The 261,257-nt window shown below is 47.2% G+C and overlaps 6 protein-coding genes across 9 annotated transcripts; 1 reads left to right on the top strand and 5 right to left on the bottom strand.

The window, feature by feature from the left end:
* Positions 1-3,419: 3,419 nt before the first annotated feature.
* On the bottom strand, positions 3,420-15,701 carry DMTN (dematin actin binding protein). 2 transcript variants are annotated; one of them, XM_079926606.1, is made up of 13 exons: positions 15,134-15,701; positions 14,274-14,429; positions 13,302-13,346; positions 12,863-12,962; positions 12,422-12,478; positions 12,015-12,167; positions 11,429-11,553; positions 10,702-10,807; positions 5,771-5,835; positions 5,556-5,604; positions 5,375-5,382; positions 4,764-4,844; positions 3,420-4,629 (listed from the first exon to the last, which is right to left on the bottom strand). In XM_079926606.1, the coding sequence occupies exons 1-13, from the start codon at positions 15,149-15,151 to the stop codon at positions 4,516-4,518; spliced, it is 1,077 nt and encodes a 358-aa protein (XP_079782732.1). In that variant the 5' UTR covers positions 15,152-15,701; the 3' UTR covers positions 3,420-4,515. The 2 variants fall into 2 exon arrangements, with proteins under 2 accessions (XP_079782732.1, XP_079782731.1); XM_079926605.1 differs by lacking the exons at positions 3,420-4,629; positions 4,764-4,844; positions 5,375-5,382; positions 5,556-5,604 and adding an exon at positions 14,822-14,896 and having other exon boundaries at positions 5,634-5,835.
* A 17,617-nt stretch (positions 15,702-33,318) lies between these two features.
* Positions 33,319-38,336, bottom strand: FGF17 (fibroblast growth factor 17; the record flags this gene model as incomplete). Of its 2 annotated transcripts, none has more annotated exons than XM_079926931.1 (5): positions 33,319-33,612; positions 34,626-34,732; positions 34,973-35,117; positions 38,094-38,130; positions 38,302-38,336. In XM_079926931.1, 5 exons carry the CDS (start codon positions 38,334-38,336, stop codon positions 33,319-33,321), a joined length of 618 nt encoding a protein of 205 aa, XP_079783057.1. The 2 variants fall into 2 exon arrangements, with proteins under 2 accessions (XP_079783057.1, XP_079783056.1); XM_079926930.1 differs by having other exon boundaries at positions 34,973-35,150.
* Positions 38,337-43,865: 5,529 nt separating this feature from the next.
* Positions 43,866-65,556, bottom strand: NPM2 (nucleophosmin/nucleoplasmin 2). Its single transcript, XM_079927766.1, has 8 exons — positions 65,275-65,556; positions 65,033-65,118; positions 64,741-64,866; positions 46,563-46,691; positions 45,638-45,907; positions 45,434-45,468; positions 44,145-44,178; positions 43,866-44,034 (listed from the first exon to the last, which is right to left on the bottom strand). The coding sequence occupies exons 1-8, from the start codon at positions 65,330-65,332 to the stop codon at positions 43,990-43,992; spliced, it is 783 nt and encodes a 260-aa protein (XP_079783892.1). The 5' UTR covers positions 65,333-65,556; the 3' UTR covers positions 43,866-43,989.
* A 7,848-nt stretch (positions 65,557-73,404) lies between these two features.
* Positions 73,405-160,817, bottom strand: XPO7 (exportin 7). Of its 2 annotated transcripts, none has more exons than XM_079927049.1 (28): positions 160,497-160,696; positions 111,518-111,664; positions 109,146-109,239; positions 108,441-108,607; positions 107,332-107,424; positions 104,913-105,017; positions 103,125-103,290; positions 101,191-101,264; positions 99,288-99,407; positions 97,416-97,562; positions 96,480-96,652; positions 94,716-94,909; positions 94,155-94,260; positions 91,698-91,833; positions 91,108-91,181; positions 89,859-89,942; positions 88,874-88,934; positions 88,351-88,459; positions 87,269-87,375; positions 84,896-84,984; positions 84,050-84,157; positions 81,779-81,861; positions 81,391-81,605; positions 81,020-81,158; positions 79,021-79,181; positions 77,565-77,663; positions 76,900-77,027; positions 73,405-75,651 (listed from the first exon to the last, which is right to left on the bottom strand). In XM_079927049.1, exons 1-28 carry the CDS (start codon positions 160,512-160,514, stop codon positions 75,558-75,560), a joined length of 3,291 nt encoding a protein of 1,096 aa, XP_079783175.1. In that variant the 5' UTR covers positions 160,515-160,696; the 3' UTR covers positions 73,405-75,557. The 2 variants fall into 2 exon arrangements, with proteins under 2 accessions (XP_079783175.1, XP_079783174.1); XM_079927048.1 differs by having other exon boundaries at positions 73,406-75,651; positions 107,359-107,424; positions 160,497-160,817.
* On the bottom strand, positions 101,309-103,063 carry LOC307189198 (mitochondrial transcription rescue factor 1-like). Its single transcript, XM_079927050.1, has one exon. It carries the CDS (start codon positions 102,191-102,193, stop codon positions 101,543-101,545), a length of 651 nt encoding a protein of 216 aa, XP_079783176.1. The 5' UTR covers positions 102,194-103,063; the 3' UTR covers positions 101,309-101,542.
* A 4,906-nt stretch (positions 160,818-165,723) lies between the features above and the next one.
* Positions 165,724-169,918, top strand: DOK2 (docking protein 2). Its single transcript, XM_079927099.1, has 5 exons — positions 165,724-166,026; positions 167,035-167,316; positions 167,549-167,627; positions 168,522-168,706; positions 169,199-169,918. Exons 1-5 carry the CDS (start codon positions 165,964-165,966, stop codon positions 169,826-169,828), a joined length of 1,239 nt encoding a protein of 412 aa, XP_079783225.1. The 5' UTR covers positions 165,724-165,963; the 3' UTR covers positions 169,829-169,918.
* The last annotated feature ends 91,339 nt before the right edge of the window (positions 169,919-261,257 follow it).

Below are 261,257 nucleotides of genomic sequence, written 5' to 3' on the forward strand. Positions count from 1 at the left end.
GGGCCGGCGTGACTTCTTTCCCCCACCCCTGTCCAGCACAGTAGCCACTGGCCACTCGTGGCTATGGAGCTGAAACGGGCTAGTCCTAATTAACATGTGCTGAAGACATGTCAGACAAAGGAAAGAATGTAAAATAGTCACTAATGATGTTTTATGTTGATTACAAGTTGAAACGTAATCTATTAGATAAATCGAGTTAACCAAATATATTATAAAAATTATTTCACCGGTTGCTTGTTAATTTAAGTGGATACAGTGCTGGTCCAGAGGTCCTGCAGAGGAAGTCACACTGGCCTCGTTTTGCCCTTCTAGATGCACCAAGGAGAGAAACAGAAGGTGGGTCTCCGGTGTCGGGGACACACTGGGAAAGTTACACCCAAGAGTTAAACAGGCAGAACCCTCAGCCAGAGCAGGGTTCCCAGGAATGTCAAAAGCTGGGACCTTAGGGAGGGGGCTTTCTAGCAGCCAGCTCTGCCAGTTCAAAGCCCATTCCCCATCTCCCTGCTCCCATCTCCCACCTCTACACCCCAGGAATGGAAAGAGATTCTTCCTGAGGATAGGGCTGACATCTGTTCAAAATGTGTTCCTGCTGAGCCCTGACACCATCTGATGAGAGGGTGAGGCACCAGGGGTCCCACGAGGGAAGGTGGGTAGCCCCTGTCACAGATCTGAGGACCTGGAGCTGTGGGGTACTAGGGTTTCACTGCACTGGCTCTGCCTTTGGGGCCCCTTTCACCAGTAGGACTAAGGCGCAGGAGGCAACGCCTGCCCAGAGTTGGCCATGTGCTGTGGAGTGGAGCCTGCAGTCCAGACCGAGTCACGGGGAGGCCAGGGTTCGGCTGAGCTAGTATTTGGATCTCAGTTCACTGGCAGCTGCTTAGGGAAAATAGATGTTTCAAACAGCTCGTCTACAATTGGTCCCGGGTGAGGAGCCTACGGGAAATGAGAGGAGGCTTTTAGGCCAAAAAGTATAAGAACAAAGGGAAGAAACAAGCCTATTTTGTGTATCAAGAAGCAATCTAGGGGACTTCCCTTGTGGTCCAGTGGTTCGATCCCTGGTCGGGGAACTAATATCCCGCATGCTGCATGGCGTGGCCAGAAAATTTTTTTTAATTAAAAAAAAAGCAATCTGGAGTCAGTCCAACACTGTTCTTCTCTGGGTCTTCTTCCTCATAGGTAAAGGAAGCAGGCTGGATGGATTAAATCTACTTGTTTTCCTTCAAGATATTTCAAGGAACTGTAGAATATAGGGGAAGTGTATAAGAAATTTATAACCTTTTATTTGGTTTAACTTTTAAAATTTTATTTCAAAAGCTCTAATAAAAGTCAGTGGACATACTTGTATATATGATAGAGCCCACCGATGTATTTAAATTCTGCTGCCAGGTTAGCTCATTGGGAAGATGTTTGAATAAACCCTTCCCTCCTGTCAGCGTAAATGAAGGTAGAAGGCTGTTGCAGAATAAACAGTTTGAAAGAGCAAGGCACTAAGCCCAGATTCAAAGAGATGGGGCTTAGCTGCTGCCGCTCAACAACGTGAGGAATGTGACCGTTCACATTTGCATGCATTTTTAAACCACCGCAACTTTGTAACTACTTATCTGTGTGAATCAGAATTCTCTCCTACTGTGCAACCAAATACAAGAATAAATTAGATCCTGTGCTTGGTGAAAGGGCGGCTGTCATATACAACGCTTGACTTAAAGTTGTTATATCCGTCAAATAGCTTCCTTGTTCTCATTGATTGATTTCATTAATAATTAACATTTCAACTTACAGGGAATTCCCCGGCGGTCCAGTGGTTAGGAATCCGTGCCTCCACTGCAAGGGCCACAGGTTCTATCCCTGGTCAGGGAACTAAGATCCCGCATGCCACGTGGCATGGCCAAAAAAATAAATAAATAAATTTATAAATGTATTCTAATTGCTCATAGTAAGATCTAATTTTTAAAAAGATTTGACTACTAAAAAGGTTTGGAAACCAATGGACTAAATAATCACCAAGGTTTTATTTTAGGACAGACCTCCACTTTGCGCCGCTCTAAATTCTCAGGAACTTCAGATCCTTTAGGACTTCGAGTCCAGTCTGCTCGCACCACAAACATTTCCCAGTGCACTGTGATCAAACACTCCTCACACCCCTTGGTGCTCAAGAGCTTGGGAGCTCCGTGGACAGGGGGGTGCTGGCCTCGTCACCCGTTTCCCTCATGCCAGAACGGGATAAGCCTTCCAAACTTTTGCTGAACACCTAATCCTGGGTACGTGTGTGTGGGTACCATTCCTCTTTTTGCTGCCCCTGCAGAGGCAACTGTGTCTGTACTGGGAATGACCCAGGTTAGCAGTGAAGAAACTGGGATGTGTGTTTCCAGTCTGCAATCATCAGTTGCTTGTAGCTTCAGGCTTGTGAAATGTCTCTCTTCCACAGTTTTCTCATTCTCGAGAAGGATGAAAACCACCTGTGCCGTTGACCTCGCAAGTTTGTTAAGACGATCAATGTTGTGCATGTAGCAGAACTCCTACAGTTTAATCATTCACACTTGAGCAGTTCTTATCCACTTTGCTTTTGTTTCAGCCAAAGGGGCTAGAAACTCCTCCAAGGGCAGGAGAGTTGATTCAGGTGCCAGGTCCAGTCTTGGGTTCACACGCAGGGCCCCCTCCAACTCACCGGGTCCTCTGGACTGCGTACCTCTTCAGGTGCCCAAACCCAGGTTCTGTTCCCCGCAGGTGAGCCGGCCCCATCCCCGCCGGCCCTCACACCCAAAGTCCTTCTGATCTTCCAGTCCCGTCTTCACCCCGTCCACCCACTGCAGCAGGCCCGTTCCATGTCTACTGCCCCTGGGCGGTCCTGCCAAGTCATCCAGGACCAAGCTACTCCTGCTCCCTTGGCCTCCACTTGACCCTTGCTCCTGCTGGATTTCCCCCATCATTTCTCCACCCCTTAGTTTTCCCCGCCTGACCCTCGACAATCAGCTCACTGCCCACTCCTACACAGTTGACCTTTACTGGGTGTTTGGCCTCCCTATTGAACTGTGAGTATCATAGACCTGGAGGGGTACAACCACGTCAGCTGCTGATGAGCTTGACCGCCAAGGGGGTGCATTTAGGGGCCCAGTGAAGGGCAGAGCCTTTTCTCCCAGCTGGCTCTATATTCATGCTCCAGAGTGTGAGTTTCTGTCCCCTCATCCATGTCACCATTGCACAGCCCCTGAAGGAGAGGAGGCAGACAGGACCTGCTAGACTGCCCCCCGCTTCTCTGGCCCAGGGATGGGGGAGGGTAGGAGGTATGCCATCGCCCTCTCTCCTCCAGCTCCGTGTACCCCGCCATTTGAACCCTCGCTCCGTGGCTTTTCTCAGCCTGGCATCACCTGTCCCTCTCGCTCAGATCTGGTGGCTCATAAAGAACAAGTAGATTTGGGGCCCCGATGCAACCTTTTAATTCCAAGCAGAGTGCCCCTCCCCCAGCATCATCACACACACACGGCGGAAAGGGATGTCGGGGTCTGGGCAGGAACAAAACCCAGACCCCGGCCAAAATATATATATATAATTATATACACGTGTATTTGGAGAGAAGAAAAGCTGGGAGCGTGATTAAGGTAGGGCAGAGAGTTAGGTGAGGAAAGCAGCTGGGGGGTGCCCCAATAAATTACATTCTTTAGAGAGCATGGTGGGGGATGCAGGGGTGTGGGTGGGACCTGGTAGCCAGGACTCTCAGCCTGGCTCCTCATCCCGTCCAGGGGAGCCCAAAGGCCTGGGCTCTGCCCGGGCCCTGGATGCTAGAAGGTAGCATTCTAGCCGACTCAGCCTGAAGGCTGATGTTGGGCTGGGGGTCTGTATAGGCGACATCTCCACTCTAAGCCGAGGCTTCTAGGGAAGCCTCAGGGCTGGAGCAAGAGGCTTTGAAGCTTGGGGGTCACAAGGAGAGGACAGGGTGAGCTAGAGGGCTGGGTGGCCTCCCTGCTGGAGGCTGAGCGGCGGGAGGCCCAGGTGCAGGGGAACCCGTCCCAGGTGAGCTGCGGAGGAGTGCTTGGGTGCACAGGGTCCTGGGCGCTCTCTGCCTGCGTGGCTGCTTCCCACCCTCACGTGCCTCCTACCAGGCCCGAGGGTTCTTCCCACCCATTGGTCGGGACAGCAGACAGGCCTGACCATTAAGTGTCATGTTCGTATCTCGTCACTCTCTTCTGGGGACCTTCACACGGGGGTGGGGGCAGGGAGAGGGTGCAGACACTATCTCTGCGTGTGCTGGAGTGCACGCTGGGTTTGCCCTGTGCAGCGAGGACCAGGGATGAGAGAAGGGGCCCCCACCCCTAGCTCATCATGGGGAAGGAGGTCCACGTCCCCAAGCCCCAGCACTGCAGAGGCCTCGCTCTCCCTCGACCTCGGCAACGGAGCCAACCCCACCTCTGCCCCACCACCCTGCTCCCCCCAGAGATGATGCTTTGGGGTCTAGTGACCCCAGCTCCAGAGCCCTGAAGCAGCAAGGGTGAGGGTCAGTCACAGAGCAGGTGGGGGCCATCAGAAGAGAGAGGCCTTTTTCTTGAGTTCGTTTCGCTTCCACAGAGCCAGCTTGCCAAACTCTTCGGGAGACATAGAAAAGACCCTTGAGAAGTCCTCTGCTGACAGGTGCCTCTGCAGGGGGACACACAGCGGCAGTGAAGGGACAGGAGGCACAGGGTGGGGCTGGGCCACCTTCCCCCACACCGGGCAGGGGACGCTGCCCCGTCAGTAGCCCCTCACCCGCCCAGCACATTCTCCCTGCGTACCTCAAGCCTCATCCTATCCACACCTGGAGGCAACTTGGTTCGCCCCCTGTTGGTCACCACCAGCATTTCGTAAGGATAGATCTGGCGGGGAGGGGAGGCGGGCAGTAAGTATCAGGCTCTTCGAGGTCCCTGTCAGCATAACCCCCTCCATTCCCCAGGCCCCCTTATCAGCCTGCAGGGGCCATGGGGGCTCATGCCATCTTGCCATCCAACTCCCCCAACTTCCGTGCTGCCCCTCCCATCATCAGCCAGGAGGACCCCTCAGTGCATTCACTTCCCTGGCTTCTCCCCAAGCTGGCCAGCCCCCGATAGAGACGGTTCTGTCCCCTGCCCACCATCCCCTGCCTCTGCCCCTGCCCCTCACCTTCTGCTCCAGCACACAGGGAAGGGAGATCCCCCGGTCCATCCTCCCCCTCTGGCCCTCTCCGTTCTGGGGAGACCAAAGCCGCAGTGAGCCAGAGTGGGGCAGGGAGGCCTCCCCAGCCTTACCCTAGGCTTCTTATGTCCTCACCAGGTGGCTCCGTAGCCCCGCACCCCTCCCCCAACGCTGACAGTCCCCCTTCCGTCCGTGGCTTCCGCGCTCCACGTGTCTCCCTCCAGAAGGCACTCACCTGCAGGCCTGTGGGAGAGAAGAGCCATTGTTCAGAGGCAGCTCTGAGGTCAGCAGGCTTCCAAACCCGCCAGCTCAGCCTCCCCGACCTCCAGCCAGAGCCCTGCCCACATCGCAGACACGGGCTGCTCCAGGGGCCTCTTGAGCCCCTTTCCCAGCATCAGGTCGGCCCTGCCTCTCACCTGGGCTTTCGGTCTCACTCCCGGATGGGCTGAAGTCTGTGGACTGAAGCTGGAAAGGACACGAAGGAATCAGAGGAAGCTGGAGCGTTCCACATCGTCTCCCTTCACTGTAAGGGTCTGGCCACCCCCCCGGGTGCCCACGTAGCTCAGTCCCTCACGGGCCCCACACGCACACTCTTCTCACGAGGCCTGTGACCTCCGTCCTGGGACCTTACCCGGCTCAGGGTGGTCCTGCCGTAGGCGGGGAGGGAAGAAGACTTCGATGTTCCCACGTGCAAGGCTGGAAGAGAGTAGGAGGCCCTGTCTCAGACCCTTTGGCCTGCCAGTCATTCCGGAGGGTCATTCCCTGGCCTTCCCTGCCAGGAGCAGGGCAGTGGAGGGGGGACTTGGGGGAAGCCGGTGGGCCTCTGTTGGCTTCCAGCTCCTGCCCGTAACCTTCAGCAGGTGACATTGTGCTGGCAGCTCTGAACTATCCCTAATGCCTCCCCTCTCTCTAACAGACGTGCACAAAATAGACATTTGGGCCAAATGTCCGAGTGTTCAAATTGATAGTCAGCCAGTGATAGTCAGATGAGGAGGCTTACCATCATAAAATGAACCTCTGGAATATGAAAATAAATCTAAAATTTAGTCGAAACAATCGAATTATTACAATTTTATGTTTAGCAATGTTGGTAATCAAATTTCAAATGCTTGATGTTATAAAACAGAAGCTGCAGTTTTCCCAGCACCTTCAGCTGCTAGATGGTACTGCAGTCGCTGGACTTGACATTCGCATGACCGGATGTCACTTTCAACTCGACGTCCAATAATATCACTAAGCTTTCAAGCACTGCAGATTATAATTCAAGAAAATTGGTTTTCGGTAACAGGTTTTCCTAGAAGGATTCTTAGTTTGCACTAATCTCAAAATTCCTGCATCTCCAATGACTAGAAATTGCTAGTTTTGACCAGCATTTTTGTGTGTGAAGGTTTAGCCTGGACAGAATCCAAAGTATAAGGAAGAATTGTTTTCTTCAAACGTTTTAATAAAATATGTTATTTGGAAGTTTGGTGAGAACAAAATGTGTTTTGGGGACCCTCGTGGTTTTTTTTTCCTTAATGCTTCTTATTTTTGTGTAGAGAATTGTCTACTTTCACGGCCCTCATTGTTGAAGCGCTTCTCTTTTGTGATAAGTACACACTTCTCCCTCAACTGACTGATAAGATTGTTTTTTTGAAAAATTTTTGGCCATGCTGCATGGCATCCCCAACCAGGAATTGAACCCGTGCCCCCTGCATTGGAAGCACGGAGTCTTCACTACTGGACCGCGAGGGAAGTCCCTAAAGTGTGTAAGATTTTCACTCTAATGACTTCTAGACTGCTTATTTACGTTTGAAAGTGACCGTTAATTTCAACGTTACCCTTAAGTCAGAATGACACGCCTGTCCGTAATTCTGAAATTGTTCAGGTTGATCAGCTATGAGAGTAACCTACGCAATCATACGACCGTTGATCCCATACGAGTTCAAGGATGCCAACAGTGACACTGAGGCAGACATTTCGCTACTCAACTTTGCAAGGCCAAATGCACATTAAAGAGCTCATTTTGCCTAACTAGCAAATCCTGGTGGAGCATGAAGACTGAATCCAACCTTCGGGGCATCTCTCTCTCTCTGCCTCCTTCTTCGGGCCTTAACTGTTTATTCCACATTCTCTAAAAAGACCTATTAGAAGCTCTTCCCACCCACAATGAAATATCATCCTGGTGAAATATCATTTCAATGACCCTATGGATGTCCCAGCCATATACGAGCCTTAACGGTTCCTTGAGTCCCCTAGGCCAGTGGCTTTCACCTCCACTCTACAGCATGCAACCCCTTCCGGTGGCCAGCCCCTGGATCTTGTCGTCCACAACCGCTTCGCTTTGACACTGAAGCCTGGATATCACACTTTGCGGGCACAGCGCCCTTTTTTTTTTTTTTTTTTTACGGTAATAGGGCCTCTCACTGTTGTGGCCTCTCCTGTTGCAGAGCACAGGCTCCGGACGCGCAGGCTCAGCGGGCGTGGCTCACGGGCCCAGCCGCTCCGCGGCATGTGGGATCTTCCCGGACCGGGGCACGAACCCACGTCCCCTGCATCGGCAGGCGGACTCTCAACCACTGCGCCACCAGGGAAGCCAACACAGCGCCCTTTTTTGTTCGCAGCTTTCCCTCAGCCACATTCCTGGCACATCTGCCGGTCAATATCATGGGGAACCTCCAGTGTCTTGATCCCCCACTTCCCCCTGACCTTTGACCCATAGGTGGGTACATAACCACTTTCACCCACACTCAGCAGCACCCAAACTCTAACCCTGCATCAGCCCAGGGCTCCCCTTTTGCCCACAGGTTATGGAGATGAAGCCCACAACGTGTACCTTAGCATCACTAGAGCCCCTACAGCCTCTCATCAGTTCCCTTTCCCAGCAGAAGCTGTTCCGAACCTTCACCGTTCTCACCAAGCCTCACCCTCCGTGTGCTCAGCAGACGACGTCAACTTCTCTCTCTTTTTTTTTTTGGCCTAGCCACGCAGCATGCAGGATCTTAGTTCTCCCCGACCGGGGATCGAACCCGTGCCCTCTGCATTGGAAGCGCAGAGTCTTAACTACTGGACCGTCAGGGAAGTCCCTAAAGTGTATAAGATGTTCACTCCTAATGATTTCTAGATTGCCTTTTTATGTTTGAAAGTGACCGTTAATTTCAATGTTACCCTTACGTCTGAAGGACATGCCTGTCCGAACTTCTGAAATTGTTCAGGTTGGAGCTTGGATTCTTAACCACTGGACCACCAGGGAAGTCCCGAACCTCAGCTTCTGATGTGGCCTGCTCCCAAAGCAAGTCCCCGACCCTTTCAAGGCCAGCCTCCTGCATCCTGAGGCTGGGTCTCCCTTCTGACCTCCTCCCAGCCAACCTTCCAAGGGGACTGTAGTGTGAGTGCTCTCCAAGGAACAGCCCTCGGCACCCTGCCCTTCCCTCCCCTTTTTCTACACAACTGGATTTTCTCTCATGGTCCCACTACCATTTATAAGCTGAAGATTCTGCTCGAACCCTGACTTGCGCCTCAAGCTTGCAACTCAGTCAAACTCAGCTCCCACCTACATGCACTTAAAACGCAACACATCCCAAAACAGTTTCTTCAGCTTTCCCCCGAAACCTGCCTCTTTCATGATCTCAGCCCCAGGTCTGTCATCACCCAGCACCCAAGACAAAAACCCCAACTCGTCTCTCCTTCACCACCCATATTCAATCAGCCACTAAGTCCAATTGATTCCATCTCCTCTACAGATCTTCCTCGACCTACGATGGGGTCACGCCCCGATAAGCCCATCGTTAAGTCAAAAATGCATTTAGGGCTTCCCTGGTGGTGCAGTGGCTGAGAGTCCGCCTGCCGATGCTAGGGGACATGGGTTCGTGTCCCGGTCCGGGAAGATCCCACATGCCGCGGAGCGGCTGGGCCCGTGAGCCATGGCCGCTGAGCCTGCGCGTCCGGAGGCTGTGCTCCGCGATGGGAGAGGACACGACAGTGAGAGGCCCGCGTACCGCAAAAAAAAAAAAAAAAAAAAAAAAAAAAAAATGCATTTAATACACCAAACCTACTGAACATCAGAGCTCAGCCCAGCCTACCTTAAACGTGCTCGGGACACTTCCATGAGCCTACAGCTGGGCAAAGCCTATTTTACAATGCAGTGTTGAACCTCTCATGTAATTTACTGCATACTGTGCTGAAAGTGGATAACAGAATGGTGGTCTGGGTACAGAATGGTTGTAAGTGTATGGGCTGTTTCCCGTCGTGATGATGTGGCTGGCGGGGAGCTGAGGCTCGCTGCCGCTGCCCAGCATCTCAAGAGAGCATCGTGGCACTTCCCTGGCTGTCCCGTGGTTAAGACTCTGAGCTTTCACTGCAGGGGGCGCGTGTTCAATCCCTGGTCAGGGAACTAAGATCCTGCATGCCGCACGGTGCGGCCAAAAAAAAAAAGAAGAAAAAAAAGAAAAAAAAAAGCCAAGAGAGCATCATACCGCACATCACTAGCCTGGGAAAAGGTCAAAATTCAAAACTGGACATACAGTTTCTACTGAATGCTTATTGCTTTCGCACCATCGTAAAGATGAAAAATTGTAATTCCGGGGCAATTTCTATACAGACTGTGCCTGTATAGTTCTCAAACCCATTCCGTCTTCTCTGGACCTATGTATATTTTTAGCCCTTACCCAGATGATTGGAAAGTGTGGTAGACTGCCTCTGAAGATGGCCCGCAACATTATCTCCCAGCCTGTGTGCCCTTGGGTGGTTCCTCTCAGCAGGAAGCAGAATCTCTTTCCTCTCCCTTGTGTCTGGGCAGCCTGGGAGCTGCTCTGACCGTCAGAAGGCAGTAGAAGGATGCCCTGTGGCTTCCGAGGCCAGGCTCTTAAGGGACTTGTAGCTTCCAGTTTGGGCTTCTCAGATCTGCCCCCCTCCTCTCCAGCCATCATGCTCGAAGGAAACCCAGGTTAGCCTCAGTGATGTGCAGCACGGCACCAAAGCCCCAGCCACCGCAGAGCACGCTCTGTGCGCTGTAATTCCAGGCTCCTGGAGGTCCTCTCTGCTGGCTGGATGTTTGCTGCTCCTGGCCTTTGCTCCCACACTGTCCCTGGGGTCTGTGCTGCCCTTCTCCCCCACTCACTTTGTCTTGTCCTTCAAGACTCCAACTCTGGGACCCAGGCCCTATCAGCGTCCTCTCAAAGCACTTGAAGTGTACCTCTCACCTGCTATGCTGCACTGACACCCCAGTTTTCACGTCACTTTCCCCGTGACCAGAAGCTACTGGAAGGCAGCACTATAGTGTTTTACTCTTTATATCCTCAGGGCCAAGAACATGGTAGACACCCAATAAATGTTTGTCGAATTAAACAAAATGTGCTAATTCTGCTTTAGCTGATGCCATCCTTTGTCATCTCATCTTGTTCCATGACTGGTACTCTTGCCCTAAGGAGAGCGCCAGAGCCTTGAGCCAGCAACCGAAACTTCTATGTCTCTTATACCCACAGTAGCACAGCGCTGGGCGTGTGACAGACAGACTCAGCAGACTACTTGATTCTGGCCTCAGGGTCTGGCCAGGTGATTCTGAGCCCCCTTGGTGACACTCACAGGTATGGAAGGGTGTCCGGTCAGGCAGAGAGCGGGTTTTCCGTCGGATAGGCAGTGACTTTTCCATCTCTTCCTTCAAGATCATCTTTCCCAAGTTAGAAGTAACCTGGCAAGGAGAAAGGAAGATGGATCCAAGGCGTCGATACCTGTTTCTCATCCCCAAAAGGTTCAGAGTTGGGTCCATCCCAGGCAGAAGTGGGGACAGAGTTCCTGAGGGGCTGTGTGGTGCCTGGAGCCCATGGAGCCTGTCCTGGCCAGAAGCTCGGCCACATTGGGTCTGGCCACCCTCGAGAGCAAGGAGTCAGAGCCGCTCAGTGTAACTCTGCCCCAGGGGCTTCTGCAAACCAGGTCACAAGGCCCAGAGCACAGGCCCATGCCACCATCAGTGGCCTTTCCGTGACTCTCTACACCATCTCTCCTCCCCTGGAGGCCAGCAGCCTACTCTCTCCTTTCTCCTCGTCCCATGAACTACTCCGCCTGCTGAAGCTTGGCACTGGCGGGACCACCCCTTTCTGTGCTTTTGGCCCTAACAGTAAGCGGTGTCCCCCTAAAGCAACATGCAATCCTAGTGTCCCTTCAAAAGCGGCAGCCTGACATCCCGGCAAAGAAAGGGAATTCCTCACATGTTCTCACCAGGACGCTCTTCAGACATGTACCCATTTAGATCAGAATGGAACTTCTATCCCCAGGGTGGCCCAGGGATGCGGGTGGGGCAGCGCGATGCTACCTTACTGAGTTCCTCTCTCTGACGCTCCCTGAGAGCCTTCATCTCCTCCCCGGAGTCATCGTCGTCGTCCTCCTCCTCCTCCTCTGCCCCCCTCCTCGACGCCTTCCGCTTCCTCCACTCTGTCTCTGGGAAATACGGACCAAAGCGGGCACATCAGTCAATCAACCGCGCGCTCAACGAGCATCTGTCAGGGGCTGCTTTGTGCATGTCCCGGGGCTGCGACCTTGAAGGGAACACCGCAGATTATTATTATAAAATAAAAGCAACGTTTTCTAGCCTCGCGGTGAAGCTGGGTGGGCAACACACGCCCACACGACTGAAAGCGATTGGGGGCCAAGACCTCATCTCATTCCTCTTTCTCTTTCCAGAGCTCCCATCACAGAGCCTGGGACACAGTAGAAATTCGACAAATGTCTGTTGAGCGGCCAAAGAAATGAACGGAAAGCGGTTAAATGACTAACAAGCAGGGCCGCTTACGCCAAGAGCGATGGGGTTGCAGGGGACGGGGGAAGCAGGAGCCTGGAGGGTTCATGCAGGTCGGGGGGTGGGGGGTTCCTGGGGCTTCGGCAGGGCCTCTCTCGCCTACCCACAACGGCCAGCGACGGGGGGCATGGCCAGTAGTCTGTTTCGATCTTGGCTGGCTGGTTGGGGTCGGGAGGCTGCGCTGCAGGGAACTTGGACGACTCGATGATGAGGTCTTCAATGAGGTGCTTGCTCTGAGGGCTGCCTCCTGTGGACTCTGCGGGGGGAGGTCAAGGTCAGCCCGGGCACACCCTCCCCCCCGGAGGCCACCTCCCACCTTAGCCCCCCACTCCCTCCTCTCTCCCTCTTCACACCTGTGAGCTCCTGGGTGTAAAAGCAATGCACAAGGAAGAGCACAGGGCAGTGTACATGCTGTTATGAACATCTGTTTTCCCATCACCCCCCCACCCTCAGGACAGCCTCCCGGCACGTGGCGAAAAGGGGGCTCTGGTCGGTCAGGGGAACCCTCACCTCTCTGCTTGTAGATGGGTGGCTTCTTGTAGATGTTGGAATCTGGGCGGGTGGTCTCTGTGGAGAGGGAGCAAGAATGGATGAGAAGGAGGCTATGAGGATGGCGGGGAGGCTGGGTCAGAGGAGGGAATGGAGACATGGATTGGGAGAAGGCAGGAAACTCAGGGGCTCCTGCCGAGAGTCAAGACAGAACCAGAGATCCTGAAATTACCCCTCAGGGGTTGGGATTTTTGCACTTCTCTGTTTGGGTGGGAGGGAGGATGCAGCAGGGCCCACCACCTCTGGGAGCTCTGCCTGGGGTCCGGCATCTGGGGGTCTGGCCAGTTCTGTGGTGTGCATGTATTCCAGAGAGTGGGGGACTAAGAGTAAGGGGCTTGGGTTCCTGAAGGAAGAAAAGAGGACCTAGGGCAAGGATGCCGCCATGCTGACACCAAAACCTACCAGGATGGTGGAAATGGGGCAGGCTGGTCCGGGGCGTGCCAGTGGTTCTTGGGGCTGAAGCCTGAGAGAGGGTTCCAGGGGACCGGCTCTCCGCCCACACCTGCAGAGCAGAAGTACGGTTCACTGCAGCTCCCAGGTCCCCCACCCCGCCCCCTCCACCATCTCCATCCTCCCACCCTAGCACACACACCCCCAACCCCAGGGCAGAGGAAGGCTATCCAAGGACTCGACCTGCTGATGCTGCCTGACCCAGGAGAAAGGATTAAAAGAGATCCTGGGTCAGACGTAGATGGACCCAGAGCTGGCCAGTGACAGGACAAGGTCCACTGATTCCATCACCCCCTAGGCTCTGCCAAGCCCAGTCTGGACGTGTGTGGGGAAGGGGGTTGAGCCCGGTCAGAGCAGGGCTGGGCAAGTGTCAGGTGCGGGGCAGACTCACCTCTGGGGATGGTGGGGGGGATGTGGATTTGGGTGACAGCGAGCGCTGTGAATGGAGAGGAGGCTGGTCAGAGCCACAAGGGTGGGATTAAACCCTTGTCCCTAGGACCCCAGGTGGGTCACTTCACCCCCCCACACACTCAACTCTGCAATTGCCCAGCCAATTTCTGGGCCACCTCTTCTCTCTTCGTCCTTGCCAGCTCCCAGGGCTGGCCCTCCGTCCTCTCTCTCCCTAGACAGGGTCCTACGTCTTTCCCTAGGACCCACGAAGAAGCAGAAGAAGTCGAGGATCTTGGAGCAGTGTGCATGTGCTCTGAGGGCCAGCTGGAGGGGCTCTGGCTCTGACCTCAGAGCCAATGAGCAACAGGGGGAAGGGACAAGACCCACAGCATCCAGGATGGAGTCCGGGCCCCTTGTCAGTCATTTAAGTCTCCCCACAGCCTGGCCCCGTCTGTCTGCTCAGCCATGACACTGCCCCTTTCTCCAACACAGTGTACAAAGTACCTGTCCTCCGGTATCTCATGCATTTGACTCCCTGGTGAGGTGGACGGGTCAAAGTCTCACCTCTATTTTATAGGAAGGGAAACTGAGACCACACCGTCACACAGGTCACACTCAGCTAGGACTTCCGGCCTCCGAGCTCAGTGTTCCTGAGCGCTTTCCACAAATTTGCTCATTTTCCGCCCAGTCCCACCCCATTCCTACATGACCCCGCTCTGTGCTGCTACCATTCAAACACGGCCTCCCCTGCGCCCCCCCTGGAGCTAGCCTCCAGCCGCCAGCCCATCTCTGCCTGCTCTGCACAAAATCCCAGGTCACCAACTGACTGGTGATTCCTGTGCACAGGTCCCCTTCTTGTTTTGAAGTCTGGCCTCCAGGAAAGAAAGCATGAGAGGGATTCTGCCTCCCACCCAGTGTGGCTGGGTGAGCCCTTCCCCCAAGTCCTGTCCAAGAGGAACCTCCCACCCTTTACCTCCCGGCTTCTGGGCAGCTCCACGTGTTCCAGCAGAGAATAGGTAAAGTGGGGCTCGTAGATCATGAGGTCAGGCCTCTCGATGTCCAGGATGGCCTTGTCCTTGGGGATGGCAGCCAAGTCCTTGTAGCCCATCACTTGATTGTCCATCTTGGCCTGAAGGGAAATGGTACACATGGAACAGAGGTGTCAAAAGCCTCCCTTAGAATACTGGCCCTACAAGCCAGACCTGCAATTTATTAGGAAGAAGATGGGCGGCCGTTTTAGATGTCAGCTCCTGTAAGTTAATATTTCTATTATTGTCATTTAAAAGGTTTAGAGTGTCACCTTAAAACAATGATAGTCCTTCACCTAGCCCTTTGGGTACAACGAGACAGTACCAGACCAGCAGGAGGGGGTGTGCAGAACCTTCTCTGGGTCTGGGGTTCTCTCTGCCTGCCAGCCCTGGCAGGACCATCATCATTTGAGTGAAGCTGCCCGGCGGCCGGCGTGCGCCCCACCCCTCCCTCCTCCCAGCCTGAGGGTGCTGGTGGCCAAGAGGTACTCACCACGATGCTGGAGGGAGAGCCCGGAACACTGGAGCCTCGGGAGGAGCTGACGCTCCCAGGGGAGGTAAGTGGTTGCTGGGGAGAGCGAGAAGGCGGGCGGGTGGGAATGTGTGTGGGTGCCAGGGCCGGGCCGGAGGGAGGGGGCTGGGGCAGGGGAGGGCTTCTCTAGGCCTCTGGGGCCCCGGGGTGCGGCGCCGCGGGCAACCACCAGGTGGCATCCTCGACTCCCGACCTGACCCTCCGCGGGGAGCCTGGCCCCCACCGCGTGCCCCCGGCACCCCACTGCCCCGGCGTGGGTGTAGCCCCGCGCACCTTCTGCAGCCGTTCCATGCAGCAGGGAGCTGGCCGGCCGGATCACTCGCAGAGCCCTGTGCGCGAGGGGAGACGACAGGGCGTCAGGCTCTATCCGGCTCCTGGGCGCTGCGCGCTCGGGGCCGCGAGAGCAGAAAGGGTGCTCCCCCGGGCTGTGGCGTCCTCATTCCTCGGTGACTCTCCAGGCTGCTGGCCGAGTGCAGGGCCTGGAAGGGGAGGGAGAACGTGCCAGCCGGGGCTGTCGAGCCCCGCGATCTCAGAGGGCGGGGACGAGGGCAGCCCCCTCTGGCCCCGCGTGTCTCCCGGGAGCGGGGCTCCGGCTTTCCGTTCGCTCAGCCTCGGGGACCGGAGATCGCATGTGGCCCGCGGCGAGACGGGAAGGTGGACCGGCTGCACTAGTTTTTGAGCCATTGTTCTCTGGCTGGAAAGGAAATGACGGCAGGGCTCAGCCGTTCCCGGGGCAGCCTACACATCCCTGCTTCCTCACACCTGCCCTGCCGGGGCTGCGGGTCAATTTCAGGCCCAGGTTCTCACTCGCCTCGGCCTCTGCCGTGGCCTTTCCCTGGCGCTGTGTTGGTGCCCTTGACCTCCTTCCCCTCAGTCTATGTCCACGGTGCCACACCTCTCTCATAGCCCAGAAAGGTTGAACACAGAGGGACTTAGTAACACTATGAGACGTTAATAGGGGGAGGGGAGGACAGAGCGAAGGCGTTTTGGTGGGAAGCGCTCAGGTCATTGGCTGGGGGCTGCCGCTCTCCCAGTGGAGAAGGGAGGGGGCGGCTGGAGGGAGCCACACCCCCATGTGCCTGTCCCTGTACAGCAGGCAATCCCACTTGCAGGCATCTGGTAAAACACCTTGGGGGCCAAGGCCACGTCCCAGCTCCCCACCATCTCGGAGTCCTCGAGCTGAGGCTGCCCTCTGAAGTGCTACTTTGCTGCAAGTCAGGGCCCCCCAGTTCAGCAGGAAGGCCTCCAGGCTGGCACTGCCCTCTCTTGGTTCCTAAGAAGTTGAGTCCTGTCTGCAGCAGTAGAGTAGGAGTTCCCTGGGGCCACAGCCCAGGTCTCCTTCCTCAGTAACTCCCTTAGCAACCCTCCCATCCTCCCCACACACCCCTGGACCAGACACATAATAACCATTCAGTGGGACTTCCCTGGTGGCACAGTGGTTAAGAATCCATCTGCCAATGCAGGGGACACGGGTTTGAGCCCTGGTCCGGGAAGATCCCACGTGCCGCAGAGCAGCTAAGCCCGTGTGCCCCAACTACTGTAGCCTGCGCACCTAGAGCCCGTGCTCCACAAGAAGAGAAGCCACAGCAATGAGAAGCCCGCGCACCGCAACGAAGAGTAGCCCCCGCTCGCCACAACTAGAGAAAGCCAGCGTGCAGCCACGAAGACCTAACGCAGCCAAAAATAAATAAATAAAATAAATAAATTTATATAAATAAATAAAAATAACCATTCAATGAACACCTGGCTGAGTTTCTGACGTGATGGTGGCAGTGGAACTGTCTTCCAACGGCTGGCAGTAAGCCGTAGAGTGAAGAGAGCTGATGACTACAGAACGTACAGGAAAGAGGCAGCAATAATGTAGTGGTTAAGAGCATGGACTCTGGACGGGAATGCCTGGGGAGAGGAGACTCTGCTACTCAGAAGCTGTGTGACCCTGGGCAAGTTACCCTCTTTGTGCCTCACGTTCTCATCCACAAAATGGAAGGTGGTAATAGTATCTGTGTCATAGGGTTGCTCTGACTATTAGGTAGGTTACAACATGTGAAGCGTTTAAAACATAGATTTTACGTAGAGCGTTTATTATTTCTATCTCCCTGAGGACTGATAACCTTAGATGGCTTTCTGTAGCCACTCTGCCACAGAAGGTCATGAAAGACTTGAGGTCATCGGTGCTCCCACTTTTATCACCTGTTACTTTGTATCAGGCCGCTTTTCTGCTGTGTCTCCACCACCTACTTGCTGCACCAGCAGCCCTTATTCCCACTGCCCTGCTTTTGTGCACGCTCTTGCGCTATTCTCATCTCCCAGATGCCACCCATCCTTTAAGGGCCATGCTAAACCCTCCTCCTCTTGGAGGCCTCCCCTGTTATTCTAGTCCGCATTGACAAACTCTTCTCTGAATTCCAGTGGGACTTAAAAAGAGAATCATATAACTTAGTCTTTGATTATGTTGCCTGACATGTTTTCTCGCTAACTAGAATGACTGCTAATTTCTACCACAATAATAATAGCTATCATGTTTTGAATGCTCATGCTGGGTACTTTGATAAGCACTTTACAAGGATTATTTTGTTTCATCCCCACAACAATCCTATAAGGTAGACCTATTTTACAGATGCGGAAAACCGAGGCTCGGAGAGGTTAAAAACTTGTCCAGAGTCGTGGAGGTGACAGTGACTATGTCTTCAGCATTGGCATGTTTCGTAGTGCCTCCGTAGTACTGTGTCAGGTTCACTGTGGGGATAGACTAGCATTTGCCACAGTTCTCAAGTCTTTTTGGAATTCTAGAGCCAAGGCTTCTCCAAGACAAGACTCTGGCCATCAGAGTCACGCTGGTGACTAGGTGCCCATGGAAGGGCTCCATCCCAGAGCTTCATCCTTCTCTTGCTTTCTTAACACTCACTTTGTAATGCTTTTAACTAGATGTGTGAGGACTGGAATAAACTCGAGCACATACTCAAAGAGCTGTTAGCTCCCTCTCACTCCTATTTCGTCTTTACTTTGTTAACAGACATTGTCAAACTAGCTATACACTGGCTTAGCCAAGAGGCAAACACTCATTTATCCACCCATATACATCCACCCGCCCACCCAGTCACGTATTGTTTTATCCATTCATTCACTACTTTCTGAGCACCTGTTCTGCAATGACCACGGAGCGTTGTGGTGTTGTGGAGAACAGAAAGATGAGTCAAAGGAGCTAAGCCGCCCCTCCAGAAATGAGGCCATATGTATAGATAACGCCCATGCAAAGCAGAAAATTATGTGTGCCTGATAAGATAGTATAAAGGGCTGTGAGAGGTCACAGGAGAGAGGAATCACTCCTGCTGGGGTGTCAAGAGGGGAAAATAAAAAGGTTTTCTTGGAGGAGGAAGTGTTTAAGGCAGGCCTTGAAACATGCCCGGTTTGGGATCATGCAAAAACTAAAAGAGGGATCCTTGAAAGAGACAGCAGCATGAGGGAAACTGGAGACACGGCGAAGCACTGGGTCTGTCTGGAGACAGCAAATACGGCTGAACTGCGGAGCTCATGAGGTTGAGACTGGTTTGGGGCAGGAGGTTGGGGGCCAGATTTGTAGATGCCTTGAACTTAGACTAGGGGATTCCGAATGTATTCTGTGGGCAACTAGGGCTATGGAATGCTTAGAAACATTTAAAACAAAGAAGTGACGGATCCAAGCAGTGCTTTGGGAAAATGAATCAGGCTGCAGGCTGGCAGATGGAACAGACAGGAAGAGGCGGTCCACAGAGAGACCAGCCAGGAAGTTACGGCAGTAGTTCAGGCAGGGGATTGTGAGGCTCTAGACTTGGGCCTGGAGCCCAAGATGGAAAGGGCCAAGTGGGAGGAATCCTAGAGGCAGAATGTGCAAAACAGAACTTGATCTGGAGACAGCGCCCCCGCCCCCACCCCTCACCGCTGGGGAGGAACAGGTAGCCATGACAGGAGAAGGGGAAGCAATGAGTTCACTTCTTGCCAGTTGAGGCTGAGGTGGGGGCAGTACCTGGCAACGGAAATTTGGGAGCCATTTGAGCTAGAGGTGGTAGTCTGCCCCATGAGGTTGCCGAGGGAGAAAGAAGGTCAAAACCCAGCTTCCTGGGAAACGCTAGGGGACTCGAAGAAAAAGGGAGCTGGAGATGGCATGAAAGGGAGGGGGAAGACTAGATGGCCAGGTCCCCAAGGGGCTGGGAGTGTATCTAGTGATTCTTTGTATTTTTAGTAAAGGACCTACTACACAGTAAGTGTGCCAAAACATTGAGAGAGAGTTGTGGGGAGGGATAGGGGGGTTGAGAAAGAATGTCATGAAGCCAGGAGTCCATCGCCCAGAGAAGGCAAGACATTCAGAAAGGAGTGACAGCTCGCCAGTTTGGATGTCAAGCCCTGGTGGCTTCTGAGAGCATCTGCAGAGGAATAGTGAGGCCTCCTTGTTAGGGATGGGGGTGGGGAGAGGTGGCCAGGGTGTACAGGCAGGGGGAGGGGTACTTCCAAGAAGTGTGACAGAAGGGCAGGAGGGGGTTAGGAGAGTTACTTTGCAGGAGGTGCGCTTGGCTGAAGGTTTTTTAGGAAAAGGGAGACCTGAACACGTTTGTAGGCAGTGGAGAGTGAAGAGTAGAAAAGAAACTGTGGCTGCAGGAGAGGGGGGGCACTTGAGGGAGGAAGGTCCCAGCAGGGGAAGGGGAGAGGGATTGGGTCCAGGCCCAAGTGAAGGACTACCTTTGGAAAGAAAGCCTGAGCTTCCCTGAAAGGAGAGGAAAGGGAAAGTTGGGTAACTGCAATCTAGGGGCCTTTGGAGCAGGCCGATTGGGAGGTTTCTATTTTCCCAGGAAAAGTGAGAGATAAGGTCATATACAGACCCTACAGGTGGGTTAGGCAGAGACTGAAGAGAGTAGAAAGGACTGGAACAGTCGGGGGAGGGGCGGTGGTGCGGGGGGGGGGGGGGGGGAAGAGTGTGGCACGGGGGAGGGGTGGAGAATGGAGAGCTTCTAAGTGTCCTGGAGCCTCAGGCTGAACCTGGAGGTGGTCCAGGCACCCTGCCCTCGAACACCAGTTGCGGGTGGGTACAGAGTGGGGTAATGACTGCCTCTCAGAGTGGTCACTGCCCACGGAGGGAGAGGAGGGGTCCAAGATGAGCCAGGTCACAGGTTACAAGGTCTTGCACTGAGACCCCCACTCGCCTGTGCACGACCACTGTCCCACAGACACAGCCACTCGGAAAGACGATTCAGAATAATGATGTCCCTGCTCTGTCCCCTGCCCCTTCTTCTCCACAGCTGTCCACAGCCCCTTGCCCATCCCCTAGGCTGGGTCTCCTCGCCTTCTGCCCTGAGCCACATTCCATCAGGAACCTGCACACCAGCGCCTGGTGTGTTAGAAAGCACGCTGCGGAAATTGTTAATGTCTTACCCTTCCAGGGACATGGCATTTTAATTTGGGGCTAACCTTGAGGAGTGAAGGTCTTACTCGTTAAATATTAAGCCATCAGGGAAAATGTTTTGGGGTGGAGTAGGAGTGTGGGGTGGGGGGAGAGGGAGAGAGGGTGGGGAGGGGGAAAGGGGGGAGGGGAAAGAAAGGGAGAGACTGTTCTTGCCTTCTCCCAAATCACATCACGCCCCGCATAAGCTTACTCCACCCACTCGTAGCCCCTCCCCCAAAGCCAGTTTCCTCGCGCGTCCGCACCCGTGCACACCCCACGTTTCTGCATGTGCGCTCCCAGGCCCGGGCCGCCTCCCGTGGACAGACCGAGAGGGCAGACTGCAGCAGGAAGGGAGGGCGCAAAGGGAGGAAAGGGAAAGAGCTGCGGAGGAAGGCCAGCCCAGGTGGCGGAAGGGCCATCTCAGCTGCCCCGGCGGCGCCCAGTTCTTCCATCTCGGACCCACCCTACCCCAGCTGTGCAGCCGCGCCTTATCTGAGCCCCCAGCCGGGCCCCACCTCACACCGCCCGCCCCGTCTCCATGGCAACTGGAGCCGCTTGGCCCTGATGATAAGGCCCGCCCACCCATTCCCATGGGCGCCCGCTACAGGTAGGGGCTGAGCCGGCCTTGGTTCCCTCGACTTGTGGAAATGAAGGCTCAACCGGCAGAACCGCAGCCTGGTATCCTCTAGTCCAGCTTCCCGCCCTGTTCTAAACCAACCATCACTTGCTCTGGGCCAGGGACTTTCACCCATCCTCTCTAGCTTCACCAAAGCTCATGTCTCCCAATTAGGAGATGAAAATGTGGTTGAGAGATTGACCTGCCTCCCCCCATACCCCCCACGCCTCGGCCCGTTGAAGCCAACCTGGAATTCCTACCCAGGTCTGTCTCAGGTCAAAGCCAATGAATGCTCTTTTCAGTGGGTCCCCAAGGATCTCACTTTAATCTGAACTTGGGGTTTGGGGTCCCATGTGCTAACCTTATACCGTGGAGCCACCAGAATCCTGCTTCGTTGAACTGGCCTGTGGACAAGAGCAGAGAGGCTGGGGGCCCGCGGGCTCTGTGCCCTGGGGCAGGGACAAGCCGGGCTGGAGGCCGGCCTTGCAGATAGTAAACGAGTTGCGAAATGGCTGAGCTGGCCCAGTGGGCTGGGGGTCAGGTGGGCAAGCATTCCGCCGCTCTCCTTTTTCACCAGTTTCATTCAGAGTGTGCCTGCCTGCCTTGTGCCTCCGGGCCCCATCTCGCTATTTCTGCTTTCCATTCCCTTTTTCTTTCCTTTCTTCATCTTTCTTCCCTCGGCTCTGCTTCCCTTTCACCCTCTCTCCCTCCCAGCCCCACCCCCGCAGTTACTGTGGCAACAACTCAATGCCAGAAATAAAGGCAGGATCCAGCTAGGTCACCAGTTCCCAAAACAGCATACCAGGGTGGAGAGGGGAAAGGTGGGTGGGAGCAGACCAGCCCAACAGGGGAGGCCCCCCGGCATGCCCTGAGGGTGGGGTCTGTGTCTGTGTGTGCGTGGGGAGGGGGCACCCACAATCGCCCCCAAAATCGCCCTGCTCCGGGCCGGTGGCTCATCAGAACATCTCTTAACCTCTGCCAAGCCTGCGCCTGCGCCTTTTCTAAGACTGATGAAGCTCCCACTCCCCTCCTCTCATTTTATCCTTCTCCTGCACCCCCATTTTTAAGCCCTGCTCTATCTGCTAGGACTAGAGTTGGGGTTCCTCGAATGCTAACCCTGAACAGCACCCCCTCTCGCACTCTGGGGAAGCATCAGGCAGGGGCAGGTGGGCCCAGAATCAGGGTCCCAGCCTGGGAACCCACCTGCTCAAGGCCCTGCTCCCCGTTTGCTTCTGATGACAGCAGGAGTGGGCCCGGGCGCCTCCTTCCTTCCTTCCTCCCCCCACACAAACATGCATCTCGTCACACAGTTTCTCTTAGCACTCTCGCTTGGGTTTCTGTATCCTCTCTCTACACACCCCTGAAGAAGGCCCTCTTTCTGTGTCCCCCCTCCCAGCCCCTTAGGTTTGCTTGGTCCTCAGCTTGTTCCTGCTCTGGTCTCTATTTACAGCTGGTCCTGTTGGCGGGTTGTGGTGTCACTTGTACCAGTTGATTGATAGGGCTGGGGGAGATGCAAGGGAGACTGCCTCCCAAATTCAGCTTTCTGAATCCTGGGGGCGTCCCTCTTCTGGTCGTTACACACACGCATGAGCTCTGAATGAGGAATGCCTCAGACCTGCACCCCCAGGTGGACAGGCTGGCCCCGGCGTTGGACATGTGGCCATAGCGAGGCCAGCAGCGCGGAGGCCAGCCTCCCCCGTGGGCACGGGCACCTCACCCACACATGCGGCCCCCGCCGAAACACGGTTGCAGAACGCACGCCCCCGCTCTCCCAGTGAGGCACCCCCCACGCTGACACGCGGTGCCTGTGACACCCACTCACGCCACCCACCGATCCTCCCCTTGGCTCCGGTTCTCCACGCTCACAGCCACCCACCCCACGTGCTGACACCCTGTCCCTGGCACAGAGCGCCCACTTACCCATCCCGTGGGCGCTTTCTGGGCCCCACCCCTTCCCAAAGCAAGACTGCCTGCCTTCTCCTACACCCGTCCCTGCTCCCCTGCCTCTCGCAACTCGGCAACCCAGTGCCCTGGGAAAGAACCACCAGGTGTGCCTGCCCGGGAAAGGGCGCCTGGCCTGCCAGGCCAAGGGAGGGGCAGAGCTAGCAAGGGGGCGCCTCGATCCTCGGAGGCCTGCATGTCTGCTCGGCCCTCAGCCCCTGCAAGCACTTCAACAGCCGGCACCAGGAGAGCATCGTGGTCAGGCCTGTGGCCATGCCCTGCCACCCAGCCTCGTTCTGCATTTGGTCCTCACCCCAGCCTGGCCGGCTAAGGGCTAGCAGGAGACTCCTCAGGCCCCTCCCCGCAAGGGGCCGTCCTCACACCAATGGCATTCAGGCCTCTGAGTGAACTGCTCCCCCCACAACAGGAGCATCTGTGGCACGGTGGCGGGAGCCGGCAACGCCCCCTTCCCTTCCACCACTCAGCAAAGACGGCCCAGCTCTCCAGCCCACTCGAGGCAGAGCCTCCACCCCCCAAGCACTTGGACTTCTGACCAGCACAGCTGGGGGAAGGGGTCCCCGGGTGGCAGCATGTGACACCCCAGCCCCTCTTCCCCGAATCGGAAGGAGGTTGGGTCAGATCAAACCCAGCTAGTCCCAGGGTCCGGCCCATTCTCCCACTGAACAAGGGGCCATAGCTGACACCCCCACCCCCACCCCGGGATCCCTGCCACCACCCAGAGCCTCACTTCTAGGAAGGTGTTGTGGCCAAAGTGCCCACAGAGGGGAAGAGAGGTGGGAGACCCTGCCACCTACCTCTTCCCGGACAGGGTGGCCCAGATGCTCTGAGGCCCCGGGGTGGGGGCGGGGACAGGCGCAGATCCCGGGGCTGCGGCTTTTCCTGAAAGCCCAGGTAACAGGCGGCTCTTCCAGGAGCCCGGCGTGCTTTCCCAGAGCACAAATAACCAGAAAAAAGCTGGCTTGCGGTGGGTGAGTGGGTGGGCAGCCGGCGAAGGAGGGGACTTACCCTTCTAGGCCCCCACCCCCTCGCCGCCACCCTGCTTCTCCGCCAGCCTGGCGCGCAATCCCCGGGCCGGGTGTGTGCGCCGGTGGGCAGGCCAGGCGGGGCGGGCGGGCGGCCAGGTGGGCGGGCCGCTGGCTCCCACCCACCCCTGCACCCTCCCCACCTCCAGCTGATAGCGTGTGGCCACTGGCCTGCGGGTGTGTGTTTGTGTGTCTGCTCTTCCACCTCGCTTGCTGCAGCTCAATCCGTTTCAAACAAGAGGACCATTAACTGGGCATCATGACGAAGCAGAATCGGAAGCAGACTCTTGGCCAGCCGCTGGCCTTTTTCCCTTTCCCACACCCACCCCCAGCCCTGCAACACACGCTCACACACACAGCCCCTCCAGCCTCCTCAACAGCCAGAGTTTGAGTCAGGGGGAAGGGGCTCTACTGATAACAGAGGGGTGACAACACCCGCTTTCCCCAAGCACCTCTATCTCCCACTCATCACCTACCAGCACCACAGAGGCCGCTGGGGTCCCTGCCTCCCTGGGGTGCTACAGCGCATAGATGGTGAGGGGCAGGGGTGTGGGCTAGATGCCAGAATTGGTTACCCAAGGATTAACCCTCTCCTGGGGAGTACAGAATGGGAGGATTCGAGAAACCAGGTGCTCAGCACAAGAGACCGGGTTGGCCCTTGGGTAACTCAAATCCCCCGGGGACAGAGCACAGTGGTGGTGAGTGGGAAGGACCCCAATCTCTCTCCAAGGCGGGGTCTTCAAGAGAAGTTCTCACCAGGTGATGTCCAGGTCCCAGCACTGAACTACAGGAATGTCTCTGGGAAAACCTCCACGACTCCAGGCCCCTGTCATTGGCCTTTTCGTTCCCTCTGGGCTTAGAGCAGAGCCTGGTTCATTTGTGACCCCCGGGAGCAGGGGAGGGAGCCCGGCCAGCTGACCCTGGCCCCAGCACGGCCTCCTCTCCACCTCTGTGCAGACTTGCCTACCTAGGCAGCCCTTACTGTTGCCCTGGTTACCGCTGCCCACAGCTGGTCAGCTGATGGTATCAGCTGTCGTTGGGGAAATCTAGAATCTGGGGAGGGGGCTCTGGGGTGTCTGGATGGAAAAACCACAGCGGGGAGGGTCTTGAGAGGACAGGTGAGGGTGTGCCCTGGGACCTCTTTCTCAAAGAGACGAGGACGGGTAGGGACAGGAAGGGGGGGATGTGTCTGGGTTAGTGGGAGACAGAGAAGAATGAATCCTGAAGGATGGGCTCCAGAAAGAAAGGAGAAATGAAAAAGGCAGGTAGCCGAGTGGCTGAGGAAGGGTGGAAAGAATCTGGGCTCAGCTGCTGCATGTACGGCAGAGGCGGGAGAGGGGCCCGTGGAAAGGTACTAGAAAGCCTGGGAGTGGGAGAGAAACACAGGCTCCATCGACCCATGAAAAAAAGGCCAGGAGATGATGCAGGAGGAAGTGCACTTTTGATGTGGCAGGAGTGGGCCACAGCCTTAGCAGAGGGGAACCAGGCCTTTCTGGACAACCAGCCCGGCCTCTCAGCTTTCTGCCCCTTCAACCCCACCCTTATTGCCCTGTCCCCACCCTAGTGCTGCACAGCCTCCCTCCCCCTCTCCAGGAGACCAAGTGCCAGGTAGCCCTTTAGGATTCCTGATTTTTTCCCCACTATCTCGGTTCCTTCCCTGTTTTCATGCGCCACCCACCCCCCAAGACCCCATTCCAGGATATTTGCCTTCCGGTGCAAGGGTCCCCAGAGGCAGGGCTGGAATGAGCGGTTGCCAGGAAGGACAGCTGTGGACAGGGGCCTGGAATGAGGTGGCTCAGGAGGAATGGGTGGGAGTCGCTGGGCTGGGAGGAGGGGGGCATTCCTCAGGGAAACGAGCGCTCTGGATAGAGTGGGGAAGCCTAGGGGAGAGGGCAGGGGGAGGGGGAAGGGAGGGGGTCTGCGGTACCTTCAAGGGCCTGGGGCGTGGGGCTCGGCAGCTTCCTCGGTGACATACACCTCCATCCCTCAGCGCATCTCCTCTCCGCCTCCCGTTGCCAAGACAACCTGCCGGCTCAGCCGAGGAGGCAGCAGCGGCAGGGAGGGGGGAGGAGGCGGCTGTAGCTCCTACTGCCTCTTCTTCAGCAATGGAGGGAGGGGGCCTCGGTGCCGGGGTGGGGGTGGGGGAGCTTCAGGAACCGGGGCTCCCACTGAGCCCCCCCACCTCTCCCGTTCCCTCTCCTTCCGTAACGCTCTGGGATTGGCTCCTGGGGCGACCTAAGGAGAACCTTAATTCAGGGCCAGATAGCAGGCCGGTCTTGCGAGGCACTGGGCCACGTCCCCCATTCCAGAAAGCTCAGCGTGGAGCTGGGAAGAGCGATAGGAACAAGGGAGGGATGGCTTATGTTGAAGGATCGGAGGGTGGTTTCTGGCAGGAAGGAGAGGCCCCGGGTGTGGCTAGGGCGGGCATGTGGGCCATGGGCTGAGAAGGTCAGAGCCTGGGACAGCACTCTTCCAGTCCCGCAAGGCCCATTCCCACTGCCCCTCTCTCCATAGGCATGTCCCTCCAGGGGCGGGAGAGCACCTTGGGCAGAATAGTCCCCCTCAAGCCAGCCCTGGAACCAAGGGGACTGCAGAGTTAGGGCTCCCTCTGTCGACCTGAGGCTTGGTAGCTGTCAAGGTCATTCCTTGCTGAGGGATCCTGATGTGTGGGGGGGTGGGGTGGGGGAGGGTGTTGGGAGGGACGTGGGAGGGCACAGCCAGGCCAGAAGACCCTTCCCTCACCTGCCAGGCTCTGCCTCCCCCTCATCTTTGGCCTCGCCCTATGAGGAGACTTACTCTGCCTCTAGCCCCCTCCTCCTGGGAAGACCCCAGACTCCTCAAGGCCAGCTGAACGGTCGGGCTTCCCCCACTGCTTGCCTGCCACCCCAATAGGCTGGGAGGACAGGGGAGGCACAAGCTTCCCCCCGGAAGCAGGCAACACTGAATACCAGGTGCCTGTGAGCCCAGGCCCCGGGGTGGGCTTCCTGGGCACGGCTTGGTCGCACCCAACCCAGCAGGCGGCTAACAGCACAAGCTACCTTTAGGCTCAGGAGCGCCTTCAGGCTTGAGGATGGGCACGTGCGTCCACAGCAGGGGGCTGGGGCTCCTGCCCCTCTCAGGCGGGTGGTCCCAGGCCCAGGATACCTAGTTCTTGGCTCTTTTCCCCAGCAAGGTCACTGCTGCCAGATGTCCTGACCAGACGCTGGCCCTGCCGCCTGTCCCCTCCCCAGGGGCTGTGCGTAGATTTCTCTGTCCTCTCTCCGTCTCACTCCATTGCCCCTGCCCCGCCCCCTGCACCGACCTGCCCGGGGAGGTCTAAACATTAACTCCTGGAGAGGCTGACTGGGCACCTGGGCACCTAAGAAGGGACAGTGACAGAGAACTGGGCCAGCAGAACAAAAGAAAGGACGAGGGCCTCCAAGTGACCCTTTCACATCAGTCTGGATGACACGTCCCCCACCTCCGATCACTGGACTGTCTGACTCCTGGACCCCAGAGCCTCAGCCCCAGCAGCTGCACCAGACCAGCCTCTCCCCTGAACCCCAACCCCACAATCGCGTCTGGTCACTCCCCTTCTTGAAGGCCCTCACTGTCTCCTCCTGTCACAGCAGAGACCCAGCTCTCTATAACGTGGCCCAATCCTTTCCTGCCACTTCTGGCTGCAAACTTTCAGTGCTAGCCAAGCCGATCGCCTGCTCACCCTCCCGCTCCCACAACAGACCTCACATTTTCCTGCCTTGAAGCCCTTCTTCCCATGCTGTTTTCACTCTCAATATTGCCCCCTGGTGGGTCTTCTTTGCTGACGGAAATCCTGCTCCTATCTTCAAGGTCAAGCAAACCCCAGCCCTTTCCAGTGCCCCTGCCCCACGTACATCCCAGAACCCACTGTGCCTGGCTGAGGAGTGGAGAACATCCCACTCGAGGTGTTAAAAGACAGGTGAGAGGGCTTCCCTGGTGGCGCAGTGGTTAAGAATCCGCCTGCCAATGTAGGGGACACGGGTTCGAGCCCTGGTCCAGGAAGATCCCACGTGCTGCGGAGCAACTAAGCCCGTGCACCATGACTGCTGAGCCTGCGCTCTAGAGCCTGCGTGCCACAACTACTGAGCCCGCGTGCCGCAACGACTGAAGCCCGAGGGCCTAGAGGACGCGCTCCTCAACAAGAGAAGCCACCGCAATGAGAAGCCTGCGTGCGCACCATAACGAAGAGTAGCCCCTGCTCGCCGCAACTAGAGAAAGCCCGCACGCAGCAACGAAGACCCAATGCAGCCAAAAAAACCCAAAACAAAACAGAGACAGGCGAGAATCTGGACTGTGATCTTGGATGAGTTAACATCTCTCCATCTGAGCCTGCCCACACACAACATGGGAACAATCTCACCCCGCAAGATGAGGGGCTCCATGTGAGCACACCTTGCACACTGCCTGGCACATCTCTGGAGCTCAGTACACAGCAGTGTCCTTATTTTCTCCCCTTTCACTCTTTGGGGATGTACCAAATGCTGCTTTGCTATCTTAGGGGTAAGAGACAGATTTCCAAAAGTCCTCAAAAGAACTGCCTTTTTATGGGTTGGTCCCCCCCAATGAAATTTCAAGTGTCTTGAGAGCTTGACAGAGGATGACACACTATCTTGTCCATCTTTTTTTATTAACTGAAGGGCTAGCACATCGTCATACATTGTAGGGAATACACAAATATTTGGATTAACTGCTTAGGACCCCTCCTGCCCAAGTCCTCCTAAGGATGGAGCTTGGAGGCAGGATTCTGGCTTCTCATCCTACCTCTACCTTCAGGGACCACAGGGTGCTGGGCCAATGGCCAGCGACTTCTTTCTGGGTCTTCAGTTGGGTTATTTCCTCAAGAAATACTTATTCTGTGTAACGTACTGTGCTGGGTACTATGGGGGAGACAAAGACTGACTAGTTCTACATCTGAGGCCTTTGCTGTCCAGCGGAACCATGACACGAGCATAGATGAGTACAGTTCTGGACGAGCTGTGATATGTGCCTTAAGGCCAGGGCAAGTCAATGGCGGGAGGGGCTGGGGGCAGCAGAGACGGCCACGGCCCCTGGGAGAGTGAGGGGCGTCTGTAGAGCCGAGGACACGGCTGTGGTCTGGACGTGCCAGCATTCTGGAGAAGGGCATGCAAGGCAGTGGGAAACTCATGAGCAAAGACGGGCCCTACTAGAGAATGGACTTGAGGATATGGGGCGGGGGAAGGGTAAGCTGGGACAAAGCGAGAGAGAGGCATGGACATATATACACTACCAAACGTAAGGTAGATAGCTAGTGGGAAGCAGCCGCATAGCACAGGGAGATCAGCTCGGTGCTTTGTGACCACCTAGAGGGGTGGGATAGGGAGGGTGGGAGGGAGGGAGACGCAAGAGGGAAGAGATATGGGGACATATGTATATGTATAACTGATTCACTTTGTTATAAAGCAGAAACTAACACACCATTGTAAAGCAATTATACTCCAATAAAGATGTAAAAATAAAAAAAAGATGGGCCCAGCAGGAATTCCCTGGTGGTCCAGTGGTTAGGACTCCGCGCTTCCACTGCAGGGAGCAGGGGTTTGATCCCTGGTTGGGGAACTAAGATCCCACAAGCTGCGTGGTGTGGCCAGAAAAAAAAAAAAAAAAAGATGGGCCCAGAGTGTCTTTTGGACTGCAAGCGTTGCAGTTTTTTTTTTCTTTCTTTCTTTTTTTTGCAGTATGCGGCCTCTCGCTGTTGTGGCCTCTCCCGTTGCGGAGCACAGGCTCTGGACGCACAGGCCCAGCGGCCATGGCTCACAGGCTCAGGCATGTGGGATCCTCCTGGACCGGGGCACAAACCCGTGTCCCCTGCATCGGACCCCTGCATCGGCAGGCGGACTCCCAACCACTACGCCACCAGGGAAGCCCCAATGGTTGCAGTTTTGCCAGAGTTCTTGAGGGGAGCTGGAGGCACAGGGCTGGCGGGGGGCCTTGGCAGGACTGGGCAGGGGTTTGAAAGCCATGCTGAGTCTGTTAGTGATGATGTGACTGGGGCAGAGCTGTGGTAAGGTAAGGTGAGCTGAACAAATTACGTGATGTGCTGAGGGGTGTGTGTGTGTGGGTGTGTGTGTGTGTGTCGGGAGGGAGAAAGACCGCTGAGAGAGCTACCGCATTCATTGAGACAGATCCCCGTGAGGTCCGGCCATGGTGCAGGGTTCCAGAGTTTGGAGGAGAAAGCAGTCGTGTGAAAGGGGGTGACAGCTGACATGCTGGTTTGCTCAGGGAGGGGAGAGAGTGACAGATCTCGGGGCATGTTTCTGTGAAGAGGGGCCAGGAAAGAGAAGAGTCCGCGAGCCAGAGAGAAGGAAGAAAGGACCGCCTAGGGCAGGTGAGGGAGGAAAGAGCTTCAAGGACATGTGGTCCTCGTAGCTGTCCAGGGCTGTGAGGCTGAGGCTGGGTGACTGGGAAGTCACAGCCAGCGGAGTCTGAGGGACAGGGTTGACTAGAGAGACGTGGCGAGGGCTAAAATGTGAATGGATTCCCGCCCCCTGCCACCGCCCCGACTTCCTGCTTCGGCTCCCCTCCGCCTCATCTGGCCGTTTGGAGGACAGGACAGAGAAGCCAAGATCTATATGTAGGCTATTCTTAGCCAGAGTTCTTGGTAATCCTAAACAGGCATAGCATTTGAGGCACGCTGCTGCCGCCGCCGCCGCCCTCCCCCTGTCACACCCTCCCTGAAACGGATGTGTTCAACTCACCCTGTCTTCCTGCCCTGTGTCCACCCCTACCCGCCCACCTCCTTGGAGCTTTAGGGCGCCCAGAAGCAACCAGGGTTGCTGTAGCCATCAGAGGTCCACGGGAAGCCTCCTTCCTGCCACACACACAGATACTTTAAATCCCGTCCCCCCATCCCATTATTAGAGACCCATTCCTTTGCCTTCTTCCTTTTAGCATCTTCGAAATCACCACCAGGTAGGAGAGAAGAGCTGAAGAGACTTCCCCAGAGCATGAAGAGGCACCCTGGCTATGGAGCCTGGAAGCACCAACAGCTGGGGGACCCAAGGCCACAAGCGGGCGTCAGAGCTGCCGGGCTCCGGCTGGGGTTGGGGCAAGGGCCCCGTCTGAGATGGCACAGGCCTCCAGAGCGGCCTTCCTCTCTCACCCTTCCCCGTCCTCTGTCCCTCCCTGCCAGGTCTCACCTCAGAAAGCAAGAAAGGAAACAGTGAGGGCTTTCTGGAGCCGTCCCCCAGAGGCCTGTCTGTGCTGGGGAGGTCAAAGAGAGGGGAGGGAGGGGCCGGAGAAAGGCAGAGAAGAAAGGGGAGGCGAGACAAAGGGCCCCATCCACCTTTGAAGCTGTCTCTAACCCGAGCCGGTGGGGGGGGGGGTGGGCCTGAGCTTTAAAGAATGTCTCAAATTCCTGCGGAAATCAGAGGGCTTGTAAGAGCTCCCCCTCCCCGGCACACCTCCTTCCCAGCCCCCCAAGTCCAGTCTTCCACACCTGGGGGCCCCGACCCTTTGTCCTCAGGTAATTGCTGGGCGTTGCCCCTGCGTGGAAAATCCCATTGAACTCGCCAGTTATCAGCTGTGGCTGCAGACCACCCTCCCTACACTCTCCCCACCTCCCCCGAAAACGACCCCCAACACGTTTCCCGCAGTCTTCAGCAGGATTAAGGCTCTTTGTGACTGGGGGGGAGAGGAAAAAGCAACCTGGTGAAAAGTGATTACGACAAGCCGGAGGGAGAATGGCCTGGGGCCTGGGGACCTCCCTCTTGGCTGCCGCTGTCTAAATTGCCTCGAGTTGGGGGTGTCAGCCTTGGCTCCGGTCCTCACCCAGGGAGAGGTGAGTGACCCCCCCCGCGCCCCCCAACTTGGACTACGCGCCACTCACCTCCCCTTTTGACTAAACCAGCCCCCCCCCCCCCAGCTTCCCATTCTTTCTTCATTTTTAGGCCACTGTTGGGAGAAATGGGAAGAGATGTCGTTCATCCTCCTTCTTCTCTCTCCAAAATCCCCCTCCCCAACATTTTCTCAGAAAGAGGAGGGAGGGGAAACTGAGGCTGGGGGTCCGTCCGCAGAAGAGCGGGCTCAGTGAGGTGTTCCCCGTGAAGAGCAGAGGAGGGGCGCTGCTAGGAAGGGCCTCCCCAATGGACAAAATTAAAAACCGTGGCAAAGGAGGAAAGAGGCGGGTTTTATGGCCTCTTAGTTCCACTCCCCGAATGCACACCTGGAGCCGTCCGGAAAGCCCCCCAGAGGAGCTCTGGGCGGGGAGGGGGAGGGGGAGGGGAGGGAAGAGGATTGCCCCTCCCCCCCGCCCGCGCCCACACCCCGGGCCGCCGCCTCTAATCGCCTTGTCCCCCCAGGTGTGGCCCCCGCCCCGCCCCCCCGCGGGGACCTGGGCGCACTGTACGCGGTCTCGCCCTCCCTCCGCTTCCGCCCGTCCGCCCTCCTTCCGCCCTTCCGCCCGTTCCTCCCCCACCCGACCTCCTCACCGGAAAAAAGTAATCTGGCTCCCGGCGAGGAGGCTGCAGCGCCGGCGGCTGCCCGGCCAGCGGCCCCGGCCCCGGCCCCGGCCCCGGAGGCTCGGACCGGCCCCAGGATTGGGGTTTCTGCGCCCCAGCAGGTAGCACGGGACGCGCGGTGCCAGCCAGGAAACCTGAGCCCGCGGAGGAGGGGCGCGCCCCGGGCCGCCAGCCTCCCGCGGGGCGGAGGTGCGGGCCTGCCGGGCCATCCCTTGCCGCTGCTCCTGCCTCCTTGTCCCCTGTCCCTGCGGGTACGTGCGGGGCCCGGCCTGGCCTCCACCTGCCGCGCCACCCCCGGGCCTGCGCGCCGGCCTCCTCTTCTCTCGGAGGAGCAAGTTTGTCCCCAGTTCAGCTTTGCAGTTGTTTCCCCCACCCCCCCACCCCGCTTCAGATAACCCGTTTGCAGGAAAATGGTTTTATTCCGGGGCTGGGAGTTGGGGGAGAGGGTGCAGGCCTGGGTAGTGGAATGTGAAGAATGGCCAGCCCTCTTTTTTTTTTTTCTCCCTCTTTTTTTTCCTGAAACCAAAACAAAAGTCCTTTCCTACAGTCTGGCCAGGAGGAATTTGGAGGCTGGGGGGCAGACTGAGGGAGACAGGGGCAGCAGAGTTCGAGGAGAGCCGCCTCCAGACCGTGTCTGCAGAGCCTTGAATCCGCTGACTTTGCCCACTTGGTTCAGGGGAGCCTGACCTCGGGTTATTCTACCTTCCCCTTCTGGGGGGCCTGCCCCGCCCCCAGGGGGCCACGCCAGGGTGGGGCCCTGAGGAGCCAGCCCTGGTTAGTGGCAGTCCTCCGCCTTTCCGGTGGGGGGTCTCTGATGCTCGGTGGTCCTCAGCATCCTCCTTGGGGGCTCTGGCTCCCCTGCCTCCACCCCAGCCCTGTCTTTGGATTAGGAAGGGAAGGGGATGGGAAGGCCCATGAGTGAGGGGCGGCTGCCCCCCCGGGGGTGTCCCTGACTATGTCAGGGGCTGTGGCCTCCGAGTGCGCTTGGTCCGGCGGGTGGGGGCTGAGCCCACAAACTCGAACTGCTTCTGCCTCTCGGCATGGTTGGGGAAGGGCAGCTGGCCCTGGTAGAGGCGCTTGATGAAGTGAGCCTCTCGCTGGTTCTGGCGGCTGCGGGAGGCCTGGCGGGGCCGGCCCTGCCGCGTGAAGGCCATGAACCAGCCCTCGTGCCGTGCATTCTGGAAGGCTGTGTAGTTGTTCTCCAGCACGATCTCTGTGAACACGCAGTCTTTGCTCTTCCCGCTGGGCTGCAGGGGAAGGAAGGGGAGTTTGTCCGCCTACCCTGGCTGGCTAGTCTGCCTTATGGACCTATGTTGTAGGACCGAGGAGGGAGCGACAGGGGCTGTGAGCCCAAGAATTCCTGCCCGGTGAGACGGGCACCCTTGTTGGAGAGGCAAAGGAGGGGGCGAGGAACAACCTTTGTTGGAGTCAGATCTGAACTTAAATACAGCCTTGTCATTTGGAGGTTGTACACATTGAGCAAGGTGTTTAGCCAGGCTGAGCCTCCGTTTACCCAGCTGTTTCATAAAGATCAAGGTAACTGTGCAGTTCAGTGCATACCCAGTGGGCACTCGTGTATAGGAGAACGTTCCTTGGTCTGCGTGAATGGTGTTGCTGGGTGGAGGGGAGGGACGCGACAGTCTGATGGAAAGAAGGGGAAAACGTCTGTAGAACACCAACTGTGTAAAGAGCCAGGCAGCCACCCATCTGGCTCTATAGATAATCTTGACACTGTGCCCATTTTACAGATGAGAAGCCTGAGACTTGACAAAAATAAGCCAATATTTGAAAACGGCCAGAATCAGAAGCCAGGATTGGCTGATGCCAAAGGAAGTGGAATTCTCCTTGCACAGCAACTCTGGACCCACCACTGTAGAGAGTGTAACTAGTGGTTACGCTAGTAGGCAGTTAGCACGAATCTTGTTACTTGGAGCCCAGGACCCCACTGACCTGAGGGGGCGTGGCTTCTGGCCTCTCAGCCCTGATCAGCTCTTAGCCCTCAACACAGAGGCTGTGACATGATGTAGGTGCTAAAATTCTTCCTCATTGTTGCTGGGAAAGTACCTCATACCTCAGAGCCAAGGATTCTTATGGGTCAGCCAGTGTCCTCAGAGGGCTTCTAGACCCACAGGGACTGGAGAGACCACAGAGAGGCCGAGTGGTGGGATGAGAGCAGAAGTCAGAGCCCTGGGTGGGGCCCTGCATGCCGCCACCCCGGGAAGACGGGTTCGTTCATGACGCCCTGCCCTCTGGGCCTCACCTTCCCGATGAGCTTGCCCCTCTTGTTCATACAGATGTATTTCTCGCTCTCAGCTCCCTTGATGCGCACGCGGCTTCCGAAGGTGTCTGTCTCCACTATGAGCTTGGCTGGGGGGGGGGTGCGGGGGAGAAAGACCTCTGTCCCTCGGGGCTGCTGGCCCAGGGTTGTGCAGGGAACCCCTCCCTACCAGCCTGCCCTCTGAATTTGGGTGGGGGGCCCTCGGGGCCTCTCCTCCTAGAGGCTTCTCCCTGCTCTACCCCTGCAGCCTCCACCCTGACCCGTCTGGGGATGGACCAGGCAAGGCTGGGTAGGGGTGTGGGTGGCCTCCGGGGAGGGCTGGGCCTCACCAAACTTGTTGCCGTCCTCAGCAGTGGCGGAGATGCGACGCCCAGTGACCTGCACGTGCTTGCCGCTGGTCCGGCTGTAGAGCTGGTACTCGCGGATCTGCCGCCGGCTCAGCTGGTCGGTCATGGCACCCTGGTCCCTCACGTACTGGTTAAAATTAGGAGACGGGTGATTCTCCCCCTTTGCGGTTACCAAGGGAAAAATAGTGTCAATTTGCTTTGGGTGACACCACCGCAGGTCCATCCAGGGGAGGGGTGCGGAGGCGAGTGTGGTGGGGCAGGTCATTTGCCCTGAGAAGTTGAGGTGCAGGGGGCATCTGGCCATGACCTTCCCAGGCCAGCGTGTGAGCCAGTCATTGTGACTTGGCTCTTCGTCTGCCCTGGAGCACAGGACTGGTAGCTGCCCAGCTCTGGGGACACTTGGTGATACAGCTCAGGCCTGGAATCACGACTCTGGGAGCTGGAAGGAACATTCAAGCTGCTGGCATCTAATCCCCATGGTCTAGGGAGGAAGTGCACAGGGCCGCACAGCTGATTAGTGACAGACGCCTGTCCCGCCTCTAGGACGGAAGCTTGTCTCCTCTCCAAAACTCCAGGGGCTTGGCGCTGTTAGCCAGGGTGACCAGATGTCTCCCCAGTCCTCCGCACTGGCCTCAAAGGAGCCCATGCCCAGCACATGCACACACACATGTGGGCACACTCACGCACACACATATGTGCACACACAGCAGCTGGTCTGTTAGAGTCGCTGGAGACCTTTTTGGGGGCTCTAAGACCCTTCTCTGTAGGCTCCTGCAGGGCCCCTGGAAGCATTTCTTTATAGCACTAATGAAGGACTCCTGAGCTCACGCCCATCTCCCCGGCTGCTCCCCCTGGGTGCTCAGGGCCCTCAGAGAAGCCAGTGCCCCTTCCAGCGTTCCTCCCCCTCTAGCTGAGGGCGGTGGAGGCGGTGGTGAGAGGTGCCCTCAGTAGTGGCCCAGTGGCTGCCCTGTGAGGCCACCTGCGTGTGCCACAGTGTAACAGAGGCTCGTGGCCAGCCGGGGTGATGCTACCGCCCGCTGCTTCCAGGGGAGTGGAGAGGGGACGTTTCCACCCGCACACGATACAAAGCCAGGACGAGTACCTCCTCTGGGCCTGGTGTCTCCTTACCCATCTGCAGTGCTGAGTAGGAGAGAAACAGATCACTTCCTGCCCTCTCTCTCCAGCAAGGTGCAAACCGGGATGACGTTTCCCAGCCGCTGGTGACAGCCTCAGCTCTAGCACTAGAAAGTTTCTCCACCTGGATCCTGCTGGCCTGTGCTGGGACAGCCTTTCCCTGCCCTATATCCCTAAGTCCGCCGCTATCCCAGGCCCAATCGCAACCATCCGGACAGAGCTAGACCCAGACCAGCATCTGTGAGGGGCCTCTCTCTCCTGGAGGGAGGGGTGGGAAGTATCATCTTTGAGGAGCGGGGAGGTGAGGGAGCAGCTCCAGGCTGTCATTCAGCGGAACCTGCTCAGGGTTAACCCTTCCCGGGTGTCACTGCCCAGGTCCGACCCCGGCTCATCCACAGCCTGGATTCCCAGCCTATGAGGGCAGGGTCTGCCCACCCCACATCCCGCCCTGGGAAAACCTGAGGCCAGCATTTTGGGTGGGGGACCTGCCTCCCTGCCAGGGGGTGGGGTCCGGCCTGTCCCCAGCCCCCCCGAGCCTCCTGGCCCAGGTTCAGGCCCTCCGCCCCTCTTGGCGGGCAGCCTCCTTCTGGCTGTCTGTTCCAGGTCGGGAGCAGAGAGGGCCCCCCCGAAGCCCCCTCCTCTACTCGTCCCCCTTCAAGCCCTGCACAAAAGCAGTCCCACGCCCCCCCCAGCCCACAGCCCACAAGTCGCTCTCCCCGCGGGACCTTGCTTGTCCCTTTCATGTTCCCGCTGCAGGGGGACCTCCCCTTCCACTGCCGCAGACAGCTGCTTGTCAGACGGCCCCTCAAGCATGGCTGCGGTCCGGCCTGCTGGCCCCCCCTCCGAGGGGGGGCGAGGGGGCACTTCAAGGGGGAAAGGACAGCTTTGCCACCTTCCCCGGGTCCTGAATGGGGCCTCAGCCAGGCCATAAACGCCGGCCCGCCGCACCATTGTGCTAATTCCCCCTCCAGAACAGGTTGGGCCCACCCCCAGACCCCTCCCGGCCAGGCTGGGGGCTTTCTTCTTGCTCTCCCTGGATGTGTGAAGCAAAAGGCCTGGAACGGGGGCTAGAGCAAAAGGGGGAAGGAAAGGGGGGGTTGTCTCTCCCTCTCTCCCTCCCACCCCCCCACTGCTTCAAAGGCAGCCCCTTTCCCTCTCCCAGAGAAAAGGCATTTACCTTCAAAAAAAGTCCCCACTGGATATGAAGAGAAGCGGGCCTCTGGCCTGGGAAAGCCAAGGGATCTCTCCCCAGAGCGGTTCTGGACCAGTGCATTTTAATAGCTGCACTTTTATGGAGGATCACAAAAAGGGACCGAGCCTCACATAGGGGGCTGAGGCTGGGGCGGGGGGGGGGGGGCGGGCGCTGACTTGGGGTGGGGGGTGTGGAGAAGCAAACCCTGAATCTCATCCCATACAAACCTCTTCGGGCTTGACCTCATTGCCCTGTAGGTAAGGAGTCGCCCACCCTGGCTGGGCATTCTGACTGCCCACGCGATCACCCAGGACCGCGACCCACAGGACCTCCGTGTTGGTGGGAGCGGGGTGGTGAGTGGAACAGACAGGCGGTTTTGCGTGGAAACCTGTCCTTTCAGGTACTCGCAAGTGCAAGCCTCACCTGAGCCATCACCTCCGCCCTCTTCCGACCACTCCCGGGCTCCATCCCTCAGGCTTGGCTGCCCCATGCGCTTAGCCTTGGGGGGAACACAGTGTGGAGGGATGGAGGGAGCAGAAGAGACCCCAGGGCAACACGGGAGGGGTGTCAGAAGGAGGGCTGAAATCAAAACTTCCATCAATCCCCCAATCTGCTGTGGCCCCTTCTCCTACCCCATCCCACCGCCCCCCCAAACCTCAGAGTCTTCTGGACTCAGGGTGAGGCCAGGATCTGCCTCTGTCCACGGAAAGGAGACTGACCACCCCCATCGGTAGTGTGGGAGAAACGGGGAAAAGCTAGTGGGGGGCGCCCGCCTACCTGAGTTTGACAGCAGAGAATCAGCAGCTGCAGGCACCTGTGTGGGAGACGAGGCGGGCCTGGGTGTGGGTGCCAGCAGCCAGCCCCGGGGCGCAACAGGCACCCACCCCTGCCCCACGCGGTCCGTGTGCGAGTCCCAGGAAGACTGGCTCTGCCCCCGAGGCTGGAAATGGCAACAAGACGGCAGTCCGAGAGGTAGCGCACTTACAGCGAGAGGCTGGGCAGCAGGCGGGCGGCTCCCATCGCCGGAGAGATTTCTTGGGGCCGTTGCCCTCCTGCCCCCAGAGTCAGGAGCAGATGTGGGCAGTCCCTGGGGGCAGAGTCCCAGAGAAGCCAAGGTCTCTCCAAGCCACAGGTTTTCAGTGGGGAGAGGAGAGAGACGGGAGGAGGAGGAGAGAGGAGAGAAGGGAGGAGGGCGAGGGGGGAGGAGGGCGTAATTGGGAGACTGAGGTGTGAGGAGTCCACCTTCCTGGCCAGTGAGACTGCAGAGCAGCTGCTGGCGGGGGTCGGTGGAGGGTGCTGTCAGCCTCTCTCTGGGATACCCCAGCGCAGAGGATGGAGCTGCTGGAGGCTTCTAGACCCAGAGGCTGGCTCCTGCGTTCTTACTGACCCTCACGGACCCGACGGCAGGGCCCCTCCTCCCCTCTCAGGGCAAGCTTCCCCTGCCCCACCTCCCCTAGGGTGAGCTGCAGGTATCATTCCAGGCCTGGGGTCGCTGGGTCTGGGTCTGGGGGTGGAAATTCCCAGCAGCAGCCTTAAAAGGAGGAGCCTCCCTCCAGGGGGCAGGAGGTGGGCTTGGCTAGGAGCGTAGCTTCCACTGCCTCTGTCATCCCTTACTCCCCCTGTCTGCTGTCTGGCCACCGGGAAGGAGGGGTTAAGGCTGTCCCGACGGGCATCACACAGTGGGCGCCACAGCTTGGGGACCAGGGGTAGGGAGGCAGGTGCAGGTGGGGCCTTAGAAGGACCCCATGGTGAGGAGAGCGGGTGCACTGGTACCAGCCGCTTTCCTCCGGGCCTTGGCCGTTTCCTCTGAGAGATGGGCACAGTAGTGCCTCGGGATGTTGGAGGACCCAGTGAGATGGCCGCACTGAGGCAGAAGTCAAAGGTGTATGTTCTGGGCCTCACTTGTCATCCTCCCATGACAGCAGCCATCCCTAGAACCTCCGGGAGCTGGGAGGAACCCAGGGCCTCCTCCCTGCGGTCTGGGATGAAGTGCCCAGCGGCCTCTTCTTTTTCTAACCTCCGGTCCCACGCTGCTCTGTACCACACCAGGTATCACCCCATTCTGCAGAGGAGGAAACTGAGGCACACGGTAGGTCGTTTGCTCAGGATCACCCAGCTAGTGAACGGCGTAGCCAGGTTTCCAAAGTCCATGCTCTTTCTCTCCCACACAGATTCCTTCTACTGTGCCCACGCCTGCCGGGGCCAGCAGAGCGCCCACCCATGATGTCCCAATATTCCTGGTCCTGGAAGCTGATGACCAGGAACTCTACGCGGTTCCTTCCCCGCAGAAGGTGGCTGATGACTGTGGAAGGGGGCTAGTGCTCAGGGGGGGAATCTGAGGGAAGCTTACACCTCAGCTCTGGGCTCCCTGGAGGTCTCAGTGCCTCCAGGATGGGAAGAGAAGGGGAAATGCTGGCTGTGGATTTATTTACCTAAAGAGATGAGTGGGAGGGCGAAACTCTCACCTCCAGGCCTCCTTCTCACCTTCCTGAGCTAGATCAATCCACAAAGTTGTCTGCCACCCCTCCCCACCCACCGACAAGCAGGGACACCTCCAGCCCACCCGGTCAAGCTCCACACTTGGCTCCCAGCTCCGCCCCAGGTGCCCCGCTGGGGGCTCAAGGGTGAGTTGAGCCCGAGCTGGCCTGGGGAATGCAGTGTTGGCTCCGGCCCTGACCTTTGTAACTAGGGGTGTCCCGGGTTGGAATCAGTTGGAAAGAATGTCAAAACTGGAAGGGAGGGCTTCCCAGGTGGTGCAGTGGTTGAGAGTCCGCCTGCCGATGCGGGGGACATGGGTTCGTGCCCCGGTCCGGGAAGATCCCACATGCCACGGAGAGGCTGGGCCCGTGAGCCATGGCCGCTGAGCCTGCGCGTCTGGAGCCTGTGCTCTGCAACGGGAGAGGCCACAACAGTGAGAGGCCCACGTACCGCAAAAAAACAAAACAAAACTGGAAGGGAACCTTAGAGATTCTTCATCTGGTCCAGACTCATTCACCAATGAGGTCCAGAGAGGGTCTCACAGCTAGTTAGCAGCATAGTTGGAACAAGGTACCAATCATTTCCATTTTCCACATTCGTACCACCACTTGGGGCCCCATTTAAACTCTCCCTCTTCCATGGAAACATCTGGAATCTACCTCTCCACTGTGATCGGTGCTGCTTCTGTCTCTATTCTCTGGGAAGACCTTGTCCTCATGCCCACATGCTCACATGCTCACCAGCTCCTAGCTCCCTGGTAGGGTATTAAAAGCTGTCTCCTCCGGACCTCAATCCCCAGGAGTCACAGGTAAGAGCAGAGAGGCATGGAGGAGACAGCTCAGGCTTGGGGTTCAGGGGTGGAGGGGTCAGCTGGGAGACGGAAGGCAGTGAGGAGAGGCAGGTGTGGGGAGTTCCATCTGGGCCCAAGGTCTCTGAGCCCGAGAACCTGGTTCCTATCAGTGGGGGAAGGGCCTGCTGTCACTGGCCAGCCCCCAGCCCAGCCGGGGTCTCCATGGTAACAGATGCCCACAGTCCAGCTTGGCCTTGGGGCTCAGACAGGGGGCTGGTGCCAGGGGGCTCTGGGGCACAGCTGGGTAGCCCATTCTGCACCTGCAGGCCTGGCTTTCTGGCTCCGTTTGCCCCTTTACCCCCATGGGAAGGCCGGTGGTGGGCTCCAAGTGGGGAGTGTTCCAGTCCCAGACTCTGAATTTTATCCCCATTCCCTGACCCCGGCCCTTACAGGCTATGTGACCTGTGGCAAGTCCCTTCACCCCTCTGGTCTCAGCTTCCTAATTTATAAAAAGGAAATGGCCACTGCTGATGCTGCCAAACTGCTATCTTGTCAACTGAGAGGAAGGACACTTCCTGAAAAGTGTCAAGTGCCGCCAGAACGAGGGAGAGGGGCAGAGACCCTCTTACATGGTCCAGCCTCAGTTTGCCTAAATTTTGACTTTCTCCCCTCACCAGAGGGACCTGGGAGCGGGGGAGGGGGCAGTGGGGGGAGAAGGGTAGGGTTCATTACCATTTATGGGGGGTGGCAGGAGGTGATCAGGGGAGTGAGGAGTAGTCAAGGCCGTGGTGGTTAATCCCATTCCACAGTGCCAAGTTCAACACCTCCCCCCACAAAGGGGGCGTCTCACGCCTGCTCCTAGCAGCCCAGCTTGTGCAGACCCAGAGTCCACCTGCATGCCGGCCACTTGTCACCACCTGCTTTGACCCCAGCCCACCCTTTTCCTGTTGACAAACAGAAGGGCTAGAGCTGGGGAAGGGTGAAGGGCAAAGAGCACTGTAGCAATGCGGACAGACCACCCCCGCATCTTTGCTATCTGATCCCCACCGCCTGCCGGCACGTGGAAATCAAATTGTCAGACGTCTAGCTGTTAAGCGCCCTTCTGTGCAGTCCTGCTGCGGAGCCAGAGAACAGGGGCGCTTGCCTGGGGCTGGCGGAGCGGAGAAGTACCTGCGACAACACAGGCTTTGCAATAACTTGGCTCCGGAGCTGCCCCTCCTGGTCTCCAGTTATACCGTGGACTCAATTCTAACTCCCACTCTCAGTTTGAGGCGTCCTGGCACCCTCAAACTTCCACGTCCCCCTCTCACCCACAGAGTGGTTAAAAACAGGGCCCTAGTGCCAGACTACCTGGGTGTGAATCCTGGCTGTGTGACCTTGGGGGGCAAGTTGTTTAACCTCTCTGTGCCTCACTTTCCACATCTGAGAAATGGGGCTAATAACACCCACCTCTAGGCATGGCTGTGAGGATTAAAGGTGTGAATCCATGGAAGGCACTTAGAGCAGCACCCAGCTCACAGCGTTATCACTGCAATCACGTCAGCCTTCTTTCTGTCCAAACCACTCTGCTTGTTCTGCCTCAGGCCCTTTGCACCCTCTGTTCCTGCTCCTAGGAATGTCCTTCTGCCAGCTCTACATGTAGCCACCACTCCCTTTTTGTCAATCGTCTCCTCTGAAGGACCTTCTCAGATCCAACTAAACTACTTCCCGGGACTTCCCTGGTGGTCCAGTGGTTAGGACTCCGCACTTCCACTGCTGGGGGTGTGGGTTTGATCCCTGATTGGGGAACTAAGATCCCACAAGCCATGCGTCATGGCCAAATCCCCCACCCCCCCCAAAAAAAAACCCCACCAGCACTTCCCCACCCTGGAAATTAGCCTGTTTTATGTCCTCCAAAGCGCTGGACAGTAACTGAAATTATGTTGTTGGCTCCTGTGTTTCCACTAGACTGTAGGCAACTTGAAGGGAGGACTTTGTCTTGCCCACCCTGTATCGCGGTGGCATGAAGCCATGGTCAGTGCCAGCTGCCTACCTGGAACCAGACCTGAACTGATGTCCCTTGTCGCTCTGGGGGACTGAGGTCAGTAGCATGTTCTCCTTTGTTAGAGGGTGGGACAAAGCCCACATCTGCCGTGTGGGGTGTAGAAAGCGGAAGCAAGAATGCCAGCCCTGCCTTCCTCTATCTCTTCTGGCATCAAGAGAAGCTGAATGGGGAGACTCAAGCCTGCCGGCTGCCCTTCCCATGCAGGTGTTCAGAGACCTCCAACTTTCTGGGACCCATACCTGGGGGTCCTGGGGAGAGAGGGCAGGGCCAGTTCACCACTGGCCCACTTCAGGCCTGGCCAATGGGGGTGCTGGTTAGGGGCAGGGAGAAGCCCAGCAGAGGCCCTGCAAGTAGACCCCGAGGGGGGCGGCCACCTGCACGTCACCGTGGGTGAACCCGGCTTCAAAGTGGCTCTGCAGGCTGGGAGGGGGCAGAAGGTCAGAGCCACGCAATGGGTCATTCACCCCCCTTCCAATCCTCTGTTGGTCTCACCCCAACAATTTACTGAACCCCGTTCCTGTGGCTCTGACTGCTGCCCTTGGGGAATGCTAGCCCAGGAGTTGTTCACCTGCCCACCTCCTGAAGAGATACTTTATAGCTTCCAGGAAGCCTGCCTGTCTCCCCACTTGGGAGGTTTCCTTGAAGGTGCAGGCCTCTGGGCTCCTGCCTGACACAGATCACACCAGTGACGTCCCTGTGAGCAGCTCACCTAACAGGACGCAAGCCTGGGACTGCAGAGCTAGGCCCGGCCCTTGAGATGCAGACCCTCAGGCTGGTCCCTTCCTGGTAGGGGCGGCGGGCAGCTGTCACCCTTCAGTTCTGTATCTGGAGAGCCAGGCCCTGTCAGAAGGGAGTGTGGACGCAGGAAGACCCACCCCAGCTCTAGCTCCCTCCCTCAGGCCTGAGGGCTGAAGGTCGAAGCTGGGAAAGGGGCTGAGACACTTGGTCCTTCCCCCAAAGCTGGGGATGGGGTAGTGGTGCCGGGCGTGGGGGGGGGGGGCGTGGTGGGGGCGGTGGAGGGAGAGGGAGATAAAGAGCAGAACACAGCTGGCTGGCTGGCAGGCAGGCAGGCAGGCCAGGGTGTGCTGGCACACGGCTGCCCTCTGCCGGGCTCACGGGCTCACTGCAGCCGGCAAGGACAGCTCCCGGGGAAGGGAGAGACGAGCTGCAACAAGGTCCTAGCAAAGCAAACTTTATTGTGGGTCTGAGAGGTCGGGGTTCTTCCCTCCAGGTCCTGCTGCAACCGAGAGTTGGGGTGAGGAGCTCTTGTGTCGCCCCCAACACGTCCATCACATTCAGACTCAGCACGGTGGTCTCACGGGCCCTCCCTCGGTCACTGTGGCCAGGCCAGTCCTGGCTCCTCATTTCTTAAATCCTGGCTTTTTAGGTCTGGGTGTGGTTTTGGCCTGTGAGAGAAGGCGTTGCTCCAGTGTTCCACCCTCTCCCCATCCTGGCACCTTCCCAGAGAACATCCCTCCTCCCCCAGGAGGACCAGCCCCTTCTTATCAGCACTCACCTTTCCCACAGGGCTCCTGTCTTTAGGATGGTATCTGGAACGGGGGTGGGGTTGGGCAAGGAGTGGGGATGTGGGAAAGAGAGAGCTCAGTCTGATGCCAGTAGCCCCGGGCCCTCCTACTAGTGCCCAGGCTGCAGAGCTGGGCCCTGGGCACTTCCAGGAAGCAGGGGGCTGTGACCTGCAGAGGTTTGCCTCTCCACCTGTCACCCGCCAGGGACCACTCTGACTCTCTCTTATTTTTAAAATTTTTAAATTAAAATTATTTATTTATCTATTGGCCCACCACGCGGCATGCAGGATCTTAGTTCGCCGACCAGGGATTGAACATGTGGCCCCTGCAGCGGAAGCCCAGAGTCTTAACCACTGGACCACCAGGGAAGTCCCTGACTCTCTTTTTAAACAAGATGTTTTTTCTTCTTAAGCTTCTATCTGCTTGCCTTTATTTGTGTATAAGACACAAATGTTTCTTATCATAAAAGTAACGTTAACCACATTGCGCAAAATATAGCAAATAGAGAATAAATTGCCTATACTTTTCTTTACCTCCTACTAATATTAACATTTTGTTTCCTTTCAGAACTTTTTTGTTTGTGAAATAAAATGAAAATAATTTGGGACTTCCCTGGTGGTCCAGTGGTTAAGAATCCACCTCCCAATGCAGGGGACGTGATTCCTGGTCGGGGAACTAAGATCCCACATGCCGTGGGCTAATTAAGCCCGTGCGCGGCAACTACTGAGCACACGGGCCACACCTAGAGAGCCTGTGCACCTCAACGAAGATCCCAACCAAGATCCCGCGTGCCTCAACTAAGACCCAATGCAGCCAAAAAGTAAATAACTAAATATTAAAATGAAAATAATTTAATATCCTGCTCTTTGAATTCTAGAAACACTTTCCAGTTTGCTATATTCTTCATGGGCATTATATCACATGCCATTGAGAAGACGTGACATCGTTTAAGCAACTGGTATATTGATGGACATTTACAATGCTTCCATTTTATACTATTATTTGAATAATGCAGTGATATAAGTTTCTTAGTGCATATATTTCCCTCATATCTTGGATGGGATTCTTTGGAAGGAACTGCCATAAGTGGGAAGAAGTCAGAAGATAAGAACTGTTAAATGCTTTTCAAAAAGACTGTGCCAACCGACAGTGGCAGCACACCTGTGCACCTGTGTCTCCGTGTACCACACACCTGCACACACACGTGCATCATCCTCTTTCAAGCACGATGTACCTCAACTAAAAGATTTTGGCTCATTTAATAGACGGAAAGAGTTACCTCACTGCCACCTCCTCTTTTTCCACCTTTTTTTTCTGGAAACCAAACACAAGCATTATTGGGAGTTCTGGCAAGGCCCAGGGGCAGAGCAGACTCCCGCCGGGCACCTGGCAGGTGTTGCCCCGGGCCTCAGTGCACTCAACTGGGGATGCCTGGTCCAGGTTTCTGAGGAGCCTTTGCGGTGGGGGGGTGTCCCTCCCTCACCTTGGCAATGCTTGTGTGCCTCTGGGGCGCCAGCCTCTTGACTTGTTTGACAGGGGTCTCCTTCTCCAGGGACACATCTGTGTCTTCGTCGTCATCATCTTCTTCCTCTTCCTCCTCTTCTTCCTCCTCCTCTTCTTCCTCCTCCTCCCCCTCCTCTTCCTCCCAGGATTGGTCTGAAGTGTCAGCGATGGTGTGGGAGGAAGGCAGGGCCTCTGAGCCCGAGGGTCTCTGCCAGGCTCCCCTTCCCAGATCTACCTGCCCAAAGTGCGGCTGGCGGGGTGGGGAGGGCAGTGAGGGCTGAGGCCACGGCAGGAGGGCAGGGGAAGTGGTAAGCTGCAGCTCTGGCCAGGCCGGAGGGGGATGTACACTGGGAAGGAGAGTGTGAGGGGAAGGAGGGAGAGGGTGGGGACACAGCAGCGGAGGAACTCAGGCCTCATCCTGAGGCAGGTGGAACCCGCCCGGGGTTTGGAGCAGGAGAGAACCCTGATGGAAGAGGCACCACTGGACAGAGAAGAAGGCAGTTAAAGGTCTGTCAAAAGAGTCAAAAGCACAGCGAATTGCCAGGGTCCATGTTACTGCTACAGCTACACACTTCACAGCAGGTAATGTTTTGAGTGTGCTCTGGTACCAGGCGTTATGTTAAGTGCTCTTTCTGAATATGCCATTTATTCCTCACAACTAGGAGGAATACACTTGAAGATGGAACCAAGTATAACCCCACCCCCGTGTTATGGCTGGAGGGCTGCAGCCCACAGAGGACGTGGCGGAGAGGTAAAGGAGAAGTGGGGCTAGGAGGCGTGCCCATGGCCTCCTGGTCCAGGCTGCTGGTGATTCTGTTGCCTTTGGGGATCTTCTCCAATAATTCAAGAATCCCTCGAGTGTTTGAGTACCTATTATGTCCTTGGCCCTGTGCTGAGCACTGTACCGGCAGACCTTTCTCGGGTCCAAGCTTGGACTTACCATAACATTCCTGGCCACAGAGGAACACGGGTCCAGAGCCAGCCCGGAGCTGGAACGTGACAGGAGGAGAAAGCTCCAATCCCGCCAGGACAACCTGCAGGGGTAGGGGGTAGAGGGTAGGGGCAGGAGTAGAGAGGACAGGCCACTCGGGCCTGGTACCTGGCTGGGGGTGGGGGATGGGGGCTGGCCTCAGGCAGAAATACTTGGTTTATTCCCTCCCCTCAACCACACATGCTTCAGGGCTTTCCTGGACCTCTCTGCACTCTCAGCCCCCTGGACCTTCCTGCTGAGGTGGACTCTGTTGGAGAAGAACATGGATCTGATAATCTCATTCCTGCCAAGATCACAACGGTCTTCCAAGCTGCGGTGCAGCCGTTAAATAGTCTGATAACTATGGACTGAACTGTGTCCCCTCAAATTCTTACATTGAAGCCCCTAACCTCCAATGTGCTGATATCTGGGGATGGAGCCTTTGGGACCGTAACTAGGGTTAGTTGAGGTCATGAGGGTGGGCACCTTGTGATGGGATTAGTGCCCTTAGAAGACGAGACCAGACAGTTGGCTTTCTCTCTAGGCCATGTGAGGACACAAAAAGAAGGTAGCCATCTGCAAGCCAGGAAGAGGGCCCTTACCAAAACCCGACCGTGCTGGCACCCTGATCTCAGACTTCTAGCCTCCAGAACTGTGAGGAAGAAATGTCTGTTGTTTAAACCACTCACTGCATGGTATTTTGTTATGTCAGCCCAAGCTGACTAAGGCATCGATCAAATGAGAAAAGCAGATGCAAAGTTGTATTATAGTCTTCCTATCATCTTATAAGTAATGTGTGAATATTCATAGGAGTAAAGGTTAGAAATATATTACAGTGCTAACCATAATTTTCAGTGGACAGTACCACATTTATTTTCTTTACACTTTTCCAAACTTTGCAAATTTTCTAGAGTAACAATGATGATACTTAAACTTCTTGAGTTCTTACCATGTGCCAGGCCCCATGCCACACATTGTACCTGCTTTATCTCATCTAAATCTTCACAAGAAGCCCACAAAGGAGGTGTTGTTATTTTACAGAGGAGGAAACTGAGGCTTAGAGAGATTAACTTAGAGTTTCTGGTTCAGAGAGGAAGCAGATAAGTGAAAACTGATCACAAACACCTAGAAATGCTGGATAAAACGTAATTCAATGTTTTTACTGCTTGGTTGAATGGTAAGACAGAAAGAAGTGTCCCTGTGCATCAGAAAGAAGAGCAGCCTGTGCAGAGGCTGATGCCACAGCTGAAGGGAGGATGTCCTTGAAAACAGCAAGGACTTTGGGTTGTGACACTCATGTGGACAGGAGACAAACCCTTGGGGAGGGGACCTTCAAAGGGCTACATCTCAGTAAAAAGCCCCATGGTGAGGGTTGAGGAGAAGGGACTGAAGGACCCTAAGCCATCTAACTAGAAAGGCCCCACCATCAAAGGAGGGAAACAAGAACCTGGGGGTGGGATAACAGAGTCTCCTGTGAGAAGCTAACAGCTGTGGTTGTACCTCTCACTTAGAGCAAATCTGAATTTACTCGGTGGGCACTGCCAAGCCAAGAGATCTGTATAAAATCCCAGGCTTGCGATCTTCCTGTGGCAAATGGCAGATGCAAACACAAAACCAGTCTCTAGGGACACTCTGAATTCTTTTCACACAGAATTCTTTCACAAAACAGAACCAAACCAAACTGGAAGAGGTTTGAAACAGCCCTGCTAGAGTCTGGCAGCAGAACAAAACAAAATGTACAACCAGGAACCTGAGATAAGAGAATAACAACTTAAACCACATGAAATGTGTGATGAAGATCAAATAAATATAAGAGTAGGAATCAAAATAATAAGAACAAGATATTACAAAAAAGAAAAAGAGGGCTTCCCTGGTGGTGCAGTGGTTGAGAGTCCGCCTGCCGATGCAGGGGACACGGGTTCGTGCCCCGGTCCGGGAAGATCCCACATGCCGCGGAGCGGCTGGGCCCGTGAGCCATGGCCGCTGAGCCTGCGCGTCCAGAGCCTGTGCTCCGTAACGGGAGAGGCCACAACAGTGAGAGGCCCATGTACTGCAAAAAAAATAAATAAATAAAATAAAAATAAAAAGAACCAAAAGCAGCTTCTAGACATCAAAAACATTAGCATTGAAGTAAAGTGAACAAATGGTTAAAAAGCAGAGTGAAACAGCTGAAGGAAGAATCAGTAAATTGGAGAAGTGCTGGGAAGAAATTACCCAGTATGAAGCACAGAGAGAAATGAACAAAATATGAGAGAGAAGCTGGACGTGGAGGACAGGTGAGAAGGTCCAACATGCATCCAATCAGAGGTAGGGACTGGAGAGAATGGAGTCAGTGTTCCAAGTGATAACGACCAAGAGTTCTCCAGAAATGATCCAAGACAGATCCTCATATGCAGGAAACCTCATCCCTGAAAAGATAAATAAAAATAAATCCACACCTGAACATACTATGGTGAAATGACAGATGAGAACAAAGAGATGAGCTTAAAATCAACCAAAGAGGCCAGATTTCCAAAAAAGGAACAATAACCAGGCAGACTGAGATTTCAACAGCAACATCAGGAATCAGAAAGAGGTCAGGAATCAGACCTCTTACCTAGAAGTATATACACAGCCAAACTATCATGAAGGAATGAGGGTAAAAGAAAGGTATTTCTGAGCAAGCCCAAGTAAGCTTACTACTCCCAGGTCTACAAAAGGATGTTCAAAAAGATGGCAATTAAATTGAGAAGTAGGTGCAAGAAGCAGTGATGAGAAAAAAAATTGGTATAAATAAATAAATAAATAAATACCTAAGGAAACGTTGCCGTAAAATAAAACAACACTAGTCATGACTAGTGTTGAGCTGGTTTAAAACACGTTGGAGCTAAAATGCTACATGATGACAATATGTATGTTAAAATGAAAGTAATTAGAATCCCCTGGTTTGGGAGGAAGAAAACATTAATTTTTGACTTTGATCATGCATGACTGTTAAAAAATTAAGGAGAACAAATAAAGATTAGAATGAGATTCTATAGCTTCTAAACCAGTAGAAGAGAAAAGGGGAAAAGAAACTTTAATCAATCTAATAAAAGACAGGAAAACTAGAAAAAAGAAACAAAAAAATTTAAAAGGCAAGGAAAATAGAAGCACAAACTACATGCTACAAGTAAATCCAAGTATATTAGCAAGTCACAATCAATATAAACAGACTATACTGGCTGGATAGATTAAAACAAGGTCTAGCTACATACTGCTTATAAGAAACCTTATAAGGACGAAGAAATGCTGGAGTAAAGAGATGGAAATATACATACCAGGTGCAGCAGAGGCTTCCAGTTGCTTATCCAATAGCCATTCTTTCCTTCCATAATAACAGCACCCTGATATTACTGAAATACTATACCCAGCCAAAAACTGCATTCTTCAGTTTCCTTTGCAGTTGTGACTATGTTACTAATTTCTGGATCAATGAGCTATAAGCAGAATTTGGAAGGTGGTACTTGTGGGAAGACTCCTTAAAAGGTGGACAGAGAACTGAGAGAAGTCCCTGTGGTCTTCCCTTGCTGCTTCTTTCCTATTACATTAATTGTAGAAGTGAGGGCTGGAGCTGCAGCAGCCTTCCTAGACTGTAAGGTGATTTTGAGGATGGTAGGTCTGCACTAAAGACAGGAGAAAGATACGAGAAGATTTGGTCTTTGGTGACCATGGAGTCATCTCATCAGCTCTGGACTGCCCATCTCTGGACTTCTACGCAATACAGAAATAAATCTTAAGCCCCTATAGTTGGGTCTCTGTTACGGCAGCCACACATGACTAAAATGAAAATGAAGCTAGTTGTACTTTCTGGTGAGTGATGTTGATAATGGGGGAGGCTATGTATGTGTAGGGGTAGGTGGTATATAGGAAATCTCTGTAACTTCCTCTCGATTTTATTGTAAACCTAAAACTGCTCTTAAAAAATAAAGTCCCTAAAAAATGAAGCTAGTAGTGTTTGTTACGATTAGGTTTGGTAATAAGTGACAGAAAACTCCATAACAGTGGCTTACACAGGTAGAAACTCACTTCTTTGTCACATAAACTAAGTCCATACATAAGCTATGAGTACACCACTCCTCAATCACCAGGGATCCAGGCTCTTTGTACCGTGTTGCTCTCATTCTCAATACACGGCTCCCACCTCGCCCAGGATGGCTGCTCTTGTTCCAGTCATCACATCTACACTCCAGGAAGGGACAAAAAAGTGGTCACATGATCTCTCTTTAAGGACATTTTTCAGATGTTGTAGATCCCACTTCTGCTTACATTGCATTGGCCAGAACGTCATGGTTATGCCAAACTTAGAGGGAACATAGTTTTTATTCTCAGTAGCCTTGTGACCAGCTAAAAGTCATGAATCCATTACTAAAGAATAAAGGAATAATGGAGATTGAGGGACATCTGGGAAACAAATTAATATCAGATGATATAAGCTTTAATTCAATAAGTATTTTAGGGATAAAGAAGGTCACCACATAATGAAAAAATTTAGACAAGGAAGATATTTACAATTATACAAGGAAAGTAAAAATTCTACAAGAAAGCTAAACCTGTAAATTATATGCATCAACAACACAGTCTGAACATACATAAACTATAGCCACAGTAATCAAGACAGTGTGATATTAGAGGGATAGACACATAGATTGACAGAAGACCTAGAAATAGACACACACAAATACCTGCAACTGATTTTTGACAAAGGTTCAAACTCAATTAAATGGAGGAAGCTTTTTCAACAAATGGAGCTGGAGCAATTGGACATCCATAGGCAAAGAAATGAACCTTCACCTAAACCTCATAGCTTATACAACAGTGAACTCAAAATGGATCATGGACTTAAGTGTAAAACATAAAACTATATGACTTTTGGACAAAAAACGTAGAAAACCTTCATGATCTCAGACTAGGCAATGTGTTTTTAGACTTAACATCAAAAGTCATAAAAGGAAGAATACAATAGACCTCATCAAAATTAAAAACGTTTGTTCCATAAAAGCTCATGTGAAGAGGATGAAAAGACAAGTTATAAACTGGGGAGAAAATATTTGCAAGCCATATATTTGACAAAGGACTAGTGTCTAGAATATATAAAAAATTAACAAAATTCAACAGTAACAAAACAATTAGAAAATGAGCAAAAGACATGAACACTTAACTGAACATACATATGGCAAAAACCGCATGAAAAGATGTTCAACATCATTAGCCATCAGGAAAATGCAAGCTAAAAGCACAATGAGACATCACTACACACACATTAGAAAGGCTAAAATAAAAGAGATAGTGACAACATGAAATGTCGATGAGGATGCAAAGAAACTTGATCACTTATGCATTGCTGATAGAAATGCAAAATGGTACAGCCACTTTAGAAAACAGTCTGGCAGTTTAAGAAACTAAATGTGTAACCACCCTCATATGGCCCAGCAATTGCACTCCTGGACATTTAACCCAGGAGAAATGAAAACTTAGCTTACGCAAAAACCTATACACAAATGTTCATATCAGCTTTATTTGTAAGAGCCCCAGATGGGAATCAGACCAGTTTTTCCACAGATGAATTGTTGAACTGTGGTACAACTATACCATGGAATACCAGTCAGCAGTAAAATGAACGGATCTCCAGGGAATTATGCTGAGAAAAAAAAGCCAGTTCCCCCAAAGTTACATATGTCTGATTCTATTTCAAGGACCAAATTTTAGAAATGGAGGACAGATTGGTGGTTGCCAGGGGTTAGGGGGAGGTGAGGGAGCAGGAGGGAGGTGAGTGTGGTTATAAAAGGGCAACATGAGGGACGCCTGGGGTGTTGGAACTGTTCAGTATCTTGGCTGTGGTGGTGGATATAGGAACTTAGGTGACAAAATTGTATAAATAGATCGCTGCATTGTATCAATGTCAATATCCTGGTTTTGATATTATATTACAGTTTTGCAAAATGTTACCATTGGAGAAAACTGGGCAAAACATACAGGGATCTCTCAGTATTATTTCTTACAGCTGCATGTGAATCTACAATTATCTAAAACGATTTTCAATTAAAAAAATAAACATATATAAAGTAAACAAAATTATAAGAAGAACCCAAAGATCCACAATCATAACAGGAAATTTTAACACATTTCTTTTGCTAATTGATACATCAGGAGACAAAATATATATAGGTTTGAACACAATTAATACACCTGATTTAATGGACACACATAGAATCCTATAATACTACCATGTAATAAGCCACAAATTGAGTCTCAACAAATAACCAAAGAATTGATATGGTCTATATATATATATACACACACACACATACACACACACACACACACACACACACACCATATTTTCTGATGCAATTACACTAAGAAAAAGGGTGATGACTCAACCCACCCATACCTTTGGGAATTAAAAAATTTGAAGTAAATATTCATCAAATAAGAAATCATAATGGAAATTAGAAAATATTTAAACTAAGATAAAGTGAAAATACCACAAATCACAAATTAAGGGATGCAGTTAAAAACATCTTCAGAGGGAAATGTGTAGTATTCAAAATAAATAAATAGAACTTACTTGGAAAAAATAAGCTAGAACATGAATGGGCTAAATATCTAACTAAGGAAGTAAGAAAAAGGAACAAAGAAAGCAGAAAGTCAGATAACCAGAGAAATTAATAAAATAAAAAATAAGGAAACAATAGAAAACATCAACAAAATCAAGAGCTTTTTCTTTGAATAAAAAGAAAAAGACTAATATCCAGTGATTGAAATGAAGGGAAAAAAGGAAAGATGATAAACACTATTGGGAATTTTAAAAAGAGGAATATAATAACAGATATAGTCATGATGAAAAATATTATTAGCAAATAGCATGAACAATATCTAGAAAAATATTAATAATCATAATTGACTCAGGAGATGTTTGGTTCAGGCCAAGTAAGTAACAGGGACTGAATTTACTCTCCAGCTTGACACACCTAAAAAGCTATAATACAGGCATACCTCAAAGATATTGCAGGCTTAGCTCCAGACTACTGCAATAAAGCGATTATCACAATAAAGTGAGTCACATGAAATTTTTGGTTTCCTAGTGCATATAATTACACTATACTGTATTCTATTAAGTGTACAACAGCATTATGTCTAAAAAATGTACGTGCCTTAATTTAAAAATACTTTATTGCTAAAAATGCTATTCATCATCTGACAGTGCAGGGCTGCTACAAACCTTCATTTGTAAAAAACAAAAACAAATGAACAAAGAAACAAAACTCCCGCAATATCTGTGAAGTACCATAAAACCAGGTATGCCTGTGTAGGAAACAACAGCTCTCAAGACACTGGATACAAGTCAAGGAAGAACAGTGATCTCTGAGAGATGGGACAGAGATGAGATGAGCCTTATGGTTGCCCAAGCTTACTTCCTGGACAGTGCAGGGAGGGGGAACCCAGACAAAACCTAGTGGTCTCTCTGAGTTTAGGAAATAGAACTGGAGCCCAGAGAAGCCAAGGCACCTAGAGTTCATAAGAGAGGAAAAAGCTGCAAAGACAGCACTCCAGAGATCTGTAGAAGGCCCCCTTGAGTATGCAGTTAAGTAGTAATCGGAACATCCATGCAAGCAAACTACCTGAGGCTGGAGAAAGAATCATCATAAAAATGTCTGGAGCTCACAGAGTAGAAAATCTCATAATTTATGGGGCATCTACTGGAGTACTAAGAAGGGTCTTGCTACAGTAGTGGGGCAAAATTAGACTAAATTCAGCTTAAATCCCTAACAAAGCTTAAAAACAAGACACAAAAGGATCAAATGGTATTTAAGTAACTTCACTGCATCCCAGAACAAAATTCAAGAATACTTATAAAACTGTAAAAATATCCAGCATCCAAATAGTAAAATTCATGTCTAGCATCCACTCAAAAATTACCAGACAGGACTTCCCTGGTGGCACAGTGGTTAAGAATCTGCCTGCCAATGCAGGGGACGTGGGCTTGATCCCTGGTCTGGGAAGATCCCACAAGCCGTGGAGCAACTAAGCCCGTGTGCCACAACTACTGAGCCTGCACTCTAGAGCCCACAACTACTGAGCCTGTGTGCCACAACTACTGAAGCCTGTGCGCCTAGAGCCCATGCTCCACAACAAGAGAAGCCACCGCAATGAGGAGCCCGCTCACCGCAATGAAGAGTAGCCCCTGCTTGCCGCAACTAGAGAAAGCCTGCACACAGCAATGAAGACCCAACACAGCCAAAAATAAATAAATAAATAAATAAGTTTATTAAAAAATAATTACCAGACATACAAAGAACAAGGAAGCTACAACTCATAATGAAGAGGGGAAAAATTCAATAAAAACTGAAACAGAAATGACATAAATGAGAATTAGTAGAAAAGAACATTAAAACTATAGTCCATATGTTCATGAAAGATCGAAAATGAGACACGGAAGACTTGAAATTTGTAGAGGTGAAAACGACAATATCTAAGATGAAAACATACTGATGAGATTAAGAGCAAATTAGATATTGCAGAAGAAAAGAATAATGAAACTGAGTAAATAAAGACTATCCAAAATGAATACACAGACGACAAATACTTTAACAAAACGAAAAGAGCATAATGAACTGTGGGACAACTTTAAGGGGCCAAGTATACGTGTAATTGGATTCCTCAATGGAGATGAGAGAGAATGGGGAACAGAAAAAAATGACTGAAGGAATAATGGCCAAAAATTTCCAAATTTGACAAAAATGGTAAATCCACAGATCTAAGAAGTGCAGTGAACCCCAGTGCATTTTATAATCAAATTGCTCAAAACTAGTTACAAGGAGAAAATCTTAAGAGCAGCCAGAGGAAAAAAGACATCACATACAGGGGAATGAAGACAAGGATGTGAGAAGATTTCTCCAAATAATGCAAGCTAGAAGACAATGGAGAAATTTTTTCCAGTGTTGGAAGGAAAAAAAGTCAATCTAGAGTTCTTTACCCAGTGAAAATACCTTTCAAAACTGAAATGAAATAAGGACTTTCCAGGCATACAAAAGCTTAAAGAATTCATCATAAGCAGATCTGCATTACAAAAAATGTTTAAATCCTTCACACAGAAGGAATATGACACCAAATGGAAATTGAATCTACACAAAGGAGTGAAAAGTACCAGAAATGGTAAAAATAAAAATGGTTTATTCTAAGCTCTAATCTCTTTAAAATATAGACCGTTTAAAGAAAAAAATAACAACAATGTAGAGTAGGATTTATAGCATATGTAGAAACAAAAGTTATTACAACAATAGCACAAAGGATGGGAAGTGGTAAATGAAGTGTGCTGTAGTTAAGATTCTTATATTGTACATGAAATGGTATAATATTATTTCACTATAGACTGTTGTAAGTTAAAAATGCATACTGTAAACTCTAGAGCAATGATTAAGAAAAAAACCAAAGAGATGAGGTACACCTAAGAAGCCAATATTGAGGATGAAAATGTAACCAAAAAAACCACTTAGTTAATCCAAAAAGCCAGAAAAGAGGAAGAAAGGAGCACAGATGGGACAAATGGGAAAACTAATAGCAAGATGATAGATTTAAACTCAACCTTGTTGATAATTTGGTTAAATATTAACTGTCTAAGTGCTCTAATTAAAAGGCAGAGATAGCAAGTGGATAAAAAAGTAAAACTCAATTAGGTGTTATCTAAAAGAAACCCAATTTATACATAAAGATACAGAGGTTAAAGTAAAATAACAAAATAAAAGAATAGGAAAAATATACAACACAAACACTAATCAAAAGAGAGCTAGATTGGGGCTTCCCTGGTGGCGCAGTAGTTGAGAATCCACCTGCCAATGAAGGGGACACGGGTTCAATTCCTGGTCCGGGAAGATCCCACATGCCACGGAGCAACTAAGCCCGTGCGCCACAACTACTGAGCCTGTGCTCTAGAGCCCGTGAGCCACAACTACTGAAGCCCGCGTGCCTAGAGCCTGTGCTCCACAACTAGAGAAGCCACTGCAATGAGAAGCCCGTGCACTGCAATGAAGAGTAGCCCCTGCTTGCTGCAACTAGAGAAAGCCTGAGTGCAGCACCGAAGACCCAACACAGCCAAAAATAAATAAATAAAATAAACAAATAAAAAAAAAAAGAGTTAGATTGACTATATTAGTCAGACCAAGTAGACTTCAGAATATTTATCAGGGATAAAGAGGAGCATTTCATAATGATAAAGGGATCAATTAACCAAAAGGATATAACAATCCTAGAAATGCAGAATTTATTAGGATGCACCTAATAAAAGAGTTTTAAAATACATGGGGCAAAAACTGATAATTAAAAAGAGAAATAGACAAAGACATAATTATTGTTGGGGTCTTCAGCGTTCCTCTTTCAGTAACTAATAGATCAAGTGGACAGAAAATGAGTCAGGATATGGAAGACTCGAACAAAACCATCAACCAACTTGATACAATTGACATTTATAGAGCAATACACCCAACCATGGGAGAACACACATTCTTCAAGTGTGAATGAAAGAGTCACCAAGATAGAACATATTATGGGCCATAAAGCAAGTCACAACACTGTTTAGACTGAAATCATATAAAACATATTTTCAGACCATAATGAAATTAAAATAGAAATCAATTAAAGAAAGAATTAGAAAATCTCTATTTGGAAATTAAAAAGCAAACATACTTCTAAGTACTGCAGGGACTGAAGAATAAAACCAGAAAATAATTTGAACTGAATGAAAATGAATATAGTACTTATCAAAATTTGTGGGATGAAGCTAGAAAGATGCTTAGAAGGAAATCATAGCATGAAATGCTTATATCTGAAAAAGGTCTAAAAAATCAATAATATAAGATTATGCCTTAAGAAATCAGAAAAAGATCAGACTGAAACCAAAATAAACAGAAGAGAGGAATAAAGAACAGCTCAATTAAATACAAAAGTGGAAAAACAATAGAGAAAGACTGATGAAACCAAAACTTGGTTTCTGAGAAAGACTGATACAACCGTTAAACCTCTAGCCAGACTGGACCTGGTAAAAAGGAGAGAAGACACAAATTACCAACATCAGGAACAAAAGAGCAAACTTTAATACAGATAATACAGAAAAGGATTAGGGAATAATATGAACAACTTTATGCCAGAAAGGTTGACAATTTAGATGAAACAGAAAAATTCCTTAAAAAACACAAACATAAAGCTCTCTAAACAAAATAAACCAAATAGTCTTATATCCATTAAATAAATTTAACTTGTAGTTAACCAGATTGCTTCACAGGTGAATTCTACCAAAACATTTAAGAAAAAGAAAAAACAAAACAAATTTACATGAATTCTTCCAGAAAATAGAAGAGAACATCTTCCTTTTCATTTTATGAGGCCCAGAATTACCTTATGCTAAAATCAGACAAAAACATGACAAGAAAACCATAGACCAATGTTGCTTATAACATAGACAAAAATATCCTTAATAAAATAGTAGCAAATGGAATCCAGCAATATATAAAAAGGTAATACATTATGATTGAATGGGGCTTATACCAAGAATGCACAGTGGGTTTAAAATTTGAAAAAAATCAATGAATGTAATTTGCCACATAACAAAATAAAGGAGAAAAAAATCACCTCACTACATGCAGAAAAGAATTCTTTGACAAAATTCAACACCCACTCATGATAAAATATCTCAGCAAACTAGGAATAGAAGGGAACATCCTCAAACTTAATATAGGACATCTACCAAAATCCTTCGTCTGTCTTAATGGTAAAAGACTAAATACTTTCCCTCCGGTAAAAGGCAAGGATAGTCCTGCTCTTACAACTTTTACTCAACATTGCACTTGATGTCCTAATCAGTGAAGTAAGACAAGAAAAAGAAACGCAAGGCATACAGATAGAAAGTTAAGATGTTAAACTGACTTTATTCACAGAAGACATGAATAAATACATAGCAAATTCTGTGGAATCAATGGAAAGCTGCTAGGACTAATATGCAAATTTAGCAAGGTTAGATAATACAAAAACCAATTATATAACTATATACTAGTACTGAATAATGATAAAATAAAAATTTTAAATAGCATTTCTGTACCTTATCCCATATAAAAAAATTAACTGAAAATGGCTCATAGACTTACATATAAGAACTAAAACTTTAAAACTCGTAGGAGAAAACACAGGAGTAAATCTTCATGACCTTGTGTTAGGCAATTGTTTCTAAGATTCAACACCAGAAGTAGAAGCAACAAAAGAAAACACATATAAACTGGACTATATGAAAACAAAAAACTTTGTGCTGCAAATGATATCATCAAGAAAGTAAAAAGACAACCCAGGGAAAGGGGGGGTAACTATTTGCAAATAAGCTGATAAGAGGCTTGTATGTAAAATAAAGAACTCGGGTTTCCCTGGTGGTGCAGTGGTTGAGAGTCCGCCTGCTGATGCAGGGGACACGGGTTCGTGCCCCGGTCCGGGAAGATCCCACATGCCGCGGAGCGGCTGGGCCTGTGAGCCATGGCCGCTGAGCCTGCGCGTCCGGAGCCTGTGCTCCGCAACGGGAGGGACCACAGCAGTGAGAAGCCCGTGTACCGCAAAAAAAAAAAAAAAAAGAACTCATACAAGTCAATAGTAAAAAGACAAATATTAAAATACATTAAACTCAAACACAGTTTTACAAAATTAATAAAGATTTGAACAGAAAATTCTCCAGGAATTCCCTGGCAGTCCTGTGGTTAGAACTCCATGCTTTCATTGCCAAGGGTGCGGGTTCAATCCCTGGTCAGAGAACTAAGATCCCACAAGCCACACAGCCAAAAAAGAAAAAACAAAAAGAAAGAAAGAAAATTCTCCAAAAAAGATATACAAATAGCCAATAAGCACATAAAGAGATGCTCAACGTCATTAGTCATTAGAGAAACGCAAATCAAAACCACAGTGAGCTACCACTTCATACCCACTAAGATGACTAATCAAAACCAAAGACAAAAACAAGTGTTGGTGAGGATGTGGAGAGATTGGAATACCCGAACATTGCTGGTGAGATTGTAAAATGGTGTGACCACTTTGGAAAACAATATGGCAGTTCCTCAAAATGTTATATATATGAAGCTACCATATGACCCAGCAATTGCACCTCCAGGTATATGCTCAAGAGAAATAAAAACTTATGTTCAGGACTTCCCTGGTGGCGCAGTGGTTAAGAATCCGCCTGCCAATGCAGGGGACATGGGTTCAAGCCCTGGTCTGGGAAGATCCCACATGCTGTGGAGCGACTAAGCCCATGAGCCACAGCTACTGAGCCTGCGTTCTAGAGCCCGTGAGCCACAACTACTGAAGCCCACATGCCTAGAGCCCATGCTCCACAACAAGAGAAGCCACCGCAATGAGAAGCCCGCGCACCGCAACGAAGAGTAGCCCCCGCTTGCCGCAACTAGAGAAAGTCTGCATGCAGCAACGAAGACCCAACACAGCCAGAAATAAATAAATAAATAAAATGTTAAAAAAAACTTATGTTCATACAAAAATTTGTACATTAATGTTAATAACAGCATTCCTAATAGCCAAGTGGTAGAAACAACCCAAATGTCCACCAACTGAACAGATAAACAAAATGTTGTATATCAATACAATGGAATATTATTTGGCAATAAAAAGGAGTCAAGTACTGATACATGCGACAACATGGATAAACCTTAAAAACATTGTACTAAGTGAAAGAAAGCGGTCACAAAAGACCATACAGTTTATGATTCCATTTATATGATTTGCCAGAATAGGCAAACCTATAGACATAAAGTAAATTAGTGGTTGCCTAAGGCTGGGGGTAAGTGAATGTGGGAAATGGGAAGTGACCACTGGTAGGTATGGAGTTCCTTTTTGGGTTGATGAAAGTGTTCTAAACCTAGATTGTGATTGTTGCACAACTCTGAATTTACTAAAAATCACTGAATTATATACTCTAATGAGTGAAGCTTATGGTATGTGAATTTTCTTCCAATAAATATGCTAATCTCATTTTTAATAGCACCCCAAATCATGAAATATGTGGGGGTAAACTTTACAAAGTACGTAGGGGACCAGGACCCTGAAAATTACAAAACATTCCTGGGAAAAGCTAAAGATGTAAACAAATGGAGAAATATATCATGTTCAATTATCGATGACTCAAAATTGTCAAGATGGCAATTCCCCCCAAAGTAATCTATAGATTCAATACAATCTCAATCAAAATCCCATCAGACTTATTTTTAAAGAAAGCTGATTCTGAAACTTATACGGAAATGCTAAGGACCTAGACTTGTCAACCCAGTTCTGGAAAAGAATAACAAAATTGGAGGACTCACACGATCTAATTTTAAGACTTACTATAAAAGCACAATCATCAAATTAGTTTGGTATGGAATGAGGGTAAACATAAATCAATGAAACAGAATAGTGTATAGACATATATGCATACACATCTGGTCAACCAATTTTTGGCAAATGCCAAGGTAACTGTGTCAGTGAAAGAGCAGTCTTTTCAATACTGGAGCATTGGCTATCAATTTGGAAAAAATGTCCTTCTATCCTCACTTCATACCATACAAGAAACTTATCTTGAAACGGATCATAGACTTAAATATAAGAGCTAAAACAATAGCATTTCTAGAAGAAAACATAAAAGGAAACCTTTGTGACCTTAGTTTAAGCAATGATTTCTTCGGACACCAAAAGGATGAACCATAAGAGAAAAAAATGTTAAGTTGAACTTTATCAAAATTAAAAACTTGTGCTCTTCAAAAAACATTATTACAAAAATGAAAAGGCAAGCCACACATCAGGAGAAAATATTTGTAATAAAGGACTTATATCCAAAATATATTAAAAAAAACTCCTACAAGTCAATAAGAATAACTCAATTATTTAAAAATGGGCAAAACATCTAAACAGGTATTTTGCAGAAGAAGATACACAAAAGACCAAAACCCAAATAAGAAGACGGTTAATATCACCAACCCTCAAGGAACAATAAAAACCACAATGAGGTGCCACTGTATATGTACTAGATTGGCTAAAATTAAGAAGACTGACAATGCCAAGTGTTGGTGAGGATGTGGACCAACTGGAATTCTCATAGACTGCTGGTAGAAATGCAGAATGGTACAGCAATTTGGAAAGTAGTTTAGCAGTTTTGTATAAAGTTTAACATATGCTTCCTATGTGATCCAGCAATATCACTCCTAGGTATTTACCTAAGAGAGATGAAAACACGTCTATACAAATACACTCAAACATTCCTAGCAGCTTGATTGACAATAGTCCAAAAACTGGAAACTACCCAAAATGTCCATATGTCCATTAACAGGTGAACGAACAAATTTTATATAAATTGTAGAGTGGCATATTACTCAGATATAAAAAAGGAGCATATTACTGTTTTATCAACAACGGGGATAAATCTCAAAAGCATTGTGCTAAGTGAAAAAAGCCAGCACAAGAGACTACATATTGTATGGTTCCATTTAAATGAAATTATAGAAAAGGCAAAACGATAGTGACAGAAAGTAGATCAATGGTTGCCAGAGGCAGTAGTAGGTGGAAGGAACAGACTGCATGAGGCGTGAGGAACTGGGGGCAGGGCGGTGGAAATTCCCTACCTTGATGTTGGTGGCTATTGCACAATTTGTCAAATGCATCGAGCTGCACACTTAACACTAGTGAATCTAACTGTATATAAATTATATCTCAATATAGCTAATAAAAGAACTGACTCAAAGAAATAGAAACATCTGAGAAGATCTAAACCTATTAAATAAATCACAATAGTTTAAAAATCAAACCAGTCCCACACAGTTCATTCACTTATTTACTCACTCATTCATTATCTATTGAGTTCCTACAACATACCAGACACTAGTATAGGGGCTGTATGGATAATGCAGCAAAGCAGGCAAAATCCTTGCTCTCTTGGAGTCTATATCCTGGTTGCGGGGAACAGACAATGCACAAATGAAACCTCATGTCAGTAATGGGTCCTATGGGGGAAAAAGTGATCATGGGTGGGGTAGAAATGGGGGTGCTGTTTGTGGCCAGGGAAGACCCTTCAATGAGATGACATTTGAACAAAGACCAGATTGAAGTCGGGGGCAAGTGTGTCCCTGGCATGGGGGGACATGAAATTGACTAAAGGGGACCAATGATGAAGGCAGGTATATCTCATAGGAGGCCCTGCAATAAGCCTGAGCAAGAGGTGATGGTCACCTGGACCAGAGCGTAGCAGGGAGGTGGTGAGATGTGGTTAGATGAAGGTAGAGCCAACAGGATTTGCTGGTGGGTCAGATATGGGGTGTTAGAGAAAGAGGGTTTTATCCTGGCTAATTGGAGGAATAGCTATTTACTGGGAGAGGACCAGGTCTGGGGATGGGGGAAGAGATTATAGATAGAAATCAAGAATTTGGATTTAGACATGCTAAGTTTGGAATATCTATGAGATATCTGTTAAGTGTTTTGAGTTGGACAGAGGATCTGGAGCACAACAGAGAGGCTGGGTTTACAGAATAAATGTCAGAGTCTTCATTTGCATAGGTGGTCTTTAAAACTATGGGAATGGATGAGATTTAGGGAGATCTCATAGATAGAGAAAAAAAATAGGTTTGAGGGCAGTTTTACAGATCAGCCTCCCAGGTCTTTAAGGGCAGATAATCCTGGTCTCATATTCACTGTTCTGCTGCATGGAAGGAGGGAACACGCCACGCCTCGGTTCATGAGGCTAATATGCCTTGACATCCAAATAAGATGTGGAATTTATAGGCCAACCTCACTTATGAGTATATAAGTTTTAAAGAAAAGTCTTATTAACAAAGCAAATCTAGAAGTTTATAATACGATCAGTAATGTTTATCTCAGGAATGCAAAGTTGATTGAATATTATTCTATTAGTATAACTTACCACATTAACAGATTAAAGAAGAGAGAGCCCCTGATAATATGAATAGGAAAGCATTTGATAACCAATTTGATAATCATGATTAAAAAGAAGAAAATTCAATTTTTCAAAGTAGAGTAGGATTAGACGGAGATTTCCTTAACCTGACAAAAGGTATCTACCAAACACTTCATACTTAACGGAGAAACATTAGAAGCATTCCTTTTAAAAAAAATCAGGTATGGGGGGGGGGGACTTCCCTGGTGGCGCAGTGGTTACGAATCTGCCTGCCAATGCAGGGGACATGGGTTCGAGCCCTAGTCAGGGAAGATCCCACATGCCGCAGAGCAACTAAGCCCGTGTGCTGCAACTACTGAACCTGCGCTCTAGAGCCCGCGAGCCACAACTACTGAGCCTGCGTGCCACAACTACTGAAGCCCGTGTGCCTAGAGGACATGCTTCGCGGCAAGAGAAGCCACTGCAATGAGAAGCCCTTGCACTGCAACGAAGAGTAGCCCCCGCTCGCCGCAACTAGAGAGAGCCTGCAAGCAGCAACGAAGACCCAACGCAGCCAAAAATAAATAAATCAGGAATGAAACGAGGACATCTACCATTATCATTTTATCCAATATTATACTGGAGGTCCTAGCCAGTGTACCTGGATTTAAAAGAAACAACAACAACAACAACAAAAAACAACACAAAGACTGCCATTACTCACAAAGAAGATCTGCATAGAAAACTCAAAATAAGTTATTAGAGTGAGACTTTCTGGATACACAATCTGGATACACAGGCAGTATGTAAATCGTCAACACTGGTCTCCAACAGTAAACAGTTGAAAAATGTGATTTGGAGAGAGGTTATTTAACTTGCCCAAAGTCACACGGCTGGTAAAGAGCCGACTAGGAGGGAGTTCCCTGGCGGTCCAGTGGTTAGGACTCAGCCGGCCACCCCGCCCCCGGCCCACCAAAAAAAAAAAAAAATTGTGGACTAGGATGGAAACAGGGCTCCCTGCCTCCTGGGTCCAAGCTTTTAGTCCTGGGCTATATGCCTCTCTAGCACTGGTTGTACTTGTACAGGAGCCTGTACCCCACCTTTGGGTCCGTTCCCACGCAGCGGGTGAGGCCTGAGCAGGGCCTCCTAGGGCTGGAGCCAGGGTGTCCTAGGCCCGCAGGGAAAGGCTCACCATGGGGAGGACGGAGGCCCGAAGAGAGGCCAGGGTGATGGGCTTCCTCCTTCTGTCGTCCTGGCTTGCTGGGGGCAGGATCTCCACGAGGTTCATCTCCTCTTTGGCTTTCTCCCCCAGGCAAATCTGAGAGGGGTGGAAAACGAGCAGGGCTCCTCTTCACCCAGAGGGCGGAGGAGGCAAACCCTGTTCCAGCTGCGGGCACGGGACAATCCCACCTGCTCCTCTGTGGCTGTCCAAGTCCCTCCCTGCTCCGTCCTTCCGCCCCTCCTTGGGGCTGGGGGGTACCCACCGTACTAAGCAGCAGCATACAGTTCCGCTTCCCCACCTTCTGGGGTCTGAAGGTCCAAGTCGGCTTCTCCTGGCTCAGCTCACAGCCTGCGAAGGGAGACGGAGGGCGGAAGGCGTGGCGTGGGGCGGGCAGGCTCCAGGGAGGCGCGCCTCTCTGCCTCCAGCCCTAGGCGCACCCCCTGCCCCCGGTGACGTACCCCCAGCCCCCCAGGTGCTCCGAGAACAGCCTGGAGCCTCACTCACCCCAGAGCAAGGCCAGTGTCGCCTTTTCGGAGGTGCTGCTAGCACGGCTGCGATTCATGATGCGGGGCGGGGGCCGAGCAGCTGCGAGGAAGGGCGCGTTACAACCCCCGGCCGACAAGGCAGCCCACACCCGAGCTGGGGACACCCCGGCGGAGCGCTCCGCCAAAGGACGGTGCTTAGATCGCCCAGAGCGGGAGAGGTGAGCGAGGCGCCCGGCTGCCCCGCCGGCCCTCCCAGCACCCCAGGGGTGCAGCGCCGGTCAGCCGCGGGCAAGGCGGCTCGGTGCCCGGTCTCATGTCCACTCGACCCCGGGCCCCAGCCCTCTCGCAACCCCTCCTCCACCTCACCGTCGCTACTCCGCGTGCAAGGCTCACGCCATAGGCTCCTCCTCGGATCGCTTCCCTCTTGGGCTCCCTCCCTCCGGCCTCATCCTGGCCTCACCTGAGGGCCGGCCGCCCACAGCGGGCGGTTATGAAGCCTGGGAAGGGGCAACGGGAGATGTCTCATCAGCCCCATTCCGTTCTTCCACTCTTTCCTCCTCTTCGCTCCTCAGAAGCACCTGGAGAGCTCGTTAAAACACTAAGCGCTAGGCCTCACCCACCTCCATCGTTTCCCACGGGGAGGTCTGGGTGTGACCCAGAGAATTAGCATTTCTAACAGGTGCCAGGTGAGGCGGACGCCGGTGGGCCAGGACCGCACCGTGAGAACCACGGTCCTGACCAATAGGGACTGACTGAGGTCTGCTGCCGGAGCCCGCCCAGCGCCCAGCGTGGAGATGCTTTGCTACCAGGTAGGAAGCGCAGCCTTGTCGGTCCTTCGTGCTCATCGTCTTTCTTCGTGTCCTTTCCCTACCTTCTAAGTGTGGGCCTCTTGCCAGGCCCAGAGGGCCTGACCCTCAGGGCTGTGGTCCTCGGAGAGGAAGAGCCCTGTTTCCAGAAGGATGACTTCTCCCAAGGCTAGGAAGGGGTGGAATACACCACGGGGCACTGCGAGTGACCTTACAAGGGCGTCATTTCACAAACAGCAGTTCACACAGCACAGTGATGCCCTTAAATGTTTGTTTGGGTGGGGGGTAGTGAAGAGGAGGAAGCTTTTCAGCTGACCACCGCCCTCAAGTAACGCCTCTGTTTGGGAGACAGAAATAACCAGGAATCTCTCTCATTGCATTCATATCCATCATTCGCATCCTGGAAACTTCTCACCTGCATATAAAGTTCACTGATTTTCAACCAAGGTGTCAAGGGAAAGGATAGTCTTTTCCAAAAATGGTGCTGGAGGAACTGGATTTATCTTTCTGCAACCCTGATTGGAGCTTCTGCTGTGCAAGAAGCAGTTTTTTTTTTCTTTTTAAAATACCAGCTTTATTGAGCAATAATTCATATACAAAAATGTACCAGTTTAAAGTGTATAATTTGAATTTTGACAGATGTATACACCATGTGGCCATCACCACAGCCAAGTCACAATTTCTGTTACGCCCCCAAATTTTCTCGTTTCCCTTTGCAGTGCATATCCTCCCCTTACTGTCTACTTGGCATCAGACACTTACCTGTTTTCTGACACTGTAGATTAGTAGACTGTCCTAGAAGTTCATATAAGTAGAATCATACAGGGTCTTTTGGTCTGCCCTCTTTCGCTGGGCAGAATGTTTGAGATTCATTTATCCATAGTTGTGCTATCAGTAGTTTGTTTCTGTGTATCGTTGAGTAGTGCTCCACACTTGTATATCCAGATACCTGCTAGTCAATTTTTTTTTTTTTTTTTTGGTACGCGGGCCTCTCACTGTTGTGGCCTCTCCCGTTGCGGAGCGCAGGCTCCGGACGTGCAGGCTCAGCGGCCATGGCTCACGGGCCCAGCCGCTCCGCGGCATGTGGGATCCTCCCAGACCGGGGCACGAACCCGTGTCCCCTGCAATGGCAAGCGGACTCTCAACGACTGCGCCACCAGGGAAGCCCTGCTAGTCAGTTTTATGTGTCAGCTTGGCTAGGCTATTGCACCCAGTTATTCAATCACACTGAGGGTGTGGCTGACACCTTCTACTTGGCAGTTGCTACTGAAGGTATTTTGTGGATGCGATTAACATCTACAATCAGTTGCCTTTATGGAAAGATTACCTTCAGTACCATGGGTGGGTCTGATCCAATCAGTTGAAAGGCCTTAAGAGCAGAACTGAAGTTTCCCTGAAGATGTTTTGCGTGTGGTCTGCAGCTTCAGCTCCTGCCAGAGAGCTTCCAGCCTGCTCTTCCTGACAACTTGTCCTACCGATCTCAGACTTGCCTAGCCACCTCTTACGATTGCATTAGCCAATTCCTTGTGCTACATCCCTGACTGATAACACCTGTTGATGGATATTTTGGGTAGTTTCCAGTTGTGGACTATTATGAATAAAAATGCTATGAACATTTGAGAGCAAGTCTTTGCATGGATATATGTTTTAGTTTTTCTAGGATAAATACCTAGGAGTGGAATTGCTGGATCATTTGGTGTGCATTAAACTTTATGTGAAACTGTAAAACTATTTAAAAAAATCCTGTACCAGTTTGCATTTCTACCAGAAATGTATGAAAATTCCAGTTGCTTTACATCTTTGTCAGCACTTGGCATTGTCAGTCTTCTTAATTTTAGCCATTCTAGTGGATGTATAGAGTGACATGTGGTTTTTATCTTTTTTTGATGACAAATGATGTTGAGTATTTTTTCAAATGTTTATTGGTCATTTGTGTATCTTCTTTTGCAAAAATACCTGTTCAAATATTTTGTTCATTTTAAAATTGAGTTATTCTTATTGAATTGTGGTTCTTTATATATATTTGGATGCCTGTTCTGTGTCAAGTATACGTATTCCAAAGATTTTTCACTCCCATCTATGGCTTGTCTTTTCATTTAAAAAAATGGTATCGTTTGGAGAGCAGAAATTTAAAAATTTGATGAAGTCAAATATTTCTTGCTTTTATGCCTTATGCTTTTGGTATTTTAAGAAATATTTGCTTAACCCATTAAAAATTTTCCTGTTTCCTTCTAGAAGCCTTGTAGTTTGAGCTTTCACTTTTAAAACTGTGATCCATTTGAAGTTAATTTTTGTGCATAGTGTTTGGTAAGGGTCAAGGTTCCTTTTTTTCCTCCTAAGTGGTTATATAATCCCTCTAGCACCATTTTTGGAAAAGACTCTTTCTCTATTGAACTGCCTTGGCATTTTTGTCAAAAATCAATTAACCATATATGTTGGTCTATTTCTGGATTTTATTGTTACATTGGTCTGTATACCCTAGTGCTGATACCACACTGTCTTGACTACTGTAGCATTATAGTAAATCTTGAAATCAGGTAGTTGAGTCCTTCAACTCTGTTCTTCTATTTCAAAACTGTTTTGGCTCTTCCAGAGTCTTTGCATTTTCTTATAAATTTTAGAATCAGCTTGCCAGTTTCTAAAAAAAAAAAAAAAGCCTTCTGGGATTTTATTGGGATCCTGTTGCATGCATAGTTCAATTTTGGGAGAATTGTCATCCCGATTTTGAGACATCCAATGCATGAACACGTTGTAATCGCTTCATTTATTTAGATCTTTAATTTTCTCAGCGATGTTTTACAGATTTTAGTGTTCAGATCCAGCACACCTCTTATTAAATTTATTTCATGTTTTCAGATGCTATACCAAATAGTATATACTTCAAAATTTCATGTCCTAATAATTTGTTTTTAGTATATAGAAATACAGTTGGCTTTCATATACTGACCTTGTATTCTGATTTTGCTAAATTCATTTATTAGTTCCAGTAGCTTTTTTGTACCCCAAATCACAACATCTGTGAATAAAGACAGTTTTACTTCTTCCTTTTTGATCTGTGTGTCTTTTATTTGTATATTTATTTATTTTTGTGCCTATTTGCTCTAGTTAGGACCTCAGGTACAATGTTGAATAGAAGTGGTAACAGTGGGCATCCTTTCCTTGTTTTCCATCTTAGGGGAAACATTCAGTCTTTTGCCTTTAAGTATGTTGTTGGTGGTAGGTTTTTCATGGATGTCTTCTTAAGAATGTTTCTTTCTAATCCTAGTTTGCTGAGAATTTTTTTTTATTATGAATGAGTATTGAATTTTGCCATATGCTTTTTATCTATCGAGAGGACCAAACTTTTTTGCCTTTGTTTATATGAATTAGTTACTGATTTTTTGAATGTTTTAAACCAACCTGGCATTTCTAGGACCAATCCCACTTGGTCACGATGTATTATGCTTTTTTATATATTCCTGGATTTGATTTGTTTATATTTTGTTAAGTATTTTTGCATTCATGTTCATGAGGATATCAGCCTGAAGTTTTCTTTTTTCTTCTATAATGTCTTTGGTTTTGGTATGAGGGAGTGCTTGTTTCATAAAATGATTGGGAGTGTTCCCTCTTCTATTTTCTGATTTTTTTGTTGAATTCCAGGTGCTCTGCTTGCAAAAGCAGAAGCATACTACAATTGAATCATACTACAATCCACTTTCCTGTACTCTCCCAAAGTCCTGTTGATTCCACCCCTTGACCCCAGTATTTCCCAGCTCTCTCCACAGCCCTCGTCTTGGTTCAAATCTTTATTACTCACTAGTTGGTGAGTTACAGATTGGTTACTAGGCTGCTTTCAAACTTAATGGCTTTTAGGATCAAATCCCAACCTCTTGTGCCCCACCCTTCATCCAGACACGTAGGGGACTGCACTCTCCCTCCAGTCATACTGTTTTTGCAGCTCCTAAAAAGGTACAAGATGTTTCATGCCCCAGGGTTTTTGCGCTGCTTGAGTGTTCTTCCCTTCTTCCGATTAGCTCGTTCCTGCGTTAACGCTCCTCTTGGTGGCTCCTCAGTTATCCCAGAGCAAACAGAGCGCGCAATGATCAACCTTTTCAGCTTGTTTGACCACTCCACTGAGTTCTTCCCATCCAGGGATCAAGTCCTTGAACAGTGCCTCTGTGACTATCACCGTGGATACCCCCACCGGGCACACGGCCCAACTGGGGCCTTGCCCAAGAAGAACGCCCCGGCAACCAAAGAGAACACCAGCCTTAAGGAGTCATGACTGCGCCTGCGCACAGCGGCGGAAGTGGGGTGAGCGTCGACGCGGAGAGGACGCGCCTGGGGAGAGTGCGCAGGCGCGGCGGGGACGGAAGGAACGCCCCGAAACGCCTCCGGGGCGCGGAGGCTTGTTCGGAAGTTGTGCCGGGTTGGGGGTGAGTTGTTTCTCTTTCCTTCGCAGCGCGTGCGGCTGGTGTCAGAGGCTTCTGCTCTTTTCCGTTTGGTAGAGGCCTGTGGTAACGATGTGAATTTAACCCGCTCAACGCAGGCAGCCCAGGGCTCGCTCTGCAGGGGCTTCACCCAAATGAAGGTGCGGTTACTCTCCAACTCCCACTTCCCATCTTCTGCAGACTTTCCCACGCCCCAGATACACATCCTTTCAATCATTATGATCTTTTCCGTGTGGCCCCGGCTCCCGAGGAGCACGTTTTGGTTGCTGGGACGAGGAGGGAGTGGGGTTAGCAATAACTCAGATAAACCCGTGAGACTTAGGGACAGTAGGGGGAGACTTCACAGAGGAAGTGGGACTCTACTTTGGGTTTGTAAAGGTGAGCAAAGGGCAAGAAAGTTTAGACGGAGAGGAGAGGGCCCTGCAGACGGGGTTAAAGGCACGAGGTAGGATGTGGAGGAAGATACGGCAGCGGCCGCGGCCTAGTTGGGTGGAAGCGTTCTCCTGCACCCAGCTCCTCGGCTGGTAGTTTATGACTTGTTTGCTGTGTGACATGTCCCAGACTGCAAGGTGTTAAAGGGTCGGGAACTGGTTTCCTGGTAAATATAAATGATAATGGCCTGTTATATACTTAAACTGAAAAGTGATTTCATTGCCACTAATTTTCCAGGTGAACTAATTCAGCCTTGAGGAGGCCTTACTCTCACTGCAGTGTCATCAGTCTTTAAGAGCTGAGGAGGTATGGTGTGGGTTCTGGCTTCGAAGGTACTGCTCTTACCTTTGCCCACCCTTTCACTGCTATCAGACGTGGGAAGAGTGGCCCCTCCGAGCTTTACATAAGGCCAAATCCATTGTCCAGTTAATCAGTTTTTATCCTGGGTTTGGTTGTCCTCCAGACCTTGAATCCAGATATGCATGGACTTGATTAATTTGTTATCCAGTAGCAGGGGTTAGGAGATTCCCCACTTGTCACTCTTCATTCTTTTGTAACCCAGTAATGGGATGGTTTGGGCCATACAGGTGATGCTGTTATGCTTAACATTTATTATGAGTTGTCTGTCTTCATGATTGTCAAGCAGAATTTAAAGTATAACTGTGTACGGTGCTTGTATAAGTATTGTTCACTACACTGTTTTGGAATCAGTTTGTACTGTTGGGGATCTTACACACAAGAGTGGCAATGAATTTGCCTTTTGCAAATGATATTCTTTGCTTTTCTGTTTAGTTTCCTTTTCTGTTGCTGACCCTCAAAAAGATATTTGGCTTATAGTGGATGCTGATGAATGAACAGACGGCAGCAGTCAGGCAGTCCTGAGAACCATAAGGGTTTTCTGAGGAAGGAGGCATAATATTGCAAGCTTGATTTCATCCTCCAGTCTGATCATTTGATGTCCCACTGTCTGGCAGCTGATTTGTTTAGTGACCCATTGACCTGAAATACACAAAAGTGGCTGACCAGTGAATTCCAGGGTATCTAAGAAACCCAAAGTAGATGTGATGGACCCAGGAGACATGCTACGGAGGCAAGAATCCTCTTAGACGTTATTTACCACCTAATCGGTTGTTGTATTAATTATGGCTGGTGAGTACATTTTTATCCTTTCAAGTTTACTTTAAAAGTATTTAAAGAACTAGGACTTTAAAATAGTTACAGTCATTTACATTTTCCCAGGCCCTGTTAATCAGTTACGGCTTTTGCAGTTTCCCTGTAATTATCTTTGCTTTCCTTTTCTGCTTTGGCACTTGGGTAGCTGCACATGGCAACTTAACGTTTGTAGATCTAGCTGAAAATCTTGGGTGGCGGGAGGGTTGGCTGGTGGTAGATAGGATATAGAGAGGTGTTTGGGCTCTCTGGAGTTAATTCATCTTACCCCATGACCATGGATATTTTGAAAAGTGGTCTGTTTTTCAACTTGGTTGAAACTTCATAAGGTATTAGAATATTTTTCCACTTGGGGGGAAGAAAACAAGTTCTGAAGAATAAGTTTGTGTTTGCAGAATACAAAACTATTATTTCTTAGTAGGTTGTCATTTGTCATTAGAAAAATGATACTTGGCTGAAAGTCCTTGCTTCTTAAAATCTAAAAACCTAAAATTTCATCCTTCATCCTTTGTCTGATTTATACTTTCGTGGGAATAAATAACCCTATTCGTTGGCAGAGCCAGCAAACCAATATATACATACATACATAACACAGTTTAATAATCCTTAGTCAAGACTTCAGGTGTTTTGTCAGTGTAGTTTGTGTCAGGAAACACTGCCAAAAGACACTTGACTTGATGCCCAGGATAGCCTAGACGGTAATAAACTCATGCTTCAACTGAATAAGACCTCCACAAGATGTCTTGAGGAAACCAAGGTTTAAAGATAACTGGCCTGCACATTTACTAGGTTGAGTCATGTGAAATTGCTGATAACTGATCAGAAAGAAAGGCTGTTTTCTGGGTCACCCTCTTATAACTGTCAATTAAGAAAGGAGCAGCTTCACTGTTTAAAAAGTTTGATGTGGTTGGGGAAGATTTTCCCCATGGCAGTTAGTCATGACTGGACTGTGCTTAGGGCTGCACTGAGGAGACACCAGCTCTGGTGAGTTTCTTCTGAAATTGTTTTTGTGGAAGGAAAGGGAGGGGTATGGGGTTTTGCTGGTCAATCAGCAGCTCAGGATAGTTGGGGGAGACGGTTTCTTCTTCAAGTACCCGTGAGAAAGTTATTTTTTGGTCTTATTTACTGCAGAATTAGAATTCCAGGTCACTGGAACATGTGACTGGTGTGTTCTACATATTAATGCAGCCTGACCATTTTCTATTCGGTTTAGAGATAGACTTGGCTAAGATGAATCAATTCTATTTGCCTTCCAGCTATTAGAATACATTTTTTTTTCGGGGGGGGGGCGTGTGAAATAACTTTGGGCCAGAGACCGAAACAGCAGACAAAGGTAGCAGTATGTGTAGTGGACAAGAGTGGCTCTCTAGAGTCTGTGATTATTGAATACAACTCTGCATTAAGGTACAGGTAGGTATCGCAGAACCTTAATACTTTTCAGTGTTCCTGGCAACTAAATTCTTTAACACCTAGGCACTACATAGCATGGGGGATGAGGAACAGTCCCTGTTCCTGGTAGTGTTCTTCATTTGACAGTTCTGGCTCATGAGGTCTGCCAAGTATTTTGGGGGATAAGACTTATCCTTGAACTTGTCGGGGTCTAATGAGTGAAACCCAGCCCACATTAAGGAGCATATGTCAGAACATTAACTAAACTGGGATTTCTGCAATTATTCTTTCTTGGTTACCACCTGGAAGCTCGTAAAGTGGCTTCACTTTTATAACTGTGGACCCAGCACATTTTTTACATACAGATATATATCAACTAAATGAATCCTATTTTTAAATGACATTGAGTCAGACTTAGTCCAATGAGAAGCTAATTTCACAAGGTTGAGGGATGCCTGTCACCCACTAGCTTTTAGGAATGCATGTTCCAAACATCTTCATGAGTTCAGAGTGAGACATGTCCCTGCAGACACACTAGACTTGATTGCTGAAACCAGGTCAGTAGAAACCATTGAAGTTTATTGGCGGTCACAATGCTTACACTGTATGCAGCAAACACCCTTACAAGTCTATCCGCAACCTGATCACGCAAGAAAGGATTCACCACACAGTCGCCAGAGGAGAAGGAAAAAAAAATTAACAGGCTTGTTTCTGGGGGTAGAGGAGAGAAATAAAAAAAAAACCTAATTGATGAGTGTCCCATGGGCAAGAGCTGAACTAGAGATGCGTACAACTAGCAGCAACAATTGTGGAAAAAGTACAAGGCAAATAGCTTTCTCCATTAATTTTCCTCCGTAGGTTAATTTTTTTTAATATTCAAAACATTTATTATGGTTTTCATTTTATAAAAATGTATATTTTTAAAGGGGTGGGAGAATGTTAAATACTTCATGCTAGGTAGACCTTGTTATTAAGAACCCCTCCGCTGTAGTAACTTCCTCCAGTTCATACATTCACGAGTGCAGGGTACATATATAAATATCCACACGCACACATCCACACACACTGCCTCGAGGGCTGGGGAAGACTAAACGTTATTGGCCACACACGACTGGGCCTCTGGTGGACTCATCCAGATTGCTCAACAGGAGAGCAACTGGCTTAATTCCTTCTCTCTGGTCTCCACTTGTACAGAGACCGAGAACCCTAAATCATAGAGTTACATCTGGCTTTTAAAAGCAAGAGGCATATGTCTGAGGATGGGGATAAGCAAAGTGGGAAAGAGGATGAAGCTAAGAACACCAAACACTTTTAGCTGGAGTTGTCTGTCACCGCAAGAGGCCAAGGGACCTAGGGCAGCATCTAGGTTGAAGGGGGAGGGATGGTGCTCCGCATGGCTTAGAGTTCCTAATAACAAGGGTGATACAGTAACAGGAAGTGATAATTTGGGGGGCAAGGAAAGGGTAATAAGAAAAAATATACATTTGGAATTTTTACTTTTTTTTGTCTTTTTTTTCTTTTTGCCTCTCTACACTGTGTCACTAAATATATCTCTGCACGTTCACACATCCTCGTCCAGTAAAGCTTCAGGCCACCAGAATACACATTTTTTCCTCACTCGCATACATAACCCCTCACATCAGCATTGGTGCACTAGACTCTGTAAAAATTTTTCAGTCACACTTTGTTTTTAAACTTGAGTCAATATAAACCTTGTTCAAAATGTTATGAAAAAATGTACATGTTTATACAAGGCAGGTTGTGACAGGACACTGGGGTTCTTTCCCCGTGGGCGGCCCCAGGAGGAGGGGGCTGGAGTCTCACACATTTGTGTCTCTATCTCCTCCCACCACCCTTCCCACCCAATCCCCCAGGAACCAGCAGCGCCCTGCCCCCCCTAGTGAGTGCACTCACACCCCTATTCCCTGGGGAAGAAGCTAGTTGACCTTTGCCATTTTCCCCACACCCCTGGAGGAGGGGGCCGGGATCAGCCAGGCCCTCTCCACTGTAATTGTTCGCCCCTCTGGGCCAGACCAAAGGGACGCTGCTCTGTACAGGTAGAGTCCAAGGAGGTGTCAGCTCATCATATCATTGCTATTCACGCCGTAAGTGGAATTCTTCATCGAGTCGTTGACTTCTCGACGGAATGCTGACAGATTCTGGGTGAACCTACAGAGAGGATGCATGTAGGTTGGGGGAGCAGGGTGGAAGGGAAAGATCTTTGCCTAAAATGTTTCTAGCAGACAAGTGCCTACTGAGAGGCAGAACGTATGAATCGGTTGTTTCTAAGGTCAGTTAATCTCAGTCTTAAGACTTTAAGGGAAAGTCTGGGCTAGTTTTGCACCCCTTTCTACCTGACAACTTCATGGCAGGCCTCGAGATCTGGTAAAATCTGGGGCTCTGAGGATCACCTTGGGTTCATGGCAGCACAAAAGGAATCTCACTGACAGAGACGGGAAGTAACCCTCACAAAGTGAGAGCTGGGAGAGGATGAAGCTGTCTCATTTCTTAATGCCAAGAGACCTGTGCTGTCCAGTATGGCAGCCATTAGCCACACGTGGCTGTAGACCACCTGAACTGTGCTCAGTGCAACTGAGGAACCGAATCCAATTAAAAGAAATTTAAAATTCAGTTCCCCAATCGCACCTTAATTAAAATGCCATTTTTAAATTAATTAAAATTAAAGAAAATTTAAAAATCAATTTAGAAAAACCTGACGTTCAATTCAGTTATTGGACAACTTCTAAGTATGTTTGGAACAACTTGAGTATGGGAATCTAATTGCAACTGTAAGTTTTATGAAATCTAAATACAAATCAAGTATTTCCGATGAAAATGTAGCATATGGGGCTTCCCTGGTGGTGCAGTGGTTGAGAGTCCGCCTGCCGATGCAGGGGACACGGGTTCGTGCCCCGGTCCGGGAAGATCCCACATGCCGTGGAGCGGCTAGGCCCGTGAGCCATGGCGGCTGAGCCTGCGCGTCTGGAGCCTGTGCTCCGCAACGGGAGAGGCCACAACAGTGAGAGGCCCGCGTACCACCAAAAAAAAAAAAAAAAAAAAAAAAAGGTAGCATATGAATTGAGATGCCCTGTTAAGTGTAAAATACACAGGATCTTGAAGACTTAGTACAACAAAAAGAATCTTAAAATTCTCAATTTAAAAATATTGATTACACATGGACACATTATTTTGGATACATGGGTTAAATAAAATATATTAAAATGAATGTTGTCTGTTTCTTTTTAGCCTTTTTAGTTGTGGCAACTAGAAAATTTAAAATTACTTTGTGGCTTGCTTTTCTATTGGGCAGCACTGCTTTAGACGGCCTCTAAAAGACTTTTAAGGAGTCTCCCTCATTTCAATGATTTGAAAAGTAACACTTGCCTAGGGTTTCTTGCCAGAGCCTTCTACACTCACCTGTCTCTGTTTTTCGTTAGAAGATTTCGCTCAATGCCTTCCATCAGGTTTTCGAAACACAGATGCATAGCCTGCTGCTTCTCTGGTGGCTGGCTGTTCACGATACTGTTCCTTAGGTCAGAAAAATACTGTAGGGCAAAGTGGGGGGGGGCAGTAAGGAGAGAAGATGGGGAAAGGCTGACTAGCCCTCCATCATCTGCAGAGTGGAAGGAGTGTTCTCCTCCAAGAAATGGAATATCTATTAAAATTGGATACTTGGTTTTTCTTAAAGTTCAAGCAAGTACCTGTAGGATAATATATCTTTATCTTACTTAAAAATCTAGAGTTTTAAATTTGTAAATGCTGTGAGGGTCATCTGATCCAGATTCTTCTTTCATAGGAATCTCTAGACTTATTTATGTCTGTTTATGGCAGAGCTGGAACTAGACCTTAGGCCTTAGGTGCTCTGATTTCTAGGTATCTCCTCTCCTTGTCACACTTCCTCATCCTTTCCCTTTTGTCTGAACTGCCACAGGTGCTGACTTCTAACCGTTAAGTGATTATATGCCTTTCAGAGCATGAATAGGACATGCTCAGAGAATGGGCCACTTTCCCTCTTTCACCACCGTAGGGTGTTGCTGTAAGTGTTTCTCAGTGCCCTGGACACCAGGGAGCTGTTCTCTTACCTTTTCATTAAGTAGTATCAAGCCGAGTAGGGGTCGGGACATAGACCACTGGTTCCTGCAGTCTTCGAAGATGATGATGTTCAGCACCGTTGACAGCATCTGGAAATGGAGAATCTGAGGCAGTGACCTAGTGTGTGGCTACTCAAGATAGAATTACAGATTCCAAACAGGTGTTCATTAGGTTGAAGGTCTTTTCTATCTAGAGTAAACCAGACGAATATTTCATGAAGCTTCATTTAAATCTTCTATTACAAGGTAAGTTTTGTTTCTAAGATACTTCCTTTCTTGTTCTTTAAATTGGTTTGAAAATTCAATTAAAAATGGGCCTTTCCAGTTAACCTAGAGTTTTGTGGGTAATGGGATGGGTCAAGTAAATGATTATAATAGGCAAAATCACCTTGCACTATAGCTCCCAGGATCTTTTCTCAGAAGAGAGAGCTTTATAACATTTTGGGGATGTTCACTACTCCTTTAGAGAACAACGTAGACAAAGATGAGATTGGTTAAAATATTATTGGCTAAAAGTCTACTTCCATTGATTCTTTTTCCTTATGTATTTTTATCTGGTACATTCCTGCAAATCTTATTTTTGAAAAGATGTTGCATACAAATAAAATTAGGGTAAGCATATGGTTTGATCTCCACATGGTCAGTTATCTCTTTTTGTCCTGCACTTTTTTTTTTGCAGTACGCGGGCCTCTCACTGTTGTGGCCTCTCCCGTTGCGGAGTACAGGTTCCGGAAGCGCAGGCTCAGCGGCCGTGGCTCATGGGCCCAGCCGCTCTGCGGCATGTGGGATCTTCCCGGACCGGGGCACGAACCCGTGTCCCCTGCATCGGCAGGCGGACTCTCAAACACTGCGCCACCAGGGAAGCCCCTCTTTTTTTTTTTTTTAAATTGAAAGCAAAGGTGGTACAATCTATTTTTGGCTGCGCCACGAGGACTGCGGGGATCTTAGTTCCCCAACCAGGGAACGAGCCCACGCCCTTGGCAGTTAAAGCTTGGACTCCTAACCACTGGACCGCCAGGAAATTCCCTGTCCTGCACTCTTGTTTCTGTTTTGCAAGTGGCAGTACAAGTTTTACAGCTGGATACTGCTAACTCATGCTCCATTTACAGCAATGGATGAGCAAAGTCACTGTCACGGAAGGAGGATAGTGCTCATGGGACAGGCCCAAGGCATGGGGGTTAGTGTGACACTCGGAGAACAATTCAGAATTTGATTTTTTCAGATTTTCTATATCCATATCCAGTGATTACTCAGGTAACTGAAAATCCACTGCAATTTTAAGGTGTAAAATTCAGCTTGGCAGCATTAACCAGGTGAGATGTTAGTCAGACTCTTCCTCTCGCTTGGCCTCTCCTCTCTCACAGAGAGGTTCTCGCACCGTGGGACACCCACACTGCCTCCTAGCCCTCATACTCCTCCTAGCCCTCCTAGCCCTCATACTCCTTACCTGCTGGATCATCTCTGGATGCTGCTGCATGATATGCAGAAAGCGGTCACTCTCCTGGTTCAGGGGCGTTGTCCTCTTCTTGGTGCTACGTGAAAGCTGCTTGAAGAGGTATGTCACAATGTGGTCCAGGCAGGAGCAGCAGCCTGTGCATACCATGGTGTCTGGAAGAAAGAGGGGGAGGGGTGGAATAGAGCAGGGATGCTAAGCTGCTCATGGTGACTCAGGTGAACATAAGTTGCCCTTAGCTGAGCTCCCACAGAGGTCCCCAGTCAGACTGGGAACTGTGGTCAGTGCAGCCAAGACCACGGCTTGGGATGCTGCCTGTTAACCTCTCACCCTCATCATACAGCAAGGTCCAATTCTAAGTTTGAAAATGAGCCTGTCACAATAGATAATAGTATAAACAATATTGAAATTATTGACTCAATATGATGTGGATTTATGTCTTATGCTTCATAAAAAATATCAAATAGCTTACAATATAGCAAGTATTTTTATTGTGCCAGACATTGTGCTAAGGACTTTACAGGTTATCATCTCTATTTCATCCTCTTGAGAACTCCAGGAGGTAGGTGTTCCATTTTACCAATGAGTAAACTGAAGTTTGGAGAGGTTATGTGACTTGCCACCAGGTCACACTGCTAGTCACTGGAAGAGCTGTGATTAGAATCCAAGTCTGAAGTGTGAGCCTATATTCTGAGTTACCTGGGTGACTGTCACTAAACTAATACAGCCTATCAACACCTACAGTTCGTTAGAGTGGGGCGCTGTAATATTTGTTTATCTATAGCATCTCTGGGGGAGTGTGCGGTGGGAAGCTGCAGACTTGTCTATTCATTTTATTAAGGGGACACTGCAGCACAGCCTGCAGACAGAGCTGACTAGGTGAGGCACAGGCCTAAAAGAGTAAAGCATGCTGCTTCCGTTCATGCAGAGGTCCCTCTATTTTCAAGAAGCTAAAAAACAGCCTTCCAAAGCAGGGTCTGATACCCCGGCTGGACTGTTCTAGATACGGCTACGCCCCCTGCTGGAGGTAAGTGCGTATCAAAGAAGTGGCCCAGAGCAGAGGTGTGGCTAACTCACCACAGCAGACAATCCAAAGTCATTCTCTGTGCATTTGCAATATTTTGTGATTATTTTGCAGTTGACTTAATCTTCCTATTTATGTTTTGCTCAGCCTAAGATAAAAATGTACTGTATTCTCTGAACACATACACACTGACTAAGACTGCTGGAATGCAGCTTGGTAACAAAATGGTTGACAAGAACCAGGTAGAACAGGATGAAAAGACTTATGGAGCTAGCTGTGTAAAACCTTCCACTGCCCCAAGGATAGAACCCAAACATACTGATATGGCTTAAGGGCAGCCTTTGTGATCTCCAGATTTGCCCCTGCTTCTCTCTCTCCCTCCGGCTTCACTTCATTCCCCCTCTTCTCTTCTGCACGAGTGTGCCAGCCATCTGGATTTCCTGGGGTTTTTTTTGCCAACAGGTGCTAGTACTTGCAGTTCCTGCTCCTAGGAAGCTTCTTCCTCCACTAATCTGATAAGGCCGGTTCACCTGTTAGGTTTACGCTTTGATGCCAACTCTTTCAGCCAGCCTTGCAGGACCCTACCTCCTCAAAGCCAGGAGTTTAGGTATTCTTCCCGAGCCCTCCCACAGCACTCCGTACCTACCCTACTGCTGTGTGTACACAGGTAAGGGTGGTAAACAGGCAGTTGTCTGTTTACATGTCTATTTCATCTACCAGATAAAAAACTCCTAAAGGACAGGACTGATTACTGTACCCTTAGTGCCAAGCACAGTGCCTGGTCCACAGGAAGGCATCACTAAGTATTTGCTGCCTGAGAACGTACCCATGAATTATACACTCTGTTGTTAGGATGCGCTCCCCAAAGCAGTAATCCTTTTGGATGCTGGGGCAAGACTCTCTCTTCTGTTTAGCTAAGTGGTAAAAACCAACCAACCAACTCACCCGCCCGCCCACCCAGGTACTTACCAAGTGCAGTAAGTCCTTCAGAAATGGAAGAGAGAATATACATGATGACATGAGGTTCCAGGCTTGCAATAAAGTTCATGTGGTCCTGGGTCAGGACTTCCAGTAGTGAATAGTAAGACTGGCTGAGCTTGGGGTAATCCTGTGGGAGAAGGAGGACGAAAATCGGCTTAGCTGCTGTGTACCTCAGCATGTGTGGAGCAAGATCTTCAGTAAAATAGCTTAGCTCCCTTCAGACGGGAAGACAGAAGACCTAGGTGGAGCCAGCTTCTAGTTCTTCAGAGAAACATTCAATCATGGTCTCAGCAGGAAAAAAAAAAAAAAGACTGACATGACGTAGGGCTCGGATCCTGTCAACGACACTTAGGGCTTACCAGGAGGTCGCTGTGGGGAATAGAGAGAAGCAGCTTGATGAAGGTCTGTAGAGCATTGTCCAGGGCGTCATCCCCATAGAGACGGAAGACTCCAAAATTGACGTAACTCCCACTGAGAGCAGCCTTCAGCATGGAGAAGCAGATGGAGATGCCCTTGAGCTTCAGTGCATAGACCTGATCCTTTGGGACCTCTCCTAGTGTCAGGATGCGATTGCCTGAGTAGACAAGATACATATTTACTCAATCATGTGGTAACTGACAGTTCACATACTGCCTCAGTCCTCTTGGCACCAGCTGGTGCTGTGACACGAGCGTATGAGACCCACACTGCAGAGTGGTGACTGAGCTGGAACTCACTTCCAGGGTTCTGCTCCTCTTAAGCACTTACCATACATTGTTATCATCTTGCTGGTTTCTCTGAAGAGTAAGATGCCATTGGGGGAAGAGACATCAAACTGGAGCCGCTGGGATCTGAGCAGAGAACACAGAGGAGACAAAGTCAGAGGTATGTTGCTGGAAGACTAGGCTACTTCAGGCTCTCCCCTGAGTACGTTAGGTGATACTTTTTGCACGAAGACATGCAGATTACTTATCCTAATGTGAAATAACCAAGTTAACCCAAGATAACAGTGATGTGGCTTGTATCTTGAAGACCAACATACTAGATTCAAGTTCTGCTGCTCAAGCTGAAAACGTTTAAAAGAAACAAAGAAAATGAGGCAGTAGATAAAATTATTCTCTTAAAATTCTCAATTTGCTTGAAGTTTAGCTTTTATCACAGTCACTTCTTGGTCGTACTAGCTCACAGCCCTTCAGACTTTAATCTACATTCACCTTTACAGCTTCAGTGGCAACTGAAGGAGGGGTACGAGCATCGTGTCCACTTTAGAAGAGGAAAAGCTGTAAAGGAACTGAGAATGTTACAAGGGGAGTGGGGTCAGAAGGGCAGACAATGTCGACAACCTGAGTTTCGGGTTCCTGACTGTGCCCTAGACCAGAGCTCCTCCTCCTTGGTCTGTTCTCCTGCTTAATGAGCGTCACGGACCTCATGGCTGCTAAGGCCTCAAACCCAGAAGTCCTCTTGATTCTTTCTTCCTCCCCTCCCTACACAGAATCCACCAAGATCCAGCTCTACCATATGCCCTGAACCCACCCGTCTCCCGTGTGGTCCTTCTGCTTCCACTCCTGCCCCTGTAGTCTCATTCTCCACATGTAGCCAGAATGAGACCTTTAAATAATGTCAATGATACCGTTTTAATTCCTGCTTAATATACTCCAGTAGCTTCCCGTGTAATTAGAGTACACGCCATTCTTCACTACTGCTGTACTAAGTCACCACACGATCTGTCTGACTCGTCGCCTACCTTGACCTCCCCTCCTTCACCAGGCTCCAGCCAGTGGCATTCTGCTGTCTCAGCAAGTTCATCCCATCTTGGGACCTCTGCAGTTGTTTTCTGTTTAGAATGCTTTCCCCCCTTATCCTTGCAGGGATACCAGAATCTTTCTGCTCATTCATATTACCTTCTCTGAGAGGCCTTCTCTCCTTCCAATTCCCCTCTGTTTTATTGCCTTATTTAACTTTTCATAGCATGTACCACTGTCTGAAATTATCTTCCACACTTTGTTTTTACTGTCGTCCCCCCAGAATGCAACATCTAAGTGGGCAGGGGTTTTGTCTGGCACAATCGAGATGAAAGTGCCTAAGTGGCAAAGAGTAGATGTTCTTAAATGTCTATTGTATAAATGAACAAGTCTTAACTATAAGCCTCATGGGAGGCTATAGCTTCTATGAATATTACCCACTTCTTCACTAAGACAGTTTTAAAAATTATTAATTCTCAGGGTGCCTTAAGAGGCAGATACAGACCTGAAATCCTAGTGAAGTCAAGGTGCTAGAGTTTTCTTTCCTTTCCATCCCTAAGTTGCTGGGCAAATCTAGAATGTGGTATTTTGGAAATCTTTCTCACTTTTAAGATAAACCTTTACCAATCCAGCTGTAATCTGCCCAACAAATCCCTTTCTGCAGAAAGAGTGTTGAGTGTTCTAACATGTCTGCATCCCTCTCAACAGTCTCTATGAAATGTGAACTATAGAATGTGATGGACGTGGCACCATCACTAAATGTTAACTTTTATACATGTGGGCAGGGAAATCAGAATTTTGGTCGCCAAATTCACTTCTCTTAAGAGTGGCTATCTTGAAACCTTTTTTTTTTTTTTTTTTTTTGCGGTACGCGGGCCTCTCACTGTTGCGGCCTCTCCCGTTGCGGAGCACAGCCTCCGGACGCGCAGGCTCAGCGGCCATGGCTCACGGGCCCAGCCGCTCTGCGGCATGTGGGATCTTCCCGGACCGGGGCATGAACCCGTGTCCCCTGCATCGGCAGGCGGACTCTCAACCACTGCGCCACCAGGGAGGCCCCTTGAGACTCTTTTTAAAGTGACTTATTTCCTGCATGCAGCTATGGCATTGTGTGGTTGGGGACACCCTTCTTTCAAACAAATAAAAACATACACTATAATCTTTTAGAGGTTTTCAAATTTTGATAGCAGTGAATCTTAATATCTTCCACAATCTGCTGAAAACACTAGATAAAGCAAATTATCTTAGGGATCTTTCAGATAAAAGGGCAGCTGTACCCTTTGAAAATCTCCCTGCTTACCTATTATGAACCAATTCAGCCATTAGCTTGAGCACAGGTGTGGTACAGGCTGGATCATGGTACCATAGCTCAATTGCCCGCTGGAGAATTGGCATGTAGGATGGGTAGCTGTAAATGAAAAGCTAAGGAAGAATTCTGAATCCAGAAAGGTACAGAACTTACAATAATTTCTCAGCACTGGTCAAGCACAGTCTGCCAAATTATAGTTCTCTAATTTCCCGTCTCTTCCTTGCTAATCTTAAGAGTCTTTCTAACCAGAAGGTGCTAAAGCGATGTGTGTCCTTTAACTTGTAATAGGCATCTAATGACACACTGTAATTTACATAATGCCTTTCTTCTGAGGAGCACAATGTATTTCATACTGTTCTGTCCTCTTACCACTTCTGTAATGTGACAGGGGAGCAGCTAGTTCCTTTACCTAACTATCCGAGAGACAGAGGCACTTAGATTTGAAGTGATTTGCTGAAGGTTATGAAGTTAGTAAGGTCAGACTTTCTAATTCCTAGTACAGCTGTCTTTTTTTAGTAGATTGTAATGTCTCTCTTTTCTAAGTGTAGCAAAATTCCCATGCAACAATTCCACAGGCATGTATATAACTGGGACCCAAAAGAGAAACTGAGAAGCCACCTCACTCATTTCCCAATCTCAGTGACCAAAGCAGGCAGCATCATATTATTGGATCACTGTGGAATGACAGCTTACAAGACATATGGCAGGCCTTCTGGGTAACTCTTCACCTTCTTTTGCCTCACAACTCCTTCCCCCCACCTTCCCTGATGACTTCGTCACCCATTCACACTCCAGTCAAGGCTTGCTGTGGTACGCTCCTAGTTTGAGTTAGGATACATCCATTCAAACAGCATCATGAAGCTGGTCTTGGCATTGAAGGCGAAAGCTATCCCTCTCAGGTCTCTTACTAGGCCAACTAGAGTTCGCTGTAGTAGAAGGCAAAAATATGTTAAGATACAAGAAAAACCAAACCTGTAACCACCTGATGGGGATTTCACATATCTGTAATCAAATTCTTCCTCCCATCATTCAACAAATACTCCTTCCCAAATATTCTCAATCGATCTCTTCCATACTAGAATGGAATCTCTTCACTTGGAAAATTAGTTTTGGAAGCTTTTTATTCCAAGAGAAAGGGATGGTTCCTGGCCCATCATGGCAAAAATAGAGGCTGATAAAATTTTAAGACATTAATGTGATAAATCATATGTAAAAAGGAGAAAAGCAAAAAAGCTTATTCAGGAAGAATAAGGGAAAAAAAAGGCAAAAAAGTACATACAAGAAGAGGGAGAAGAGGCATATTCCTAAAGGTCTGGTCCACATCTAATTACAAAGGTGCCAGTGCCACAGGAATGCAAATGTAGACTCCGCCAGAAGCAAGACAAGAGTCTACAGGTATCTGCCCTTTGGTTGGGGTGTCTGGAAATTAGACTGATGTGCCGGATCTTGGACCTATAAAAGTACTAATACTATACTTTTACAGAAAAAGAGTGAGACCCAATGAGGTCAAATAATTTGCCCATAGTTGTGCTGGCAGGTGGCAAGAGGGCCAGGATTAGGACTTACAACACCAAGACTCCAAATCCAGTGCTCTCTTTCTCAGCAGAACTTTTACTAGTGGGCTCTGAACAGCAATAAAAGCGCTTTCAAAAGCTAACAGTCGTCAGTAGGCACAGTTGGGTATTCTGACTCATTTATCAAAAATGTCTGCACTTCTGCCAACAGTCTGCTTTAAGCAAACAGTTCTATTCCTGAACAGATACCATAAGCTCAATTTTAAGTCTAAGACATGGGCAATCTAAAAGACTTGTTATATGAGGCACGACAGAGATATGGTGATGGTTGTAGTTCATGGCCAAGGTGGTTCTTTCATTAATTTTACTTGTTTTTTGATGGGGGAAAGGGCTGATATTCACTGATATCCCTCATTTATCCTTGACAGTGGTTGATACTCTATCCTGTTATTGATCTGTTCCACATTAACCTTAGCTTTGAATGGTACCCATCTCAGACCCCAGAACGCTGAAGTAAAGAGGAGCGAGTTGGGCAAATGGTGTTGCTCTCTGACTTCCCTGCTAATCTGGAGAGAGAAAACTAAGAGGCTTTCTAAAGATGAAAAAGGAGAATTTTAGAATGTCAGGTAAAGTCTGGCATTTTGGGGGGCAATACCCCTGAGCTATTTGGTGGGTCTAAAATTCAGTATCAGTATCATTATGAACACTGCAAAAAAGTCCTACAAATATTAATAGTCTAGTGTTTTCTGGTTTTGGTACAGAGATCTATAGGTAAAGAGAGCAGGTGTGCATGAAGTAAAAAGATGAGGAAAGCAAAAAACCAAGAAATGACCATTCTGACAGCCAGAAATCAATAACTAAAGGTAACTTTAAAATTCCATTTGTATGGAAATTCACAAACCCTTCTAAATGACTCGTGGGTCAAAGAAGAAATCTTAATGGAAATTAGAAAATACAGAGAACTGAATGCTAATGGAAAATGTTACCTACCAAAACTTGTGGATTCTGGAGACCTGTTCCACAACAATATGAATATACTTAATGCTACTAAACCATTCACTTAAAAACGGCTAAGACAGTAAGTTTTATGCCAATTAAAAAAACCAAAACCAAAACCAAAAAGTACTTGTGGAATAATATACCTAGAGGGATATTTATAGTTTTAAATGATTACATTAGGAAAGAAGGGCTGAAAAGTTAAGAAGTTACAACCACAGAATAACACCAAGGAAAAAGTATGAAGATAAAGAGTAGAAATGAATGAAATACAAAACACAGATAAAATGGAGCTAAAACAAAGCAAAAAGTAACAAATCTCTGGCAAGACGTCTAGAAAAAAGAGAGAAAGCACTAATAAGCAGTACTGAAAATGAAAAGGGGGCATAACTAAATATACAACAGAGATTAAAAAGGCAATGAGAAAACATATAAAATAACTTGATGCTAATACATTTAAAAACTTAGATAAAAAATCCTAAGGGCTGTTTTAAGAACACACTTTAACATAAAAATAGAGTTTATAAACTTACACTGGTTCTTCTATTTCAAAATCCTTGGAGTCCAAGAGATTGAGTAAAAAGCTAAATTAGTGGAAAATTTATGGATAAGCACTATTTTCTGCAGTGCTACCCAATCAAGTCTCTCTCAGGGACTGCCCTCAACCAGAAGCTGATCAATCAGTGGGTGAAGGACTCACCTTTGCCTCTTGCTCGTTGAAACTATTAGTACTAAACATCTGGGCCACAGCCTCAAACGCTGCTGTGAGCGGCAGCATGAACTGCTCATACTGATCTTCATCCTCTCCTGCAAGGAAAACAAGCCGGGGTGTGACCCCAACAGAAAAAAATGCAAGGCTGTGTATGCATGGAAAATAAGATGGTATGACAGATGAGCAGACCCAAGGATAATTCAGAGGGGGTCCCTTGATAATCCCAATAGGTACTAGTAGCAATTTCAGAATAAAATGTATGTATAGAAATAATTTTTAAACTAGAAAAATCGTCACGGCAGAAATCATCTAGTCCGGGGATGCCCCAATTTTTTCAATACTGAGATTCAATATCGGAGATTCTGATGTGTACAACGTACTATGTTGCTTATGTTTCCTTAATTGAGAACTATAGTCAGTTGAGAAAGGACTGAGGCTGGGGTATGAGAACTAGATGAGACTTGAACTTCATTCAGGCGCTTGTGGAGAGGCCCTTCTTTTTATACCTTTCTTTTTGTTTTTTTAAGTAATCTTTCGTAAATATAGAAGGTTTTATAATGTAATTTTAGTAGGATTAAATTTAAATAGCTAAAAAATTATGATACTATTAAGCTTCAGTTTATAAGTTGAGCCCAAACTGCTAATATCACAACCAGAGCCAGAAAGGTGCTTAAGCTCTCCTGGTTCACATGTGCCAGTGAAGTGGGTACTGAGGAGTGCTGGCCGGCTCAGGTGGGTTGCACCTCAGTGTGGGAGGAGAGGATTATCTGGCTAACAAGATGCATTTAGGAATTCTCAATTCCCTTATTTTATAGATGAGAATTATGAATAGAATTTTAGAACCACTGCACATCAAATGAAAACTTCAGACTCATACTGTTTTTCTCTTCCAGTTACAGGGACCATGATAGCATGATCTGTTCTTGGTGAAATCAGACTGTCATTTCAGCTAGTTTTGTTACTGTTGAAACAACAAAAAAGACCTCCCCCACATCTAGTTTTCTAGCCTCAAGTGAAAATTTAGAACCATGCCAGATTACTTCATGAGCCTCTAGGACTTATTGCAGTACCTAAATCCACCATGAGGAGACGCCCAAGTGCTGTGTAGAAGGTAGTTCGACACCGCATGTCTGTCAGGTTGGACTGATTGTTAATACCCAAAAATGAAAAGTGCTCGCTCTATTGAAAAAAAGAAAACAAGTTAAAAAGATAAAAACATGGGTCAGAGGTAGAATGCAAGCCAGTAATTTCAGAATTACTGAGCCCTTTCAAGCTAATGGCTCTATTATCATTCCTTAAGGGTGTAAGGGGTATTAAAATTTTTTAAAAAAAACTATTGTTATTGTTACCTACAACTAACTTCTCTCCATATGAGTAACAGTCGGTGACTTCACCATAACTCAGGTTATCTGGATCCCAAACAGCAGCTCTCACGACAGTAAGTGTAACCTGGCAGTGTGACAGGAGTCAGGGCACAGCCTTTGGCGGCAGCAGCGCCGAACAGCTCAACTTAAACATCTCCCTTGTTTGCTGAGAGTGTGTGTGTGTGTGTGGCTGGAGAGCAGAACCAGGACAAGGGGCTCAACCACTCACCGTGTGATTGTTCAGCATGAACTGTACCGCACTCAGCTTCACCAGTTTCCTTACACTACTGTATGTAAAGACAAAGGAAGAGGGTCAAGGAAAGTGTGAGGCAAACTAAGAATCTTTAATGCAGGATGCGCACTTTCTAGGTTAGAGTACTATGAATTCCATACCCAGCTATCTTATTTTTCTTAACCATTTGAGTATGGCACTGCCAAATGGGAAAAACAGGTGTTCTCTTTTAAGCAGAATTTAACTGATTAGTGAGAGAATACCCATACCAAAGTCCTATCTGTAAGAAAAGAGATAAAACTCAGCAGTTTCCCCCAAGAATCATGATATCCTAGAGTAGCTTTTCTCAATGGGGCTTCTAAGAGAGAATTAAGCCCTAAAGCCCACGTCAGGCATCCACTGTGTGGTGAATTAACCTCTCTCCTATGCATTTAGAATGAGACTAGCTATGTACGATCTTTGGGAGAACTGAGAAAAAAGTCACTCAGATCATTTTTATAGGGTTTACTTCTCTTGCAGACCCCTGGTTGTGAAAGGCTGTCTTAGAGCAATTCAACCTTTACAGCAGACTGAGTCCAAGTCAAGAGGAAGTGTAGTGGCTACTTTTATTGCAAAGTTTGTAATCAGGCAGCTTCCACCTATAAGCTGATAGAAAAATTCAGATGGACTTTGCTGCCACCTATGCTAAAACCTTGTTTACAAAGAGTGTGTACCTATCAGACAGACCTGTTGGGTATTTCTGGATCTTAGAGATAGACAGGAATTAATCTGTGGTAGACTATTAGCTTGTCTGTTGGCTCATTTTTTAGGGTCTGGAATTATTCCTGGATTCTGTTTGGGTATTGTCTTTGGTTCCTATGAGAATGGAAGATACTTAAGTACACATACAGCTAAATTAAAAGAGAAATGGAGGAGGCCATGATCTCTAAGACTGTGGCACTCCACAGTTCCTGTTTCGCCCAGAAGCCAGCTTAGAAAAGGATATCCAATGGAGAGGTCATTGAGAAGCTGTAGTGTCTTGGAGGTGATTGGTTCACAACGGCCCCAGTACTTCAGGTTGGTGATGCTGGAGGACAAAAAGAAAAAAAAAGCAGGAGACACTTTTGATGTGCCTGGTATCTTTGAGAGTTGGGAGAAGAAGAAAATCATCCATCAAGAGTCACCACACATCTGCATCACCACTTCACAGACATCACAACCACAAAAAATGGGTATAAAATCTCCGTACTTACATTTGGTTGACTAGAAAAATTATCCTTCAGATAATCTTCACTACTTGGTTCCAAAGCTACACTGGCCCATACCCAGGCCCTTGGAATTCTGGGGCACTCCAGGGCTGATTTCTGCAGCAAGGGTAAGAGATTTCTGCGGCAGTGATAACATGCAGACGTATGCAATTCTGCACCTGCACCATCCACTGTCAGCTGCAGAATTCTAGTAGCCCTTGCTTCTGGGTTCTTGGCTGGCAGAGTCCTTTAGACCCCCTTTGCTTTTTTCATCTTAAATGATTAACCAGCTCATGGATACGAGTGTTTAGGACTGGGATGGTTGGAAGGAGGCAAAACGTCACATTGCACACAGCCCTGGGTAATATATTTATTTGGCTCCTAATGTGTGCTTTGATAAATTGAGCTCCTAAAAAGGGGGAAATGTAAACAAAGGGGCATAACTTAAAAAACAAACAAACAAACAAACAAAAAATAAAAAAGGGCCAATCAGGAGCTCCAACTTTGATGACAATCCAAACAATAGCACTAGATTTTGGAGATTCAAGACTCTCGAAGGGTGTTATGCTTCTTGAGAGGAGTAAGCCTTGTTTTAGAGGGGGGCTCTGCTCCTGGGGGCACACCTAGTGGAAATCAGTGCCAGAAAGTGAAAGCCCACTCTGGGCATCCTGGCAGCAGGGTGATCTGGTGAGGAGCTGAGCACCAATCGCTGGGGAGGAAGGTCTGTTTTGCTAATGCCATGGCAGGGCTTCACCCGTGATTCCAGAGGCTGTAGATGAGATTCCGTGTGAACAAAATGAAATCCTTGCCTGTACAAGCCTGGAATGCTCTGGGGCCGGGCCATATCTCTAAGCACAGCTTGTCACACACTCAAATGCACAATTTTCTGACGCAAACGATCAATGCCGGAATACCAAGGCACTGGCAGCACAATGCCAAGATCACATTTTACAGTTGCAACAGGATTGCAAGGGACTCTTGCTGATGGCAAGCCAAAACACTTACATTTTTCCTATGAAGACGCTTAAGACCATGGTCTCATCATTCAAGCCCAGAACTTCTGAGAGTCGGCGGTACAGCTGGTGGTGTGTTTAGGGAAGAGAAAGTAACCAGAAAATATGGATTAGAAAAATCATATCCCAGTATTGTTTTGTCCTCATTCAGGAGCCTAAGATATAAGAAGAAAATGGACAACAATGCTGGGGGAGTCTTTACTGAAGGAATGAGCTAGTTTCTAAGTATTACTAAATACTGGATAGATGCTGAGTTATCTTCAACCCTGAAATTACAAAAAGACTGTCAAAACCTTTTGTTGTTCTGAACATCAACTCATGTACAGAGACTGAGAATTGCCAATTTGGGGGAGACCAACAGATGTTTTGACTGGTCATTTATTAAGCACATGAAGTACTAGAAAAATGGACCCAATTTTTTGATGAGTCTCCCCAAATTCTACAGACCGAGAGGAGCTATTTGGTTTATCCTGATACATGAAATCTGGAGATTGTATCTAAACTGCTCTCTGTCATTTCTCTTAATCAGAAATGCCACAACCAGAAGTGAGAACTAAATGGAGCCAACTGAGAGTCTGTTACCTTAGAGGATTTCTGCACCTGGTCCCCAATGTAGATCTTACGAAACTGTTCAAAAAAGCTCAGCATGGCCAATTCTAGTTTCTCGTTACCCGCCTGAGCCAAGCGAGAGTCTGTTAGGTTCATCAGCTGGAGCACCCTAGAGGTGGAAGAGCAATGATTCTCTCAACAGCAGGATATCCTGGTCACTGCAGAAAACCAACCTCCCCTGAAGTAGGCACACGTCCCCTCTCCTCACCCATCCTATTGGAAAGGCATTCTCTGCAGGCTCTAAGCTCCACTGCGGGAACAAAATTCTCCATTTCTGACCTACAGGAACCTCAGCCAAGGAGTATGAAGGACCGGTTACATGTTTAAAACTTCCAGTCGCCCGAGACTGTAGATGGAGGCAGAACTCATAATTGCTTAAAAATAGTGGAAAAAACACTAGTACCAGGGTTATGGTCATCATTGAAACTTCTGTGAGACCCTGGGTAAAGCAATTTATTTTCTGAGCCCCACTTCCTCATTTATAAACTGAGGTCAATTGGACTAAATACCAGTGGCTCTCAATCTTTTTTCTCATGGAGCCATAAAAGGAAAGGAGACACATGAAGGACGATGTTCACAGGCAGGTGACACTTCCAGGGACCAAGAGCAGATATGCTACCTGTGACTTCATCCCTCTTCCCTGCACCCATCCCCTCAAAAGAAAGCATACTGGAATGCTGGGATGAATAAGAATGATGCGATTACAAGTGAGTCACTTGGCATTTTGATAGTGAAAATAGGTAACAAACTATTTGTGACATCATGAGTGAACTGGACTCATTCATCGTGTTGGAACACTCAAGTTGAGAACCAGTATATGAGACACTGTCTAAACTCAATCTATATTATGACACACAGTATCACAGCAGGCTACAGAATCAGAAAGGTATTGGATTTCATCTTTATTAAATCTTTGATCAACTCTTCAAAAAATGCCAGTGTGATATGCCGTGGAGACTTTAGTCAGGATTAAGGCACCTAAGGGCAGATAGGCATCTGACAGATAAAGTGGGGGTGGAAAGAGACCAATGGGGATTTTCAGAATAAGAATAAAAATTATGGATTGAAATGTCTGGGGACCAATAAATTCTAAGGCATCATGTTAAAATGTGTTTATCTCTAAGGAGAGCATCTGAAAGTTTAGAACCCTTCAGGGTAGCAGTTCTCTGCAAGGTAACAAAACCACTTTCATAAAAATACTAAAACATTATTTGCCCTTTCACTCGCATTCTCACATGAGGGCTGCAGTGAGGTTTTCCAGAGGCTGTAAGACATGTGATACCACAACAGACTGAATGCAGAAGCAGAAAGGAGAATCCAGCTGACTTCTACTATGCCAGACATTAAAACAAAGCCAGTTTTCTCATTCACTTCTTCTGAAAAAATAGTTATTAAAAACAACATTATGGGGCTTCCCTGGTGGCATAGTGGTTGAGAGTCTGCCTGCCGATGCAGGGGACGTGGGTTCGTGCCCCGGTCCAGGAAGATCCCACATGCCGTGGAGCGGCTGGGCCCGTGAGCCATGGCCGCTGAGCCTGCGCGTCCAGAGCCTGTGCTCCGCAACGGGAGAGGCCACAACAGTGAGAGGCCCGCGTAACACACACAAAAGAAACAAACAACAACAACAAAAAATAAAACAACAACGAAAAAACATATGTTGACATGAAATGGGCTTATTGTTATTTTTAAACAAATTCATAAATATTTTAAAAACTTCTCAGTTTTACTTTCTAATACAATAAGTATCGATAGATATAGCTTACATAAACAGAAGCTCTTTGAGGGCCTCCATACTTTTTAAGAAGGTAAAGAGTCCTGAAGAAAAGGTTTGAGAACCTCTGCAGGCTATTAAAAAGTCCTGCCTTTTTATTTCTATGTTAAGTAAAGTTTCAGAAATCACTAAATGCTCATTTACAGGTTTTTAGTAAGATTAGAATCACAGACACGAAGTAACTTGAGATCCTGTATGAGGGAAAGTGTATGGTCAAGAGATTTGAAAGGCTGTAGAAATTCTGTAATTCCATTTTTGGGGATAGTTGAAGACCCACAGCTTCCTATTAGACTTACTCTGGTAAGGCAAAAGCAGTCCACATTTCATTAACTCTGAGATGCTGCACTTAAACAGAACTAAAAGCTACTCTCCACTCTGTATCCAATATGCTTAATTCTATATCCATCATTTCCTTTGCTGAATTACTGCAGATGGTTTTTTAGTAAGGACTGCAGGCATGGTTGTTGCTGTACTTAATAAAAGGTTTGAATTTGAACTTGTAACAGTTCTTCATGGTCAATCAGCTTAGATTATATTTATATTCTATAAATGGGGAGAAATGCACTAACAGAAGCATGTCAAGTTCCCTGGTCTCACGACCCAAAAGGGGGTGGGAGGGTCATAGCAGTGAAATAGGAAGCCTCCATGGGAGCACTTACCGACAGACAAGCTCACCGTCCATAGCATCTTGCTCATCAGTGCTGGCAAAAGAGACCCGGCCACCAATCACTGCACCAATGATATAAACCAGCCATGTCAGCCTTCCTGCAACAGGAAGAAGACCCATTAGTGTCACCACCAGTGATCATTTCATGAAGAAATTCCACACTGTGAGGTTCATTTCTTACTATGAGCTTCCTTAATCTCAAGAAACTGAAAAAGTCATAAAGTTTAACTTTTCTTCCAGAGAATAGCTACTCCTCTGCTCCGGTAAGGGTGATGCCAAGGGCGAAATTCATTAGATGACCAAGGCTCCCCTATCAGACAGGGTCGTTATTTTTACAGTGCAGTACTTTCTTAAAGTTAAACACACCCGCTGCAGGTATGATTTCAGGTGCTCCTCCCTAGTTCCCTGTGGCATTTATTATCAAATATTCTTTTGTGTGTATGGAGCTAACTGATGATGGAAGAATTCTGGGGGGAAGGGTGAAAGAGAGGTAGCAACGAGCGAAAGCGTGCTGACAGCACCTTCTGCCAGGCCCAGTCCACTGTCCACTCACCCTCCTGCACTGCAATGTCCATGGGGCTGGCGCTGGCACTCTGGAGCAGCTCCTGATAGGACTGGGCAGACTGGTCAAACAACTGCACGAGGAGTGCACACGTCTTCTCATATTCACAGCGCCCGATTGTAGACAGCTGGTCCAACTGCTGCTGGACCAGACCTGTATCCTCCAGGGGATCTTCCAGTCCATCTCTACTCCCAAGGGAAGAAGGAAGGCGCTCTCTTAAAATATGCCTACTGATTTCTCTGTCGCAGCAGTTCTCCTTCTCCATTTATCCACCCCGTGCCGTTGTAGAGGCCCAGATCCCAACCCCACTTTTTACCAAGGAAGGAAGGTGTCTCAACCTAGCATCAGTCTCCTGTAGGTATGCTCTGCCCATTGGTGTCCAGTCTTCCAATTCCCAGTTGCTTAACATTTGTCTGCCATGATCCTCTCAGTCCTATGCTTCTCACCCCTAAAAGCTCTTGGTTCTCAGCCTCTTGTTTGTTCCTGACTAAGTAAACTTTGTGACTACAAGTAACCTGTCCCTTGTGTGAGGCCATTGTGACCACATGTGTTTTGGAATTCAGAAATCTTCAGATTTTAGGGAGGCACTATGATGCTTCTACCATGTAATACGAACCCTCCCTGGGCTGTGGCATGTCAAATACAATATTCCTGTAGCAAAATGTATAAATATTATGAATAGTCAAACGAAGTAGAATTAAAAAAAAATGACTATAGGGCTTCCCTGGTGGTGCAGTGGTTGAGAGTCCGCCTGCCGATGCAGGGGACGTGGGTTCGTGCCCCGGTCCGGGAAGATCCCACATGCCGCGGAGCGGCTGGGCCCGTGAGCCATGGCCGCTGAGCCTGCGCATCCGGAGCCTGTGCTCTGCAACGGGAGAGGCCACAACAGTGAGAGGCCCACGTACCGCAAAAAAAAAAAAAAAAAAGTATTTGATTCTGAGCAAATTAAGAACCTGAGTTAAAAAAACCCCAAAACACCCCAAACCTTCAGAGTCCAAGTAAATTCCCCTGAGAAATAGCCAATGAAAAAAGTATACAAGATAAGTCCCTATACAAAGAATAGCCTCATTCTTTTTTTTTTTTTGGCCACGCCATGCAGCAGGTGGGATCTCAGTTCCCTGACCAGGGATCGAACCCATGCCCCCCGCAGGAAGCTCAGAGTCTTAAACCATTCCCCGCCAGGGAAGTCCCTAGAATAACTCCATTTTACATAGGTCATTTCTAAAGGGTCTGACATTTCTTTACTATAGACTTCTGGTCCAGTTAGTAGTCAAGGAAGACAGAAACCATGTGTCAGTATAATGCAGTCAGTGATCGGCTGCCTGGAATTCTTACATCTTCTAGTAAGCTCTGCATTGTGTAGCTTATTTATCTACTCATTTCTTTAGAAGTTCACATTAAGCACCTATATTTTACACATCATAATTGTTGTCATCTATAGCTTATAAATGCTTCTCTCATGTTTAAAGGAAATCACTGGCAAGGACAAACATTATACTGATATACTTTGTATTCAAAGATACTGCTATGGTTGGTGAAGTAGGGACATGAATAGGATATTAAAGAGAAAAACTCTTCTTTTGGACTTTATGCTCTCCTCAGCTATTGTGCTAACGTGAAAAAAATGCCCATTATGGTGTTAGCTCCGATATGACTCATATCAAGTACGCTTTTGCCAACTGGGTGTCTGATCTCTGGCAAGTCGGATGCCAGGATACCTGTGGGGAAAGAGGGAGGCTGGCCCAGTTTCCTTACCTCAGTATGATGTGCACAGATTCCAAACGGGATGTGATGTAGGCTTTGGTGACCTCAGGAGTGTAAGTCTCCAGCATGTGGGGCTCTGTGGCTTTCACGTATGGCACGGAGGCTGCCAGCCGCTGCCACAGGCTCAGGAGATAGTGCACGCTATTTGGGGCAAATTCCCAATGCTAAGGAAAACCAAGAGAATAGGAGGCACAGTTCTCATTTTTGTACATAATACATTAGTCCCATGCCATCTGACACAAAGGATAAAGAGTTTTCTTAAAAAAAAAAAAAAAGAGAGCGAGAGAATGAGGATAAACTTTGATGGGCTTTGTTCTGTGCATGGCAACTAGTCTAATGTCTTTAGTGGTATTTCAGAGATTAAACATCCAATGACAAGAGCTGTTTTGAGCTGGCTGAGTAACTGGCTCTCAAACATCAGTAGCACGAGCATCTCGTGGAGAGCTTGTTAGCAACAGAGACGCCAAGGCTCCACCCTGGACCTAGTGAGCCAGAAATTATGGGGGTAGGACCCAAGCACCTGCATTTCTCATCAAGCTCCCCAGATGATTTTGATGCAAGCCGTCGCCTGTGAGAACCACTGCCTACACGTGACTAAGAAAGAGAGGGCGCTGAGTCTCTCTTCACTCTTCTGCCCAGCTCCCTGTTGCAATCTTGCCTTTTTTGGGGGACTACAAGGGAATTCTCCCAGTCTTGAATCTAAATATTACTCTTGCAGTTCCCTTATGCTCCTCTAACCACACTCCTTGAACTTCTGTAATGTGAATGAGTAGGCTGCAATAGTAAGCACTCTGTGCAGGGTTGCCCTATACTTACACTCACTTCTGCCAAGGGAAAAAAAAATTCTTACAAGGTTAAATAAAACCAGTGAGTAAGAGAAGAGGTTCCAATGTTTAGGAAGAAAAGGACAAGCAATTAAAGACAAACCTGTAGGCTGGTCACTGTGAAGTTAGCTATCAATCGGATGACCTCAGGGTAGTTTTCCACCTTTACTAGTTCTCCCAGTTGATAGTTACTCTTCAATCGGGCCAGTAGTCTGCAAAACTCATGGTAATTGTTTGGGTCTGATAAACTCTGGTGACAGCACAGGGAGGAAAATAAAATGTAAAATGTGGTTCATTATACTTCTTCCCGAATGACATCTGGGATGGCATGAGGAGAGGGGGGAATCTGCTGCAGGTCATCATTCAGAATGACACATTTGTATAATGTTTAAAAGCATTTTTTTAAAAAGTCACTTTTAAAAGGGATTATTACATCTATTATCTCATCTGTCCATAATAATCATCCTGTGAGATGGGGTTATTAGCCTCAATTGGAAAAGTCTGAAACAGAAGCCCAGGAGGACAACACTACTTGCCCAGGGCTGTAAAGTTGATTAATGGCAGAAAACGGGCACGATCTAAGATGTGACTGGTCTGTTTGCTTCCCACCAATCAAATGAAAAGTAATGAGATTTTTATTTTCACATCTGTCAAATCTGTCATTAAGCACAACTAAACTACAGTAGCAAAGTTACACAAATATTTCATATATTATATCATCTTTGCTACAATAAACATACTCCTATATTAGTGTGTTTATGTATTTTATTATATACTTATATCAAACACTTTTCATCTGTTTGCACACTACACCAGCATACTTGTTTCCTTACATATGTCCTCCTCTATTAGAGAAGGAGGGCAGGTTTTGTTTTGCTGCCACTGAGTCCCTGGCACATGGTAGGCGGCTCCATACAATTTGTTGATAGAATAAATGAATTTTTAAAAAGAGGGAGAGAACAGAGTATATTTAAAAGTGAACTGTTTTTATGATATTTTCTAGTGTGAAGAAGAAATACGTAAAAAAAGGAGGTGTTAGCTGAGTCTCTGGGACTGAAAAAGACAAAAAGGGCAACTGAGTTATGGAATAAATATTTGAACGAGAAATAACTCCCCTCCCACCTAAATGTAGCCCTATATACTTAGGTAAATAACGTACATTCAAAAAAATGGAAATGAAAACAAAAAACAAATTTTAGATTCTTAGTTTCTTTGGGAAAAATGACTAGCTCTGTCCTTGTTTTCCTTCAAAGTGATCCCTTCCCTAAAATAATGCCATTTGCAGCAACATGGGTGGACCTAGAGATTGTCATACTGAGTGAAGTAAAGTCAGACAAGGAAAGACAAATATCGTATGATACCGCTTACATGTGGAATCTAAAAAAAAGGGTACAAATGAACTTACTTACAAAACAGAAGTAAAGTCACGGATGTAGAAAACAAACTTATGGTTACCAGGGGATAAGAGGGGGAGGGATAAATTGGGAGACTGGGATTGATACATATACACTACTATATATAAAATAGGTAATAAGAACTTGCTGTATAGCACAGGGAACTCTACTCAATACCTTGTAATGGACTATGTGGGAAAAGAATCTAAAAAAAAAGAGTGGATATATGTATATGTATAACTGATTCACTCTGCTGTACACCTGAAACTAACACAACATTGTAAATCAACTATACTCCAATAAAAATGAACAACAACAACAACCAAAGGGAATCCCTTCCCACAATTCCTACATTCCTGAAGCTAGAGGATACAAGCTCCTCTTCTGGGTATTATTTAAATCTACAAAAATTAAGATTCACTTAAATCTTCTGAAGATTTAAACAGACTGAACTGTTTTCTATGATTTCTGCTAAGTGTGACCTCTAGATTGATTTTTCTTTGGAGCCGTAACAGATAGGCATATACTAATCATACACACATATACACACACAAATAAAAATACATTCTCAAAAATCTTACCTGTGGGTTTTCCAGTATTCGTTTAACACCATCAACAAGGTGAGAGAGAAACTTGGCCCTCTCTGCATTGTTAAACAGGGATCTTCTAACTGAGGCAATCTGTACTAAGCAGGATAATACCTAAAGCAGGGCACAACCCAAACACAAATGATCAAAAAGATTGTATAGCTATTTTCATTACCCTTTCCCCTGCTGTAAATATTCTTCTTTACATATGGCACTAATGCTGTTCTTTCAACCCCTGCTACCATTATAATGATATAAAAAAACGATCAAGGGGGATGTAGCTTAGGATATCTGAAACAGCTTTATTAGAAGAAAAATAAAAAGAGCATCAGATCCAGGTTGATTGTAACAACTAGTTAAATCCATAGTTTGGAAATTCATCTACGTTTTATTCTTTGACCACCCTGATGGCTTCTTTGATCTGTGTTTAAGATATATATTTAAAGCTTGAAAATACCAAGCAATTCATAGTTTAAATAATGCTTTAGATTTAGTTTTTTTTTCTGTTTTATTAAGGCCTTTTGGCTGATCAGCCTTTGCTCTGTAGTGCTATAATGAAATAACCAAGTCAATCTGTGCCCTAAAGAAAACAGATTTTATAATGAAAACATTTTCCCCTTTCCCCACTGTGCTAGATATTTATATTCTGTTTGCCCCTCCAGATCTATTTTCTGCCCTTCTCCTCCCTGTTCTGCTCCCTGGGAGGCTGACCTCTGTTGACTAACAACAGCCAAGTTCCCTTGCCTTCTTGCTTCTCATTGGCTTCAACCACTGGAAAGTACCAGCAGGAGATCAAGGGCAGGAAGAAAGAGGAGCCCCCTCCCCATCCCCAGCTGGGCCATGGTTGGCAGAGTTTCTCTACCTCTGGTGAACAGCCCTCCCCTAAGTCCCAGCTTCAGCTCTCTCCAGGGTTTCTTTCCCTTGCCCCTTGAGGCTCCCCACTATTGCTAGCCCCAGGGGGCGTACATCACCACCCCTTGTTGGATTCCCTTAATTTTGCCCACCCCTTTACAAACAGTCCTTTCATTAATTACCCTTCTTAAGTGTGTTACCTTCTCCTGAAGTAAACTTAACGCTACAAAAAACACGAACTCATGTTTCTGCTAAAGTGAAGGTCCACATTAATTTGGAAAAGTACTACTACCAGGAAAGTAGTCTACTGCAGAAAAACTATGCAAAACACCCATTTACTTTACTGTATTTTCTCTGCATGTTTTGTACAATGGTATTTTATACCAACAATCTGAAATATCAGACCAACGCCTTTTAGGACCTGAATGAATTTTGAGATTTGAGGAGGTTAATTATTGCTTTAAAGGAGAAATGCAGCATTCCCAAGAGGTTTCAAATGTTATTCAGGATAAGTATGCAAATATGCCTTCCCAATACAGCTTCCATTTAGCATTTATGTAACATATGCTTGAGGGATTTTCAGAAATTTTCTTAAGTCTTGACAATCTTCAAATAGACAATATAAGGTGAATTCCCCACATTCTAGCCTGTGTCAATTTGAGGTATAGTATAAAGTCAGATACAAAGGGAGACCGAAAGAGCTTGATATCTGCAGCAATCTGTCATTAATGACAGGAACAATTATTTTTGGCCGCACTGTGCGGCTTGTGGGATCTTAGTTCCCCAACCAGGGACTGAACCTGGGTCCCTGCAGTGAAAGCGTGAATTCCTAACCACTGGACCGCCAAGGAATTCCCAGGAACAATTTAGAAGGAATTAAGACTTTACTGTGAGAACCTTTAGGTGACAAGCTTTATCTCAAAAGCCTAGATAACTAACCCTAGTATTTCTATGCTTTACTTTTATGATTTTGTACAACAAAATGAACATAAGGCTCATTCACCATTGCTACGTTCTAGAAATAGAAATTGTGGTCCTGACTCACCAGAGGTGAAAACGAAGGAGGGATGGAATGATACAGGTCAAAAAACAGTTGCAGAGTTGAAGAATCTAAGAACGCTGAAAGACAAAAGAGCACTTTGCTGAGTATGTCTGCACAATGCCGCTGGCACACTCTGGTGCTATACAGTCATCGGGGAGCATATCTTCCTGCTTGCTTGCTTTTTTTTTTTTTGGTAGGAGAACCTTATTTTAATAAAAACGTCCTCTTTTTAACCTGGCCCCTTCCTCCACCACTAGAAAGCAGCTTTATCGCTAAAAAGCAATCCATTTATTTGAGCGTACTTTTTTTAGGCAATTTTAACTTTTGCCACCGCCGTAACACCACTCTGTATTTCTCACTGCTGGTCTTCAAACACTTTTTCCAGGAGAATCCTCATCACTGTCTCTGTTTCTGCTTCTCTATCCTCTCCAATTAGAAGATCCAATGTATCTCCCACTTTCACCGTTCTGCTTTTATTCCATAATTTTTCCCCGTTCAGCCTGAGTTCACCTTTGTAGAATGCATCTTCCACTTTGTTTCTCCCGATATCCAGGCCCGTCTTCAGGGTAACATCATATCGGAAAGACTGCACTACTTTGCCCAGGTCCCTATGCTCTCTGACCGCACTGGGGTCGTCCTCTGGCTCCTCTTCCGGCTCACTCATCTCATGATGCTCACTGTCTTCATCAGAGTCCCCTTCATCTTCCACTTTTTGCAGAGTCTTTTTAGTGGATTTTTTAGAGCTTACATTACTTTTGAGTCTTATGGAAAATGGGAAAATATATTCTTGAGATATTAAAAGCCCTGAGAGTCTCAGTGAGAAAATGTTATGCAAAAGTGTTTTATAATTTGAAGCATTTAACTTGGTACTAGACAAATATAAGTATCGATTCCAGGAAGCACAGTGTTTATGTGAAGGTGTCCCTCGTAGCGCTCTGCAGAGCCCAATCCAGGCATCTGGCTTTCTTAAAACGCTGCTGGGCAATCTGACGCTAGTCATAGCCATGGCTCATACGACCTTCCCGGGTCCTCAAGGTCAAGGGAAACTGGACACCAGCGTCCTCGAGCTCGCGGTCTGCGCCTGCAGCCAACAGGAACGGCCGGGTCCAGGGGAAGACGGCCTCGGCCCGCCGGGTTCGCAAGGCCCCTAAGAGCCCCCAGATCCACGGGGCGTCCCGAGCTGGCCCGGCTGGGGCAGGACGCCAGAGACTCACGCGGAGACCTGGCAGGAGCGCGGGCAGGGGACTGGAGCTCGCCTTGCCCGTATTTCCCATGTGCTTGCTGTGAAGAAACAGAAGCGGGAGCGGACAGGGGGCACCGCACACCGGGCAGCGGCGCAGTTACCTGTACGTCAGCGCCTCTCCCCCCTCCCCGCCCCCCCACCCCATGGCTTCGCCGAGCGCAGGACTCCACACATCTTCCTGCTTTCTTATCTTACAGAATGTTTATTTCATTTGAAAGTGATAAGCTAATAGGGGCTTTTTGTTTTCTGTTCTTTTTTTTTTTTAAGCACTTGTTTTTAGCTCCTCTAAGAAATGGATTCATTCTTCTGATTCTCAAACAACTTAAGACAATCAGAACTCTGTTCATAGCAAGAATTTTTATCCTTAGGAATACAATACCAAGCATAAGCACAAGTTCTTTTATTTGATTTTGTTTTTAAAGTTAGAAATTCCCTCAAATGAGTAAGATATCAGAAGTCTCTAGGTGATCAACACAAGGTCAAACTCACATCCGCCAGGAACCCAGTAATTAAAGACTTCTCCCCGGCTGGAGGATCCTCCAACAGCCTCTCTCTGACTTTAAAAAGACCCATACTGACATCCTAAGTTTTCTCTAAGAGCAAGCAGGGGATTTGCCAGGGGTTCCTGAGACCACCCTGCAGACTCCAGGTAGAGTGGAGAGGCCACCTGTTTCAGAGGGCGCGACTGTATTACCTGATCGCCAGCTGGTGGGAATCTGTACCGTGCACAGGTCATCTGAGGACTCATCAGTAGAAGTGCCAATGAAATCAAAGTTTAGGCAGTTATGAGTGAGTTTGAGCAGTTGCATCAGCAAGCCATGCTGACTTTCATCATTCAAGTTCAGATTCTTTCCAGAAGCCTGTAAAAATGACCACATAATGAGTCCCAAACAATCACTCTTCTCTTCCAAGCTTGCTACCAGACTTACTTACGAGGAGGCTGCTAAGCCAGAAAAGGAGGGCGGTATTCCAACACAGTCAAGTGACGTTTCTCTCCCCAAAGATGCTGCACTTCCATCACCTTCAAAGTCCTTCCATCACTATGAAACTCCTAGCTCCTTATTTACTATTAAAACATATTTACTATAAAAACATGAAGCTGGTATTTAAAGAAATTCCCCCTTTGACACTTACTCTTTATATGCTGTAGGCATCGTGGCCACAGTGAATTCTGAAGCAATATGGGATGTTTGGTTACTTTATTTGAATTTTAGATCCTTATTATTTCTAGACAGGGCTGGGACTAAACTCTGGAGGGAGTTCTAGTAAATTTTACACCCTGCCCCATCTTCCTTCCTCTTTTTAACATTACCATAGCCAGCATCAACAAAAATCTTTCAAACCACAATCAAAACAAAATCACCACTGAATTTTATTTATTCATCAGCAGTGTACCGGCCTATAGCTCAATAGTGGTCCAGAGCTACGGTGACTATGAGATTCAAATTTCTACCAGCTGTGACCTCAGTGACTGGCTGGCTCATTGTTTTTGACAGAATCAGTATTAGAGGAGGTTTCAAGGCTCAGTTTTCTCAAAAGCTTTTTCCCTCTAGAAACAGCTTTTGCGAGGCAGCTTGTGAGCTACAACAGCTTTTGCGAGGCAGCTTGCCCAAACTGAGAATTTTTTGGGAATTCTGAAGTAAAACTAGGTAACTGAAGGAAAAGATGGACATCATTAACTGGGACAAAAGAAAAATCCAAACCTGCTTCTAATACTACAATTGAGACACACTGGAAAATGAGAACAAGAACAAGAAAACAAACAAACAAAAAACCCCCAAACGAACACGAAGCCAGAGGCTAATTCCATTTGGCTTTCTAGAGCGACAAAGCATCCAAACATGGTTATACATGTGTAGAACTCACAAGTTAACATTTCTTCCTCAGTTCAAGTCTATCAATAAATGAAATACCAACTTGCTATTTTAAAACTGGTAATTTCCTTCTGTGACACTGTCTACCCCTTCAGGTTATGAAGTCTAAGTGGATGTTAAAAATTCAAAATCTACTTTTCCTTACAGATGTTGCTTGTTTATTTGCTGCCTGTAACTCAGCAGGGGACAGGGGAGCCAGCTTGTTTTAGTATGCTAACAATGTAGTCTGAGACTGCTTTCAAAGCACTGAGAATCCAAACACCATAAAGTGAAGATGCTTTTACTCCACATAGGAAGGTCTTATGTGGATATAAAAAAAGCAAACAAGAAAAACCTCAAACTTTGTGGTAAACTAGTTCCTTTAAAATAGGAGCATGGGATAAGTGTTCACATACTGCTCTTTACCTAGGGGAATAGATGTGAAATAGGGAAATCACAATTCTTTCTTTCAGTTTGGTAAGTTTCTTCAACAGCTCGGACATATGTATTACGTGAGACATGACGATGATTAAAGAGATGCATAAACTCTCATGGGGTCATAACAAGTCCCCACTTATTCTCATCCTTTCAAAAGGATCTGTGAATCAGGTCCCAGCATACAATCTCACCTGTTTTAGCAGATTGCAGGAAAGAGTGAAGATATCAAATAACGATGAATCTCGGAAAGAAGAGGCTATTTTTCTGTGCTTGGTTAAAGGATGGGTGGTGTCTGCCTGTGCAGAAAAACAAACCAACGCAAGTTTTAGAATTAGTTGCAAAGAAAAAAATTTTCATGTAGACTTCAAGTAAACTAGAAGGATTTTCAATAAGACCAACATAAATAACAAAATACATTTTAAACATTTAAGTTACTGTTAGACCATATTTAGTGAGAGAATGCAGATGACAGTAAGCTGCTAATAACAGCTAGCCAGGATATCATGTCTCTACCGCATACAGAGGGAAGACAGAAGGAGAGGTGAGTATCTCCACTGCAAAATTTTAATTTCCTCTGCACTCAGGGAGGTAAAATTTAACAAACTGTTGGAAGACATTGCTAATAATTTCTATCATGTTGTATTGTGGCTTAGTCTCAAAACCAGACAGTAGCAAGGCTTGGGTTTTGGTAAACAATCCAGTCAGGGCTGAAGTTACTACAAAATTTCTAAAACAGTCATTGACTAACAGCCATGAACTTAAGATAGACGATAGCCTGTAATACTCTCTTCCTTCTCTAACCTATTTCAACATGTAGTCTATACCACAGAAGTGAGTACTTAAGTGGTTGTATTCGTCTCTCATTCACTCCTCTGTTCTTGTCTCTTCGTCATATTTTAAAGGTTTTTGTGGTCAGGGATTAAGTCTTTTACTTCTTTAGTATGCCCTCTATTTCTGACACACAGTAGGTACTCAATGAGTGCAATAAAGGAATTTCAAGGTTGCCTAGAGTAATTTCAGTCCAACCATTTACTGTAAGCTTAAATCTCTTCTATATACTGTTCAGTTCAACCAGGAGGGAGCTCATTTTGCTTCTGGCACATTAAAGAAAAAATGCAGCAAGATTTCTGATAGACAACCAAGTTATGGAATGCCCCCTTAATTTTATTTCTAAGTTCAAATAGGAATGGTAACAGAAATATGCTTTCTGATTTAAATGACAACCAAAAAAAAAAAAAAGCCAACAGAAAACTAAGTTACATAGAGGTTCAAAGTGTTCCAATTTTAGCTTCAGTGTCACTGTGTTATCATAAATGTCTTGGATAAAAAGGTGATGCTAGATTATATACCAGATGCTATATACAATCTATTATACTGATCATAATACAGAGAATAATTACATCTTAAGTATGTCACACACATTTCTATTATTTTCTTAAAAAAGACAAAATTTCGAAGATTTTAAAAATACCAACACTGATGGATTTTCCGGAACCAAGCTTCAAAGGGGAGAGCATTAACCCCACAATTTCTGTACTTAGTTAACGCATGCTCTCTTACTACAGGGGTAATAGTGGGTAATAATAAGTTAGTTGCTAAGAGCACAGGCTCTGCAATAAGCCTATATGGGTTTGAATTCATATACTGTTGCCAGGTAACTGTGACACTGTAGGCAAATTATTCAACCTTTATGAGCCTCAGTTTCCTTATCTAGGAAATGGGATAACCAGAGTCCCTATCTCACAGGACTACCGTGAGAATAAAATTAATATAAGTAAAGTGCTTACAACAGTGCCTGTCACATAGAAATCACTCAGAAGTGTGAGCTATTATTTCGATAATTACCAAACACAATGGGGATTGCATGTGACAGAGAACACAATATGGACTCCAGATTTTAAAAGACTATAAGCTAGTGCATTTAAAATAGTACCAACTCACAGTTAAAATTTCTCAGGGTTAATAGAAATGTCTGCATAAATATGAGCAGTAGCAACAATGATGCCAATGTAATTAATAGCTGACAACTGAAGGGTGAGATGTTACAATTAATATTAATTCTGGCCTGTTCAATAATTATAACATTTTAGCTGGATACAGAAGTAAATGACTAAAAATAATAGCCAGAGCAAAAGAAAGCCACTGGTGTTTCCTCTGTAGTTATCTGTGACGTCAATGACTATTTAAAAAAATTACCTGGCATTTAGCAGAACGTTTCGTGCATTCTGAAAAGATTATCAGCAAAATCTTCAATAATAGCACATGAGAACTGATTTTTGAATCTTTACAAACACATTAATTTATACAGCAGAAGGGGCACACCAATGATGCTGGTTTCCTAAGTTCTGACTTAGGACCATTGCTCTCATCTCTAACAATGAACATTAATACCACTGAGGAAAGCTGAGATGAGAGGAAAAAATATTCTGGAGACAGAAGGGGATCTGGATATTAAGAGTGAGGTAGACTGCACTTACAGAGGGAAACCCAATGGAAATATTTTGTTTCAAAAGGGCATTAATCACTTACCGCAAAAGCACACAACTGCCAAAAAAGATCATCCCACACACAGCAGAAAACACCAATACTGAGAAAAAATATGGCACTTACTTCAATGAGGAAGGCTGTAGCACTTACTTGATTAATTTCATTGGTTAGCTGAGATAAAATTGTGACACCAATGATGCAGTATTCAACACTATCCTGGTTAAAAAAAAAAAGGCAGAAAGAGTTGGCCTGTGCAGCTTGATTTCAGCATTTGGAATGCAGTCATACTTTTGAAATAACAGAGTCTCGTGCTGCTATTAAAACTGCCTAGACAATGTAGCAAGAAACTGTAGTTTAAAACTGCTGCTTTGCAGGACATAAAATCTAACCTGCCATAAAAGAAGACTGCTAAATCTGACTTCATCAAAATTGAAACCCTATGTATTTAAAAAATACCCTTAAGTATCATACCATACATATCACAGAAAGAGAAACTAGCAAATCACATTTAAGATAAACGATGAACGTGTAAGATAATTTACAAAGAGACTGTATACAAAAAAGGACAAAGAACCCAATAAAAAAATGTACGTAAGATATAAACAGGAAGTTCACAGAAAAACAAAAATAAGTAGTAAATCAGCATATGAAAATTTGTTCTGTCTCATTTGTAACTCAAATGCTGAGCTACCAATTCTTTCTACCTACCAAACTGGAAAAATAAAAAAGCTGAGGTCACAGGGTGGAGGTACAGGGAAATAGGCATTCTTTTAATTGTGCAGGGAACAACTTTTTTTTGAGGGTAATTTGGAAATATCCTTGCAAACCCAAAATACACACATCCCTCTGATTGAATAATTCAAAGGCTGGGAATTCATACTATAAACACACTTAACTCAAAGTATAAAAAGATATATATATATATATACACACACACACACGCACACTAGGATATTCACTGAAGTATTTATTTAAGTCAAGATATAGATACTAACTAAATGCCCACCTATAAGAGTTAAATGAATTATGGTATTTTAAACTGGAATGGTATGTAAGCATTAGAAAGAATGAAGCAGGTTTTGTGCTGACATCTAAACATGTAAAGCCGAGACACATGAAGAGTTAAAAAGACACAGAAGAATATATACCAAGTAATTCCACTTACAGATCAATATATAAGTAAGCATATATTGCTTCACCCATTTTTAGTCCATGAAATACATAAATCATACCTGTAAAAACCTTGTGACATCTGTGATTGCATTTCTGAAGACATAGTCATCCTTTTGACAGTCAAACCAGCCCAGTTTTGTGATTCTGGCATATAACTGAATAAGTGCTTGTGTCACGAAAGTAGCCAACTTTGGCCGAGTGGCAAGGTAGTTGAGCACATAGTTCCCTATAAAACAAAAGTAATCTACGTCGTAGAAGGCTCTGCCAGGGAAGGGTGTACATCTTTAAATGTCTAAGAAGTGGTAAATTTAAACTATTTACTCTAAACTTCCCTAATTATTCACACTACTGAGAAATGGGCCTTGGAATTTAAGATTCATAGGCTTTCCAACTTAGAATATACAATGTGTCACAATGAAGAATCTGAGGTAAGGCAGCCTTGAATCTATCCCTCGATGGTTAAATAGCATGGTCTGCACAGAATTCAAAATCCATAACAATGTTTTTCTTAGTTATTAGCGACAGTAAAGACTGAATGAAAGAAACCTTCTGAAAACTGAAGGGATAATGCAGGTTTTATCTAGAAGCAGTTATATTGGGTCCTCTTCACTTTTAAGCCCAAATTCTGGAAAGAAACTGGATTCTAGATATTCTGTATGCTTAGCAATTTCAGAACATTATCAGACAAGCAACATAAATGTAACTATTACCAGAACACCACTAAACTAATTTCTTTAAGAGAAAAAAGACAACTCTCTACTTACGAATATCTATTCGTTGTTCCAATGGTAGAGGGTTATTTGTGCGCGATACAAGCTTTGTAAGGCATGTAGCTGCCAGTAACTGGGAGTAAGATGACTGTGAAAAGAGGGGGGAAAGGACTTAGAATTCAATTTTATTGAGTTAGTCAGTCATAAAGTTTTTAACTTGGAGATCTGTTCTGAAATTCAAGAAAATTAATCGGTTTTGCTATACTTAATCCTCAGGATTTTAAAGGGTCACATACTAAGGAAAAATGAGCCCCACAAAGCATATGTGCTCATAAGCTGATTTCAATCATGAACCAAGGGCAGGATAAAGTGAATGGCTGATCAAACTGAATCTAATACAGGTATCTGTATCACTTTGAGGGGGCAGAAGTTAGACGGGCTCTTTTCAGAAAAGAAGCTAGATCTCTTCTTTCATTTAAATCAAGCAATCTTCTCCCTCCAACAGCCTTGTTATAATGATGTTTCAAAAAGTTCCACCTCATAATATTCCTATAGTATGGCATTAGAAAGAGGGGGAAAAAAAAAAAAGAAGACAAGAAGAAGTAGTTTTAGAAGGAACCACCACATTATGCTGGGTAGTTAATCCCCCAATTCTATCTTCCCATCAACACAACTACCAATCAGCTACAGCTTTGGGGAATGTATATGCTGGTTTTAGTAGTAAATTCATAACAATTATTTATGAGAAAGAAAAATTATGCCCTAAGCAATGGAATAGCATTATCATTCTCAAGTGTGGATTTTAATGAATTTTAACCTTACGGAGAATCAGAGTATTCTATCTGATCATAATGTATAAGGAGGAGCCATGTGCAAATTCAGATTCCCCCATGTGGCTATATTATATAATGTCACATAACAGGGACAGACTCAGAATCATCAAAATAATTTAATCAAGGGTCAAACATAATTTCCCATAAAACTATAAGTCCTTAAGACAGTAGGCTATCCATATGCATTACATCATCGCATCAGTTATAAAAATAACTTAAGTTTATGGAAAAAATCTATAAAAGTGACTTTGACATGTGATTTTTATTCAACACCCTTGAACATGGTTTAAACTGACTAAAGCAGGTGTGTCGAATCACTAATAATGCAAGAGAGGCTACTATAACTATAGAACATAGTGTATATCTATACACTATATAACATGTAAATGGTTTCTGCATATAATTCCAATAAATCTGCTAAGTCACTAAGAAGTCAACAGAGATTAAAAAGGAAGAACCCACTATAATTAAGTGTTTTTAGTATTGCACCAACCCTGTTTTATTCCAGCCTGTTGACTGACAACATGAGGAACTGGAGTTAACGGTGTCACAAATACACTGTGGGGCTCCAGTGGGAGTCAAATGAGAGCTAGCTGTGCATCTCCCACAGTACAAATCTAAGTGGATCAATCCTAGAACCAAGGCACTGAAAGGAAATACAAAAAAATCTGAAAATAGAACAGAGCCCTACACAATCTCTGACCATGACTGTTAATCTTGTAAACTTGGGAAAACAGTTAGCTCCCTCAGCTACTAAAGGATATTATTTAGCCAACTATAATTGGTTCAGTTTACTGAATAAATTCTGTAACACTACTAACCAAATTCAAAAATGAAGTCATCTAGAATTCTATACTCTCAACAAATTAACTGCTTTCCTCCTTTTCACATTTCCTTCTAGTCTACTCTGCTGGCTCCCGGTCTAGCTGGGATTCTAACTCTCTTGATGCCCTTTCGTGATACCCTGGTTGGATGCTTACCCTTCCCAAGACCTCCATCTTGCTAAAAATATTAACTTAATCAAATCATGTCTCATTAAGAGCATTATTGATCATTGCATGCCATTTTTAAGCTGGAAGAGGTTCTAATTCTGTTTTAAAAACTGTAACTTCCTGTAATTTTCATTGTCGAGGTAATTTCTTCCCCTACACTTCTAAGACAAGAAGCAGCTGTGGTACAGGGGAGGAAAAACAGAGAAGACTAGGGATCTTACAAGGTGACATGAACTTTGTGGATAAGAAATGTCAATTATATACAGCCCTGTCTTCTTTGTAAAGGATACGAAGTGGTACTTAAGTGTAAAAAACAGAAAAGGAGTCCCAGAAATTTGATTCAAGACGAAAAATTACAGGACAAAAATATACGCTCGATGACATTTTTTTTTTTCTTCCTCAATGAGATTTTCCCTGATGAGTCTGTAAGGCCTTTTTTGCCAACCTGGCAGGTGTGGTGCGTTTTAAAAGTGAAATTAAGAAGGCAGAGGTACTTAGAAAAATCAAGGAACAGAAGTTATCCCAATCCACCCCTAAACTCAGAACCAGAATATATTTTCCTGAAGCTGTTACCCTTTAGGATTTTTCAAATCTTACGTACACTTCCTCTTTCGAGGAGTAGCTGGCACTTGCTCAGGCAATCAGGGCTGTTGGTGAATTCAACCAAGGCTTTCTCTGCCTGGAGTCGAGTGGTTGTATCTGTTGTTTCATACAGCTGTTTGCACAGATTCTCTAGTTGGGCCAGGCTCTGGAAAAGATCAGTCAAAAAAGAAATCAGTCGAGCCTACTATAGATACAAGGTACTGTGCTCGAAATTACTGGATAAAGATAAATAATAATCAATGAAGAGAGACTTACTTCTCAACATGAAGGAGAATCTGGGTGACCTTTAATAATAACCATTTATAGCCTTCTTTATTTGATGCTTTAGAAGACAAAATGATAGAATGCCTAAAATATCTAGATACTTTTTCAGTCATTCCCTTAAAGATCAATCACAAATGACATATTTTTTTCCTTGCAAATACCTATCCTAAGCTTTTCCAAAAGGTTTTCAAATAAAAATTCAGAATTTACTTGCTCCGCCATCAATTTCAAGATTATGAATACTAGAGTCATCACTGTACAATTAAGCACATAAACACACAATGTAAGCATCACACAGATCTTTACATACTTTGCCTAGTAGTCATCAGTTTACAATTATGTGTATGCACAAAGATGGCCAACCTCTATGAGAAAGCTTCCGAATGCAAGTACGTACCTTCCTACCCGGATCCCTCATGTCTAAAGTTCAGAGGACTCTCTTCTGTTGCACTTTAAACTCTTGCTTTGGATCCAAATTTAAAACGCAGGGTCAAAATAAATTCAACCCTAGCATGTGCTCAGAGATAAGACATGGGAAACGCCCTCAAACAAACCCTTCTTTCCAAATCTTGAACCAGTTCCAGGGAGGCAGGAAGGAGGTGGGTACGTGCTTTGGTCAAAACCCCAAAGGGATGCAAATCCACTTCCACTTAATGTGTTCAAAAGCGAAGAGGAAAGGAATGTGTAAGGGTTCAAGTAACTGTCACCTTTCACTGACTGGAGAGAAGGGCAAACATATGCTAGTTTTCAAAGGACCAGTTTGGACGTTACGAAGAATTTCTGAGCGTATTTTCTACGGTAGCGAGCAAGATCTGGTTTAAATAGTTTGATGGATCCTACTATTAGAAAAGACAATTCTGACAAGAACAACAACAACAAAATAATAATTAGACAAACCAACCTGTGTAAATAGCCTAAAATACATTACACAGTCTGCCCAAGGCTTTTCATTATCACTTTATTTCATTATGCTGTAACTTTATAAATCACAGCTTTTCTACTAAGCAGTAAAGCCCTTAGGGCAGGATACCTATTTTATTCAATCTGATTAATAAATTTCAAACATTAACCTAAAGAAAACAAGAAAGACAAATACTGACCCACGGAGATCACCAGTCTCACTTCAGGGAGCTCTCTAAAAACCAACCACCTGCACTCCAAAACAAGATAAACCACCCTTCAAAACATCCTGGGACTCTGATTAGGCTCCCGTTTTATCTGTTCCTCTCTGACTTCCAGAGGTCCCCCTTAATACCCTCCTCAATTCAAAAGCACAGAGAAAACTACTTGCAAAGCCAGATCTCAAGTAATGAAAGTTCTATAAGCAACAGCTGATTTTTTCATATAGCATATAAATACAAGGGATAGATAATAAGGCTAATTAACTACATTTATTCCATAAAACACATGTGAAAGTCAGTGTTAGGCCTGCCAGTACTGGCCAAACATCCAATGAATCGGTTTAATTATAAATCCCCACATTCCTAAGCAAGGGATTAAATCTCTTTCACAACGTTTTTGTTTCAACCCAGCAGGCTGGTTCCCCCCTCCCCGCCCCCATGAAATGACTAACTTAAAAGGGGACAAATTATTTTCAAAATAGGTAACACAGAAGACATCAGTAGAAAGACACCCTAATTGAAACTGAAAGATAGTTATACAATCTGGTATTAGGTGTCAGGGAGCAGCAGTAGCCTCCTAACCTCCACAGCTACCACGCACTACGAGCTTCCCAATATCCTCAACAGACACTCCCTAAAGAGTCCGGCTGCTTAAGGTATAGACTCTCCTTGAAGTCTGATCAATCAGTTCTGGTAGCTCCCCCAGTGCAACTCTTGTTTTCGTTTACTACAACAAAGTTGTTCACAAGACGATGGCTAAGCATCTGTCACCGGTAGTTCCTTACTGCTAAAAAACTACATGCAGGTTATGGTGGGCTTTTTGGTTGTTGCTTTGTTTTGATTTGCTTTAATTTAGCAGACAAAAACATACTGCAGGGTAAGTCTGTTAATGAGTTCTCAGCTTAGGAAACAAGACCGTTTAAAAAACAAAAGAGTAAAAAAAGAAAAAAACAAAAAACAAAAAACAAAAGAGTAATTTGACCATTTACACAAACAGTTTGAAGAACCGAAGCTCTATTTCTTTGTTTCCAGAAGAACAAATGGGAAACAATCTTGTTTTCCCAAACAATTAGTGAAAACATCTAAAAACGAAGTCATTTTATTTGGGTTGCCAGTACTACGCATTGAAGGAGAGGGGAATGAGACGTTTACATTTCTGTTCTCTTGGATCCTAATGTTTCAAAAGCAAATCTAATAGATTACTTTGAATCACCTTTTTTGGGGACCCAGAATAAAACAATTTACCCTACAATGTTTGATTAGCCATTGAAACTAGTTATTTCACATTTAGCAGCCAACACACCACCGTGTTTCCCCTTTGACGCAGTCCCTTCTTCCATTCAACCAGTTCTTAATAAGGACATCTATTACATGATGCCGGTTCAGTCACAGAAGAGCCTCCAGAGAAGAATGTCTATTTTCTATTCCTGAGGCTGCCAAATTGATAATCCACAGAGAAACGTCCATCTGGTCCCACTGGAACATAAAAGCATGTCTGGGTGAAATACTTAACAAAACTGGAAAGTGATCTTCAACTAGCAAAGCACTACTTTAGTACAAGAAACTCAAGATAGTCAAACCTCCAAACCTAAACCACCTGGATTTCACCAACAATAGTTACCATGAAGGTATTAAATGAATATATCTTCCTTAATATTTAGCAACAATGTTATTTTATACAGTTTTTTAAGCCTGGATAGAGAAAATGCAGCTCAATTATTCTCATTTCAATATAAGGTGCAACCAGTTGAGACTACAGACCTCAGAATTTAATGATTTATCCGGAGAGTTGCCTGTACGTTACAGGAAAATGAGGACTTTGTCTCTGCATTAGATGTTATACTACACCAGAAAGCAGAATACCTTGGAATTTATTTTAATTTGTCACATATTGCTTTAAAAAGCCCGACAGTATACACTTTCAGCCTCACTGCTTGGAAAAAAAAATCCACTTGGAGATTTCCAATCAGACACCAGGATACTCGCTTTTAGGAAGGATTTGATGACATTCCCAATAATGCTGAGTAGTGAACTAGAAAACAAGCATAACCCTTGGATGACTAGGTTCTCTACAAAGTACATCCTTGATCTGACAGCCACCCAAACCACCTGAAATGATCAGAAGCACCACCCTATTACAAAGTGAAAAGTACAGGTTCAATCCAGAGAAGTTCTCACGAAGAATATGTAGTCAGAATTATCAATTTGGTAGCTGAATTTTCATGATTAGGATGCCTGAAATATAAAAAGAATTGCTGAAAAATCAAGCCACTTCCAACCTGTTCATAAACTCTATTAATTTAGATCTTCCTTAGTTGAAATTTTTCTGTGTATTCGGAAAAAAACTGTGTTGGGTAAATTAAAAGATGCATACTGAACCTGCCAGAAAATGAATGATTTAAGAGGTGTATAAGGCTAATAAAATTGATATACTAATTAAATTTTATTTTTATCTATTCAATAAAGCGTTCCTATTGTCAATAATGAATATCCAATTATCATAGATAATGTTTTTCAAAACTCCTAAAAATCCAGTAACAACAACTATTGTTAGGTTAAAAAAGCAAGTGGCAGGTGTAGTGGTTAAGCATCCGCCTGTCAATGCAGGGGACGCGGGTTCGAGCCCTGGGCCCAGAAGATCCCACATGCCGCAGAGCAACAAAGCCCATGCGCCACAACTACCGAGCCTGCGCTCGAGAGCCCGCGAGCCACAACTATTGAGCCCACGTGCCACAACTCCTGAAGCCTGCACGCCTAGAACCCATGCTCCGCAACAAGAGAAGCCACAGCGATGAGAAGCCCACGCACCACAATGAAGAGTAGCCCCCGCTCGCCGCAACTAGAGAAAGCCAGCGTGCAGCAACGAAGACCCAACACAGCCAAAAATAAATTTAAAAAAAATTTATATGTATAAAAAAGCAAGTAGCAGAGAAAGACAAATATCATATGATATCGCTTATATGTGGAATCTAAAAAAATGGTACAAATGAACTTATTTACAAAACAGAAATACAGTCACAAATGTAAAAAACAAACTTATGGTTACCAGGGGGGAAAGCAGAGGGGATAAAAGTGAGTGATTGGGATCGACATATACACACTATTATATATAAAATAGATAACTAATAAGGACCTACTGTATAGCACAGGGAACTCTACTCAGTACTCTGTAATGACCGATATGGGAAAATAATCTAAAAGAGAGTGGATATATGTATATGTATAACTGATTCACTTTGCTGTATAGCAGAAACTAACACAACAGTGTAAATCAACTATACTCTAATTAAAAAAAAAGCAAGTGGGAAAACAGTATGTAGAGTATATTATTTGTGATATATGTTAGCAAATTCATAAAGGAAAATCTGGATGAAAACACAGCAACAATTATCTCTGGGAACTGAGGTTATGGGAGACTTTTAATTTCTGTCATGTATTTCCATAACTTTAAAAATTTTGACCACAACCAGGTATCACTTGTAAGCAGAAAAAAACCCCAACAATTATACAGATAAATATTTTTTAAAAGGAAAAATTTAAGCTACCTTCTTTTTCTAAATTAACTACTCTAATTAGTAATATTACCAGCTGATTGTTTCCAATCAGAATTCATAAAACAAATCCATGAAACCAAAAAGGCAATATATTCTAATGGCTGAAGTTTTAAAAAGTTATGTCTGTGTTTATTACTACTTTTATTTTGTTCTTTCTTACTAATAATAAATGCTGATAGTTTAAATGGCCTGAAAAGAACATTCCACGCAAGGTTTCTTCTTGTTTATAAAGTTACCTAGAAGGCAATCTTGTGGGCCAAAGCCATTTTAGTTTTATACATATATCAGCAGATCTCTAAGATGTTAACAACTGCAGTGGAGTCAATGCGGGGGGGGGGGGAATATTCTCATTTTTTGAATGAGAATATTTATATAGGCAGACTATTTATTTTTAAAAAGTTAAAAAAAAAGTTTACAAAGCCAGTGCAGAAGACCTGAATCTGTACTTTACGAGAAAATATCCAAAGGGCCAATAAGTGAAAGGTGCTCAACTCGATAATCATCAGGAAATGTAAATCCAAACCACAAGGAGATATCCATTAGAATGACTCAAATGAAAAGGCCAACATCAAGCACTGGTTAGGATGCTGGAACTGTCACACAGTGCCAGTGGAGTCGGAATTGGTTCAAACACATTGGAAAACTGGCAGGATCTATTAAAGCTAAACATATAAATATCCTATGACCCAGCTATTCCACTCCTATGTATATACCCAACAGAGATACATGCTAAAAACACTTGTATAGGAATGTTCATGGCAGCACTAAATGTAATAGTTCCCAAATGTGAAAGCCAAATGTCCACCAATAGTAATATGGATAAATGTGTCATTCCTTAATTTGGGCGCTGATTACAGAGGCACGTCCATTTTGAGAAAATTCATTGAGTTGTACATTTGTAATTTGGGTATTTTTGTATAAGTATGTTATACTTCAATGCGTTTTTAAGAAAGATGGAAGAATAACACAGTTCTCCCCAAATTCTTCAGGTATTTACTCTCATCTATTTCTTTCTGATACTTATGGAAAAGAAGTGCATCAATAACTGACAATTGCACATTAGGTTTAGAATGCTTTAGTTTTACACCAATTCCTGCTTTTAAAACTGTAACCCCCATTATTTGCTCAGGAAATAAATAAGGTAAGATTTTTGGATGCACGTGGGGACATTCTATTTCTGAGGGTACTAAGAGGGTGAGTGAAGCTTTTTGGCTGCAGATGCTATGTAATGTCTACTGTCGTAAATCTAGATAAAATACGTATTTCAGTAGGTGATAACGCAGTGCCAGAGCCTTGCGTGCATTAGATAAGGACAGCAAGTCTGCTAACATATGAGACTGCAAAATTCTACACTTAACTTCAAAATATGTATCAATCCTAACTTGTAATAAACACATATGATGTTTGCACTGTGGGTAACACATAGCCAGAACACATGTAAAAAACTTATTTCATGAGGTAAACAGCCAGACTAACTGTGCCTGGCTTATTGACTTATAAATTTAACTCAAGAGTTTCCATTTAACATGTCACTAGAACCCAGTTTTGGTTCCTTCTCATAGTCACTAATGGTGCAGAGAAATGAAAGCTGCAGTATGAGCTGAATCCTCTAAAGTACAGGTTTCAAACTGGTAGCCTCCAACTGGCCCACAGACATTTTTGTTTTTCGTCTTACAGTGTCATTTTAAAGTCTGACATAGTTGCCAATATTTCATAGTGATATCTGGTTTTCTAGCTTTCCATGAAAAATTAGAAGATCCGATTACACTGGACCTGCATTTTCAAGTGTCACTAATCAAATGACGGTAAGAGCACAGTGCTTCCCAGGGGACAGGCTCTCTCTAGTTGACTCAGTTCCTAAGCGTCTGGCCCCTGTAGACAGCGGAGTTTTCTCCACCTGCTGTAATGCAATTTTGTCTCATATCAGTGGTTCACTCCCGGATGTCAAAGTTAAAAAGTAGTGAGCATATCATATTACAATAGATTTTGACTTAACTTTGGGTACTAACTCTTTGTCAAACTTGGTTAAAACAATCTTTTGAGTACACGGGGCTACATAAAGCTTAGGCAGAGAAAAGAATTAGATTGAGAGTTAAGCAATGTGGATACTGGTCTTAGTAACTAACGGTGTGACTTTGGGCAAGTTTATTTCCTGAAGCTTCAGTTTTCTCATGGGTAAAGTAAATGGATTTTATTATGTTATTGAACAAAGATACTCCCGGTTCTAAATTCTATACTTTTTTTTTTTTTTTGCGGTACGTGGGCCTCTCACTGTTGTGGCCTCTCCCGTTGCGGAGCACAGGCTCTGGACGCACAGGCTCAGCGGCCATGACTCACGGGCCCAGCCGCTCCGCGGCATGTGGGATCTTCCCAGACCGGGGCACGAACCCGTGTCCCCTGCATTGGCAGGCAGACTCTCAATCACTGCGCCACCAGGGAAGCCTCTAAATTCTATACTTTTTAACTATACAAGTAAATCAGATTTAAAAGTAAGCAAATACTAAAATTAAAAAGATCATGAAAACAATCAGGCAAATATTTTTAAAAGAGAGAATTCAACAAAAAATAAACCAGGTGAACACTCCCACACATCCCGTGACCTAGCAGCAGGAACAAGGATCCTTTTGGAGTGGAGGTTCAGTACAATCTGAGTTAAGACCTCAGATGTCAGGCAAATCCCCACTCCCCTCAAATCTTTCAAACTAGTTTTCATTTCTTTTAAGTAGAAATAATATCTATTTCACAAATCAATGTAAAAGTCAATGAGGTAAGTTATGTAAACTTGATTACTGCGTTTATTACTTGCTCATATGGCATACACTGGTTACTAACAACTGGAGAACAGCAGCTTTTTAAGCACGTGCATAAATGCATATAAAATCTGCAGTTTCTTCTAGAGGGGTTATAAATGCCTTTCCCTGCAGGGCTAGGGGACAGGATATACGATTGACCCTTATTGTTTATGGGTCCCCTATTTGCAAATTTACCTACCTGCTGAAATTTATTTGTAATCCCCAAATCAAAACTCTCAGCAATTGTGCAGTCATTTGTAGACACGCACAGAATGGTGAAAATCTTGAGTGGCCAGACACACATGTTCCCAGCTGAGGTGGAACAAGGCAATGCTTTGTGTTCTTGCTTCAGCTCTCATACCGTAAACAATGAGAGTATAAGTGTCCTTTCTGTAGTTTACTTAATGACACGTTTTTTTGCGGTTTTGTGCTTTTGTTGCCGATTTTGCCATTTAAAATGGCCCCAGGAACAGTGCTGCAGTGCTGTCTAGTGCTGCTAAGCTCAAGAAGGCTGTGTGAAAAAACGTGTTAGATAAGCTTCATTCAGGTGTGTTAAAAAGGTGTCTGTAAATAGAAATACAAATAAAACAAGGTTATAGGTTGTCTGATGAAAATGTGACCAGAGGTTGGCAGGAACTTAACCCTATATATCCTATAGGAGAAAGGGTTCAGTATTTGCTAATTCAGTGTTCTCAGCGACTTTATAGAACAAACTACCATAAATAATGAGTATCAGTTGTATTTCCACACATTTCCAGTACTGGGTGATATTCAGTACATATTTCCCCATAGAAACAGAACTATATTACCATTGTTGTAGGCATCTGTTCAAAGAGAGGTATTTATTAACTTACGTAACTACGTAACCCTCAAACTCTTGCAGATGACTCAAATGTTTGTTTAAATGGCCATTTATACTATTTAGGTACTGTGATTTTAGTAAATGAGCACTAACGCACACACTGCATGGAAAGGACAAGAGCATGCCTCAGTGTTTGGCACACAGTAGAAGTTTCATAAAAATGTCTTGCATAAACTCTTAAAAATCTTCTAAAGGGGTCTGGATTAAAATGGCAGACAACATATCTAATCTTGTTCCTTTCCCAAACCCAACTAAAACAACACTAAAGGGATTAAAAAAAAAATCATAATCCCACAAGGATTATGACAGGAGACAGGACAACAGCTGCAAAATTTTGGAATATAGAAAAATCAGCAGTAACTGACTTAACGGACTCAAGAAAGCCGAATATTTTGCCAGTGGTGAAAAAAACCTGAAAGCCAATCTGATTTACACTCCATGCTCAGATGTTAAGGTGAAGTGGGGTGGCCAAAGCAAGGAAGAACAGGGTAAAAGTATTTTTGAGAAGTTAAGATTCCCAGATACCTTCCCTTACTCGATGCCTCTGAATGACTGCCCCTCTTCCTCTGGACTGGGGGACACCAAGCCAGTCAAAAGCACCTTTGAGGACATGGGCACCAGACAGTTTACAGGTCGATTAGCAGCTACATACACATCAAATGCTGCTGAGCCTTCCCTTACTGGGCTCCTTCCACCCAGAAATGCCTGTGTCCAAATTGTACTCCCTCGGCAGGAGTTTGGAAAATCTTCCCCGAGAATCTCATTAGTCACAAAGGAAATACCTAAAGATACACGGATATGGGGTTACCCAACAAATGACACAACTGGATTACCCGACCGTGATGCCTCAAGCAGACAAACCTCACGTCCACATTTAGAGCTTCCAGTCAGCTTTGTAGTCTATCAATCTTGATTATGAGGGAATAATCAAGGATTACCAGAAATCTGACGAAAGCCTTTAACAGGGAAGATAGTGTTAAAAAACAGAACAGGCCTAAAATGGAATTGTTTATGGTTGGTCAAAAAAAGAGACTAAATTATAGTTTCGGCTTTCCCAGAAATGGAATCTTAAACCAGTCAATCAGGAATTGCCTGATTAGCACTAGTTAGGTAACCTGCCTGATAGACCCCTGCCATCCCCTAAAGGAAAGCAACTCTGCAATAACTAACCTGCTGTTTTGCTTAGTGTGACTCCCTTGTTCCCACTCCTTTCCCACCTGAAGTCTTTTATTTTGTACAGCTCCTCGGACCTTTCTATATGCTAGATTGGATGCTGCCTGACTGGAATCGATTTTTGCTCAAATAAGCTCTTAAAATTTTTAACATGCCTCAGTTTCTCTTTTAACAATAGCAATCAAAACAAACACACAAAAAGCAACCTGGAACAAACAGAAACCATGCAGGGAGAAGGGAACTTGAAAAAAGATACAGGGAGTAAAAAAGACAAAAATATTATTAAGCTCACCCAACAGACAAAACATACTGCAACTGTTGAATAAGAACAGGGTGCTCTAAAAAAGAAACATTCAAGGAACATAAAAAAGAGATCTTAGAAATTAATAATTAATAACAGAGACAAAATATTCCATCAGAGGGTTGGAAAATAAAAGTTAAAGTCTCTCAGAAAATAGAGCAAAAGAACTGAGATGGAAAATAAGACAGCAAAGATTAAAATCAGAGGCCAGGATCCGGAGGTCCAACATCCAATTAACCGGAGTTCCAGAGAGAGAACAGAAAATAGAGAAGGAGAGGAAAATATCAACAAAATAATTCAAGGAAACTTCCTAGAGCTGAAGAACATCAGTTGCCACAAGGAAAGGGTCTACCAAAGCCCAGCATAATAAATGAAAATCAAGCCATACCCAAGGCACATTGCTGTGAAATCTGAGAAACCTGAGGACAAAAAGAAGATTCTATAAGCTGCCCAGGCGGGTGGGGAGATGGGTGATGGGAACCAAAACCAAAAGCAAAACCCAAGCCAGGTAAACACATAAATGATCATGAATCAGATGGCTCTGGGCATCACAAAAGCAACACTCAGCAGCAAGCCAACAGAACAATGTCTGCAAGATTCTGAAGGGAAATGATCAACACAGAATGTTTACCTAGTTAAACAAGTAATCAAGTGGGAGGGCAGAACAAAGCTATTTCAGGCACGTAAGGCCACAAGAATTTATCACCCATGCTTCTATTAAAGAATGTGCATCACACCAAAATAAGAGTAATACCATAAAAAGGTATAAGCATGGAGTGCAGCAAATGGGAACTCCAACACCGGAAAGTGATATCGAAGGAATTCTGGGAGGATGGTGAAGGGAGAGACTAGGATGACAACTGAGCTACCCATGGAGAGCAACGAGGCCTTAATCAAGCAAAGTGGCTCAAGGGACAAGTCATGCTGAGGAAGTCATCACCAAGATCCCTGCTGCCATTGAGGACAGAATTCTCATGGTAAGACGATTTCACCTAAATCCATGTTGAAGTTTAGCTCACAGAAAAGCCCTTAACTGACAAAGTAAGCATTCTCCATTAAACTTCGGGAAGTTTTTTTTATAGAGCTATGAAATCATTTTAAACTAACATTCCAAGGACAAAGGCAGTTGTGCAACATAAAAGATAGCTTTGAAATGAATACTGCACAGTATGGTTACTTACAGCATTTAAAAGCTGCAATAGACTTCAGGCATAAAAATTCTGCATCCTATGATTTATAAATGGAGTTCCAGTAAGAAAAAAAAAAGAACATACTTGGTTTTTGCCACCTTCACTTCCTTTATAAAAAAGGTTGTTTGTCTCTCAAATGCCTTTTATGGAACTTGATTTTGCCATGCTGACAGTATTAAAAGACCAAAACAATGTACTTTGCTATGGAAATGGCTGAGTAAGAGAGTAGATTATGAAGGCCAAGTAGATCACCTCAGAAAAGGAAGCCAACACCCAGCCATGTGGGAACCCAAATTTGCAGTTTGAAACAATCATACTTGTAAATAAGCTTTTCTGCTACATTATCATTTCCCTAAAACCTCAGTTTTAAAAGCAGGTCTATGCAGGGAGAAAAATCCTGTAATAGTTCAATACTCTTGTTAAGAGTGTTAAATCACATCTCTAACAATTTAAATTGGAATGACACTATCGACTGATAATATATTTTTCCTTACAAATTTAATAATTTTTTTTTTCTTTACCACATAGCAAGTATGGTCAAACAAGTGACTTCTAAAGGTCAGAAAGTGATGGCTTATTGGTTAAGTATTAAAGGGACCAAAATGGGAGAGTTGTATAGTCTTTCACTTCATTTAGTCCTGGTTTCCAAGAGCTATTTGTCTTTGAGTTCTTTACCATTTAAGCTACACTGTAGAGGGCTACTGTTGGGTCAGTGTGTATTTATTATTTCAATTTTATGTTCTAAAATATCAATACGGTACAAGATCCAAACTTTAGAGTACTGGGGATATTTTATGCAGAATCATATTAAAATATTAGAAGTGCCATTAAATACATATAATAGAGCAAAGAAAGTGATCAGGCCAACAATCATCAATTATCTGATGCCCCCAATCATCAAGCTTCATGACTATGTTTTCTAAATAAACTAAATAAAAAGAATAAATAAAAAGAATTTCAGGTTCAAGCACTATACCTGTTTTATTAATAGCACAGCCAAATAAATGCAACTGGCTGGGAGAGTATTCAAACAACTTCAGGAATCTTAGGGTTTCCCCCATTCTTTTTTTTTTTTTTTTTAAATTTATTTATTTCTGGCTGCGTTGGGTCTTTGTTGCTGTGCATGGGCTTTCTCTAGTTGTGGTGAGCGGGGGCTACTTTTCATTGTGGTGCGTGGGCTTCTCATTGTGGTGGCTTCTCTTGTTGCAGAGCACAGGCTCTAAGGCGTGAGGATTTCAGTAGCTGCAGCACGTGGGCTCAGTAGCTGTGGCTCACAGGCTCTAGAGCACAGGCTCAGTAGCTGTGGTACACGGGCTTAGCTGCTCCGCGGCATGTGGGATCTTCCTGGACCAGGGCTCGAACCCGTGTCCCCTGCATTGGCAGGCGGATTCTCAACCACTGCACCACCAGGGAAGGCCCTCCCCTCTTCTTTTAATGTTACTAGTTCTTTCCGTTTCCATGGCTGATGGGAATTGCAGTTACAAACTGAATCTAATTTGCTTAAGAGAATGAAAAGACCAGCCAAACTGGTAGACAATCTTTGCAAAACATATATCTGAGAAAAGACTGGTATCCAAAATATACAAAGAACTCTTAAAACTCTATAGTAACAACCCAATTAAAAATCTGGCAAAGGATCTAAACAGACACCTCACCAAAGTAGATGGCAAATAAGCATATGAAAAGATGCTTAACATTGTACATTATCAGGGAAATGCAAGTTAAAACAACAGTGAGGGCTTCCCTGGTGGCGCAGTGGTTGAGAGTCCGCCTGCCAAAGCAGGGGACACGGGTTCGTGCCCCGGTCCGGGAAGATCCCACATGCTGCGGAGCGGCTAGGCCTGTGAGCCATGGCCGCTGAGCCTGCGCGTCCTGAGCCTGTGCTCCGCAACGGGAGAGGCCACAACAGTGAGAGGCCCGAGTACCGCATAAAAAAACAACAGAACAAACACACAAACAAAGAAACAAAAAACACAACAGTGAGGTACTACAACACACCTAAGAGAATGGCTAAGAAACAAAACACTGAAAACACCAATTACTGGCAAGGATGTGGAGCAACAGGAACTCTCAACTCATTGCTGATGGGAACGCAAAATGGTACAGCCACTTGGGAGGACAGTTTGGCAGTTTCTTACAAAACTAAACATACTCTTACCATAGCATCCAGCAACTGAGCAGCTCGGTATTTACCCAAATGAGTTGAAAACTTACATCTACAGACAAAACCCTGCCCATGAGTGTTCACAGCAAGTTTATTCAGAACTGCCAACACCTGGAAGCAACCAAGATGTCCTTCAACAGGTGCATTGAAAAACAAATTGTGGTACATCCAGAAAATGGGATATTAACCATTGCTAAAAAGAAATGAGCTATCAAGCTGCAAAAAGACATGGAGGAACCTTAAATGCATTATTACTAAGCCACTCTGAAAAGGCTACATACTGTATGATTCCAACTATGCAAATTTCTGGAAAAGGAAAAACTACAGAAACAGCAAAAAGCACAGTGGTTACCAAGAGTTTGAAGGGGAAGAAGGGATGAAGAGCCCAGAGGATGTTTAGGGTAGTGAAACTACTCTGTATGATAGTTTAATGATGAATACATGCCCTTACACATCTGTCAAAACCCACAGAACATACAACACAGAGTTACTTCAGTTAGTACGATAATAATGTACCAGTATTGGCGCATCAATTGTAACACAGCACAGTAATGCAAGATGTTAGTAACAGAGGAAACTGTCTTGAGGATAAGGAGGTATATGGGAACTTTGCACTTTCCACTCAATTTTTCTGTAAACTTAAAACTGTTCTAAAAAGTAAAGTATAGGGCTTCCCTGGTGGCGCAGTGGTTGGGAGTCCACCTGCCGATGCAGGGGACACGGGTTCGTGCCCCGGTCCGGGAAGGTCCCACGTGCCGCGGAGCGGCTGGGCCCATGAGCCATGGCCGCTGAGCCTGCGCGTCCGGAGCCTGTGCTCCGCAACGGGAGAGGCCACAAGAGTGAGAGGCCCGCGTACCGAAAAAAAAAAAAAAAAAGTAAAGTATATTACAAAATACAGTCTATTAAAAACAAATCTAATTTGTCAATTTATAAAAATTCCTACTATTCTTCCCCAAATTTTATCTTAATATTGTCTAGTTTACTAACCAATGTTCTATAATAAAACATTCCATTTCATATCCTAGCTTTCACCCTGCTGGTCCACTTGACAGGGCAATAAAACGGTTAAAATTCTCTAGTTTAATACATAGGCATTATAACACTATCATTCAGAGATGATGTAATTGACAGTGGTTCTCTGAAGATATAAATTAGAATCCATACTGTATCTATCTGGTATAAAATATTCTTCTGCTAGAGGATGTATACAGGAAAAATCTTCAAAAGTTAGATTTATAAGGTCATTTCAAAGTAATGCTCATGTTTAAATAACTTGCTGTTACTCTTCTAAATCATCCCCCACCACTCAAAAATATGTCTAAATGGGAAAGGTCAGCAAAATGTAACTTGGTTTGCCTTATGAGCCTTCTATTTTATATAGTATCTCTGGTGTTCTGCCCTCCTTCAAAAACAGGAATACAATTCTGGTGCACGTTGACAATCGAAAATATCTTCTCTGTAAGTTTCTTCAGCTTAATCATGCGTTTGTCTTCATTTTTTAAAAAAAGCACCCCACCACCTGAAGAACAGAGTTTACAGTAAATTTTAGCAGATTTGTTGCCACATATGCAACTAACAAAACGTGCTACAACAGCGAAAAACTAGTGTGTGCAACATACCAATAAAGCTATTTTTGAACAGCCCTAATGTCTTCATTCACAAACCTGTAGGAAATGACTACAGGTATTTTACCATCTCTCACATCCTCAGTTAAATTCTTAGAAAAGAAAGAGGCCAAATGCACTTGATATTCTAGAAGAGAAGAGACATCTGCTGAACAGGTCGCTAATACCAAGGAGGAACTTTCTAACAATGTAGGGATGGTACTGGATGATCTTTATTTAAATTTGTTGAGACTGGGTTAGGTTATTGATAATCACTCCTATCTTGAACTATTATGTCTCCATCATCCCAGTAGGGATTGTCACTGTTTAAACAGCACAGGATCTTCTCTTTCACAGTCAACATAACCACAGGACTCATATTTAACTGTACTCATAATGAATATATGACCTTACTGTAAGTTCTAGTACCACAAATACCGTACTCCTTAAAAGTAATTTTCCAAAAATACTGGGCTGACAACATGAGGCTCTGAAAAAACATTAGCAGTAGCTGAAGACCCTCAATAACAAAACAGCTGATAACACACCTATATGGTTACAGGCTTCTCCAAGTGTGACCAGGTACTGACAAGCTGCATCAATGTTTTAACTAAATAGGCAGAATGGCAGACAATGAAAAGAAAGGATGGTTTTAACCGGTGGTGTGCATGTGTGTGTGTAATAGTATATAAAGATATGAATAATTGGTTTTTTTAAGATTTATTTTTTTATTGAAGTAACACTGAGTTATAACATTATGTAAGTTTCATGTATACATTATATTTCTACTTCTGTATACCCTACAGCGTGCTCACCACAAATTTAGTTTCCACCCATCACCATACAGTTGATTCCCTTTACTCATTTTGCCCTCCTCACCCTGACCTCCTTTCTGGTAACCTCTACTCTGTTCACTGTATCTACATTTAGTTGGTGGTTTTATGTGCAGCTCTGCTTTAGATTATTTATGTGACACTTAAAGTTCCCTAACTCTTGAAGGTCTCTATTCCATCATATAGGAAACAGGGGCATTCATTTTACAACATATACCTGAGCACCATTCTAAATGTTTGAAACGTATCAGTGAAAAAACAAAGACACTTGCCCTCTCGGAGCTGACATTACAGTGAGGGAAGACAAATCATAATAAACAGAATGAATGAATTATAAGGTATGTTAGAAGGTGGTAAATACTACGGGAAAAAAACAGAACAAGGTGACGAATAAGAGAGTATATATGGGGATGGGGGCAGGATGCAGCATGCAATAGGGTAGTTAAGGTAGGTCTCACAGAGAGGTGAAAAAATGAAATAACACATTTAGAAAGGGAGGGAGTTGACCAAAGAGGTAAGCACATCTACTTATGATTCTTAACAAGGATTCGCTATGAATAAGACGATATACATTAAGTCCTCAAAGGGAAAGACTATCATTTTTCTGGGTACCGGTTATGTGTTAATCCCTGTGCTATACACTAATACGTGTCTCATTTTCTATAAAAATTTAAGGCAGAATATTAAAATCCCATTGGAAGTTATTCTCATTTTTAAAAAAGTAAAAGGTAAATGTAAATTTTATGAGTTAAAGAAAGACTACTGAAAAAGAAATAGGAATAAATGTGTATATACTATATGTAATACATTTAATTCATCCTTCTAATGCTGTTTTTTGAAATTAACAATGGTATATTGCAAGATACTTCAAACTGAATTCACCCAAAGAAAGTCCATGCAACATTTGCAAACTGATCAAGATAACATGAAATAAACTAACAATCCAGCAGCTGAAATGAAAACAATAGAAATAATCCCAGAAAGAGACATGGTGTACCTCAGCATAACCTCACTAACAAATTTGACTTATTTGATGGGGAGAACAATTTACTCTTCTCTTTAGGAGAACAAAAATCAGCTCATATAATTTAGGAACATGATATATTCCTTCGATGAATGGTACTAATGATAATTAAATCTTTGGACAAGTGTTTCTTTGAAAATGTCCTTAAAAGCCTGTGAAACAAATAAGATTAAAGAAACTACTTATAAGGAAATGAAATAATTTCAGATCCATTCAGCCCACTGGATTCTGAAATATTTCAGGGTAGGGTTGTGAACTAAGTCGAAAACAAACCTACCTACCTAAAATGTTTGCTTTTTTTTTTTTTTTTTTTTTTGCGGTACGCGGGCCTCTCTGCTGTGGCCTCTTCCGTTGCGGAGCACAGGCTCCGGACGCACAGGCTCAGCGGCCAGGGCTCACAGGCCTAGCCGCTCTGCAGCATGTGGGATCTTCCCGGACCGGGGCACGAACCCGTGTCCCCTGCATTGGCAGGCGGACTCCCAACCACTGCGCCACCAGGGAAGCCCTCTTTTTTTTTTTTTAAATTAATTTATTATTTTTATTTATTTATTTTTGGCTGCGTTGGGTCTTCGTTGCTGAACGCAGGCTTTCTCTAATTGCGGTGCGTGGGCTTCTCATCGCGGTGGCTTCTCCTGTTGTGGAGCACGGGCTCTAGGGTGTGGGGGCTTCAGTAGTTGTGGCTCACAGGCTCCAGAGCGCAGACTCAGTAGTTGTGGCACACGGGCTTAGTTGCTCCGTGGCAGGTGGGATCTTCCGGGACCAGGGCTTGAACCCGTGTTCCCTGCATTGGCAGGTGGGTTCTTAACCACTGTGCCACCAGGGAAGCCCTCATTGTAGTTTTGATTTGCGTTTCTCTAATGATTAGTGATGTTGAGCATCCTTTCATTTGTTTGTTGGCAATCTGTACATCTTCTTTGGAGAAATGTCTATTTAGGTCTTCTGACCATTTTTGGATTGTTTTTTTTTGATATTGAGCTGCTTGTAAATTTTGGACATTAATTCTTTGTCAGTTGCTTCATTTGCAAATATTTTTTCCCATTCTGAGGGTTGTCTTTTCATCTTGTTTATGGTTTCCTTTGCTGTGCAAAAGCTTGTAAGTTTCATTAGGTCCCATTTATTTTTGTTTTTATTTCCATTTCTCTAGGAGGTGGGTCAAAAAGGATCTTGCTGTGATTTATGTCATAGAGTGTTTTGTTTTCCTCTAAGAGTTTTATAGTGTCTGGCCTTACATTTAGGTCTTTAATCCATTTTGAGTTTATTTTTGTGTATGGTGTTAGGTGTCCTGCTTCTAAGTAAGGGTTAGACTTCACTTTTAGATCAATATATTGGGGTGATCCATATTACAAAGTTGGTAAACTATCTGACTTCAAATGCACCTATCTACTTTCCATTACCGCTCAATGCAAACCTTCTGGTCTCTGGCTTTCAGATCCATCACTCACTCTTCTTCTGTGCTAATAGCATCTGCTTACTATTGATACTTTAGTTTTTTGTTTCTTGTTCATTTCTGTAGATGTCCCATGTGTGCTTGATAAGAACGTGCTGTCCATCAGATCCACCCGGTAATTTGTGTTAAAATCTTCTGTAGCTTTATTCTTTCTGGCTCCTTGTCCAATCAATGACTGAGTGATTTTTAACTAGTGGATTTGTGGTTTTGCCCTATACTTTTATCAGGTTTTACTTTATATATTCTGAAGCCATTTCATGAGGTGCATACAAGTTTAGGAGCTGGGTCTGTTGCTATTTAGTGACTATTTTGATCTCTAAAGTTTTTGCCCGTTATGTGTATAAATCTTGCCTCCCACTTTGTAGATTGTATTGTTACTCTTAATGATGTCTTTTGATGAAGAGCAGTTCTTAATTCTAATACAGTACAATTTATCATTATTTTCCTTTATGATTAGTGTTTTGCTTGTCCTTTTTTTTTTTTTTTGCGGTACGTGGGCATCTCACTGTTGCGGCCTCTCCCGTTGCAGAGCACAGGCTCCGGACGCGCAGGCTCAGCGGCCACGGCTCACGGGCCTAGCCGCTCCGTGGCATGTGGGATCTTCCCAGACTGGGGCACGAACTCGTGTCCCCTGCATCGGCAGGCGGACTCTCAACCACTGTGCCACCAGGGAAGCCCTATGTTATCTTTTAAATGTTGGTTTCTTTTACTTTTTAAATTTTAAAACCCAAGCATCATTTACTTATTTATTTATGGCTGCATTGGGTCTTCGTTGCTGCATATGGGCTTTCTCTAGTTGTGGTGAGCAGGGCTACTCTTCGTTGCGGTGCGCGGGCTTCTCATTGTGGTGGCTCCTCTTGCTGTGAAGCGTGGGCTCTAAGCACATGGGCTTCAGTAGTTGTGGCACGCGGGCTCAGTAGCTGTGGCTTGCGGGCTCAGTAGCTGTGGCTTGCAGGCTCTAGAGTGCACGCTCAGTAGTTGTGGCGCACGGGCTTAGTTGCTCCGTGGCATGTGGCATCTTCCCGGACCAGGGCTCCAACCCGTGTCCCCTGCCTTGGCAGGTGGATTCTTAACCCCTGTGCTACCAGGGAAGTCCTGGTTTCTTTTACTTTTAACTTTAGATCTAAAGGCCAATTGGAAGTGACTATCTTGCATGGTTGGTTTGTTATGTTGGGGGTGGTGGTGGTCAAGCTTTATTTCTCTATGTTATTACTATGAACTCTTCCTTTGTGCTGTGTTTGTCCTCTTTTTCTCTTTGTTTTTCTTTCCTTGATCTTTTTTGGATTAAAAATTTTTTTTTGGTTTGCTAATTCTTGAATTCCGCCCCCCACCCCCACCCCAATACTAGTAACCTCACATTCTTAATAAAGCCCAAAGTTAGCAGTATTTTATCCCCCATCCTGAAGAAAACAATGCCCTTAGAACATAAACTATGATCAGTTCTCTCCTGTGTTAGTCTGTTATTGTCCATTACTTTGGTTTCATATTTTTATTTTTTTCTTATTTTTTAATTCTATTGGAGTATAGTTGATTTACTGGTTGTGTATTTTTAGCCCTAAAAATTAGACACTACTGTCATTTCATATAATGTTTGTTTAGATTTACTTATGTTTGCCAACTTCTTGGCTGTGCTTTACTTCTCACTACCCTTATTCTAGGGTATTTTCCTTCTTTAAGTGTATGCTTCTTAAAAGTTCCTTAAGTAAAAATTTGCTGATGGTAAACTCAACTTTTCTTTATCTAAAAACGACTAAGAATGTCTTCATTCTTGAAAAATTATTTTGTTGTGTACACAATTCTAAGCTGATATTGATTTCTCTCTGTACTATGTTTTGGCTTCTAGATTGCTGTTGAGATGTCTCTATCAGCATGATTTTTCTTTGTAGGTGATGTTTTCTTTCTGAGAATTTGTAGCTTTACTATATGTGTAGGTGTGATTTTAAAAAATGTTATCTTGTTTTATATGCAAAGCAACTTTAACTTGTTTCAGAAAATTCTCAGCCAACATTCTTCAAATATTTGGCTTTCCTTCATTCTTTCTAGGTATGTTAAATATTCTATCCTCCATGTCTCTTGACCCTTCATATTTCACACTTTTCCTGTCCTTGTTTCCCTGTGCTGTATTCTGAACAACATCTTTAGATCTTCCAGTTCTTTAACACTCTTCCTCATTGTCTAACATGCTAACCTATTCACTGGGTTTAAAAATTTCAACGATTATATTTTCAACTTATATTCTACTTGACTTTTCTTCAAATGTGCCTCATCATTTTTGATGGTCACGTTTTGTTCTTTAAAAAAATTCATTATTTTGTTAAGCATTTCATAGATAGTTTAATTAATTTTTTATTCTGCATTTGATGATCTTCCAATATCTGAAGTATCTGGTATGTATGTGTGAGGGGGGATGATAGGGGATGTAATATCTAAATCTGCTCTTACAGTTTCTGCTCAACCTCACTTATGGGGGCTTTTCCCATGTGGGGGGATAATATAAATTCACAATTGGCTGACATAAAGCTGTGGAAATCCTGAATACCTACGTTTTCCTGTTTCTGCTAGTGGCAAGGGAGTGGTAACAACTCCGATTGCTTTCTAGGGTCCTGGATTAATGTGGAAGTTTCAGCTTTAGATTCCTTACTTTGCAGTGGGCACAAGTGTTTAGTTTTGGGATTTGACCCTAGAGCCACTTCTGCTTCACTGCTGACTCCCCACACTCCAGTTAGAATGGGTGTATTTAAATTAATCGATAGGGGTCGAGGACCTGGAGATTTCCCTTATTTCTTGCAAGCTTGTCAATGCTTATTCAAATTCAACAGGATCCACTTATGCAACTCTATCTTTCTACTTATGTTTTTTTTTTGGCATGCAGGATCTTAGTTCCCTGACAAGGGATGGAACCCGTGCCCCCTGCAGTGGAAGCTTGGGGTCTTAACCACTGGACCACCAGGGAAGTCCCTTCCTACTCATTTTTGCTCCCAAGGAATTTTTTTTGGGCTAAGGTCAACTACGTATTTGAAAGGAATTACTTTAATACTTTACTAAGCATTTCTAGGTGTTATACAGAAGAATTTTCAAGTAATGTACTCTGCCACATTGCTAGAAACTTCAGGAGTTCTCTTTTCTTCAAACATGTGTTTAAACTATATCTCTCCCATTTTATACCTATGTAGCTTTTCTTTACCTACATGTAGGATCATGCATTGATCTATATAAACTTATCTTGTCACGCTTGGAGAATTCTTCTCTATTGAGATCTTTTGAGCTCCTGTTATCACACAGTTTACCCGTTCACTCTGTATATAAGCAGCCCATTAAACTTTTATTACAGCAGCTATTTGTTTATATGATCGTTTCTTTTATTATCCGTTGAGATTAAAGGATAGGATATATGTTTGTTATTTTTGAGTTCTGAGAGCATGTTGGAATATAACTCACAGGCGATATTCAATAAATGCATACTGAATGGATGTCCTTATCTAAGTTGCTAATAAAAGTACTGAACAGGATAAGCCCATGGTCAGAGCCCTGAGCCATAACAGAGACCCTGTTCCTAGCTGTCAATGACTCATTGTTCAGCATGCTTGTGTATGGCCATTCAACTAGTTATTCAGTGATTCAACAAATATTTGAGACTGTATTAAATTTTACATTTCAGCCAATTACCTAATGTCTATGAGGATATCCTGATTTCATCCAGTGCTTTGCTGAAATCCAGATATATTCTGTCTATAGCATTTCCCTTTTCTACTAGCCTTACTGACTCATCTTAATTCCTTCATGAAGCCATTCTAAACATTCAGATCATACTGATTTCTTTAGTACAACTCTGAACTCAGCAACACACATTTTTACACTTCAACTATATGCTGCCTATTTATTAACTGTTTAATGAGTTTATAACTTATCTTCCCACGATATTTAACAGTATTGTTCATATAGCAAATTGTCAATAAAGAATTGCTTTTTATAGCAGGATGCCTTTTAAATGTGTGATATTTGGGGAGAAAAGGAGAACTCATCTCTAGTCCCACCCTCACTGGAGGAAAAACTGTAGGAAAGAAATAGGATTTTGTATTTAGTTACCCTCAAGGGAAGTAAATAAAGAATGCTGTATATGTTTAATAAAATTACTCACCCTTTGATACTAAAATCTGCTTTTATATCCTTAAAATCTTATTTCTTCAAACAGCAGAGCAACAAACACTTGTGAAAGAAATGTATTCAGTTACAGCAACCCAAAGAATGAGGGCCTATACATTTTACAGATGATGTGAAATAGAATATTTTGAAACATACTGTCAACCACTGTAGCATATTAACACTCCAGTCCTAAATATTTTATCCAATTGATGATGCCCAAAAAGGAACTTCCATAAATTATCAAGTACTTAATTACTGACAAGCCTAGGAAAGCCACATTGTGTGCCAATTCTTGAAAACACAAGAAGTTAAATTTTCATATCTTTCTCAAAAAATGACAAAGACGAGTGCTGAGTATTACAGCCAGTGAGAATCCACAAAGTTTTCCAGTTCAGTGTTTCTCACACTATGATTCATGGACCTCTGGGGGTTACTGAGACTCTCTCAGGAGGTCTATAAGATCCAAGCTATCTTCATAATAATACTAGGACATTATTTACCTTTTTCACTGTATTGACATTTGCACAAATGGTGCACAAAGGCAATGGTGGATAAAATTGCTGGTAACTTAGTACAAACCAAGGCAGTGGCATCAGAGTGTACTAGTAGTCATTGTATTCATATTCTTCACTGCCACACACTTATTGGAGGAAAAAAAAAAAAGACAGTTTCACTTAAGAACATCCTTGATGGAGGGAACAGAAAAATTATTATTTTTATGAAATCTCAACCTTGAGGGCACTTTAAAAAATATTCTATGTGATGAATGGGAAGTATGCATAAAACATTTCTCCTGCATACCAATGGGTTTTCACATAACAGAGCAAGGAAAGTTCAGACCCGGTTTCAGATTCCATACTGCAACTAATCTCCATGAAACTACTACTTGTCAAAGAAGTATCCAAGAAGAATATCCATAATTATCTGAAAAGGTTATTAAAATATTCCTCCCTTTTCCAACTACTTACCTGTGTGAGGCTGGATTTTTTTTAAATACATTTCAACCAAAACAATGTATGGTAACAGACTGAATGCAGAAGTAAATATGAGAATCTGGGTGTACTCTATTAAGCAAGGCATTAAAGAGATTTAGAAATAAATACAGAACAATGCTACTTTACTAAATTTTTGTGTTTTGGGACTTTTTTTCATAAAAATGTTTATAACTCATACAACTCAATAGCAACAAACCAAACAATCCGTTTTAAAAATGGGTAGAGGACCTGAATAGACATTTTCCCAAAGAAGACATACAGATGGCCAACAGACACGTGAAAAGATGCTCAACATCACTAATCATCAGGGAAATGCAAATCAAAACCACAATGAGATATCACCTCACACCTGTTAGAATGGCTATTATCTAAATAAATAAATAACACATAAATAAATAAATAGCAAGTGAGGTTGTGGAGAGGATGAGGAGAAAGGGGAACCCTTCTTCACTGTTGATAAGAATGTAAGTTGGTACGAACACTATGGAAAACAGTGTGGAGGCTCCTTAAAAAATTAAAAATAAAACTACCATATGATCCAGCAATTCCACTTCTGGATATTTAGCCGAAGAAAACAAAAACACTAAATTGAAAAAATATATGCACCCTCATGTTCTCTGCAGCATTATTTACAAAATATGATACACACACACACAGAGGAATACTACTCAGCTATAAAAAAGAATGAAATCTTGCCATTTGTGACAACATGGATGGACACTGAGGGCATTATGCTGGGTGAAATAAGCCAGATAGAGAAAGACAAATACCGTATCATCTCACTTATATGTGGAATCTAAAACAAAGAAAGAAAGAAAGAAACAAACAAAAAAAATGCCAAGCTCACAGATACAGAGGTCATACTGGTGGCTGCCAGAGGCTGGGGGTGGGTGAAATGGGTAAAGGGAGTCAAAAGGCACAAACTTCCAGTTTGTACATGGTGACAGATGTTAACTAGACTTATTGTGGTGATCATTTCACAATATATAAATATATCATTATGTTGTACACTTAAAACCATATATAATGTATGTCAATTATACTTTAATAAAAAATTTAAAATGTTTACAAGTTATGATTATTGTATTAAATGAATTAAATACACACTCTAAAAATTTTGCTTTAATTTCTAATCTGATAAATATAAACCACATAGATGAAAGCTCTTTGTAGTCCTCAATAATCTTAGTGTAAAGTGGTCCTGAGACCAAAATATCTGACAACTGCTCCTGCAGTTGACAGAAAGCATCATTTTGGGAAGCCCTGTTCCACTTTCATGCAGGACTTACAAACTACCTCGTTTATCTTACTTACCAAGAAATACTTAGGACTACTATTTGCTACTTGTACATCTTCTCCAACATTGCGATGATGACCTAATAAACTATTCTAAGGTGAACATCGGTCACGTCCAGAAATAGAACTTTGCCAACCACCCCAGAAGCCCCATCCCAATCACACCTTCCCTCTCCTGCCGTTATGTACCATTATCCTGCTTTTACATTAATCACTCCCTTGCCATTTTCCGTTTTTTGTTAATTCCCTAGACACTACAGTTTAGTTCTCCCCATTAAAAAAAAAAATTGGTGTCTTCTAGGTCTCTTTCAATCCACAGGGTTCCCCAGCTTCCCTTTCATTTACATATAATGTGTCTACTGAAGAACCCAGCTGCTCTATAGAACAGGAATCTATAGAGTTCCCCAGGTTTGGGTTTTGCCAATTGCATATTCTTGGTGCAGTTCAGCATGTTCCTTGGTATTTCCGAAAAACTGACAGATGGATCCAGAGACTGGATTAGACTCAGGCTCTGTCCCCCTTTGGCAAGACAGGAGGCACATAACGCCTAATTATCTCTCTTTTGTGATGTTAGGAGCCACTGATAATTACTGCCACTGTCAGTGGGGATTATAAAATGGTGATACTTTAATTCTACAATTTCTTTTTCACTTATTAGTTGGAATACATTTATAAGGCGATTCTACCCCTCATCTACTATTTGGTTATCTACTGGCTCCGTTCACTTAGAAAAGGCAGGGGTAATACTTGATTCTTTTCCTTTACCAGTTTTCAAGATAATGAATTGGTTTCCTATCACCCTCTGAAGGTGACCAATTATTTTTATTATTACTTCTAAAATACGATTAAGAATTAATGGACTTAAACATATTTGATTAACTTCTCTGCCAAATTTTCAAACAGCACATTCTGGCCACCAAGGGCTAGATTTAACTACAGATTTAGCTGTGTAAAGATCAGCTTAACATCTGAAAAGGTCTACCTCCATTAGCAAAGACATTTTAGTTATGGAAGAGGCTGGTAACTAATTACTTCTCAAATATATGACAAAATTCAGGGTACATCTAAAAATATGATTTTCTTAACACAAATGCTAAGATAAGTTCAGACAAAATATAAAAGATTAGGAAATGTCTGCTAATTATATTTTTAAAAATCCTTCAGTGACTTCTTGGTTTTCAGAATAAAGTTAAATCTCATTAACTTAGTTCATAAGGCATGTCATGATTTGGTCTCTTTAGCCTCATATTTTGCTACTCTGTCACACTTAAATCTTTTTGCGTAGTATAAGTTTAAAAAAAAGTTGTCTGTTTTGGTGATGCTGTTTTCCTGATACAATGTTGAAAAATTATTCACAAATAACTAAAGATATGGGTAGTATAAACTGAATCTAATCTTTTTGGGTAGTATAAATTAAAAAAAAAGTTGTCTGTTTTGGTGATGCTGTTTTCCTAATACAATGTTGAAAAATTATTCATAAATATCTAAAGACAGTTCATATTACAGTTATTTATTTTTTTATTTTTATTTTTTTGCGGTACGCGGGCCTCTCACTGTTGTGGCCTCTCCCGTTGAGGAGCACAGGCTCCAGATGCGCAGGCTCAGCGGCCATGGCTCACAGGCCCAGCCGCTCCGCGGCATGTGGGATCTTCCCAGACCGGGGCACAAACTCGTGTCCCCTGCATCGGCAGGCGGACTCTCAACCACTGCGCCACCAGGGAAGCCCCTACAATTATTTTATAAGAATCTGACCCAACTTTTGCATAAAAAATACGGCTCAATTGTTGGAAGTAATTTCTCTAAAGCAAATTTTAAAATCTGAAAATAAGTTACTGCTTGAAAATCATGTGCACATTCTACAGGAAAATCTATATCTAGTTAACAAAGAATATATACGGAACAAAATAATAACCAAAAGGGCAAAAAATGAAATTTCATTTTATCATCAATTTGAAGTTTCCAAAAGGGAGAAAATATTTTTCATGTTTCCAGTGAGCAAAATTATGTAAATAAAAAGTTTGTTTTCACCAAAATGAGACAGGAATAAGACTTTCCCAAAAATTATTTTCACACTGCAGGGCAATTATCTTAAAAAATTTCTAGTATAATAAGAGACTTAAAATGCCCATGCTCCTCATTCTCATTAAGTACACACAAGACCTCAGCGATTACATAAACCAGTGTTCTTCAATTTGGGATCCTCAGATATAGTCTCAGTTGTCCATAAGTGCTCTAGGAGAATTTTAGTGATGTCCTTCTCTTTTAAGATTGTTTTTAAAATAATATAAGCCCATTTTGGATCATCTGCCTAACCACCTTAATATCAAGTACTACCTCATGATTTTGGTGCTCATGTACTTGATTAAGGATATACTTCGGTCAAGCAGTTCTACTTGAATAATTGAGGGCTAATAAGAAAAGAGCAGAGGTAGGCTTAATATGTAAATGATGCATTCTACCAAGGGAAGGCCAAGGTACAGTATGAATGAATGTTTCCCCTGCAGAAAAATGGAGGGAGAACTGGGTCATCAAATGGCACACAATAGTACCGGCATGTTGAACTCAAAACAGAACTTAGAGAAACTTCTTAATGGGTACAGAGTTTCTTTTTGGGGTGATGAAAATGTTCCGGAATTAGATAGTGCTAATGGTTGAACAACACTGTGAATATACTGGAAACCATTGAATTATATATTTTCAAAATGGTGGATTTTCTACTATGTGATTTTTACCTCAATAAAAAAGAATTTAGAGCACAGCAGTTGGCATTATAGACATCATCACCTAGCACTGTAAATGTATGTTGCCAATTTGAATGTAATTGGTCTTAAGGTTTGTTTTAAATTTGTAAAATCGTTTACAGTTGCCTAAGAGTGATAACTCTGTGAAATTTATGTCTAGTTTTATGTTTATTCCTATTTGTTACATTAAAACAGGTTAAAACAGATACATTAATTTATATACTAAATTAATACTGGGGATCTGTGAGACACAATTTGCCTTTGAAAAAATGGCTATATATTAAGAAAGTTTTAGAAAAACTGATATGTAAGACTCATAAACATTATCCATACCTTATTTCTCTGAAGCTTTAGTAATAAAACAGTTTAATAAAAATGGGAACTTAATACAAATTTTCTATCTTCTTTAGAAATTAATCCAAGACCTTTCAAGATTCTCATTTAAAGGGCGTCCCTGGTGGCGCAGTAGTTGAGAGTCTGCCTGCCGATGCAGGGGACACGGGTTCATGCCCCGGTCTGGGAAGATCCCACATGCCGCAGAGCAGCTAGGCCTGTGAGCCATGGCCGCTGAGCCTGCGCGTCCAGAGCCTGTGCTCCACAATGGGAGAGGCCACAACAGTGAGAGGCCCGCATACCGAAAAACAAAAAAAGATTCTCATTTATCCATATATCATTTATACTTGCAAAAACTGAATACCAATTTGAACACAGTAGTTGTTCAACAAATACACACTGCTTTAAGAAAGAGGAACAAAGATACCAAGAGTCAGGCACTGAGAAACAGAAATGCAGGTTTCTGTGTTGGTCCAGGGTACTTCAGTTTCTGCTTGATCTGCTACAATTAAACAGAGTTACTAGTCAATAACCTCCAGTGATTTTAGTGAGTCTTTTAGTAATTAATCAACTCACAAAAGGAATACCTTCCCTGTTCTGACAACTGGTAGGCTGTTTCAGATAGGGACCCTGCTGTGAAAGGAACAGCGATGGGAATAGGAAGGAATCGGCTAAGAGCTACTTCTGAATGCTAAGGAATTAGACAAGCACAGCTTGAAAAGTATACTAAGCTCAGATCCTGAGGAGTCAGGCAGCAAAAGAGCAGATACAAGTCTTTCCTATTATACGAGTACTAAGATGTTTAATCTTGGTAGTAGAGAGATCAAAAGTAACTTCTGCCAACAGATCAAAGATGTTTTAAAAAGCAAATAGTTTAATGACAAGTGTATTTTGGAAGTACATTTAATAAGCCCAAATATGATTCATTCATTCAACCAAAAAGAATTTGTGTATTTATAATCTACCAATAATTATATATAGATGTCAATCTAAAATTTTCCTAGCCATATTGAAAATTCCAGAAAATATGTAAGTTTAAAATTTTTGGAGCCCTTATTGTGTAGGCATTTAAAAATACAGTCCAATTTTGAAATTCATAGATTTGGTTTTTTTTAAATAGGAAAATACACTTTTAATGCTATATTGATTCCAATTTTACATATTACAAAAACTGGATGAAAATACAACAAAATGTTAACAGTGTTTATATCTAGATTGTGGGACTATGGATGACCTAAAATTTTTCTTTTTTATATTCTTCTGGTTTTTCACATTACCGTGAAATTAGAAATTTTTATTTTTTTCTTAAAAAATTATTCCTTTTATTTTTTTAATATGATTTTTAAAAACTGAAGTATAGTTGGTTTACAATATTGTATTAGTTTCAGGTGTACAGCATAGTGATTCAGTATTTTTGCAGGTTACATTATATTACAGGTTATTACAAGATAATGGCTATAATTCCCTGTGCTATACAGTATACCCTTGTTGCTTATCTATTTTATTTATTAAAAAAATTTTTTTAAGCTTATCTATTTTATATACAGTAGTTTGTATTTGTTCATCCCATACCCCTAACTGTCCCTCCCCCTTCCCCTCTGGTAGCCACAAGTTTGTTTCCGTGAGTCTGTTTCTGTTTTGCATATACATTCATTTGTATTATATTTTAGATTCCACATATAAGTGATATCATATAGTATTTGTCTTTCTCTGTCTGACTTATTTCTCTAAGCACAATATTCTCTAGGTCCACCCATGTTGCTGCAAATGGCAGTATATCATTCTTTTTTATGACTGAAAACTCATAGATTTGATTAGTCAAAGCCTGTGTCTATCAAGAGTGACCCAAAGGTTGATGACAGAGTAAGTTTTCTATTTTGCTGAGGCTGGTATATAGTAGCAAGGCACTTACGTAGGTAGCAAGTAGCCTAGTTAACTGCTCAACACTGACCTCTTAACTCCCATTTCATCCTCAAAACCACACTATATGAAGTAGATATTATTCCCCCTTTTCGAATGAAAAACAGAAAATTCTACCTACAGAGCAGTGAGTGTTTCACACTGGCTACTTAACAGAATTACACGGATAAAAGACACGAATAAAAGACATTCCAGGGCTTCCCTGGTGGCACAGTGGTTAAGAACCTGCCTGCCAATGCAGGGGACACGGGTTCCAGCCCTGCTCTGGGAAGATCCCACATGCCGCGGAGCAACTAAGCCCGTGAGCCACAACTACTGAGCCTGCGCATCTAGAGCCTGTGCTCCACAACAAGAGAAGCCACGACAATGAGAAGCCCGCGCACTGCGATGAAGAGTAGCCCCCGCTCGCCGCAACTAGAGAAAGCCTGTGCACAGAAACGAAGACCCAACACAGCCAAAAATAAATAAATAAATAAATTTATAAAAAAAAAAAAAAAAAGACATTCCAGTTTGTGAACTGCCAAGTTAAACAAAACAAAAAAATTTTTAACTGAAAAACCTGTAAGAGTACTTCAGTATGCAAATGTATACCATGAATTTCTAAGAGAGAAATACGTAAGCTTCGTAACTTCTAAGGCCACATAAACCTTTTGGGTGTGTAGAACAGGTGACAGACCAACGAGCCATGAAATAACTTAAGACATGCTGCTACTGTGGTCTCACAAAATTTGACGATTCATGGAAGTTTGGGAATTAAGCTTTTGAGACTATCACAGAATATGTATGATTCTATCATTATAGTATTGTTGGTTTGGACAGGCATCATTCACAATCATTCTCTACAGAACCGAAATCTAGTGACCTGGATGTTATGAAGGATTGTAGATTCTGAGATTCAAACAGCCTCTGTGAAACAAAAGGGCAAAAATCAACTACTCTGTTGATTATATCTTCTGGGCTTAAAGGGAAGTCATGGTGGAAGAAATAAGTACCAGTGATCCCTAAATGACTGCTAATCAGAATCACTTGGGGGGGCTGTTAAAAAAATTAAACTGCCACAATCAAGATTTTGATTCAGCAGGTTGAAGTGGGGTCCCAGGTGATTCTAATAAAGGTAGTGTTAGAAAACAGAGGGAAGAGATTAGAGAGCTTGGCTTTCAAGAGGACAGAATAGAAGGGGAGATGCCTCCAGCTGCCACCTCAGAAGGAAATCAAGAAACATTAGGTCATGGACCATGACCATTAGAACTTGGTAACCTCTGGAGCTTTACTGTACAGTGTATATTGCAGGATTCTATGACTTGGAATAGTTCAGATTTGGGTTCCTACTCAGATTTGGGTTTCACCTAAGTGTGTGAAACTGGGCAAGTTATTTAACCTCTCTGCCTGCTTCCTCATCTATAAAATGAAAATAACAACATATACCTGATTGTGTTGTGAGGTTTAAGTCAGATAATATATAAAAGCACTTAGCAAAGTGCCTGATATATGATAAGAGCTCAATATATACTGTTATTATAGTTACTCTTGGTCAGTCTTCAAGTAGTGATTAGGAGTAAAACTGTTAGAAAAAAGGGCCCTATGACACTGTTTCAGGGGGATATAAGCCATAAAAATGTTTGGGAAAAGAAAACCCTAATGGACAGAAAAGATGGGGGCAACATGAAACATGAAAATGAAATAACAAAAATGAAAGCAGACTGAGTCCCCGGGGTTTGCAGAAACTGGAGAGAGAAAAATCCTGCCCATACATACTCTTCACAGGGACTGCAGGGGGCATGGGAGGGGCCCCGGGTTTATTTAGAAGGAAGTCTCAATACCCCAGACAACACCTACATGTAAGAAAACTAAAGCCCCGACGATTAAAATTATTTGCCCAAGGTTATGCTGCCATTAAATAAATTAAAATTTAGGTGTTGCTTCAAATCCAATGCTCTTTCCACTAAACCATACTTCCTGAAAAAATAAATTCCTTTTAAATCCTAAAGAAGCAAAAGACCAAGCTATTTAGTAAAAACAAATATACATTCCAATAAATGCATGAGTTTCTACTACCTGTATTTAGTAGAAAAGAGGGAGTTTTGGCAAGAGACCTAGACTTGGAGCGTAATACTAGAATTTTAATCCTGGCTCTCACTGATTTGGGCAAAAAGCTCAATTTCCAATTATTTTGCTTGCCCGGAGGAAGCTTGCACCTTGATATGGAAATCAAAAGAAATAGTGCATCTAAAAATACTTTGTAAATGAGGTTCATACTTCTGGTTCCGGCAGTATGGTCAACTAGTTAGCTTCAAACCTTCCTGACACAAACATCTAGAGCTGCTATTTAAATAAGACAAAAATCATTTTAAATGCGTGGCTGTGGTAACTAAAGAGTAGGGGGAATCAATGAGGGCCAAAAACTAAGCGAGAACGAAAAACCAGAGAAGTAAGCATGAAAGATAACCTGTGACTGTCCTGGTGCAGATGGAGGGTGGGGTGTTGGTTTTTGGTCTTGGTAATCTAGGGGCTTACGTTTTGACATCTGTGCAAGGAAAAGAGATGCTCTGGGCCTGCATTGGGTCCAAGTTGGAAATGAGTCCCCAAGGATTCTTGATTCATACTAGTAAATAAAATATCTCAGAGAGAAGGTAGACTAAAAAAAAATAAAAGATATAAAATATAAGTTTAAAATCTGCCCACTGTATAGGGACAATAAGGAAGCGTGTCTATCTTAATCTGGACTCCGGGTAAAAGGAAAAAAATCTCCTGAGAATCTGTAACCAAGGATTGGTGTCAAACTCTGGTTCAGGATATCGCAGGTAAGAAAGTAACATATAAATTGACCTTGGGCCAATGGTACTTCTTGACGGGTGGAGTTAAATATAAAACCTCTCCACTAGAGGGCACATCTGATCCAGGCCACACAAGATTTCCACAGACAACTCTCTATTCCAGTTTATCTCATAATCTAAGACTGAAAACATGAAGAGAGCAAGAATCAGCAGACCAACAGAAGAATTAAACCTGTAAGAAATTCACATAAGATAACATGACAGAGATGAGTACAGATGTCGAAATAATCAAAACCTTAAGAGAACAAGACACTTGAAAAAAAGAAGAGGCAGATTTGAATAAATACGAAATGAAACTTTGGAAAATATAAGCCAATTAAGTCAAAAAGTTCAGAAGATGAGTTAAACAGCTGAATAATCACAGCTGAAGAATGAGTTAGTGAACTAAAAGAGAAATCTGTGGAAATTATGCAGACTAGACAAAAAAAAAAAGACATGAAATATGAGTGGTTAAGACATACAGGAGACAGAACAAGAAGATCCAACATATGTCTAAAAAAGTTTCCAGAAGGGAAGATAGAGAATGCAAAAGGCAATATTCAGAGAATTTTCCTGAACTGATGAAAACTAGAAATCCCCAATTTCAAGAAATATAACATGTATCAAACAGAATCAATAAATATCAACCCATCCCACTTTGCAGTAAAACAAAGAGGAGAAGATCTTAGATCTTAAATAGAGTGAGCACATAATTTATTTTCCAAACTGGGACACTTTTTTTTTCTGAGACAAATGTTAAACCAGATGGGATCCCAAGACAATAGGAGTAAAAAATTGGGACTGTTCCAGACTATATATCCCAGCCAAGACATACAGTAATTTTACTAAAGAAACGATAAGGAGACTGACAGAATACCTGACAACAAAAGATGGAAGACAATGGAATAATCTCTTCAATGGGTGAGAGAAAGTGACAGTATTGTATTTCTATACTTCTATTTCTAGCTACACTATCTTTCAAAAGTGAGTGAGCTAAAGAAAAACATTTTCAGACAAAAGCAGACTGAGTTTCTTATTCAAATTGCTGAAATAATTACTAAAAGATGCACATAGCAGAAAGAAGGAAATTCACTTAGAAAGACAGCACAGAAATTAAAAAAATAACAATTCTATGGACATTATGTGAATTAACTGGAAAACTTTGATAAAATGAAAAATTTTAGAAAATTACAACTTAACTGAAAAGATCTACTGCCCCACTGCAAAAAACATTTATGTAAATGCTACCAAACATTTAAGTACTAATACCAATCTTATTTAAATTGCTCTACAAAAGAAAGAAAGGGAGGGAGGAGGGAGGGATGAAAGAAAAATAGGAAAGCTCCTCACCTGAGTCTAAGGCTAGTATAATCTTGATACCAAAACCAGATAATGGGAGAGCAAAGTATGACAAAAGAAAATTATAGGCCGATTTTCATTTATGAACAGTTACAAAAATCCTAAATAAAATATTAGCAACCCAAACTGAATATAATAAATTTGACCAGCTGATCCTAAAATTCATGTGGAAGAGAAAAAGGGCCAAGAATAATGGAGAATATTTTGAAGAAGATCAAGTCTGGGAGAACTTGCCTTACCAGAGACCCAAATTTATTATAAAGCTACATTGATTAAGAGTATGGTATAGGCAGAGGGACAGAGAAACAGATCAATGGAACAGACAGAACACCAAAAGAAAACTTGTATCACAGTCATGGTAATACAGATCATGGGAGAAAAGCTGAGTGGACTACACAATAAACAAGGTTGAGAAAAGCCACATGGGAAAAAGTAAAGTTAGATCTCTACCCCATAATGAATTTCAATGGATAAAATGAAAAGTATAATAAAAATGTGAGTTTTTACTTTTTCATGTAAATAGCAATATATTCAGAATAGAATGATTTAATCGAAGGGCATTAAATATTCTTGAAGAAAACAGTTTGATTTTTGATGAATACCAGAATAAATGTTCCAGCTAGTTGGAACTAAGGTTACAAAGTTATATATGTATAACATAATAAGGTATACACACACACACACACACACACACACACACACACAGAGACACACACACACACACACACACACACACACGATATACCAAAACACAACTTTTAACGTATATACAACTATTATAGTTCTTAGAGATAACAAATTATCTTGGGGAAAAAGGTATTTTATTCAAAAGACAGTCCCCATTTACTAACACAAATATGCTTATTTTAGTCATATCATTTTTCATAACTCTAATAAATAGCCAAACTAAAAACACAGGAAGGAAAAAAAAATCACATAGATAATCACGATCTCCTTTGTGGTGTGCTTCCTTCTTGCCATTACAACTTCCACCCTGGCAACTAAAAATCAGAACTGGAACACTACACAAAGTTTCACTCCTTGCTCTTTTCATTTAATTTATAGAATGAGCATTCTAATAAATCATTTAAATCTCTGAAAATCTGATCTGAATACCTGAAAAGCAATCCATCATATGCTAGGGATTGCTAATCTCTGTAGCATCATCTTTCCTGGTTCACTAAGCTGCAGCCAGGATGATCTCTTCCAGTTCTGTGAGGGGAGGTCTTCCAGACCTCAGGGCCTTTAAACATGCCATTTCTTTTTGTCTGGTACACTGTCCCCTTCCTTTCCTTAATATGCCCACCCAAAAATAAAAATAAGAAATCACTCTCAAAAGATTTCAATACAACCTTTTTCCTTCGTATCACTTATCACAAACTGTAAATATATATTTATTGGTACAATTTCTGAGTATCTATCTCTGAGCAAGTACCATGCCTATTTTCTTCACTGCTTTATCTCTAGTATTTAGTACAGTGCCTGCCCCATAGAAATGAAATACACAATTAAAAAAAATTTTTCTTGTCTAAACCTATTCTTGTCTAATAAACCTTCTTTAAGCATGATGACTTGTAATTTTTCTTTAATTCTGCTAATTGTATAACAAAATTAAGATTTTAATGGTCGGGATAGTTACAATTCTTGCATTATCTCTAAAAAACAATAATATACAGCTAGCTATCCTCCAAAAAGAGGGCATATGAATTTTTAAAAATTTTATCATCACACTCTAAGATTCTTTTTAGCTTAAAAATTATGTGATTCTAATCCCATTTCATTAACCTGGTAACACTATTATTCTCATTACCATGGACATGTCATACAATTATAGCATTCATAAATGAAACATTAAATACTCAGTTGTAGCTAAACAAAAACAGTATACTTGGGCTTCCCTGGTGGCGCAGTGGTTGAGAGTCCGCCTGCCGATGCAGGGCACACGGGTTCGTGCCCCGGTCCGGGAAGATCCCACATGCCGCAGAGCGGCTGGGCCCGTGAGCCATGGCTGCTGGGCCTGCGCATCCGGAGCCTGTGCTCCGTAACAACGGGAGAGGCCACAACAGTGAGAGGCCCGCGTACTGCAAAAAAAACAACCACCCCCAAAACCAAAAAAACCAGTATACTTGGTGGAGACATGTTAACTGGCTTTAAAACGCTTTCTTAAATAAAATGTAATATTAAATAGGAAGCAAGCTACTATTGTACATCATTAAAATAGCTGTCTATTTAAACACAGGGGTCAGGGCAGTATTCCAATCTTAAACAAACCTGTACATGTGATTGGGGAACTCATGATTGATATAATCCTGAATCCTTGAATTACAGGAATTTTTCAAAACAGCACATCAACCATTAAACGACAGTAATGACGATAACATCATAAGGAGACATTTTAATAGTTTTCTAATACCTCAGAATGTCAGATACACCTATAATTGTAGCAGTAAAGTAGTACAGTATATCACATGCCAATTAATACTTTCTTGCCCTACAGAAAAGTGTCTTTGGTTCTCTAAGTCAATGGGTATATCAAATACACAATATACAATGTGTATAAGCCGACTTTCCTTAAATTCTCCCATTTGTATGTTATTTCTTTATACTTGTGTATTACAGGTATCAAGAATGAACAGTCTGTTTGTATCAAGAATGAACAGCCTGTAATTTCTGAGCCACAGTGAGATTTAATATTCTGAGATATTAAGACAGCATCTCCTCTGGCCTATTGACTAGCAGTCTAACTATTGTTAAAAAATGTTTAAAAGCTTGCTAGTAAGAATGAAAGAAATGTAAGAAATAAAGGGATAAAGAGAAAAGAGAGTTTTTACTGGCCTAAATATTCAGAAGGAAGCTTCTCAACTCTCCTTATCTCTCTTCCCATGAGAAAACCCCAAACACCGTATGTACTCCTTTAGAAGACTCAACAAAAAAGTATAAGAAGCTCAAAACAGAATATTAAAGGAAGAAAGATAAAGGTAATCACAAATACTTAATCTTGGAACCCTGAACTCTGATTCAGAGAGGCAAGAATTTAGTTCCATATTTACCCTCTGATAAAAAAAGTAAAAAAGAGTTTTTGAGTAAATGTTTCCTAAGATGTTTTGGCATACACACCCCGTACATGCCAGTTTTCTGATTTTCTGGAATTCTAAATAATTTTTCCCTTAACAGTTTTGTAAAGTATCTATTTGCCTTTAAGTTTACACTATTATATGATCTATGAAAAATGTGTTCCAATAACTCATCAAGTCACCAAATAAGGAAGATCAGGCAAGCTGTGAAATAGAAGATTTAGGAGAATCCTCTAATAGAAGAAATTACGAGTTTTTAAAAAAGAAGCCTTTTCTGAATACCCCTCAAACACTAGTTCCGATGGGGAATAAAGAAAAACTAATCTGGTTTTCCAAAAGATAAAAATGGGATGGGGAGACAAAACAGACCAAGGGCTATAGATTTACTTCAAGATCAAGCAGATTTAGTTTTAACTGCCTTAACAATAAAGAAACCTTTAAGACATATTGATGGCCAGAGTTGTCAACATTGTAAGGTTTACTCAAACTCCTTGGAATATGACCTCTTTTTCGCATTACATGCATGCCAATTTCACTGCTGATTGTCAAAAGCCTTTTACTCCTGCTGCTGGTAACATAATATGAGGCTGTTTCAGAAACCAAACTAGAATAAAACATCAGGGTTTCACTCAAGTTTTACAGTTGCTGTAAGACTTAATAAGAAATATGATAGGTGTATACTGTGAGCAGCTAACACTTTACATATTTACAATATCTAAAGGCTACTGAAATGGACTTTCACTATGAAAACATGAGTTCCAACCCAAGTGGACAACAAGTAAGCCAATGCCTACTGGACATCTCCACTCAAATGTTTACCAGCACCTCAAAATCTGTATATTCAAGACTGACCTTACTATCTTTTCAACATCCTGTTCATTCATTTGCTCTCAACTTTTCTGCCCAGAAATGTGGGAGCCTGCCTTCTCACTTTACACATTCAACTGTTAACCAAACCCCATAGTATAACCTCCTTAACATCAATCTCCTAATTCTCCATCCTTACAGCTAAATTATGTTAGTTCAAGTCCCAATTATTTCTTGCACAGACTACTGCTTCATCTCCTACTTTGTCTACATCCAATCAATCTTTTATACCATCACCCCAGTGATGTAATTATTCTGTCACTTCTACTTAAAAACCTTCAACTACACATCTACTGTACAAATTCCTTATTAAGATATAACAGGGTCTTCATGTTCTGCTCTCTTCTACCATTAGAGTCTCATTTCTTACCTTGCTCCACTTTATTCCCTATACAGCTGCAATATTTCATTGCTTTCACTTTCCTGGAATGTTCCATGAACATATATAGCTTTGCTTATGGTATTCTCTCTGCCTGGCATACGCTTACCAACTGGGAGAAAGAATACCATGTCTTTTTAGATCTGGCTTAGGCATTCACTACTTTAAGAAGCCTTTCCTGGGTCTCTAAAGGAGGACTAACATTTATGTCTCATTATGTTCTATGCATACATGTGTCACATCACCTATATCACGCCATAGTCCTTGTTGGTATACATTTCTAGTTATTCAGGTCCTTGAGCATTGATGCTGTACCTCACTCGTTACACATTTCCTTATATCTACATACAAGAACATCACTAGAATACCAACATGCTACTTTCTTACTGTTAGCTGGTGTATTTATTTTCTTACTTCAGCAAAACATTTCTAGGTTGTACCATATTGACATGACTGAACAGTCAACAAAAACTTATAAACACTTTTATTCATGTTAAGAACAAGATAATTCATCTACTATAATAATTACATCTTTTTTGCTAAAGAAGAGGGTGACTATATTTGATAATATATTTATTGACCCATCACTTCAGTATTCAGAATTGGTTATGCTTGCCTCCAAGAGTCGAACCACAAAAAACAGTTTTCACCGATGTGAAGGAAAGCCTTTAAATACAACCTTAAAATAGGCCATCTCAACCATTTTAATTTAGAATATTTCTGGGTTATTTTCAAAGCTAACGCTATAATTATGAGATACTTTAAGGTCAATAATATTTTAAAATTAGTAGCTGAAGGGAACCGGAATTGCTACTATATCAAGACTTAGCACCTTGAATAAGTGATGTAATGGCTTAATACCTTCCTCAATATTCTCCCTCCATCTTATCTGTAAAATGGTTACAAATACACGGGGATTTTAGAAGGTTTGTTTTTGCAAAGTGCTTTGAGGGAGAATACATTTAGGGTACTTTTTAGAAGTCCCTAAAACACTACTTCCTATCAGTAGAATTCTGAATTTCTTTTATGATTTGACTGCTTCCTCTCACTCCCTTGGCTAAGAGAACAAACATATCATAGGTTCATAGCATAAACAGTAAGTAATCTTAAGTAAATTATTTAATATATCCATTTACATTCACATACCTGGGAGAATGAGGATTTAGCTTATTTTTACAGGCACACAGGAAAGCAATTCTATAACCTATGCTCCACCTCTGCGTCCAATCTCTGGTTTTGTGGCAAATTTTTATTATTCTAGAGTAGCACTGTCCAAAAGAAATTTCCATGATAATGGAAAGATGTTATACCTGCATTGTGCAATATGGCAGTCACCATGTGACTACTGGGCACTTGAAATGTGAGTGAAGAACTTAATTTTTAATTTAAATTAAAATAGCAAAATGTGGCTACTGGTTACCATTTTGGACAGTGCAGTATAAATGCCACAGTCAACAAAATGGATCAAGTCTGATCTGGTTCCCGTCAAATTGGGCTTGGGTTAGAACCATACTGGGCTAGCCCTCTCCCCACTCAGAAGTCAGGCAATAGATTTGAGGGGACAACCCCCAGGAGTCTGCAAATTTTTTCTGTCGAAGGCCAGATAGTAAATATTTTAGGCTTTGTGGGCTAGTAGGCCAAACGGTCTCTGTTGCAACTATTCAACTCTGCCATTGTAACACAGAAGTAGCCATACACAATGAATGTGTAAAGGAGCTCGCATGGTTGTGTTCCATTACAACTATTATTTATGAATTAAAAAAATCAGAATTTCATGTAATTATCATGTGTTATGGAATATTATTCTCTTTTAGATTTTTTCAACCATTTAAAAATATAAAAACTGTTCTTAGTTTTTAGGCCATACAAAAACAGTTTGTAGGGCCAAACCACCAGCCTGGTTCGCGAACCTCTGAGATACAAGAAAGGTCAGTGAGCACAGGAAGAGACAGTCAACACTGTTAGTCATCAAGGAAATGCCAACTAAAACCGCAGTAAGGTCTCCCACAAGAATGGCAATACCAAAGGCTGGTGAAGATATGGCTTCCTTGTAACTATTCTACACTGCTGGTGAGAAAGTAAAATGGTACAATCACTTTGGAAAATTGACAGTTTCTTTAAAAAGTTAACCATACCATAGGACCCAGTCATCCTACTCCAAGTACTTAACTCAAGAGAAAAGAAAATGTGTGTCTACACAAAGACTTCCACATGAATACTCATAGTCCCTTTATTCACAGGGACTAAAAACTGGACACCCCCCCCCCCGCAAGGGGTGAATGGATACATAAAGGGTGGTACTTCATACCATGGAATACTACTCAGCAATAAAAAGTAACCAACTACTAATACTATGCAACAACCTGAATGAATCTCCAAATCACTGCATTGAGCAAAACAAGTAAAAAACCAGAGTACATAGTAAGTACATTACATAAAATTCTAGGATATACAAACTAATTTACAATGACAAAAAGCAGATCAGGATTGTTGGGGGCTGAGGGTTCAGGGAGGGGTAGACTGCAGTTAGGAGGAAATGTTCTGTATTTTGATTGTGGTGAAACAGTCACAGGTATATATTTGTCAAATTGTACACTTTAAATGGATGCTGTTTACTGTACACATAAAGGTGATTTAAAGAAAGTCTTGATTCCACTGGCATCAGATTTACTCACAGCAATCTCTGTGAACTGATATATTCACTTTTGTAAGTGCTGTTTAAATTTGAAGAGATGGGTAAGGGAGGGATAGATAAGTTACTCTGAAGTCTCACACTATCACAGCGGATGGGATCTGCAGGGCACATTAATAGTAACCTATATCAAAGAGCTTTGAAGGGACAGGTTTTAGGAATTCTGTGAATTGAAATCTTTCCCGTTCACAACATTCTGATCTCCCTGTTTGGAACATGTATTTTAAATTAGACTAAAATGTAAGATTCCAAGAATTAGTAAATAATGCTTTATGTTAAAACAAGCTTTCATTTGTAACGCCTCTGAGATACTGTCCTTATTCAAAAACAACAACAACAAAACAAAACAACAACAACAACGAACCTGTTGCTCAGATTCAATTTGTTTAAAAACATTTGTTATATGCTTACGAAGGCCTGATGAAACTTGCTCAACTCTGGAATGACGTTATCAATTCAAAAATATTAAAAGGAAAGAAAACAAGGTCCCATTTTCTAGCAAGTTTTATTCATTCTTTTAAATTCTAGACTAGTTTTTGACAAGACCTTACAGTGACTTGTCAGATGGGTCAATGACAAGTTAATGATAAAAAAAAAAAATCACCCACTAACACAAAATAAATAATATTTTAAATAATTTATGGCTATACATTGGGCAAAACTGGGATGGAGTTTTATTTTTTTAACTGAGTACAGATATGTGAAATGCAAATATGGCTTCCCAGATTCTTTTCAGAGCAAACGGTCTTACAGGTTCCTAGAGTCAAATTAAATGTCATGCTTGACTTTAGACAATGTCCTTTTGGAAGAGAGAAATAAAATACCAAAATTCAGGAGTTAGTGGAGGTGACTCAGTTAAAAAAAAAAAAAAGAGATTTGAAATGATTTGCCAAACTTAGGACACAAGCTTTCAAAACTCTGCAAACAATACTAAATACACTTGGAAAAAATCCTTTAAAAAACCCTGCTTTTCCCATTTCTGACCTTAAATACACCCCATTTAATCATAAACTTGACTGAAATTTTAGGGCATATGTCTAGCATAGCTCTCAATTCTTTCTGAGACTACACACTTCAAATACCATAATTTCTTATCATACAAAATAGAAACGAGATCAGCTTTTGTGACCAACACACATTCATACACTTAAAACTTCTAAAAGGCCACCAGAGCTGTAGGATCACAACTTCCTGATGTAGTACAAGGGATATTCTATTAATCTAATTGTTTTCCAAGGTATTTATAGGAAAGCATTTTGACTGCTTTTCACCTAACTAGTTTCTCTCTAAGAGAGGCTTAAACCCAGGGACTTTTTTTTTTTTTTTTTTTTGCGGTACGCGGGCCTCTCACTGTTGTGGCCTCTCCCGTTGTGGAGCACAGGCTCCGGACGCGCAGGCTCAGTGGCCATGGCTCACGGGCCCAGCCGCTCCACAGCATGTGGGATCTTCCCAGACAGGGGCACGAACCCATGTCCCCTGCATCGACAGGCGGACTCTCAACCACTGCGCCACCAGGGAAGCCCCAAACCCAGGGACTTTTAAGTGAGAATCATCTTTCAGTCTACAAGCAACATCTGACTAATAATGTTAATTTCTTGGCCCACAGAAAATGTCCTTCACTACTTACTGTCCAACTAAGAGGGCTCTTTACTTATTATTTGGGGTATATCAGAGCTCAGTCTGTGAGATGTGCTACAGACTATTAGTACCCCCACCCCAAAAAAACACCACCTCTGAGAGTTAAGAAATTGGGAGGTGGGGTAGAGGAAGGCATATTTAAGATAGAAGAAATGGAAATAAATATTTTAGGAAATAAATTTTTTAGGAAATAAATATTTTAAAAAATACTATAAAAAAATAAATATTTTAGGAAAATTTATGACAATGTACATATGAATTGAGAACATGTAGTTTACTTGGGAGAGAACGGTAAGGAATGACAACTGGAAATGCCAGCCACAATGCTGGAAGTATAAGAGACTTAAGAGATCACCTAATCCAGGTTCAAGGAGACTAAATGAATTGCCCAGTTAAATGGCATAATACAAATAAAGGGGCTTAGCATGGTGCTGGCACATAACAGATGTTCCATAAATGTTGCTGTCACCCTTTCATCTACCCCCAACCAAGGTCCCCCACCAGTAAGTTGTACAATAACCACCACCACAACTGTCACCTAAATCTTCCAACAGTTCTCTGGTCTTCTGGAGACACTAAGTCCTTTCATCAACCTATTTCAAGGAACATTCCATTACTATTATCTCTATGATACCTACCTTATAGACTGGCTGTGAGCATTAAATGAGATCATGTAAAATGGCAAGCAGCTAAAAGTCCAATAAATGCTAGCATGAAGTTTCCAATGCTGCCTTCTCTCAAACACATCTTTTCCATTTATGACGGTAGGAGCATGTGTGTATGTGTGTTTTCGTGTGCGTGCGCACAAACATGTATGAAGGAGTGAAAAGCGAGGGATGCAAATATCAGCTATACTTAAGACCCAATTTTTGACAATTCCCCTCCTTTCCGCAAGATTTTGATATGACTCCTGGGTACCAATCTCATTCCATTGAGAATTCCCTGTCACAGTGAGTCACTATAAGTGTGGGGCGTGAACTCAGATGTACTGGACTGGAGGAAAAAGGTGATGGGAGCAAGAGTCCCTTCATTCAGAGACATGCTGACAAAAACCAATGTCTCACTGCAAATTCACAACTCAACCCAGGCTCGTTATCTCTCCAATTAACATGCAACGCCCCCGAAAATAGGGCATTACATCTTGTACTTTCTTGCATGTGTCTAAGAACAGGCCATCAGATGCTTAATAGTCATTAACTGTTTTTAATCATCCTCAAGAATTCCATATTTAAAAATTCAGCCTGCATGTAACTCTCCAGGAATACATAGTGAGACCGAGAACCAGCCTTTCACACAGGTCAAAAGAGAAAGACTTGTAAATCAGTTTCTCAATAAAATGTGGTAAGCATTTCATCTAAAAAGGAATGTATCTTTAAACTCGAGTTCTAAAGTTCATGAATGGCCTGAAACTGTAGGCAAATCTTTGTGTAGGTATACTTTCCCTCCTTAGAGAGCACACAGCTGCCATTACATTCTAAAAAAATAAAAAAACAAACCAACTCCCCCCACAGCTGAAGGACCACTGCTCTATACAGCTTCTCCCCTGGCTCTGAAGTTTAAGCTCTCATGGACAGGACTTCCTCAGCTGGACTCCTAAAAGCATACTTAAAAATTAAATGGCAGGACAGTACAATAGTTACCCTCAGGCAGAAGGATCTATGGGTAGTTGTTGAGCGGGGGGCACCAGAGGGACTTCTGAGGCATTGAAAATATTGTGGATTTCGGTGTTGGTTAGAAGAGTGTTCATTTTGGTTTTTTTTTTTTTTTTTTTTTTTTTGGCGGCACTGTGCGGTTTGTGGGATCTTAGTTCCCTGACCAGGGATCGAACCTGGTCCCTAGGCAGGAAAAGTGTGGAGTCTTAACCACTGGACCACCAGGAATTCCCAAGAGTGTTCACTTTGTGAAAATTCATCAAGCTGAACAGTTACGAGTTTTGCACCTGTCCGAAGGTATATTTCAATAAGAGGTTAAAAAAAAAAAACAGTAACAAAGATGGGTCACTTATACATAGCAGACATCATTACATAATGTAAAACAGAAGTTCTTAAAATTTATGTTCTAGGAAGGGTCCATGTGGTAAAGAGCTGAAACCCCCAGACAACAGCCAGTGAGGCGCTGTGGCCCCTAGCCCATCTGCCTGCAAGCAACTAACTGATGATGCCTGCCAGTGAGCATGTGGGTGAGCTTGGAAACAGGCTCTCCATCCTCAGTCAAGCCTTGAGAAGGACTGCAGGCCTGGCTCACAGCTTGAGGGCAAATCAAAGACCCTGAACTAGAACCATCTAGTTAAGCCACTCCCGGATTCCTGACTCAGAATACCTGTGAGATAATATATGTTTGGTGTTAAAAAAAAAAAAAAAATGATGCAACATCTAAATACTATCTTCCTTAGTATACTAAAGTGAGCAAAGTGGCCTCAGTAGTTGTACCTACAGAGACATCAGCTTATCGGTTTAAACTGGCAACTTTCCCTTCTTGAAGGGCTGTGGTACAATATTGGTTTCAAAACCCAACTAAGAAAAAAGAAAATACAGCTGGTGGTTATGAATATCAATTTCTGGATCAAATGGAAGTTAATTTATCTGTAAGATACAGACCAGGGATCTTCTTAATGCTCCTTTCTCCTGGCTCCATCTAAATAGAGATTCCATTACAGTAATATATTTTGTTTTATTGCATAAGTGTTTGAATGATACTACATGCATATATACAACCCTTAATTTTTCTGAAGGTTTTTCTCACGAGAGGAAGTAAAACTAAATCAGAATTATCAAGTACATATAAATATGTTCTTTTAAAATACAGACATATTATTTATACAAATCCACAGAAGAGGTAGCTGGGGTGAGTGAGGGGACGTAGCTATTTCATATCATCCAACACAAACGTAGCATGCTTTGAAATCAATGTATTAAGTTCTTGTATCCATTTGCCTTCTGAAGCCTGCCCAACACAGCATTAGAATTTGACACTTCAGCAGTCTGGCTCCAGTATCTTTCTCAGCCTGGAATCCTTTGCAGTGCCCAGCACAGCAAAGGGCCTTGCACACATTAAACTTTATGGTATTAGCTTAACTGAAAGAAAGTTAGAAAAGTAACTGTTTTTTCATTTTTTCCCATAAAAAATGTTCGAAAGTTGTACAGAATTCTCTTCTCAAAATGAACCACGGGTAGATCCTCTGATGTTTCCTTGCATAGTTTTAAAAGCTAAAAAGACAACTATCTTTTGCTCTAATCAGGCTAAACTTTTGCACTCTGTTAAATTTTAACCTGCCAGTTTAAATGATTCTTCTTGACTCTCTAGAGTTACACTGGTGGTCAATATTTAAACAAATATGACTATCTGAAAATCGTATTTTCTGTTACTACACAGTCATAATATACAGCCCAGTAAATAATATTGTAAGACTGTGGGTAAGGCCCAGCATAACAACATAATAAATCCAATGAACTCCAGAGTTATCCTTCATTTAATATATTTACATATAATTATATGTTAAATATACTTAATATACAATTATTATATACGCTTTCCTTTTCCTCTCAAGAGCCTGAATACAGCTAGCACTATTAAAGCTAACATCTGATCCTTAATTTTTTCATTACCACTGTACACTAAGCCATCTTCATTTCCTTACAATAAGTAGTCAGCAAGTGGAAATACTGAATCCTCATTATCTTATCTAACTTTAGATATTAAAAAAAAAAGGAAGGAGGAGTGTTCATTTTATGAAGATAAACACATATGAGTTTGATTTTTTTTTTTTTTTACAGTTAATCACTGCCTCTATGGTGGGTGTTAGAGTCATCTAAGACCAAGAATAAGAAACTCATCACAACAAGGAGATTCTTTCTTACAAGTCTCTCTTCTTAAGAGGCTTGACTATGACACCAACAGAGCTAAAAGACACAAATATTACAATTTTCCCATTACTACCATTTTGTGACTTCCATTAAACACTTATCAGAAGAGATGCTCAGGACTCCAGCCTGAGAATCATATGACACTTGCTTAGTGTCAATAGAAAAAAAACAAAACAAAAAAAACTGCTCACCCTGGTGGTTCAGACAAGCACTAGATACATAATAAGTCAACTATTTAGTACTACTATGAAACTTTCAAATAATCAGTCTTGGACCTTTGATAGGCTCCTTTTTAAACTTCATGTTCCAATAGTGTTTTCAGAAAAATATTCCCCCTCAATGCACTTCAGATTTGTCTTTAATTTTTTCATTTATTTACTCTTTCCACACAGGGGAGAATCTATCTTTTTCTTGGGAAGGTTTTCTGCTACAATAAGGTACCACGTTAAACTTTCCGAGTATCCAATACTAAAAGTAATCTAGTGGTCTAACAAAGAAAAGCAATATGCCCCATTCTATTTAAAGAGTAAAAGCTCTCGCAAACTTACCCTGTTGTTATAAAGACAGCTAATTTAGAGAGTAACATACTACAACTCTCCAAAGTCAAATAAAACAATGGACTGGCATAGTCCTCTTTGTTTTGAAAAATTAATAAATTCTTACTTTGGTAGATTTTTATTTGGGGATGGGTGGGGGAAAAAATCCCCTTACTAAAAATAAGGCAGACCCTCCTTTGAGACATAATTGCTATGAAGACTGCTTTGACCCATCTTGACTTTCCTCTAGTGAGGAATGACAACCTTTTTGTTCAAAAGGTAGGAGAGATCACATTAAGAGAAACTTCTTTGCAAGAGATAAAACAGATGTATATTCATAAAAGTACACGGACTTCCTCTGCCTTCCAAAGCATCATTCAGAAAGGCTATCTATTCAAACCATGTTCTGGAATGCTCACAGACACTACTTTTTTTCCCCCAACAGATAAGAGCACGGGACCCAAAGTCAAAAGCCTTTGATCCACTTTAGCCTTACCCTAAGCAAATCTCATATAAGTTCTGTGCTTTGGTTTGTTTCTTCAAAATGACAGAAGTAGTTCTTGCCTATCTACTCCTTTAGAATGGAAGAATTAAAAAAAAAAACACATAAAAAATCCTTCACGCTTCTTAGAAATGGCTGCTATAAAACTCAAGGTGCTCACTATTATTATTACTATCACCTTGTACCAAGTTTTACCGCTACTTCTGAATTAGGCCACGATACTGGCTTTGAAACACAAATCTTGTGGTCTTCCATCTGTGATTACAATTTTTGATATAATTCTGTCCTGATAACTTGTACCTCACACTTCTAAGATTTACTCTACTGATCCCTGGCCTGAGAATTTATTTAGTCCCTTCTCTCCCAAAGAAATTGGTAGAAGTCACACCATCCACCTCCTTGTAGACATAATGTGAGGAATAAGATCATCCTCTTTACTCGAGGAATGATAACTATACAGTATGCAAAATAAGGCGACACTTGTTATCCTCTTTTCTACTTCCCACAATACAAAACCTCTGCTAGAAAATCCAAAGGTTTCTGACAACAGATTTGTAACAATAACTGTCATAAAAATATCAGATCTAAAGCACAGAGAGGAAAAACTTTATCGAGTTTGCAAGAAATAACCCTGAGTCCTACAGCTACTATTAGGTTCGGTATGGGTTGTCCCTTCCTAGGGCCTGTGCCGTGTCTTTGAAGAAAAGTGGCCTGGGCCCAAAGCACGCCTGGGGCAGCCCTGGAGCCCGATCAGGACCCTCCAGAGCAACGTCTGCACCCAACGTTGCATCTCTCGTTTCAGACACACCCCCTCCACCCCGTGTTTCAGAGGAGGTGTGGGCACTCAACTCCTTCACTGGGGATAGGGGCACCGGAGGGAGGGCGGGCCCAGGCCTGAGCACCCATTTTGGAGGACGGGGGAGCTCGGCCCTGCAGGCTGTGCGACCAGCAGTGGGGGAGTGTAGGACGCATCCGTGGGAGGGGGGAGGCGGCCGGAGGGGGGGTCTCTTGTACTCGGGGGCGTGAAGAGGAAGGCGGCGGGAAAGACTCGGTAGAGCGAGGTTTGTCAGTGCGAGGTATTCTTTTTGTTATCTGTTTAGGGCTGGCGGGTGTGATGGGGAAGTTCCCCTCAGGACAGAGTCGGCAAGGGGTCTCCCTCCCCTCCCCGTCTTGGGGGGCACTGAGGACTTGCAAGAGGCCTCCCTCCAGTGGGAGGGCAGTCACTGATAAGCGATGTAGGCTGTGCCAGCTGGGGCGCCGATCCCTGAACCTCCAGCCCAGCGCGAGAGGCGTGGGACGGGGTGGGAGGGGATGGAGGAGGCCCCCGGCCCAGGAGGCGGGAAAGGCCCCAGAGCTCCGGGACGGGCGGCGGCTCTGGAGCCCCGAGTGGCGGCGGCGCGGGCCCGGTGAGCCCCAAGCCGGCCCGAGCCCCTTGGGCCGCGTGCGACCCCACTCCCCACTCTCCGCGGCCGCCCCCTCCCCCGCGGCTCCTCTCACCTGCACATGATCCGCCATTTTGCTCCATTCATGCTCCTCTCCGGCCCCCCTCCCCCCCAGCGCGCACCTCGGCCGGGCCGCCGCCGCCGCCGCCGTCGCCGCTGCGCCTGCGCGCTGGGGGCTCGTCGCGCAGCGCTCGCGGCGTAGCACCGCGCGTCTGCGTAGGCCCGGGCGGCCGGGGCCGCGGTTGGAGAATGCGCAGCGCCGTTGGGACGGCGTAAAGGCGCGGCAACGTCAGCGGCCCGGAGACGCTGCGGGCGGGTGGAGGAAGGAGCGGACCGAGGGGCGCGAGGGGAGGGGGCCGGGGGAACAAAGCTTTGTTTACATGGATTTTAAAGGGGCCGTGCTCGCTCCGGCGGGCGGGCGAGAGCGGTAGCGGGAGTTGGCGCTGCCTTAGCTCATCGGCTTCGCGAGGGCTCCTCGAGGGGCCAGGACCTGTCCCCGCCCAGACCCCTGCACCTGGCGGATTCCTCTCTTCCCGAGTGTCCTCACGACGTGCCCCCGGACGCTCCCTACCGCTCTGCGGCCGCGCCACTGCTGTAACACCACACCCCCAGGGGGGTCTTCCGGTGCGCCCACCGCCCAAAACCCCCGCTTGGGGCGCCGACATTATTCTTTACTTTACACTGCCGACGGTGGCCGAATTTGTTTGTGTCTTTCAGCTCCAGTGGACACGAGCCACTGCTCTCTGATCCTGGGTTTTACCAGCAATCCAAATCTCCTTGTTTCCATTTCTATCCTTTTCTCCACGATGAACATTCATGGAAGTAGCCGCCAAAGAGTGGTGATGTTGGAAACGTGCAGAAGGCACGGTTCCGATCTTCCCCAATAGGTTGTTATCTTAACCAGCAGTCTAGGCTGCCTCCTGAGAGGGGTCAGAATCTGGGGGAGGTGGTGGTGGGGAGTGATAAAGGAGTTTTAGGACCCCTGGCTCAGTCTGAGTGGGGAAGCCATCCCTCTGGGTCAGGTCAGATAAGGCTCTGCCTGCTGAGGCCAATTCCAGCCTTTCCCACTAGGAATGATCCGTGTCAGATAATGCCGGATCCCGTTTTCAATTGGATTCCACTCTGGCTTCCAATCATGGCCCCCAGATTAGATTTTTGCTGGATTCTGAGAGTATTGGTTGTCTGAAGTTTGTATTGACTAGGGGCCACCACGTGCGATGGAACTGATTATAGTAGTGAATGACACACACTTTCTGTTGTGGATCGAGAGGACTGGTACTCAGCATTCATTTCAAGCTTCGTCCTCCTCCGAGTGTGTCTTCCTGATTTGCAGAGGTAGGACACCTAAAAACTACATTACCCAGACTTCCTTGCAGCTAGGGTTCTGTATGCAAGTTCGGCTCCGCCAATTAGATTCACTCAGAGAAGACTTTGGAGGCAGAGCGTTTGACTGTTGCTTTTGGCAGGTCTAGACCCTGAGATGTGGGATTTTTCTGTTTTTGTTTTTCAACAACTTTCCAATGTCCAATCCTTAGCTCCCTGAGGGTAGAGAGCAGGGGTGGTGGGTCAGGTGCTTCCTTGGTATCTTCTTGACGTGATGATTGCCGTGGCAGTCTTCGAATTCCCTACTTGCTTGATTGCGTAGAAATAGCAGCTCCCTGTGGGCCAGGCCCAAATCCACCCCCCACCAAAACCCTTCCCCACACCTGTTTCTCTCCCTCTATCTTCCCTTTCTCAGTAAATGATACCGTCATTCACCCAGTTGCTCAAACTAAAAACCCAGGAGTTGCCCTGATTACTTAGTGTTTCAACAGTCCCCCCCATATCCATTGCAAATCCTGTTGAATCTATATCCGGTACATACCCAAATCTGGCCACTCTTCTTCATCACCACTGCTAGCACCCTGATCCAGGCCACCATCACATTTATCCTGGGCTCTGATAATACAGTCCTTTCTTTCCCTGCTTCCCTTCTTGCCCCATGATAATCCATTTTCCCTATAGCTGCAGAACATCCTTTTAAAATCATAAATCAGTTCACAGCCCTGCTTAAAAATCCTCAAGTGGCCTCCCATTACATTTAGAGTACATTCCAAATCTTTGCTATAGCCCAAGAGGCCATGTGATGGGACCCTCTCTCCGTGTCCCCTCTGGCTCACAATGCTCTGGTCATTCTGCCCTTCTTGCACTTCCTCACATCCAGCTGTACCTGCCTCTGGGCCTTTGCCCTTGAAGGAACTTCTGCCTGGAATGTTCTCCCCTCAGATCTTCAAGTGGCTGGTTCCCTCTTATCACTGATGTCTTAGTTCAGTTGTTATCTCCTCAGAGAAGCTTTTCTCACCGGCTCTATTGAAAGTTATCCCCGACCCCTTCACTGTCATACTTACAGCATTGATCACTGTCTGTACAAAACTATTTAGTTACATATTTATTCTTTTCATTGTCTGAGTCTTCAACTAGAAAAGAACCACGATGAAAACAGGGATTCTATATATGTCTTGTTTATGCTCTGTCTCTCCTACTTCTGCACAGAGTAGATGCTCAAAAAAAACACAAAAAACCAAAAAACCAAAAACTTTTGAGTTAATTAAATTCTTCCTATCTCAGTCTCATTCTAGGGTGCATTTGGGGTCTTATGAGAACATAAAGAGTTTGAAGTGTTATCACAATGTTAAGTAACATTATTATGTTAATAATGATATACGTAGTGGAGAAAAGGTAAGGACTGGGGATGAAACTCAAGAGACTGGTCCTTCCTCCCCACGGTCAGGAGCCACTGGGGTGGGAGGAGGCAGGGATGGAATCTTTCATGAACCCCGCTCACGTTTTTTCTGTGCTCAGTCCTCCATCCTTCTCAGGACCCCCCCAGCTCCTTGCCCATTCTATACCTTCTTTCCTGTTGTGTGTCCAGAGCTGCCCCTTGAGTAGCTGCACCTCCCCGTTCATCCTCGCGGCGGCGGGGGGTGGGGGGGGGGTGTTGCCTAATCTCCAGACATGTCCAAGGAATCAGTCTCTTCTGCTCCTTCCTTTCTTGCCCCCAAAGACAAGCCCAGAAGCCCTTTTGTGTTAAAGATTTAGTTGCTAATCACTGGTGAGGATAGTAACAAAAAGTTGCCAAGTTCCTGCAGCTGTGATCTCTTGATCTGTATGGTTCCTAACTCCCGCTGAGAGAAACCTTTGTAAAGGAAAGCGTCCTGGTGGCGAATACTGAGGCACAAATGAGGTGCGTGTCCCTTTCTTTCCAATAAGAGCCGTGAGGAGCCAAGGGGCACCCCACCCCCACCCAGACCTCAGTATAAACCACTGGGACCCTTTCCTCTTTGCTGCTTTCTCTCCTTATCATTGGTGCCTGGGTAACCTAAGGGCCTCTGGTTCTCTGCCCTTCTGCTGTGTCTTGGAGCTATCTCTTCTGGGTCCCTGCTCACAGGATTTGCCTGTGGCCAGACAGAAAGTTACTGGGGTTAGTACTTCCTCTGTGGGGTTCCCACAAGTCCTGCTAGGAAAAGTGGGTGTTGCTCTGAGTTCACTCCTGCTGCAGACAACAGCCACGGGAAGAGAAATTTTCTAGCTCCCACGGGCAAGGGATGGCATGCAGGGTGTCTGAAATTCCTGGGGCTCAGGCCTCCAGGTTTAAATAGTTTCCAAGTAATCTGGCAAGCTCGGGTGCCCCCCTGTGGCTCTGAGTGGAATGTGTCCAATCGACTTCGCGGGGAGGTGATCAGAGAACGTGGTGGGGGGAACATCCTCTGTTGTCTTGCTCCTCAAACTCAGGTCTGGTCCATCCACCAGCAGCATCAGCATCTCAGGTCTCACTCCACACCTACTGCATCAGAATCTGCACTCTTAACAAGATTTGCACATTGAAGTTTGAAAGGCACTGCTCTTGCAGCCCCCAGGATGGCCCTAAGAAAAAAAAAGAAAAGCTCTTCTTTTCTCACTCCATAAGGAGATGCTGAGTCCACCACACACCATGCAGCCCCCAGGTAATGTTGCCTCCCCTAAGGGACCAGAGAAATGGAATAGGCCACCCATTTCCATACTCCTAACCACTTCCCAAGGAGCTTTTCCTGCACCGACATCCTTGGTTCCCCCTTGGTCTGTGGATTCACCTGTTCAAATCCAGGCAGCTGGGCTGAGTGCCGTGAGCTTTACGTGACTCAGTCCTCTCCTCCCAGAACTCATAACATTTATCTTTTAGAGCTGTTTTGGTAAAGCACATGGCATGTACAGCAGAAGGTCTGAGCGGTGTACTGTTCTGCTCTCCTTCCTAAGGCAACCGAACCCCTGTGGTAGAGGAAATGGCTCAGTTACATAAGCACCCATTATGGGGTTACCCCAAGAGTGCTGGTCTAGTTCTCTGGTTCCCCCAACATTTCTGCACCATGCCTCCTTCAGATTGCTTCTCTAAACCATCTGGATCTAAGTTAAATATTCTCTGGGGAGCTTAGGTTTCCCCAAAGCAATGTATCTTCTTGCATGGAGTCTGGATCCCACTCAGGGGTCAGCAATAAAAAGACTGTTGAATTAAAGATCAGGTGCTTCGGTACTTCCTTCTCTGCTCCTGTGACCTCAGGAGGGTTGCAAACAGGTGTGTTCATACGTGCCCTTCCTTCTTTCAGGGTTACATAGGGTGCCTGGAGACAGTGTGTGCCTGGAAACTTTGGTAACTGTGAAGCACTTTTGATCATTGTAAAGCTTTTTTTTAAAAAATATAAGAATTGCTACTGTAACTTAAAAAGCTAACCTTCAGATGGAACTCCAGTGTCTTTATAAAGCTCTCAAAGGCTGGAAAGAAGGTGAACTCCGACAGTTGAGATGTGCTCAGGGAGCATAGCATGTTTCAGTGTGGGAATGTTCATGTTTCTAGAAGCTCAAGGAGGTGGTGTAAGTGTGTGTCATTGTGGGGGACAGGGAGTGCTCCCCACAGACTGAAACTGTTGCAGTGGAGTGTGTGAAAGTGGCGAGGCTCATGTGTCCAGTGTGTGTGAGTGTGGCTCAGCTCCTACTGAGTTGAGAGACCTGGGTTCTGGTTTGGTGGCCTTGAACCCATCCCTCAGACCTTCCTGAGCTTGTCTCCTCATTTTTAAATGACAGACTTGGGCTGATTGATTTCTAAGTTCTCTCCTAGCTCTGTCACGCTAATAAGCATCCAGCTTGAGCATGGGGGGCCTTTGGCTGCTGGTTTTACTGTCGAATTTCATTTCTGGGTCTCTGTACCTGAGTTGCTGCTCACCAAAGCGCTGGAGTTTGGCTTTTTGGAAATTCTCTCTTCCTCACTGAAAACGCAGGAGGCTTGAGCGTGAAACTCACTCATCAAAAAGAAAACACACACACACATACACACAGAGCAAGAAACCACAGGGCTTATCAGCCTGTCGTCATCGAGCAGACGAGAATAGTGCAGAACTCTAGGCAGAGAGGAAATGAACTTGAGAGAAGGGGGAACATAGAGCAGAGAGGAGAGAAAGAGGGCGGGAGTGGAAGCAGAGAGCTGAAGCTCAGGGGCCCAGGATGGTGGGAAGATGGAGGATGTGGCGGTGAAGCAGGGCTTCCTGTACCTTCAGCAGCAGCAGACTTTTGGGAAGGTAGGAAGAGCACGGCTGGGCTGGGGCTGAGCCGAGGGGCTGGGGGGCTGCTAGAGACTTCCCTGGGGAGGAGAGGAGGCCCCGGAATGTTCCCAAACCCTTATGGGATGGTGGAGACTGTGCCATCTACCACATTGGGCCCAGAGTACAAGCTTGGGAGGGCTCTTGCCTTAGCAGCTGTTGCCTCTGCGAGCTGGCTCCAAACTGTGCTCTTTGCTGACAGCCATTGCCCCGGGAGGAGGGGGAAAAAGAGGCTCTGACTCTGCTTTTCTTGCCTTTCTTGTTCTGTGGTGACGTCTTCTCACCGGGACACCCTGGGAGGGAATGGGAGGCACAGTGGAGGGGATACTTCAGGGTTGCCGTGGAGGTTCCTTCCTCCTCTCCTGCCCCAGTGGGGTACGTTTGGCTGCTATTGGACTTGAACTGGGGTCTCTGGGAGCCAGGGCCCCATTGTGCCCAAACTCCTTTTCCTTCTTTGGCCTCCTTGAATGAGGACGTCTTCCTTCCCTCAGCGGACACACCCCGGGGTTCCTCTCTCTGTCTCTTTCATGGCCTAACTTGTCAGAGGATGAGGCGGGAAGGTTCAGGAGGGTCAGCTGAGGTTCCGGGGGACAGGGCCTTCTATGGGGCCTCACAGAGAATGAGAAGCGTGCTCCCCAGTCTGGGCCCTTGGGCTGCCCTCCTCAGCCCTCTGGGCTCTGGGACTCGCAGGTTTTCTGCCTCTTGACTTGGATCCCCTAGGTTGGGCCTGCCCGGCCTCCCTGCAGTCGCCTCCATGGGGCTCACTCCTGTGCCTTTCTTGCCTTTGGCTTCCTCTCTGCTGTCGTTGTAGGCCTCTTATTGGATTGCTTGGGGTGCATCTCCAATGCTTTCTAACTCCTAAGGCCTCTGTTAGGCTCTCTGCCTCCTTGGGTCTCCCCCGACCTTCACCTCTGTCTCCCCCGGGTCCTTCTCTCCCCGCTGGGCACCATCTCTCCATCTCCCCACCTGCTACGCATCTGGGGGCAGAAATGGCGCCGGTTCGGGGCGGCGCTGTACGGAGGGTCGGGCTGCGCCCTGGCCCGGCTGGAGCTCCAGGAGGGCCCGGAGAAGCCTCGCCGGGGAGAGGCCCCCCGGAAGATCATCCGCCTCAGTGACTGCCTGCGGGTGGCTGAGGCCGGAGGGGAGGTCAGCAGCCCCCGGGATACCAGCACCTTCTTCCTGGAGACTACGGAGCGCCTGTACGCGCTGGCGGCCCCCACTGCAGAGCGGGGTGACTGGATACAGGCCATCTGCCTCCTGGCCTTCCCCGTGAGTCGCCCAGGGCTGTAGAAAGGGCACGGGGCACTGGATGCTTGCCGTGGGCAGATGTCGTGAGAGCCAAGGTCAGGATGCTGGAGGTGGTTCCTTGGTGGGGGTTAGGGATCCCAGTTCAGAATAAAGACAGGGCAGTAGGCTGAGTGTGTTTTGAAAGAAAGCTTGCGGTGGCCAGTGGTGGGCTTGGGATTGGCGATGGTGGTGAGTCTTGGGCCTTCCCCGCCAGGGCCAGAGGAAGGAGCTGAAGGGGAAGGGCGGCCGGCCCCGCATGGAGGAGAATGAATTGTACAGCAGTGCGACCACAGGTGAGGGCCCTGCCTTTGCTCCCTGGGTGCTCTCTCCAGGGCGTGGTGGGGAGGAGGTGAGGGCTGGCCGGCTGCCGGCTCAGTCTTCCTGCCTTGTGGCTGCCCCCGGCCCCGGCCAGCCCCCTTATCAGTCTCTCCGCATCGCTGCTTCCGGCACAGCCCAAGGTCGGGGAGGCTGGCCTGCCTGAAATGTCAGCCCTGCACCCTTGGCCCACTCCCTCTTGTGCAGGCCCTGCTGGTGGGAAAGGGCCCGACTGAGGGGTCCAGGTGAAGGTGGGGCTCTTGAACTCTCCCTTGTTGGCACCCGAGCGATGGTCTGTGAAAAGAATGGTTTTCTTTCTGTGGATTTGAGCTGTCCTGCGGCAAGGGAGCTTTTTGCTGACCAGGCAAGGCCCCTCCTGCTCTCTGTCTAGCCCTCGGGGTGGGCGCGTGGGGAGAGCAGGTGGACATGGGGGGGGGGCATCCAGGCTCCACCTCTCGGAGGGCACCTGATGGCATGGGCAGGGGCTGGGTAGGCTGAGAGCTGGGAGGGCAGGGTCAGCTGCATCTGCAGCTGCGACAGTCGGGACTGGGGAGGCAGCTGGCTTGGGGAGAGAGATGAGGTGGAGATAAGGCTGTGGCTCTGGTGAGAGGGGCAGGAAGGATGTGGGTACGGGGTCGGGGTGCGTGTGGCTAGGGCATGATGCCTCCTGAGGGAGGGCTGGAGGTTCCTGGCATTTTAGGGAGTCTGACCTGGCGCAGGGCAGCTCAGCATTCAGGATGCAGGCTGCAGGGTCATGGGGCCGTGGGTAATACTTTTTCTGGAGACCCGGCATGCTATGTAAAGCAGGGCAGAGTTGAGACAGGTCGGCTGCTTCCCATGAACTGCCTCCTTGTCTACCCTCTTCTCCCCAGGGGCCCCCTGCAAGGAGTTTGCTGTGACTGTGAGACCCACAGAAGCCAGTGAGAGGTGCCGACTCTGGGGATCCTACACCCTCCGGGCCGGGGAGAGTGCCCTGGAGCTGTGGGGCGGCCCTCAGTTGGGCACCCAGCTGTATGAATGGCCCTACAGGTTCCTGCGGCGCTTTGGGCGGGACAAGGTGAGGGGGGGGGGGCTGCCGCGGGCAGGTGAGAGGAAGGATGAGCGGTGAGAGAAAAGAGAGCGTCAGGGAGAGGGCGAAGGGGCCCTCAAAGGAAGAGAGAATGGAGGAGGAAGAAACGACGAGATAAAGGCCAGCAGAAGAGAAACAGCACAGCCCAGGGGCTGGAGGAGAGAACCACGGCAGGGAGAAATGGTGGTCGAGGTGGGGGAGAAGGAAAGGAGAGGAAGAGGTGGGGAGAGGTGGGAGGGTGGAGAGTGGCTGGCGTGGTGGAGGATGAACTCTGCATCGAGCTTCATACTCGATGGATGGGAGGAAGAAGGAGAAAAGATGAGAGAGGGCTTCGCTTGTAAGCAAAAGCATGGCGGGAGGGAAGGGGAAGCAGCTTGGGGAGAGGCTGGGGGGACAGGCTTGTGGTTGGGAGCTGGGTCCGGGAGTGGCAAGCAGCCCCGCCCAGTGGCCTGCGAGTCATCGGCTTTCTTCTCCACCCAGGCAACCTTTTCCTTTGAGGCAGGCCGGCGCTGCCTCTCAGGGGAGGGCAACTTTGAGTTTGAAACCCGGCAAGGCAATGAGATCTTCCTGGCCTTGGAAGAGGCCATCGCTGCCCAGAAGAACGCCTCCCCTCCTGGGCCCCCGACCCAGCCAGTCCCCAACCCTGCGGCGCTGCTCCAGCCGGAGAGTCCCTACTCCCGACCCCACGACTCACTCCCACCACTATCGCCCACCACCGTCAGGGTTCCTGCCCCCCGGCTGCAGCGGGGCCCAGAGGGGGAGTACGCGGTGCCCTTCGATGCAGTGGTACAGAACCCGCGGAAGAGCTTGAGGGGCATCCTGGCCATCCCTCCCCAGGCCCCGGCCGACCCTCTGTATGAGAGCATCGAGGAGCACCCGCCCTCCCGACACGACCACATATACGATGAGCCTGAGGGGGTGGCCGCCCTGTCCCTGTATGACAGCCCACAGGAGATCCGGGGTGAGGCCTGGAGGGGGCAAGCCGCAGCTGACAGGGACCCCAGCGGCCTCCAGCATGTCTACCCAGCGGGACAGGACTTTGCTGCCTCTGGCTGGCCACAGGGGACTGAGTATGACAATGTCATGGTACTTAAGAAAGGCCCAAAGTGATGGAGGGTGGAGGAGATGCGGACTCCGTCAGCTGCCAGGGCTGAAGTGGTCCTGTGCCTGCTGGGCCGGGCTTAGAGGCTGGTGAGAAGGCGGGGGGGGGTGGTGGGGGGGGTGGTGGGGTGGGGGTGGGCAGGCGGGCCTCCCTTCTAGCTTCTGCGGCGACTCCTCCTGGCCACCGCATCCCAGGAACCTCCCTCCGCTCCTTCCAGAACCCTAGTCTTGGCCGCGTTAGTCTGGCCTGAGGAGTTGTCCCTCCCAGGGCCAGCTGGGTGAGTCACCATCCCAAAGCAGGAAGAGTACCCTGAAGAGACCCACACTTCTCCTACCCCTTTTCCACTTCCTCTTCCCCCCGCCCCCCACCGGCCTAAATGGAGCCTCCAGATTTAGGGCAGAGGACAAAAGGATGTCAGCAAGTGGCCCTGGCTCCTTGGCTCATGCAGGCCACCTGCCTGCTGGTGTCCCCTTCAGGGGACAGCCGTGGCTCCGGGCAGCCTGGAGGATGGCTGCAGCTTCCTGCAGGTTTTGGACTTCTCTGTGGCATAAACGTTTCTGAAATATTTCTGTGCGGCATGAGTGTATGAGGCGGGGATGGGACAGGCACAGCCCTGCTGGGGGTGAATGCTTCAACCAGCCACCACTGACACCTCCTCTCCCAGCAGCAAAGTCCTCTCTGGGCCTAAGCTCCATCCCAAGCGTCATCTACCCACAGAGGTAGAAGTCTGTGCAAGTCAGGGCGCCCCAGGAAAGATCTTCAAGCATCTCTAACCCTTTGCTGGGGTAGGGTCAACACCAGAAAAATAGCGGGGAAGCTGTGTGTGTGTGTGTGTGTGTGTGTGTGTGAGTAAACCTGGACTGGAAGATAGGCAAGAGTTGAGCCTCTTCAGCGTTAGAAATGGAACTACTCCCACTCAATCCCTTGCCTTCCTGAGACTTGCCCTCTTCGTCTGTAAACTGAGGGAGTTCCTTCATGTAGGCACTGAGAACCCTTCCTGCTCTGAACTTCCCCATTGGCCCTTGTATCCCATTTCCCCACAGGCAGGCTCTGTGCTGTCTCCTCTCATCAAAACCCGCTTCCATGGAAAGGGATGTCAGTATGTTTCTGCTACAGGCCAACTCAGCCAATATTATGGGGCACTGCGTGTAAGGCCTGCCCTGGCCTCACGATGCTTACAGTCTAGAGGAGGCTGAGATGAGGGCACACATGTCTATCACAAAAGGTGGACATAAGTGCCACAAGATGTGAATCAAGGCCTTGGGGATCAAGGGACATAGCTGTTTGTTGGGGGACCAAGGAAGTTTTCATATCGAAGGTGGCATTTAAGGTGGACCTTCAAGGGTGGGAAGCAATGTGAAAAGAGCATCCCAGGTAGAAGAACGTGAATGGAGGCATAGGGGGAGGTACGTATACACTCAGGAAAGAGTTCTACATTAAGAATGGAGGGGACATGGGACAATCTAGTTGGGAAGGCAGATCCTAACCGTGATGTGGAGGAATTTGTACCTAATTAAAGGGGAAGGAGGAATGACAAAGTCTTTTTTTTTTTAACTTTTTTTTATGGAAAATTTGAAACATACACAAAAGCGGAAGGAGTAGTGTAATCAATGCCCATGAATCCATCAGTTGGCTTCAAGAATTATCAACACATGGCCAATCTTACTGACAAGGCTTTTGAGCAGGGCGTTGTGTAGAGCTGTGTGTTAGGTCAATAACCCCGACAACCCTTGGAAAATGGCCTGGGGGCGGAGTGAGCTTCATTGGGAGGGGAAATGCAGAAAGACTGGGGATTCAAATGCCAATGTAGAGATGGGGCCTGCAGATCTTAGATTCACACTGGATGTGGAACACAGAGAAATAGGGTTTCGGGAGAGATTCAGTTCTGGGGAAGAAGGTGAGCTTAGTTTCTGACTGAGGCTAGGATGGCCTTACTCTATCCCGCTAGAGGAGTCTCCGCAGCAGCTGGAAAGGGGCTCTGGAGCCGGGGAGGGAAACAAGATAGAGACCTGTGGGCTTCCCAGCCTCCCACGTGGGGTGTGATCGAGTATTATGTCACACCATGCCTTTGCTCCTTATTAAAGGAATTTGAGGCAATGGGTGAGCAGGCTGGAGACAGAGGGAGAAGCCTTCCAGGAGCCCTGACTCTTGTCTGTGCCAAAGGACTATTCCGGTTGCCACCACCCAATCCCAGCTTTAGAATACACTGGAGGCAGGCAGGCCTAATGCCTCTAAGGGGTTCAGTAGTTCCCCTCTCCAGGTGGGAGTTGGGGAGCTCTTAGGCAGGGATGCCCCCTAATTTCCTTCAGAGCACTTGAGGCAGACATCCCAGCGCATCCCAGCAGGGGGCAGTGTTAGCCTGTGGAAGAGGCCACTGGGGGCTTAGCTGCTGCCAGGCGTGGGGGCTTGGTCCTGAAGGAGGGAACTTTAGGATTTACTGCCCAAAAGAATGCGGGATCATTGGAAGAATCTGCATTTCAGGGCTTGTCCCTTCAGAATTTCAGAATCCCGCTTGGAGGACTGTGGAGCCTGCCTCCGAGAGGTGTGGGACCCTAAGCTGAAAATTGCTCCTGTCCTGGCCTCTCTCCTCCCTGCTGGGATCCGAGGAATTCGGAGCTTTTCCTTCTGAAGCTAGCTTTGCTCGAAAGGGAAAGTGGTAGATTGGGGCCCTGGGGAAAGGTGGGGAGGGCTGGTGGGGGCAGGGGAAGGGAGCGTTTGGGGAAGTGGGAGGGGCCATGAGAGTCCTGAGAATGCTGACCAAGCCCGCAGGGTCCCTCTCAGAAGATGTGACCGGGCGGGCGGGTCTTCCTGCAGAGAGCTGGGTCAGCCCATCCTCAATGGCACCGTCGCCTCGGACATGTGCATCATTCCTTAGTTCCCTCCCTGGGCCAGTCCCACCCCCCACGTGCGTGGAGCCTGCGCGCCGAGTGGCTACACAGAAATGGATTCATGCAGGCGTGAGCCTCAGCCATGAATCTCCGCAAACAGAAACACAGAGATGAAGCCCTTCTTACAGTGTTTCTCTGGCAGCCTGCTGTCAAGGGGCAAATTCATACAGGAGAAAGCAGATTGGTCTCGAAGGGGAGGGGGCAATGTAAGACCAAGAGACAGCTCCACCAAGAAAGGGTCTCCTGGCTCCAGATCTGCTACCTGGCAGCTCTCGATACCACGAGATCCTCTGCTGTGACCAGGGCACTTAGGGACTGCTTTTATTTGCTAATTATTATGCAGAGGTGACATCAGGGCAGATAAGAATGGCATCATGACTGGTGCCCAGCACAGAGATGCGTACACAGATTGGTGTAACTGTGCGTTCACACACACAAGCATGCTATATCATTCTTCATGTTTCTTTTTTTCCCTCTCTGCCTCCCCTCGTATAACATTTTCTTTCTTCCAGAGCATAGCAGTGGTGTGGTGTGGGTGTGTGTATGTTCATGTGTGTGCATCTTGGCCCCTGGTCCATCCCATAAGCTTGCTCCCAGGCTGTGGTGGGGGCGGCCAGGGCCCCCTGGTGAATTCCCACCTTGGAGCTTCAGAATAAACCACGACCCAGGTTGCCTGGACCTCTCTGCTCACTCAGACTCCTCCCTGATGGCTGCGCATAGGCTGTTGCTGCCACCACCTTTCGGCCGTGATGCTAACCAGCCCCCTGCCTCCTGCCTCGTGGGCGCTGATTCAATTAGCCAAGGTGCCCGCCTCCTGCCAGAGCCCTTTATAAAATCAGCAGGAGCAGCTGGAGATCTCAGGGAGGGTGCGGCTGGGAAGCGAGCAGGGAGGTCAGCGAGCTGGGAGGGGGAGGGGGAGGAATGAGGGGGTCTGGGAAGGGGTGTCTGATCTGATTAGGCATCAGGTTGGCTTCCCCCTGGCGGGCGGGGCTGTACATCACTGACCTGCTTCGCTCCTTAGCTCCCAGGCCCACCTGACACTGGCCAGCATGGAGCAGGGCCCGTCTATCTCCAGGCTCTGGCCAGGCCTGCCTCTTTCCTCCTTGCTCCCTCCCACCTCCAGAGCCCTCTTCTTTTTTTTCCCCTCCATCACAAGTATTTATTTTATTATTATTATTTTTTTAACATCTTTATTGGGGTATAATTGCTTTACAATGGTGTGTTAGTTTCTGCTTTATAACAAAATGAATCAGTTATACATATACATATGTTCCCATATCTCTTCCCTCTTGCATCTCCCTCCCTCCCACCCTCCCTATCCCACCCCTCTAGGTGGTCACAGAGCACCGAGCTGATCTCCCTGTGCTATGCGGCTGCTTCCCACTAGCTATTTTACATTTGGTAGTGTATATCTGTCCATGCCACTCTCTCACTTTGTCCCAGCTTACCCTTCCCCCTCCCCATGTCCTCAAGTCCATGCTCTGGTAGGTCTGTGTCTTTATTCCCGTCTTACCCCTAGGTTCTTCATGACCTTTTTTTTTTTTTTTCTTAGATTCCATATATGTGTGTTAGCATATGGTATTTGTTTTTCTCTTTCTGACTTACTTCACTCTGTATGACAGACTCTAGGTCCATCCACCTCACTACAAATAACTCAATTTCGTTTCCTTTTATGACAGAGCCCTCTTCCTGACACCAGCTCCCGGATCCCTGGGCCAGAGGTGGCTGGTGGGTTCAGGAAGGGGGCACCAGGGTCTGAGGGATTTGTTGGGGAGCTGGAGTCCCAGAGCTGGGTTAAGTAATTCTGGGACTTGCAGCCCAGGACTGTCTCAGGCTTGTCCTTTCAGGTGTCTGATCAGAAAGGGCTAGGTGGTGCCTGAGGTGTGCCTGAGGGGGCAACAGCATTTGGGTAATAATAGTGTTCTTGAATTTGTACAGCTTTCCCTTACTTATAAAGCGCCCTGGGGGCAGCTGAGTAGAGTTGGTTAGGCGCACACACACATTCAAATTCTGGCTCTGCTCCTTGCTAGCTGTGTGTCTTTGGGTATCTGCTCTGTGCCTCTGTTTCCACATCTGTAAAATGGAGATAATATGTTTCTCAGAGGCTTGTTGTGAAGACTGAGTGAATGAATGAATGCATAGCTCCTAGAACGGTGCCTGGACCACAGAGCTCCATGTTACCCACGACTGCTCTTTACCTCCCAGGGGTTCCGCCAGGTGGGCAGGCAGAGATGTCTGTCTCATAAGCCAGGGGATGGAGGCCCAGAGAAGCAGAGTCCTTTCGCTTTGGGGTGAACCCAGGCTTTGTGGAAATGGGAGGACCTGGTTGGGATTCTGATAAGAAGGAAGAAAACCAGATGACCATTTGAGGAGAGGGGAAGGGAGCAACGTCAAAGGCCTTTCAGCCCCCGACTGGGTGGCTCCTGGCCGGCAGACTCTGTACACCTAGGCAGAGTGGGGCTTGCCTGCACTTTCCCAAGCCCAGAAATGGGAGAGCTTGGGAGGGAAGCTGCTTCCTAGACTAGAAGGCCTTTGGCCTGAGGAAAGGCCAGAGAGCAGAAGCCACAGGGGAGATTGCCTCCTTTCATCTGAGCTGCTGCATCCCCTCGTGGTCTGGCAGCTGGCACGTCTGGGCGTGGGGGCAGGTTTCTGCCAGATAGGAGCACGTGGGGGTCCAGTTGTCAAGGCCTGCCAACGGGTGCGATCACATACCCCCCGGGGGCTGCTGCCCTGCAGCAGCAGCTGGAGGCTGGGCAGGAAGGAGGTTTACCGTCTCTCCGCTAGACTGCGAATGTGCTAAGGGTGGGATTTGTTCTTAACCTAATTCATCCTTGTACCCCTAGCACTTAACGCACTGCTGGGCACAAGGTAGGCACGGATAACTATTTCAGGATGGAAAGAATAAATGAAGCCCACTTTACTTGTGGTGGGGTGGACACAGGTGATTTGTGGAGCCCTGTGGGGATTCCACAACCAGAAACATTTCCCCCATCGGCTCCAGGAATCCCATCTTCAGCATTTTGGTCCAACCCCAACTTCCCCCCACCCACACAACCTCTCCCAGCAGCCCTCTTTTATTTGTTTATTTTTATGGAAATTTTATTTTTCATTTTTATTTTATTTTTAAATTTATTTATTTTGGCCGCGCCATGTGGCTTGCAGGATCTCAGATCCCTGACCAGGGATTGAACCCGGCCACATGGCAGTGAAAGACCCAAAGCCCAGAATCCTAACCACTAGGCCACCAGGGAACTCCCCAGGTCTCTCTTTTTTTTTTTTGCGGAACGCGGGCCTCTCACTGTTGTGGCCTCTCCTGTTGCGGAGCACAGGCTCCGGACGCGCAGGCTTAGCGGCCATGGCCCACGGGCCCAGCCGCTCTGCGGCACGCGGGATCCTCCCGGACCGGGGCACGAACCCGTGTCCCCTGCATCGGCAGGTGGACTCCCAACCACCATGCCACCAGGGAAGACCCCCCAGGTCTCTTTTAAAATGCAAATGTCCTGGGGCAGGGCATCCCCGGAACCACTAACAATCCTTGGGAGAGGGAGTGTGAAAGGAGCTGTCTTGGGACTGGAGGCAGGAGGTCCCTGTGGTGGCAGGAAGGAGGGCTGAAGGAGAGAGGCCCTGATAGGGTCTGGAGGCATGGTTGGTTGGTGCCGCGCCTCTGGTGAAGCCGGAAACCTGGCAGCCAGGCCTGTAGGTGCAGGAGGTGCAGGCAGGCCCTCGGCATGGGATGCACTTCTTGGCAGACCAAACTCTTAACAGAACCGTGAATTGGCAGGTTTCCCCCTGTTGATGCCCGCCTGTCTTCCTGTGCCCCTTTCCATGCCACATCACAGCCCTGCTCCTCCACAGCCGGGGCCCTGGGGTGCCCTGGGGGCCGAGAAACCCCTCTACCCTAACACTTCAAGGAGCAGAATGTCTGAGCCAGAAAGAGGCCTTAGCAATCCTCTCGCCTGAGTCCTTATCTTCCACTTAAAGAAACTGAGGCCAAGTTGAGTTTTAAATCCCTCTCAGATGTATTTACATTTTATTAGAATTTGTTTACCGTTGTGCTTAATCTGCAGGAACAAACCGTTGATGTTGACACTGGCGACATCCACAGGGAGATCATTTGTAGCCTTTTAGGTAGATGGGGTAGGGACAAAGGGGAGGGGACTCTGGATTCCCCTACTTCACTATCTCTGAGCAAAGCTTTCTTCCCTTCTCCAAAGTCACTACTGGCAAGTCCCCAAGCAAATGCCCTGAGCCAGAGGCCCAGGTTAATTAAGGGTAGCTTAGACCAAGGCTGTTCATTTTCTGCTGGTTACCTCCCTGGTCCGTATGGGAAGGGATGCTATGTGGTCCTATTCCCTTTCTAGTTTCCTCCAGTAACTATACTCCACCCCTCCCCCACCCCCCACCCCCAACTCGCTCACCCACGTTATCCTTGACCCTGATCCTCAGGGGCAGCTTTCCTGCCCAGACAACTCCAAAGCAGGGTACAGCAGCCAGCTCCTGGCTCCCAGGCTCCTGTTTCCACCTATAGACAGGAAGCACTTGGTCCATGAGTATGAGGTGAGGGCAGGGGAGAGGCTGATGGAGAGAAGACGGAGGATGGAGAGGAAGATGGGTTGGGTGGGAAGGTGTGGATAAGAGAAGGAAAGGACTGAGATGGTGACTGGGTGGGGAAGCAGAGGTTCCAGTGGGATGGGAGGAGTCAGGATGGAGGAGTTATCTAGGGCAGCTTCCGGGAGAGCAACTGGGATAAGACCACCCTGCCTGCTCACAGAGGAAGGAGAAGTATCAAGAGGTTGCAGCTTTTGGGCTTCCCTGGTGGCACAGTTGTTAAGAATCTGCCTGCCAATGCAGGGGACACGGGTTCGAGCCCTGGTCCAGGGAGATCCCACATGCTGCAGAGCAACTAAGCCCGTGCACCACAACTACTGAGCCTGCGCTCTAGAGCCCGCAAGCCACAACTACTGAGCCCACGTGCCACAACTACTGAAGCCCGCACGCCTAGAGCCCGTGCTCTGCAACAAGAGAAGCCACCGCAATGAGAAGCCCGCACACCCAGCGAAGAGTAGCCCCCGTTCGACGCAACTAAAGAAATCCCGCGTGCAGCAACGAAGACCCAACGCAACCAAAATAAATAAATAAATAAAATAAATTTATAAAAAAAGAAGTTGCAGCTTTTGAAAGCAGAGTGGTTGGTGAAGCCAGGTTCCCGCGCTGCTGGGAGGCCTGAGAGGTTGGTTTGTCCAAAGCTGGGGTTACGCCTGAGAACCAGTGAGAAAAGCCCTGGTTCTCTCCAGGACTGTTGGCTGAGAAGGAGTGGGAACCTGGCTGGCTCTGGACAGCAGGGAGGTGGTGCTGGGGCAGGGGTTGAGGGGGTCAGGGGAGCACGGCCAGGCAAGATGGGCTCAGCTGTTGAGTAGGGACGTACAGCACTCAGCAGGCTTTCATCGGCAAAGTCTGGAAGACTGGTGATGGGCCTGCGGGAAGTAAGAATGGGTGCTCACAGCCAGGCAGCCAGTGTCTGGGGCCCGCAGGGCCAGCGGACAGAACTGACCAGCCAAACCCAGCCTGAGCCTGAGGCAGAGACTGGGCCAACTTCCTGTGGGACATTCCAACCTTCAGGCTTTGTCACACCCTGAGAACCAACTTGAGCTCTCCTGGTTCTACCTTCTGGTTTGGCTGGCCCGGCACAGGATCCTTCCTCCCAGCGGACAAAACAGAACTGCCTCCTTTAAAAAAAGAAAAAAAAAAAAAGCCTTTTGATTTCTTTGGTGGTGAAGGCAGTGAGGCCACCAGTGGTGTCGAGGCCTCCGTGCTTGGGGAACCTTTGCTTGTTCTGCATCTCTGTGTCCTTAACCTCCATCTGTTCATGAGGAGGGATGCTAGACAGAGCACTGAGCTAGGAGCCCTAATCCCTGCTCTGCCATTAACTGGCTGTGGACTGTGGGATGCTGGGCAAGTCTCTTATCCTCTCTGGGCTTATTCTGCCATCTGCAAAATGACAGAGCTGGATAAGAAGAACTTCTTGACAGTTCTTCAAGAAGAACTGTCAAAGTTCCCCTTAGCTGTACAATCCTTTGTTTTGGGGAAATCTCCAGGACAGCAAGGAAGCAGAAATGACTTTCAAAAGAGGAAGTGTGGAAAATATGGTTTCAAAGTCTTAAGTTAAACATGTAGTGGGGCCCACTGCTGGAATTCAGAAATGTCTGGAGAATTGGTGGGGTGGGTCCCATCCTGTGAGGGACAGAGGAGCCTCCGGGAGAGGACTTACCCTATAGGAGGAGATGGCATTGCAGGAGCTCTGTGCCTGGTCGTGCAGGTTGAGCAATGAACACCTCTAGGGGGCACCATTCATAATGAGGGCTCACGTGAGCCTGACATGCTTGACCAAGGAATAAAGCACAAGTTGTCAGAGAGATGGGGTGCTTTGAGGAGTGTATAGTCTACAGGGACATCAGGTACAGTGGCACAGGCTGTGCACTGCACAAGTGCAGGGGATACCATTCACACAGACAACAGTGGAGCCATGTCTGGGTATCTATTTCTAAGACTTGTCTCTCAGCATCCCTGCTTTCACTTAGAACACTGGCTGCACACTTGGGCATTCTTATAGTGGAGGTTGATACAGAGAAGGGAAAGGAAAGGGAGAGTTTCCTTCCTTTGCTACAGGTTGACAGACATTGCTAACAGATCCAAGGACTCAGTGCCTGAAGGGTTTTTTTTTTTTTTTGCCATTTACAACATCATGGGTGGCCCTGGAGGGTACTAGGCTTAGTGAAATAAGTTAGACAGAGAAAGACAAATACCGTATGTTATCACTTATATGTGCAGTATCAGTGACGGAAGACAGAGAGCCAGCACCTGGGGACAGCCATAAACAACACCCGGGAGGCACTTTTCATGGACTGGGGTCCTCTATGAGCAGAGGCCTGCAAGGGGCTGTAAAATCCTGCTTCTCCTTCCTTGGAAGCTGGCCTCAGAGCTGTCCCTCAGTCCAGCCACCTCTTCTCCCTCCCATGGTCCCAAGCTGGGCTCACCCTTGTTCAGGTACCAGGAACACCCTTCTCCAGGTCCAAACCATCCCTGACCTGAGGCTCTTCCCTGCTCTGTGTAGCCGTCTTGCTTGCTTCTCTCAGCCACAGTCCTGGTACTCTTGATTCCCTTCACAAAGGGAATCATGAGAGGAAGACTGCAGCTTTTGTTTACAGAAGTCAGTCAGCCGAGGAGGCTGCTTTGTCACAGTAGGTCACATTGTGTCAAGCATGAGGGTGTGGGTGCGTCTGGGGGTGTGGTGATCACGGCCCCTCTCTTGGGCACATGGCTTCCTAGAATCCAGAGCATCCCATGTTCTCTGCTCCTCTCCAGGCGGTGGGTGTTTTTTATATTTTACAAATGAGAAAACTGAAGTTCAGACTTGAGACTTGATGACTTGCCCAAGGTCACCAGGCTCCTACGTGACCGTGTTGGGCTGAGCCAAGCCCTCTGTAGCCTGCTAGAGCGCCTGGCGTGGTGGGGTGGCCGTGCCTGGCAGCTGCCTGCCGATGTTATTCATTACAGTCCCTGCAGGAAAGTCCTCCGTGACTTGAAGATTTCCAAGAGGCAGTGTGGCAGAGTGGAAAGAGCACTAGGTCCTCGTTGGGCAAATCACTTCACTTCTCTGGGCCTCGGTTTTCTCATCTGTAAGATAGGGTTAGTAATACCCATTAACCTCACGGGGTTGTTGGGCAGCTTAAATAAGATCACAGGGGGCGAGTGGGAATTGTGTGCTTCTTTTCAATGGTGAGTCATGATCATCTTCCAGGGTCCCCTATGCAGACAAATGCCTAAATTCTTATCAGCACGTGTCTCAGGAGTCATCTGAGCTTCCAGGAGGCATCAGACTAAGAGCAGTGGGAAGAGGACACAAGGTGGCCCCGTGGAGGGGATGAGGGGTGGAGAACTCTCAGATCACCTGATCTCGGCTCCACAGTCTCTCTCTGAAGCTCACTGGAGGCAGCACAGATGGCCAGACCCAGTGTCCAGCTTCCAGGGCAGAGGGAGGCTTTGGTACCTGTGGGCAGCTGGCAGGGCACCTGAGGGTTGGGCCCAGCTCCTTTAAGAGGCTGCCCCTTCCTGCTGCCCCAGGCAGGTGGACAGATGTTGGATGGCCTGAGGAGGAAGAGATTGGAGTTGCAAGAAGAACTGGGATAGAGAACTGAACTGTTGGCAAAATCTCCGGCAGATCAATGGAGACCATCTGGATAAAGGGGCTGCACTCAGGGCCCTGGTGGTGAGTGCCTAGGTTCCCAGGAACCTGTTATATGCTGCCCCATCTCCAGAGAAGAGGGTAGTTCTGGCTGGAGCCCCAGTGCCCTTCCCCACCCCCACGTCCCACCCCAGGACAGCCCAGAAGTCCTCCCTGCTGACCTCACCCCAGGCTAGGCTCTGTCTGTGTGGGGCTGTGGTCTCCACCTGAGCTAGCAGTTTAAGGTGCCCCAGATAACGTCATGAGGTGGGGTGGAGAGAATGCACTTCTATTGTTGCGTCTGGATGTTGTCACATTCTAATGTCCCAGGCTTGTCATTGCTGGTGCCTGTGGGCACCCTTAGATCACTGCTGGCTTGGTCTTCGGGGTCTCCTCCTGCCTCCAGAAGGTGGGGCTGTAGGAGGTTAGTCCATCAGTTACTCCTCCAGGAGGTCTGGACCTGGGATGGGCCCCCATACAGAGAGCCCCCAGGAAAGGTGATCTGATTGGCTCAGCCGGCTGGGGTCCCGGGATGGGAAAGCTCAGACTCCTGCTGCATGGGATCTTCCTACATGAAGGGAAAATCTGAAGGACTCCTTCAGGGGTCCTCCCGGGCTAGGCTCTGGGTTGGCTCCCCTAAAGCAACCTTAGCCCTGGTCAGATCAGAGCTGACGGGGGCCCTGGGGGAAGGTGACAGTGGCCTGGGGCATGGCATGTTCCTCTTCCTGGGGCCCAAACACGTGCTTTACACACATGAGGATTTCCTCAATTGACTCACTGACCCCTGCACTCTGCGGGGTCTCTGCTTCATCCATAATCATCTGGCCTTTGTTTCGGGGGCCGTGCCCACAGTGCCAGCCCGCCAGCTCTTCTGCGCACCTGAGGTTCCTGGCCTAGTAACACTTAGCTGAAATGCCAGGGGGCCTGGCCTGGTTTGGGACGGCTGCTCTAGACAGCCATGCTCCCCTGCACTCTAACTCCAGGCCCTGGCAGGCTGGGAAAAGCCAAAATAAAGCCTCAGTGGGAGACGGGGAGAGGTCAGGATGGCTGATACAGCTTCCTCAGGAATCAGAGGGAGCTGAAGTGGGCTTCAGAGGGTGCGTAGCTGTGGGCTGTGTGCTTTGGGGGCCTGACTTTCCCCTATATGCTCATCTGCTTTGAGATACTCTGAGTGGGGCAGAAGGGGTCCCCCAAATATCTCCCCCATATAATTCACCCATCATGGCTTCATTGCATTTGCTCATGAAAAATTTTATCATTTCTAAAGGCCTCCTTTATAAAATGCAAAAACCTCTACAAAGTGGTCATGCATTAAGTTCATTATCAGAGAAACCTTCCATTATTATTCTAGCAGGAAATAGATGAGAGCCAGAAATTTGGTCTGGATAGAGGTATCAGTGTGTGTGGTGAGTGTGTGTGTGTTGGGGTTGAGGGTGGGAGATGTATTTTTCCATTTGTCCAAATATGTATCAAGCACCTGTGAAGAGCCAGTGTTCTTGGTCCCGGGGATGCAGAGTGAAGGAGAGATGAATATATTTGCCCTTGTGGAGTTTACATTCTTTGGGGGGAAGGGGGACAATAAGCAAACCAAAGAAAATGAATACAATTTATGGGATGTCAGATGGCAGTCTGTGCTATGGGGAAGAATAAAGCAGGGGAGGGGGGAGGATTACTGCTGGAGGAGGTGCAAACCTCTTCGTAGGGGGCTTGGCTGTGAGGGAAGGACTAGCCTCTTGGCCTCTGCAGGTTCTGGGACTTAGAAGGAGGCTGTTGCTCTCAGGGGCCCGCAAATGCCCTGGGGCCTGCCCTCTGTGCTTGCCTGCTTCCTCCTCTGCCCAATATCCCAAGAGCCACAGAGCTCTCAGGTCCCAGTGGAGGGGACCCTGGGAAGATAGCCCCCTGGCAGACCACCAGCTGAAAACGTTCCCTGAGCTGGCAGGAGGAGGGAGCCTGTGGAGCTGGCAAGCTCTGGACCAGCCAAGATTAGTGAGGAATATGGTGCTTGCTCACCCGGCATGGCTCATTACCCAGCCCTAATCTGAGCAATTTCTCTCTTTTTTCACACCAAGATTTGGAGGGAGCAGTGCAGCCGTGTGGAGTAACAGGGGTCACTCTGCAATAGAAAGTCAAAGCTTGGGATGGTGTTGTGGGGGGAGGGGAGGGTGTTGTGTGGGGAGGGGAGGGTGTTGTGGAGGGGAGGGGAGGGTGTTATGCGGGGGGAGGGTGTTGTGGGGGGCAGGGGAGGGTGTGTCCCTTCCTGCCTCCCTCCCTCATTCCATCAGTCCCCCATAGGGTCTCCTTTGGCCAGGTATGGGGGAGAGAAGAAAATGACAAATTCCCACCTCAAGGAATTTCGTGGGGCAGGTGCTCAAGGCCAAGTGCTCAGGAGGTGAGGTGGGGGCTACAGACATAGCACTGGAGTTCAGGCACCCGACAGGAGGAAGGAGGCATCAGGGAAGGCTTCCCGGTGGTGGGGGGGGTTATGCAGCAGCAGCACCCTATACCGGGGAGGTGAAAAGGGCCCTCCAGGCCGAGAGACGGAGAGTTTGGTCACTAGATAGACAGCGACATGAGTGTGATTAGCGAAGGAAGTCCTGTCTCAGAACGGAAAGGACCCCCTCTCAAGAAGGGATCCTGAAGACGCCATCCTGGGCCTGGTGGGTGGGGCAGGGAGGAGGCCCAGAGCAGGCGTTCCTCTGACCTCTGTGTTCATCACGGTTAGACCCAGCAGGATCAAGGGACACTGGCTCTAGAGAAGGGGAGGAATGTCAGATATGTTCTAGAGGTCCCAAGGCCCCACAGTTACAGACGGGGAGGTTCCCCTCCCAGGATGCTCCTCCGATGCGCTTGCCCTGCAGCTGCAGTAAAAGCAACAGTAGCCATCACTGAAGGAGGATCGTGCCAGGAGGTGTTCTAAGGGCTTCCTGTGGATTAACTCATGCATCTGCAGAAAGCCCCTTGAGGTAGGGACCATGGTTATTGCAGACGAGGAACCTGAGGCTGAGTGGTTACTCAGAGTCACACAGCTAGCATGTGGGAGCAGGAATCTGACCCCCACGTCTGCCTCAGGGTCCACGCTCTTAGCCCTGGAGGTAACGTGGAGCGTGTGAACCAGCTGCCTGTCTGCGCATCGTGCAGGTACTGCGCATGCTCGCCTCAATCCCGGAACTCTCCACACTCCCGGCGAGTCTTCTCAACGCAACTCCCCAGTCTCCTCCTTGCCTGTGATTTTCTGCAGACCCTCCAGCAGAGGTCAGGTGGTAGAGACAACCGTCTCTGGGGACAGGAGGTGGGGATGCTGTCATTTGTAACATTTGCTGATTTCCGTGGTGTACATATTCCCACTCTGGCCGCTTTCAGCTATCACTCTGACATCAGTCGGCCTGCAAAACTCCCGAAAATCTCACCATCAGCTGTCAGTACGGGCCAAGTCCAGCGCTCCAGTGCAACAACACCTCCCCCGCCCTGCCCCCTTCGTTCCCGACACCTCTACTTAGACTAGGTTCACATAATCGGGTATGCTTTGAAAGTTCTCATCTTGGGAGGTTTGAAAACGGTTTTATTTCCTCCACTCAAAAACAAATAATAATAAAAGATTCATGGAGTGCTCCTCACTATAATTATTTCCTGTAAGAGACCTTGGTGATTTAGTTCAAATCTTGGTTTTAGAGATACGGAAAATCCGCCCAAGAGTGGAGGTTCTGGCCCAAAGGCACAGAGCTGGTAACTCACAACCACTGTGGGAAGCCAGGTCTCCTGTCCCCTGGCTCTTCCTTGTGACACATCTCAGCACTGTTCCAGTTTCAGGGGGGTGATGCAAGGCAGGTGAGGGAAAAATGCAGGATGGAGTTTGGCTTTGCCACACACCAGCCTGTGGCTTTGAGCCAGTATCTTAAATGCTTTGAGTCTGAGCTTTAATCATTTAAAAACTGTAGATCTTATTAATACTTGCCCTCTGTATCTCACAGGGGTGTTGCGAAGACCAAAGGATATAAATGGGTAGCAAAGTACATCTAAGGGAAGGAAATACAAATGGCTGTTAAACGTATACAGTGATGTTCGATCTCACTCAAAATAAGAGAAATGTAAATTAAAATTACACCGATAAATAATTTTTCCTATCAGACTGGCAAGGGTCCAGAAATTTGATAACACACTCTGAATGGTGAAGTTGTAAGGAAACAGGCACTGTCGTATTTCTCATGGGAAGGGAAGTGTGTGGAACCAGCATGGAGGTCAGTTTGGCAGGAGCTAGCAGCATTGTAAAGACACATATTTTCTGAGCCAGCAATTCCACTTTGGGGAATTTATCCCACAACTACAGTTGTGTAAGTACAACAGGTCCATGTGTATGGCTATTTGTTGTAGCGTTGTTTGCGATGGGAAAAGATTTGAAACAACGTAAATGTCCATCGGGAGGAATCTCTCTGAGAGACTATGGTTCGCCCATGTGATGGAGTATTATGTGTGAAGAGGAAAGAGAAAAAAGCTTTGTATCCATGAATAAGACAAACTGTTAAGTGAAGAAAAGCAAGATGTAGAACAGTATGTACAGTATGTTACATTTTGTGTTTAAAAAAGGAGGAAATAGGAGTATTTGCTTGTGTCTACGTAATGAAATTCTAGAAGGATCTCTGAGAGACCAAGAACAGTGGTCACCTGTGTGTGTGTGTTGGGGGTGAGCCTGGGTTCTGGAAGGGCAGGAGATGGGTAACGGAGAGTCTTCACTGTTTGTCTCTTAATATATATTTTTAATTTTTTGAACCATTTGAGTGTGTTAACAACGCATACCTGCAAATTAAAGGTGGCTTTGTAAACTGTAAAGCACTGCGCACATGCTAGTTACTCGGGCTATTACTAATATACAAATGACCTAAATTGCATGGCTAGGACTGGGGTCTGCAGGGGTGGCCAAAGGAGCATGGCTGGAGGTTCTGGAGAGGGCAGAGCAGCCGGAGTGGGGGGTCTTGAGAGAAAAGTGTTCCTCTGTGTTTTACTGGAAAGTGGTTGGTTGGTGTGACGTGGCGGGCTTGGGATTGGTGGTGAGGACTGCAGTTCCCGCCCAGATTGATCGCATTGGCTGTTGTCAGTCACAGCCGAGCTATCTCGTGCACGAAGTGCAGCGTATTTGGGTGATGGTGCCAAGGCTCCACAGTCGTCTGAGGAGTGCCGGCTCCAAAGCTCTGGCTGAGAGAGGCGTGCTGGGCTGGAGAAGCTCCTCTCTGTTGAGCTCTTACCGTGTGCTGGACATGGGTGTGAGTGCACTGCCTGTGTTAACGATTAACATTTTTTGGCCGCCCCATGCGGCATGTGGGATCTTAGCTCCCCGACCAGGGATTGAACCCTCGTCCCTTGGAAGAGTTGGAGTCATTTGTAACATTTGTAACATTTGTAACATTGTAACATTTGTAACATTTGCATTGGAAGCGCGGAGTCTTAACCACTGGACCACCAGGGAAGTCCTGTGTTAGCCCTTTAAACCTTCTCCCCGGTCGTCTCCCACCTCTTGAAGCAGAGGTGGGTACTGTGATGATCTCCATTTTACAGATGGTGAAACTGAGGCCCAGAAAAGTCAAGCACTGTATCCAGGGTGCAGCGGTGGTGGGGCTGGGCTGTGATTCCAGGCAGTCTGGCTGTTGGGCCGTCCTTCCGACTACTATGGGACACGACCTCTCGGGAGAAGGCCCTTGGCTTCCTTGTCTCCTTCCTAGTACCGCCCTCAGCCCTCTTTGGCCCTCCTCCCTCTGTCCTTGGATTAGGACGCCATTGCTGGATCAGAAAGGTGCCCCCTGAGTTTTTGTGAGGTGGGGATAAGCATCACCAGCGGGAGGACTCCTTTGTTTCTACTGGATCTCATTTAGGGCCAGCACAGTGTGGGCACCATCCCGAGGCTGCTGTGTCCCATGTCATGCTGCTTCTGTCTCTCCTCTCAGAGGGGCAGTTGAGCACCCCTCCCCTTGTATCTCTGAGATCCCAGAAACAAACCCTAGCAGACAGAGGCCTCTTTGTCAATTAGAGTGAGCCAAGGGCCTTGCTATCTGTAGAGGGATCTGGGGGAGAGGCAGAGCTGCTGGGCAAAGTGAGACCATCATGTCTCCAATTAAAGTTGTGAGGATTCATCTTCTAAATCAGCCCCCCTCAGAAATTGACATTTATTAGGTTGTCAAAGCTGATTTTTCTCCTTGGCCCTTTCCTGCCCCCAACTGTGTGTGTGTGTGTGTGTGTGTGTGTGTGTGTGTGTGTGTGTGTGTTTGTACAAACATGCATATAAATAAATACCTATATTTTGCTTTTAAAAATTAAACATGCGGTATTCAGCCCTATTGGACATTTGGCTTTTTGACTCCTGATAGAGTGGAAGGCAGAGAGCCTGGGGGCAGGGGCATGCTTAGTGGGAGAGGAGGAGGGGTCTGAGATGATGGTAGGCACATCATCTGGGGGTTGGGGCCAGGCTTCTGTAGAGACAGAGGGTGCCTGCTGTGTGATTTTAGAAGTGCCCCATACCACCACCCTGAAAATCTCTCTCCTTCATGTGCCACTGAACCTGGAATTCCTCCAGTGGGGAATCATTCCTATGAATTTAAAGTGAGATAGGAGTCCCTAAGAGGGAAATGCATTAAATCACTAACATCCCAGAGGCATAGATTTCAGAGTCTGAAGATAGTTTGATCTTCTCTTGTAGAGAGGAAGCTGAAATCTGGGGAGACTGAGGGATTTGCCCAAAGGTCACTTATCACGTTAGTGGCAGCGATGTGACTGTCACCCACATCCTCTGACTCCAAGCTCAGTGGGCTGTAGTTTATCAGATCAGTCTTCTTTGGTGACAAGAGGGAGCCTGGCCATATGTAGGCCCTGGCCCCCGAATGGGGAAAGGCCAAGAAGGTGGGTGGGGATGGGGTGTGACGGAGAAAAGGTATAGAAAAGCAAGACCAATGTGACAACAGTTTCACTGTGTCCTATTTTTTCTAATCGTATGTGTTGTCATTTTCATTTTATCCATTTTGCATTTATGATTCATGACATCACAGGCAGCTCTATAGTGGCTATAGCTGGGCCTGGCTTTCCTTGAGACTGTCTTCACTTACCATCACTACCTTTGCTATTTCTGCCATAATTTTATTCCACTTTTATTAATATGACATAACTATTTTTCTTTAAAGGAACTCTTTTTAAACTTTATTTATTTAAAAAGGAAACTTTGTTTTTCTATTGTGCAATGAAAACCAGTTATCACTTGCCAGAGAATAGATGGTAATCATCAAAATAAATATAACGAGATCAAAACAAGGTTATTAAAATTTAGTTAGCTGCCTTTCCTGCCAGAAGCTCTTAGCCCAAGGACTGTTTTTCCTTTTGTAAAAAGGAAATTTAGCAAGTGTTGGAAAGACATTAAAAACCTGCTAGCCCCCAGATGAGACTGTCTCCTAGGTAATCAGGATCTGTGTTAGTTGCCTAGGGCTGCCACAAACTGGGTGGCTTAAAGTAACAGAAATTTGTCATCTTACAGTTCTGGAGACCAGAAGTCCAAAATGAAGATGTCAGCAGGGCCGTGCTCGCTCTGAAACTGTAGGGGAGAATCCTTTCTTGCTTCTTTTTTTTTTTTTTTTTTTTTTGCGGTACGCGGGCCTCTCACTGTTGTGGCCTCTCCCGTTGAGGAGCACAGGCTCCGGACGCAGCCGCTCCGCGGCATGTGGGATCTTCCCGGACCGGGACACGAACCCGCGTCCCCTGCATCGGCAGGCGGACTCTCAACCACTGTGCCACCAGGGAAGCCCCTTTCCTTGCTTCTTATATTTTCTGGTGGTTGGCTGGCAAACCCTGCCGTTCCTTCGTCTGTAGCTGCATCCCTCCAATCTCTGCCTCTGTTGCCACACGGTCTCCTCCCTGGGTCTCTGACCTCCCACGGCCATCATCTGATAAGGACAACAGTCATGTTGGATCGGGGTCCACCCTACTTCCGTATGACCTCATCTTAACTAACTACATCTGCCACAACCCCATTTCCAAATCAGGCCACATTCTGAGGTCCTGAGAGTTGGGACTTCAGCGTATCTTTTTCGGGAGGCGCAATTCTTCCCGTAACAGGGTCTTTGAAATAGAAGCGAAAAAGAACTTTTTCATCGTGTGGTCAATGCTATTGGATGCCTGTCCAAGGGTCAGCAGTGGGACTTGACCCACATGTGGAGAAATAGTACATTAAGGGGGGTGGGAAGGCTGTGAGGTGCCCCCTGCTTCTCCTTCTAGGCTAAGGAGCATGGGATCCCCTTAGCTCTCAAGAGAGCAGCAGGTGTTCTTGAGGCCTGAATGGGCCTTTGATAAGTCAGCTCTGGGGCCACTAGGTGCCCCAGGGTTGCGGTGGGTGTATTTACCGAGGACTCTCAGCCACCCCTTCCTCAGCCCCGTGGATCCAAGATCAGCATCATAGAAACCTCCCTGCAAGCAGCCAGCATTTACTGAGATCCCACTGAGGGCAAAGCCCTGCGGGGTTCCCGGATGTTGCCCTGGAGTGGCTGGTTAATGGGCCGGCCACAGGCAGCCCAAGGCAGAAAGACAGTGGAAAGGGCCAAGCGGGTGGGTGAGGTAGGTGGGGGTGGGAGGGGTAGATGCTGTGGCTTCTAGGATGGAGAGGCAGCTGCAGGCCCAGGGGGAGTTTTTCAGAGACGTGGGCGGGAGATCTCTATTGGGTACCACCGTGAGCGGAAGTGGAGAAAGCCTCGAAGCTCTACCGAGTAGGGGATGGGGAGACAGACAGCCGCTCCAGCAGGTGGTAACAGTGCTAAGGAGAAAAAGCAGGCCAAGAGGACAGGGAAGAGGATTCCTGGCAGAGGGAGCAGCAGGCATAGAGGTTGGAGTGGAACGGCAGAGGCCAGTGGGGCTGGAGCAGCGCGGGTGGGAAGAAAGAGGCAGGAAAGGAAGGTAAGAGGCGCGGGGGGTGAGGGTGGGTGCCAGGTCTTGGGGCGGATGGGGGTCTGGTGATCGCATGTAGGTGAAGATGTTGTATTTTATCCTAAGTGTCCAGGCAGAATTTTGAGCAGAGAAATCAGTCATTGCACCTAATTTCAAACACATCACCTCACTGCTGTGCTGAGAATAGACTCTGAGAAACAAGAGGAGAAGCAGAGAGGAGCTCGAGCAGTAAGTAACCCAGACGAGGTGATGCTGGTTTCCACCAAGGTGATGGCAGGAAGGTGATGGTGAGCGGGGAGAAATGACCGGATTCTAGATAGTCTTTAAAAGCAGATCCAGTGAGATTTCCTGATTGGATGAGTGTTGAGAGAGAGGTGTCAAGGTGGACTCCAAGGTGTCTGGCCTGAGCTGCTGGGAGCATGGAGTTGCTGTTTACTGAGATGGAGAAGGCTGCAGCACGTGTGGGTCTGGAAGGAAAATCAAGGTTTCCTAGTGAGGTGGCTTAAGGTGAAGATGGGACTTTCAAGTGAAGACGGCGGGTGGACAGGTGCAGATACGAGGCAGGAACTTAGGGGAGAGTCTGGGCTGGAGATGGAAATTTATGGGTTAGTTAGTAGAGTTTAGATGGTATTTTAAAGCCGTGAGACACAACGAGCTCGCTCTGAAGCGAGTGTTTGGAAAAACGATAAGAAGACGAAGGATTGATCTCTGGGGCGCTGCAATCAGTAAGACTATGAGGACAGATCAGCAAAGACAGCAGAGACGGGCAGTCGGGGAGGTGAGAGAAGCACCAGGAGGGAGAGTGGTCGCCCTGGAAGCCATGGGAAGCCAGTGTTTTGAGGAGGAGGGGTGGCCATCAGTTCATGAAGTGTTGCTGATGGGTAGGTCACTGACACAGGAGGGAAGGCGGGGAGAGGCAGGATGGCAGATCCCGTGGTGGGAGCCCTTGGAACTCTCTCCTGGTTGCTTCTCTTTCCTCAGTGAAATAAGAATCACGGCTGAGGGTGAGGTGTAGGGAGGAGGTGTTGGAAGTTTGAAGAGAGGAGAGAAAGTGAACTCAGGAAACGTAACAATTGCACCAAGGGCCGCCTTGACTGGTGGCAACTCCAGAATTTCTATATTTGAAGGATGTAGGAGATGTAGAGCTAGTCAGAAGGGGAGCTTGACAGTGAACCTACAAAACACCCACATAAGGCTGAGAAACTTCAGTCATCCAGGTCAAAGAGAAGGGGAGCTGAAGGGGGAGAAAAATAAGGCCAACACCTGAGAACCCCCAGGTAGGTCCTCCATAAGCAGGGGAAGGGGAGGGAGAGCCTTCTAGGCCAGCTGAACCTTACAGCTGAGATACAAGCCATCCCCTCTGTCACTAGCTGTGTGCAGCCACCAGAAATACAGCCCGTGGGATGTGAAGGAAGAGGCAGGACTAGACAGGAGGGCACCAGGTAATGTGGTGGCCACACCCCCTCATCTCTCAGGACAGGAAACTCCTGGGACCCCTTCTTCTTGCTCCCACCCTTCTCAAAGTGCCAGGTCAGACATTTAGGTAGGTTTCTCTAAGAGTATAACCTGCAACTCTATTTTTTAATTTTATTCACACACACACACACAATTTCAAACATCAAAGTAGTCATCTTGGGCCGTGAACTTCTTGCAAAGGTGTTGCCATGACACATCATATTCCTGGAACTCCTTTTTGGGAAATCCAACTTAGTATGTGACACACTGTTCTCTCTTCTCTGTGGGGGTCACTCTTTGCATTTCAAGGGTAGATTTGATTTCTGGAAACAGCCTAAAGTAATTTAGGCCAAGTGTGATGACTAAAATTGGGGATTGGAGTTTTGCAGCCACTGATGAGGTTTGGTAACGGATAGAATAAAACTAGCTTTGTCTTGTTTAAAAAGGGACAATACTTCTTTTCCAGGATTTAATAAGGTATAGTGGTAAAGTGCCTGCTGTAGTTTTTGATCCGTAACAGGCGTTGCATAATTGGTAATTATTAATATTCCTAAAACAGAGATCCTGAAATGAATTGTTGAAATAAGCGATTCATCCCCAAGGTGATGGCTTTGAAGGGACAGACTTTATCTAGAATGATAAATTTTGCTAAGTCAGTTAAAAAAGCATAACTCTGTAATCTTATCTGTTAATTTCTTTATCAGCCTTGCAAGTCGGAGGATAGAGGGCTCCATGTCAGAGAAAAGAGCAGCTGGAGGAGATCATGGGGAGATGAATAATGCTGACCCCTTGGTCACCCCTTAGGACCACCCTTGTCTTTTGGTAGTTCCTGGTTAACCAGCACTAGACACAGTGGGTCATCAGGTACTAAGGAGGTCAAGTGTGTTCTCCCCTCCCCCACTGGTGTCCTCAATGCTTCTCTGCTGGGTTGCTGATGCCAGGGAGAAACTCTAGGATGAGGAATTCTTGTCTTTGGCTTAAACTTTCAATCCTTCAGTACAAGAGCAAATAATCAGGAATAAGATAGCATGGGAGTAACTTACAGCTTTGTCTGGAGGAGGATACAACTCCTTTCCTGAGACCAACTGTTGACGGTGGGAGAGGAGAGACAACAGAAGGACCACAGGTCTTTTTGCAGAAGGGGTGGGGAAGGAGGAGGCATCACCGAGCCAGACTTTCTCTGTGCTTCCCTCTCCAAGGGGCATGCAAGGAAGCCTCCCAGCCTGGAGCTGTGCATGGTGAAGGCTCCCAGTGCCGCCTTGCTGCCACGGGGAACAGCAGAAAGTCCTAGCCCTTGTCTGGACTCTGTCCTAGCCAGGCCAGCAACTGTGGCTCTTCTCTCTCTCTGGACTTCAGCTTCCCATGAAACAAAATGGTGACTTGGGACTATATCAGTGTTTCCTAGCCTTTTTGTTGTTTTTTTGTTTTGTTTTTGGCCATGTCGTGTGGCTTGCAGGATCTTAGTTCCCTGACCAGGGATTGAACCCCGGCCACGGCAGTGAAAGCACCGAGTCCTAACCACTGGACCACCAGGGAATTCCCTCCTAGCCTTTTTGTTTTATAACCTCAATCTGCAGTAAAAAATACGTTTTACATTGAGACCCAGTATATGTATTCATATTGTGTGTGTATATGAGGACGGAGATATATTTATCTATCATGTATTTATCTATCATCTCTCTCTGTCCGTCTGTCTCTATATATCTCCTATTCTGTTTCTCTGGAGAACCTTGACTAATATATATATATATATATACACACATCACATATACATTTGTGTTTATATATATGTGTGCACTTTTCTCTATCATCTGTCTATGTATCTATTTACCTATCATCTATCTATCTAATTGGACAAAAATTATAAGACTTGCAGTTTGAAAAGCATGAGAGTAGGTGGTCGATCATGCTCTTTGCTATTCTAAGCTTATTTCTAAGCCAGTCATTGCTTGGTGGGTTGAATAGGCAGCAGAAGGTTACAGGGATTTGTCCGTGTAGAGCCGTTAGCACGGAGTACCTCTCATGGTAACCCCTGTGACTGTCAGTTGTTACTTTTGCTCTCATTACCTGCATTGGCGTCAGCACCTTGAAGCCCACCTCACTTCTCTCCCTTTGGCTTTTCCTTATAGGTACTTCTCATTTCCTGTAATTTTTGATTTCCCTAAGCTTTATTAAGGTATAATTTACAAATAAAATTGTAATATATTTAAAGTGTACAATGCGATGATCTGATGTATGTATACATTGTGAAAGGATTCCCATAGTCAAGTTAATTAACACACATCATCTCACATAGTTACCTTTTTTTTTTTTTTTGGTTTGGTGAGAATGCTTAATATCTACTCTATTAACAGATTTCAAGTACACAATGCAGTATTGTTAACTGTAGTCAACACGTGTACATTAGATGCTCAGAACTTATTCATCTTATTACTGAAAGCTTGTACCCTTTCACCAACCTTTGCCCATTTCCCGACTCCCCAGCCCCTGGCAACCACCATTCTACTCTGTTTCTATGAGTTCTGTCTTTTTTTTTTATTCCACATGTGAGTGATATCATACAGTATTTGTATTTCTCTGCTTATTTCACTTGGTGTAATGCCTCCAGGTCCATCTGTATTGTTGCAAATGGCAGGATTACCTTATTTTTTAAGGCTGAGTAATATTCCATTGTATATATATACTACATCTTTTTTTTTTCACATCTTTATTGGAGTATAATTGCTTTACAATGGTGTGTTAGTTTTTGCTTTATAACAAAGTGAATCAGTTATACACATACATATGTTCCCATATCTCTTCCCTCTTGCGTCTCCCTCCCTCCCACCCTCCCTATCCCTCCCCTCTAGGTGGTCACGAAGCACTGAGCTGATCTCCCTGTGCCATGCGGCTGCTTCCCACTAGCTATCTATTTTACGCTTGGTATATATATACTACATCTTTATCCATTCATCTGTCAATGGAGACTTGGGTTGTATCTATATCTTGGCTATTGTAAATAATACTGCAGTGAACATGGGAATGCAGATCATTTCTTTAGTGCTCTTTTGCAGGAATTCTTTGATGTCTAAGCTTGAACCGTGTTCCTCCAGAGAGGGTCTGTGTGTTGGCTTTTTTCCAGCAAAACCATTTAAAAATAATTTTTTGTTGTGGTGCTTCACAGCTGGTACAAGTTTCACCCCAAATCCATGTCAGGGCCATTTTTGAATTAGGAGTTACCAGGGGAGACTCTACCCAGTGCAGAGACGGGCAGGTATCCCCACCATATCCAGGTGTGGGGTAGGTTTATTTAGGGTGTAGAGGTGTTCTGGCTTTGCGACAGGATCGCTCATCTACTTTGCACTCTTCTTGAGCCCATTTTGTCTCTTGAGCTACTCCCCTTCACGTTGATCCATTAAAACCCAAGCTCTAGGTCAACAGGGATCATCTGATCCCCCCTCACCACACCCTGGGCTTTCGTGGGCACTTACCTCTTGAGGTGGGGCTTTCCAATGATTTTTGACCTTTGGGAATTTTTCTTTTCCCCCAGCTCAGCTATGCATTGACAACATTAATTGATGTTTAGTATTCGTATTTTTGGTGTTCTTTACTGGGAGAATTTCCTGGATATCTAGACTGTCGTGTATTACCTGAAATGAAAGGTCTTAATGGTACTTCTCAACAGAGAAATCTGACACCTCTCTTACAACACGGAAGGAAGGATGCAGATCTGGGGTTTGTGAAGCAGTACATCCACCAGATGGCTGGGGTATGCTGGGGCAGTGGAGTAAACTGGCAACTTGAAGGAGCACCTTGATTAAGAGCATAGCTTCTTGAAGTCCTGGTTACTCATTAACTATGACAGTCAACTCGGACACGTATGCACTGGCTAACAGCTTAACCTCTGAGTTCTCATCTGTGTATTGGAGATAAGATTTGGTGCTACCCGACGTTTAGAAGATTAAGTGCTCTTGAGCATCTAGCATGGTGCCTGGCATGTACCAAGTATTCAATAAACATTGGCTGTGATCGTTTTTTATTTCTCTTCTTCTTTGGCTGCCTGGTGGCCATGGTATTTCCCATCATCTGAAAAGGCTCTGTTCTCTGCACTGGGAGCCTGGGAACCCGGGTCACTGTCTAGCTGTGGGAATTGGGGCGTGTCACTCCATTTTGCTGTTCTCTCACATGTAAACGTTTTTCTCATCTGTGAGATGAGGGGGTGGACCAAGTGATGTCTAAGGATCTTCTCACCCTCACAGTCTGTGATTCAAGTAAGAATGGTGTGAAAAGCAAAATGTACCCCTGAAAACACAGCATTTTCCCAGGCAGCCCTCAGTGTATTAACAGACTGTACTTCCCAGAGCTGATCTGTAAAAGTTGGCTCTTTGGAATTTGGCACTTCTTCCCCATAGGAGTAGTTTTTACGTGGTGGTTAGCTTCCTGAGCTAGCTCATGAAACCCAGCTTAATCCACCATGAAGCAGAAACAATGCACATTTGCATTGGAAATGTAGGAAAAAAATACCGCCACAATACTAGTAATTAAACAAAATGGAAAAACAATTCCATTGAATAAGAACTCTTTAATTTATCTAGAATCCTGGTGCTTGAGGGAAGCTGGTTAATTTAGAAGAGGAGGAGATCTATGGAAATGTATTGAGGAGAGTCTGCAAAGCTTCTTCTGGGCTCTCTCGAGGGATTGGGGCTGATGGTACCAGTTCTTTAAATGTCTGATTTCGGTGAAAAATTCAAGGATTTCTCCTGTACCACTTTGTCTTCTCCTTGAGATAGCATTGACCTAAGTCCTCTCATGTCTAACAGTTGTTGTAACCATTAGGCCTTGGCAGGTAGAGAGGGAGAGAAAAGAAAGGAAAACAGGGGACAAGAATTATCCTAACATCACAAGCTGCTGACCCTCTAGCATGTGCTATTGTGTCCGTGTCATGCTGTCCCATATAACAATTATTTTTCTGTTTTTTAAAATTCTATTTTTCCATCTTTACTGAGGTATAATTGACAAAGAAAAACTGTATACATTTAAGGTGTATGACGATGTTTTGATACAGTATACATTGTAAAATAATCACCACAATCAAGGTCATTAACATATTCGTCCCCTTGCATAGTTACCTCTTTTTGTGTGTGTGGTGAGAACATTTAAGATCTACCCTCTTAGCAAATTTCAGGTATACAGTACTGTAGCCATATAGCATTTTAAAGCTTAAAAGAATTACTTGCCAGGATATTAAGATGTCATTTAAAAATATCCAGATTTCTGGCAATGGGAAGCCCTAGCAACCTGGACTTGTGGCACTAAACTTCCACACGGTGACCGTAGGCTGTTGCTTACCCACCAGATCTTCTTCACTTAGTGAAGGTATTTTCTGGTTAGACCCTGTAGACATTCGAGTTTGAAAACCCTAAGTGATGTACTTTAATAAGAGGAAGGGGATTAAGGAGACTGTGTGTGTACTTGCATGGAAGAGATGATCTCAGATGGAGTCAACTGACAGAAGTAATAAAAGATAAAAAGAGAAAAGGAGGTGAGTCACGCATCATCAGGAAGAGTCAGACAGTTCCTCATGTGGCCACCAGGTGGCCTCGCAGCTGCAGCACTGCTTGGTGCTGTTTGAGAGGACTTCTGATTGGCTGGAAGAGGTAGTATGCAAATATCCAGGATACTTTGATATACATGAAGTTTCCAAGTTAACAATCAAGATTTCCATGCTTGGCTGGTTACTACTATTCTTTGAGCTAAATCCTGGGATCCCCAGTGAAGAGGGCGTGCCTACATTTCTGATATAAGGGCAGTTTGGCTGTGGTACTGGTACTCACTAGGAGGACTTGGCTGACCTTGATAAATGGGTGGGGTCCACCTCCACCCTCATTGTTCCATGTGAGACTGTCCATAAGCTCTGTGCTGGTCACAGATGGGGGACTGCCTCCTCTTACCATGTCACAATTAGATGCTGCCTCTCCCTGTCCCTGTGTCACTTGGGAGTTTCTGAGTTGCTACTGCAGACCTCTGGGGCATCATGCTCAAGTTTTGGAGGGGACCAGTTCCACCTGGGGAGCTTTTTAACATGCTGGGTCCATCTCAGACATTGTGAAACAGACTCTTGGTGTGGGGCTTAGGAATCTGCCTTTAGAAAAGAGCAGCCACGGGGGTCTTTAGCCTGCACTTTGAGAAACATCGCTCTGGCTGAAAGAGTTTTGGGTTATGGGTTCATGAAACCAGTAGCCCATGGTGTTCAGACCAGTTATAGCTTGGGCAAATCCCTTTCCTCAGTTTTCCTATCTGTGAAATGAGGGCTTTGGATGGGCTTGTCTCTAGGCTCCCTTCCAGCTGTGCAAGTTGGAATTTGATAGCTCCACCTCAGTCTGGCTGATTCCAGATGTGGATATTCATTTCTTCTCCTTTCAGACCCACTTCTCCAAAGGCTGTGTTACTTCCTGCTGCTCTTGGAGCATGTGTACCCCCAACCCCATCTACAGAACTGGGGAGGGGCTAAGGCGGAAGGCTCCTGAGTACCAGGGAGCCTTCCTGCATTCTGACAGCCTTTCTCCTCCACGAGCATATGCTACAGACCTGCAGAAGGAAGCTGTATCCAAGATGCACAGCAACCAGGACCCTGCAGGGGCTGTTCCTGGGGTGAATGTGACATGGAACTCTTTCTGTGTTTCTATGTTCTGTGCCCCAGAGCTAACCTCTAGCTTATATATGGAGGTGTTATCAACTGACTGTCTCTCCCAAATTTATGTTGAATCCCTAACCCTCAATATGACTATATATAGAGATAGGGCCTTTAAGGAGGTAATTAAAGTTAAATGAGGTCATAAGGGTGGGGCCCTGATCAATAGAACTGGTGTCCTTATAAGAAGAGGAAGAAAAATTAAAAAAAAAAAAAAAAAAAGAAGAGGAAGAGACACCAGACCTCTCTCTCTCTCTCCCTCTAGCTCTCTTTCTCTCTCTCTGTATGAGCACATAGGAAAGGCCAGGCCAGGACACAGTGAGGTGGCCGTCTGCAAGCCAGGAGGAAAGGCTTCAGCAGAAACCAACCCTGCTGACACCTTGACCTCAGACTTTTAGCCTCCAGAACTGTGAGAAAATGAGTGTCTGTTGCTTAAGCCCCCTATTATCTTGTTATATTATATTATATTAATTATATTATATATATTATATTATCTTGTTATACACGCATATCTTGTGTAATTGCACTTTTTACAGATATTGTGTTTTTGACAAATTGAAAGTTTGTGGCAACCCTGCATTGAGCAAGTCATTCTCCCCACAACATTTGCTCACTTTGTGTCTGTGTCACATCCTGGTAATTCTCAGACTATTTCAAACTTTTTCATTATTGTTATATTTATCATGGTGATCTGTAATCAGTGATCTTTTTTTTTGTTTTGTTTTTTTGTTTTTTGGCGGTACGCGGGCCTCTCACTGTAGTGGCCTCTCCTCTTGCGGAGCACAGGCTCCGGATGCGCAGGCTCAGTGGCCATGGCTCACGGGCCCAGCTGCTCCGCGGCCTGTGGAATCTTCCCGGACCGGGGCACGAACCTGTGTCCCCTGCATCGGCAGGCGGACTCTCAACCACTGCACCACCAGGGAAGCCCTGTAATCAGTGATCTTTGATGGTATTATTGTAATTGTTTTGGGGCATCAAAATCATACCAATATGACCGCAAACTTAATTGATTAATGTTGTGTGTGTTCTGGCTGCTCCACTGACTGGTCATTCCCCCATCTCTCTCCCTGTCCTTGGGCCTCCCTATTTCCTGAGACACACCAATATTGAAATTAGGCCAGTTAATAACCCCACAGTGGCCTCTAAGTGTTCAAGTGAAGTGTCAATCGATGTGGCAAACTTCATTTTTGTCTCATTTCAAGAAATCGTCATGACCACCCCACCCTTCAGCAGCCACCACCCTGATCAGTCAGCAGCCTTCAACTTGGAGGCAAGACCCTCCAGCAGCAAAAAGATGATGACTCACTGAAGGCTCATGTGATGGTTAGCATTTTTTTTTTTTTCGGTACGCGGGCCTCTCACTGTTGTGGCCTCTCCCGTTGCGGAGCACAGGCTCCGGACGCGCAGGCTCAGCGGCCATGGCTCACGGGCCCAGCCACTCCGCGGCATGTGGGATCTTCCCAGACCAGAGCACGAACCCGTGTCCCCTGCATCGGCAGGCAGACTCTCAACCACTGCGCCACCAGGGAAGCCCCGATGGTTAGCATTTTTTAGCAAGAAAATATTTTTAAAATTAAGGTATGTACATTGTTTTTTTTAGATATAATGCCATTGCACACTTGATAGACTACAATATAGTGTTAACTTTTATATGCACTGGGCTTTTTAAGAAGCTCATGTGGCTCGATTTATTGCGATATTCACTTTATTGCCATGGTCTGAACCCGCAGTATCTCTGAGGTCTGCCTGTGGTAGCCTGAGCTGACTAAAGCATGAGGGAACATTCATTCATTCATTCATTTATCCACTCAAGCATGTAGCACATTCATGCATAATGGATTACTTATAAGGAATCTTCAAATTTGTTTGGGCTTCGAGTCATCACAACAAGGTCACTGTGGGTCAAGTTTTTCCCATCTTGGTCCAAACTTCCCCAGAAGCCTCACGTGCAGTCCAGCACTCCAGGGCCCAGGATGAAGTCCCTTCATCCCTGTTTTGGCCCTTTAACTGCTCTCCCCAAATTATCACTCTTTGGCATCAAAAGATAAAAGCCCAAGAGGGTTGTACACGAACGTGGAGCTCTATCCGTGTGTGGGTTTGTGTGTGGACACCAAGCATTTCTGTAAGTGTAAGTGGTCACACAGGGACCTACAAAATGAGGCTGTGGGTGTGCCCGTGTGTTCGATCACTGCATACATTTGTTCACATAGAAAAGACCAGATTTGGAGTCTGAAACGCTGGGTCAAAACTAAGTTTTTGCTTCTCAGCTGTTATCTTAGGCAAGATGGCTTAATTGATTTGGGCCTCCGTTTCTTCCCTTTAAAACAGGGAGAATGGGAATGTTTGTCAGAGGTGAGTTGTGAGGCCCACAGGGGAGTGAGTGTGGAAACCCTGGTAAGCTTACAGCTGCCCACAGAGGTGAGGACTCCAGAAGCTCTCCTCCCCTGAGGCTGTGTGGCCTGGTCCTACTCTCTGACTGTCCCCTCCCGTGGTCCCTTGACTCTCCTCTCCCCGAGAGGAGGCGTGACCACAGGCTGGGCATCCTCTGCCATGGCTGCTGGTTTGCTCCATTTTCTTCTCTTCCCCCATGTGCCTGGCCCTGGCCTATACTGGGTCCTCAATAATCATGTATGAATATGCATAAATGAACGAATGGCACGTTGTGAACAATACCAGTTACTGAATGGAACGAGGTGTCTTGTGGGGCCCATGGAAGCATCCTACCTAGGTCCTTGTCGGCTGGAGTGGATGGAGATGGGAAGATAAAGACAGAGACTTAGATGCCTCAAGTGACTGTCTGCTGAGGACGATGCTAATCTACCCCCAATGTTTGGGAAACAGAGAAAGGGAAAGAAACCTCCCCGAGGATGTATGCGAGCCGAGTGTTTCCTGAGTGTCCCCAGGACCAGTGGGGAGAAAAGCAGATGATTGGAGAACTGTCATCTCTCTGCTACGGGGTCCTTCATAGCTTCTATTTATTGAACAACTACTATGTGCCAGGCACCATGCTGGATGCTGGGGTTAAGGTCATGACCATTAATTATCTCCCAAGACACCATTATCTCATTTAATCTTGAGAACAGCTGTGTGAGGACCAGGTGAAATATTGCACAGGAAAAGAGTTTATAAACTGTAGAGTGCTATAAAATGTCAGGATTATTATGGGGATGCTTTGTTTTCCTCCCCCACCTCTGCAGCTTGCCCGGCAGCCTCCCTCTTGGTTACAGCATTGGTACCCACCTTGCCCGTCTCCTTCCCGGCTAACTGGGGAGGCTCTCCAGGGCTGATTTATGCGGACACTCACACGTTCTCCCACTGAACATTATTCTAATCAGACACCTCATTATTGGAAGCCTGCCTCCTCGGGCTGCCTGGACAGGGTTATTACAGGATATTATACAGACCATTTGCATGGCCACCTTCAGGTCATTTCCATCACTTTAAGCTACTTACAGGCCCATTTTCTTCCCCATAATATTTGCCTAATTCGATTACTCTGTGGCCTCAGCTGGCTCAAAATGGAATCAGAAGTTACATGAGGGAGCAAAGTCAACTGGATCCTGACAATCCTGACACGCCCTCAGTACTTTGGGGCCTACCTGGTCCCAGGTGGCTATTGTCACAACCAGGTTTCCAGATCCAAGGGGCCACTTAGGAGCCTGGTGGTGGGGGGCGGGGTGCTGGGATGGGGAAAGGACGGCTTGTTGGATAGGCTAATCTTTTATAGTTCAGGATGATACAAAGGATCCTGTTCCAGTCCCGGAGTTCATCTTCTTTAAATTCATTCAGGGCCTCCTGTACTTCATCATAGCTCTTAATACACTTTACTATAATTGATTGTGTAATATCTGTTTTCCTGCTAGAGATTTAGCTATGTTGGGACAAGGACTCTGCTTATCTACTTGATCTTTGTGTCCTCAGCATCTAGACCAGCACCCAGTGTATACTAATGGATCAGTAAATAGATACATTTGTTGATTGGCTGACTGAATGAATGGGTCCTTCATTGCCTTTCACCATCTCTGCTAGGAATGTGTGTGTCTGTGCCTGCCCAGCAATTAATCTTGACTCGGGGTCAGAGCCCCTATTCCTGTTATATTGTGTGTGCTTCCCCTGGTGTCTGTTTCTGAAGGGCCCAGTCTGGGACTTCTGCTCACGTCCTGACACTGTGCTGGGTGAGAAATCTGGGGCACAAGACTCTAGAGCAGTGCTTCTCAGCTGGAGGCAAATATGCTTCCACGTGGCTTCCAGCAATGTCTGGACACGTTTTTGGTTGTCCTGACTGAGGGGACACCCCTGGTATCCACTGGCAGCCCAGGGATGCTGCTAAACATCTTACAGTGCACAGGACAGCCCCCTCCTGCAAGGAATGATCCCACCCAAAATATCAATCATGTCAAGGTTGAGAAACCGCGTCCTAGAGTTAGCTCAACAATAGGAAGTTCAACGGTAGGAAGGACGTCGGGGTCCCCGGCAGTCCCGTGGACTCTTGTGGCATTTCAGGGGATCTTTATATGACGCCTTCTCTTCCCTGCCCAAGTTCTGAACCGTGAATCAGGCAGAAGGAGATCAAATACCTCTTTTATTACTGAAAACTGTTGGAGGACAGAGTTTTGCCTGGTAGAACAGAGTTTAGTCTGTTATCCGAGGGAGATAACATTCCTGAGTTGAATGTATTCATCTCCCTTGAAAACACCGGCCTCTGTATAGGGCCCGGCATGGCAGGCAGAGGAAGAGGGCGTGCACTGCATTGAGCCATGGGTGCCCGGTCCCCCTCCCCACTCCAATAAACTGTTCTTTGCCTAAAATGGCAGCCAGAGCAGCCCAGACCCAGATAAGGTAGAAATGGAAACCCCACCGAAGATGAGGATTCACAGTCTCTCCTCCTGGGGTCTGACCCCCGGCATGGCCTGTGGTTATGCCATGAGGACTTTGGAGTCAGATGGACCTGGTCCCCAGTCTCCTTCCCCGAGGCTCATCGGCTGGTCAGTGTTTGAGCTTTACTTTTCAAATCTACAAAATAAGGACGATCATAGATATTGTTCAGTTTTGTTGTAAAAACCAAAAGAATCATGATTGAAAAAGTGCTTAATATTAGTATGGGACAGGGCCAGGCTAAGCTCTGCAGTGACCACAAAGGCAGGCAGAGTGCAGGGAGGTGGGTGGCCAGCAGTGCAGCAAAATCACGCACAGAAATAACTGCAGCCCAGATGGAGGAAGCAGGGGAGGAGTCTGACTCCCAAAGGCTTTCAAGGGCAGAAAAGGCTCATGCACTCACCTGTTGGGGAGCAACATGGGGAGTGAGTGGCTTTGGATTTGGGCCCAGAAGAATGGCAGATATCTTCAAAGTTCATAACTTACTATTTTCAATTATTGCCCAAGCAGTTCGTGTTCATGTAGAAAATTGAGGGAACACGGATAAATCAAAACAAGTACAATCCCTTTATAATCCCATTGCCCAGAGATAATCATGGGTACCATTCCCCAGATTGGCTAAGAGTATGGTCACGTCAACCTTCTTCTTATAGTAGAAAACCCAGTATCTCCATCCTGGGCCTCCCCCTCCCCCTGTCCCTGGGATGTTTAATTCAGACTAAAGGGGTCAACCTGATCCGAAAGCCCAGTAGAGTAGCACAGGAAAGCCACCACACAGGCTGCGGAACGTCCCTTGCCTAGATTCTAGGATTGCTGCTTTTAGTTCACACACACACACACGCTTAGCTGTTGTATTAGTCTGCTAGGTTTGCCATAAATACCACAGACTGGGTAGCTTAGACAACAGAAATCTATTTTTCACAGTTCTGGAGGCTGAAAGTCCCAGATCCAGGTGCTGGCAAGGTTGGTTTCTCCCGAGGCCCCTGTCCTCGGCTTGTAGGTGGCTGCCTTCTTGCAGTGTCCTCACACGGCCTTTCCTCTGTCTGTGCACATACCTGGTGGCTCTTCTTCTTTGTGTAAGGACACCAGTCACATTGGATTAGGGCCTGACCCTTATATCCTCATTTAACCTTAAGTACCTCTTTAAAAGCCCTCTTTTCACAAAAGTCCCATTGGGGGGTTAGGGTATCAACATATGTATTATGGGGGAAGACAATTCAGTCTATAGTAGCTGTTTCCCCCCAAACTCAACAATATGTCAGAGTAGTCATCCAAAGGTGTTATACCCCCGTCTCATGCTGTTTTGTAATTGATGGTTTGGCGGGTGAGCCAACCCCAGAGGCAGCTTCCTGCTGTGGGTTTGGGGTGGCAGATTCCTGTGGGTCCCAGGGACCTGCACTGGACTCACACAAGGACTTGGGAGGTGGCTGGACCTCTGATAGGGTAGCTTCTAGATTCCAGGAGACAGAGCTAAGCAATGTGATCTTGGGAACTCTTCCTACGTCTGGCATGAAGGGCATGGAGCTTGTGCCTTTGAAAGGACCATGGCAGCTGGGACAACGGACATCTCAGTGGTGCCCGTGACAGATTGAAGTTCAGTGCCTCTTCTCCCTCTTTTTTTTTTTTGCGGTACACGGGCCTCTCACTGTTGTGGCCTCTCCCGTTGCGGAGCACAGGCTCCGGCCATGGCTCACGGGCCCAGCCGCTCCACGGCACGTGGGATCCTCCCAGACCGGGGCAAGAACCCATGTCCCCTGCATCGGCAGGCGGACTCTCAACCACTGCACCACCAGGGAAGCCCCTCCCAGGGCTTTAGTATGATCTTCAAGAGGTAGAAGGCCCTCAAAATCATGACTTAGATTGAATATTTTTGCCAGTCCTGGAGAGTGGGGGCTTGTTGCCAAGTTTAACTGGATTTAGACAAATGAGTAATGTAACATTTCTTACACCGGAATGTTGCAGAACAAGGTCATACCTGTTATGTTGGGCTGTATCAAACATTTTAATCTTTTGTCAATCTGGCGGATGAAAACTGTGTTCTTCTCTGCCACAACAAAGTGGAGAGGAAATGTGTCCAAGTAGATATTGGAAAGTGCTGAAGACCAACGGGGGAAAAGATCAACAAAGGCCAGCCCGAGACAGAGGAGGGAAAGGAGGGCTGGGGGAGCCACACGCCCAGCTGCCAGCTGTGTCCCTATCCACCAGAGGCTGGAGACTCATCCTAACCCCATGCGTGACCCTGCCAGGCTTGTAGGGTTGGTGCTTGCCATGGAGAGGGCTTGGGGAGGCCCACCCAAGCTCATCCCAGCCTGTGACCTCTTCGTTTGTCGCCTTTGCTACCCAACCCTCATGCACCAACCCTCTTTTTTTAAATTTAAAAAAATTTTTGGGCGCATTGGGTCTTCGTTGCTGCACACAGGCTTTCTCTAGTTGCAGCGAGCGGGGGCTACTCTTCGTTGTGGTGTGCGGGCTTCTCTTGTTGTGGAGCACAGGCTCTAGGGTGCACAGGCTTCAGTAGTTGTGGCACGTGGGCTCAGTAGTTGTGGCTTATGGGCTCTAGAGCACAGGTTCAGTAGTTGCAGTGCAAGGGCTTAGTTGCTCCACGGCATGTGGGATCTCCCCGGACCAGGGTTCAAACCCGTGTCCCCTGCATTGGCAGGCAGATTCTTAACCACTGTGCCACCAGGGAAGTCTTTGTTTCACATTAAAAAAAAAAATTACACATCTAATAGAAACCCCCTGAGTATCCCTCCCCAATCCCATTGTCTCACCTTCTTCCCCAGAGGTAACCCCTCTCCTGAATTTGGAGTTTATCACCCCCCCCATCATTTTAAACTTGTGCTACGTATGTATGTTTCCATATACATGTGTATATAGTATACACACATAGAGTATATACACATGTACATATAAAGTTTTGCATATTTTAACGTGTATATAGACAGTTCTACTATATAAATCTGCTAATTGTTTTTCTCTCCCTCAGCATTATTGAGGCTTATCCATGTGATTCTCATAACTCTGGTTCATTCGTTTTAACTGTTGTACAATATTCATTGTGTGACTATACCAAACTTATTTGTCCATTTGTCTGTTGATGGACGTTAGGTTTTTTCCATTTTTTTCATTGTTACTCTTGGGTACCTAAGTATTCATTTGTACAAGAAGACATGGGTCTCCTTATGCCATGGGTGAGAGAATCGTTCTAAGATGTGTACCAAGGAATTGAACTGCTGGGTTGTGGAGCACGTACATCTTCTACTTTACCAAATAGAGCTAAATTGTTTTTCTGAGTGATCTCCCATCAAACTGTATGACAGTACCTGTTAGTCCACAATCACTCGACATTGTCAGACTTAAAAAAAATTTTTTTTCATTTGGTGAATATAAAATAGCATTGGGACTTTCCTGGCGGTCCAGTGGTTAAGACTCCGTGCTGTCAAGGTGGGGGCATATGTTCAATCCCTGGTCGGGGAAGTAAGATTTCGCATGCTGCATGGCGCGGCCAAAAAAAAAAAAAAAAAAAAGGAGCGTCTCCTTGTTGTTTTAGTTTATTTTTCAACAATTATTAGTGAGGTTAAACATCTTTCATGTTTATTAATACTTGGGTTTCTTCTGTGATTTGCTTTTCCATTTTCTTTTTTTTTTGCGGTACGCGGACCTCTCACTGTTGTGACCTCTCCCGTTGCGGAGCACAGGCTCCGGACGTGCGGGCTCAGCGGCCATGGCTCACGGGCCCAGCGGCCATGGCTCACGGGCCCAGCCGCTCCGCTGCATGTGGGATCTTCCCGGACCGGGGCACGAGCCCGTGTCCCCTGCGTCGGCAGGCGGACTCTCAACCACTGCGCCACCAGGGAAGCCCGCCTTTCCATTTTATTTGCCCATTTTCTCATTGGGTGTGTAGGGATTTCTTATATGTTGTGACTACAAATTCATTCTCAGTGCACGCATGGCAGCCACCTACTCAGAGTCCACAGCGTATCTTTTCATTTGTTCATGGAGTCTCTTGTTCTGAACAGGTCTTTTTAGCTTTTCAATTTAAATCAACCCTTTCCTTTGCTGGGGGAAGTCAAGGGCTTCTAGGGGATGGTAATTCGAGAAAGAAAGAATCTGGGTTCTGCGGGGAGGGGAGGCTTCTGGTGGGAATGAGGCTGTGCATGGGTCTGGCCTGGAAAGGCTCCCTCGGGGTGGGATGGGAGCTGCATGATCTCAGCCCCTCTGTTAGAAGGTGTGTTAGGGCCTGTGGGTGTGGTCGGCCACTGTCCAAAAATCCTTTTGACTGGGGTGACAATACAATTTTTCATTTAACCTGGGAGACTTTTGAGGGTGTAAGGGAGCACCATTAATAATTATAGTGGGACAGTAGAAGTAAACTGGGACTGTCTCAGGCAAACTAGGACATAAGGTCACCCTGCCTCTGCAGTTTGCATTCGTAGTCCTTACATTCAGTCTGCCTCTGCTGGTTTCTGCCAGTCTCTGCCCACCTCTGTACTTGCCCTTTCCCCATTGCCCTGGAGGGCTTTGGGGTCGTTTTCCAGCCTCCTCAGAGCCTTAATATCACCTCTCTCCGCAGTCCATTGGAAAAGTCCTTTTAGAGAGACAGGTCCCTTTGCTATCCAGATCCCACTCTACTTAAGGGCCCCTGCTGGCCACCAAAGCTCGTAGTCAACTCTCCTCTGAGTTCCTATAGCACTTGCTCTGCCTGGCTTATTTGGATATTTAACTTGTAAATTTCTTGCTCATTCCCTTCCCCCATTAGCTTGCAAGGACCCTAGAAACAGGGACATGTATTACATTTCTCTGTCTCATTCTTCAAACCTGTCCCTGTACTAAATGTCTCCCACCCCTCAGTCTGTTCCACTGTTCAGGTTGGGGGAGGGGTCTTTCCTGCTTTAGGGGAGTAGGTTCTTTTTCATCATTTCTCTCTGAAGCACATCATCTTGACTGCACTCCTCACCGTGTCTCATCTACACCTCCATTGTGGTCGTCTCTCCCCTCTCTAGGGTGCTTTCAGGGGCAGTTTTTGGAACCTGGCATAGTAGACGGTTCAGCACATCAGCATGTGAAAGTGCATTTTCAGGCTGGAAGATAAGCACATAGTCATAAATGATGAACAGAGCCTCTAATTTCAGGGATGCATACGTTGTGGAATAATTAAGAGGGAAGCCTCGTCCTTGGAAAAGATTTGCAAAAAGGGTTTATAATTGCAAGGACACAGAATTAGTTTTAAGGCTTCTTGACTTTTGTGATAATCTCTAGGGCTTCTTTATCAATTTGTGCCCAGATGATGTTACTCAAGTCAAAAGCAATTGGCTTATCTGTTCTTTCTGGCATCTCACGGCTGAGCACAGCCCAGGTGGGGTTAGGTAGGGCATACTGATCAGAGATGGTGGATTCTGTTTATTATAATATGCCCGTGTGGACTTAGAGGTCCATAATTGCTTGACATTCCTAGAAGTGTCCCCAGAATGGTAAGTCTAATACCACGGATGTCTTCTTAGTAGGAGTTAAATTGGTTTTGTGATGCTTTTCAAGGAAGGAAAACATCATAGAGATGGCATTGCCTCCTGAAGGCTGGAGGCTATTGTTCAGTTTGGAGAACAAACACATCACGGATTGCACGGACGCTGCCTTTTGGTGGGAGAGGCAAGCGGCGGCTGGCTGCAGCCCCGGTGGGGTGGCAGCCTAAGAAGGTGGCAGTGAGGTTCGATGTCACATTTCTCTCCTTTTCCCTTAGGTTGCCTGATATGTGCAGAAGGTGTGGGATCTTATGAAAACCTCTTGTGAGTTTATCTTCTGTTGATTTCAAGATCGGGGCAATATCAGAATATGGTTCTCCACCCAGAGTTCTTGATGCCTGGGGAGTTCTAGAGGTAGGACACGTCTTACGTTTTAAGGTGCTTAACTCCGAGTGTTTCTCAATGAGTGATGATGATCTGTGGGTCCCTGGCAGTATTTCAACGGATTCCCTGTCCATGGACTTGGATGAGGTTTGCGAGAGGGCGGAGCTGACTCACTGCTGGGCTGGTATGTGCATGTCCTACTGTGTCACACGCCTCAGTCACGGGACACTGCGGTCTCCACAGACTTATCAAACCATTAGAACCATTAGGCGTTAGCAGCGACAATAATACTCATTGAGTTCACAAAACGTTTCCAGATCACCTGATTTAATGATACCCCATGCTTTGTCTTTTCAAAGACACATTAACATTCTGTATTCTAAAGATCTTTAATTATTTGTCCGTCAGGAGGGGAGTGGGTGCTGGGGACATGGCAAAGAACAGATCGGCCACGGCCCCTGCTCTCATGGAGCTTACGGTTGAACGGTAGAGGCAGATAGTCAACAATAAAGCATGATGATGGCTGTGAGGAGGTGAGGAAAGAAAGCAATGGGTGCTTATTGCCAAGTAGCCTTGGCTCTGATTTTCCTCAAAAAGACCCACATCTCTGAGGCTATTTGGAGAAATCTGTTGGTACTGGCCTCTGGTTGGGCTGTTCTAATGCAAACCTAGACCTCCATTTCCTTTCCAAGAAACTTTGGCCCTGCCCCATGGCTTCTCCCAGAGCGGGTCATGCTGTAGGTCTCTGAGTTTGCTGCCGGCGGGCAACAGGAGCACCGGCCTGGCGGTCTGGATTGAACACTCTGGCCCTCAACGGCTGTGCCCAAGGGCGGTCGGGGAGCTGGGGAGGGCACACTTGCTGGTCGTTGCGGGGCCCTGAGCCCAGCTGATGGCTACCTGGGAGCCACACCACTGTTAAGCATGAGTGGACATATTGCATGGTGTTGTAAGGAAGGCTTTTATGGTGGAGGCCACTCCTGGAATGTCTGCAACATGGGGTTGTCAGAGAATAAAGCACATTTATTGAGGACTTTTTGTGTGTTGGGCACTGTGCCAGAGCCTCATGTATGCCATTTCAGTTAATCCTAAAGTGCTTTGATGTCAGTACCTCCTGTTCCTTCCATTTTAGACAGGAGAACCTTGAAGCTCAGAGAGAATAAGTTACTTGCTGTCGGCAACACAGCCTGTACATGGCTGAGCTGGGACGGATCATGGGCTCGGCACAGTCCAAAGCCCAGCTCTTTCTGCTCCCCCGTCCCCGTGTCATGCCGCATCCTGCAATCTTCCTGACCGGAGGCTTTCCTTGGACCCCATAAATGTCAAGCTTGATGACGTGACAATGGAGGACTTTACTGTGAATTCTGCACTCAAGGGGGATGGGCAGTTTATCAACCAGGAAATCCCCCAGACTGCAGCGTGGAGACGGATGTCACGGCTCCAAGGTGTAAGTGCAGCTGCCCTCAGCCAGGCGCCTTTCCTTCCAACAGGATCTGACAGCTGAGTCACTGGCAACCAAGGGCTTTAGTGGCTCCTCCACTGTCAGAATGTGTGTCCTAGGTGAGTCCCTGGTGTCCTCAGGTGCCCATGAGCCCTGGCCTTCCTCTGAAACCTGCTGGGCATAACAGTCCAGCAGTCTGGCCACGGCAGTCTGCTCCTCAGTGGGAGGGAGCCCGTCTGAATCCCAGTCTTGTTGACCAGAGCAGTGTCTCTCTGACTAACTTCTGCCAACTCTTGTCTGCACCTCCAAGCACTGGCTAGGGTTCTGCTAAACCTAGACGGACCTCTGCAATCAGTGAGGACTCCTGCTAAGTGAGTGTATTCACTGGATTCATGGACATCAATAGTAGCTTGATGTCCAATTTGGACTCAAATTGGATTCTGTGATTTGGGCCCAGGATGGGGATGGGGCCCACGCTACCTCTAAGTTCCTTCCCTCAAATCCTAAATTGTCTTCCTACTCTTTCTGGCCCACGGATAAGATTCTAACACATCTTGCGTCTGAGCTGAGGCTCGTGGATTCTACAAGTTGATTCCATCACAAGGTCCAAACTTCTATGCAGTGAGTGATGGTACCCAGGTTGAGCATGGCTTTAATCAGGCCTTAAAAATTCATTATGTGTCTTGTGCTCAGCTAAGGTGGGGGTGGGGAGGTGATGGGAGAGAAAACCTGGGCCTTTCTCATGGTCAGGGGTACAGCCTCTATCTTTTCTGGACACTGTCTTCCCTAAACCTTTTAGGCGATGGTTCTTAACTGGGTGAGATTTTGCTTTCCAGGGGAGATTTAGCAATGTCTGGAGATATTTTTGGTATCACAGCTAGAGACTTGCTATTGGCATCTGGTTGGTTGAGGCCAGGGTTGCTGCTCAACACCTTGCAATGCACAGGACGGCTCCCGCAATAAAGAATTATCTTACCTCAAGTGTACAAAATGTCGATGGTGCCAAGGTGGAGAAATGCTTCTTTTTTTTTTTTTTTTTTTTTTTGCGGTTCGCGGGCCTTTCACTGTTGTGGCCTCTCCCATTGCGGAGCACAGGCTCCGGACGCACAGGCTCAGCGGCCATGGCTCACGGGCCCAGCCGCTCCGCGGCATGTGGGATCTTCCCGGACCAGGGCACGAACCCGCGTCCCCTGCATTGGCAGGCGGACTCTCAACCACTGCGCCACCAGGGAAGCCCATAAATGCTTCTTAAAGTGATGGTGGAACATCTATACTTGAGGCCAGGGGCCAGCATGGATCCAAGTCGCTTGTGTGCAGAAGTGTCTCCTCTTGTTCAGGTGCATATCGAAGGAGTAATTTCAACAAGCTCAGACTCTTGCATCTTCCGGTACATAGAAAAGTGCTAAATTCATTAACTTGAGATGTCTAATTTTTCTCTAATTAACAGTAATCTTTTGATGTTCTGACTACCTGTTTTTTTTCAAAAACTCCTATACATCCTGGCTTCTCCCTTACCTCTTTGGAGCAGTCCCTCAGAGCTATCTGAGAGGCTGCCTCCCAGGCTTAAAGTCCTCAGCAAGTCCGCTGAATAAAACATAACTCTCAGCTTTTAGGTTGTGCCTTTTTTTTCAGTGGACAGGACCCAGGGTCCAAACCCATGACCAGGCCCCCTTCTCCCATTTCCTCCTCTCTGTCCTGCTCAGTGCTTTTTAGGCCCATTCTGTACCCTCCAGGTTTCTTTCCATGATAGGATTTGAGAGCCAGACAGAAAGGACCCTGCACTTAAGTCACTGAGAAAGACCTGTTGACCACTCTCCAGGAAAGGCCCTGTTCTTAGAACAGAAAGGCCCACCCTCTGCTCTTTGAACCGGAAGTGAAAATGTTTTCCATTGCTCCATGTGGTGCAGAGAAGAATTTCTTGCTAAAGAAGCAAAAACTAAAATCAAACCCAACTTGAGTTCTCACCCAGCAGCCTTAGGGTTCAGCGGGATTCTCTGTTCTGCATTAAAAGCAGGCTTCCCTGCTGTGCCTCAGAGACCATCAAGTTCAAAATCCTCATTCTGCGCATGGTGAAGCTAAGGCCCAGGGAGGGGAGTGTCTTGCCCAAGGCCACCCAGGTGACCGGTGCCAGAGCCCAGACCTGAAGCCAAGCCGCTTGGGGTTGACCCCACCCCAAATCACTGGGTACAGGAACTCAAGAGGTGAGAAATGTTAGGAATGAATTCCAGCACATCCCAGCACACTTACTGGCTTTCAGCAGTGGGGAGGACACTTACCTCCTGACCCCAGCTCCCTGGTTGATTCGATACCGACAGTGCCCATTTGCACGGCTTTCCCATCCAGGATCTCGTTTGATCCTTGTTTCCTCTGTGAGGGAGGCAAGGCTGGAATCACTGGTTCCCACTTTACAGAGAATAAACCAAGGTGCAGGTTAAGTGACTTGCCCAAGGTCACACGTCTATTGCAGAAAGGGAATCAGAACCCAGGTTTTTCTATTCAAAATTCCTGGAGGCCCTGCCCTGCAGGTGTGTGGGCTGCCAGCTGCTTCTCCCTCCTCTTCTGCTCTGCTCCTCTCTGGGAATGCCAGGCAGATGCTGCCCTAGGCCCCTTCTCCTCCTTGTGCCTGACTTCTTCCCCTTCCATATCCATGAGCATGTTATTCCCTCCCGAAACTTCTTCCTGCTCCTTCTTCCTGGTCCTTTTATCTTTCAGGCCGCATACTTTTCTGCCTGATGCAGGCTTGGCCCCTAGATGGGGGCTGGGTCGTTTGCATATGTGCATCTGTACCGTGGGGCTTAGACTGTAAGCAGGTTCCTGGGGGTCAGTAGGGGAGGAGCTTTGGTATGGGGTTCTGGACGTCTTCTGAGTTTGGGCACTTGGTTACTTCTCTGGTGCCCACTCGGACACTCTCCATGGCTGGGTCTCAGTTTTCCCCTCTGCAGAATGAAGAGGGCTGCTCCTTGCACCCCTTCAGCTTGGGGATTAATTCTGCCAAAAAGGGGTTAAAAAATGTAACTGAGCTTAGTCCAGATAGAGGCCTGGTTTGCTCATTTGCATATAAACATCTCCTCAGCAACCCCCCTACCCCCGCGCTACCCGCCCCCCCTGGCAATTTGCATCTCATTATCCAGGTGCATCCTTGGTGATTCCCCCCTAAGGAGATGGGTTTAGTTCCATCTCCTCTTTGGCCCTAAGAGCGTTTCTCCTGCTCTCCTGGCTCCAGAGAGGCTCTTAGCCATGACCTGCCTCTGCAATCCTGGCTGCAGGCTGTTTCCCAGTCTCTCAACTTTCCCTCTGCAGAGCAGCCTCTGCCCAGGGCCCAGGGCCCAGCCAGGGAAACAGCGAGCCTGAACTGGGGCCCGTGTGGGTGTGTTTAGTGAGAGGGGGCTAGCAGGGCAGGAGGGGCTCCACCTGCACATGTGAACATAAAAGACCTAGGGTGTAGTTGTATGCACACACACAGACACATATACACACGCACTCATGCACGCACGCGCACGCGCACACACACACGTTCACCTTGAGCCCTCTGCTCTGTTGCCGCCATGCCAGGTCATCTTTGTGCAACCTCTCTTTTGCTTGAAAACAGAGCTTGATACGTGTTTTATGTGAAGTCGCCCAGGTAAAATGTTAGGGGGAGGATGGTAGGAAGGCAGGGACAGGTTTTGTGTTTTATGGCCCAGCCCTGCTCCCCAGGGGCAGACTGGGCCCTGGGATTCCCCAGCACAGCCCTGCCCTTCCTAGCACAGGAGTGTCCCCAGGGAAGCCAGTCCTGTAGCCTCTCCTTTGGTCCTACCCCTGAAAGCCTGGACAACTGTAGTAGGGGCTGCCACATCCAGAGACGAACAGAGGGCCCTGGGGAGAATGAGGAGAAGAGCCCTTGTGGAAGGTGGTCACGATCTGCCTGGAGCCACACGGTTGGGCCGGACTCCCTCTGCTCAATGACGTCCCCTGATTAGCTGAGTCAGAATGGGCTCTGCTACTGTGGAGACTGAGGAGAGGGAGTGAGGGGCAGCAGATGGGGAAGAAGGCCATGCATACTGGTCACTAAACAGCAGCGTGCACTGGGGCAACAGCACTGGGAGGTGTCAGGCAGTGACATCCAGTCCCATTTGTTCATCCGGTGACTGCTTACAGAGCACCTCCCGAGGGCAGGGCATCGCATTGTGTGGTTCCCTGGATACAGCAGTGAATCAGACAGATGCATGACCGCTGTAAGAAATGGGCAGCCTGGTGGCAACTCAGACAGGTAACCGTGGCAGAGTCAGATACATGCGAAGAAGGAGAAGTTCAGGGTCTGGGATGGTTAATTCTGTGTGTCAACCTGGCGAGGCCACGGTACCCAGATATTGGTCAAACATCACTCCAGTGTTCACTGTGAAGGTAGTTTTCAGAGGAGATTGGTATTTAAATCAGTGGGCTTTGAGTAAAGCAGATTACCCTGTGCAGTGTGGTGGGCCGCATCTAATCAGTTGAAGGCCTCATGAGAAAACAGATGGAGGTCCCCTGAGGAAGAGAGAATTCTGCCGGTAGATGGCCTTCAGATTCGAGTTGCAGTATCATCTTTTCCTTGGGTCTCCAAACTGGTGGCCTACCCTGCAGATTTTGGACTTGCCAGCCTCCACAACTGTATGAGCCAATTCCTCTGTTTCTCTGGAGAACTCTGACTAATATGGGGTCCTCTGGGAGTGCCTAGGAAGGGATTGGGAGCACAGAAGGCTTCCTGGAGGAGGCAGGCCTGCAGCTCAGGAGGAGGAAGGAAGGGTGTTTGAGGTCATGCACCAGGAGGGCAGGAGTGGTGTGGTTGGATTAATGGCAGAGGGTCAGGCTGGCCAAGTCTAGAGTGTGAGCAGTTGCAAACTAGCTCTGTGGCCTCAGGCAAGGCCTTTGACTTCTTTGAACGTCAATGTCCTCCACTGTGAAATGGGAATGTAGTCCCAATGTATGATCAGGCCATCCAAGATGGCTGTTCTCTTGCTCTCTGTATGTCCCCTGCTCGACCAGAACCTGCCTCACCTACGCCCTACTCACCTGGCTGACTTTCCCTTTTAATCAGTAATCAGTAAATGTGTACCTGCCCCTGACCCCAGCTAGTGATTCTTCTAATCTTTAGATCAGAACTATCTCCACTATGATAGTTTATCAAAAGCATGGTGAGGGGCATTCCCCTCTGCTGGTTTCCCTGGCAACCAATGAGCCAATTCCCCTATAACCAGTAATCTCCCTCTTCCTCTGCTGCCATGTCCTGCCCGCAGCCTGGGCCGTACGTGGTGGGGTATCGCTCCAGGAGCTTGCTCCAGACGTGTAAGCTCCCCCTTCCGTTATACCATTGATGTCTTTGTGGCTGACTCCAGGCTCTTTCTTGGGCCTTGAGGCTGGGCAATTGCAGGGCTTGCAGGCCTGTGGGATGCAGCCCAACACCCAATAACCTCCTTCAAAGAGCTTCGGGGAGGATGCAGATAAGATGCTGGAGGTGAGCGGCACGGTAGGTGGTGAGAAGCTGAGGGATGGGCAGGGTCCTGCAGCCCCTTTGAGGCTCTGGTCGGGCAGTACGGTGGTGGCTGTGTAGGCTGGGGGCCTGGTGGCGCTTCCTTTAGGCCTGGGACATGCAGGGCAGCAAGAGTGGTGCAAAGGGGTCCGCCTGGCTGAGGAGGCAAGAGAAGGAGCTTCTTCCCTGACTTGCTGCAGGGACCCTCCGGGCCTCTGTGTCCCCATCTGTCAAATGCGGATGGAAGTTGTCTTGAGAATCAAATGAGATAATGTGAAAATGAGTAACGTGACAGAAGGCAGCGTGCTCTTCCGGTCAGGGGAAGGGAGGAGTGGGGTGAGCGGCCTGGGCCAGGGCTGGGCGCGTCCCGTGTGACCCTACCTGGGGTCCCCTCAGCTGCCACCCCTGCAGATTTTGGCCCTGAGAGGGAGTGCCTCCTTGACTGTTGCTCCTATGGGCCTTACTCAGCTGCCCCTAGTCTGGGCCCTGGAGGTGAGAGCTGCCATGAATTTGTGCAGGCGGGGTAGGTACTCTGGGTGGCCCGGTTTTTCCAATGGCTTAGGTGGTGTTTTTGCAGGGGGCTCACTGCCCAAGGTGACCACGCAGCACTGGCTGGGGTGGCGAGCTCCTCTAATGCCCGGAGAGGAGGGCAGACGGGCAGCATCAGCGCCACTGGGGAACTTGCTAGAGATGCAAATTCTAGCCCCACCTCAGCCAGTGAATTTGATTTCAGTCTATCAAATTCAGCCCCACCCCAGACCCAGTGACTCAGAAACTGGGGATGGGGCTAGAGAGCTGCGCTTTAACAAGCCCTCCAGGAGATGCTGATGCCACCGCCGTGTGAGGGCCACTGCTCTGTGGGCCTTTGGCAGGGGTGGGAGGGGCCTTTGTCGATTGACTGAAACAATTCACCTGCACAGAAAACAACTCGCTCTTTCTTTTCTTACCCTTCTGCCCCATTTCCCCCTTCCTTCTTCATCTCTTCTTCCTCTTTTTTTTTTTTTCCCAAAGATGTGAAATCAACCTCCACCACGGGAGGTCCCAAAGCTTCTCAGACTTCCTGGCTCACCTTGGAGAGTGGAAGCCTGTTCCTAACACCGCTTCTACCCTGAAAAGAGACCAAATGATTAACAAGTATCTGAAGAGAGATTCAAATACTATGAATCAGAGAAATGTAAATTTAAACAATCGAGGGGCGACCTTGAGCCCCAGAATGGCGCAGGTCAGAAAGCTGGATGAAGCATGGAGTTGGTGAGGATATGTGAAGGCGGGGCCTCTCCTGAAACGCAGGTAGGAGTGTAGGGTGGTACCCTTCTTTGGGAAGGCAATCTGGCAATTTAGAGCTATTTATTTTCTGTAATTATTTGAATCGAACACACCTCATGTAGTGCTTACTGGGCTTAAGATACTATTCTAGGCAATTTACAAATTCTGACTCCATCATTACTAAGTTACTTAATTGACTATGCGTATGCCTTATGATCCAAGGATCCTACTCCTAGGAATGGATTTTGGCAAAGATCTCCCACAATGGATAAAGGGACATAAAGGTACACACAGGTACAGAGGGACAGGTATGCTGTTTGTGGCAGAGGGACGCTGGCGGGCCCCCTTGGTGTCCGTCAGTGTGGGATGGACAAATGCACTGTGATGGGTATGTCCTACACAGTGTTGCAATCATCGAACCAGCCACCTACAGCAAGGATAGGTCTCAAAAAAGTGTTGACCGAAAAAAGTACAATGCAGACTAGAAATTCATAACACAACACCGTTTATGAAAATTCAAAACACATACTTATAGCAATGCTCCATAATTTACAGGGACATATGCACAGTTAAGGACATGCAGCAAACATATCGGAGCAGGTGCGCCTGTGGAGGAGACGGATTTGGAGTGGGGATGGGAATGAGGGGACAGGAAGGAAGACACGAGGGGACCTTGTTTTATCTGGACGCTGTCTTAATAACGTGCTAGGGGTGGACGAGTGTGATAAACCTGACTGTCTGCACCTGTGCCCTAAAACAAAAGAGAAAAATGAAGCTGCCTTTCCCCGTTGATGGCTTTAAGCTGAAGAAAAGCAGGTCCAAGGGCAGTGGGCTGAGCATTCAGAGCAGGGTGTGGAGTGTGGCCAGAATTTGACTCAAAACTAGTCACTCAAATCTCTGTAAAATGGGAATAATGGTAATAATAATAGCAGTAATAAAGTGGTTATGATACCGGTGTCACATGTTCTAAAGTGACTGACCCACCGCAGGCACCCAATAGCGGCCCCGTTTCCTGCTTTTCTCGTGAGCGGCACTCTTGGAGGTTGGAGATCAGAGGTCAGAGGTCACTCATGCCTTGAGAGTCCTTCAGAGCCACACATGTGAGTGCAAGGATCTCAGGGCCAGGGCAGGCTGTGCAGGTGGAAACAGAAACACAGCTGTGTTTCTTCTGTACAAAAGGAGAGAGAATAGCATAACGAGCCCCCACGCCCCTGGGTTCAGCAGTTATCAACATGTGACCGGCCAGTCTGGGGGACTTTTGGCCAAAGGAACTGTAGTTAAGAAGAAGAATGATAATGCCTGATGTTTGTATAGAATATTGTTAAGTCCTGTACACAAATGTCTTTTGCATAAAGTATTTGGTTCAATTTTTACAACCACCCATGAAGTAGATATTGTTAGTCCCATTTTAGAGATGGAAAGACTGAGGCCTGGTGCAGTGAGGTCACTTGTCTGCCAGGGGCAAAGCCTGGCACTGACCCTGGGAGTTCTGGCTTCCAGTCCAGCCCTCTTACGCTGTGAGCAGCTGTTGGTAGTCCTATCTATACCACTCATTAAGGGGGTGGTCTTGGGCGAGACCCCCTCCCCTTCTAGGCCTTGCCGCCTCCAGCTGACCCTGAGAGGCCCTTCCTTGGCCTGGGGAATGTCTGCACATCCTCCCGGCCCCTCTTTGAGCTCCATGCTCTCACTCCCTGGTGTGTCCTACTTAACAGGAAGTGGAGCAGTTTAGGAACAACCCAGAAAGCAGAGCGACGCAGCCCATGTAGCCCGGCAGCCCCTGCTCCAGGGGCCCAGCGCTGGCTCTGGGCCACTGGTCGGAGAGAGGAGCCCCCGCGAGGTGGCAGTGGTGGGGGGTGGGCCGGGAGAGGCCCCTCTTGTTTCTACCTAGAGCTCATTTTGGCTTCTGGGGCCCAGAGACTGGAGACCTGGTGGCTTAGGAGATGCCGGGGAAGAAAACAGGGAGATTTCTGGAACTCCCTCAGGGGATACTCAGCTCCCAGCCAGCACTAGACCAGTTTCCAGAAACAGATTTCTTTTTTTAACGACTTTTTTCCCCCATGGTGACCCACTTTTGTAGCTGAAGGCCCAAAGGCACTCCGGCTACCTCTTTGAGTCACTTTTCTGAAGGACAGGCCCCCTGGCCAGTCCTCACTCCCTGTACGCTGGTTGGGAGGCAGGGACACCCAGCATCTTCCGAGGTGGGGAGGCCCCCAGGGACTTAGGGTTCCTGGAGCCTCCACTCCCTTCCTCAGTCTGGAGCCCTGGCTGAGTTCCTGAGACTCCACTGGGAACTTCTGCTTCTGAGTTCTCGGTCACTGGCAGGTGCCTTTGGGAGGTGACCACGGGCGGAAGAGGGCGCGACAGGCAAAGAAGTGATGGTTCCAGGCAGAGGTGCACGATCTAACGTGCACGATTCAACATCTACACATCGACCACTCCCTAAACACCCAGCCCTGGAGGATGCAGAGGGGCTCATGGAGCTGCAGGTGTAGCTGGGGGCTTTGGGGGCGGGGTGGGAGTTGGCGGCAACTCCCACAGCAGCAGATGTACAGAGTTACTGTTTTGTGACTGGAATGGACTGGAGAATACTGGACACTCAGGAAGAACAGGACCACGTTACTGCCCTCAGGGATTTACAACTTAGTTGTATACACACACACACACACACACACACACACACACACACGTGCATATGCACACATAGACATGCCCACACTATTACACAGGTAAAGACACACACACAGGGAAGTCATGAAAGAAAGTTAAGCACTTGGGTTCCGCAAGTGTGACTGAGGATTTCTAAGAAATAACCAGTCCAGCTGGATCACACGAAGAAGGCTTTGCAGTGGGAGTAGCGTTTGCATTTTATTCTTTGTGCACGGGGATGTATAGGAACAGCATTCCAGGCAGGGGAACAGCATGAACAAAGGGGTGGAGACTCACATGAGCCTTGTTTGCTCAGAGGACCCCGAAGGAGACCTATCTGCCTGGGATCGTAGTGTCTGATACAGTCTTCCCGAGGTGGCCACGAGTGCCCAGCCTCGGGAGGTAAAGGCAGGCAGAACTGGCTGTTTCCAGACCCAGGGAGCCTGGGAGACCCTGCGTTTCAAATGCTACTGCACTTTGGTTAGTCTGGGCGCCCGGGGGATGGTTCTGAATTATCTAGTCAAGCCCAGAGGTGGAAGCAGGTATGGGAGGGAGATTGGGTCACTGTGGAGGCCTCGGTGGGACAAGCAGGGCCCGTTTCCCAGAGCCAGTGACGGGGCCTCACGTGTCCCTCGCATGCCCTACCCACATCTCTTCACTTTACAGCTTCGCCAACCTAATCCCAGCCCCTGGGATTGTTTGTCCTGCTTCACGGGGTCTGGCAGCCCACCTAACCGGCTCAGACCTCCTTGCTTGCTCAGCTTGGGGGGTGGAGGGGGTTCCTTGGCCGTGGAGGGTCTGACACATGCCTGGCACCTTGGGGAGGGCCTGGGTCAGGGCACACGGCAAAGGCCAGGACGACAGGAGGTGAAGGAGGTGGGCGGGTTGCAGGAGTGATGAGGATTAGGCGGGCAGGCTCTCCTGTTCACGAGAGGGGCAGCCAGAGAGGACAGAGACAGCTGATCCTCATGGCATTTGGGGATATGGATGATGCAAATGAGGCCTCTAGTGACTATGAATATTCATTAGGAGTTCTCCCTTCTGAGCAGTGGGGATTCCTCCAGCCTGGCTGATGAACCTGGAGAGGCAAAGCGTGGGATGCGGTCCTTCTTCATGCTGGCTTTCCTCTCTCCCACCCTCCTCTTGCCTCCTCCTGACTTACAGGGTTGGGCAGAGGCAGAACCAGGGCAGCCAGGCCTGGGTTCTATGTTTGGTCCCCAGTTTGTGGGTTTCAGTCTGACCTGTCAGACCTTGGATTCATCCCTTGTCCTTCCCCCATGACCAAGGCCACCTCTGGGGAAGAGCCTGGGGTAGGTGCAGGAGAGAATCACAGGGAGCTGGGTAGAATCCTAGGTAATGATGGGGAAATTGAGGCTAAGAATGTAAATGGCTTGCCCAAGTCGTATGGCAAGTCGGTGACAGAATCCGAGTTAAGCCCAGGTATTCTGACTCTTGACATCTTACCTCCCTGCTCACCCCTGAAGCCTGCTTAGTCCATTTGCTGAGCCCCCCACATAGAGCCAGTGTAATCCCTTCTTGGTATTCTCATGTATCTGGGAACCCCTGGTCACCTCTGCATCCTGGATGCCCTGCAACCCTTCTTGGCTAAAGTACTCACTCCACACTTGGCATAGGTGTCCTGGCTGGGTTGTTTATCTTTTCAGGGGGACACCTGTTTCCTGAACCTTAAGGTGGGACCTATGTCTTATACACCCAGCCAGAGGCTCGGGGGGACCTACTTTCTGAAGTCAAATGAAGGCACGAGGCCTGGTGACTACGACTGTCTTGTAGGGACCACCGGCAAGAATGTGTGAAATCCAGGTTGGGGCAGCTAGTAAAAAATGCATTTGCATCGATTGAATCACAGAATGAGACAGAAGAAAGGAATCACAGAGGTCATTTCTAGGCCAATGGATTTAAACTGCCTTTTTTTTTTTTTTTACAACCACCAAACCTTTTATTCAAGTGAAATCTTAGCCGAAGCCTTGCAGATAAGAGAGATAAGAGCAGGGCTGTTCCGGTTCAGGATGAGATGCGGGGCCACAGTCCCCTTGCTAAGTCCTCCCCTTGTTTCCTCAGCAACAAACTCTGAGCTCACTCATTACACAGATAAAGAAACTGAGGCCCAGAGGGGGACAGGATTTGTTGGAAATCACACAGCTCGGGAGTGGCAGAAGCAGAGTTAGAAATCAGGTGCTCCTGGGGGGCTCTGCTCACCAGACCCTGAGCTTTTTTTTTTTTTTTACGATACGCGGGCCTCTCAATGCTGTGGCCTCTCCCGTTGCGGAGCACAGGCTCCGGATGCGCAGGCTCAGTGGCCGTGGCTCACGGGCCCAGCCGCTCCGCTGCATGTGGGATCTTCCCGGACCGGGGCACGAGCCCGTGTCCCCTGCATCAGCAGGCGGACTCTCAACCACTGCGCTACCAGGGAAGCCCCGACCCTGAGCTTTTGAAGTGCCCCACGGATCAGTTCTGGGTCAGCCAGGCAAGTGGATCTCCAGTCCCCTCCACCTGCCCCCTGAGAGCCAGGGCCTTTCAGATACCTGGGCTGCAACTTTTGTCTCCGTTGGCATCTCCAGGAGTGGAATGGGAGGGGGGAGGGGTTAGAAGGAGGTGTGTGGGCAGAGCAGAGGGAGGAAGAGAGAACTCTTCCCAGTGGAATTTTGATCTGGGTAACAGTGCTTGGCCTCTGGATCTCATTTGGGTCAGGATGAAGGGTGGGGAGAGGGGGTGGGGGTGACAGTGCTGCTGTTTCTTCTCATTGGGGGAGGGGGAGGGATCAAGGATTTGCATGGAGCTTAAAACCCAGCCCTGTGTCTCTGAAGACTTTATTGCCACCATTAGGGGCAGCTGGGGGATGGAGGGAGGTCGGGGGTGGGCCTGTCTTGTGGCCTCTCTTGTTATGCTCCTAACACGCTCTGTGGACATCTATAGGCCTTGAGAATTTACACTGAGCCCCGTCGTCCCCCTCCCTGTGCCTCTGTTGCCCTCCCCAGATGCTCCCCTTCTTCTTGGGATTTATGGGGAATTCCATGTGAAGCTCCTTCAGGGGCCCCATGAGTGCTCAGAAATGAAAATTAGTAAACAGGAGGATGTGGATCTGGAATACGAGAACAAGAAGGGCTGATATTGTCTCTCAGGGAGAATTTTCTTTCAGCTCAGCTGTGCCTCTGGGCTTTGCCGAGGCTCAGGGGGCGGGCAGGGTTGGGTCGGCTGGGACTGAGGGGCCCTGGAGTCATGGTTGTGTCTCTCTTTCCTGGGTGAGCCTGAACAAATGGCCCAAGCTGCACAGTGCCTCAGTTTACCCATCACGGGGGCCCAAACAAGCACCACAAACGTGTCTGGATACACTGCCCGTGTCCCCTGGAACAAAGGGCAGAGTATAACGACAACCCGAGAGAGAGGGTCCCTTTGCCCCCCCCAGGGCAGTTGCCCAGAGGCTGGACCGAGGGTGGCCTGGAGAAGCTGATGTGGCCTGGGGTTGTAGTAGCCTCTGAAGATGGAGGCAGGTGGAGTAGATCAAGAGTCCTTCCCATGCAGTCCAAGACTTGGGGTCACACATGGTAGCCTAAGGGGGCTGCACTGCCAAGCCCCCTTTGGGCTGGGCAAGGATGCCAGCAGGGAGAAGATGCAGCCCCTTTCAGTGCCCTGGGCTTGGTGGTCAATTGTCCTGGCCGTCAGGGACTTCCCTTGTGTCACACCTTTCCACGGTCCCCTCACAAAGGGTCTCCCAGAAGAGGTTCCTGTGATCAGGACACAACACTGAATATCATCTAATTCATCCAGATGACTGCCCTCTTGTATAATACAAAAGTCACTTTGTTGCTATAGAAACTGAGTGCCTAGAATCACCTTAGCTGTGTGGTATTGCTTGTCATTTCCTCTCCCTGAGAGTCAATTTATTCATCTGCAAAATGAGAGGGGAGGGGTGATGAGAGGTTGGACCTCATTATCTCTAAGGATATTCCAGTTCAGTGCTGATGTTTCAAGTCTAAGAATCCTTGCCACTTGCTGAAGTGGCCTTCTCCTGTCCTGGCAGTAGAGCAACTTTCCACCCACTAGATTCCATGGTGACGCCCCCATCATCACTTCTTTCCTAAGACTCCGTTGAGATGTTGCTGGTGGCTGATTATGATTCCTGGGGTCGTGCGCAAACCCCACTCTGCAGATGTCATATGGAGATGTTATACTCTTCTGTCATCCATCCACCCATCCACCCACCCACCCACTCACCCACTCATCTATCCATCCATCTATCCATCCATCCATCCTTCCATCCACTCATCTATCCATCCATCATCCACCCACCCACTCATCTATCCATCCATCCAACCATCCATCCATCCACCCACCCACTCATCTATCCATCCATCCATCCATCCATCTATCCATGCATCCATCTATCCATACATTCACCCACCCACTTATCCATCCATCCATCCTTCCATCCACTCATCCATCCATCCATCCATCCATCCATCTATCCATCCATCCATCTATCCATCCATTCACCCACCCACTTATCCATCCATCCATCTATCCACCCATTCATCTATCCATCCTAAAAATGGTTATTTGGAGTGCCAATTATAAACCAAACACTCTACTAGATTAGCTAGACATAAGATATAAGAAGGCATAGCTCCTACATGAAGGAACTTACTGCACAAGAGGTTGTGAATGAGCAATATACAGCAACTATAATGCAAAGCACAACAGGGTTTTAGGGTTAGCTCTAGATTTGATTTCTGCCTCCATCATTCATTTAATAGTTAGCTGTGTGATCTTGGGGTAAGTTACTTAACTTCTCTGAATCTGTTTCTTCATTTGTAAAGTAGAGATAATGATACCAGGCGTATTGAAGGTAGCGCTAAATCTCAATAAATGTTACTTTCCTTCCTCCGTAAAAGAGGTCCCAAAATGTGGCATGGTAGTACAGGACAGGGAGAGCTTCCTGAGGCCCAGGAGCCTCGAGGAAGGCCTCCCAAAGTAGTTGACATCTGAGGGTAACACTGAAGTGAAGGGGATTCCAGTGTGAGCCAACATGGAAGAGTACAGGTGGTCACCATACTGCAAGGGGTGAGCTGGATCAGGGATATGTGGGGAGCATTAGTGGGAGGCAGGATGGAGAAGAGGTTGGCCCAGGCTGGGAGGGCCCTGACCACCAGGCTCGGGAGGCAGCCTGGGTTGGGGAGGCCATGGAGGCTTTTTGGGCAGGAGAGGAGACATGGCTTTTTGGTTCCCAGGGCAGAGTTAGACTCCTGGCCCCTTGGTAATTAAGCCATGAGCTTCCTCTTGGAGTCATACATCCGGATGTGACGAGGGGAGTGCTATGGGAGGACCCCATCCAATATCCGGACTAGCTGGGTGACCTTGGGTGAGTCCCTTCACCTAACTGGGTCCTTATGGGTAGAAGTAGGGGCTTGGATGAAGTCATTCCTTCAGCTGTGAATTCTATCACCGGTGTCCCTTCTCCAGTCTCTTTCCTGCCTACCTCTCCTTGCTTCCCCTCCTTTCCTCCATGCCTCTCCCCCCGCCTTCCTTGCCGGTCCACTTCCCGCAGGCAGAGTGGAGAAGCTGATTTGCTCTCTCCATTGCTGCGCCAGGGCCGAGGTAGGAGGAGGGCTCAGCACCTCCTTCCCGGGCACCGAGCATCCCAGCTTTGCTGTTAGGAAGCTACTGCCCGTGGAGGTGAACGGCTCTCACCTCCCTTCAGGGCCCCTTGGCAGAGCTGTCTGTGAGCTGAAATGGGCAACCCCTCTGTCTTCCCCACAGGGGCCTGGGAAGGTGCTGGGCGGGACAGGGGGCCCTCGCCAGACCCTCATGGCCGAGGGCAGCCAGGGAGGACAGCTGAGCTCTTTCCAGGAGTGATCAGTGGCTGCTACCAGAAGCGAGGCTGCCCCTGCTTCTGGGGAGGGGTTGGGTGGGTCTGGCTGGCAGAGCTTTAGAAGCTTGTGCCTGTGGCTGGGAATTTTCCATGGGCAGTGGTGGGTGGGGGAGGAGCGCAGAGGCAACAGGTAGCAGGTCTCCAGATATCTTTTCTCCCCACCCGGTCAGAGGTCACACAGCCAGAACTAGCTTGCTGAGTCAGTATAGGAGGAATCTACCCATGTTGGGTTACTAAAGGTTACAGGGAACCCTTCCTGTCCTTCAAATGTCTCTCTTATTACTCCCTGACGCCCCCTGTCAGAGGCCATACCTTAAAATGACATCAGTCCACACTTTGGAGATCTACTGATGGCCAGCTGAGAGTTGGAGGGGCCTCCACCGATGGCAAGGGGGAGTGCCAGGGGTCTCAGAGAAGGGGACAGAGACCAGGAAAGGTGAAAAAGACACAGCCTCCTGACCACTCTCCATGCCTACAGCCACCAGGACATCTTCTGTATCTGGCCAGCCTGGGGAGCCCTAGCCTGGGACAGATTCACTGGGGCTGAACCCAGGAGGGGCCCCTGCTAGTGTGGTGGTGAGGGGCGGGGCATGAAGTCAGGCTCCACCTGGGTTCACATCTGGCTCCTTTGTGTCTAGGTGGGTCTCCTTGCGCAGGTAACCAGTCCTCCCCAACTCTGAGTTCTTCACCTGTAAGATAGTATATTGTGAGGAAGAAATGAGGTAACGTGGAATATTTAAAACCTTGCTAGGCACACAGTGAGTGCACAGAGGAAAAAAGAAATCTTGCTGTTACTGCAGGAGAGGGCCCGGCCCGTTCCACGAAGCTCCTATCTTCCTGTCTGCTTGTTCTTCCGGCTGCCCGTCAGTCGGTCTTTCTCACTAAGCTTCTTTTTTTTTTTTTTGGCGGTATGCGGGCCTCTCCTCTCACTGCTGTGGCCTCTCCCGTTGCGGAGCACAAGCTCCGGATGCACAGGCTCAGCGGCCATGGCTCACGGGCCCAGCCACTCCGTGGCATGCGGGATCCTCCTGGCCTGGGGCACGAACCCGTGTCCCCTGCCTCAGCAGGCAGATTCTCAACCACTGTGCCACCAGGGAAGCCCTCACTAAGCCTCTTTTTATCTGCCCCTTTCTTCCCCTCCATGGCTCAGCTCATCTCATCTCTCTATCTTTGGCTGCTGTCATGTTATCTCCCTGCCTATCTTGCCCTCATCTCCCACTCTCTGCCTGTCTCCATCCCTCCCCGGTCCCTCTAGCCCCATCCTCCCGCCTCACTCTGGTTATGTCACCTTGCCATCCGTTTGGCAGTCTGGCAAACACCCCATGGCTCCCTCCTGCCCCTGCCTATCCCCCTGCCCCCTCCCCACGGCCCCCTCTTCTGGGACATCCCTGGCTGAGCCCCCTCTCCCTGCCCATCTCCCGCTGCCCCTCCTTGCCTTCCACAGCCCTGGCCAGAGCCCCTTCCTGGCGCCCCCCCACCCACCCACCAGCTAGGCGGCCATCGAATGGAGCCATGCAGGCAGATGAGGGCGGAACGCCGTCTCCACAGGCGAGGGTCGGACTGCTAATTCCCCCGCTCTGGGTGCAGGATGTGTAGGCCTCATTCAATTATGTCACATCCACTCAACAGCTCTACCCAGATGACGCAGAGCAGCAGCCTGCTCGCCCTTCCCTGCCAGGACCTAATGGAGAGCCATCTCCTTCGACCTGGCTGACCACAGCGGTCCTCCTGGAACGGGGATGGGCCCCGCCTCTCTGGCCTTGGGGTTCTCAGCCTGCCTGATTCGCTTCTCACCCTAATTACACCAACATCTGGCCTCTGGAGTTTGTCGCCTCACCTTAATCACTGTGGAATTTGATCTCAGTGCCTCTCATTCCATTACTGCACCCCATTTGTCTGCTGCCTGCAGGAGCCAGGACGGCCCTGCCTCTCCTATGAGATGTGAGGTCTGGGGGTAAGGAGACCAGGGAGGTGACCAGAGGGACGCAGGGCCTGGGATCCAGGCCGAGGCCTCCTCTCTGGTCTGAAATACAGATGTCTGGGTGTTGCCGTGGAGTTTATCCCAGGCATCAGACCTCTACTGACTAAAGTCTATGCCAGGTACTGTGAGACGCTCCAGAGAAGGCTCACTACCTGTCCCTTTCCTCAAGAAGGTTAACCTGGGGAGATGAGAAGCAAATGATGCAGGGCAGTGCTGGCCGTAAATGGAATTGGATTCAGAGAAGGGAAGATCGAATAACTAGAGGACAAACGTTTACTGGGCATTTACTGGGTGACAGAATCTCTCATGTGTATTGTGCCATTTACTCCTTACCAATCTGTGAGGCAGGGATTGTTTCCATCTTCAGGTGGGGAAACTGAGGCCCAGAGACATGGAGAGGCGTGTCTAAGCTCAAGCAGCTGGTACGTGACAGAGCCAGTGCTTAGGGCCTTGGGGCCAGGTTCTTCCTTCCCCACCATCCGTCAGGGGCTGGAGTGGCCGGGGAAGCCTCTGAGGCGGGACCCAGGGGGAAGAAGGGAGGACAGCTCGGGTAGGGGGACAGCTTGAGTAGAGTTTATCAACAAGAATGAGGACACTGAGAGGGGGGAACGGAGTAGACTGCTATGGGCGAATGCTGTGGGGAGCACGTGGAATGGGGCAGGGTAAGTAGGATGGGGAACCTTGAATAGGAGAGTCTAGACCTCAAAGCTGGGTAGAGGGCGTCACCTTCAAGAAAGTGCCCAGTGAACCAGTATAGTGGGAGGAACTGTGTCCTCCCAAAAGACATATCCAAGTCCTAACCCTTGATATCCAGGAATGTGATCTTATTTGGAAATAGGGTTTTTGCAGCTGCAGTTAGGGATCCCGAGATAGGGTCATCCTGGATTCAGGATGGGCCCTAAATCCAATGATTGGTGTCCTTATAAGAGATAGGACAGGGAGATTTGAGACAGGGACACAGAGAAGACCATGTGAAGACAGAGGCAGAGATTAGAGTGATGCTACCACAAGCCAAGGAATGCCAGGAGCCACCAGAAACTGGAAGAGGCAAGGAAGGATTTCCTCCTAGAGCCTTTGGAGGGAGCACGGCCCTGCTGACACCTTGATTTTTGGATTGCTGAGAAAATTTCTTTTGTTTTCTGCTACCTAGTTTGGGGTAATTTGTTACAGCAGCTGCAGGAAACTCATGCAGCCAGGAATTCTTCTGTTTAGAACGAGGGACATGACAGGCAGTGAAGGCTGGTGGGATCTGCTTCCCCAAGGGCAGTTTGGGGCCCACTGCACTCCCCACTGGAGACCCCTGAGGCCTACTGGGGTCCTCCACACTGAACTCATGGCAGCAGGGCTGGCCAGAGAATTCAGCCTCTCACTCCTTGCCTTTGCCCGGGAGGACATGCTGCATCCGGGAGGACAAGGGGTGAATAAGGGGCCCCAGGGAGCTGATGGAGGCAGTTTTATGCCAGACAGAAAGCTAGTGGATGGAGCGTGTCACCCGTGAGAGGAGCCCTTCTGGAATTATGAATGGGTCCACTCAGAGTTTCATCTACTTTGTGGGTGCTGATGGCTCCATGACATGTTATTAGAGGAAATTAAGGATGTTTTGGAATGAGAGTGTGGGAGAACAACCACCCCCAGTGTGTTCACTCCCGGAAGTCATCCCTCAAGGCCACTTCCTGAGTAGAGCCTGAGCCTGATGAAGCAGTTTCACCTCGGATGGGAAATTCTCACCCCAATAGGGTAGTAAAGCCCAGGCCAGTTGTTCTGTAAGAATTAGTTGTGTGATTTCCACCCCTACTCCCTCCCTGTGGTCCTAACTTAGGACAGGACTCAACGTCTACAAGCAAGAAGCCTGGTCCCCTCCAAACCCCCAGCGGCTCCTGGACTCCATCCCATGGCGCGGAAAGAGCAGAATTAACAAGATGAGCATGAGTCTCATTTTGAGAGACGTTTGTGAGGGATTGAGACATCCCTGTGGAGGGGGACTTCGGCGAGTGAGGCCTGGAGTACGTCTGGGAGTCAAGAGAATAGCGCCCTAAATTGAGGAGTAGGAATACAGAGGTGAGGGCTTGAGTCACCCTGGAAGCCTCCTCCTTCTAGAGGTTGGGCACATGGAAGCAGACACCAAGGAGGGGCCAGGAGATGAAGCTGTGGGACCATTTACTTGACCGCAGGCCTCAGTGCCCGGAAGGTTGCTCTTTCTTCCCTGCTGATGGCAGCTCTGTTTCGTTGTGGCTTTTTCCTCTAGAAAGGGTGAGATGTTTTCCATCACACCCTCCATCTGAGCCATCTTCACTTACCAGTCTTCCGACCCAGCCCTTTGTGTTTCCAATGAGGATGCAGAGGCCGAGGGAGGACTGCCTTTCAGTCCAAGTGAGACCCACCCAGACGACTGTCAGTGCCTGAGGCTTCCGTCCTGCGTCCGCCTTCTTCCGTAAGAAGTTAGTCTCCTGAGGGCTGCCTCAGTTTCTCTCTCTATAAAATGGGGAAAGTTACATGGCTTTGTGCAGGACTGAAGCAGAACAGGGTCTCCTGATCTCCCTCTGTCGTTTCCTTCTCCACAGCTCCTTGCCAAGCCCCTTCCTTCCCCCTCAGCTGGGGTGGCACATTCAAGACAAGTGTGCGCCAGCTGAGTGTGTGTGTGTGTGTGTGTGCGCACGCGCACACATACACGTGAGCTCAGCCTGCTAATCGCACCCTCTGTCTGCCAGTAGCCCCATTTGCAAGGTCACTGTCTTTCCCCTCAGCATCACTCCCGTACTAAGCTTTCAAAGCAAACAAGCCACAGTGAGGGTTTCTGGGCTGCATCCAACTGGCACGCTTTCTTGCTCCCCTCAGCCCTCCGCACACCTGTCAGGCCGCCACAGGGCCCGCATTATGCCCAATCTCTCTCAGCCTTCCCCTCCCAGAATATTACTGCTGGAAGGGCCTGACCCAGCCCTTTGTGTTTCCAATGAGGGTGCTGAAGCTGAGGGAGGGATGCAGCTGTCTGAGGTCACACACTAATGCTTGGTAGAGCTGGAGCCTGGGCCTGGACCACTTGTGTACATATCCAGGCAGGTTATGTGTTTGGTGTGCTACAAACAGGCTTTGGGAAATATCCATCCCACCCTTTTTTAGTGGGGTTGGAGTTGGTGCCGGAGAGGAGTGTTGGGGGTTCCAACCCAAGACTGTTTCAGTGGGAGTGGGGACCAGCTTACTGAAGAAGCTATGTGGAGAGACCCGAGTTATTTGGTACTAATTTACTTCTTTATCCCATTGACGTTTTTGTGTCCTTTACAGCCTCGTGCCCAGTCAACCAGCCCTGTAATGCAACCTGGTGGCATGAGAACCCCAGGTCCCTGACTCATTTCTCCGTGCCACTTCCCTTCAATGCCAGCATCTCCCTCAGGGCGCCAGGAAACTCTGTGCTGCAGGGACCTGTCTCCAGGGGATGCCAAGGTGCCCCTGTACTCTCTCCAAGCCCCCTTTCCATTCCCTGTCACCTGGCTTTCCTCCTCTTTCAGCTGCCCCTCTTCTCTCCTCTGATACCTAACCTTTTATTTTTATTTTATTTTTTAAAAAAATATTTTAAAATATTTATTTATCAAACAACCCATACATTGTTAGTATAGACATCGTGCAAGGTTAAAACATATTCAAACATCAAGATCCACATTCAGGGCTTCCCTGGTGGTGCAGTGGTTGAGAGTCTGCCTGCCGATGCAGGGGACACGGGTTCGTGCCCCGGTCCGGGAAGATCCCACATGCCATGGAGCGGCTGGGCCCGTGAGCCATGGCCGCTGAGCCTGCGCGTCTGGAGCCTGTGCTCTGCAGCAGGAGAGGCCACAACAGTGAGAGCCCCACGTAAGTTCTAGAGGCTGGAAGTCTGGGGTCAAGGTGCCAGTGTGGTTGGGCTCTGGTGAGAGCTCTCTTCTTGGCTTGCAGACGGTTGCTTTCTTGTTGTGTCCTCACATAGCAGAGAAAGAGAAAGAGGAAGAGTAAGAGGAGTAAGAGAGAAAAAGAGAGCGAGAGATGAGGCCTAACCTTTTAGAGCTCTCTGGCCTAGAATCTTCTGCTACCTTTTCTTTCCACTTGTGTCTCTAAAGCTCATTCCTCAGACCCACCCATTCCCAGAGAGATGACAGCTCCATCCACATCTAAGTCCCAGCCCTGTCTCCTGTTCCTCATGCAGACTCTCTGGTGCCAGCCCTCCAGCCCTCACACCCACCCTCGTGTGGAACGTGTGGAACGTGGGTGGTGCTGCTGTCCTTCTGTTCAGTGTGTCTGACTACCTGAGAGTTATCTCATGAGGGATTCATTTCTTTGGTTTGAATGCAAATGCCCCCGGGAGTGGTCACACACAAACTCATTGCAGGTGCTGGTGTTTTGAAGAATAGGAAGGGCTTTATCAGTGAAAATGAGAGGGCGTAGCTTACCCTTCCCGCTCCCCATAGCCTCAAGTCCATTCTCTAGTAGGTCTGTGTCTTTATTCCTGTCTTACCCCTAGGTTCTTCATGACATTTTTTTTCTTAAATTCCATATGTATGTGTTAGCATGCGGTATTTGTCTTTCTCTTTCTGACTTACTTCACTCTGTATGACAGACTCTAGGTCCATCCACCTCATTACAAAAAGTTCAATTTCGTTTCTTTTTATGGCTGAGTAATATTCCACTGTATATATGTGCCACATCTTCTTTATCCATTCATCCAATGATGGACACTTAGGTTGTTTCCATCTCCGGGCTATTGTAAATAGAGCTGCAATGAACATTTTGGTACATGACTCTTTTTGAATTATGGTTTTCTCAGGGTATATGCCCAGTAGTGGGATTGCTGGGTCATATGGTAGAGCGAGAGAGAGGCATGGACATATATACACTACCAAATGTAAGGTAGCTAGCTAGTGGGAAGCAGCCGCATAGCACAGGGAGATCAGCTCGGTGCTTTGTGACCACCTAGAGGGGTGGGATAGGGTGGGAGAGAGGGAGACGCAAGAGGGAAGAGATATGGGAACATATGTATATGTATAACTGATTCACTTTGTTATAAAGCAGAAACTAACACACCATTGTAAAGTAATCATACTCTAATAAAGATGTAAAAAAAATAAAATATACTAACATGCAAAAAATGAAAAAAAACAGAGAGGGCATGTAAGTTTCAGCAGGAGCTCAGATCAGCAATAAGAAAGGGAGGTGTGGTATTGGGGAGATCTTTAGCAAGCACAGATTGTCTTGGGGGGTGTTGGTAATCCTTTTCTGTAGAGGGCTGTATAGTAAATAATCCACAGATAGTAAAAGTCTACCTGTAATAGTCTTTGGGGACCACACGGTCTCCGTCACAACTAATTCTGTGGTAGCGAAAAAGCAGTCACAGGCAGAGTTATAGGCTGAGTTGTGTCCCCCAGATCTGTTTGTTGAAGTCCTAACGCCCAGTATCTCAGAATGTGAATGTATTTGGAGATGGGGTCTTTAAACCGTGATTAAGTTAAAATGAGGTCCCTGGGTGGGCCTTGATCCAATATGACTGGTGTTTTTATAAGAAGAGGAGATTAGGACACGGATGTGTTCAGAGGGAAGGCAATGTGAGGACACAGGGAGAAGACGGCTGTCCACAAGCCAAGGAGAGAGGCCTCAGGAGAAACCAATCCTGTTGACACCTTGATCCCCGACCTCCAGCCTCCAGAGCTGTGAGATAATAAATGTCTGCTGCTTACGCTCCCCAGTCTGTGGTACAGTCTGTGGTTATGGCAGCCCTAGCAAACCGATACAAGCAGTCTGTACACGAATGAGTGTGACTGTGTGCCAATACAATTTTTTTTATGAACATTGAAATTTGAATTTTGTATTATTTTCACATGTCATGAAGTATTATTCTTTTTTATTGAAGTATAGTTGATTTATAATGTTGTGCTAGTTTTAGGTGTACAGCAAAGTGATTCAATTTTATATATACATATATATATATATATGTTCTATTTTAGATTCTGCTCCATTATAGGTTATTACAAGATACTGAATATAGTTCCCTGTGCTTTACAGTAGGCCTTTGTTGTTTTACCTATAGTAGTGTGTATCTGTTAATCCCAAACTCCTAATTTACCCCTCCCTCCTCTTTCCCCTTTGGTAACCATAAGTTTATTTACTATGTCTGTGAGTCTGTTTCTGCTTTGTAAATAAGTTCACTTATATCATTTTTTTAGATTCCACATATAAGTGATATCATATGATATCTGTCTTTCTCTGTCCGACTTTTCTTCACTTAGTATGATAATCTCTAGGCCCATCCATGTTGCTGCAAATGGCATTATTTCATTCTTTTTTATGGCTGAGTAATATTCCATTGTATATATAGAGAATATATACATCTTCTTTATCCATTCATCGGTTGATGGGTACTAGGTTGCTTGCATATCTTGACTATTGTAAATAGTGCTGCTATGAACGTTGGGGTGCATGGATCTTTTCAAATTAGAGTTTTTGTCTATTTTGGATATATTCTCAGGAGTGGGATTGCTGGGTCGTATGGTAGCTCTAGTTTTAGTTTTCTAAGGAACGTCCATACTGTTCTCCATAGTGGCTGCACCAATTTACATTCCCACCAACATGAGGTTTTTTTTTTTTTCAATTTTTCCACACCATTAAAAAAATGTGAAAACCATTCTTAGCTTGTGGGATGTACAGAAACAGGCGGTGAGCTTTGTTAGGCCCGTGGGCTGTAGCCTGCTGACCCCTGGCCAGGGCATCGGATGTGGCAGTGGGGTGGTGGGGTGGAGCTGAGGCTGGGAGGGGAAGCTAGGTCCGCTTCAGGTAGGCCGTTCACAGTGAAAGAGGGAGCCACGGAGCATTGTAGAGCCAGGAGTGATGTGACTAAAACTGGATGTTCAGGGCAAAGATCATCCTCCTTGATGTAGAAGGAGGTAGGAGCTTAGTAATTCCGCTTTCTTGCTGAAGCCAGAGAGCTTCTAGTGCACCCAAAATTCTTATTGTCTTCTTTAGATTTCTCTCTCCTCTCTTGCCCACTGGAATATTTTGCAGTCACGTAGTGAGCATCTTGATTCCAGGAATTGTTTCCCATCTTTCTTGAGCTGTCTCCCCCTTTAGAGTCTCTGGTCACAGAATTATAGCCACCTTTTCTCTGAATGACTTGAAATTAGACTTCCAAAAGTCTCTGCACCAGTGTTCTCTTTGCACCGAAGACTTTCCAAAAGTCTCTGCACCAGTGTTCTCTTTGCACCGAAGGCTTTCCAAAAGTCTCTGCACCAATGTTCTCTTTCTGGGCTGCTCTGAATTGCTAAGATGACACGTTTACTTACCTCTAAGCTTCTGTGCCTCTGTTCATGGCTTCTGTCATTTCCACTACTCAGTAATTTCTTCTTGGTGGATCAGAATTAAGTCTGAGAGGGCTGCTGCCTTTGTTGCCTCCTAAACCTTCTGCAGATGAAGCTGTGAGCCAGGCGAGTCAAGAGGTTATGGAATGCTTTGTTCTTAGCAGAGTGGGATTTCCGTGCATTTGAATCATTGCTAATGTGTCCTGTTCCCGTGCTGGGTTTGTGATCTGATTTAGGGAAGCACCATTTGGTCTGATACCTAAACCTGTGGAAGAAGAGTCCAGGGGCCCTCCCTATGTCCCCAACCTGGCATGTGGTACCATTCGTCCCTGACCTGGTCCCAGAAAGGTAGGTTGGGAGGAAGCAGGGATGAGGGTGATGTTCCTCACTTCACAGAGAGAAGAAAATTCTTCTCAGAGAGAAAGCATCCTGCCCAAGGCTACACAGACAATCCCCAGCAAAGTCGGAAAGCAGCACAGTCTCTGCCTGCTGTAGCGTTCCAACATGCAGTCCCTGCAGGGCCTATCGGATTCCAGAGGAAGTCCAGACCCCACGCCCGCACTTCCTATTATCAGCAGGCTTCTCCCACTCCATCTTCTCTACCCCTTTTACGGACCCTCTTTTCTCTTTAGGCAGAAAGGCATTCTCACTATTTCTTGTGTCCATACCCCTGCACGTGCTGTTCTCTCTGCTTGGAATGCCTCTCCTCTTCCTGCTGTCTTCCTAGATGTCATCGTATTTAAGGCCCAGCACAAGCCCGGGTTCCTCCATGAAGAAGACCTTCCTGCCCGCCTGAGTTTCCCCTTCCTCCCCTCTGACTCAAAAGCCCCTGTTGTCTGGAGCCCTTGTTGACCATGGACATGAACTACACATTGTCTCATTCTGTCCAGTGCAGACCCTCAGTGTGCCCTGAGTTCCCTTGCTTCCACCAAAAGATCGGGAGTTGAGGAACTTCCCTGGCGGCGCAGTGGTTAAGATTCCACGCTCCCGATGCAGGAGGCCTGGGTTTGATCCCTGCTCAGGGAACTAGATCCCACATGCGTGCCGCAACTAAGAGTTCACACACCACAACTGAGGAGCCCGCCTGCCGCAACTAAGACCCAGCGCAACCAAATAAAAAGAAAATTTCCAGGGGCAAAAGATCAGGAGTTGAGTCTTATGGGTCTTTGTCCCCATCACATTTAGCACAGCCCTAGAATGTGGAGCTGGGAAAGAAGGAAGGAGGAAAGAGGGAGGGAGGAGGGAGGAAGGGAAGAAAGGAAGGAGGGAGAGAGGGAAGGGGAAAAGGAAAAATGCTCAATGCTGAAAACCTTCATGTCCTGGGACAGGCAAAAATGCTGTCTCTAGGAAAGGAAATGAGTGGGGAATTGGGGCTGGAGTGTGGGTGAGTGTCCAGGAGGGACGTCGGCTCTAGATGGCCGGGGATCTGGGAAGGACCAGCTCTATCCTTACAGGTGCAGGGTCTGAGGGAGTGTGTAGGGGAGGGGAAGGGAGGGGGGTGGTCCCTTCCTCCTGTCACTGTATTTCTCCTGTAGTGGTCGGGGGTGGGGTGGTGGTGGTGATGGTGGGATGTTGATGCCTTTGGTGACAGGAGATAAATGAATCCATCCTAAAGAGCAGCTCCTTTTCTAGAAATGTAGTAGTTCAGCTCTTGACTTCACTGCCTTGGGGTTTTAATTAAATGTCAAATATAATTTAGGACTGGAGCGCTGATAGGTGGGTGAGCATGAAGTCTAACGCCTTATCTTTGTGGGTCTCCCTGGTACGAACCTGATTTGGGGGGTTAACTGATCACTGTTTGAATGCCACATGAGAAAATATTTGATTCCCCCCCTCCCCTCATCTTTGGTTTTGAAATAATAGTTGGAAGAGTAAAAAAACAAAACCCCCGAAACTTGGGTATATGTTATATACAAAAAACCAAACTGGGATCAGAGACCTATAGAAATATGTATATTCGATCTGTAGTCTTTGTTTCCCACATCAGGTTTGGAATGGCATAGCTATTGACCTATTTTCTCTGCTCAGCACTAGGTAGCTAAGGGCCTTGATAAAGCTCTCCCACCAACCTCTTCTGCCCGTTCTGTGGAAATAAAGAGGGGGGAGCTCAGACACCTGTCCTGGTTGCTGCATGCAGTCTGTCAAGGTCCCCAGGATTATTCAAGAAAGTGAGACTAAGTTCACACTTTCCTTGTGCAGGTGAGGATGCTGAGGCCCGGAGCAGGAAGGGACACGGCCAAGGTCTTAAACTGTCTCTAAACTGGGTTAGTGGCAGGGCCAGAAACACACCTGAAACCTGCCTGAATGGCTTTAGCAATTGATGGAAGCAGTGTGTCGCAGGAAAGTAATTAGGGTAACTTCATTTCAATTCAATTCAGTAAGTATTAAGTGGCAGCTGTATCAGAAATTGCAGAGAATGCAAGACAGTACTGGACGCCACCCACAGGAGATCATCTATGTCTTTAAGGGGCTGAGAGTTCTTCCTCTGTATGATTTAAAATTTTTTAAAATTTAATTTCTATTTTACGTTGGAGTATAGTTGATTCACAATGTTGTGTTCGTTTCAGGTGTACAGCAAAGTGATTCAGTTATACATATACATATATCCATTCTTTTTCAGATTCTTTTCCCATTTAGGTTATTGCAGAGTATTGAGTAGAGTTCCCTGTGCTCTATGTAGGTCCTTGTAGATTATCTATTTTATATATAGTAGTGTGTATACGTTAATCCCCAACTCCTAATTTAGTCCTTTCCCCTTTGTATGATTGATACAGTTATTTTCTAAAACACAAATGATCATCTCATGTCATTGTGCGGGGCTCTGTAAACCTCTCCACTGAATCCCTTTGTGTGGCAAAGTGGACCTTTGATATGCTATTCTTAACCTTCCTCTGCAGCCACTTTCCCTCCAGTCTGTAACACACACGCCATCCTCCAGCCAAACCAGACCTCTCACCAGCCCCACGCGTGACTTAGATGTGCACAAAGTTCCCTCTGTCTGAAGTCTCCCACTTGGGTTGGTTAGGATTGCGTTGGGCTGCAAGTAGAGGGTGCTGGGGTAGATGGGGCTTAAGTCTGGAGGACGTTATCCTTCACAATGCAAGAAGACAGGCAGACATTGTTTGGCTGTTCAGTGATGCTGTCCGAGTTCCAAGTCCCTTCTCCCTTTCTGCACCGCCGTGCTTTGCTTGTCAGCGTTTTGTCCTTCTTCTCAACTCCTGATGGTAGCAAGCTGCCTATGGTGGCTTAAGGCATCACATTTGCCTTCAGGACAAGAGGAGAGGAAGGGCCAGAAGCAAATCCATCTGTTCTTTGGTGCGAGAGAGCAGATGCTGCCCCAGAACCCTTGCCAGCAGATCTCCTTTTACTTCCCACTGGCCAGAACGGGGTTACATGACCACTGCTAGGTGCAGGAGAGCCTAGAAGACCAAGAATCCGGCAAGGGGATGAGGATTTCATAACTGGCTTATGGGAATGGGTTGAGAAGTAGCTGAGCTCCCTAACCCTCAAGTGGGGACCATTTTGAGATGGGCGTCACTCTGTTTTCCAGAGCTTCTCCATGGAATTGACCTCAGACACCCACCCAGGTAGCTGGCTTAATAAAATGCATCTCCTGGGTCACTTGCCTCTTCACAGCTAGTGTTTCCTGCATCCCCTCAAGTTGGCCAGGTGTGCTCTGGTCCCTGGCTCCGGGTCTGCTTCTGGGGTGATCCAAACTAGAGCATCATCTTAGTCATCTCTGTATTTCCAGAGGTCGGCACGGTGCTTACTTGAGAGCAGACATCTAGAGCCCAGTGGAATGAATAATGGGACAGATGGGGAGGATAGGTCTATACACAGAGTGAAGCGTAGTTAAGCAACAAGGCAAAGGGGGGTCACACGGTGTCGTGGTAGAGACGTTGACTGCTCACCAGATATCTGCGTGCTGCTCTGTATTTCCCATCCTCCTGGCAGTTCGGTGGGAGCTATATGACAAGGCCCGGCCAATGGCTGGGAGGGGAAGTGTCGTGTCACTGTGTGCAGCCCTCCAGCTCTCTCCTTCCTGCCACAGTTACCTGGAATCCATGTGTTGATGCAGCAGGCAGTGTGATATGATGCAAGCAGCCCAGATATCTGAGCTCCTGTTTGGAGGACAGCTACCCAGAACAGACTTTTCATGAGTGGGAAACACACCACATCAAGCCATGGAGTTTCTTCTTTTGTTACCAGAGTAAGCTAGCCTCACCTGCACCATCTATTCACTAACGCTTACTTTTGAACTCCTGCTCTTTGGTTCTAGGTGCTAGGGAGAGAGGTAAGTTGGGGGTGCCGAGGCCCTACCCTCTTTAGCGTGTCGTCAGGTCACTCACGCCAGGTGGTGGACAGTTCTGATCGTGTTTTTCCAGTTCATGTTTTCTCTCCCAGGTGGGAGAGGCTCCAGCTTAGCTCCCCCTCTTCCCTTCTTTTTTTTTTTTTTTGGCGGTACGCGGGCCTCTCACTGTTGTGGCCTCTCCCGTTGCGGAGCACAGGCTCCGGACGCACAGGCTCAGCGGCCATGGCTCACGGGCCCAGCCGCTCCACGGCATGTGGGATCTTCCCGGACTGGGGCACGAACCTGTGTCCCCTGCATTGGCAGGCGGACTCTCAACCACTGCACCACCAGGGAAGCCCCCCACCCCTTCCCTTCTTGACGGCCTCACTCCTGGCATCTTTGGTGGAGAAGTTAGGCAGATTATAGGTTTGTGGTTCTGTTGAGGATGAAAAGCATTAATATCAATATTTAAAAAAAAGTTTTGACTGCAACTCAGAGTGAAACATTTTTTTTTTCTGCTGCCGCCTCCACCGGGGTCCCGGAGCCTGTGAGCCCAGGCTGGGGAGCACGCTCTTGGGCAGGAGCAGCTGGGCAGTGTCCCCGGGCGCTGTGTCCTTACCTGCACCTTCCCCTGAGAAACAGATCTTACATTACATCCGTACGCAACACATATATATATGTATACTTGCATGGGTATGCCAGCTTCAATACCTATCACTGGCAATATATTCTGATATTTTGTTAAAGAATGCTCATTGTGACCCACAGAATTGATTTCCATGACCCTTAAGGATATACAACCTGCAGTTTGAAAAAAGAAAAACAAAACAGCCTATGCAATAGAGCCTTTAGGGAGCTAGAAAGTGGTGGTAAACACTGTGGGCTGGGATGGTCTAGGAGGGCTTCCCGTAGGAAAAGGCCCTTGACCAGAATCCATGAGGGTGGACAGGAGCTGGATTAGTAAGGGAAGGTCCTTCTAGGAAAGAAGGTTGAGCAAAGGCTTGGAGGATGAGCCTGGATGTTTGGTGAATGGTGGTCAGCCTACCTGTTGGAGAGTGGGCAAAAGGAACTAATGGGAAATATGGAAACAGGCAGGGGTGATATTCATAATAGCTAATACCTAGAATAGCTCTGATACCTGGAGGAACATGGGCTTTGACCAATCAGAACATGTACCAGCTGTGACCCGCCTCAAAGCAATAATACCAGTGTAAGCCTGGCCATCTTTCTGGAAACAGGCTAGGCAAGGAAAAGGATTAGTTGTGAACAGGGGTAGGGGCTGGTGGTGGAGCTGGCAATGACAGGGTTGGAACCAGAAGCCCCTGTGGGATCTGTATTATGCTCCTTTTAAAAGAGCAGTCTTAGCATCTTTGCGTACGATTCTAGACTCCTCAAGATTCTGAACATCTCATTTCCAGGTGAGAATCCTCAAGATTCTGAACATCTCATTTCCAGGTGAGGGTCCCGTCGGATTGGGCTGAAGCCTGAGACAGCTGCAGGACTCAGCAAAGGGCAGGGGCAGGTCATAAATAGAGCCCCCTGTGCCTGCTGCGGTGGACAGGCAAGCAGTCTGCTGAGCTACCTGTGTTCAGTGTTTTTGGACTGTGGGCTGAGCGGGACATCAGGGACCTGGCTTTAGGTCCAGCAACAAACTTTCTTTACCATGAGTTTCAGCATCTAATAAAGGAAGTGTAACAATGTCTGCCCCACTGACCTCAGCATTATACTGTGAGCATATGATGACGAGCAGTCAGAAATCACCTTGAAATGAAGAAGTGTATTTTATGGGCATAGGCACTGCCCTGGGGTGGTAGAGGGAACACTTTCCTCTCCACTTGCTCGAGAAGGCAAATTTTTGTTTAAATAACACAAATGTAATAGAACTGTCCAAATACATGATTTTGGCAATGAAATTTGTGGGACCTGACTTGTGGTTTTCTTAGTTTTATAACAGTGTAAAAATAATACATTTTTCATCAAGCTAGAAATAAAGACAATAATAAAAATCTAACATTTATTGTGTGCCGATTATGTGCCAGCCACTATAGCTGGTGCTTTGCGTCTTATTTAATCCAACCTGTGTGGTGCATGCTATTATCATCCTCATTTTGCAAAGAAAAACGATGAGAAGGTTGGTATAACTCAACGGCTGATGACATGGCAACTGTTTCATCTCATGGAGAGAGCTAAGAAAGCAGTGCCCCAGCACGCCGGAAAGTTTCGGGGGGCGTGCCTAAGTCCCTGAAGGGAATGGTCATCCCCTCGGGCCATCCCCAAGTCGTGTCGGGCTCACAAACAGCCACTTTCTGCTCCCTCCCCTCTACTCCCTCTCCTCTGACTTCTTTCTGCAAAACCTCTTAACTTCCCAAGAGCTTGGGTAGGCGTCTGGTGTACGGAGCCAGTGCCCCAGAAGCAAAACGATCCCAGCACTTTCTCTGAGGTCTGATCCGTCCTCCTGTCAATCCAGGAGGCAGGGGATGGAAAACGGGGAGGGAGTGGGCAGACATCTGGGAGCTAGACTGGGAATCTGTGTTCCTTCTGTTTCCTTTACGAAGAGCCACCATACCCAAGGGAGGCTTATGGTCTTACTAGGTCTGCCTTGAGATTCCATCAGTTCCAGGGTTCTCCCTGCTTCCATCTGACATTCCAGATCCTCCTCGTGGAAGGTCAACCTCCGGACACACCTTCTCCCATGCGTCCTTTCTTGTCTCTTGTATTCAGGTGCATCTCTCCTTCCTGACCCCACCTTTGATGACATTTGGCCACATGTGGTCCTTACTGTGAGGGACATGTTGAGTTGAATGTTATCAGTGGAGCCTCATAGTCAGGGCATAGCCTTCGGGACTTCTCCCATTGGAGAGAGAGAAACACTCTTATGTTCACAAACCTACTTAGACTTGCTTCTGTCTTCTCTTGATAGCTATTTATGAGAAAGAATGGGGTAATGAGCTTGAATTTCTCATCTACCATTTTCTTGTTTTTTTTTTTTTTTTTTTTTTTGCGGTACACGGGCCTCTCACTGCTGTGGCCTCTCCCGTTGCGGAGCGCAGGCTCAGCGGCTATGGCTCACGGGCCCAGCCGCTCGACGGCATGTGGGATCTTCCCAGACTGGGGCATGAACCCGTGTCCCCTGCATCAGCAGGCGGACTCTCAACCACTGCGCCACCAGGGAAGCCCCTCATCTACCATTTTCGATCTATGTGACCTTGGGCAAATCACTCCATTTTCTCAAAATTAGGAATAATTTATCTAAAGCCCCTAGCACAGTGCCTGGCTTCAGTCAATGGCCCTGAGGTAGTGGAATAAACCAGGAGTCAGGAGAATTGAGCCCTCCTTCTGACCCTGTGACTATTCAGATGAACTTGAGCAAGTTACTTCTCTCTTTGGAGACTCAGTTTCCTCCTTTGTGGAATTAGCAGGTTCTGATGGTACTGAGGTCTCTTTCAGTTCTGACATTGTCTCTGACACAGCCCCAGACCCCAAGAGACCAGCCCAGGAAGACTCAGCAGCTTCCCAAGAACTGCTTTTTGAAGGCTCCTGCCATTCTAGGGGACCTGGTTAGCCTCTCATTGATGACTGAGGAAGGCTGGGCCCTTGGCTGTCTGAGGCCTGGCTTGGAGAGGAGAGAGGGGCAGGAAGGAAAGAGAGAGGACATCTGGGAGGAGGACAGAGTGACCTTGAAGTCGGATCCCTGTCATCAGCCCAGAAATGACAGGTTAAGGAGGGGCCCTGGCATGCTCTTCTTCTCAGCTTTAATTACTATAATTCTGAGAAGACTTGAGTCTAAGACTTAGAATTCCTCCATGGAAAACTATGTCTTTGCAGCGTCCGCAGGCAAGGACATTAGTGAACCGGCAGTCAACGCTCCAGCAGCTCCCCAACGCTCCACCAACTCCCCACGCAGGGAGGGCGGCCACTGACAGATGGGGGTGTGTGCGCGGCACGGGTCAGAGCCCGCCTGAGCACTTTCCCGTGCACCTGGTTCCCCTTTCCCTGCCATCATACGGCTCCTTAGCCACACTCACAATTACAGAGATATGAAGATGTTTATTACCACCTGTGTGTGGGGGGGCGGGGGTGATGGACAGAGGACAGAGCAATTCTGAGTGAGATGAAAAGATGGGGAAGAATCAGGAAAGTTGACTTTGGGTGTCTTTGTGCTGGATGGCATGTCTGTGTTAGAGAGGCTGGCTGTCCTCTGAGTGTAGTCTGGTGTGGGGGGGTGCCTCACAGGTGCATGTGCGTGTGTGCGCATGCGTGTGTGCACGTGTGCGTGTGTGTGATCATGATGGCGAGTGAGAGGGGAAGGAACAACTGTCAGGGCTTGGGGAAGCCTGGCTTCCACTTAAGGATCTTATTCATCAGGCCCCAGATAGCCTGAAACTTTTCCTGATTCTGGAAATGATTATTCAGTAAGTTCAGTGTGGATTCCTGGCAAAATTCTAAAACAGATACCTGAAATTCTTTTTTTTTTTTCTGTACGCGGGCCTCTCACTGCTGTGGCCTCTCCTGTTGCGGAGCACAGGCTCCGGACGCGCAGACTCAGCGGCCATGGCTCACGGGCCCAGCCGCTCCGCGGCATGTGGGATCTTCCCGGACCGGGGCACGAACCCGTGTGCCCTGCATCGGCAGGCAGAATCCCAACCACTGCGCCACCAGGGAAGCCCGATACCTGACATTTTTGATTTGTGAGTTCTTAGAAAAGAAAGGTGATTGCTAGAAGCCACCGTGAGTTCACTTAGAACAAAGTAGATCAACCCACCTTCTTTCCTCTTTTGACAGCTGTTAGACTGATCGGCAGTGTGGCCCAGGGCGCTTCTGCTCAGTCGAGGGTGATGGGTGGGGGTCACCCTTCTCCTGATATTGTCCATGTGCACCTGGGACTTAGGTATGGGTTGGCCTTGTCGATGGTACCTCTCTTGAGTCTCTATTTTTATCCTGAACATACACAGGAGCAGAGGGGTGCTCACGGACATGGGGAATGGGACCCCATGTCCACACCGATGTATTGGATGGCTGCCGCTGAGGCCAGCAGGCAGGAGAGAATAGCATGGCTCCACGGGTGGAAACTCACCAGTAAGGCAGGGGGAATCAGGCCTGGGGCCAGGCCTCCAGGACCCTCAGTCAGGGATGTGGGGGACAGCTCTGGAGCCCTAGTGGCCCAGGACCCTGGTGATTCTGGGGAAAAGCTGCATACTTCCAATTATAGGTGCAAAACTTGGGTCCTGAGCAGATTGGATGTCCTCCCTCCCACCTTAGAAAGCCATCTTTGCCTCCACAAATCAGGCAGAGGTCTACAACAAGGCCAGGGAGCTGGTCTCTGGGTTTCCAGTTTCTTTGCAGGTAAAGCAGCCAGGTAGCCTTGAGGAGGGCTGTGTTTTCGACAAATGCACACAATCCTGGGTATTCTTGGGAATATTTGGGAATCAGAACCTTAGTTAGGTGAGTAAGGACTCAAAAGGCATCCTAACTTGGGTATGAAAGGAAACATGAGCACACATTTTATACCGAGGGGCTGATGAGGCTTAGCTACTTGGGTTGGTCAGCCCTTGAGCAGACAGTGTAAAATCATCCGTGGCAGCCTTGTGAATAAATGAAAAAATGAAGTGCAGTTGATATGCACTTGGGGGGACCTACAGATGCTGAAAAATTGTTCCCTAAAGGGGATTGATTAAATCTCAAATCTCAGTTTAGAAGGGGATTCCTAGTATCGTGCCACAGAACTCAGTTCTAAACCCTGTTCAGTTCAACCATTTCATCTATGACGTGGGTGAAGACACAGAGAGCAGGATTATTAAATTTTTAGATGACAGTTAGAAGGGATAATTGAGGTCCAGAGAGATAGCTGAGGGTTTGAAAACATCCTGATAGGCTTAAATGATGCCTGAAACAAACAAGATGAAATTTAACAGGGACAAATATTAAGCTCTATATTTAGGTAATAAAAATGAATTATGTCGGTACAGTATGGGGAAGCGTGACTTGGGAGAATTTCAAATTAAAATCCTGGGGCTGGGACACTTGAGTGGCAGACTGCCTGATGGGGGCAGCAGAGAGCAGCTGCTTTGGAGAACTCACCTGTGGGGAAGTGGACCAGGCAGGTGAGGGACCCTGTCCAGGGCAGCAAGTGGCCTGGAGGCTGAATGGGACAGGAGTGACTGGGCAGGCCCGACACGGGCAGGTGAGGACGGGTTTGTGGCACACAGGCTCCAGGTCTGCGGCGTGTCTGAATCCAAGTGAGGCTGGGCTCCCAATGCCTTGGGCCACTTCTGTCCTGGGCCTGCCTGCTCTGATCAGTCCTCTTCTCAGCTGGGGTCTGCCTGGTGTCTGAGGTGTTTCCCAATGGGCACTAGCTCAGTGGGGCAAAGACCGGAAGTGATACTTAACAGAGACAGAAAACCATTGGTGACAACCTGGAGCTGGGGAGGTGAGGGGGAGGAGGAAGAGGGGGGAGCTTTGTGGCAACTGAATGGTTCTGTGTCTTGGTTGCAGTGGTGGTTGCGTGAATCTGCACCTGTGAGAAAATGGCATGCACTGTAGTTGTACTGAGTCAGTTTCCTGGTTTTGATACTGTAAGAGAGTTATGTAGACGGTAATCCCGAGAGGAAACTGCATGAAGGGTCTGAACTATTTTTTACAACTTCCTGTGAATCTGTAATTAATTTTTTTAAAAGTGAAAGAAAACAAAAGAAGCTAAGGCAGACTCTGCAATGAGTGTCCTAGGGGTGGGAGTGGAGGGGCAGATCTCCGTTCACTCCTGGAACGGAGCTGTTAGGACAGCCTTTGGGGGCGTGTGGAGGGGGAGGCTTTGTACGCAGGAGGACCCCAGGATTTCTGGCAACTGAAGAACCTGTGACAAGGGGCCCGGGACTTTGGGAATATAAAGGGCTGCTCCCTGAGCCCCCACAAACCCCAGCTGGACAGGGGACTGGGGAGACGCCACACGCTCGGGCCCCGCCCATGAGTTTGCTTAGAGTTTGGTTAGTGGAGACATTCTTTGGGGTCTAGTCCTGGGAGGAACACTCAATTATCTGGCTGATCCAGCCTGGGGAAACCCGCCCCAAGCTCTCTAACAGAGGGAAAAGCGGACAGTTAAGGTCTCCTGGCTTGGGAATTTAGAAGGGGTTATAGCTGCAGGGAAGACCCTGCCTCGGTTGGGACCTCCTGCAGCACTGGCTGGGCTGTGGACCAGCTGTGATGCTGCCTCAGAGGGAGGCCAGCTCTGCCTTCTGTTCCAGGGCAGACATGAGGCAGAGAGAGCAGAGGGACACTCCACAGGGGCCCTGGTGGCCTCCAAGGAGGTGGCTGCAAGTGCATGTTCCGTCCTGGCCCAGCTTGGGGGTTTGGGTCTGTCCTGCTCTCTGCACGCTGCCACCCTCTCTCCTGGGGGCTTGAGGGGCCAGTCCAGCCACTGTCCTGTTCCCAAGACAGTGGGATTTGAAAATGGATTTTCTGGAAAGGGCAGAAGTGTTCAATATTTCTGCAAGGCCATCAAGAGGCAGCCCCCTCCCCTGAGGTCCTGGCAGAGCCAGGAGCTTTCCAGGTTTCCCTTCTCCACGGGGGTTGCCTGGTTGCTGGGAGATCCCCCCAATCACACCGAGACTGGTACCCAGGGCACAAGAAGTACGAGGCGTGTCTGAGTGCATCTCTCACCTCATTCCTGGGGCCCCTTTCCAGGAGCCGGGGCCTTGGTCCTGCACCGCCTCCTCTTCGTGCCACAGAGTCCCAGAGAATTCGGCCTCTGTAGCTGACATTCCCGCCAACACCATCGGCTCCCCTGGACGCCCGCAGCCCACTCTCCCGATGGCATTCTCCTGGGTCCTTGGCAGTGCTGCAGTGCTGCCGAGAGGGGGTCTCTGCGTGGCAGACCCTTTGATGCCTCCCTTTTCCCCCATCCCGCTGGGACCTGTCACGTTCCCGCCCCACCCCCAGCCCACTCCTTTTGCATCCTCAGTGTGCCAAGACGTTGGCACCAAGTGGTCATAGATTTTGACCTATGCTGGCAGCAAATGCTTAGGATGGCCTCTGCCTGGGGAAGGGAAGGGCTTGAAGAGATTGGGGACATCAGTATGACACAAAAGAGCAACTCTAAAGCTCCAGACCAATTAAGGGAGGAGGGGAGAGGGAGGGAGGCCGACCACACCCAAGCTAGAGACAGACGTACCTGGTGAAGAGGGGTGGAGAAGGACGGTATGTTTTAGGTCATTTACACAGGAGTCCAGAGTTATACACAGCAGCAGGGAGCCTGTCTGGGTTTGGGGCACCTGTGTTCATCAGAGAAAAAGCCAGCAGGGAGGCAGCAGTGGGACTGTTGTGTCATCGGCTATGTGCTTCTTGTATTGTTTTTTTTGTTTTTTTTCCCCTTGCGATACGCGGGCCTCTCACTGCTGTGGCCTCCCCCGCCGCGGAGCACAGGCTCCGGACGCGCAGGCCCAGCGGCCATGGCTCACGGGCCCAGCCGCTCCGCGGCATGTGGGATCTTCCCAGACCGGGACACGAACCCGCGTCCCCTGCATCGGCAGGCGGACTCCCAACCACTGCGCCACCAGGGAAGCCCCTAGTATTGTTTTTTTAATGGAGATTGTGAGGCTCACAACTTCTCCTGGTTGGCTGAGCTGATGAGAGACCTCGGCTGGTTTATTTTGTTGCCTATGTCACACCATGTGTTGGAGGATGATCAAGGAGGGTAAAAAATGTGGTCCAGTTATGCCCAGGACTGTAGGGGTAAGCAGCCTCTGGCGGCTTTACGGCTCCAGATCTCATCACCTGGTTCAGGGTCTGCCTGACTGTGGCAGAATTCTGTTGCTGGGTGACGGGGGGTGCAGTTTGCATTGGCTGTTCCCCCACTCCCCTTCCTGAGTCTCGTACCTAAAGATCTCTCCCATCCCAAACATCCACTGGGCTGCCCAAGGAAGCCCACTGCAAGGCTGCTGTTCACAGGCTAAACGGGTTGCAAACTCAAAAGCCATCAGCATCCGGATGGCAACATCACTGTGGACAGTGGGGATTGATGTGGTGCGGCCTGTGTGGGGGTGGGGAGTCTGCACCTCAGCTGAGATCATTCAAAGTGCTTAAAAACTCTATGTCTGCCAAAGATGATACATCTGCAGATAGAATCTGGTACCTGCTGGTGCAAAGTTTTCTCTTTGCCTCCTGCCCTCAGAAGGGACCTCTCCTGGTCCATTTCCTCAGAGTTCTTCCCACATCAATCCAGTGATACCAAGGAAAGGACAGATAGTTTGAGTCAGGCCTGCTGCTCCTTGTTCAACTTTGGGCAAATACTTGGCCTCTCTCTGCCTTGCTTTACTGCTCTGCCAAATGGGTATAATAATATCCTTCTCATCCTCTTTGAAGCTTTGTTCTGAGGACGAAATGAGATAGTGCATTTTTAAAATGTATCCCCTGCTTCACTCCGCAACGAATTTGAGAGAGCTTCTAAAAACACCTGCGATATAAAGGGATAAAAATAAATAATACGTGAAATCATTTTGCGATTGTACCATAAACACATTTTCCTTATCGTCGCTGGGAGCAGTGTGAAAGTGATAATAGATATATTATTTCCCAGAATCATGTTCGATTTAACCTTGGCCTTCAGGGTCTTATCTGAAAAGCAGGCTGGCATGGGAACCTCAGACACTGAAGCTGGCCATCTACCTGGCCCTCAAGTTGGTTTCTCCTGAGGGTGCTTGGGTGGGGGTGGGTGGTGGTAGTCAGTACTGATTCGTCAGCCTCTTTCCGCTGTGGATCAAGGCTCTACTGGCAGCTCCACTGTTGTTAATGCCAAACACCCCCTGAGCATCCTCTCCGTGCCTGGCACCAGGCCGGGTGTTAAGACACAGAGAAGGAAATGACTGAGGCCCGTCCTACAGGGGTTCCTAGGAAGGGACCTGGGAGTGAAAGTCACGACTTGGGAAAGTTTATTAATTCCTTCCCATTTCAATTATTTGTCAGTAAGATGGACGTCGTAACCCTCTTCTTCCTCCCTCACAGCAATGCTGGAAGGATAACACGGGTACTTGCTCTGATAAGAAAAATTGCTATGCAAATGTGAAAAATCGTCATCTTTATTCAGGGCTCCTCTAAAATGATTTCAAAAATAACAGAGCTATTAGGATTTGGGAGCCAACATGACCAAGAGGGTTGCCTTAAATATTCCACCATGGAGTTTTTCTGGCACCTGAGCAGGACTGCGAACCCAGGTCACAAAGGTGAGCCCTTCCTGCAGAGAAAATGGAAGGCTTATCAACTTTGGAGCATGTAATGACTCTTTAATACATGCCTAGCACTGAGGTAGGCATTGTGGGGTGGGAAATTGTTTTGGGCTGAATTGTGTCCATCTCCAAATTCCTGTGTTGGAGTCCTGACCCCCACTGTCTCAGAATGTGACTGTATTTGGAGATAATTACCTTCAAAGAAGTAATTAAGTTAAAATGAGGCTGTTAGGGTGGGCCTTAATCCAATCTTGTAAGGGTGTCCTTATAAGAAGAAATTTGGACACACAGAGAGACACCAGGGATGCTCACACACAGAGGAAAGGCCACGTGAGGACACAGTGAGAAGGCGGCCGTTTACAAGCCAAGGAGAGGGGCCCCAGGAGAACCCAAACCTGCCAACACCTTGATTGTGGACCTCCAGCCTCCAGAATTGTGAGGCAATAAATTTCTGTTGTTGAAGCCACCCAGTGTGTGGTATTTTGTCATGGCAGCCTTAGCAGACTAGTACACATTTATCCAGGAAGGTGTAAATTATTCACTCCTTTAATAAATACTTATTAAGTTGGGCACTATTGGGACAGGAGATATGAAGACAAACAAGAAATATGTGGTTTCTGCTCTCAGGAAGCTTGGAGTCCACTAGGGATATTGCAGCAGCCTTCAAGATGGGGAGACAAGACCGATACTCAAGAGAAAACACGATGTGACGTTTAAATTGAATGGTGCTGACTTCAAGTGGTGGAAGCTCAGAGAAAATGAAAATATAAGAAAATCATTAGGGGAAGTCTTGTGGAGAGGAGGCTTGAAAGATGGGGGATGAAGATCTGGGCAGCCCTGAACATTTGTAGGGAACTTATCGGTCCAGCAAGAGGTGCCCTGTCTGTGCTGGCTCACCCGGAAAGTGCCACTCCCTGCGGACTTCTCAGTGCTCCAGGCGACTGGCCGAGAGAGGCTTTTTCCCTGGGAACCACTGCCACCAGCCTCTCAGGCTGAAAACTCCTGCTCTCCAGAACCCGGAGCTTGGGCGGCCCTTCTATGGTTATTTGCTGCCATTTCTCCAGGCAGATGGGGACTGCTGGCTGTGCATCAAGTTAGCAATTAACAAGTAATTCATTAGGCACCTAATGAACGAATTATTAACCTGGCAAGCCATGTCCAGCTGCTGACTAGGGGGAGAAATGGCTATTAATAAGATCTTGGAGTGGCAGCTGTGGTTTAGTGGTTAAGGCATGGGCTGGGCGACAGGATATGTGGGTTCTAGACTCTTGGGCCAAATGGCTTTATCTCTCCAGGCCTTAGCTTTTGCTGCTCATGTGGCGGGAGTAATAAAGCCCTATTAGTGGGCAAATTCAATGTCAGAAAGTCTGTATAAATTCAGGCCATTGGGTTATACACACTCCAATGCCCCTTCATTCTAACTTCCAATGATCTCACCCGCCTCCCCCGCCCCAGCCCAAGCCAATGTAAAGTATACCAGGGCTGTCCCTGTTACTGGAAATCGCTAAGTCTCATTCACAACTTCGTGTGTGCCTGGGACCCTGATGTATGCAAAGGGCTATGCAGGGGAGGGCAGATGCGGATGACGTGTCCCTGTGTTCACAGCGTTTACGATTTGGTTGAGGGTATCAGACATTCACAGGCAGTAAATTAACTCGAGTACAAAACAATTTGTGATAGAGCTGAGAGCTATAGTATTTCAGAGGAGAAAGATGACTGTGTGCTAGGGTGAGGGGTGTGCCTTGCAGGAGGGCAGGGACTTGAAGCATGACTTCATTGTGCTTTTCTGAGTGTAAAAATAACATGTGCTCATTCCCCCAAATCTCCGAAGAGAGAAAATTGGAAAGAAAAATATAAAGATAATCTGTAATCTCATCAGCCAGAGATAACCGCTGTTGACTCTTTTGTGTGTATCGGGGAGGATCTGACAGGCAGAGATGATGGGAGGATATTCTAGGTGGAGGAAGTGTCTTGACAGAAAGCTCCGGGCTGGGGAAGGGTAGGATCTGTGGTCAGCACTTTGGGGGATGGATGTGTGGACCAAGCAGGCTGGAGCCGGGGTCCTGGGGCAGAATGGAATTAGAGGCTGGAGAAGGGGAAAAGGGCCGGCGAGGGCATAAGGGGCCAAACTGTCGAGGGGGGAGGGGTGTGTGATACAGTGCCTTGTGCACTGGACCAGAAGCCCCAGCCAGCAAGCCAGACACTCTGCTCTTCATTACATTCGTGATGCAATGGAACTTATTGATGTAGCTGTCCCACTCGGGAGAAATATTGCAGAAACCTCTGCAGGAAAAATAAACGAATATGAAGCTGTAACAGAGTTGCCAAAGGGAGCCTGGGGCCAGAGGAAGAGGCAAGGAAGGTCTATACCTAGTTGTAGTTGGCTGGTTGGCTGGGGCACTTTCGAGTGTGTCAGCAAGATTCCTCGGGGAATAAGGGATCTGTCCTGCTTTGCCCCCATCCAGCAGGTGTGATCTTTCTTCAGACTCTTGCCTGGTCCCTCAGAGATGTCTAATCCACAGCTATTTTTTGGTCATGTAACAGCAGAGAAGTGTATAGTTGACAAAAACTCTTTTCTGTAAGATAATTAAGAGATAATCTTTTGATTTTCTCAACAATTCCATGAGATAATGTATTTCTATTAATCCCGTTTTACAGATGAGGAAGTTGAGGTTCAGAGAGGTGAACTGACTTACCAGAGGTCATACACCCAGTGAGAATCCGGATCTTGGGACTACAGTGGGAGACAGTATAGCTTGGTGGTAAAGTGAATGGTTTTTGGAGACAGAGTAGTTCTGCATTCAACTTCCTGCTCTGTTATTTTACTCACTGAAGAGTATGAAGAACTCTGGACTTCTCTATTATCTTCATATATCAACTGGGGCTAACAATACCGTTTACCTTCCTGGGTTATTGTGAGGCTTAAATGAAAAAACTTAGGTGCTATAGACTTAGAGCATAGTAGTTGCTCAATAAATGTTAACTATGATTATTATTAACTCTGGGCTTATCTGAGTCACCGACATAACTCAAATATTGTGGTTGTCCCTGAGTTCTCTGCCATGGCTAGTCACTCTGGAGATGGGTAGAATTCAGGTCCAGTCCCATCCCCCTGAGACTTCTTGGCCCCCAGGGGACCAGACACAGAGTTCCCTAAAGGACTCTCTGATTAGCCCAACACCCAAGATGGAGAGAGGTTTCCTTTGGCCCCTGTGATAAGGACATTGATGGCCACTAGACATCCCATCTGTTCCCCCACATCTACCAGTCCCAGTGCTGTTAGACAGTACCACGTAATTGGTTCTGGCCAATGGGTTGTGGGTGAAAGGGACACCTATCACTCTTCCTGGCTCTCCACACTCCAGCTCTCTCTCCTCCAGCCTCAGTGACTGAGAATGCCTTGTGTTCCGGGAGATGGAAGATGACAGCCCGTCAGTCAGCCTGGATCCCTGAGCAGCTGTGTGGAGCAGAGCCCCTTGTCAACCTACACGGAGCATGTTGCATGAAGAAGAAATAAACCTTGATGGTGTAACCCTCAGAGACTCTGCAGCTGTTTTTTTTTTGCTGTAGCGTAGCCTCGCTTAACCAATACAACCCATCTTGGTTGGGTGAGGTATGACATTTTACATTAGTAGTATAATACCTTGCACTGGACAGCTTTCTGCAGCTTATTACAGAGCAGGCTCACACCTACCATCGTTTTTGATCCTTGGAACAATTACGTATATGGGAATGCCCCTGCTAAGAGCTTAGTGTTATTTCTTTATGCATTGACTGCTCTAAAATCCCCATTTCTATACATATCCAGTTTTAAATCAACCCCTCTCCCCACTATACCCTAATTTTACGCCGTAGCTTCCAAACTCTGTTGCACTTAATTGCTTGTCCATCTGCCTACCCCAGCCAGGCTGGAAGCTCTTTGATACCGTCTTATCTAAGACAGAGGCAGCGCCTCGTTGATTTGGTTTGCCTGTGTCTATTGCAGCAGGTGCTTTAATGATGGCTGATGGTTGTGTGAGGGAGACAGGGAGGCCCTACTGTCCCCCTCTGGAGGCGCATATCGGTTAAAGGACTTTCCCAAGGTCACACAGCTGGTAAGTGGCAGAGCCAACCAGCCTCCTTCTGACTGGAGAGCCTGACCTGCCTGTTTGTGCACAGGCTGTTTTGAGGATCAAATGAGATCGTATGGGCCAGGGTGCCTTGTAAGGCATTCCACTACTTTTGCATTTCCTATTTCCAAAGGCCAGTAAGGAGGCCCACGTGGTGGTGTCCTAACCGGAGAAGGGCCTGGCTGGCCCAAGGTAGTGTGTCCAGGAGAGGACTGGGTGGGGCTCCCGGGTGAGGAGGCTTGTCTGCTCTACCCTCAGCAGCAGGATGGTACCGGGAGCAGAGCAGGTGCTCCATACAGCGTCCTCTTGAACCAACGCGAAGGAAAAAGCAGGTGTGGGGAGGCAAGAAAGGAAACTGTAACTTGAATTCTGAAAGCAGGGGTCTGGGATGGAGTGCGTGAGGCGGGGAATGTGTGCCCTCTGGTGCCTGCATCCCCTGTCTCCTGCCCCCGGGACTGGGGCGGCCGGCTCTGGTGTGACACTTGTGCAGCCCGTTTAAGCGCTCTCCATCACTCGTTAACAGACACAACATCAGGCGCGCCCTGTGGCCTCCCCGACTCCTGGCTCCTCCTGTCGGGGAGGCCGGAGGGGAGGCCCTTTCTCATCTTCAGGCGGCCTGAGTCACACCCAGGAGCCAGGAGAGAGGTGGATGGAGCTTCTGGGTGTGGTGGTCCGGTAGGGACCGAGCAGCACCTCAGGGAGAAATGCCCCCTCCCTCAGGACTGATGGGAGGTTGGAAGCACTTTTGTAGCAGGGATCAGATTCCAACAGGGACTGATGGTTTTTCTCGGAACAATAGGTCTGCTCCAACACACCCCTTCCCTGTCTTCCTTCAGGGAGTAGGAAGTTTTCTCTCTTTTGAAAAGCCTTCTGGACACCCCCATGGGACACTCCTGGCATGGCTGGGCATACATGGGGCTCAGCCCCGAGTGTGATTTGAAGGGCGGCGGAAACAGCTTCCCAGGTACCTGCCCAAACCCCAGATCTTAGAACCGGAGGGCATTCAGAATTCATGGAGCCACACTTGCAGGTGGATTCGCTGGACTCATGTGCCGGCTCAAGTGACTGGTTATGGTTGCCTGGTGCGTTGCGCTGAGAAGTCTTAGCTGTAATCAATCAACGGCATCTGCCCCAGTGGAGAGAGGGGAGCGGCTGACATGCCACAGATGCAGATTCATCTTCTCGGATTCTCATTTGAACCTCCTTCTCCTGGTGCCTCATTTCTGCTATTAGAGAGCCTTTACTTTGCGTTAAGGCCTGTCTCTGTTCACATTTCTTTAAAATGCATATGCGTCAGAGAGGAGTACCGAGAAGGTATTAAAGAATTCAGTGATTGATTGATTGGGACTGATGACCCAAAACAGATCATTATCAGTTTTGCTCGGTCTGGAAGATGCAAGGATGCACTGGCAACTCTTCAAATACGTAGATTATGTTTTGGCTTAGGATGGGTTATCAGACGGCCTTGCAAAGTGGCAGCCGGCTGAGAGGAAACGGGAAACTAGTTGGATGTGGCGGAAGGCAAGCTTGGACACTGGGGCTTCCCCATCAGGGTTCACCCTGCAACAGGGACACCAGGGAGCCAGAGGTGACGAGGGGCACTGACCACGTGGGGTGCGGGCACACGAGCTCAGCTTTACTCTTTCTTCTGTTCCGAAACTCCTTCTTGGGGGAGCCCCGTGTTCCCAGCACTGTGGTCTGTTCTCTGTGGGCTGTACCCCTGCCACCCGCTTCAGAGGGGTCAGGCTGGGGGAGGACCAAGGTTTAGTTTTCAGACTGAACAATTACTGGGGTCACTGGGCAGTGTGTCAGGGGGTGGGGGACTCACACGCTCTCGAGTAAGAGCCAGGCAGTTCACTGTGTAGATTGGGAATTCTAACGAGTCCGACTTCCATTAATGTACTAAGTCTTTGCAGAATTAGACTTTGAAGAGTATAAGCCAATCTAGTGTGAATGAAAAGAACTTAAATGGTCAAAAAATCCTCTGGTCAGATTTATCAATTTTTTTCTAAGAAGAACAGAATAGGAGGAAAGAGAAATATTCATACATGGGTCATTTAGCCCAGTGAGTCCAGTGACAGGGGATAAGTGCTTTGAACCGGGTCAGCGATGCCGGCCCGAGTCTCTGTACTAAGGTTATGTCAGGTGAGAGGAATCATTGGTTCATCCATCCATTCATTCATTCAACAAGCACTTCCTGTGCCAGCCTCTGATGATATATGGATGAAGAAGACATAGGTCCTGTCTACATAGAGCTTGGGTCAATGAGGAGTATAGACAAGAAGTAGGCATTTTTGACAGAGTGTGGTAGGTGCCGAGATCTGGAGGCCTCAGTTTTCCCATCTGTGAAATGGGAATGTTCCTCTTTATCTTGTCTCCAAGTCACTAGAGCAGCAAGAGCTGTCCCAGCAGTGCTTGGGGCGTGGGCTGCTGGTCCCTGAAGCAGGTGGGAGAGGGTGACCCCAGACATCCCCCTGGGGTGTGGGCTGCCCCCAAACAGAATGGCTGCTGCCTGCACCTGCAGAGCGCCGCACCACATACATTTCCAAGCACTGCCTTGTTCAGCATCTCATTTGATCTTCCTTCTTCCTTGTGAGGCTGGAATCATCATTCCAGGGGACCTAAAGTCACATGTGTAGCTGGGGGCAGAGCTGGAGGCTAGAACCCGAGGACACTTTGCTCCCTCATTCCATGGGGTGCACTGGTGGAAGATGAGTTGGGGAGTTAACATGGAGACGGAGACGAGGAGAGGACAGAGATTCCAATAGTACATAGCTCAGCCTTCCTCTTCCTTTTGTTCTTTCTTGCAACGTGGAAAGCCTTACTGAGCATTGACTACGTGCATGGTGCTACAGTACTGAACTCCTTCCTGGGCTGCCAGCAAGCCCAGGTCAAAAGTGGAACTTGAACCCTAGTTGGACCCTCATTCCAAAATGCCACACTTAGAAAAGGGAACCCTCTTGCACTGTTGGTGGGAATGTAAATTGATACAGCCACTATGGAGAACAGTATGGAGGTTCCTTAAAAAACTGAAAATAGAACTATCATATGACCCAGCAATCCCACTACTGGGCATATACCCTGGGAAAACCATAATTCAAAAAGAGTCATGTACCAAAATGTTCATTGCAGCTCTATTTACAATAGCCAGGAGATGGAAGCAACCTAAGTGTCCATCATCGGATGAATGGATAAAGAAGATGTGGCACATACATACAATGGAATATTACTCAGCCATGAAAAGAAACGAAACTGAGTTATTTGTAGTGAGGTGGATGGGCTTAGAGACTGTCATACAGAGTGAATAAGTCAGAAAGAGAAAATCAAATACTGTATGCTAACACATATATATGGAATCTAAAAAAGAAAAAAAAAGGTCAGAAGAACTTAGGGGCAAGATGGGAATAAAGATGCAGACCTACTGGAGAATGGACTTGAGGATACAGGGAGGGGGAAGGGGAAGCTGGGACAAAGCGAGAGAGTGTCAGGGACATATATACACTTCCAAACGTAAAATAGATAGCTAGTGGGAAGCAGCCGCATAGCACAGGGAGACCAACTCTGTGCTTTGTGACCACCAAGAGGGGTGGGATAGGGAGGGTGGGAGGGAGGGAGACGCAAGAGGGAAGAGATATGGGAACATATGTATATGTATAACTGATTCACTTTGTTATAAAGCAGAAACTAATACACCATTGTAAAGCAATTATACTCTAATAAAGATGTTAAAAAAATACCCAAAAATACCCAACCCCCCCAAAAAAACCCCAAAATGCCACACTTGCCAGTTGGGGTATCATCCCAGGAGTCAGGTAGCAAGAATATGATGAAATGGGACCCACCCTAGGTCCAGGATGATTGCAGAATCGTGGAGCGCACACTGCTTTCAGCAGGGCAGGCCCTCTAGTGAAGCCAGCCCCGGACCCTCCAAGGAGCAGGGACTCACCCATTTTGGAATAGGGAGGCAGCGGGTGCCTGGACCCCGGGGAGTGGCCCATTCCAGACCGAACCTGCTTTGGGGGTGTGGTGACTTGGGCTGTGGAGTAGGAGGTGGGGACTGCACCTGATGGCTTTGACAGAAGCGGACTCGGCCTGCTCTGCTGCAGGCAGACACCATCCACGCAGGCCTGCCACCAGGGAGGCCGACGGGCAGCTGGCTGTCCAGGGACGTGTGCGGTCTGAGGGACCTCTGGGAGACTCCCTCAGGCTTCCCATCTGTGTGGACATGGAGTTATGGGAGGCAAAGGGACAACTCACATATCCAAAGCTGTCTGGAATCAGGGAATGGGGGCCCCGGGAGTACCCTGTCCTGGGAAGTGTTTCTGTGACATTGTCTTAGTTTTTGTAATTACAAGGATTTTATTTTGATTTTATTTTACTGAACCGTTTAAGCAAAGACCACTTCCCAAATAAGGGAGTTTGAAATCCGTCAGGACTGGGTTCAGGTCCTAGGTCAGCCACTCACTGTGATCACGGACAAGTCACTGGGTGCCTTGGCTTTAGGTTTTCTCGTCTGAAAAATGCCCACCTCAAGAGGCTGTTTGGGAGGCCTAAGAGAGATGAATTTATAGAAAAAAACTTTGTGAGTTGTTGAGTGCTCTGCACTTGTTGACTGTTTATTATTGTTGTCAAGGAAGGTTCCTTCCAACTCTAAGAGCCTGAGGGCTGATGATGCTTGGAATTCATTCTTTCTGGTTAAACATTACCCCTCCCCCTGGGAGCAGTAAGAGAGATAGGATAACAGGAAAGCGCTAGTACCTGGGGACAGTGAGGATAGGGAAACAACCTTCTGGATGATGGGAAAAGAAGTTCCCAGGACAAGAGATTGGGGTGAGGGAGGTGGGCACGCAGGTAAATGTGCTCCTCTGGCCAAACTCTAGGGTGGGCCTAAGGAAGGCATGTCTGCTCCAAGAGGGACATTCTGGTCCCCATTTTCTGTCCAGAGCCCCATGTGAGCTGCCTTCCAGGCCCTGGAGACCAAGCTGGGCCCTTCAAGTGACAGTCCATCTCAGACCCAGCTCTGAGGCTCCACCCACCCTGCCAGGCCTGTGGGGAGCCGCTGGGGCTGAGAGCTCTCTCGGGGGGCTCCAGGCAGCAGGAGCCGGCTCCCCACAGCTTAGCAGAAGCAATCACTGCCCCTCTCCCTGGCTTCTGCCTCTGACCTTGGGTAACCTGGCAGATCACCAGCGCCTGAGAGCTGGGGTGGGTGGCATGCTCAGGAGAGAAGGCAGTTGGGGTCTGCCAAGTGCAGGGTTGGCATGAGGACAAACGCTGGGGCGCGGCCGGGATGGGGCCAGCATCAGCTGAGGGCAGCGTAGCCAGTGCCAGTGGGGAGGAGGCTTCGACAGCTGGGATATTTTAAGCTGACAGTAGCTCATCAGAAGGGATGTTTACCAGCTCAGCTCCTGCTGCCACTGGGGAGTTGTGAAGGTGGCAGGGGAGGTGTGGGGCTTCAGTTTTCTCAGGACGCCTGTGACTTTTGGGGGAAGAGGAGTTTAGAGAAAAAGCCCTTCCCAGACCCATCCCAGATGAAAAGAAGAGCCCAAAACTGCTGGGTGCCTTCTCCCTTTCCTCCGTGATCTCCTGCATGGGAGAAAGCAGCAGAGAGCCCTGGAGCCCTGGCTGGCTGGATGCTTGGTTTCTCTGTCCGAAGGTGAAAGCTTACTAGACCAGGGTGTGGGAGGACCTACTCTCCAGTCCTGGCTCTGCCACTTATTGGCTGCACTGTAACCTGGGCCTCGTCATAGGCCATCTTCAAGCCTGAGTTTGTTCACTTGGAAGGGATGCTGATTTGGCCACGCCTTCTTCCCAGAGGGAGGGAGGATGGTGTAAGGGCTTCAAGATCTGGGAGAAAGAAGTTGTGAAACTGTGAGGTGCTATATCTACCTGAGGTGGTACTGACAGCTTCCTGACCGAGTGACTCCCCGTCTGCATCCCTTCATCCCCTACCCTGGGGCTAGGGGGGCCTCTCTGGCATGGGTGCAGCTGCAGAGAGGTCTCTGAGGCCCTGGGGAGAGGCTAAGTAAAGCCAGATTCCCACCTCTTGCTGGTGCCTACCTCTAAAGAGAATGATGAAACCCGGGAGCACAGACCAAAATCAATTAGAGAAATCGATGCCCCTGACTGCGGTATGCATTGCTTTCCTCCTAGCCTGGTCCCACCCACCCCGCCCCAGCAGCCCTGTTCACTCTTTGGGAATCAGAAGCCTTAGTTAAATCCCTGCTGCTCTCCATCCCCAGACTAGTTCACTCTGGCCAGGCTGGGCCTCAGGGATCTGGAGTGGCCCCTGTGGGGAGGGAAGGTTGGTGAGTGGGTCAGCCTGCCATTAGGAGGGGGGACAGGGCTGGAACGGGCCTGGGAAAGCTCATGGATGATCATGACTCAGGCCCAGGGCACTGAGTTGGACACTGTGGCACGTGCCATGGTAAGACAGGATCCTTTCTAGGCTTTAGATTTGAACTCCAAGGATTAGGCCAGACGAGGCCACAGGAAAGATAAAAAAGAAATTTCAATTCTCATGATTTCTTTACTCTGTTGCCGGACAGGGCAGGGAGAAAGGGGGTATCTAAGATGTTCTGAATTGGGACATGAAAATTTATAGCCTGGAGAGCTGTTACTTTGCTTATTTATTCAGGGCATAGAGGTTAGCAGGGTGGGGGCTTGGATCAAATCCTGGTTCTGCCACTTAAAATATGACCTTAGGCAAGTTACATCACCTTTTTTTTTTGGCCTTAGTTTTCTCATTTGTAGATTGGGGCTATTAATAGTAATTACCCCATAGAGTTATTATAAAAATTAAAGGAATATCCACATGTATCTTGCCATAAAGTTGGCTACCTTAATTATTTTTTCCAATGACAAAGTCTGAGAAGTCAGGACTGTCCCCTGGCTGGTCACTGTGTGAGTAGAAGGTAATTCCCTTCTTCCTTGTCCCCTGTGTTGAAACTATCACATCTTGCCGATTCATCTTTATAGAGCCTCTGACAACCCTCTCCTCGTGTTCAGGCCAGCACTACTTCCTGTTTTGGACCCTCATTATTTCAGGCTGAGGCTGTTAAAATCGCTTCCTACCCCATCTCTTGTCTCCATCCTTCATGGAGCTGTCAGATCAATCTTCTAGAACACTGTTCTCATGCCACTGGCCTGCTCGAACACCTTCAGTGGCTCCTAGGGGAACAAGGGCTAAGCCTTCTATGCTTGTCCTCCACCGTACCTCCCGATCGGACCCTCCAGATCTTCTCTGTCAGGCCCCTCCCCACCTGTGCCCTTTGTTCCTCCCAACGCTTGGACTGTTCCTCAAACCTTTCCTACCACTGTGCTTGACCTATGCTGTCCCCTCCCCAGAGTGCCCTCCTCTGTGCTCTCCCAGACTCTACCATCCTTCCAGGTCCATCTCGAATCCTACGTCCCCCTGTGAGTCCTCCTGAAGCCCACGGGTACTAACCTCTCCTTCCTCTCACTTGGCCCCAGTGTGCCTTTGGGCTGTTCACTCTTTTCATGGGTCCCCGATCTAACTCTACCTGTGCACGCTTCCGTGGCAGGGGCAGTCCTGCTCAGGACCGTATTCCCCACAGCCCTTGGCACTGTGGTGCGGGATCCAGTAAGTTTGTGCTGGTTGATGGCTTGTGGGAGGCCCTGGGTCAGCTGCTGTCCCATGGCTGAGGGCACCTCCGCTTGCCAGCTCCATGGTTTCTGACACATCTTAGTTGCACCTCCTTCTTTTTATTCCTGGTTGGATTTTTCTCTCTGGGGCAAGGGAATCCTCAGCGTTCTTTGCTCCACAGAAGGAAAAGAGGGGATGAGATTCTGCTGGGAGTAGCACAAGTCTGGTCTGTTGAGCCGTGTGGCTAATGAGAGTGTGTGTGCGCATGCGTGCATCCTCGGGTAGGCCTGCAACCCTCCCCCCTTCCACCAGTCCTTCTGCTTCCCTACTGTTCTTCCCCTCCAG

Source organism: Stenella coeruleoalba, assembly GCF_951394435.1.
Source record: "Stenella coeruleoalba genome assembly, chromosome: 7".
Lineage (NCBI taxonomy): Eukaryota > Metazoa > Chordata > Mammalia > Artiodactyla > Delphinidae > Stenella > Stenella coeruleoalba.

What these genes read in the sequence shown, in the direction of transcription:
- NPM2 (XM_079927766.1), bottom strand. Translation starts at nt 65,332, where the DNA reads ATGAATCGCAGCCGTGCTAGCAGCACCTCCGAAAAGGCGACACTGGCC. An exon ending in GTATGCTGCTGCTTAGTACG is followed by an intron (nt 64,867 to 65,032) that starts GTGGGTACCCCC and finishes CACCCCTCTCAG; the next exon opens with ATTTGCCTGGGGGAGAAAGC. An exon ending in AAAGAGGAGGTGGCAGTGAG is followed by an intron (nt 44,179 to 45,433) that starts GTAACTCTTTCC and finishes CCCCCGTTCCAG; the next exon opens with ATACCATCCTAAAGACAGGA.
- DMTN (XM_079926606.1), bottom strand. An exon ending in GCCCCATTTCCACCATCCTG is followed by an intron (nt 12,479 to 12,862) that starts GTAGGTTTTGGT and finishes CCCTCTCCACAG; the next exon opens with AGACCACCCGCCCAGATTCC. An exon ending in CCGGACACCCTTCCATACCT is followed by an intron (nt 5,836 to 10,701) that starts GTGAGTGTCACC and finishes ACTCTCTTCCAG; the next exon opens with CCTTGCACGTGGGAACATCG.
- XPO7 (XM_079927049.1), bottom strand. An exon ending in GGACATTGCAGTGCAGGAGG is followed by an intron (nt 94,261 to 94,715) that starts GTGAGTGGACAG and finishes TTCCTGTTGCAG; the next exon opens with GAAGGCTGACATGGCTGGTT. An exon ending in AGCGTCTTCATAGGAAAAAT is followed by an intron (nt 89,943 to 91,107) that starts GTAAGTGTTTTG and finishes TTTGTCCTCCAG; the next exon opens with CATCACCAACCTGAAGTACT.
- LOC307189198 (XM_079927050.1), bottom strand. Translation starts at nt 102,193, where the DNA reads ATGGCTATGACTAGCGTCAGATTGCCCAGCAGCGTTTTAAGAAAGCCA.
- DOK2 (XM_079927099.1), top strand. Translation starts at nt 165,964, where the DNA reads ATGGAGGATGTGGCGGTGAAGCAGGGCTTCCTGTACCTTCAGCAGCAG. An exon ending in TCTGCCTCCTGGCCTTCCCC is followed by an intron (nt 167,317 to 167,548) that starts GTGAGTCGCCCA and finishes CTTCCCCGCCAG; the next exon opens with GGCCAGAGGAAGGAGCTGAA. An exon ending in GTACAGCAGTGCGACCACAG is followed by an intron (nt 167,628 to 168,521) that starts GTGAGGGCCCTG and finishes TCTTCTCCCCAG; the next exon opens with GGGCCCCCTGCAAGGAGTTT.